At 36.9% G+C, this 243,793-nt stretch overlaps 8 protein-coding genes, 1 long non-coding RNA gene and 1 pseudogene across 10 annotated transcripts; 5 read left to right on the top strand and 5 right to left on the bottom strand.

Annotated features, from left to right (window-relative positions):
* Positions 1-3,412: 3,412 nt before the first annotated feature.
* LOC106132988 (mitotic spindle assembly checkpoint protein MAD2B) lies at positions 3,413-4,143 on the top strand. The gene has a single exon (XM_013332567.2). The coding sequence runs from the start codon at positions 3,498-3,500 to the stop codon at positions 4,086-4,088; it is 591 nt and encodes a 196-aa protein (XP_013188021.2). The 5' UTR covers positions 3,413-3,497; the 3' UTR covers positions 4,089-4,143.
* A 50-nt stretch (positions 4,144-4,193) lies between these two features.
* LOC106132987 (gamma-butyrobetaine dioxygenase) lies at positions 4,194-5,807 on the bottom strand. Its single transcript, XM_013332566.2, has one exon. The coding sequence runs from the start codon at positions 5,768-5,770 to the stop codon at positions 4,424-4,426; it is 1,347 nt and encodes a 448-aa protein (XP_013188020.2). The 5' UTR covers positions 5,771-5,807; the 3' UTR covers positions 4,194-4,423.
* Positions 5,808-6,267: 460 nt separating this feature from the next.
* On the bottom strand, positions 6,268-16,515 carry LOC106132969 (sulfite oxidase, mitochondrial). 2 transcript variants are annotated; one of them, XM_060952337.1, is made up of 11 exons: positions 16,376-16,515; positions 15,804-15,961; positions 15,112-15,244; positions 12,804-12,982; positions 12,206-12,359; positions 11,270-11,459; positions 9,963-10,094; positions 9,256-9,448; positions 8,436-8,636; positions 7,377-7,549; positions 6,268-7,176 (listed from the first exon to the last, which is right to left on the bottom strand). In XM_060952337.1, exons 1-11 carry the CDS (start codon positions 16,399-16,401, stop codon positions 7,048-7,050), a joined length of 1,668 nt encoding a protein of 555 aa, XP_060808320.1. In that variant the 5' UTR covers positions 16,402-16,515; the 3' UTR covers positions 6,268-7,047. The 2 variants fall into 2 exon arrangements, with proteins under 2 accessions (XP_060808320.1, XP_060808314.1); XM_060952331.1 differs by having other exon boundaries at positions 6,269-7,176; positions 9,963-10,097.
* Positions 16,516-21,693: 5,178 nt separating this feature from the next.
* On the bottom strand, positions 21,694-23,734 carry LOC106132989 (lipase 1). Its single transcript, XM_013332569.2, has 2 exons — positions 23,564-23,734; positions 21,694-23,030 (listed from the first exon to the last, which is right to left on the bottom strand). The coding sequence occupies exon 2, from the start codon at positions 23,020-23,022 to the stop codon at positions 21,769-21,771; it is 1,254 nt and encodes a 417-aa protein (XP_013188023.2). The 5' UTR covers positions 23,023-23,030; positions 23,564-23,734; the 3' UTR covers positions 21,694-21,768.
* Positions 23,735-28,713: 4,979 nt separating this feature from the next.
* LOC132903309 (uncharacterized) lies at positions 28,714-29,228 on the top strand. Its single transcript, XR_009657378.1, has 2 exons — positions 28,714-28,763; positions 28,917-29,228. It is a non-coding gene; the product is annotated as an uncharacterized LOC132903309 (long non-coding RNA).
* Positions 29,229-31,879: 2,651 nt separating this feature from the next.
* On the bottom strand, positions 31,880-44,225 carry LOC106132968 (peroxidase-like). The gene is made up of 11 exons (XM_060949048.1): positions 44,095-44,225; positions 42,752-42,891; positions 41,420-41,584; positions 40,874-40,900; positions 38,321-38,521; positions 36,222-36,366; positions 35,793-35,949; positions 34,936-35,100; positions 33,414-33,612; positions 32,619-32,724; positions 31,880-32,051 (listed from the first exon to the last, which is right to left on the bottom strand). The coding sequence occupies exons 1-11, from the start codon at positions 44,223-44,225 to the stop codon at positions 31,880-31,882; spliced, it is 1,608 nt and encodes a 535-aa protein (XP_060805031.1).
* Positions 44,226-47,348: 3,123 nt separating this feature from the next.
* Positions 47,349-56,964, top strand: LOC106132967 (peroxidase-like). The gene is made up of 11 exons (XM_060949052.1): positions 47,349-47,481; positions 48,266-48,430; positions 48,826-49,016; positions 49,272-49,464; positions 49,895-50,095; positions 51,258-51,402; positions 52,182-52,338; positions 53,955-54,119; positions 55,129-55,327; positions 56,159-56,264; positions 56,796-56,964. The coding sequence occupies exons 1-11, from the start codon at positions 47,349-47,351 to the stop codon at positions 56,962-56,964; spliced, it is 1,824 nt and encodes a 607-aa protein (XP_060805035.1).
* A 1,611-nt stretch (positions 56,965-58,575) lies between these two features.
* LOC106132965 (peroxidase-like) lies at positions 58,576-68,390 on the top strand (annotated as a pseudogene).
* Positions 68,391-87,201: 18,811 nt separating this feature from the next.
* On the bottom strand, positions 87,202-95,017 carry LOC106132964 (peroxidase-like). Its single transcript, XM_013332545.2, has 12 exons — positions 94,887-95,017; positions 94,165-94,304; positions 92,754-92,918; positions 92,016-92,206; positions 91,436-91,628; positions 90,363-90,563; positions 89,781-89,925; positions 89,225-89,381; positions 88,704-88,868; positions 88,418-88,616; positions 88,021-88,126; positions 87,202-87,364 (listed from the first exon to the last, which is right to left on the bottom strand). Exons 1-12 carry the CDS (start codon positions 95,015-95,017, stop codon positions 87,202-87,204), a joined length of 1,956 nt encoding a protein of 651 aa, XP_013187999.2.
* Positions 95,018-102,329: 7,312 nt separating this feature from the next.
* LOC106132963 (atrial natriuretic peptide-converting enzyme) lies at positions 102,330-239,621 on the top strand. Its single transcript, XM_060949075.1, has 16 exons — positions 102,330-102,351; positions 178,163-178,247; positions 184,319-184,526; positions 185,848-186,507; positions 200,847-200,987; positions 209,444-209,638; positions 216,013-216,145; positions 216,361-216,513; positions 217,493-217,711; positions 218,691-218,832; positions 219,393-219,580; positions 232,427-232,607; positions 233,712-233,865; positions 234,412-234,535; positions 235,907-236,055; positions 239,421-239,621. Exons 1-16 carry the CDS (start codon positions 102,330-102,332, stop codon positions 239,619-239,621), a joined length of 2,955 nt encoding a protein of 984 aa, XP_060805058.1.
* Positions 239,622-243,793: the final 4,172 nt, after the last annotated feature.

The raw sequence follows: 243,793 nt of genomic DNA on the forward strand, positions 1-243,793 counted from the left end.
TAAATTAGTTTCTGTTGTTAAAATAAATGTGAATTTCAAAATCTTATTGTACCTATTTTTATTCCCTATCTTCGGCATTGTAAAACCAACTTTGTTTTGGCACCAAATGCCTAGGTCTGGTCTGGTCTTATATAAATACATACATACATACATACATAAAATCACGCCTCTTTCCCGGAGGGGTAGGCAGAGACTACCTCTTTCCACTTGCCACGATCTCTGCATACTTCTTTCGCTTCGTCCACATTCATAACTCTCTTCATACAAGCTCGGCGGTTTCGGGTACTTTTGACCTGACCCTTTACCAGGACGTCCTTAATTTGATCAAGATACGTTCGTCTAGGTCTTCCCACTCCGACCTTTCCCTCCACACTCTCCTTGTATATCTGCTTAGTCAACCTGCTTTCATTCATCCTCTCCACATGACCGAACCATCTTAACATACCCTTTTCTATTCCTGTAACTACATCTTCTTTCACATCACAACATTCCCTTATCACGCTGTTCCTTATCCTGTCACTCAATTTCACACCCATCATACTCCTTAACGCTCTCATTTCCACTGCATTTATTCTGCTTTCATGCTTCTTTTGCCATACCCAACTTTCACTCCCATACATCAATGTCGGGACCAACACGCCCCTGTGCACAGCCAGTCGAGCCTTTTTGGATAGTTTCTGACTGCTCATAAAGGCATGCAAAGCTCCATTCACCATGTTCCCCGCGTTCACTCTCCTTTCAATATCACTATCATACTTGCCATCTGATGTAAACTTTGATCCTAGATATACAAACTCTTTCACTTGCTCCACTTTTTCTCCTCCAATCAAAATATTACATGCTGTCATTTCTTTCTCCATTTCAAAAACCAGTGTTTTAGTTTTACTTACGTTCACTTTCATTCCTTTCTCTTTTAAAGCTTCATGCATACAGTTTACCATCTCCTGTAACTCCTCCGCTGATGACGCCAGTATAACCTGATCGTCGGCATAGAGCAGACATTTGACGAGTAACTCATTCATCCTTAATCCACTTTTAGACTCTTTCAAATCTGTCAAACAGCTATCCATAAATAGGTTGAACAGCCACGGTGACGCAACACATCCTTGCCTAACGCCTTTCTCAATCTTAAACCACTCAGTGTGCGCTCCGTTTATCCTGACACAAGCACTCGAATCCTCATATAAGGATTTCAGTGCTCGTATTAAGAGACTGCTCACCCCATGCATAGAAAGTGCTGACCACAATTCATTCCTCTCAACTCTGTCATAGGCCTTTTCCAGATCTACGAATGTGCAATAGACTTTTTGACTCTTGGCCAAAAACTTTTCGGCTATGCACCGCAAGGAAAAGACCTGATCAGTACATCCCATTCCCTTTCGAAATCCCGCTTGAGCATCCCATATTTTGTCATCAGTTTCATTCCTGACTCTATTAATCAATACCTTAGCATACAATTTGCCGACGACGCTAAGCAGGCTTATACCACGATAATTTTTGCAGTCCAGCTGTGACCCTTTTCCTTTGTAAAGTGGCACGATAACAGCCTTACACCAATCTTTTGGTACTCGGCCGCTTCTCCAACACAAATTGAAAAGGCAGTACAACTGACTAGCTACTACGCCTTTTCCTGCTTTAAGCATCTCGACCGACACTCTATCACACCCAGCAGCCTTTCCCGCTTTCATACTCTTAAGTGCTTCCACAATTTCGAACATTTCAATTTCGCCTTCCATCTCATTCTCTTTTTCTTCGCTATAGCAGAAATCTTTCTTATTTCCTTCCTTTTTTTCAAATAAACTTTCAAAATAGTCCTTCCATATCTTTAGTACACATTCTTCTCCTTTCACAACGCTACCATCCTGGCATCTGATCCTAGTCAGCTCTCTGGTTATAGTATTTCCTCGGGCTGACCTTACGGATTTCCAGAATACTTTCAGATTTGACTGAAAGTCTTCTGATAGCCTTTTATCAAAATCCTCTTTATACTCTTCTTTCTTTCTAATCACAGCTTTCTTAACCAAATCTTTCATTTTCTTATATTCCTTACGTGCTTCATTCACATCTTCATCAATAACCTCTTGCATTCTTAAGTTAGCTTTTGCTGCTAACAAATCCAGCCATGCTTTCTTCTTTAATCGCACAAGTTCTTGCACATCTTTACTCATCCACGCATTTTTGTGATTTTTTCCTTTCCTTCTTCTACTTACACCACACACTTCAACAGCTACTTTCACAATTCTTTCTTTAAATTCCTTCCATCCATCTTCAATATCGCTCATTTCCTCTAAATCTTCAAATTCATCCTTCAGTCTATTAATATACTTCTTACCTACATCCATATCTTGCAAATTTTCTACTTTTACTCTTTCCAAAGCGCTGGTTTGCTCCCTTACCCTGTGCCGCCAGCGATTGAAGATACCCCTTATCCGGGATATCACCAGTAAATGGTCCGAGTCAATGCCAGCACCGCGATATGCACGGGTATCCAGCACTTTGTTCTTCAATCTTTCATCTACAATCACAAAGTCTATCATACTTTTTAAAATACCTTCCACTCTTGTGTAGGTGTGGATCTCTTTATGTTGAAACATTGAGTTCGACACAAAAAGATCCCACTCTAGACAAATTTCTAATACACTTCTTCCATTATCATTCACCTTTTCGTCACCAAACGCACCAAGCACCTTTTCATATCCATCACGCTTTACACCCACCCATCCATTAAAATCACCTAACATAATAATCTTCTCATTTGGCTTGGTAACTTTCAATACTTCTCTTACACTATTCCAGAACTCCTCGTTTTCGCTTTTTGCTGATGTTGTACCCCTCGAACCCACATCCCAAGGTGCATAAACACCTAGAACGAAGATCCGAGTGATTCCAACTTTCAGCCTAATCCATAGAAATACATGCATATATAAATACATGCATATAATCACGTATATATCCCTTGTGGTTTTGACAGAGCTAAAAGTCTTGAAAATACTGATATCTAAAAGGCCTTGTTCAGCTGTATGGCATTAGGATTTAAATTTATTTATTATTAAATAGTGACCGGTTGTTAGCCCATCACCTAGACACAGAATCCTTAGTTCAAATTTACATACATAGAAATCTATATTTTTGTAAAACTACTGTTTTTTTTGTTTTTGCTGTGCAGTTGTAACATCCTATACACGCAGACGCGGAGGAATTTACGTACTAATAAACAAGTTGTCGTTATTGCTGATCCGACCGAGTATGAACCTAATATAAAAAGTTTTACTAGTAATTTTTTTTAGCTTTTGCTTGGCTTTGCTTTGCCTGGATGCTTTTCTTTGTCAACAACGCCCGAAATTGTCAGAGTCAAATAGTTTTGGTAGTCGGCGCCATGTCATTGTCAGACAAACCGAGTGTCAATGTCAAAGAAATGCGCGCGGTAAATATTTGTGTTTTAGTTTATTCACATTATCCAATTTTTTGCTAAAAGCCTCATAAAAATATATGTAAACATGGATAGCTGTTTCGCTGATATAATGGTGGAGTTTCTTGCTGTAGCTTTCCATAACATTCTTTATTATGCGTCAGTCTATCCAAAAAATGTATTCGAGACAAGAAGAAAATATAACATTGTAGTTTACCAATGCATTCATCCAGAAATTAAGCAATACATCGATTTGTGTTTAAAAAGTGCGTCAGAATGCTTAAAGGCAGGTCAACTTCATCGAATAATATTCTCTGTAACTAATAATAAGTATGAGCCTCTTATGAAGTTTGTTTTTGATGTGAGTAAAAATGAAACTTTTGATGACATCAATGACGCATATTTGGTGCAAGTAGAGCAAAACCTACGCGCATTTTGTTTACAATTGTCTGCTTTATCGGATAAATTCAGAAGTTTACCAGAGGACGTTAGTTTCACCATCAACCTCCACACTACAGAGTCTACTGCGGTATCTATGGCTACCAATCCAGATTTTGAAGAATTCCCTTTAGTAGAAGTTAGTGAATTGACACAAGATACTGATATTATTGTACCCATAAGAAGTTTTCCAATAAGAAGATTTAAATTGGACACTTACATTGAAATGCCGACAACCTGATTTTCAAATAGGGTGAATGATGGTTATTTCCTTAAAAAAGGACTTAATTTCGGTGCAGTCTAAAAACAAATAAACTGTCAAGTAATAAAACAAAAACAAAATGTCTGGAAAGTTAAGTGGTTTTTATTTAATAAACTTTTGACACAAGTATGATAATCTGTGTTTACTTGAGAGATAAGTCAGACTAGGAAGATTATTATATTAGATTTAGTAGGCTTTATGCTATGATAAATGTGTTTAATGAATACTTTAAATCTAAATTTACTAACACTTAGAAAAATGTGATTGGTACAAAAGCAATCATGCTGAGATTGTTCTTTTTGCACCCATTTAGATTAATAAATTCCATCTAGTTTGTTTATTTTTACTTTTAGACATCTCAGTCTGGAGTAAATCTCATCCCAGTCTATGTATGCTCCAATCAGCTTTCTCACATTATTTGTGTTATCTTCATAAGCATTCCTGCCATGTAACAGTCTTATATTATCAAAAGCTAAAATATCTCCGTCTGTTGTTTTGAATTTTGCAGAGAATTTGTGGTTTAATTGTAAGAATAATCCATGAGCTTTGTACCAGGGCTCAACTACTTCTATTGGGCCAGGAAAATGGCTGCCCCGTTGAGGAATTGAGAAGTTTATTCTATTAATTTCTCCATGTTTGTCCAAGCATATAACTGGCCCTCTATGAAGCTTAAAGAACTCATTCCCGTGTTCCACTCCAATGTCACTCCACTCCACTTCTGTTTCTGTCAGCAGTCTGTATTCCTCTGGATGATTCTCCTTCATGTAAGAAGCAATGTAATGACAATCTGATAGCAAGTTCTCTCCTCCAGCACTTTTTGTTTGCACCAAACAGTGGAGTAAGTTTGTTCCAGGGCAGTATTCATAGTATGGCAAATCTGTATGCATCTGCAAGTTGCTCGATAAATAAGCAACGTTACTGGTGTTAACTACATGCTGTACTATGAATTTAACACCGTAATGGGTTTGCTTTGTGAATCCGATTCTCGCTACGACAGCATCAATTGCTGTTTCAGAGTTTGGCGCATTTTGAATCAAAGCCACTCCATACACGGACAGCTTATGCAAATATTCATGCAATGCTTTATCGCTCTGTAAGATTTCAGTATAATCATGGCGACTGCATATATCGTCGAATTGGTCACCTTTCCAAGTGATTTTTGTGGGCTGGTAAATTTCTTCTTTATACCTTTGCTGATTTTTATCAGTAAAACTTCTGAACTTGAGCCAATTCAGCTTATACCGGGACACGTGGGCGTCACTCCATTCCACTTTGACAGAATCTGCATTTTCTTCAACATATTTCGGCTTTATGTCCGTTTCGAATCTACTCCAATCAAGAATCCTGCTTTTGGCGGTTTGATGGAAACAGTTATCACACTGGCAGTTATCTCTAAGCCAAACGAAAGGAAATTTCAATTGATCTCCATTAATTTTTACATTTAAAAAGTTTTCGTTGTTATGACTTTTTAAACGGTTCTGTTGAAGATTTTTTAACGCGATAACTTGATTGAGGAGGCGCGCACTTTGAACTCTCTTTGAGATAAACATGTTCGCTTTCCTTGACAGACTGGAATGCGACGCGTTGTTTTGGTATTTACATAATAGGCAACAACTGATATGTATTACGTCATGTGCCTTGTTTAAATAAAGCGGTATCATTAATTTATACTTAGTACGATGTAAGAGATAGTGGTTTTCATTTATTTCAATGAGATATTCTTATATTTTAATTGAATGTCAGCTTATTGCACAAGGAAATATTAAGTGTTTGGTACGCGGGCGAAACCAGGCATGGACGCTAGTTAGATAATTACAGTTATTTAATGTAGCTCTAATTCCATCTTGAGCCAAACAGTTGATCATGGCCTTTCAATCTTTTCAAGACTGTTGGCTCTGTCTGACCCCTTAATGGATATAGACGTGATTATTTACATATATATGTATATAAATGTATTAAAGGCAAGCTTTGAAGTCGTAAACTGTTAAATGTAAACCAATAAATAAATAAAATAATGGATTTGAAATGACCACTCGTATCGAACTCGTCGCTCCGTAACACCGAAATAAAATACTTTATAAGGTCAATAACAACTTTAATATGTAAATAAAACTTATTTTAACAACATTATGATTTGCATTGAATTCTTGTATAAAATTAACAAATAAGAACTATTGTACTTTACTACTAATTCTACTTCATATTATTGCAAAAGTGGAGCAACAAATAAGTAAAATAACTTTTATAAGATATCGGACATCGTTTAAACAATATCATGTAATGAAACTGTTCGTTCTGATTTGACCAAGATGTTTATAAATTTTTAAAAACATTACATTACCGACATTTTTCAATTCATTTTGTCTACAGTTTAACTACTTATATACAGAATACTTTGCAACAAAAAAGATGGTATAGTACTAAAATTAACAGAGATAGTTTTTCGCGCGATAAAAACGGCATCTCGCGTGCCATGCTACGGGGAGTGGTTCTTGTTTTTATTCAATCAAAACTTTGGAATATCCGATTTCTACTTAATAAGTTACTTGCCTAATGAAAAATAACGAACATTTGCTTTGGCTTGGCCATAAAACAATATTATATACCTACCTACTGAGTCCTAATAATTAAGTGTTCGAAATAGATCTCTTATTATGAAAAGGTTACAACATTATATGAATTCTGCATTCTCAACTATTACAAATCTACCTTTAAAATATGAAAAGCATATTTATTGATTCTAAAAGTCACGTTATGATTACTAATTATAATAATGAAACTGATATCGCGATGTAGTTTGCAGGTTTATTAATAGCGCCATCTATTGGTAAAGTTAGTTAGCTTTCTTTTAAGTAGATGTCGCCACTGTTTCTTCAATGACGAATGAACATTTTTAAACACAACCTTTCAGATCTTTAGCCTTATATCCATTTAACAATTAATGTTTTAGTTTAACCTTGATCTTATGGTACGCGTTACTGAGAATACCTCGAATGTTCCAGATGTCTTCGAATTTCTCTGGCTGCGTGTTAAAGTTACTGTCAGTCGCTTTTACCCATATTTCCACCTGCAAGAAAGCGCCCAAATACTATTAATATAATTGTATACGACTAAGGAATAGGTTTATAAACTTGGTATTCTTCCTGTCATTATTTGAATCATAAACCCATTATAAAGCCTTATGTGGTGTGTTCTTATTTGCTTTATGTGGCGTTGTCTTCAGCCCCATGAACGCCTCCCAAAAGAACCAACAAAAGTGTTCCTCACCTCGTGCTGGTGGGCCTCCACGGGTACGCGTGCGGTCCACAGCGTCCAGGCGTAGTGCTGGCGCGGCGGCGCGGCGTCGGCGGCGGCCGGCCGCGCCTCCAGCCAGTGCTCACCGCGGTCTGTCGTCACATCTACCCTCAAAATTTTAGCACCGCCACCGGAGTATGCGTATCCTGATGGGAAAAAAGTTTGTTTGTTTGTAATATCTTCATTGCATAGAAATTTACACAGTAACAAGAAAATAGGACATGAAACAAATCACTTGCAATGGCGGACCAAAAAATTTTATCATTAACGGAATAAAGCGAAACATCTACCTAAATGAAAAACGGCTGTAGTCACCTAGATGAGGTATTTCCATTAAAACAAGTAAATTTAAATTAAAACAAATGTAAAATTCAAATGGACCTCAAGCGAGACCAGTTGTCAGAATTGACAACCCAAGATCGAGCGTCTTGACACAGAAAAGTGAAGAGAGCCGAACCTCCTATAATGGGCCCAGAGACGGAAGAATAATAAGAAATGAAGAGAAAGAAATAGTAATAAGAAATGTAATGAAGGATGTGATTGTTTAAAAAAGTAAGGCACGATGATTATAAAATCGCATCGCATCAACAATTTCAACAGTTTCGGCATTCTACCGGTTACAAATGGCCGACATGACCGGCAAGCTACATATATACAGGAGGCGCAATGCAAAAGTCAACCGTAACTATTTTTTTTAGAGTTAAGTCCTAACTTCAAAACTAGTTTGATCTGTAAATATTATCTTACCTCTGAGTTGTATACAGCCATCAACAACTTCAACAGTTTCGCCATTTTGCGGGTCACAAATGGGCGACTTGACCGGCAAGCTACATATGTATATACAGGAGGCGCAATGCAAAAGTCAGCAGTAACTCTCTTTTTTTAGAATTAAGTCCTAATTTTAAAACTAGTTTGATCTGTAAACCAGTGCAAGAAGGAATAGGACCACTCCATCTCTTTCCCATGGATGTCATAAAAGGCGACTAAGGGATAGGCTTAAAAACTTGAGATTCTTAGACGATATTATCTTACCTCTGAGTTGTATACAACCATCAACAACTTCAACAGTATCGCCATTTTGCGGGTCACAAATGGCCGAAGTGACCGGCAAACTGTACACAGGTGGCGCAGTGCTGAAGTCAGCCGTGTCCCAAGTCTTGGAAGGGTTGAACGCGCGATAGTCTTTCTGATGCCAGTGTGACGGGCTCTCGTCTTCGCCTATCGTTATCGATTCTGTGGAATAGATTGGAATAATAGAATAGACAAATTCATTTATTCCATTTTTACACACACACACACAAAATCACGCCTCTTTCCCGGAGGGGTAGGCAGAGACTACCTCTTTCCACTTGCCACGATCTCTGCATACTTCTTTCGCTTCGTCCACATTCATAACTCTCTTCATACAAGCTCGGCGGTTTCGGGTACTTATTCCATTTTTTACGATTAGAAATCCTCAAAGTCGATCTTGCCCAACTCTTTTTGTCAAATCAGCATTATTTTCAGCCTTATACCCCTTTTTTTCTCAAAATACCCGAATATTATATCAATTTAACATTGAAGCACATTGAACAGCCCGAGCACTAGCAACTATCACTATGAGCGGACAACCATCGTCGTAGGGAAAGGGTGATTCTTAGTCGAACGTCATAAAAGCAAGATCTTCCAACCGAGGACCAAGCTAGGTGTCGTGAGGAAATGTAGCTCCTATGACTTTGAGTCGCAGGTTGTATCCTCCAATTCGTAAAAAAACTTTGCATTCGCGTTTCAGGATATATCACTATTGTTGCTTGTGGAGTGTCAACACGAGGTAGATAATTTCTAAACAGCTGTGAAGTAAATTATATGATACCTAGCCATTTTACACTCCTAACGGCTGGAGCGCCAGGAACTATCACTCTGAGCGGACGCCCGTGGTCGGGGGGGAGTGGCGCGCCGTTCATGTGAGTGGCCAGCAGCACCCTCGCCCCAGGGTCAGCGGCTAGACTCAGCGGGATAGAAGTGCTGAAGTTAACACCAGTCGCGTCCATGTCAGCGCCTGTGAACTGAGCGAGAATAAAAAATTATGAGCTACAACGAGGACTTTACATATAATCACGTATTTATCCCAGATAGGGTAGTCAGGGCCAACGGTCTCACAAAGTCTGATAGGCCACGTTCAGCTGCATGGCTTAAAGATTGATGATGAAATTAAGATTCAAATAGTGACAGGTTGATACGTTGGTAGACCATCGCCTAAAAGAATATTCCCAAGTTTATAAGCCTGTTTGGTTTCCTTCCACCCAAAGGTTGACTGGAAGAGATTGCATTAGCGATAAGTTCGCCTTTGTATATCACTATCTGTTTTGTGTTCTTTTGTATGTTTTACTCTAACGGTGCAATAAAAGAGTTTTATCTATACATCTATCTATCCCTTAGTCGCCTTACATCCATGGGAAACAGATAAAGCGGACCTATTAAAAAGTAACTTGAATGCGGTAACCATCCAACTTAGATCACGTCGCAATGTGTCAACGTCAATTGATCCTAGTTCAGGTTTCCTTCATTTCATTCACTCACAATGACATGCTTGCCGCCAGTGAGAGTCAGGTCCACCCCGCAGTGTATCAGCACATCCCTGAGCAGGACTCCGCTCCACACAGCGTTGCTGATGGCTCCCCCGGCCCAGCTGATGCCCTTCACCGGCTTCACCTGCTGTGAGAGACACATTTTATTTCGTTCAGTAAGAAATAAAGTAGAAATGTCAATGAGGGCGCTAGTTTTGCGTCAAATAAGTACCTACACACGTTTGTCTAGGAAAAATAAGCTTATAAACACATACATACATACATACATACATAAACTCACGCCTCTGTCCCGGAGGGGTAGGCAGAGACTACCTCTTTCCACTTGCCACGATCCCTGCATACTTCCTTTGCTTCATCCACATTCATAACTCTCTTCATGCAAGCTCGGCATATAAACACATAGGTACTCATAAAGCTTCAAACTACGAAAAAATATGATCTACTATTAGTTATGTTTATAGGTCGTTAGTTCGGTGATAATGACTGTAAACATGCTGATTTACACAAAAAAAAATTAAAGGTGTTTTACATGATCCAACAATGGCACAGACGATGTGAAAATTAACTTTTAAAGTGCTCATATACGTACACACTACCTTATATCTACATACATACACACAAACATAATTTTCTAAATCACAGAACGGTACTCACTGAAATATAGGTACAGCCATCGAATGCTCATAGAAAAAAGAAAATGAAATATTAATTTAAAATAATATAGGTACCTATGTGCAGCATAGGTAGGTATGCTTGGTCGATGAAACTAGGTGTTAAATTTCCCATAAAAATGCCACAGCTAATTGGCCTTAGCATATTGTGTCATATATCTAAGTACTTTGGTAACACACTCCATAATAAATTCATACTTACTCTATGAGGTATTCTCTCTATGGTAACGATTTAGTAACTGGTAACAAAATACACTGCCGTGTGGTTCCCGGCACTAATACAAAAAAAGAATAGGACCACTCCATCTCTTTCACATGGATGTCGTAAAAGGCGACTAAGGGATAAGCTTACAAACTCGGGATTCTTTCTTTGGGCGATGGGTTGGCAACCTGTCACTATTTGAATCTCAATTCTATCATTAAGCCAAATAGCTGAGCGTGGCATATCAGTCTTTTCTCAAAACTGTTGGCTCTGTCTACCCCACAAGGGATATAGACGTGACCATATGTATGTATAAACGTATCAAAATACCGAAAAAAAAATATGGAAAGAAAAGAGATGAACGGAGGACGCTCCACTTAACTCCACCGTCAAAGAGTTAACTCTTCAAGAAGAAGTAGTAATCACCTGGTTCATCTCACTCCTCCGGTTGCCAGCGCACATGAGCGCCGCTCTGAGGGTATGCCTCGGAAACCGGTCCAGGTCCGCGAGGGAGAACCGCTGCTCGCTGGTCTTCGGACCCTGGACGATGACGCGGAGGGTGTGGTCTTCTGTAAGTTCGGGCACGGGCATGTGTTGGCGAACGTAGAATAATTCACTGGGGAAAAATGGAAACATAAATATACCTACATGTCAAAAAAAAATAGAATCACGCGACGCTATCAGTCATAAACAGCGAAAAACCTAAATCGCGCAAGCAAAGATTTCACGGATCGCAGCTATATATATATAACCTCCGACACAACATCGTTGGAGCCGCGGTTCCCCAGGCGTCACACCAGCTGGCGGAAGATCTTCCCTTTGATGGCGGTCGAGCCGAATCATCGCTCCCGCTACATTACATATAGGCAATTCTTAAAAAAATATATAAAAGTAAATCTGACTGCATTTATTAAAAGTATTAGAAAATTCGGTCGTACAAGATGTTTAAATACTAGGCATACATGTACTCATTTTACACACGTACTTCCAGAGTATCAAAATGTTTAAGTATAAGATATAATTAAAATACTAGGGTACATCAAAATGTTAACAACACAGGTACTTTATAGTATCAAATATTTCATGGCTGTAAATAAAACCTAATAAGTATTATTAAAAGTAAAGGAGTATTAAAAGTAATTGAAAGTACAACTGACTGAACACTAGGTTAAACAGGTTCCCTGTTCGATGATTCACATAATTTACAAATCAATTGTTAAATTCATAGTTTGTTTGTAATATCTTTATTGCCTAGAAATTTTCACAGTAACAAGAAAATAGTAAGTATAGTTACATTTTATAAACAAGGAATCTGTTAAAAACTTGAAAGCATCACAGTATTATATACTAAGTACAACATACTTGGGAGTATCAAAGTGTTCCACCTGGTATTTCGGCGGTATTTCAGCGTTGAAGGGTTTCGCCGTCTTCACGATCAGCCGACGGTCTCTGTAAGGCTCCTTGACCCATAGTTCTTCATCACTGTGGTCTACTATATCTTCGTCGTGGAGATTTCCTGGAAAAATTATGTAATTTTATTATTACCAGGGTTTCGATTATGTGGAAATTTCCAATAATAAAAGTAAAAAGGTTCAGTCTGTGACGAATATCATCAAAATCGGTTGTGCAGTTTTTGAGTTATAAATCAAACTCCTATTCAAAAGCTTTGATAAGTGCCGTGTTGTTCCCGGCACCAATACAAAAAAGAATAGGACCACTCTATCTCTTTCCCAAGGATGTCGTAAAAGGCGACCAAGGAATAGGTTTACAAACTTGGTTGATTCTTTTTTTAGGCGATGGGCTAGCAACCTGTCACTATTTGAATCTCGATTCTATCATTAAGCCAAACAGCTGAACGTGGCCTATCAGTCTTTTCAATAATTATGGCTTTGTCTACCTCACAAGGGATAGAGACGTGACCGACGTGATGTATGTATGTATGTAAAAAAATGGTTTTTACCTATCCTATATGTCTCCAATAGCTCATAAACCTCCTTAGTCTTGTGCATCCCGTAGACATTCCAGAATGGCTCTACGCTATGACCGGCCGCGTTGTAAATCTGTTCTCCGCCAGGATGTGACGTCACGAAATTAGTGACGTCATAAACGCCATGCCGGTACGTCACCCAGAAACTCTTCCTGTGAGAGGAACAAGGATGATTGATTACCTTAATTCGAATGCTATTATGAACATTCGAATTATTAGTGCCGTGTAGATGCCGAAGAGAAAAGAATGGGGCCACTCCTTCTTTTCCCATTGATGTCGTTAAAGGCGACTAAGGGATGGGCTTATAAAATTGAGATTCTTCTTTTAGGCGACGGAATTTTATCATTAAGACAAACAACTGATCATGGCCTATCATCAGTCTATCCAAGACTATTGGCTCTGTGAGGTTATAGACGTGATTAAATTAGAATAGAATAGATTTATTTTCAAAATTGGGATACAAGGTATCACTTATTGACGTCACATCACCTTCCAAAGCGCATGTGTAGAAGAAGCGGCGGAACAAACTACACTGCAGCATTTTCATCGGACGTTTGTAAATTGACAAATATATATCTTTCATATCTATGAAATCTGTACTATGTTATACACTAAACCGTCAACTTGACAGTGTAACAAATTGTGGATGACGCGATGAAAGTGTGATGCATGAGTAGTCTCTTCCAACTTTCTGGTAAAGAGGCCAAGTTAAGTTTAGTTTTACGTTCATGATTAAACTTTGGCTCTAACATTTTTTGCTATATTTTCTTCATTGTCAGAGCAAAATGACATAAACGGAAAATAATAATAAAAAAATAATACTTTCATAGACAGTTAGTGGACCAATGGCATTAAATCATCATAGTAGAGCGGACCAATAGCAGCACGGTATATTTTAAACATTTTATTTGAAAACCAGAACACTAAACTGTCATTATAACTTTTCGATTTGTACCAATCTTAACTAAATGTAAATTAATCTGCACTCCTATTACGCTTTTTAATTAAGACAGTACCTACATTAATTAAAACTTCATCAATACCCCATAAAGACTGATGATGATAAATCAATTCACGTTTCCATATTACGAAATTGATTGATTACATGTTGTTTACATACATACATTTATGGTCACGTCTATATCCCTTGCCGGGTAGGCAGAGCCCATAGTCTTGAAAAGACTGAATAGCCACGTTCAGCTATTTGGCTTAATGATAGAATTGAGATTCAAATAGTGACAGGTTGCTAGCCCATCGTCTAAAAAAGAACCCCAAGTTTGTAAGCCTATTCTTTAGTCGCCTTTTACGATATCCATAGGAAAGAGATGGAGTGGTCCTATTCTTTTTTGTATTGGTGCTGGGAACCACACAGCATTATTTGTCATATATATTGTTTCACTATTCTTTTAAAGTCATAATTTAGATGAGTCTCACACCATGTGCGTATCACTGTACAGTGTACAGTCAACTGCATATCAAGTTATCCTGCATGGAACGCTATGATGCAGTAATACACATCATTTTATCTGATGCTCTTACGGTGATGGCAAACATCGTGAGGAAACCCATGCATTCAAGCAACTGGATGTGTACCCACGATCCGATATGGGTCAGGTTCCCCTGTCAAGGTTGTGAAGGTCAGACGGAAATCACTTTGGGAAAAAAAAACTTGACTTAACTCAAACTTACTTCGAGGCTATCTCAATCAGTGTATGTTTGACGGCCTCTGTGGCGCAACGGTAGTACGCTTGCCTGTGACACCGGAGGTCCCGGGTTCGAATCCCGGCCAGGGCATGATGAGAAAAGAACTTTTTCTGATTGGCCTGAGTCTTGGATGTTTATCTATATAAGTATTTATTAAAAATATAGTATCGTTGAGTTAGTATCTCGTAACACAAGTCTCGAACTTACTTCGAGGCTAACTCAATCTGTGTAATTTGTCCCGTATATATATTTATATATATATATATATTTATATTTAATTTGTCCAGTATATATTTATTTATTCACTATTTTCAAAGTATACTAACCAATATTGGTAACTCTTATGGTGAGGAAAAAAACATTGTGAGGAAATCTGCACATTCAGGCAAGTGGATGTGTAACTATGGATCCAATACGGGTTGGGTTTACCTGCAAAGGTTGCGGAGGTCAGATAGGAGTTGTTTCAAGTTAAAACCTGACTCACCCAATCTAGGATCCACGGTCAAAGGCATACCCTGGGCTCCTCTCCAGCGAGATGAGGATGCCACTGGGACTAAAGCCAGGAGGAAGTACCTACTTGTTGTCATGTTGCTGGACTTCCTCAGCTCGGTAGACCGGCAGACCTGGTTTCTTGTCTCCAGCTATGAAGTCATCCTCATTGTTGACAATTGCTGACGTTTTGTTAGATTTCTGTGTGCTCAGAAATTTTTCTGTAACAATGATATAAAATAAGACTATTGCATAATAGCTTTGGTCTGGACATCCATAAATGACGTCACACGTTAAGGGGGAGGAGGGGGTCGATGAAGTGTGACATTGTGTGACAAGGGGAAGGAGGGGTCATAAATTTCAGGATGTTACATTTTAAAAAAAATTTATGATATTTATTCATTCATTCATATAATCACATCTATATCGCTTGAGATTCAAATAGTGACTGTTTGGTAATCTATTACCTAAAATAAGAAGTTTATAAGCCTATCCCTTAGTCGCCTCTTAAGACATCCATGGGAAAGAGACCGAGTAGTCCTTTTCTTATTTCTATTGGTACAATTATTTATATTATTAATATTTATTTACATTAAAAATATATACAATCCATTAAATATTTCAAATACTGAGAGGGTGTGTAAATTTGGTATATACCTACACCTAATTATTTTTGAATGAAAAACATTGAATTTTTATTTTTCTTGTATTTAAAAAATCTATGTTCACTGTCAAGTGAAATGCCAAGAACTGAAGAACAAATACTGTAATATAAAGTACCTTTAATAGCAGCTCCAACCAGTACCGAGCCAAACAAAACAGCAGCTATATGCTTGGTGCGTATCTCTTTTCCATCTCCATTCCTTGTCTGCTCACCTCTGTCATAACTAAATAGCCTGCCTTGGGCTGATACCACAAAAACATTCTTTTTCAAAGACCTGAAGATGAGAAAAATAAGCCAGTTGATATTTGAGACTCAAAGCCCTAGAGTATCTTTTTCTTAAGTTAATAATTCCTCAAAGAATGTATTTGTGCAGTAGGTTATTAGTTAAGTCATATAAAAAAAAATTATTTATGTTGTATTGAATGAATAAAAGAATGAAAATTCACTTAGTAAATTTAGATATTTATTAATGGGGGCATGATCCGGATAAGCAGTAGGTTTGTATCATGATATTATGATTCGTAATGGGACAAACACACAACATTTACTAATCGCAAATGACGCAGAACCTCGTTATAAACTTTATCAATTGTCACTAAGTTAATGCAATAAAAATATACTCTTGCAATACACCAGTAAATAAATATCAAAATTTTAACGTAGTAGAAACGAATAATTGGCAACTTACCTTTGCAATATACTTCTTAGCGACATGCTAAGTTCTTAACTGAATAAACGATATACGAGAAAATTATCACACAAGTTTTGTTTATGTTAGCTTTGGCGATATATAAATAACTTGTTATCACATTATTTTTACATTCTAGAAATCAAGTGCACAACAGAGAACCAGCTGTTGTTGACAGTGTGTGTTGGTTGAGTTGAGTTGACACTGTTGACAGGTCAGCTGATGAGCTACCAACTCTTAAAAATATTTATCCCTGATGTTATGAGATTAATACAATATAATATATATGTGTATGTTATGGTGCCATGTGGTTCTAGGCACCAATAGAAAAAATAATAGGACCACTCCATCTCTTTCCTAAGGATATAGTAAAAGGCGACTAAGGGACAGGATTAGGTATGTTATGGTGCCATGTGGTTCTAGGCACCAATAGAAAAAATAATAGGACCACTCCATCTCTTTCCTAAGGATGTAGTAAAAGGCGACTAAGGGATAGGCTTAAATACTTGGGATTCTTCTTTTAGACGATGACTTGTTTTTACTATTTTTAAGGGTTTTTGTGACGTCCACCGATTTTTCTCAATCGAGCGGTACCATAATTTTAATGACAATTTTTTACTTTATTTAAGAGAAAAATACTTATGCAGGTAACTCTGATGCCCCGATAAAATGTCAATGTCAAAAGTTAAAAATTTACCTTACTGACATTAAAATAACCGGCCTTTTTAAAATTGTTGTTTTGTTGACAGCTGCCTGCTACTTCCATCGCAGAATTTAATAATTAATACTCTTAAGAAGTATCAAAAAGATAAATTGAACTACACCTAGAATAGGTATGTATTAGAAAAATCGATATGAAAGATAATCATTATAATGTCCTGTACATTATTTCTGGTTGCGTCTTCACTTCTCAGGTGATGAGCTCCGGCTTTTGACCTTTGTCATCTTTTGCCACCAGGCAAAATACCTGAAAAGACTGAAACCTATTAAGCTTGTAGGTAGCTACATCTAATGCATACGTTTAGAATATAATTTCAGCCTTAGAATAGAATAGAATACTGAACAGGTTAACTGACACTCTAAGAGATATGAGAAATGAAATATCACGTATCAGTTCTTTATTAGAAAAATATGTTGGGTCCAACGAGCAGATCTTGAAAACAATGCAAGAGAATATTTCCGACATAAAGGAGCAGATAGCTGACCTAAAATCATCAAACGAGCGATCGCTTAACGCAATGCAAATCAAAATGGAATCCCTGGAATCAGATATAAACATGCTGAAAGTTGCTTCGACGACTACTCCGCTCAGTGTGGAAAATAAGCTTTCTCTCGGTGAGGAAGTCATACAGGAGATGCAGAACCGCAAGAATAGAGAGAAAAATATTGTCCTTTTCGGCGTACCTGAACAAATTTCGTCAACCACGGAGGAAAGTCTAATAAAGGATGAAGCTGTTGTCCTTAGCACTATCTCCATGATAAGTTCAGACATACCAAAACCATCCAAAGTTTTTAGGATCGGCAAACCGCGTCCAGGGAAAAACCGCAGTATTAAAGTATGTTTTGAAACACCAGAACCTGCAAAACAACTGCTCCGCAACAGAAGTAAACTCAGAGATGGAGTTAAAATGTTTTCGGATCAAACACCATCGCAACAAAATTACATGAAAATCTTAAAGAAGAGCTTAGGCGACGTCAAGATAAAGGCGAGACGGATCTTACTATCAAATATATTAATGGAACTCCATCAATTCTAAAAAACTCAAAAAACTTCAATCGTTGAGCACAACAAGCTGCACCCACACCGAGAGTATCAATACATACGAACTGCTAGATAATTATCAGAATTTTCCTAACAATAAATCACGCTTTTCTTTCCTATATCTTAACGCCCGAAGTATAAGAACTGAAGGAAAATTTGACGAGCTCAAATGTATGCTTCGAGCAATACCAAACAAAGTTCATATCATTCTAATAACTGAGACTTGGATTCGCAATGAGGAGGAAGCACTACGATTTCAACTACCAAATTATTTTCACTATTATAACTACAGAACAGATTATGAAGGAGGAGGAGTATCCGCATATGTCCATAATAATCTGAAACATAATTTATCCGAGTCATTATATATTGGAGGCAACAATTACTTGTGGATACAACTAGAGAATTACGGACTAGAAGTAGGAGTGGTCTACAACCCAGGAGACACAAACTTCAAACAATTTCTTCAGGTGTATGAATCACAATTAGAACATCGAAAAAGAGCAATTGTCTTCGGCGATTACAATATTGATTTACTCACGAAAGATTCTAAGACCAGACAATACAATCAACTTCTGAAACAAACAGGATACTCAATTCTTAATAAAATTAACAAAAAATATTATACCAGGCCGGGAGCAACCAAAAACTCTCTTTTGGACCATGTGAGCACAAATCTGAAGAAAGATAGCTTTCATGTGATAACTGTAGACTCGTCTCTTTCTGACCACAGACAATTATACGTGGAAATAAAAAAGATAAAACCACCACCAAAAGTATACAATAGATATGAAGCTATAGATTATAAGAAACTATATGAATCCGTAGAAAGGATTGTATCACAGAAACCTAATATTAATTTCACAAGTCTAGAAAAACAAATTAATAAGTGTACGGAAGAGAGTAAAATATTTAAGACCAAAATCATTAACGAACCTCAAAAAGACTGGATAAACAGGAATATAATAGAGGTAATCACTGAAAGAAACATGATATGGGCAGAATTAAACAACAATCCAGACAATGAAGACCTAAGAGAAAAGTTTGACAGAAAGAAAAATGAAGTAAAAAACCTAATCCGAGATGTTAAGAAGTCGTTCTACTCTAAGGAATTTAAAAATTACATTGGACAGCCAAAGAAAATGTGGAATCTACTAAATGCTCTAACTAACAACAAAATGAAACAAAAACGCGCTCCTTCAAAACTCTCTGTCGGCTCCAGCCAAATAACAAACCTCAATGAGATATGTAACGTATTTAATAATTTTTTTGCTACTATTGGATCATATCTCGCGAATGAAATTCCAAAAAAATTCCATGACAATTACACTCATGCACTACCAAAAAGAACTACTTCTTATCAACAAATGAATAACTTCGAACCTTGTACCGAGGAAGAAATTCTTGAAATTATCAACAATCTTGATCATAATACTAGTACAGGTTTAGATGGCATTAGTACCAAAACAATTAAATGTATAAAAAATTTAATAATAAGTCAATTATCGGAATGTATTAACAAACTTTTACAAAAGGGGTTATTTCCAGACTCCCTTAAAATTGCAAAAATTACACCTATCTACAAATCAGGACCCAAAACGGAACCCGGTAACTATCGACCAATTTCAGTTTTGCCGATAATATCAAAAATTCTGGAAAAGGTTTTGCATACACGCCTTCAGAACTACTTGGACTCTAATAATTTCTTCTTTGACCGTCAGTACGGATTTAGACCTAAAAGTAACACAACAACAGCAGCAATTGATCTTATAACTAAAATTAAAAATAATATAGATAAAAAAAATATTGTACTAGGAGTTTTCATCGACTTAAAAAAGGCTTTCGACACTGTCAGTCATAAACTACTTTTAAAAAAGCTAGAAGCTGCGGGAATCTCTGATAAAGCTCTTAAAATGTTTGAGTCCTACCTCACAAATAGAGTGCAGGTAGTAAAATTAGATGGTAAATTCCAAAGCGACCCACAATCCATATCCTGTGGGATTCCACAAGGATCAATTTTAGGGCCACTGCTCTTCTTAGTCTATATCAATAATATGAAGGATTTAGACTTGAAGGGCCATATCACACTCTATGCCGACGATACATGTCTTTTTTATTTTGGCTCATCAATTCACAATTTAGTTTCTCAAGCTCAAAACGATCTCGAAACTCTCTATAGTTGGTTTCAATATAACTTGCTAACAATAAATATTCCTAAAACTAATTATATACTTTTTAAAGCAAAAAATAAACCAGTTCCTAATCACATACCATTAACATTGAATAACACACCTCTGCAAGAGAAAACCCATGAAAAATATCTCGGCCTTCACATTGACACATATCTAACATGGAAAGTCCACATAAAAAAGATAAAAACTAAATTAATATCATTATTGGCCTGTCTCAGGAATAGCGTTCGCTTTATTCCATACGACTTGCGTCTAACAGTCTATAATGCATTAGTAAAACCGCATTTAATATACCTTATTGAAATTTGGGGAAGTGCTGCTAAAACCATTTTACGCGAATTACAAATTGTACAAAATAAAATAATAAAAACATTATTCAGTTATAATTTTCGAACTCCATCTGCAGATATATTTAGCAAAACTAAATTAATGAGCATAAAACAATTATATGTTTATAACATTTGCATATTTATCCGCAAAACGGTAAATAAAACGGTCCGTACCGACCTACAATTCATAAAGCAGAAAAAGGTTGCGCGCATCTGCACTCGACGCGCGAGCTTCATTGTTGTTCCAAGGTCGCGCACTAAGCATGGATCGACAGCGATAACAGTTGAAGGAGCGCGTCTTTTTAATAAACTACCCTCTCTTATAAAATCTATCGATTCACTCGCCGTATTTAAAAAAAAACTTGCCAAACATATAACCACAAATGTCCCTATTAAAGTGTAAAACTGGTTTGGGTGCGAGCTGTTGTGCTTGGTAACTTAGTGGTGGGTTTGTAGTTGTTTTATTTAATTATTTTTTAATTATTATTTTTTTTTTTTTTTTTTTTTTTGATCTAACTTTTAAATATGTATGCTTTTGTTTTATTATGTGGCCTTTCAGGGCAGCGAACGAGTATCTGTAATGTTATTGTAAATAGTAATTTGGGTTCTCATGTAAGTGACAACTTGTCTTAATGAGAATAAATGTCTTTAAACCTAAACCTAACAGGTACATTATGCAGGTCGTTAAAGTCTGCTCTTGGAGCAAGTAATGAGTTTTTAAAGACCGCATGCATGGGTCGTTTACTCGGTATTCAGTTTGAATTTAAATTTCATGCCTCTTGAACTTCATACAACTGTTCTTTTAATAAAAAAAAGTAATACAATGCTGATTGATTTAAACTTTTGGCACGTAAAATGTACGGATAACAGATGAACTTTTTGTAAGAATTTAATTTTCTATTCTCAACCATTCATTCCCCACTTCAATGGGGGGTGAGTAACACTCATGGCAAAGGGAAAATAAAGAGATTTTTCGTCAGTTCATAATTCGGAGTCATGTGTAGTGGTGATACTGTATTCAATAAAAGAAACAAAGTGATAAATCGTTTTTTATTATAGGTATACAGCAGGTTATTGAATTTTATCATCAATCTCCATCATGTCGTGACTTTATAAAGTACTTGCGGTATTCGTATCACATTTGTAATTCCCAGTCTCTAAATAGGACAGCACTTTAGGAGTAATTTGTACCGACAAGCTATCCGCATACAAAAAGTCCAGATGCCCAAACTTCGTGTCGTTCAATACACACATTTCAGCATTGGATAGCACGTGTGTTAGCCGTTTGATGTCCCTTGGGTCGCCGACGTAGTCGTTCAAACTGGCGAGGAAAATCCATTTCATTGACACTGCGCTTAAATTGAAAACTGGTGGCTTCAGTTTACCGTACGCTTTTATGTTTCCTACTAACCCATAATCATATTCTGTGAAACCGTTTTTCCTGATCTGACCCCAGCGAATGAAGTCTTTGAGCGATGTACCGGCTGGAACGTGACCAGGAAGTGCTTTCAAAACATCGGGTTTGATATTAAATTTATTGAAGCCCAAAGCAGCAAAGAGGATGAATGAGCAAAACGGGTACTCGACTTCGCTAAGTCCGCACAAGACTGTGCCGGCAGTTTGCACAAGCCCTCCCGTTGGAAGGAATTCTGCGTTTGTCAAATTGTTAACACCGTCTGCAACGGCGGACAGTCCTGCTTCTACAGGTATCAGTAAGAATCGTGAGTGATCCAGCCAAGCTGTGGCTGACAGTCCGAAGCCTACATTAATTTTATCATTGTACTCTGGCTGTTTTGCGCATAGTAAAATCAATGTTGCTACGCCTTGGCTATGACCTACAAATGTCAGTTGTTTCTTACCAGTAACTTTTAGGATATAGTCAATAATGGCTGGCAAATCTTTAGACGCCATGTCGTCCCAGGCGAAATTCCAGAACTCGGGGTTTTTGTCAGGATTGAGTGTGGTATGATTCCTACTGTAGCGGTTTCCTCGATTATTGGGTATCCACACGTCGTAGCAGTTATCGGAGTATATGTAGCAGTGGGATTTCCCAGGCCCCGGCAGTATGCAATCATCTCCACTCAAGTAGAGTCCATGGTTAAACAAGATTGGAAGTTTATCGTCGTCTTCAGGGCAGGTGTCTTGGAGTGGGATTCTGAAGAGCGCAAGGATGTAGCCATCACTTGTGGTGACGTAGTGAGTTTCACTGTGAAAGCCATCATACGCCGCTAGCTCAGGAAACTTGAGGCTGCCGCGTGGCGAATATCCAAACAGTTCGGTGAAGTTGACGACATCTTTGGTTTGCGTGGCGTGGGATATTTCAAGTGATAGCAGAAGGGTTGCAAAGATTTGTGGCCAAATCATTATATTTTCTGAAATAAAGAGTGAAGTGGTTATGTTAGTAGATTGACATAAAGTAAAAGTGCATTGTAAATAGGGTCTATGGGTTCATGTATAAGAGCACTTTTTACGCTTCCCGTGAAAAGATTTACTACAAGTATTGATGAATTTTTAGAAACTTATTGGTCTTCTGTAGGAACATGGATGTCACTAACTAAACACACTTTAGGTTTTAAAAAAGCTAAGGATATCAAATATTTTGGACCAATAATTCAGATACTTAACGGCCCATCTGATCTGATGCCTATCGGTGGTCTAGAAGTTTCATATTTCTCAAGAAATAGGAAATTCAGGAAGCTTAAATCCATGATTTAAGTCTGGCAGGGAACATACCTTTAACATTTTGTCAAGTTATAGTAAGTAATATTTTAGTGCATACTGTTTAAAATGAACTCTTATTACAGCTGAAAATACAACATGAAATACGCTACGATGAGAGGATATCTGGCACAGTGATCAAATAATTATATGACTTTCATAATTAAAAACTCAACAACTTCCTCACCTGTTGTATCAAACAATATTACTACAATGCGTTTAGTCGCATCCCATTAAAAATTTTCAGTGTTTTGTTATTTAAATTAACAAAGCCGTAAAAATTATTTACTTTAAGTCTTAATATCGAAGGAGTGACTTCTTTGTTGTCTGTACGTTGTGTGTTAACTAAGTGTTATTAGTTTTTAGTTATATATACATCTCTTATCATTCAGGTATCTTTTATTTCTTTAGATTTATCAGTTTTCAGTTTGATAGGTTTAACATTCTGTAAATATGTATCTAGGTTAGGTAATATTTAGTTAACTCTTTGTGATACACTTATAGCAGTAGATCTATATCTTTATACTACTTCTTTAAGCTAAAATGGGGAAAATAATTGGTTTTACTTTTGGAGGACCCTAATTTACATGATAATAATACAGGTGTCTCGAAATGTTAATATTTCTAATTAGGCGTCGTGTATGTCGAAATGTATTTACTTTATTAAATTATTCTTTGTGTACAGTGACCCACATGCGTAACACCTATGTTTATACAGATTTGGTATCATTTTCTTACTTAGCTCAGTGTAGCTTCAAGGTATTTACGGCAGCTTACATCTCTGACTTCACACGGCTGACGAAATAAAGGAAAGCCTCTACGTTGGTTGGGTGACGTTTTGCGGGAGCGTGCTGTGGTGTAGACTATCTGGGGAACAATTTCTGGCAATGTTTCCACTGGGATCGATAGTAGGGGCAGACCAAAGGATTCCTGACTCAATGCCGCGAATGATATGCGAGCCAATGGACTCATAATTGAGGACTCGAAAACCGGATAAAGTGACGAGAAAGAAGTCGTAACGCGGATTCCAAGACCAGAATCATAGTAGAAGAGTTTTCTGAAATCTGTAAATACGGTATTAGTGCCGTGTGGTTCCCGGCACCAATACAAAAAAGAATAGGACCACTCCATCTCTTTACCATGGATGTCGTAAAAGGCGACTAAGGGATAGGCTTACAAACTTGGGATTCTCTTTTAGGCGATGGGTTAGCAACCTGTCACTATTTGAATCTCAATTCTACCCCGCAAGGGATATAGACGTGACCATATTATGTTGTATGTATGTATGTAAATACGCAGATTCTTAGCGTAGATAGGTATTATCAGTTACAGTTACCAGGCTGAATCACACTTATTTCATTATTCTTCTAGCATTAGAGAACAGAAGATAACAAGAGCGTCATAGACAGGGCACTGACGAAGGGTAACTAGTCCATTGTTAATAAAACGCCAGATTTCATTCCCGACATTCTGGAAATAGTATCGATTTCAGGGAGTACCAGGACAACATAGAACAAAAATATGAATAGATGCGGTAAAGCATTACACTCGAAATTATGACGATACTTACACTCAGATCAATCTTGTTTGGACTAGATGCAATATATGTATATAAAGTCATATGTCTCCTCGGGAGTGGTAGGCAGAGTCTACTTGTTTCAACTTGTCATGAGCCGACCATTCCTCTGCATTATTTTATTCATATTTTCATTAAAGTTTTACGGATAAAGAGTGCTCTTAATGTGTTCAACGTTTCAGATTTGATCAAGATAATAGCATATATCTTGGATTTTGTCAAAGCCTCAATTCTAACTTTCTAATACATAGTCACGTCTATATTTATAAAGCCAAACAACTAATGGTCTATTAGTCTTTTCGAGACTGTTTGCTCTGTCTACGCCGCTAGGGACATAGTCCTTATTGTAAGTTTGTAAGTAAGGATTACTAGAGGCCGCCCGCCACTTCATTCGCATGGAAACCCTTTCAATCCCGTGGGAACTCCGGGATAAAAAGCCTATATGTTATTCCAGGTCTTCAGCTACGTACATACCAAAATTCATCGTAATCGCTTCAGTAGTTTTTGCGTGAAAGAGTAACAAACATCCATACTGACAAACTTTCGCATTTATAATATTAGTAGGATATCAGGATTTAAAAATACCACATCCGTTATCAATATTCCAAATTCTACGATCCTGGAGACACGGCCAATATCTGCGGGAACCACGGAACATTCCTTGTTTGCCGAGAGCTACACGACTCGACCTCGTATTAATAGTCACTTGCATACACGAATCTTGTCCGGAATTTACAATACATACATACATACAAATATGATCACGTCTGTATCCCTAGCGGGGTAGACAGAGCCACCAGTCTTGTTAAGACTGATAGGCCACGTTCAGCTATTTGGCTTTAAGATAGAATTGAGATTCAAATAGTGACAGGTTGCTAGCCCATCGCCTAAAAAAGAATCCCAAGTACGTATGTAAGCCTATCCCTTTACATTTACAATACATCTTAAACTATAACCAAAAAGATGTTATTCCATTTCTTTAACTTGTTTTTCCGTGTGCCGTGCCGTAACAGGACCACTCCATCTCTTTCCCGTGGATGTCGTAAAAGGCGACTAAGGGATAAGCTTATAAACTTGGGATTATTCTTGTAGGCGAGCTAGTAACCTGTCATTATTTGAATCTCAATTCTATCATTAAGCCAAACAGCTGAACGTGGCCTATCAGTTATTTAGTTTGACTTGTATGTTAACAAACTTTCAACTTTAATTTGACCCACTTCCCAGTATCCAAATAAGCTGAAATTTTGCATGCTGGTCCAGAACCGATGACAATGCATGTTGATCATAATCGTGACCTGATGCTGCTGCGAGGATCGGCTCCGTACGAGAAATCTCCTCAGCGGTAAATAGCGGGGATATGATTTTGTAGGTATACGCATTCACTCATTCATTAATTAATTATGGAACTCCTCAATATTCAACTGCTGTGACTTGAAATTTCGTATACGCATTCGTTTATGAAAGCAGCTGGTAGCAGCTTCTATTATCAATTCTTGAAAATCATACATGAATGTGCTTAATGTGATTTAAAATTTAATTTTAATCTTGTATGTTTGTTTGTAAATTCTTTATTGTACATAACAAATTATAAGTAATACATAAAAAAAAAAACATTAAAAATAACGACGTACAAGGGCGGACTTATCCCTATGAGGGATTCTTCCAGTCAACCAGGTATTTCAAATTAATCTTTTTAGGGCACTTAAATAAAAGCTCTTTTATAATTATTTTTTTGAAGTCTATTGCGTCCAGTTATCTATTAACCGATCGATTGCAGACGTTAATAACTTAGTGCTTTACAATTCATGCGGTCTTCTCGGGGCATTAAAGGGCCGTGTTTTTCCACTGCTCAGTCACCGGTCAATAAAAATATGCGGACTGCGACGTGCCTTGAATCCTGCGAGCCATTCGTTCCACCCACGAAATAAGAGATTTTTAGAACAAATATATATATATTTTTTTTTTAATATACGAGTATATGGGACAAATTACACTGATTGAGTTAGCCGCGCAGTAAGTTCGAAACTTGTGTTACGAGATACTAACTCAACGATACTATATTTTATAATAAATACTTATATAGATAAACATCCAAGACCCAGGCCAATCAGAAAAAGTTCTTTTCTCATCATGCCCTGGCCGGGATTCGAACCCGGGACCTCCGGTGTCACAGACAATTATAATATATATTATCACGTCTATAGAGAAGTGATATATGTATATTTGTACTAAAAATAAGTACAAGTAAGTTTGTTATTAGTTTCAAAAGCATCCGATAAAGCAGTGAGCGATTTGCCAGCAATATTATTTAAGCTGAGGTTCACATTTTTGATTAAGCGCCGTTTAGTATAGCGCTAGCAAAAAATTCAACACCTTGTCCAAGCTCATTTTCAGAGAAGTTTAATTTTATAAGTTACTGTTTTAAAATGAATATTCTCAAAAAGACGCCTTGCTCCAGTCATGCCGATTCTACAGCCAGTTAAATTAATATTTGTTATCGTAAAATAAAACATTAGCATTTCATCTAAATTGAAACAACCGTCTTTACCTATCCAGTTATCTGTTAAATCCAGTACTTGTACAAACTTATTTATCTTAAGAGCCATTGTTATAGGGCGATAACATTATGGATCGATACAATAATATTTCAAATCAATTTTATCTTGCTGTACACCAATAATCAGAACAGTAAGAATCTTAGACAGCCTTGCGAATTGGGCTGTCTCTGGTTTATAACCAAAATTGGGTCTCTATTTTTTTATATTAATGTCAAAGCAGCACTTTGGCAAAAGAAAAAAAAAATAGAGACCGCTCGCTTGATCCCATGGTCCAACATAAAAAGAGTGGAAAGGAAGTGAAAGGAAGTGGAATAAACCAATAAATAGTCGCCAAATAATGATTTATCTCTAACTAGCTGTGCCCGCAACTTCGTCCGCGTGGAATAGTTATTTTGAGCATCATTGAAGCCCTTACAGATGAAAATTATTCCCCGTTTTTTTCACATTTTCCATTATTTCTTTGCTCCTTATAGTTGCAGCGTAATGTTTTATAATCTAAAGCCCTCCTCGATAAATGGTCTACTCAACGCAAAAAGAATTTTTCAATTCGAACCAGTAGTTCCTAAGATAAGCGCGTTCAAACAAACAAACATACAAGCAAACAAACTCTTCAGCTTTATAATATTAGTATAGATTTCAATCTACAACAAAAATAAAAAGAAAATAATTTATTATGATTAGAGAGGTTGACAATGATTGAGAATCTGCCTGTTTTGCGGCCCTTATATAAAGGTTCGTCCATTAGTTTCGGAGTTTGTATGACAAGCTACTTCATTTCTCAAATCCCATTCCTTTATTTCGTTGACTTGGTTATCCTTTTTGGATCGTACTGGGAATGTTTAATAAAGAACTATCTTTTTTCTTTGCTGAATGAATTGCTGTAATGGTAGTTGATCTAAGAATCTCTTCTTTTATTCCTTTATTTGAATATAAGCATTGATATTTATAGATATGTTTGTGACGCGATGGCTTTCGAGCTACCTAATTGATTTAATAAATTCGGTTCAACGTTTATTAAGATACTAGCTGACCCGCGCAACTTCGTTTGCGTGTATCCCGCTACTTCGACAAATACAGTCAACGCACCAACACATATTGGATACTAATTTTCAATTCACAATAACTTCTTTCCCTTAACCGCGTTTAAAATATTAAAATGTTTTTTGGTTTCTGTGACTCTTCTTTGATCGCCCCCCCTATCAGTTTTTGGAAAAAATATTTAAGTAATGTACAGATTTTTTTTTGTCTTATATGTATAGATCAAAGTCGTAGTACCTACTTTTTAATATTATTTATTTTTTATGTACCGTTTTTTTATATTTTTTGTTTTTTTTTATGTACTTACCTACTTTTGTTATATACATCTAACTATTATTTTCTTGCTGCCGCCGACGCGCTATTTATAGGGACGCTGCCCCCGCCGCCGCGGCCGGCCCGTACCGTGCCGCAATACTAATATCGTGATATCTCCTAAACTATATGTCTAAATAACACACTGTAAACTGCAAAAATAATCTAAATTAAATGCTCGTGATGATGAACTTACTTATTTTGATAAGGATATATGTATTATTGGTTATATCACCAGTTAAACATCACCCAACGAATTAAATGTTTTTTTAATACAGAAAAGTAGTTTTTGTGACTTAAATAAAAAAGCTGGATATATGTCATCGCGGACTTTTTTGTAGAACTAATAAAGACCAATGTTTTTGCTATACATTGTTCTTACTTGTATCCAACGGTATAAGCGGCGCACGCACAAATGCAATCTTCAATTAGATTTTTTTTCTGACTTCTTGGACATAAATCGCTATAACTCAGCTAATATAGTTTCAATGTATTTCAATTATATATAAAAACCTGTCGGAGAAAATACTCTTTCTATTAGTGAAAACCGCATCAAAATCCGTTGCGTAGTTTTAAAGTTTTATGCATACGAAGGGACTACAGACAAAATGGGCGACTTTGTTTTATACTATGTAGTGATAATATTAAGTAATAAGTAACTTTTATAAAGTAACTGTATTTTACTGATACACTTTATGATAAATAATAAAGATATTGAATTGAATATTAAATAAAGTGACAAAACTAAAAAATATTACTACCTCAAGATAAGATAGAGATAGATTCTTCTTTCAGGCAATAGGCTGCCAACCTGTCACTATTTGAATATCAGCCGTACAGCTGAACGTGGCCTATCAGTCTTGCCAAGACTGTTGGCTCTGTCTACCTCGCAAAGGATAAAGACGTGATTAAGTATGTATGTATCATTCCTCGATTTATTACCGCAAAGTCTATTTTTGCGGTGATAGAAAAGTTTATGAAAATCACTCGGGCAGGCGTTAGCCAAAACATGAGTAATAACAAAAGGACATTATTGTTTACGATCGTCCCTTGACCGCCCTTCAATGTCAGTAAATAGTTTATGAGAAAAATTTAAGCGAAAATGTGTATTGAGAAAACGCGACCAGTGTGAAATGACATCCTTTAAGAGCAACATGATAAGAGAGGCTATACGCACACACACTCTCTCTCTTCTTAATCGGTTACTCATAACTGAGTGCCGTGTGGTTCCCGGCACCAATACAAAAAAGAAATAGGACCACTCCATCTCTTTCCCGTGGATGTCGTTAAAGGCGACTAAGGGATAGGCTTCCAAACTTGGGATTCTCTTTTAGGCGATGGGCTGGCAACCTGTCACTATTTGAATCTCGATTCTATCATTAAGCCAAATAGCTGAACGTGGCCATTCAGTGTTTTCAAGACTTTTGGCTCTGTCTTCCCCACAAGGGATAAAGACGTGACCATATGTATGTATGTATTACTGAGTATCGTGACTCCTGACTCTGTCAACCAACAGTTTCCACTGGCTGCGATCCGTCGCTTGGTGTAGCGCGGCGTTGATTAGTGTTTCCAACCTCTAAGAGAACTGATCCGACCATCGCTTTGGACTACAGCCCCTAGACCTTTTTCCCTCCACATTTTTTTACACACACACTAAAACACAGATTCATAAAATTTTAACCGTACATACATACATATAATCACGTCTATATCCCTTGCGTGGTAGACAGAGCCAAACGTCTTAAAAATACTGATAGGCCACGTTCAGCTGTTTGGCTTAATGATGGAATTTTGATTCTAATAGTGACAGGTTGCTAATCCATCGCCTAAAAAGAATCCCAAGTTTGTGAGCTTACCCCTTAGTCGTATTTTACGACATCCAAGGGAAAGAGATGGAGTGCTTCTTCTTTTTTTGTATTGATGCCGGGAACCACACGGCACTTGTTCACATCTACTGGAAAGAAATGAAGATATCTCGTCCACATTTTCAAGGGTTGTATTATAAAGCTGAGAATTAATCGTCACAAGTCATTGTCACATCAATAAGTTCCATAAAAAAGATAATACTTCAGAAGCCTCATGTATGTAAGGCTCTTAACAATGTTTCTCATAATTATAAGTGTACCAGGAAGCTTTCCGGAGCTTACAAAAAGCCAAGGACTAGCCAAATATTCGAACTGAACTTTTTGCATCTCATGAATACTTGCGGCGGGCACCCTTGACATTGTTAAAATATTAAGGGATGTAACGTAATGGGAAGGGTTAGTTTCTTGCTATAGAAAATTTAAGGAAGGCACGGAAGAAATATTTATATCGTGATCGTTGGTAGAGTTGAAAAAGGATTTTTAAGCGAGCGGTGCTGGGTTCGAATTTCACTGTTAACATGCCTCTTCTATTATAATACAGGTGAAATATTTTGATCATCGCTAATATTGTTTTAATGTGTGGTTCCCGGGTGCCGTGTGGTTCCCGGCACCAATAAAATAAAGGACCACTTCATCTCTTTCCCATGGATGTCGTAAAAGGCGACTAAGGGATAGGCTAACAAACATGGGGTTCTTTTTTAGGCGATGGGCTAGCAACCTGTCACTATTTAAATCTCAATTCTATCATTAAGCCAAATAGCTGAATGTGACCATTCAGTCTTTTCAAGACTGTTGGCTCTGTCTGCCCCGCCAGGGATATATACGTGACCATATGTATATGTAGTTTTAACGAAGATAGGATTTGAAATTAGGGGGCTGAATGCACAATGAACGCATGAGATTTAAAAAAATTAAGGTATAGAAGGCCAACATTATATCGGTGTATTGCTTTGATCAAATTGTTAACTAAGGTTCTACCGATGATAGGTTTTGAAATCAGGTGGCTAACTGCACTATGAAAGCTTGAGGTTTTATTAAAAAAAAATTAAAGTGTTAAGGCCAACATTAAATCAAAGTAATATAGATATTCAAATCTGATTTCTAAGTGTTAGTGATAAGTAGTTTTGGAAACTTCAAATATTCTTATTGAGAAATCATTTCTTTTGAACATATGAACTCCAAATATCTTCCGGATAGCTCAAATCATATTTTCCATTAACAGCGGCGTGGACATCATTATTTGTTTGATCTTCTTTATAGCATTTGTTGTCCTTCCATTTTTCCAGGTCAATACCAGGGATTTCCTCGCACGAAACCATTGGGTTGCTGAGAACAAAATTTACAAGTGAATTCAGTAATACGATATCTTATAAATATTGTAAAAATTGACATCTATTGACTTATTGACTCACATATCAAAACACGGCACAAAATTCTTGGTCAAAAGTATTAAAATATGGCATATTATATTTTGTTGTTCATTTTGGTGTCAGTTGGTTGACAAAATTTAGAAGTCACGATCCTCAGCAATACATACATATAATCACGTTTATATCCCCTGAGGGGTTGACAGAGCCAACAGTTTTAAAAATTTTGATAGACCACGTTCAGCTGTTTGGCTTGATGACAGAACTGGGATTGAAATAGTGACAGGTTGTTAGCCCATCGCCTCAAAGAAGAATCGCAAGTTTAAAAGCCTATCCCTTAGTTGCCTTTTACGACATCTTTTTTGGTGCTGGGAACCACATCTTGAGACTGAAATGGTGTAATAACAAAAAAATATTCATATTAGTCCGCCATTGCAAGTGATTTGTTTCTTTTATAACTATGTACAATTTTCTTGTTACTGTGCGAATTTCTATGCAATAAAGATATAACAAACAAACATCTTACTTTTCATCAGCATTGAGCAAAGCCTGTCGCTGTATTTTGGTGACACTAACTCCACTGTCACACATCAGACGCGCCACACTGGATTTTCTGATTTCATTAAGTTGGGCTGAAAAAATTGAGGTTCACCTAAATTTTTGAAGACGTTATAGCTGTGTTCTTTTAGGGAACAAAGAAAGGGAGTGTAGTGAACACTCTGATATTACGTGCTAGGTAAGAATGTAACAAATTTTTACATACATACATATAATCACGTCTATATATCCCTTGCAGGATAGACAGAGATTACAGTCTCGAAAAGATCGATAGGCCACGTTCAGCTGTTTGGTTTTTGAGATTGAAAGAGATGAAAAGTTGCTAGCCCATCGCCTAAAAGAAAAATCTCAAGTTTATAAGCATATCACTTAGTCGCCTTTTACGACATCCATGGGAAAGAGATGGAGTGGTCCTATTCTATTTTTTATTGGTGCCGGAAAACATACGGGAACTTTTATTTACAAATCAATATATGAGTTTGGAAGTTATTCAGTATTTGAAATATGCCCGCTATATCGACTGGGGAACGCATAAGTACCTACAAAAGTGTGAATAAATTTACACTGGAAACTAACACTTCAAAATTAAGAGAGTTATTGAAACCGCCGAGCTTGCACGAAGGTAGTTATGAATGTGGATGAAGCAAAGGAAGTATGCAGAGATCGTAGCAAGTGGAAAGATGTAGTCTCTGCCTACCCCTCCGGGAAAGAGGCGTAATTTTATGTATGTATGTATGTATGTATTGAAAAGAAGAGTTCTTACGTAAGGTCAAAGAGGTCGGCAAGTCTCCATGCTCAAAGAAATGCCTGTCGGACTTCCTCCACTGCAGTAGAGTTCGGCTCATGATGCAGAACAGCGTGGGGCCCACGAATGCTCCTTTCATATGGCTCTCGCTGTATATGGCCGGCATCAGTTCTACTTCGTCCACGTCACCGTAAAGACGTTTGAGCTGCTCCACTCTCTGAAATATGTTAGTCGAAAATACATACATACATACATATGGTCACGTCTATATCCCTTGCGGGGCAGACAGAGCCAACTATCTTGAAAGGACTGAATGGCCACGTTCAGCTGTTTGGCTTAACGATAGAATTGAGATTCAAATAGTGACAGGTTGATTTTGTCAGCTATTAGCAAAGAGTTCAGCTTCTGGATTCTATGTCGTGTGGTTCCCGGTACTAATATAAAAGAAGAATGGGACCACTCCATCTCTTTCTTATGGATGTCGTAAAAGGTGACTAAGGGATAGGATTACAAACTTTGGATTCTTTTTTTAGGCGATGGGCTAGCAACCTGTCACTATTTCAATCCCAATTCTATCATAAAGCCAAATAGCTGAACGTGGCCATTCAGTCTTTTGGTTATTGTTGGCTCGATCTACCCCACAAGGGATATAGATATGACCATATGTATGTATGTATGAAACATAATAAAATAAAAAATTCAAAAAATTCAAAATTTTTATTCTTTACTATAGGATACTTCATATCGCTTAACAATTGTCAAAACCTATGGTTTAACAACATTGGTTGACGTCAAATAAATTACTTAAAACCAAGTTGACTGCCGCTTCCAAGGCGTCAGTGCAGAAGGAGCGGCAACAAACTGCACTGCAGCATTTTCTTCAACAACGTCAACTTCACAATATCAATTAAACTTAGAATAGAATAGAAACTGTTGTGGTACATATGCAGTGGCGTAACTACAGGGTGGCAAGTCGGCAAAATGCCACGGGCCCCCAGCCGGAAGGGGCCCCCGGTCAGAGGAGAATCCCAACTCCCAACATTTCTTATTTATCATACATGTTTAGTAAAAAAAGTTTTAGTCTTTGATTAATTTTTGTTACCTACTCAGTTTCCTACACAAGTAAAAAAATATTAAAAATTCAAAGCTTTTGTAAAAAAAGGGTTGTAACCCAGTTTAAGAACTTACCTATCCGATGAATTTGCCACGGGCCACGAATGGTACAGTTACGCCACTGTACATACGTCCTCTCTTATCTCCTTGAAGTCCTCCCACTTGCGGGCGACGGGAAGCCCGCCTATCAGTCTTTTCAAGACTGTTGGCTCTATCTCCCACAAGGGATATAGACATGACCATATGTATGAAACATAATAAAATAAATTGATGTGGTACATACGTCCTCTCTTATCTCCTTGAAGTCCTCCCACTTGCGAGCGACGACCTATCAGTCTTTTCAAGACTGTTGGCTCTATCTCCCACAAGGGAAATAGACATGACCATATGTATGGAACATAATAAAATAAATTGATGTGGTACTTACGTCCTCTCTTATCTCCTTGAAGTCCTCCCACCTGCGGGCGACGGGCAGCCCGCAGAGTCTCCTGTAGGCGTTGTAGGGGGGCACGCCGTGGTCACGACCTCTGTTGATGTCTATAGCAGACACATCCGAAGCTCTTTGGTAACTTCCGAAAACACGCTCCACAAGCTGAAATTACATTGAGATAATTTTTAAAGACTTGCTAATACGTTCGAAATAAATAAAAAAATAAATAATAATAAGCGGAGAACATACATACATACATACCAACATATGGACACGTCTATATCCCTTGCGGGGTAGACAGAGCCTACAGTCCTGAAAAGACTGAATAGCCACGTTCAGCTGTTTGGCTTTAAGATAGAATTGAGATTCAAATAGTGACAGGTTGCTAGTTTGTCGCCTAAAAGTAGAATCCCAAGTTTATAAGCCTACCCCTGAGTCGCCTTTTACGACATCCATGGAAAAGAGATGGAGTGGTCCTATTCTTTTTTCTATTGGTGCCGGAAACCACACGGCAATAAATAATAATAAGCGGAGAATTTTATTTTTATATATCCACGTTGACTAAGTGACTCGTTTTATTTATCTCGTGAACTTTATCATACCATAAAGTTATTCAAACTTTAGTTTATGTTGATTTACACAATACTCTAATTTACGAAATCAATTAATTAAATAAATAACATACAAACATAAAATCACGCCTTTTTCTCGGAGGGGTAGGCAGAGACTACATCTTTCCACCGAAATAAATAAATACGAACAATTTACTGGAGATGGATTTTCAGTGTTTTTGAAACTGTTGCTTCAGTCTACCCCCTAAGAGATTTTGACGTGAATGTAAGTGGGTGACTTACATCGGGATCCATGTTCTTGTCAAACCCAGCAGCCGCCTGCCGGAACGATCCCTGGGTGAGATCAGCTTCAGTGTTGTTGAGTTCGTAAATGCCGGCTCGTAAAATATCGTCCACACCAGTACGCGTTCCCAGATATTTTCCTTTGTTGTCATATAAGCTGTGTACGTTCGTAATAAATTACAATTAAAAAAAAAAACAAAAAAAAAACAGAACAGAACTAAATGGATGGTAAAAGTATTTTCTTTAAACAACATTGTGTGGTCTTCAGAGAATTATTAACTTAATGTTTGTTGCACCTTATTATAAAAGAGTAAAATGCAAAAAAAAAACGGGGAAAATTATCCTTCCTTGAGGGCTACAATGATGCCCAAAATAACTATTCCACGCGGACGAAGTTGCGGGCACAGCTAGCAAATGAAGAGCCCTTACTCGGATCTCCCATCCTGGATAGTGTGGAAGTACCGGATGCCCAGGGCGTACTCGTGGAAAACACCAGGTTTGAATCTCTCGTCAAAATCGTTCACGTAACCGTCAGTGTCATATATTACGCCAACTTCTAACAAATTCTTTGTCCCTGTAAAACAACATTATATCTTATACATACATGTAGTCTTATCTAGAAATTTCAATCTTGTATGTATTTATAAAAATCACAAAAACATGAAATACAGTTTGGTTTACGAAGTACTAAAATAAGACATTATCCAATTCTATCATTAAGCAAATCAGCTGAATGTAGCCTATAAGTCCATTCAAGATTGTTAGCAATGTCTACCCCGCAAGGGAAACAGAAGTGATTATATATATTTTTACACTTACCAAATCATACAGCTAGACGTGGGCTTTCAGTCTTTTCAAGACTGTTGGCCCTGTCTACTCCGCAAGGGATAAAGACGTGACTATAATGTACTACGTACTTACCAAGTACCAAAGACATCAACTCGTAATACGTAATGAACTGCCATCTAGCAATATGGATCCCCCTGGCAGTCTCGAAGAGTTTCTGGTCGTCATCTGGTCGGGATTCTTCTTTTAGGCGATGGGCTAGCAGCCTGTCACTATTTGAATCTCAATTCTATCATTAAGCCAAACAGCTGAACGTGGCCATTCGGTCTTTTCAAGACTATTGGCTCCGTCTACCGCGCAAGGGCTACATACGTGACCATGTGTATGTATGTACTACTCTGTCAAGAAAGTAGCAGGAAAAGATCAATAATACACAAACTGTTTGTTATTCATCCAAATTTATTTTATCACTTTCAAAATATGCTCCTTTAGAAACGATACACTTACGCCAACGAATAATCCAATCATCAAAACATTTTTTAAACGCTGTTTCCGGAATTGAGGTCAGTTCTCGCCGCGAATTCTCTTTTATGTCTTCTACCGATTGAAAACGGGTGCCACGAAGTGGTAATTAGAGTTTAGGAAAAAGAAAAAAGTCGGCTGGAGCCATATCTGGTGAATATGGTGGTTGCTCGATGGTATTTGTTGAGTGTTTGGTTAAAAATTCGTTCACAATGATGGCCTTGTGCGAAGGTGCATTATCATGGTGCAAAATCCAAGAATTTTCTTTCCACAAATCTGGCTTTTTTCGTCGGATTTGCTCTCTTAAACGCCGCATAACACTCAAATAATATTCCTTATTTACCGTTTGACCTACCGGCAAGAATTCCGAGTGCACAACACCGCGATAGTCAAAGAAAACAGTCAACATGACTTTTACTTTTGAACGACTTTGGCGTGGTTTTTTCGGTTTCGGTTCAGTTGGAAGGCGCCACTCCGAAGCTTGTTGACTAGTTTGCATGTCAAACTCGTAAACCCACGTCTCGTCACCAGTAACAATGCGTTTCATGAATGTTGGGTCGGAATTGACTCGTTCTAGCATGTCCTCAGCGACTCTCATGCGATTGAGTTTTTGAAAAAAATTCAGGTCTTTTGGGACTAGCCGAGCGGCAACATGTTTCATACCCAAATTATTAGTTAAAATGGTACGGATCGACTCGTGAGATACAGAAAGTTCGGTGGCTATCTCTCTCAAAGTAGAATGAGGATTTTCAGTCACTATTTCCTTCACTTTTGCGATGTTAACTTCAGTTGCAGACGTTGATGGCCTACCAGAGCGAGGCAAATCTTCCATCACATCTCGACCGCTTTTGAACGCTTTGTACCACTCATAAGCACGAGTTTTTGATAAAGTCGATTCACCGTAAGCTTTCTGTAACATTTTCAGTGACTCCGAACACGATATTCCATTGGCAATGCAAAATTTAAGACAAACTCTTTGTTCGATGTTTTTATCCATTATGAAATTAGCAATACACACTAGATATGATATAACTAAAAATAGCACTGTATTTAATGTAAACAACAGATGCAACTCAAACTCCGCGCCAAAATGGAAAACAGTTGTGCCAATCTAACAACAACAAAAAAACAAAAATTTGAATTTGGAACCATAAATAAATAATCCATTCCCGATACTTTTCTGACTGAATGTATGTATAATTTACCATGTAGGTACTTACCAAGTACCAAAGACATCAATTCGTAATACAAAATGAACTGCCATCTGGCAATATGGATCTCCCTGGCAGTCTCGAAGAGTTTCTGGTCGTCCCAACACGGATTGATCTCAGACAGCTTGCGGGCAAGCCTGTTATGCTCTCGATACGATATCAGGGATACGAGAACCCCTCCCGATATGAGGTTCAAATTGTAAGTGTCACCTGAAATATAATAAAGTAAAAATAGGTAGGTATGTGTTTTACTTGTGCCGTGTGGTTCCCGGCACCAATACAAAAAAAGAATAGGACCACTCCATCTCTTTCCCGTGGATGTCGTAAAAGGCGACTAAGGGATAGGCTGGAAGCCTATCCCTAACTTGGTATTTTTTTTTAGGCGATTGGCTAGCTACCTGTCACTATTTGAATCTCAATTCTATTATTAAGCCAAATAGCTGAACGTGGCCATTCAGTCTTTTCAAGATTGTTGGCTCTGTCTACCCCGCAAGGGATATAGACGTTACCATATGTATGTTTATGTCTTAATTTTGTATTTATGTTAATATACTAAGGGATAGGCTTCCAAACTTGGTATTTTTTTTTAGGCGATGGGCTAGCAACCTGTCACTATTTGAATCTCAATTCTATTATTAAGCCAAGCAGCTTAACGTGGCCTATCAGTCTTTTAAGACTGTTGGCTCTGTCTACCCCGCAAGGGATATGGACGTGATTATATGTATGTTAGTATATAGAATTGAGATTCAAATAGTGACAGTTTATTAGCCCATCGCCAAAAAGAAGAATCACAAGTTAATAAGCCTTTATCCCTTAGTCGACTTTTACGACATACATGGAAAAGAGATGGAGTGACACTATTCTTTTTCTATTAGAGCCGGGAACCACACGGCACTTCAATTCTATCCTATCATCAAGCCAAACAGCTGAACGTGGCTTATCAGTCTTTCAAGACTGTTGGATCTGTTTGCCCCGCAAGGGATATATAGACATGATCATACATATGTATACAAACATACATAAAATCACGCCTCTTTCCCAGAGGGGTATGCAGAGACTACCTCTTTCCACTTGCCACGATCTCTGCATACTTCCTTCGCTTCATCCACATTCATAACTCTCTACATGCAAGCTCGGCGGTTTCGGGTACTTTTGACCTGACCCTTTACCAGGACGTCCTTGATTTGTATAATTTAATACATATGTATGTTTGTATAATTTCATACAGTTTTCATACTGATTTCTCAGCGTACGTAAATCTTTGTGCACACACTAACCAAATTGATAGCAGGCATTTTCCCTGGGTCTCCGATTGGAGAAACACTCAACAGCTGTTCCTGGTGGTCGCTCAATGCCGTCTCTTGTTTCTGACCTCAGAAGACCCCCTTGGAATGTCCTGATGCTTCTAGAACGCTCTTCCGTGACTCCATACAATGGCGATAAGTCCGGTAATGGATTTTCTATTGACAACTATAAAATAGGTCACTTTTAGAAAAATGTGTCGTGTAGTTTCCGGCTCCAAAAGAAAAATATCACACCGTCTCTTTCACATGGATGTCATAAAAGGCGACTAAGGGATAGAGTAAGCTAGGGATACTTCTTATAGGCGATGTTAGCAACTTGTCACTACTTGAATCTCAATGCCAAGCTTATAGTGGCCTATCAGTCTCTTTAAGACTGTTGGCTCTGTCTACCCCGAAAGGAATATAGACGTGACTATATGTATGTATGTATTTAAAAAAAAATGTGTAAAGAATTCACGAATTTTTGTAAGGCATTGTTTACTTTCTCTCTTCGTCGTTCTATCTTGTTGATTCTGATGGAGATTTCTATTTCATGTCTTATCAAAATTCCTGATCAATCTCTATTTCTTTATAAATTCTAAGTCTTATATGTCTTTGCAAGTTCTCCCTTTGCATAGTATGTGTCTAATACTATAATTCCTTCATAATAAAACGGACATTCAGAGTCATATGTTTTCGGATGAAAAGGTAAATCTTATTCTAATGATCCGATGAGACCTCTAAAAAGTGTGAACTGTTTTACCAAATCTAGTCCACCAGATAAAGTCTCGAATTTTGGCTCGAAGAAAAGTTAAGAACATAATAACTGTGCCGTGTGGTTCATGGCACTTATGAAAAAAAGAATAGGACCACTCTATCTCGTTCCCATAGATGTCGTAAAAAAAAGGCGACTAAGAGATAGGCTTATAAACGTGGGATTCACCTTTTAGGCGAAGGGCTGGCAACCCATCACTATTTGAATCTCAATTCTACCACAAAACCAAACAGCTGAACGTGGCCTATCAGTCTGTTCAAGACTGTGGGCTCTGTCTACAGGTTGCTAGCCCGTCGCCTAAAAGAAGAATCCCAAGTTTATAAGCCTTTCTCTTAGTTGCCTTTTACGACATCCATGGGAACGAGATGGAGTGGTCCAATTATTTTTTTTATTGGTGCCGGGAACTACACGGCACCGCATTCGCTACAAAGGTTGTAGAAGTCAAATGGGACGGAAGGGAGTTGCTTCGTGTAAAAACCTGACTAACGCATTTCACTGACTGACCATAGTCATAGGCGCACTTCGACGCCTCTGCAAATTCAAATTCATTATTATAGGATACTTCATTTCGCTTACATAATAATTGTCAAATCTTTTGGTTTCGTAACATTGGTGGACGTCAAATGAATTACTCAAAAACTAAGTTTATTGCCGCTTCCAAGACGTCAGTGTAGAAGAAGCGGTAATAAACTAAGAAGTGAAGATGCAACTGTGACCAATATTAGGAGGATAATGATAAAAATAATCTGTAAGACTCGCAATAGAGTAATACAACAAGTACTCTCTATACAATCACATAAAGATGCGGAATAAATATTTTACGAGACTTTGTTCTCGCAACTTTATATTCAAGAGCTGCATTTCGAAACATAAGTTTTTGAAGAAAACGATTCTGCATATTTAACAGGTATTGTTAAAAAAAAGAATCACGTCTTTATCCCTTGCGGGGTAGATACAGATAACAGTCTTAAAAAGATTGATAAGCCACGTTCAGCTGTGCCGGGAACCAGACGGAATTGCAGAAGAAAACTAAACTAAGCTTATTCTTACCTGTGTACCGTAAATCTATGGAGTCGCCAAGAGCGCCAAGAAGAAATATGGACAGAAGATAACTAAAATGGTGATCAGTATGGTACCCCTCAGTCAGGATCTTCGTGCGGATGAGACGAGCTGACGGCAGTTCTGATCCGTTCATCATCGGTCTTAGTGTGTTACCTGTAACATCCTACTATTATTATTTATTAATGCGAAAGTTTGTATGTCAGGATGTCAGAATGGATGTTTGTTACTCTTTTACGCAAAAACTACTGAATTGATTACGATGAAATTTGGTATGTAGGTAGCTGAATACCCAGAATTACATATAGGCTACTTTTTATCCCGGAGTTCCCGCGGGATTGATAGGGTTTCCATGGGGACGAAGTCGCGGGCGGCCTTTAGTTGTATACATATATAAAATGATTGTGTTTTTACATACATACATATTGTCACGTCCCTTGCGGGGTAGACAGAGCCAACAGTATTGAAAAGACTGAATGGCCACGTTCAGCTATTTGGCTTTATGATAGAATTGAGATTCTAATAGTGACAGGTTGCTAGCCCATCGCCTAAAAAAAAGAATCCCAATTTTGTAAGCCTATCCCTTAGTCGCCTTTTACGACATCCATGGGAAAGAGATGGAGTGGTCCTATTCTCGTCATTGTAAATTGATGTCGTTTATGATTTGAACTAATTAGCATTCCACCTAGTGTTTTTAGGTCAACATATAATACATACTTTCATGTCTATGTCTCTTGCGGGGTAGATGGAGCCAACGGTCTCGAAAAGACGGAAAGGCTGCAGCTTCATGATGGAATCAAGATACATATACCTAGAGACCGGTTACTAGCCGACCTAACTTTACATTCTTCTTTTAAGCCATCGCCTAAAAGAAGAATGTTAAGTTTATAGCCTATCCCTTAGTCGCCTTTTACGACATGGAAAAGATATGGACCGACATCAATCACTAATAAAAAGAAGAATAGGATCACTTCACCTCTTTCCCAGGGATCTCGTAAAAGGCGAGTAAGAGATAGTCTTACTTTGGGATTCTTCTTTTAGGTGAGGGGCTAGCAATCTGTCACTATTTGAAACTCAAGCCGAACAGCTGAACGTGACCTATCCGTCTTTTCAATACTGTTGGCTCTATCCCGTAATGGATAGAGACGTGATCAAGTGTACATACATACATAAAATCACGCCTCTTTCCCGGAGGGATACGCAGAGATTACCTCTTTCCACTTGCCACGATCTCTGCATACTTCCTGCGCTTCACCCACATTCATAACTCTTTTTATGCAAGCTCGGCGGTTTCAAATGTATGTATGTAATTTTAAGACTTGCCTGCTCCAAATTTGGCAGGCAGCATCCTGAGAAAGGGGGTGGGGGAGCCGTTCCTGGACGGGTACTTGGGGTTGACGCAGGTGCCGTCCACGCGCCGACCCTCGTGCTTCTTGCACGGCTGCACCGATATCATGCATGGACTAGAAATTTATTTAAGCTGTATTAGACAATAGTAGACGATATTTAGTCTTTCTGATGTTTCTGTTTGTGTTCTGCCAGAAATCTGAATGTAATAATGCTATAGAAAGTACATACATAGATACATAAAATCACCGCTCTTTCCCGGAGGGGTAGGCAGAGACTACCTCTTTCCACTTGCCACGATCTCTGCATGCTTCCTTCGCTTCATCCACATTCATAACTCTCTTCATGCAAGCTAGGCGGTTTCAGGTACTTTTGATCTGACCTTTTACCAGGACGTCCTTAATTTGATCAAGATACGTTCGTGTAGGTCTTTCCACTCCGACATTTCCCTCCACACTCTCCTTGTATATCTGCTTAGTCAACATGCTTTCATTCATCCTCTCCACATGACCGAACCATCTATATATATACGCTATAGAAAGTAGGCTGTACAAAAAACACCACATATTATGTAGTTTTTGACATGTCATGTAAGTGACCATCATACATGCTGTATGGTTCCCGTTACTTAAGAATAGGATCACACCATATTTCTTGGACGTCGTAAAAGGCGACGAAGGGAAACACTTGTAAACTTGGGATTCTTCTAGTAGGGGATGGGCCAGCAACCTGTAACTATTTGAATCTCAATTCCATCATTAAACCATACAGCTGAACGCGACGTTTCAGTATTTTCAAGACAATTGGCTCTGTTTACCCCGCAAACAACATATTTCACGAAAGGGCAGGCAGATACTACATCTTTTCACTTTCCGTGTATACATATCTTCCATACACAATCGCCAAATCTTTTTATGCAAAGTTGTCGGCTTAGAGTGTTATGACAACCTTTTCAGAATGTCTCCGATTTAAGGCATTTCCTTTTAAATGTCCTCATACTTACATATGATCACGTTCATATCCCTTGCGGGGTAGATAGAGCCAACAGTCTTGAAAAGACTGAATGGCCACATTCAGCTATTTGGCTTAATGACAGAATTGAGATCCAAATAGTGACAGGTTGCTAGCCCATCGCCTAAAAAAGAATCCCAAGGTGGTAAGCCCATCCCTTAATCACCTTTTACGACATCGATGGGAAAGAGATGGAGTGGTCCTATTCTTTCTTGTATTGGGTGCCGGGAACCGCACGGCACACGGTTAATGTCCTCACCTACATAATTCCTCTTGGAAATATAATTAATCATGATTTAATTTCGAACCTGGTCGCATTAAGTAACGTCAGAGTATTAATCCTGTCCTCAGTCAATGGTTTTCCAAAATATGCATCGTAGAGCACTTGAGATGCTATTGTCTTTATAAATAAGATACATATTGTATACTTCAATATCATTGTTCACAATCAAAGTTCACAGTAAAGAGTAAACTGCTTGATGATTATCCGCTGGTTTTAAATCCTGGTAACTAATTATTTGTTCTAGCTAATAAGCTAATTGGTATAAGCGAATTCGACCAAATCGATTGCGAAGTGTGTAGACTTGACGAGTAGAAACATAACGTAACATAAAATCACGCCTCTTTCCCGGAGGGGTAGGCAGAGACTACATCTTTCCACTTGCCACGATCTCTGCATACTGCCTTCGCTTCATACACATTCATAACTCTCTTCATGCAAGCTCGGCGGTTTCGGGTACTCTCGACCTGACCCTTTGTCAGGACGTCCTTAATTTGATCAAGATACGTTCGTCTAGGTCTTCCCACTCCGACCTTTCCCTCCACACTCTCCTTGTGTATCTGCTTAGTCAACCTGCTTTCACTCAGCCTCTCCACATGACCGAACCATCTTAACATACCCTTTTCTATTCCTGTAACTACATCTTCCTTCACATCACAACATGACGAGTAACTTTTATGAAATTTCCATTATATATTTTGTGGGGCAACATACAAATATATACACTTACGGGGTAGACACAGTCTTACAAAGACTGAAAGGATACATTCAACTGTATGGCATAAAGATGAAAATGCGATTCAAAAAGTCATAAGTTGCTAGTCCATCGCCTAAAAAGAATCCCAAGTAAATAAATAAATATAAATATATACAGGACAAATTACACAGATTGAGTTAGCCTCGAAGTAAGTTCGAGACTTGTGTTACGAGATACTAACTCAACGATACTTTATTTTATAATAAATACTTATATAGATAAACATCCAAGACCCAGGCCAATCAGAGAAAGTTCTTTTCACATCATGCCCTGACCGGGATTCGAACCCGGGACCTCCGGTGACACAGACAAGCGTACTACCGCTACGCCACAGAGGCCGTCAAAGAATCTATCAAACTAAAAGTTAAAAATATCGAACTAAAAGTTCAAAAGAATCCCTTAGTCACCTTTTACGACATCCATGGGTAAGAGGACAGTGATGTTTAGTTGCAAAAAGATTTTATGCCAAAATTAACAAACAGCACGTGATTATACAGAATTGGCCCGAAATGTTTGTATTTTATTGCATACATACATATATATGGTCACGTCTATATCCCTTGCGGGGTAGACAGAGCCAACAGTCTTGAAAAAACTGATCGACCACGTTCAGCTATTTGGCTTAATGACAGAATTGAGATTCAAATAGGTTGCTAATCCATCGCCTACTATTCTCTTTTATGTTTGTGCCGAGAATTAATATTTATAAAATTTACTTCACCTTCATGAAAAATACAAAGGAAAAATAGGTCAAGAAAGTCATAAAAATCTTATTTACCTACGAAGAATTACGAATCATTTAAAACCGCTTATATCGTAATTATGATTACATTGCGTAGGTACCTACCTACATATATCGATGTTTTGTATGTTTAATTGTGCGTAGCCAAGTGAATCAATTAAATCAACGCATTTCCTCATTTATCCTCAATGATTACTGTACAATGTAAGGCCTCTAAATCAAATTCAGGGTCGGATCTAATCGAGTTCGATTCCCGGTCAGGTCAACTTTTCCTTTGTTTTGGATGCTTATCATCCTCAACAAAGGAAAAGTTAAGAAAAACGTAAGAGCATAGTTACACTATGTAGCATAGTGTAACCATGCTCTTTATAACTATATATCTCTTTAGTAACACTATGTACCATAGTATACTCTTACGTTGAGGGCAAACATCATATTATATCGACATATTCACGCAACTGGCTGTGTAACCATACATACATATGGGCACGTCTATATCCCTTGTGGGGTAGGCAGAGCCAACAGTCTTGAAAAAACTGATCTGAACTGGCTTAATGATAGAATTGAGATTCAAATAGTGACAGGTTGCTAATCTATCACCTAAAAAAAGAATCCCAAGTTTATAAGCCTATCCCTCAGTTGCCTTTTACGACATCCATGGGAAAGAGATGGAGTGGTCCTATTCCTTTTTGTATTGGTGCCGGGAACCACACGGATTTATTTTTATTAGATATTATTTTTATTACCGGAATTGTAGTCCAATATTGATCGTAGTTCTTGAACTAGTTAAAACTGGTAAAAGTGTATTGTATATCCTTAGTAGCCTCTTACGCCATCAATAACGAAGACATGGAGATGTCGTAATCTGAAATGGCAGTACAACATTGAAGATACTCGTAATATATGCACAAACGTACATTAATTATATCTGAAACGGATGTGGAAATGATAAATCATTTATGAGTCTTTTTTTCTTAGCATCAAGACTATAAAGGTAACTGAATAATTCAAATCTGTTGTTACCGCTTCTTCTGCGCTGACGCCTTGGAAGCGGCAGTTAACTTAGTCTTGAGTAATTTATTTGACGTCAACCACTTTGTGTGAAACCAAAAAATTTGATAATTATCAAGCGATACCTATAATACTCGTAATGAATAAAAATTTTGAATTTTGATTTTATTGAATTACAAACGATTTTAATCGTTGCAAAAATGTTGTTGAAGCGTGTGATTAGTGTTTTGTTGATACATTCTGCTGTAGGACAAGTATTGTACGATGTGTACTTTGGAAAACCCATTACAGAAGACAGGAATAATACATTGACAAGTTTAAATGCAACTAGGTAATGTAATTTGACTCACATATAATCATGTCTTTCTACCTCACGGGGTTGACAGAGAGATGAAGTGGTCCTATTATTTTTTCAATTGGTGCCAGGAACTACACGGCATTAATTTTGATCAAACATTTTACTATTTGAGTGCCGTGTGGTTCTCGGCACCAGTAAAAACATAATAGGACCACTCCATCTCTTTCCCATGGATGTCGTAAAAAGCGACTAAGGGATGGGCTTACAAACTTGGGATTCTTTTTTTAAGGCGATGGGCTGGTAACCTGTCACTATTTGAGTATAAATTCAATCATCAGGCCAAGCAGTTTAGCGTGACCTGTCGTTCTTTAAGAGACTGTTGGCTCTGTCTACCCTGCAAGAGATATGGACGCGACCATACGTATGTATGTATGTTTTTACTATTAACGATTCATTCCTTTTTCTAGTCCATGCATGATATCGGTGCAGCCGTGCAAGAAGCACGAGGGTCGGCGCGTGGACGGCACCTGCGTCAACCCCAAGTACCCGTCCAGGAACGGCTCCCCCACCCCCTTGCTCAGGATGCTGCCTGCCAAATTTGGAGCAGGCAAGTAGTAGTGCCGTGTGGTTCCCGGCACTATTACAAAAAAGAATAGGACCACTCCATCTCTTTCCCATGGATGTCGTAAAAGGCGACTAAGGGATAGGCTTATAAACTTAGGATTCCTCTTTTAGGCGATGGGCTAGCAACCTGTCACTATTTGAATCTCGGTTCTATCATTAAGCCAAATAGCTGAACGTGGCCATTCAGTCTTTTCAAGACTGTTGGCTCTGTCTACCCCGCAAGGGATATAGACGTGATCATATGTATGTATGTAAGTAGTTTTGGGATCTAGAACACAATTTGAGCAATGAACTTGCAGTCATGATTTTACGAGATACAACAACATGTGCCTTATATTGCATAGAAAAATTCCTCTATAAGAGTTCTTAAATTTGTTCCTTAGTTTCAAGATTCATATTTCATATGTCAATGGACAGAACAAACCGCTAAATTAGAGATTTCAACTGTGACATGTGAAGAGATGGGTGGAGAGGTATTCCTTAGAGATATTCTGGAGATTCCGAGGGAATGGCAATAAATGTTTCTTTTTTTACTTTTTACATACTTTGCATTATGCTTGTAGGCGATGGGTTAGCAATCTGTGTAGCAAGCCATGGTTTTATGATGGTATTGTGATTCAAATAGTTAAACGAGCCTTTCAGTCTTTTCTAGATTCATCAGTGCAGCCGCGGGCGTTTTTCAGTTTTATCAGGAACTTGATAAGTTTTGGGTTCTGTTAATGGAATCTTTTCATTGAATCTTATATTTCTTTTATTTCAATCCACAGGTAATACCCTGCGACCAGCCATGAACGGCTCCGAGTTGCCCTCAGCCCGCCTCATCCGCACCAAGATCCTGAGCGAAGGATACCACGCCGATCACCACTTCAGTGCCTTAGCATCGAACATATTTTTGTTTGCTATCATTGACTGCTTAGACGTACTTTATCTAGGTAAGTACATTATTAAGTAAATTAGAATTGAAAATAGTTTTAACCTTTGAAACTTAAATTTGAAAGAAGTTAAAAAAGAAAATGTAGTTTTACAAGTATCCACGTGCAACAATGGTCTGTTGAGTTTGTGCCCCTACATCCATATAATCACGTCTGTATCCCTTGCGGAGAAGACAGAGCAAGCAGTCTTGAAAGACTGATAGGCCACACAGCTGTTCACCCTAATGATAGAAAAGAGATTCAAATAGTGACAGGTTGCTAGCCCATCGCGTATAAGAAGAATCAAAAAAAAGTTTATAAGAGTTTGTGTAATAGTTAGAAATTTATTACAGCAACTGGATATTAATTATCAATGGTCATTCAAAGTGCACCGTACAAAAATTACTTTGTTACAGTGCGGTATATGCTGGTCAGTGAGTGTTGTCTGGGCAACACTCCGAACCGCGCCAGTCCCGACTGCATCGCCATCCCGGTCCCCGAGGACGACCCGTTCCTCCGCCGCAGCGGCGTCAGGTGCATGAACCTCACCAGATTCCAGACCTACCAGGACTTCAGATGTATACCTAATACGTTACCAGCAGAACGTGTAAGTTTTCTGTCCTAGTTATTGAATTCTAATAGAATTCAGCAATAGCGTGATCATAAAATTGTAAGTGATTCCCTCACCGTGTGCCGTGTGGTTCCCGGCGCCAATATAAAAAAGAATAGGACCATTTCATCTCGTTCCCATGGATGTTGTAAAAGGCGTCTAAGGGATAGGCTTATAAACTTGATATTCTTCTTTTAGGTGACGGGCTAGCAACATGTCCTAACTTTTCAACATGTCAACTTTTTATTACAGCTAATATTTACAACTCCACTGCTAGACTTGTCGGTAATTTATGGAAACAACGATGCGCAGTCGCGGATGACCAGATCATATCGGAATGGTCTGCTTAGATCCGAATTCAAGGATGGTGTGGAAAGACCACCGACTAATGGCGAGACTTGTATCAATAATCAAAGACCTAGAGAGAACGCTTGCTATGAGTTTGGTAAGACTGAATCTATATTGATTTGAAAATTGTCATTAACCGTATCTACATACATATGTATCACACGACTATATCCCTTGCGGTAGACAGAGCCAACAATCTTGGAAAACTGATAGGCCACGTTCAGCTGTTTGGCTTAATGATAGAATTGAGATTCAAATTGTGACAGGTTGCTAGCCCATCACCTAAAAGGAGAATCCCGAGTTGATACGCTTATCCCTTAGTCACCTTTTACGACATCCATGGGACAGATATGGAGTGGTCCTATATTTTTTTCTATTGGTGCCGGGAACCACACGGCACAGTTCTTACAGTCAACCAAAATAATAAAGAAAATCCAGAGTCAAACAGGCAGCGCACATTACAAGCTGTATTGAGGATGCGTTACAATAATCGGCCTGTTTATTTCTAATGCTAATTTCCATTTAAGGGGACACATTCGGAGGCAACACTCTCCAGGGTATAGCACTGTCTTCTTTAATGCTTTACCGGGAGCACAATCGCATTGCCCGCAAATTAGCTGAAATTAACCCGTGCTGGGAAGACCAGGAACTCTTTGAGACAGCCCGGGAGATCAACATAGCTCAGTTCCAGTTCTTAATATACTATGAACTGATGGCTTTGATACTAGGTGAGATAGTTTAATTTTGACAAATATATGTTACGAGTATGACGAAGATATATTAAAAACCAATATGTGTTCAATTTTCCCACGGATCTCGTAAAAGGCGACTAAGGGATAAGGCTAATAACCTGTCTAATAATAAGGCTAGCAACCTGTCACTATTTGAATCTCAATTCTATCTTAAAGCCAAATAGCTGAACGTGGCCTATAAGGCTTTGTTGGCTTTGTCTACCTCGCAAGGGATATAGACGTGATTATATGTATGTATGTGTTCAATCCCCCTACTAAGGTTGCAAAGATCAGACAGTAATGGCTTTTATTAAAATCTGACTTAGCCGATCTAGGATCGTGGTCAAATGCGCACCCTAGGGTCCTATAAAGAGAGGTGAGAATAAAACTGATGTAAGAAGTAAGAAGAAGAAGGCCATGTTGTTATTGAGAAAAAGATTTAACGTATGTTTGGCGTATGAAACATTTAGTAAATGAATGAAAGTTTCACAATGTTTTCATTTGACAGAATATTACATACATACATATGGTCACGTCTATATCCCTTGCGGGGTAGACAGAGCCAACAATGAATGGGCTCGTTCAGCTATTTGGCCTTATGATAGAATTGAGGTTGGAATAGTGACAGGTTGCTAGCCCATCGCCCATAAAAGAATCCCAAGTTTGACAAACAGAATATTATAAATACAAAAAGAAGTTTTGAATGTGGATGAAGCGAAGGAAGTATGCAGAGATCGTGGCAAGTGGAAAGAGGTGGTCTCCGCCGACCACTCCGGGAAAGAGGCGTGATTTTATGTATGTATAAATACAAAAGTAAGTTTATATATTTGTTTATTAACTTTTCACGAGTTATCTCAGTAAATAACCTTCTTGATATCACGTTTATATAATTTAGACTCCAGAGATAGACATAGGGTACCTTTCGTCCTGGTAAAAACTATGTAGCTCCCGTGAAATTTGCAGTGCCTGTATGGTGGCGCTAAATTTGTCGCTTATTGTCGGTGGCGTTAAATTTGTTGTTTTTTGTAGGTGGTACTAATTACGTCGTTTTTATGTAGATGGCGTTAAATTCGTAGCTTTATATAGATACCGCTAAATTCACGCGAACGAAACTGCTGGTACAAGCTAGTATATACTAATTACGTATGTAATTCTCCAGGGAGAAACAACGCCATAGAAGTTGGCATTTTATACGAAACTGATGGCCACGTGAATGACTTTGATGAAAGATACAAGCCCGGAGTGTTCCACGAGTTTGTCCTGGGCACTCGCTACTTCCACAATTTCCAAGAGGGGAGATCAGAGTAAGTGGTGAATACAGTTAAAAAGTATACAAAATAAATTTTTAACTAACTCACTCCTCCTTCTTCCCAGGAGGAAGACTTGAGTCCCAGTTGCATCCTCACCACTCTGGAGAGGAGCCCTAGACCATGGATCCTGGATTAGGTGATGACTCACCCAATCCAGGATCCATTGTCCAGGTTGGTCATGGTTTAAACACGAAGCGACTCCCTTCTGACCTCCGCAACCTATGCTGGGGAACCTAATCCGTATTAAATCGGTCATGGTTACACATCCATTTGCCTGAATGTGATGATTTCCTCACGATGTTTTCCCTCACCGTAAAAGCATCGGTTAGTATTCAAACAAATGTCCATAACTTCGAAAATAGTCATTGGTCGAAGTGGGATTGGAATCTGTACCTTTCTGCGCATCACGCATGTAATCTTACCGATTTGATCACCGACGCTCTCGTTACTTGTAATTTTCACCTCACGTGTTTAAACATACATACATACATATGGTCACGTCTATATCCCCTGCAGGGTAGACAGAGCCAGTCTTGAAAAGACTGAATGGCCACGTTCAGCTATTTGGCTTAGCGATAGAATTGAGATTCAACTAGTGACAGGTTGCTAGGCCATCGCCTAAAAAAGAATCCCAAGCATGTAAGCCTATCCCTCAGTCGCCTTTTACGACATCCATGGGAAAGAGATGGCAGATGGAGTGGTCCTATTCTTTTTTGTATTGGTGCCGGTAACCGCACGGCACTTAAACAATTATTTAAATGTTTATTTCACAGCCTGTACAGCAATAAAGGCAAATATTTAGGAACCAGATTGACAGTTGATGATGGACTAAGGTCAGGCATTTACGAGCTGAACAACACGGAGGCTGACCTCACCCAGGGCACGTTCAGACAACCTTCGGCTAAGTTTGATTACAATCTTGATCCTGATGTAAGTAAATATAAATAACTAGCGGCCCGCCCCGGCTTCGCACGGGTTGACATATTTTTGTGTTTTATATTTTGAAATAAACAAAGAGTAAACATTTCTCTCAGGCGATAATATTTATTTTTACAATTATGTACTATATTTATAGATATGCCGTGTGGTTCCCGGCACCAATACAAAAAAGAATAGGACCACTCCATTTCTTTCCCATGGATGTCGTAAAAGGCGACTAAGGGATAGGCTTACAAACTTGGGATTCTTTTTTAGGCGATGGGCTAGCAACCTGTCACTATTTGAATCTCAATTCTATCATTAAGCCAAATAGCTGAACGTGGTCATTCAGTCTTTTCAAGACTCTTGGCTCTGTCTACCCCGCAAGGGACATAGACGTGACCATTCCACACAAACATACAAAAATACAAATTTTTCCTCTTTATTATTAGTGTGGATAAATACTTATATAGATAAACATCCAAGATCCCTGGGCCAATCAGAGAAAGTTCGTTTCTCATCATGCCCTGGCCGGGATTCGAACCCGGGACCTCCGGTGACACAGACAAGCGCACTACCGCTGCGCCACAGAGGCCGTCTAAGTAACCATGTTATGAAATTATATCAACATATATAGTGTGGTTCCCTGCACCAATATAAAAAAAGAATAGGAAAACTCCGTTTCCTTCCCATGGATGTCGCAAAAGGCGACTAAGGCATAGGCTTAAACACTTGAGATTCTTCTTTTAAGCGGTGGACTAGCAATCTGTCACTATTTCAATCTCAATCCTACCATTAAGCCAAACAGCTAAACGTGACCTATCAGACTTTTCAAGAGTGTTGACTCTGTTTACCCTGCTGGGGATATAGACGTGACTATATATAAGTATGTGTGTGTGTATGTATGAACCCTCATAATTCATAGAAAATACTTAGATTGTTATTGTATTGATACGCCATGATAGTAACCTATATCATGTCTAATATTGTTTTAAGAGCTGGTGACAAAGGTAATTTAAACACCCAATATCTTTTTACAATAAAAACATAGTACTTCATACCTTGAATCTTACTTATGTGATTAAGAAACATTTTTGCGCCGTGTGTTTCCCGGCACCAATACAAAAAAGAATAGGACCACTCCATCTATTTCCCATGGATGTCGTAAAAGGCGACTAAGGGATAGGCTTATAAAATTGCGATCCTTTTTTTAGGCGATGGGCTAGCAACCTGTCACTATTTGGATCTTAATTCCATCATTAAGCCGAGCAGCTGAACGTGGCCATTCAGTCTTTTCGGGACTATTGGCACTGTCTACCCCGTAAGGGATATAGACATGACTATATGTGAGGATGTATGTATATGTATGCATCCTCATAATTCAAAGAAAATACTTAGATTGTCGGACGTCAGATATTTGATACAATCTGACGCCATGATAGTAAACCTATATCATGGCTAATTTTGTTTTAAGTGCTGGTAACAAAGGTACCTAGTTAAACGTTAAACACCCAATATTTGATGTTATTCAATTTAATGTAAAAACATAGTATTTCATACCTTGAATCTTACTTATGTGATTAAGAACCATTACACATTTTTTATACCTGAAATTTGGATGTTTTCAGATTGCAGAACGCATTTTTGGTGGCTACCAAGAAGCATCAGACTTGGCTTCTATAGACATCAATCGTGGTCGTGACCACGGCGTGCCCCCCTACAACGCCTACAGGAGACTCTGCGGGTTGCCCGTCGCCCGCAAGTGGGAGGACTTCAAGGAGATCCAACCTGATGTAAGGTTTTTTTTATTTAAAACGTAAAATATTTTTAAAGGGTATGTTAAGATGGTTCGGTCATGTGGAGAGGATGAATGAAAGCAGGTTGACTAAGCAGATATACAAGGAGAGTGTGGAGGGAAAGGTCGGAGTGGGAAGACCTAGACGAACGTATCTTGATCAAATTAAGGACGTCCTGGTAAAGGGTCAGGTCAAAAGTACCCGAAACCGCCGAGCTTGTATGAAGAGAGTTATGAATGTGGATGAAGCGAAGGAAGTATGCAGAGATCGTGTCAAGTGGAAAGAGGTAGTCTCGCCTACCCCTCCGGGAAAGAGGCGTGATTTTATGTATGTATGAATGTATATTTTTAATATTGGCATGATAATAACTTAAGACAAAAGGTCCTTTAAGTAGAAACTAAATAGATTAACCGACTTGGTATTACATGGATCTCACGACTTTTTACGGTAGATAGACTGAGCTGCGAGACTTGGGTGTTTTTCAGGATGTTTTTGATAATAAATATATACGGGACAGATTACACAGATTGAGTTAGCCTCGAAGTAAGTTCGAAACTTGTGTTACGAGATACTGACTCAACGATACTATGTTTTATAATAAATACTTAAATAGATAAATATCCAAAATCCAAAAGAAGTTCATTTCTCATCATGCTCTGTCCGTGATTCGAACCCGGGCCTCCAGTGTCACAGACAAGCGCACTACCACTGCGCAAAATAATATCGTTAGAAAAGATTCTACATAGCATATACGAGTTCACTATATTCTCCAGCACTTTAGAATAGAACCGCTTCATACATTTCCTCTGTTTCAATCTCATAAAAGGCAACTAAGGGAAAGGTTTATAATCTTGGGATTCCTCTTGTAGGCGATGGGCTAGCAAATTGTCACTATTTGAATCTCAATTCCATCATAAAGCCGTACAGCTAAATATGGCCTTTCAGTGTTTTCGAGTCATCGTATAAAGATGTGACTTTATGTATGTATGTCAATTGTTTTATCCAGAAACTAGAGCAATTTAAACGTCTTTACGAAGACGTAGACGACTTGGAGCTGATGCCGGCCATCTACAGCGAGAAGTGGGTGAAGGGCGCCGTCGTGGGCCCCACGCTGTTCTGCATCATGACCCAGAACCTGGTGCAGTGGAGGAAGTCTGACAGGCATTTCTTTGAGCACGGAGATCTACCAACTTCGTTGACTTTGCGTATGTTTGTCTTTTGATAAGTGTAATGAAAAAAACCGGCCAAGTGCGAGACGGACTTGCGTACGAAGGATTCCGTACCATCATCACGTCTATTACTTAAATATTTATTTTTGATATTCACTTTTTTTCCCTGTTTATTGAAACCGACAAAAAAATTTATTAAAACTATGGAGAAATGCGACGCAATTTCTTGGGTTTTTATAACAACGCCATCTAGCGGAAATGGTAGAACAACGCGGTCAATACATACCACGTTGCATAGCCACACCTTATAAGTTCAGAGAAATTAATTAGATGGCGCTGTCGATAGGTAAAATTCGTTTCTATAGGAGCCCCTCTTTAATAATTCCTTTATTGTTATCACATTATTTATACTGAAAGGTAATATACAAGTTAATTAGTATTTCTATTTATGAAGGCAACGGAAATACATGAAAATATCAGCTTATATAAGATAGCTTTTACTGTTTATGAGATACAGCCTAGTGACAGACAGACGGAGACACAGCGGAGACTTTATTACCTTTTGGTTATTCGAGCCGTATCGAGAAATGCACAGATTTACTTTTTGCTGTCTTTGTTAAAATATTGTTTGTTTTAAATTTGCATTAACTTTATGATGATGTTGTTAAAGTTTTAATAACATTCTGCCTACCCACAAAAACTACTACCAAAAAGGAACCTTTGAAAATCTGTAAAATTTTCACTGACAAAGCCTTGTTACTTAGTTGCAGCTTCCAATAGAAAATCTATTGGAAGATATTATATTATATAATGATATTATTCCGTACTATACAATCGGATAAATACACACTAATTTTCTCATTACAGCTCAACTTCATGAGATCAGGAAGACAAGTGTAGCGCGTCTTCTGTGCGACAGCGGAGTCAGAGTCACGCAAATACAGCCACGTGCTCTACTGAAAGAAAGCGCAGAGTTAGTTGCCCTAATTTAAATACTTTTATGATTAATACTTACTTTTATATTTTATTAAGTTTGGTCCAAAGGTTCGACTGGCAGAGAATGCCTTGTCATCATGTACATTTTACGTGCATAAGGTTTAAATAAATAAATAATTTTACAGTGCCGTGTGGTTCCCGGCACCAATATAAAAAGAATAGGACCAATCCATCTCTTTACATTAGATGTCGTAAAAGGCGACTAAGGTATAGGCTTATAAACTTATTATTCTCCTTTTAAGCGATAAATTAGCAACTTGTTACTATTTGAATCTCAATTCTATCATAAGCCTTACAGCTGAACATGGCCTCTCAGGCTTTCCAAGACTGTTGGCTTTGTCTACCCCGCAAGGGATATAGACGTGATTATATGTATGTCTACATATATCAGTCCAAGTCTTCATCTTTCCACTTGCCACGATCCCTATACATACATACATAAAATCACGCCTCTTTCCCGTTCCTATACGTCGTATTTATTTCAATCATACCTATTTAATTATTTCAGAAACAAAATTATGTCTTGTGAAATGATTCCTGGCGTGGATTTGTCCAAGTGGGCTGACACGAAGTGCTACAAAAAAGACGGTGATGAAAAATATGATCAAGAAATGGTAAAAGGCTTCGATGAACACCCTGATGATGACTGGAGTTGGACGTACATCAATAAGAAATGAACAGTATAAAATATTGATATTTAATTGAAGAAATAAGTGTTCAGTGCTGCAGTGTAGTTTGTTCCGCCGCTTCTTCTACACATGCACTTTGGAAGCGGTAGTAGTTATAATTAGATTTAAGTGATGCGACGTCAATAAGTTATACCTTGTATCCATTTTGAAAATAAATCTATTCTATTCTATTCTGATTTATTTATTTTTATTTCGGGTACTTACATTCAGTTATATTCAACACTTAAATTTATTTTTAGATGTAGTTTTACAAGTGCCGTGTGGCTCCCGGCACCAATACAAAAAAGAATAGGACCACTCCATCTCTTTCCCATGGATGTCGTAAAAAGCGACTAAGGGATAGGCTTACAAACTTGGGGTTCTTTTTTAGGCGATGGGCTAGCAACTTGTCACTAGTTGGATCTCAATTCTATCGTTAAGCCAAATGGCTGAGCGTGGCCATTCGGTCTTTTCAGGACTGTTGGCTCTGTCTACCCCTCAAGGGATATAGACGTGGCCAGATGTATGTATGTAGTTTTTCAAAGAGACTTATCACGTCTCGTCGAAACGTTCAGGATAAAATCTTAAATATCTATAATAAGATAAAATGCAGATAGGTACCTATAATGCTTTTAATTTTATCTTTGAATTCATTTAAACAACTTTCTTTAATAAACACTTATTTAATAATAAATAAATGTTTTCTTATTTCCGATAAAAATCTTTTCCAAGCCTTTCAACAGCATACCTATAGAATACCCAATTCATGCCGTCTACATTGAATCCTGATTTTTGACGAACATCAATTGCAGGCTCTGTCTACCCCGCAAGGGACATAGACGTGATTATATGTATGTATGTATCAATCGCAGGGTAGACAGAGCAACAGTATTGATATACTGATAAACATCGTTCAAAGCAAACAGCTGAACGTGACCTATGAGTCTTTTCAAGGCTGCGGGCTTTGTCTATCCCGCAAGGGATTTTGACGTGATTATATGTATGTATGTATGAGCAACGAATATGATACAAATGTCTATTTCATCATTCAGTCATATTCTAACTAAACGATGCCTTCAAGTCTTATTATTTTGTCCCTGACTTCTACGTAAAGTATATTGACGTGGTAATGTGCGTGGGTTTAATTATACATACCTACTTACTCACATACATACATACATTTGGTCACGTCTATATCCCTTGCGAGGTAGACAGAGCCATTAGTCTTGAAAAGACTGAATGGCCACGTTCAGCTATTTGGCTTTATGATAGAATTGAGATTCAAATAGTGACAGGTTTCTAGCCCATCGCCTAAAAAAAGAGTCCAAAGTTTATAAGCTTATCCCTTAGTCACCTTTTAACAACATCCATGTGAAAGAAAAAGAGTGGTTCTATTGTTTTGAAGACCGCATCAAAATCGGTTCAGCGAAATGCGAGATGACTCCCAAGTTGAAAAGCCTATCCCTTAGTCGCCTTTTACGACATCCATGAAAAAGAGACGAGGCGGTCCTTTTCTCTTTTTTTGTATCGGTGCCGGGAACCACACGGCACTTTTAATAAACAAAGATTAAATAAGATTTTGTTGTTTTCATTGCTCTTCACAAATAGTACGCCGTGGATATGCGTGTAAGCTAATCATTTACCAATCAGGATAATCGTTATGCAATTATTTTAATACCTACATTATAAAGCTAATCAGTTTACCAAACAGATTTTAATATCTGTTAGAGGCCACAGCTTGCATGCTACTGCTGTGGCATTATAGTTTTTTTTCTTCTTGTTTTTAAGTAAAAAAACGTTCAAAGGATTTACCGTAGAAATCTTAATTTCCAGCCCATGTAGGCTTTAACATACCTCCTAATACTGTGAACACAAAAATTTACAGTTTTTAATATAAACAATGATGTTAAATTATGTAATTAGTGCGTTATTGATTCAGACAGCATTGTCGCAAGTACTGTACGATGCTTATTATGGGAAACCTCTTACTGAAGACAGGAATAACACATTGACGATTCTGAACGCAACAAGGTAAGGTCGTGTACCTAATAAAGGGTATATTATTACCAGAGATCGGAATAGGTAGATTGAATTGGGGTCAATGAACTGAAACATATATATTAATATGGACATGCCTCCGGGATTTGTAAATTATTAAGATTTTTTTATCAAGTGGGATGAAGAATATATTAGTGTAAGCTGTTTTCCCCCGACTTCGTTCATGTAAATTGTAGTCCTATGTTACCCGCGGACAATGTAGATTACTGTAAGTGTAAGTACTGAAATGGAATCCCGGAAAAGAGGCTTATCCATGTTATGCTTTCTATGGTAATTCATGATGCAAGTACATAAAATCAATCTACCTATTCCGATCTATGATTATTATACATCTGGCAGGCCAACCATTAAAGCGTTGTGAAAATTATCTGTTTTAAATAAGCTTAGAGCTCATACATGCATACATATCATAACGTCTATATCACTTGCGGGGTAGACAGAGCCAACAGCCTTAAAAATATTGAAAGGCCACGTTCAACTGTTTGTCTGTTTACATGTTGCTAGCCCATCGTCTAAAAGAAGAATCCCAAGTTTATAAGCCAATCCCTTAGTCGCCTTTTACGACTTTTATGGGAAAGAGTTGGAGTAGTCCTATTCTTTTTTCTTTTGGTGACATTAACCACACTTCACTACTGAGGTTGCTTTCCCATCGCCTACAAGAGGAATCCCAAGTTTAGAAGCCTATCTCTTAGTCGTCCCTTACGACGTCTATGGGTTAGACTTGGGGTATTCCTATTCTATTAAAGCGCCGGTAACCATACGGTTATTCTATTATAGTAATATCGTTTTTTCAATTCTAACCAGTAGTTCCTGAGATAAGCGCGTTCAAAGTAATAAACAAACAAAGAAAGTCTTCAGCTTTATAATATTAGTATAGTGTTTATTGCACTGCTGAATTACGGGATATTTTTTGTGTGAAACAAATAACAAAAAGACTTTAGATTCTTAACTTTCACTGCAATTTGAACTAAATGCAATACATTTCATTTATTACATTGAATTATAAACTATGATCTAAAATGAGTGAACTCGATTACTCATCATAATAATTATGCAATCAAAAAACAATTCTAATTTTTCTTTTCTTTTTTTTTACATCTTTTTAGCGTCTATTACCAGCCATTACTCTTATTAAACCAATGAGGTTCTATTACTCTTTTCAAATTGTAATCCCTGAATTGAACATATAGATACCAGACCGAAGTTATCGATTGGAATAGTAATGGTTTGAAAATGTAGGTATAACTAAAAAAAAAAAATTTCTAGTCCATGCATGATATCAGTGCAGCCGTGCAAGAAGCACGAGGGTCGGCGCGTGGACGGCACCTGCGTCAACCCCAAGTACCCGTCCAGGAACGGCTCCCCCACCCCCTTGCTCAGGATGCTGCCTGCCAAATATGGGCTGGGTAAGTACATTGCAATCATACGAGTTAGATACGAAATCTGACAGTTGCCAAAATAGGCGGACATAGATGTCCATCACAGTAATATATGTAAAAAGTCTTAATAATTTCAAAATTAAATACATACTTTTATTCATTACTAACTGTGCCCGCGACTTCGTCCGCGTGGAATAGTTATTTTGGGTATCAATGAAGCCCTCAAGGATGAATTATTTTCCCCGTTTTTTTTTCACGTTTTCCATTATTTCTTCGCTCATAATAGTTGCAGCGTGATGTTATATAGCCTAAAGCCTTCCTCGATAAATGGTCTATTCAACACAAAAAGATTTTTTCTATTCGAACCAGTAGTTCCTGAGATTAGCGCGTTCAAACCAACTCTTCAGCTTTATAATATTAGTAAGTATAGATTATGGGACAATATATGGGACTTCAATATCACTTAGTAATTGTCAAATCTTTTGGTTTCACAACATTGGTTGACGTCAAATGAATTACAGTAAAATCTCTTTATTCGCGGGGTATATGTTCCATAAATATGCCGCGAATACAGAAACCGTGAATACAGAATGGTAATTTATATGGGTTTATGAGGATACGTTCCTAGATACTCTCCAAGGCGTAAACGATCAAGCATTTCTATTTTCACTTTAAGCGGTAACACAGATTTTTTTCGTGTAGAAACGCGTTTGTTAATTTTTTTAGTTCACATTATTAATTACGAAGATCGAAGAGAGCAGTAGAGACGTGTTACTCGATTACAATTGTTGTAACGAATGTGAAAGATAAAACAATAAAATAGGCAAAGCGGCTTTTACCAAAGAACGGCAAGGCAACATTTAAAAATATACTTTATTTTTTCCGAGATAAGGTTGCCTTCTTCTGTTTGTTTACATTTTCAAAAACGCCAACCGCGGTGTTTGCGGCAAATGCGACAAAGGCGGCTTAGGTCAATCAAAGTGCTTGGCGGTACCATTTGACGGCACTTGCAAAAGATATTGCCTTAAACACCTATTGGAATTTTGTATGAAATTTAAGATCCGCGAATAAAGAAATTTTTAGCCGCGAATAAAGAAATTGGGTTGCATTTTTTTAAACCGCGAATAGTGAAAACGCGAATGACGGAAGCGCGAATAGGGAGCTTTTACTGTACTTAAAACTAAGTTTACTGCCGCTCCCAAAGCGTCAGTGCAGAAGAAGCGGTAACAAACTGCACTGCAGCATTGTCTTCAACAACGTTATCTTTAGAACTATCCAAATTTAGATTAGCAATGTTGAAGAGAGAATATATTATTGTAAATAATTGACTTATATGAAATTTAAATAATAAAAAGAAAAATATGGATTGGTAATTTTAGATTTATGTATAACTAGTGACCCTCCCCGGCTACGCACGGGTGCAAAATTCGGAAAAAATTATACATAAAAACCTTCCTCTTGAATCACTCTACCTGTTACAAAAAAACCGCATCAAAATCCGTTGCGTAATTTTAAAGATTTAAGCATACAGACAAACAGACTAAAATAGCGACTTTGTTTTATACTAGGTATGTAGTGATTGTACTTAGATTTTAAGTTTAAAAAATATCAACAAATTTGAAGACCTACTTTTCAATAAAATGTTTCCTCAGGTAACACCCTGCGACCAGCCATGAACGGCTCCGAGTTGCCCTCAGCCCGCCTCATCCGCACCAAGATCCTGAGCGAAGGATACCACGCCGATCACCACTTCACCACGCTGGCGGCTAACCTGTTCCTACTGGCTGTGGGAGATTATCTTGATGTACTGTATATAAGTCAGTATGATTTGTGCTCTAATAAGTTTGAAACTTGTGCCGTGTGGTTCCCGGTACCAGTACAAAAAAGAATAGGACCACTCCATCTCTTTCCTATGGATGTCGTAAAAGGCGACTAAGGGATAGGCTTACAAACTTGGGATTATTTTTTAGGCGATGTGCTAGCAACCTGTCACTATTTTAATCACAATTCTATCATTAAGCCAAATAGCTGAACGTGGCCACGGTCAGCTGTTTGGTTTATTGAGCGAACTGAGATTCAAATAGTGACAGGTTGCTAGCCCATCGCTTTAAAGAAGAATCCCGTTTTTATAAGTATATCTCTTACTCGCCTTTTACGTCATCCATGGGAAAGAAATAGAGTGGTCCTTTTCTTTTTTCTATTGGTGCCGGGAACCACAAGAAATACATATTCAAGGATACTTATATAATAAAACAGCATATCAGTTTAAGTGTGTTGTGTGTGTGTTTTGACCCCGTCCAACGTTGTATGTTTTCATAAAAAACATTCAATATATATATATATATACGTACATACATACGTCGTCACGTCTATATCCCTCGCGGGGTAGAGAGAGCCAACAGTCTTGAAAAGACTGAATGACCACGTTCAGCTATTTGGCTTAATGATAGAATTGAGATTCAAATAGTGACAGGTTGCTAGCCAATCGCCTAAAAAAGAATCCCAAGTTTTTAAGCCTATCCCTTAGTCGTCCTTTACGACATCCATGGGAAAGAGATGGAGTGGTCCTATTCTTTTTTGTATTGATGCCGGGAACCACACGGCAATGAAACAATAATATAAATCTCTTTCAATCAAAGCTCGGTACGTCGTTGCCAGTGAGTGTTGTCTGGGCAACACTCCGAACCGCGCCAGCCCTGACTGCATCGCCATCCCGGTGCCCGAGGACGACCCGCTCCTCCGCCGCAGCGGCGTCAGGTGCATGAACCTCACCAGATTCCAGACCTACCAGGACTTCCAATGCATTTCGAATTCATTGCCCGCAGAAAGAGTGAGTATTCCAAAATTCCAGTCGGGGTATGCAGACGCCATTTTTCCACTTGCTGCGGTTCTTCGCATTGACATACATACATACATATCTAAGTTTGTATATTGACGTCCGATGAAAATGCTGCAGTGTAGTTTATTCCGCCGCTTCTTCTACACATGCGCTTTGGAAGCGGTAGTAGATATAATTAGATTTAAGTGATGTGACGTCAATAAGTGATACCTTGTATCCAATTTTGAAAATAAATCTATTCTATTTTATTCTATGTTATACCATCATGCCTGTTTCCCATTGGGGTAAGCAGAGACTGGAATTCCACTTGCCACGATCCTTACAGACCTCTCCCGCTTCCTCCACACTCATTACTTTTTCATGCACATTCGACGATTACGGGCACTCCTAACATCTCCCATTTTCAAGACATTCCAAATTTGGTCCTTGAAAGTTCGACGAGGCTGGCTCTGTCCCACTTTTACAGTTAGCTCTGCTTTATAAATTCCTTTCTTCGCATCAATTGACTTCTTTTTATACTGCTTTAACTAAATTAGACTATCGTATTAATACCGTAGCGTATGTATATCTTACTTTAATTTATTTAAAACTTTATTGGCCAAAAAATTGTACAAACGGCGGACGGTTTGGCATTCTCTACCAGTCAACCAGCTGACCAAACAGAAAATCTTTAAGTTTATCTTTATGCCAGAAATAATTCTTTTAACTTGTTAAATTCTGAAAGAAAAATCTTTCAAATACAAGTATAATTGTTTAAGAAAATAAATTTATCTTCCAATATAATCGCAAACTATACAATACACAATTTAAACAAAAGAAGAGCAAGGATTGACCTTCATTCTGCATATTTACTATTGCAGCTAGAATTATTTTTACAGATAATACTGGCAACTCCGCTACTAGACTTATCAATAATCTATGGAAACACTGAAGAACAGTCGAGGAGAACCAGAACATATCAGAACGGACTGCTTAGATCAGAATTCAGGGACGGCGTGGAAAGACCGCCAGCTAACGCCGTTTTTTGCATCGCCAACCGTAGACCTAGAGAAAATGCCTGTTATGAATTCGGTAATAAATATAAATAAATAAATCAATATAAATATATACGGGACAAATTACACAAATTGAGTTAGCCTCGAAGTAAGTTCGAGACTTGTGTTACGAGATACTAACTCAACGATACATACATAAAATCATGCCTAATTGAGGCTTGAGCCACTCCGGATAACTGCTAACGTTACAAATATGTTCTAGAAGATGCCACAAAAATGTCCACATTTCAGGCGACGCTTTCGGAGGAAATGTTCTGCTGGGTGGAACGTTAGCAGGTTTGATTGTGTACCGGGAACACAACCGCATTGCCCGCAAACTGGCGGAGATCAACCCGTGCTGGGACGACCAGGAACTCTTCGAAACAGCTCGGCAGATCAACATAGCTCAGCATCAGCATATTATGTATTATGAGCTTATGACAGCATTCTTAGGTAAGAATTATGAACTGGTGTAGTAGTATACAATAGAATTGGCATTAATTGTTCCGGATCAGAATTATACAAGCCTCATATAGATGTCACAGGAGCTCCGAAAAAAAGGTTAATTTAATTTTTGTAAGACAATGTTAATCCTAAATAGATTATTATATTGTATCTATCTAAATAGTACGAAGTTAAATAAAGGCTTCAGACCTAAAAGCTATCTAAATCTGCGAATCCGAATCTCTTAAAATTCTATTTTTGATAAATTTTATAATGACTGAATGGTTCAAACTTTGGTTCTATTTCTCCGTGTAATTTTTATTTTTTTTCATATAATAACCGCCAATCATCAGGCTGGAAAAATGCATTGGATGTTGGCATAGTATACAACACTAACGGCTATGTGAATGACTTTGATGAGACGTACAAGCCGGGTACCCAATACAAATTCATGGAATACTCCTGTTCCATGAATTTGTATTGGGTACCCGGTACTTCCATACTTTTCAAGAAGGCAGATTGGAGTGAGTAGTAAAAGACTGTTAAATTTTTATTAAGTTACTCGTAGCTTTCCTTATCCAAATTCACAATTCAACCTTGACTCAAGTTATAATGAACATACTTAATCATTTATTACACAAAACTCTACTCTCAACAGTGATGCTTATGGTAACACATTGTGAACCAAATGTTTAACAGTATCATGAAAGTTGGCAAATCAAGAGACACCAAATAGATTTAACTAATTGAATCACACAAGACAAATATGATAAGTATTACTAATAGCATAACTTAATTTACAGTTTATACAATAACAAAGGAAAATATTTGGGATCAAGAACAGTTGTTGACGATTCGTTCAGAGCCGGCGTTCTGGAGCTGAACAATACAGAGGCTGACCTTACTCAGGGGGCGATCAGACAGCCTACTGCTCAGTTCGATTACAATCTAGACCCAGACGTAAGTAAAGATGCTGTAGATACTACATAACATTCAGTAGATATAAACTACCAGACCAGAGTACGCCTAAAAAACTGCCCGGGTGAACCATAAAATTCCGCTTATTTCAGTTACGTTTTTGGAAATCCATTTTAGTACATCACAAAAAGAATTTACGCGCCAAATTCCAAATATCTATAACCAGCAGTTTGGCGTTGATATCAATTAGTCAATACATACATACATAAAATCGTGCCTTTTTCCGTTTTGCCTTGACGTCCTTAATATGATTAAGGTACGTTCGTCTAGCCACATTTACTGTGTGGATGAGAAGGTAGGAGTCTAGCCTTTCCACTCCTTCCTTCTCATCCACTCAGTAAATGTTCCCTTTTGTGTTTGTATTTTATATTTAACTAATTGATTGAGAAATTTTCAGGTCGCAGAGAGAATATTTGGCGGTTTCCAACGTGCTGGCGATTTAGGTGCTATTGACATTAAAAGAGGTCGAGACCACGGTTTGCCTCCGTACAACGCCTACAGAAAACTCTGTGGACTGCCTGTCGCTAAGAAATGGGAAGATTTCAAGGAAATCCAACCTGATGTAAGACTTGTCTGCTTAAATTGAAACATACGTTTAAAATCCATTATTAGAAAAGATCATTCATACATACATACATACATAAAATCACGCCTCTTTCCCGGAGGGGTAGGCAGAGACTACCTCTTGCCACTTGCCACGATCTCTGCATACTTCCTTCGCTTCATCCACATTCATAACTCTCTTCATACAAGCTCGGCGGTTTCGGGTACTTTTGACCTGACCCTTTACCAGGACGTCCTTAATTTGATCAAGATACGTTCGTCTAGGTCTTCCCACTCCGACCTTTCCCTCCACACTCTCCTTGTATATCTGCTTAGTCAACGTGCTTTCATTCATCCTCTCCACATGACCGAACCATCTTAACATACCCTTTTCTATTCCTATAACTACATCTTCTTTCACATCACAACATTCCCTTATCACGCTGTTCCTTATCCTGTCACTCAATTTCACACCCATCATATTCCTTAACGCTCTTATTTCCACTGCCACAGAAAAGATCATGAGTTTTTTATTACAGTCGCATAGTATTTTATTAGAATTCTCTTGACTGATAATCATGTAGATGAAAAATATGTTAATGCTGCCCAGTCACAGCATATTTTTCATGACAGATTTTACGAGTATATACGAGTACCTTCTCTTCTAGAAATTAGAGCAATTCAAACGTCTGTATGAAGATGTGGATGACCTGGAGCTGATGCCGGCCATCTACAGTGAGAAGTGGCTGAAAGGTGCCTTCGTGGGCCCCACGCTGTTCTGCATCATGACGCAGAACCTGGTGCAGTGGAGGAAGTCCGACAGGCATTTCTTTGAGCACGGAGATTTACCAACTTCGTTGACTTTACGTGTGTATAAATTATTTCTTTAATTCACACACCTAACCAACACAAATGAGATTTACAGTCTCTGCTTTTTAGTTGTGCATTGTTTTCTTTATTTGCATTAGTTGCTCAGAATCTCCATCTGATTCGTTATAATTGCCAAAATTAATTGAAAAATATTTTGCATCCCCTTTACAGTATGCATTGCCAAATTTGTAGGTACCTACAGAAGTTCCTCTTCAAAGAAGTCAGCAAATTGCCAAAACATAAGTATTTTGAGATAGGCACTTGTTTCTTGTTTTTGATCAAAATATGCAGATGTGTAAATTATTCTTGTTGCAGCTCAACTTTATGAGATCCGAAAGACTAGTGTGGCTCGGCTAATGTGCGACAGTGGAGTCAGCATCACTCAGATACAGCCTCAAGCTTTGCTCAATGAGAGTGAAGAGTAAGTCACTCAAACTTCAATTGAAAACCGGCATGCCACGGTAGCACCATAAACCATTATCAAGAACATCGCAATAATGATTCTTTTGTCATTGATTTTTTTTAAGTTTTAGACAATTTTACGAAATGAACAGTTTAATTGAATTGAACTTACAGGCTGATCTTAAAAAGAAACCTCAAAACTAATATCTCATTTCTTTACTTGACGACGTACCGATGAAAAGAAACAGATGTGATTTTTATGTTGATAAAATTTAAGGCAACTTTTTACCTTGACAAATTTTTTCATTTTTACAGAAAAATAATTTCAGGTGGCATAAAACCTTACAATCCACAAATGTTGCCATCGCAATATCCCAAATTTATTTTGCCATAATAGAAGTAATAACAGCTTACATACATACATATGTATAGTCACGTCTATATCACTTGCGGGGTAGACAGAGCCAACAGTACCGAAAAGACTGGGAGGCCACGTTCAGCTTTTTGGCTTGAAGATAGAATTGAGACCCAAATAGTGACTGGTTGCTAGACCATCGCCTAAAAGAAGAATCCCAAGTTTAAAAGCCTATCCCTTAGTCGCCTATTACGACATCCATGGGAACGAGATGGAGTGGTCCTATTCTTTTTTTTTATTGGTGCCGGGAACCACACGGCATTATAACAGCTTACTTACTTATAAATGTCTCATGTTTCAGCAATAAAAGGGTGTCGTGTAAAAAGATCCCAGGTGCAGACTTGACGAAGTGGGCGGATCCGAAGTGCCAAAAAAATGACTACAATGAGATACAAGATTATGCAAAAGATAGTAGTGATGGGACCTATTCTGATATCGATATGAGTTGGAAATCATACATCGACAAAAAGTAACCAGATTAGATAGGACCATCAACTTGAAATAAAAAAGTATATATATATATATATAATATGACTTATGTGTGTTCATCAAAAGAGATTTAAATATGAAATATATATTTATATCCAGACTTTTATTTCGAATACTCTAAACCTAAAAGCTTTCATATAAATACTGGTCATGAAGCTAAGATCAAGTAGAAAGATGTTAGTCTTTGCCTACCGCTCCGGGAAGGAAGCGTGATTTTATGTATGTAGCTTTAAGTGTCTTTTATAATAAGTAAGAACAATCCTCCCTTAGTCTTCACATATCTGTGAACAGGCAAAAGATGTTACCTCCTCAATTCTGGGCAACAAAACGGAATTTCACCCTACACGTTTATGAATTAAGTTATAATAAGCCGTAGGATCAAACAGAATAGGACCACTCTATCTCTTCCCCATGGATGTCGTAAAAGGCGACTTGTGAATAGGTTTATAAACTTGAAATACTTCTTTTAGGCGACGGGCTAGCAACCTGTCACTGTTTCAATCTCAATTCTAGAACTAATCCAAACAGCTGAACGTGATTATATGAGTGTACCTATGTATGTAGGTAGGTATCACATAAAATTGCGATTGTGGATAAACGTAACTTTTTTTTTCAGTAAACATCATTTGATAATCACTACCCCGATTTCTCGGAAGTTTCTAGAATAAATGACCTTTCAAACATATTTTTCCATCACCTCTATAGATATAAGGCGATCAGCAGCAACTCTCGGTTGTAACCAGAAAGTCGGTATGGCTATAAATTGGTTAAGTTTCTTAAAACCGTTCACTTTTATTGGAATTTCGATTGACTTAACTCACATCCTCACTAATTTCAAAAAAACACCACATAAGTATCTGGTCTGACAAAAATTAAGCTAATCAATTACATCAAATAATTGCCGATCAGATTATACGAAATTGCGATCTAGTAATTAAAATGCAATTAAAACAATAATGAGATAAATTGTTTCATGTATTCGAAGTTCTGTGTTACAAGAAACCTACATGCTACTTCTCGGCATATACATAATATTAATTACATACACACATATGGTCACGTCTATATCCCTTGCGGGGTAGACACAACCAACAGTCTTGAAAAGACTGAATGGCCACGTTCAACTATTTGGCTTAATGATAGAATTGAGATTCAAATAGTGAAAAAAAATAAAATAATCCAAAGTTTGTAAAAGAAAGAGATGGAGTGGTCCTATTTTTTTTGTATTAGTGCCGGGAACCACACTGCATAAATTTATTTATTCATTAATATTAACTATCACTATTTCTTTATGCGTATTTTCAAATACAATTTTTCTGCTGGGCTTTAAACTGACTCGTCTTTAACTTCGGGTTTAGGCATCTTCAGTTTGAAGACTATTATCATCTCTGTGGGGCTAGCGCATGCGCGACGCCGTTTATATCGCACGATAAACTATCGCTGTTTCGCTCTTAATTATGTTGTGAAACGGGACAGCGATAGTTTACATACATACATATAATATCCCTTACGGAGTAGACAGAGCCAACAGTCATATAAAAAAAAAGATTTAAAGGCCACGTTCATCTTTTTGACTTCATGACAGAATCGAGATACAAATAGTGACAGGTTGCTAGCCAATCGCCTAAAAGAAGAATCCAAAGTTAATAAGCCTATCCCTTAGTCACCTTGCCTTCTATGGGAAAGAGAAGGAGTGGCCCTATTCTATTTTTGTTTTATTTAATTTTTTATTTAACTTCATCCAACAATAAACTTGACTGCTATTCAAACCAATAAATTGTATTAAAAATTGATAGAGTAGAATAGATTTATTTTCAAAATTGGATACAAGGTGTCACGTATTGACGTCACATACTACCGCTTCCAAAGCGCATGTGTAGAAGAAGCAGCGGAACAAACTACACTGCAGCATTTTCATCGGACGTCAATATACAAATATAGATCTCTTAAATCTAAATCATGGACGAATGCACATTGTCTACATTAAAAAACATGAATGAATGTAGAAGTAACGAATGAATGTAGATCTTCACAAACCTAACATGGTCCTTCGCAGACTCCCGTGTCCTTCCTCGAAAGGATTTAAGCTAAGAATATGATATTTGACTGTGTTTTCTCTAACAAGGGAGGAAATGTGAAGAAAACCTTTTCCGTCGAGAATCCATAAAGGGACATGTGTATAATCTCTACCTACGTACATAAGAAATCTCTTAACATTTGAAGCTGTGTTTTTTATTTATTTAAGCAGTTAAAATCAAATTCAAATTTCTTTATCTATCCAAAAAGGCTCGACTGGCTGTGCATAGGAGCGTGTTGGTCCCGACATTAATGTATGGGAGTGAAAGTTGAGTATGGCAAAAGAAGCACGAAAGCAGAATAAATGTAGTGGAAATGAGAGCGTTAAGGAGAATGATGGTTGTGAAATTGAGTGACCGGATAAGGAACAGCGTGATAAGGGAATGTTGTGATGTGAAAGAAGATGTCGTTACAGGAATAGAAAAGGGTATGTTGAGATGGTTCGGTCATGTGGAGAGGATGAATGAAAACAGGTTGACTAAGCAGATATACAAGGAGAGTGTGGAGGGAAAGGTCGGAGTGGGAAGACCTAGACGAACGTATCTTGATCAAATTAAGGACGTCCTGGTAAAGGGTCAGGTCAAAAGTACCCGAAACCGCCGAGCTTGCATGAAGAGAGTTATGAATGTGGATGAAGCGAAGGAAGTATGCAGAGATCTTGGCAAGTGGAAAGAGGTAGTCTCTGCCTACCCCTCCGGGAAAGAGGCGTGATTTTATGTATGTACCTATGTCAAATTTCTTTATTCATTATTAAGAGACATTTCAAATATCACTTTATAATTGTCATATCTTTTGGTTTCACAACATTGGTTGACGTCGAATAAATTAATTTTAACTAACTCTCCAACGTTTCAGTTAAGAAGAAGAGGTAGCAAACTGCACTGCAGCATTTTCTTAAATAACGTCAACTTGTTGTCAACAATTATCCTTTAGAGTTAGGATAGAAATGTGGACGAGAGAATTCGTTTATCCTACTACTATTATAAAGGCGAAAGTTTGTATGGATGTATGGATGTTTGTTACTCTTTCACGCAAAAACTACTGAACCGATTACCATGAAATTTGGTATGTAGGTAGCTGAAGACCCAGAACAACACATAGGCTACTTTTTATCCCAGAGTTCCCGCGGGATTGATAGGGTTTCCATGCGGACGAAGTCGCGGGCGGCCTCTAGTAAATAAATAAATTTGGGACAAATCACACAGATTGAGTTGGCCTCGAAGTAAGTTCGAGACTTGTGTTACGAGATACTAACTCAACGATATTATTCGATGGTAGGTATGTAGGTAGGATTGTTTATTTGTAAAAAAAAAAATGATTTACAAGTGCACTTAACAACATCCATCTAGGCATGTGAACCCAAGCAACAAGTACTTACGAACAGGAGTAAATATTTAGCTCTTCAAGTCTACGCGAATCCTCCAGTCCTATACAAATACTCTAAATTGGTTCAGAAGGTGCATAGAGTTGTTAATAAATAGACAATAATTTGTCGGCGTAAGATAATTTTATCTATTTTTTGTGTTTACCGATTTTCTTTCTATTGGTGCCGTGTGGTTCCCGGCCCAGTGTGTCTTGAAAAGACTGATGGAGGACGCGTTCAGCTGTATGGCTTTATAATAGAATTGAAACTCAAATAGTAACAGGTTCAAGTAGATAAGCATATCCCTTAGTCGCCACTTACGACATAATTGGGAAATATATGGAGTGGTTCCATTCTTGAGTGTCAGAAATAACACAGCATCTGATACATACATACATACATATGGACACGTCTATATCCCTTGCGGGGGAGACAGTGCCATCAGTCTTGAAAATATTGAATGGCCACGTTCAGCTATTTGGCTTAATGATAGAATTGAGATTCAAATAGTGACAGGTTGCTAGCCCATTTCGTAAACATCATAATATTACCTTAAATCACGGACACGGGAGTCTGCCAAATAGGCTTAATGATAGAATTGACAATCAAATTGTGACAGGTTGCTTACCCATCGCCTAAGAAAGAATCCCAAGTTTGTAAGCCTATCCCTTATTTTTATTTTTTTTAAATATTACTAATTTAGATTTTCTCGTGTAGCTTTGCCTCTGTGGTCTACTCGCTAAGTTATCTTCGTAGAATCGGTGTGAAAAACACCATCTGTCCACTTCTGTTATGTCGATAAGACCGCTTCAACCCTTTCGATCTGATCGTTATTATGTTTGATTTGGAAAAAAAACACTTACAAAAGGTGTCGATCTTTTTTACAAGGAAACTCTACGAGTGCCGTGTGGTACCCGGCACCAATATAAATAAATAATAGTTTAAAAAAAACTAAAAAACTACGCTTTATTGCTAATCAAACTAAAAAATAGAAAATAAAATTTAAAGACAAAGGAATTATAAAACAGTAGTAGCAAGTCGAACAATCGGTTATAGTCAATTACCTCCGATTAAAATTATAACAAAATTAAATTTATAAACAAAACAATTTAAATCAGAGTAAAAAGCGTGGGGTGCCTGATGTAGTAAATATTAAAATCATTCTATTAGCATATATTTATGACAAGAGAGTTATGAAAATGAAGTAAAATGCACCCCACGCTTTTTACTCTGATTTAAATTGTTTTGTTTATAAATTTAATTTTGTTATAATTTTAATCGGAGGTAATTGACTATAACCGATTGTTCGACTTGCTACTACTGTTTTATAATTCCTTTGTCTTTAAATTTTATTTTCTATTTTTTAGTTTGATTAGCAATAAAGCGTAGTTTTTTAGTTTTTTTTAAACTATTATTTATTTTCTATTTTTTAGTTTGATTAGCAATAAAACGCCTAGTTTTTTAGTTTTTTTATACAATTATTTTTTGGTAGAAGTGTTAACTTCCTACTACTTCTACTACGCTGTATAACTATCTTACTAGAAATGACTTTCGCAACCATGCGCCCATCGCCGGAGGTTTTCACAACTAACTTTCTTAAAGTTATATGTGGCCTGATTGGATTAAATCTCATAATATTCTCATCATCATGATTCTTTTTTAGGCGATGCGCTAGCAACCTGTCACTATTTGAATCTCAATTCTATCTTAAAGCCCAATAGCTGAAGGTGGCCTATCAGTCTTTACAAGACTGTTGGCTCTGTCTACCCCGCAAGGGATATAGACGTGATTATATGTATGCATGTATGTATGATGATTGTTAAACCCAGTTGAAAAGAATTTTATAGTGATAAATCACTGTTAATAATATTTTTGACTATCCAGCAAACATAACAATTTTCGATTGTGGCCTTGCCAGGAATCAAACCACAAGATTAAGAGGCAGATTGATACAGGAACAAAAATATTTCAAACATACCTCCACTGCCTTTACAACCAGGAACGCAACAATGTTTATCTGAAGACATCGTGGCACTTTTGTAGTAAAATCTGTCTTTCACAAAAACAAACACAAACTTGGGACTCCTATCTCAAATAATCAGGTACTTTTTACAGGAGTCCTATCTCAAAATATCTGCACAACACAGTGAACACAGTCAGAGTCCAATCTCAGATGATAAAATCACACGAATATCCGGAAGAACAAAGCTCGACTCAACGGAAGATTCCAAACTCCAAATAACGACAAGTTATCAGCACAAAACAAAGTGCAAATAGGTAAATACACAGGCACCGGTAAAAAAACAGAAAGAAAGTTTACAGGTGTTAGAATCGAATTCAAAACTTACTGCAAAACTTATTTTACATAAATAAACAAACTGTCACTCATTTTCCAAGCGAGTATTACAGTGTTGCTATTATAAATATGCAAAAGTTACATAATGTTAATTCAAGAATCGCATTAATATGTTAAAAACGTATTAAATATCGCAAAGTTCTGTAGGTAGTAACTTTATTCTTGTATTGTTGTAAATTTAGTTGTTCAATTTTCATTTATTACTTTTTTTTTATTACTTATATATTTTTTATTGTTTTAAAATATTCTACTAATTCTACTATTGTTTCTAATGGTAATTCTAAATAGAGCGATGCGATGAAATAAAAAAGCCTCAGGTTAATAGTAACATTATATGGAAATATATTACATCTCTTTTTGGACTCCTTATGCGTCAGAACTTCTTGGTTTCTTGTATGGAGATTACTGGCACTGGTGCTATCTCTGTCTCTCTTACTCTCATACGAAGGATCTAAAAATGAATTTATTAATCCTGGCAGTTTTAATAAGGATAATGAGAAACTCTTATCAAAATATTGCATTGTCATCGGTCCTTGATACGTGTGCAAAGTTTCAAGTTGATCAGACGTTTAGAAATCAGTGAAAATTAAGCTCAAAGATTCCGTTACATACATACATACATACATACATACATACATACATACATACATACATACATACATACATACAACCCAAGCTAATAAAAGCGTAGTAAAAAGAATAGGATCACAGGGGGTAGACAGAGCCAGCAGTGTTGAAAGACTGACAGGCCACGTTCAGCTGTTAGCTGTAACGGTCCAAGATATTTGCACACGTTATTTCATTCTCAAATATTTTATCACAAATTTATTTTAATATTTAAATCAATTTTATAATAAATTTAATTCAAATAGCTGAACGTGGCCGTTCGGTCCTTTCGGGACTGTTGGCTCTGTCAGGCCGCAAGGGATGTGGACGTGACCATATGTATGTATATTTAATTCCGCCGTGCAAGGACAAAGGGCTTGCTTGACAAAAACGTGTGAGACGCTAATTGGTTAATAAGTTGGTGGCGTCTTAGTTAGGGTCACGCCCATATTTTAACAAAAGCAAATTGGAGGTTTGCTAAAGGATGAGTCTCGGTCCGGGAGCTAGGCAGCCGGGATCATTCGATTCGGAGTCGGAATGAGGCAGGGTCAGGGAGTCGATCTCAATCGGGAAGGGTCGATGGAGCCTATGAGTATCGGTCAGGGGTCGGGGATGCTGAATCCGTGGGGTTCAGTCGCGAACGGTAGAAACAGACGGAATCTGGCCAGATAACGGGGTAGACAAGCCTAAAACGCGATAGGCTTGCGCACGCGCATGCATAATAATTACGCGCGGGAATCGGTTTCGATATTAATTTAAATTAATATAATTTTATTCGATAAGTGATGAGTGAAGTGGTTCCTGGGAGGTGGTTGCTGGAAACGGGTGAAAGAATTCCATTATTTTTATTTTATTATTTATTTGAATTCGAATAATGAAATTGATATAAATATGTGTTGAATTCCTTGCTTGGGTTGGAAGTTGTTCCAAAGTCAATAATATATTATCTACTATGAAATTTGAATATTTCTGGCTTGCTCGGTCTTGAGTGAAATGTATCATTGAAAAATAAATATTAATTAATTATTATTCAAAAGGATGATTTCCGGATTTTGAGAGCTATGATCTGATCTGATCAGTGAAACTGGTCGTCCGTAATTCTTCGAGGCAAAGCAGTGGAGTTGGACATAGATTTAGATTATACGCAATCAAGTCTAGAAAGTTTTTTATCTGAATTATTCTCATATGAGATCATCTCAGGGGAAACACCCTTACAACTTTTAGTGAATGAAATATTTTCACTTATTTTATACAACCTATGGTTTTATATGAGAAACAATCAGACACTTACCTACTTTTGTGATCATTTTGCCAAGATTAACCAAGTGAGGAAATACATTTATAACGTATGTATTATTTAAAGCCATGAATGCTTTGGATATAACTATCAACTACTTATATTTACCATATTATCTTTAAATCATTAAAATGCAGGGTCTATTGAAGACCGATTCTATAAGTTACCTTCGTTTATTCGAATCCAAAATAAGTAATGAAAACTTATTGCAATAAGGTTATTATCATCTAATATTCGCATGTCTAGGAATTACACCTATTCTTACTATTTATTATTATACCTAAAATGATTGACTTCCCCTTTTGATGACTGACTGGACTGTATTGTGTATTCTCCTTCGGAGATTTGATATTACCTTTCCTGATGACATACCAAATATTAAATTAGTTAAAAATATTAATTCAGCTCATTGCAATGTCAAGCTAATGCTGCATTGTAGAATAAGGTAATATCGCTTGGAGACATTTGGTCTCTCCTCTCGTCCCTTGACAGGACTTTGACTTACTTCGACAGTATCGACATACAGATTTACAAGGTCTCATAGAATTTTATTGACTTGAGAAAATATGAATGAGCTAGGGGGGAGGATTACCCCGTCTGGTGACGCGATCCACCGGTAGCGACGGGGAGGGGTCGCTGCCTATACCCGAAAGCTCAAATGCTGGAAAAATGTATTTCTGTATTTTAATACTGATATATATATATAAATGTCTATTTATACCAGAAAGCTCAAATGTTGATGTGACGTCATTCAGTATTTCAATATTTACCTAATAGGTATATGCCTATTCCCAAAAGTTCAAATGCTCATACAAATATCATACCATTCTGTAATTCCATACTAAATAAAATACGTATATTACCTATAACTAGAAGCTCGAGTGTTGAAGTCAAAATACATATATGCTTTTCCAATCTGGATAAAAATATTGGAAAACTTGAATATTTAATTACTCTCTATTTACCTACATTATAAGTTCCTATTTATAATTTTAGTAATCAGACAGAGTTAGGTCATCAAGGTTCACTAGGGTTGTTCTAGGATATGTAGACTTCGTAGAGTCTGAGGTTATATCGGCTATACAACCAGGGAAATACCACTATGATCACGTGCTATTGGCCATATTAAGAAATCACATTAGGAAACAAGAAATACGGAAAGTTTAATTATAAAGGGTCCTTACGTTTTGCATTATATTATTTGTTACGTTGGTGTCGTAAAAAGAATGTATTTCATTATGATAGTATTTTAATTATTTATTTAGGGCGTCGCAATTTGGTGTCGTTTGTAAATCATTAGAGTAAATAAATATAAGTAGTTAATAAATAAAAATAATTTAAAATAAAATAAAAATATTTAATAATATTAGTAGGGGGGAAGGGGGTCATTACAATTTGGTGCCGTGACCAGGATATAAAAAAAACGTAGTGACTAGGATATAAAAAAAACGTAGTGACCAAGATATATAAAAACAGTAGTGACTAGAATATAAAAAAACGTAGTGAACAGGATATACATATAAAAACCGTAGTGACCAGGATATATAAAAAAAAACGTAGTAACAAGGATATAAGAAATAGGTTATTTAATTAGAAATTTAGTTTTATTAAAAGTGTAAGTTATAAAATAAATAATTAAGATATTGTTTTTAAAACGCTTAAAAGTTAAATATTATTTTTTTTATAATTTTTATTTTAGCTTGATTTCTTATTTGGCCAATTAAAGTGGCCGAGTACATTTAATATGTAAATCGGTCACAATTTGTTGCCGCGATGTGTGATGCGAAGTCTACATAAAATGTTTAATTTATCTTCTAATTTTAATAAACTAAACCTATTATTAATAATATCTAAAAACTATTTTATATTGCTCGTTATATAAAAAAAAACTTGTAGCTTTTAATACTTATATTTTCGGGAGCGAAGTTTCGGTCAAGATCGTAGTCCATTTATTTCTCAGGAGTATGATGAATCGTTAATATTTAAGCAAGCTTGCAATTTGAAGCCATGCCTACAACGAAAACAAAGAAATAGTTCATGTGGGTCTTATCACATGGGAATGTTTATAAAAAACAAAAGGTCTGTTCATGGGCCGGTTCTTAGATTTCAGCGGGTTATAAAAACAGAGTCAAGTTGTACCTCGACATCTTTGTGGTCACCTCTCAGCGTGTGAAATAAACAAAAAAAGGGCTGACTAAGTACTAGAGCTCACTTTTCGTGTTGACGTGTAGAAGTATAATAGTTTGACTAATTTATGACTACAAGTGTTCGTTAGAAAAACATGACGATAAGAAAGAATTGACGATCGATATGGGGTCGAAACAAAAAACTAAATTACGTAGCCCAAATGAATGTTGCAAGTGGAGTGCTTATTTATGACTTTGCACATGTTTTCTTCCGAAGTTAGGGTGACCAGATTTTAGAAAAAAAATATGTCATATATCTAGGAATCATTATTGAGATCGTTTACGGTTATTACGTAGGTAATTATGATTACAAGATAATAATTAGCTTTGATTGATTTGGAAGATTTACCAAATAGTTAATAAAAAAAAAGTTTTTTTATGAATTTGGGGTCGCGGGGTTTATATTAATCAAATTAGTTAAAAAAAAAATAGTTTAGAAAATTAAATTTAGTTTAGTTTCACTTTCACAGTTTAACAGTCAGATGGCTTGGACACCCTATTATTTTTAAGTTATGTTACGTCTGTCTCTTTGCGGGGTGGATGGAGTCAGCGATCTTGGGCGAACTTAGAAGTTTCGTTTGGGTGGAAAGCTAATAATTTACATGATCATAATAATTTTTATTATTAAAAAGATTTTTGTTAATATAATTAGAAGGGTGGAGGTAGGTTATCTGCTCACCTTGGTACTTATGGGGTTACTAGCGCGGGGTCGAAAGATTTGGATACAGAAGTATATTTGTGATATACGGTTATTCGAATTTGTCGTTGCGGGGTGGACAGAGTCAGCATTCAGTTATGTTACTACGGGTTAAAAAATACTTTTTTAGTAGAGAATTAATTTAATTGTAATTATAGATGGATGTTTTTGTGTAAGAGTGGTTATGGTGAAGTTCAATATGTCCTTCGAATCCTTGTATTTATAATACTATACTGGTGTGGGGTCGGGATTTTTACAGTCCTGTCAATCTATGCTGGAATGATGGCGTGGGGTCGGACATTAAAGTGTTCCGTTCATCCTGGTGTTGAGATAGTGACGTGGGGTCGGACATTATATGAACGATACTTGAGAGTATAGATAAAGATTATACGATTAATTTATTTTCTACACCCTGGTGTTGTAGTAGTAACAGAGGTTGCTAACCTATTTTAATAAAGTATCATTGAGATTAGATGAATTTACGTAATAAGTAGGTATTCATCTAATAAGTCATCAAGCGTCGATGGTTTTTACATGTGATAAAGATACAGTGTTTTATTTTAATCACTAAATATTAGGAAATTGTTTCATTTGTAAAAGAATAAGTTTAATCATATTGATTAGCGATATGTAATGTGACTAAATAGTTCTTAAGGTTATGTTTATCAATTATAGGACTAAATAATTAGGTAGTGAAAAGGAGTACGGTATGAATACGGTAGGGCAAAGCTAGAAATTAAAATAAATCTCTGTAAATTATTACAGATATATAAGTAACTCAAACTCGGTCGGTTACATAGGTAGGCATGATTGAGAGAGAGAGATTTCTAAAGATGAGAGAGAGATTTCTAAAGATGAGAGAGAGACTTCCACAGATGAGAGAGAGTTGTGAATTGATCTAGGGTATGGTGAATATTTAAGATTCAGTACTTGATCATAATAGTTTATCATACCAAGACGTGTGTTAATAATATCGAGTAGAGAGAGAAGCAGTAGAAAGCAAATGACAGTTTGAGAGAGATTGGTAGATACAGTAAAGGTATTTTTACATAAGGAGTATTTAATTTAAGAATAAATTATGTGTTAGTTGTATACTTAATAATACCTAAGGAATGCTAATGCCAAATTCAGCTTTATTATCATATATGTAAGTACTAGTCGGCTGATATGTTAATACCGAGTTCAGCTAGTATTCACGTATGTTTCAATTTCGCCTTGCAATCATTCTTATATCTATGGAAAAAAAATACTCGTAGAGTGAATGGTCTAGTTGCCTCGTAAAGAATAAAGACGTGATTTATATTTGGACATATGTATATGTGTTTTGCTTCACAATTTTAAGGTTATAATCTGTAACCTACTTAATTTTATTATGAATAATATTTGAGGTTAGTACTATAGTGGTTAAATAGGACAAAGTGATAATGGAATGTGAAACGAATGGGGTCGTAAATAGGTGTACTTTTATTAAACTATGTAAGTAAGTACGACTTACACTTAATTTGATGAACTGGTGATGATACAAATATGTAAGTTTTGAGGGAAAAAATCAGTTACATCAATCATAGTCATATCATAGTCTAAAATTGGTTAAAAGTCATATAAGGAATTTGAATTTAGCAGAACATTGGAATCGATTTAGCAAGTTGCGTCAAGATATTCGTAGTTAAAGTAACTGTCGTTACAATTACAATAAGTGATTAGATGATTGTACATATCTAGTGTAGTCTTCTACATCCATACGAGCACAATAATTGAAGTATTAGGAAAGGAGTTATCTGACTGATTATTACAATGGAAGAATAATAAATAAGTGATCTTTATGAAAGTTTATCTTTTTGAAATATAGATGATTAATAAAGTATGAAATACATTTAAAAAGAATAGTTATACCTACTGACCGAAGACATGATGGATTCATACCCATGCTAATAATAATAATAATATATACCTATCCATGGAATCGATGGGGTATCTAATTAAGATCAACAGTTTATATCTAAAAATTTACATTAAAAACAAAAAAAAAATATATGGAAAACAAATTAAAATTGTATCATACCGATATTTTAAAAAAGAACAGTAAAAGAAATGATAATCTTTTGAGATTGAAATAATTTAAGTTTGTAATAATGTTTGAAATAATTGAAGTAAAACAATGTGTTGATAGATTTACTGGTTTAGTGGAGGGGTAATTAATTGAAACATTTTATAGTGGCTTTTATGTTGTAAATTTGTACCTATATAATAATATTTGATCGTAATCAGGTTACGGTTGTGACATATTCTCAAGTTGCGAATGGTGACTGATTTGAGGTGGTTTAGGATAACAAAAAAAAAGTATGAGAAGGCTTGGTTTATATCACATTGCTGAGCTTGATTACACCCATATTATTTACTCAAAGCAAAGAAGTACACTACACAATGAATTTGGTACAGTGGGAATTTGGAGTTAGGTTTACATAAAAATATATGCTTCAAGATAGAGGTATGTATTACATCCCGGTGTTACAACAACTGTACGAAATTCCTCACTGCACAAAAAGCTAAGACGATAACTAATACACTGCACATGCTCCAAGGAAGTGTTGGGGTTGCTCTAAAGTTTTGAGAAAACTTTTAGTACATGGGCACCTTTGTCTCACCGTTATATAGATTTGACCTTGATTCGTGGGAATGTTACGTAATCAATTCAGAAATAATCGGAAGATTGGATTAATCTGAGTGGATAACCATTACTACTAGAGTTGGCAGTCTCACACCCTGTTTCCTATCAAGATCATTGTCAAAATCTGGTTGATCGAGAATGGTCGTTCATTGCAAAAGTAAGAAGCTCAAAGCTTGCTTTGGTGATTTCTGATATTTCCTTGGTTGAAATACACCTCACACTGCTCTTTTCACCCACACTAGGGCATACACATTTCCTTGTGTTTGAGAAAATAATATTTTGTTGAATATTCTTCGGTAAAAAAAAAGAATATATGTTATAATGACCTTATGTTCAAAACATTTGAGAATTGTGAGTGGTGAAAATTCTACTCCGGTTTCAAGGACGTTGCCTTTCCACCTGTGTATAATTTTGGGGTCGATTGTAACGGTCCAAGATATTTGCACACGTTATTTCATTCTCAAATATTTTATCACAAATTTATTTTAATATTTAAATCAATTTTATAATAAATTTAATTCAAATAGCTGAACGTGGCCGTTCGGTCCTTTCGGGACTGTTGGCTCTGTCAGGCCGCAAGGGATGTGGACGTGACCATATGTATGTATATTTAATTCCGCCGTGCAAGGACAAAGGGCTTGCTTGACAAAAACGTGTGAGACGCTAATTGGTTAATAAGTTGGTGGCGTCTTAGTTAGGGTCACGCCCATATTTTAACAAAAGCAAATTGGAGGTTTGCTAAAGGATGAGTCTCGGTCCGGGAGCTAGGCAGCCGGGATCATTCGATTCGGAGTCGGAATGAGGCAGGGTCAGGGAGTCGATCTCAATCGGGAAGGGTCGATGGAGCCTATGAGTATCGGTCAGGGGTCGGGGATGCTGAATCCGTGGGGTTCAGTCGCGAACGGTAGAAACAGACGGAATCTGGCCAGATAACGGGGTAGACAAGCCTAAAACGCGATAGGCTTGCGCACGCGCATGCATAATAATTACGCGCGGGAATCGGTTTCGATATTAATTTAAATTAATATAATTTTATTCGATAAGTGATGAGTGAAGTGGTTCCTGGGAGGTGGTTGCTGGAAACGGGTGAAAGAATTCCATTATTTTTATTTTATTATTTATTTGAATTCGAATAATGAAATTGATATAAATATGTGTTGAATTCCTTGCTTGGGTTGGAAGTTGTTCCAAAGTCAATAATATATTATCTACTATGAAATTTGAATATTTCTGGCTTGCTCGGTCTTGAGTGAAATGTATCATTGAAAAATAAATATTAATTAATTATTATTCAAAAGGATGATTTCCGGATTTTGAGAGCTATGATCTGATCTGATCAGTGAAACTGGTCGTCCGTAATTCTTCGAGGCAAAGCAGTGGAGTTGGACATAGATTTAGATTATACGCAATCAAGTCTAGAAAGTTTTTTATCTGAATTATTCTCATATGAGATCATCTCAGGGGAAACACCCTTACAACTTTTAGTGAATGAAATATTTTCACTTATTTTATACAACCTATGGTTTTATATGAGAAACAATCAGACACTTACCTACTTTTGTGATCATTTTGCCAAGATTAACCAAGTGAGGAAATACATTTATAACGTATGTATTATTTAAAGCCATGAATGCTTTGGATATAACTATCAACTACTTATATTTACCATATTATCTTTAAATCATTAAAATGCAGGGTCTATTGAAGACCGATTCTATAAGTTACCTTCGTTTATTCGAATCCAAAATAAGTAATGAAAACTTATTGCAATAAGGTTATTATCATCTAATATTCGCATGTCTAGGAATTACACCTATTCTTACTATTTATTATTATACCTAAAATGATTGACTTCCCCTTTTGATGACTGACTGGACTGTATTGTGTATTCTCCTTCGGAGATTTGATATTACCTTTCCTGATGACATACCAAATATTAAATTAGTTAAAAATATTAATTCAGCTCATTGCAATGTCAAGCTAATGCTGCATTGTAGAATAAGGTAATATCGCTTGGAGACATTTGGTCTCTCCTCTCGTCCCTTGACAGGACTTTGACTTACTTCGACAGTATCGACATACAGATTTACAAGGTCTCATAGAATTTTATTGACTTGAGAAAATATGAATGAGCTAGGGGGGAGGATTACCCCGTCTGGTGACGCGATCCACCGGTAGCGACGGGGAGGGGTCGCTGCCTATACCCGAAAGCTCAAATGCTGGAAAAATGTATTTCTGTATTTTAATACTGATATATATATATAAATGTCTATTTATACCAGAAAGCTCAAATGTTGATGTGACGTCATTCAGTATTTCAATATTTACCTAATAGGTATATGCCTATTCCCAAAAGTTCAAATGCTCATACAAATATCATACCATTCTGTAATTCCATACTAAATAAAATACGTATATTACCTATAACTAGAAGCTCGAGTGTTGAAGTCAAAATACATATATGCTTTTCCAATCTGGATAAAAATATTGGAAAACTTGAATATTTAATTACTCTCTATTTACCTACATTATAAGTTCCTATTTATAATTTTAGTAATCAGACAGAGTTAGGTCATCTAGGTTCACTAGGGTTGTTCTAGGATATGTAGACTTCGTAGAGTCTGAGGTTATATCGGCTATACAACCAGGGAAATACCACTATGATCACGTGCTATTGGCCATATTAAGAAATCACATTAGGAAACAAGAAATACGGAAAGTTTAATTATAAAGGGTCCTTACGTTTTGCATTATATTATTTGTTACGTTGGTGTCGTAAAAAGAATGTATTTCATTATGATAGTATTTTAATTATTTATTTAGGGCGTCGCAATTTGGTGTCGTTTGTAAATCATTAGAGTAAATAAATATAAGTAGTTAATAAATAAAAATAATTTAAAATAAAATAAAAATATTTAATAATATTAGTAGGGGGGAAGGGGGTCATTACATAGCCTTTATGGTAGAACTGAGATTCGAATAGTGACCAGTTGCTAGCCCAACGCCTAAAACAAGAATCCCAAGTTTATAAGCCTATCCCTTAGCCGCCTTCTACGACCGCTATAGAAAGGGGACGGAGTGTTCCTATTCCTTTTTAAATCAGTGCCGGAAACCACACGGCAGGTTGAGTACCACCGCGCCATAAAATCAATTAACAACAAGAAAATTCATATCGAAGCAGAAAGCATACCTTAATTATTAACCCTTAATTTGGCACCGATAAAAATATTCATAATATATGAATATTTCAATTTTGTGGTTTCAGGAGTATGTTATAAAGTTCTGGAAAAATGAAAAAAAAAATCTACAATAGCCCACTGCTGGGAAAACAGGTGTCCGTCACAGCGGACCTTGCCAATTACTGTGAAATAAATGGTCAGATTTATATGTTCTCTGAGGCGGACATTGCCAAACTACGGAAAATAAAAACCATAGTTATTTTTGTTTTTTTACTAAAGAAAAATACAGAAATGAACATTTTAGAACAAAGTAATTGATACCGAGGTACAGTTTATTTTGTACGAAAATTTAAAAAACAATTTCTGGGGGCTTTTCCTGTCACGAAAATGAAAACTGTCGTGTATTGCATTTTATGCAGTTGACAGTTTTCTTTTGGCAGAACCTGCAGCGTCCTTCTTCCATGGTGTGGTGGTCCATAAAAATATCTTGAGAAAAAAAAGGTGAAAGAAACTCAAAGGTGAAGCACCTTCTGGCAGGTCTATGTAATCATCCTCCTCACCCTTTTCTATTGTCGCTTGGTGACAGAATTGAGCTATTCTCCAATTGCAAGTCAGCTGAAATTTTTTGGTTTGTTTTGGTCTTTTGGCTTTGACTGTGGGTGGTTTCCTAGAACTTGTTTTTTGGGGTGGTAATGAAGAAGCTATTGGTGTTATAGGCGTTGCAGGCAATGAAGGAATAGCGGATAGGGATGGAACATTTTCATAAATGGACTCCCCAATTTCGTGCACGATAGAATCTGGTATAATATCAGCATCTTCGGAGTTCTTCTTCGTCGGATGTATCTATTGTTACGTAAGCAAGGGAAGATGCAATAGATGGTGCAAGAGATGACAGGGGGGTGGAAGAATTAGAACGTGCGTCATGCAATTCAGTTTCCGAATCTGATATTTCGCTAGCATCGGAAGGTGCATGTTCATTCGGCACTAAAGCAATAATTTTACTTGGGCGATTAGGCTGTTGGAAAAGAAAAAAAGCAAACTCAGAACCTTAACCTAACAAGCAGAAGCACACACATTTTGGCGTTGTCCGCCGCAGCAGACAGAGTAATACAGTGGTACTTTTCTATACAATTAGCAATGTCCGCTGTGACGGACAAAACATTTTAGTTACAAATAAACACCATAAAAATGTAATAAAGTGCGTATGTTTTTGTAAATAATGATTGAAATGTTTATTATCTAATAAATAAATCTATAATTCAATTCGTTTTTCCACAAAAAATAAGAAAAATAATTATAAATACCTTGAGCAAAACAGGTGGCCGCCTTTTCGCAGACATTTTGCGTCCCAACTGACATAATGCAATGTTCCCACAATCATTACTTTTTTTTTACTATTTGTTTATGGTATAAATAAACATTTAATCGATTAGAAATCAATGAAAACGAAATAAAAACTTGGCAGGATTTATTTTAAATAAGTGTCCGTCACACCGGACTTTATCAAATTAAGGGTTAAGGCAGCCTTAAATTAAATCTGGGAATTAAATTAGATGAAGCACACTTCATGCGCAGCGCCCTGTTATCCCGATATATGCAACAAGTTCCTGCAAACCTTTACTTTTACAACACACACAATTATGAACCTTACGTTTGTTATATAGAAAGATTAAAGCTGTGTAATAATAAGCTGATATTAATTAAATGAGTTAAGCCAAAGCGAGGCGAGCCGCATTGAGCTTGGCAGATAATAATTTAGGTCTATCAAGTTTTTGCAGGGCCGAGTGTGGATAAGTAGTGGTGTAGAAATTTTTTTTTTTTCATTATCTTAGAACTAATTGAAACGTCGGTAAAGTTTACAGATTAAGCGTCTTGTGTTATTTGTATACGTAGATGACATGCAACTTTTGTGCAACGAACAACATAAGTACCTTTGACTCAATTATTTTTAGTAAATTTATAGAAATTTATAAATATAAATTTCAGGCACTTGAGAATCTCATCTCTCTCTCAGGGATGTCGTATAAGGTGACTATGGGATAGGTTTATAATCTTGGGATTCTTCTTGTAGGCGATGGGCTAGCAAACAGTCACTATTTGAATCTCAATTCTATCATGAAGCCATACAGCTGAACGTAGCCTTCCAATCATTTCAAGACTATTGGCTCAGTCTACTCCGCAAGGGATAATATGTGTGTTTGTATGTTATAACTTTTGGGCCGTTTATAAGTACTTCATTTCGTGTTTGACTCCACTTTGGTATAAAATCAGTATGATTATATTGATCAAAAGATTTCTGTTCAGAATCTAGCAATTGTTATACAATACAAAATCAAATGCATACTTAAATTAAAATCTTTATTTTAATCACTTTATATCAATATAAGATTGCCAAGATAAATCCTCTACTGGATCCCGCCTATTGTCCTTCACATCTTGTTTCTTATCATCATTCTTCTTGTGACACTTCGGGTCTTCCCACGCCGACAAGTCCAAGCTAGGGATCGCCTTGCAAGGTACCATTTTATTGCTGAAAGTAAGTATAATTTATCAGCTAACACATCATTTAACATCTTCTCCCTTCCAGCTATAGTCTCAGTAACATCCTCACCACTCTGGAGAGGAGCCCTGGGTATGTGTTTGTCATTTACGTCGATCTTTATATTACAATTTGTAACATCATGTCACTAACTTAATATGGACATTGTCTGAAATACTATAGATGTTATCTTTTAACTAGCTTATTAATATGGGTAAGGCATCGTTTCGTTGTGCCGTGTGGCTCCCGGCACCAATACAAAAAAAATAGGACCACTCCATCTCTTTCCCATGGATGTCGTAAAAGGCGACTAAGGGATAGGCTTACAAACTTGGGATTCTTTTTTAGGCGATGGGTTAGCAACCTGTCACTATTTGAATCTCAATAATATCATTAAGCCAAATAGCTTAACGTGGCCATTCAGTCTTTTCAAGACTGTTGGCTCTGTCTACCCCACAAGGGATATAGACGTGACCATATGTATGTATGTATGTAAGTATCGTTTCAAAGTTTGTGTTGTAGATGTCTGGCAGCTTTGATTCTTCGAAAAAAAAAACTGACAAACCAATTGACATAAATAAGCAACCAAACTTGACATAAAATCTTCGTTTACAAGCTACAGGAGTTGTATCCAATAATTGACTTACAACTCGCTTTCAACAAGAAGAGCTTCAGGTTGTATATGTGTGACACCCACTCCGCTATCACACATCAATCGAGCCACACTGGTCTTTCTGATCTCATGAAGCTGGGCTGTAATAATATAATATATGACCAAAAATTAATTAACTAACAGAATTTCTGCACTAGAAATTTGCTAGCATGTACCCAACTACCCTGTTCTGTTTTTTTAGTCCCTATGTTCATTTTAAGATATCCATCTATCAGTCTTGTCTTAAATTTGATCCTTCTTACGGCTCCTAATTTGATTGAATGCTTCTTTTGCATGTTGATTAGCATGGCAGAAAAAAACTTCTACACTCAGTAAAGTCCGAGTCGTTTGTAAATAAATTTAATCGATTCTTGAATAATAGGTACACTCACGCAATGTCAGTGAAGTTGGCAGATCTCCGTGCTCAAAGAAATGCCTGTCGGACTTCCTCCACTGCACCAGGTTCTGGGTCATGATGCAGAACAGCGTGGGGCCCACGACGGCGCCCTTCACCCACTTCTCGCTGTAGATGGCCGGCATCAGCTCCAAGTCGTCTACGTCTTCGTAAAGACGTTTAAATTGTTCTAGTTTCTGGATAAAACAATCCGTCAGTCAGTAGTCTATATATGTATGTAACTATAGCACTGCTATAGTTTTATAAATTTGATAGATTCTTACATCAGGATGAATCTCCTTGAAGTCCTCCCACTTGCGGGCGACGGGCAACCCGCAGAGTTTCCTGTAGGCGTTGTAGGGAGGCACGCCGTGGTCACGACCTCGTTTGATGTCGATTGCGGGCAGATCAGAGGCTCGTTGCCTACTGCCAAAAACACGCTCCGCAATCTGAAACCAACATCTTTATTTGGAAGCCAAATTAAAACTAATTTAAGAGACGAAGAAAAAGATTTCCGAGTGGTGTACATAGTGACAACAATTTAATATCTAATTTTAAACTTTCATTTACGTGCGCTTTTAATAATTGTATTATTTATAAAAAACAATACATCAAAAGTTAAAATTCCAATGACACTGAAAATGACAATCGTGAAACTACTCCTACAATGGGTCAAAATTCTCACAAGTGTGGTCTTCAGAGAGGTGCAGGTTCACTAGGAAGTTATATTGTGCCCGATGATATTAAAGTCAAAAATCTATGCCAATTTACACAAAGCGATCTTTCGAATAGCTATCTTACTTACATCAGGATCCATATTGTGATCGAATTTAGCAGCAGGTTGTCTGAACGTCCCTTGCGTGAGGTCAGCTTCTGTGTTGTTCAGCTCGTAAATACCTGATCTGAATGAATCATCAACAACAGTTCTGGTTCCTAAATATTTTCCCTTATTACTGTAAAGACTGTAAAATAAAAAAAATGAAGCATTAAGTCTGAAAAATATAAAAGAATTCCATTCCAACTTTTTTTATAAATAAGTAAGTTTATTTGTTTGTTTGTTGCCTCTTCACGCGTCATTTATGACACCAATTTTCCTATATATAATGAAGAGTCTGAAGAAGAACATAGGGTACAGTCCCACTTGTTACACTTGCAAAATTTTTTTGGTAAAAGCTAATGTAAAGATAAAGGCGATACAAAAAGCAACGACAGACTTATTCTAGAATTCTTTTGGTCAATCTGCCAGCAAAAAGAAATGGCCAAAAATTAATATCGGACAATCATATCACCTAATGTACGATATAAATTCGACTGACCACAAGTAAACCTCATATACAAAGTTACACAAATTAGTTACTCACTACGATCTGCCCTCTTGGAAAGTGTGGAAATATCTGGTGCCCAGGACAAACTCGTGGAATACCCCGGGCTTGTACCTCGCATCAAAGTCATCCACATAGCCGTCAGTATTGTATATTATGCCGACTTGTAAAGCATTTTCTCTACCTGTTGAATTAGATTATCATTAAAAGTGATGAAAGAATTAATTTATCATATGTTCAATACTAGAATAATTTAAAAATTTCCGAAAGGGACATAGACGTGACCAAGTAAGGGATAATGCCGTGCCGTGTGGTTCCCGGCACCAATACAAAAAAGAATAGGACCACTCCATCTCTTTCCCATGGATGTGGTTAAAGGCGACTAAGGGGTAGGCTTATAAACTTGGGATTCTTCTTTTAGGCGATGGGCTAGCAAACTGTCACTATTTTAATCTCAATTTTTTCTAAACGCCAAATAGCTGAACGTGGCCTATCAGTCTTAACAAGGCTGTTGGCTCTGACTTCTCCGCAAGGGAGATAGACATGATTATATGTATGTATGTATGTAAGGGATAATAAGGGATAAAGACGCGACTAAGTAACTAAGATTAAGTATTTTACCTAATAACAAAGCCATTAGTTCATAGTACATCAAATGTTGATACTGAGCTATATTTATCTCCCGGGCAGTCTCGTACAGTTCCTGGTCGCCCCAGCACGGGTTGATCCCGGCCAGTTCGCGGGCAAGCCGGTTGTGTTCCCGGTATATCACCAGCGCCACTATCGTTGACCCTTGTAACGTGTTGCCTCCGAACGAGTCTCCTGCAAATGTAATTCACAATCAATGACATGATCATTTTCTATTGGTGCCGTGTGGTTCCCGGCACCAATAGAAAAGAATAGGACCGCTCCATCTCATTTCCCATGGATGTCGTAAGAGGCGACTTAGGGCTTATAAACTTGGGATTCTCGTTTTAGGCGATGTAAGTACGGAATAATGCCGTGCCGTGTGGTTCGCGGCACCAATACAAAAAAGAATAGGACCACTCCATCTCTTTCCCATGGATGTCATAAAAGGCGACTAAGAGATAGGCTTACAAACTTGAGATTCCTCTTTTAGCCGATGGGCTAGCAACCTGTCACTATTTGAATCTCAATTCTATCACTAAGCCAAACAGCTGAGCGTGGCCTATCAGTCTTTTCAAGACTGGTGGCTCTGTCTACCCCGCTGGGGATATAGACGTGATCATATGTATGTATGTACTTACTATTGATTAAAAATTAAATATTTTATTTGATTGTTGGAAGCATATATAGACACAACACAATATTGAACAAAACGCTTTCACCAAGAGAGTTACTATGGTTATCTGTTTGTTTTCTCCATTCATAACGGCGGCCTCTGTGTGTGACGCAGCGGTTGTACGCTTGTCTGCGACACCGGAGGACCCGGGTTCGAATCCCGGCCAGGGCATGATAAGAAAAGAACTTTTTTTAAATGGCCTGGATCTTGGATATTTATCTATATAAGTATTTATTACAAAATATAGTATCGTTGAGTTAGTATCTCGTAACACAAGTCTCGAACTTACTACGAGGCTAACTCAATCCGTGTAGTTGTCCCGTATATATATTTATTTTATTTTTATTTATTTAATATTTATAATTTAAATCAAAAAATCAAGATGTATTACCAAATTCAAAACAAGAATTTTCCCTAGGTCTCACGTTGTTGACACACGTCGCGGCATTAGCTGGCGGTCTTTCTATGCCATCTCTGAGTTCGGATCTCAGTAGACCGTTCCTGTAAGTCCTGGTCCTTGCAGCCTGCTGCTCTGTGTTCCCATAGATTATTGACAAGTCCAGTAATGGTGTGGAAAGTGTTATCTGAAACAAATGCTTGATAGAGTTACATAGTACTATTTGTACCGCAAATGTGACCTCAAATAATACTTTTATTATTTAGTTCACCACATTTATGAAATGTGCCCGGACTTAACGAGTTTCGTTTACTACTAATTTCTATACAACTTTTAACGAACTGTCACTCCATATATTATTTAACATTGATGTCGTAAAAGGGGTCTGAGGGATAGGCTTATAAACTTGGGATTCCTCTAAGTGGGCTAGCAATGTGTCACAATTTGAATCTCAATACCATCATAAAGTCATACAGCTGAACGTGGCAATTCAGTCTTTTCAAGACTGTGGGCTCTGTCTACCCCGGAAGGGGTATAGACGTGACCATATGTTTGTATGTACATAATAACTCACCCGCTCTGCTGGAAGCGTATTAGGTATACATCTGAAGTCCTGGTAGGTCTGGAATCTGGTGAGGTTCATGCACCTGACGCCGCTGCGGCGGAGGAACGGGTCGTCCTCGGGCACCGGGATGGCGATGCAGTCGGGACTGGCGCGGTTCGGAGTGTTGCCCAGACAACACTCACTGGCCATGACATAACGCACTGTGTGAAAAGAACGTGTTGACATATTGACACGTTAACACACACGTGCCGTGTAGAATAGAATAGAAGAATAGAATATTTATTTGCTTTTGACTAGGGTTTACAAAATATTTAAAAATGTCGTAAAAGGCGACTAAGGGATAGGCTTACAAACTTGAGATTCTTTTTTAGGCGATAGGCTAGCAACCTGCCACTATTTGAATCTCAATTCTATCATTAAGCCAAACAGCTGAACGTGGCCTGTCAGTCTTTCAAGACTGCTGGCTCTGTCTACCCCGCAAGGGATGTAGATGTGATTATATGAATTAATAAGAAGAAGAAAAAAAATGCTGCAGTGCAGTTTCTTACCGCTTCTTCTGCACTGACGACTTGAAAGCGGCAGTAAATTTAGTTTTAAGTAATTTATTTGACGTCAACCATTGTTGTTAAACCATACGTTTTGACAATTATTAAACGATATGAAGTATCCTATAATAATGAATAAAAATTTCGAATTTTTTAAAAAGAATTTGAATAAAATGAATAAAAACATACAAATTAAACTAACACAGATATAGGACATCCAGATAATCTCCAACAGCCAGTAGGAACAGGTTAGCCGCCAGCGTGGTGAAGTGGTGATCGGCGTGGTATCCTTCGCTCAGGATCTTGGTGCGAATGAGGCGGGCTGAGGGCAACTCGGAGCCGTTCATGGCTGGTCGCAGGGTGTTACCTGAGGAAAGCAAGTATTTTCATGGTACACATTTTCCGTTAACATACTAATATTAAAAAAAAATAAAAAGTGTGTCTTTTACCATAAAGTGTTCTTGAAATGAATGATAGAAAATTCCAAAAGTACATTAAAGATGAGCTTTGTAGGAAAGCCTATTGCAGCACGGAGGATTATATTACTGATAAACATGTGAGGTCCGAGCTTGACATAATGGCCTCTTAAATGCTTGTGCATTTTTGACATGGTCTTGATATAATTTGTACAGTGTGTACCTACATATTTTATTTAATTTTTATCTTTATTTATTTGACGAAATATTCGTATTGAAATAACTAGTTCTACATTCATTCATGTTTTTTAATGTAGACAATGTGCATTCCTCCGCGATTTGGATTTAAGAGATCTATATTTGTAATTGACGTCCGATGAAAATGATGCTGTGTAGTTTGTTCCGCCGCTTCTTCTACACATGCGCTTTGGAAGCGGTAGTAGTTATAATTAGATTTAGGTGATGTGACGTCAATAAGTGATACCTTGTATCCAATTTTGAAAATAAATTCTATTCTATTCTATTAACATACTACTCGTAATATTAAAAAAATAAAAGTCTGTCTTTTACCACTTTCGTGAACAAACCAGTTTGACGCATTTAGTGCAATTTTATAGGAATTTTCATAATGTTGGGTCAAACATAGACATTTACACTAGAATGTCAGTTTAGTGCGGACAGAGTGACGTGAAAAGCTTGTTACTCATAAAAGAAGATGCCAGATAAGAAAAATAAATGGGGAGACTCTTCTTAGAGTTAGCTGAAACCTGGAGAAGTAACTCTAAAAGATAGAATAAAGCATCCTCTTAATTGAGTTTCATTAACGTACATACATATGGTCACGTCTATATCCCTTGCGGGGTAGACAGAGTCAAATAAATTACTTAAAAACTAAGTTTACTGCCGCTTCCAAGGCGTCAGTGCAGAAGAAGCGGTAACAAACATATAGAATTGAGATTCAAATAGTGACAGGTCGCTAGCCCATCGCCTAAAAAATAATCCCAAGTTTGTAAGCCTATCCCTTAGACGCCTTTTACGACATACATGGGAAAGAGATGGAGTGGTCCTATTCTTTTTTGTATTGGTGTCGGGAACCACACGGCACACATATCGCACTCGGCAAGTTTCATTAATTCTATGGTAATTTATTTAAAGGTTGATATAATATTTAAGGGTTGTCACATAAAGTTTACTTACCCAGCCCAAATTTGGCAGGCAGCATCCTGAGCAAGGGGGTGGGGGAGCCGTTCCTGGACGGGTACTTGGGGTTGACGCAGGTGCCGTCCACGCGCCGACCCTCGTGCTTCTTGCACGGCTGCACCGATATCATGCATGGACTAGAAAAATTGTTTCATTTAATGGAATATTAGATCGGTTATCATCATTTCGATGTATCATACTACATTGAAAAGTTAGTTGTACTTTCGATTCTACATACATAAAAATCACGCCTCTTTCCTGTAGGGGTAGGCAGAGACTACCTCTTTCCACTTGCCACGATCTATGTATACTTCCTTCGCTTCATCCACATTCATAACTCTCTTTATGCAAGCTCGGCGGTTTCGGGTACTTTTAACCTGACCTTTTACCAGGACGTCCATAATTTGATCAAGATACGTTCTTCTTTAAGAACATGACAAAACATGACAGAACTTGAAACATGAACTTTCTTCTTCCCACTCCAACCTTTCCCTCCACACTCTCCTTGTACATCTGCTTAGTGGTTATTCGATTCTAGTTTGTTTCAATTGGATTTGCACTCATAAATTCTGGGTTATAGGAATAGCTGGACTGAAATGTAGTCATGTTCCAGCATTTAAAATATTTCTCTTGATTACTCTATATTCGTAAGTAACAACTGACCTGAAGATAGGCCGTACATTAAGATAAAAGTTACTTTATCTTTAAACATAATTTACCTTGTTGCGTTCAGAAGTGTCAACGTATTGTTCCTCTCCTGTGTAATAGGCTTCCCATAGTAAACATCATACAGCACTTGCGCCAGCGCAGTCTGTATCAACAATACACTAATCGCATACTTCAACATCATCGTCTTAATTACTGAAATTAATGGTATTAAATCTGACTTTATAATCCTTCGTATAAAAGGATATTTTTATTATTTTAGGGATCCTTATTTCAAGAGCTTTGCAGGAGGACTTTACCAAAGAGACGATCTAATTAAACATATTCGATTTCCGCCGTGTGGTTCCCGGTACCAATACAAAAAAGAATAGGACCACTCCATCTCTTTCCCATGGATGTCGTAAAGGCGACTAAGTGATAGGCTTACAAACTTGGGATTCTTTTTTAGGCGACGGGTTAGCAACCTGTCATTTGAATTTCAATTCTATCGTTAAGCCAAATAGCTGAAAGTGGCTATTCAGTCTTTTTAAGACTGTTGGCTCTGCCTACCCGGCAAGGGATATAGACGTGATAACATAGTATGTATGTATGTAATTAAATTTTTAATCGATAATAAGTACATTTGCATTTAACGATTTGCAACACAATACTTTTTGAAACTCAAAACGTAGATTTTTTCGCAAAAAATACAAATAAGCAGGTAATTGCTATTCATTAATTACCACGGAACGCATGCTTACATTAATCTTAATTCAATTATGCAGCGGTATAAATAATTTATGCTAAATACCAATTAAACCATGTGCCGTGTGGTTTTCTACACTTAGGAATACAACCATTTCATATATCTCCTACGGATGTCGTAAAAGGCGATTAAGGGATAGGCTTATTGTTTTAATCTAAATTCTAGCATGAAGCCATACAGCTGAACAACGGCTCTGTCTACCCCACAAGGGATATAGACGTGATTATATTGCAAGGCCACTTAGTGATGGAATTGAAATTCAAATAGTGACAGGTTGCTAGCCCATCCCACAAGAAGAATACCAAGCTTATTATAGTCATTCCCTTAGTCGCCTTTTACGACATGCGCTTTGGAAGCGGTAGTAGTTATAATTAGATTTAAGTGACGTCAATAAGTGATATCTTGTATCCAATTTTGAAAATGAATCTATTCTATTCTATTCTATCGAACATAAAATCTTTTGGAAAAAGCTACCTAATCAGTCTTTTAATTGACCTGTATCGGCCGAAAACGTTAAGAGAATTTTGCAGAAATTCGGCTCACAAATTGTAACAATAAAGTTAGGAGGACTAAAGATTCTTTGAAATTTTGTCTTAAGTCCTGAGAAGTTATCTATAAATTATATTGATTTAATACGTTATTTATTTTAAAAACAAGTATTACTAGAAGAAATATTTTTTTTCTTTTAATAATACTTTAGGTATTCCTAACGTTTTATTTGTTTTTAGCGAGATACGTGAATTGTTTATGCCATTTCTACTAATATACAAAAATCTTGAGTGAGAAAGACAGACATTGTAGATTAGAAACTACTGGAATCTCCAATTTTACAAACGATATCTTTCCCATGGATGTCGTAAAAAGCGGCTAAGGGATAGGTTCATAAACTTGGGATGCTACTTTTAGACGACAGGTTAGCAACCTGTCACTATTTGAATCTCAATTCTATTATTAAGCCAAACAGCTGAACGTGGCCAACAGTCATTTTTAGACTGTTGGTTCTGTCTACCCCGCAAGGTATATACCGTCTATATAGACGTGATTAAATGTATGCAATGGACAATACCACTTAAATTCACCTGGCTTGTACTTAGTCCCAGTTGCATCCTTATAACTCTGGAGAGGAGCCCGGGGTATGCCTTCAACCATGGATCCTGGATTGAGTGATTCAGGTTTTTAAACGAAGCCACTACAATCTGACCTCCGCAACCTTTGCAGGTAAACTTGAGTATTTATTAACTAGTATTAGTAACTAACCTTATTAGTAGGTACAGAATATTATAATCTATACATATAATAAATCTGTAGAAAGGTCAATTCTGTACATTGAAAATATTGAAAAAATAAATAGCAGGGGGTGTTACTGGATCGATACCAAACACAAAAATGTGATTAAAAAAATTTTTGTCTGTCTGTCTGTATGTTCAGGCATCACGTGAAAACTAACGTTTCGATTTTGATGAAACTTGGTATAATTATACCTTATTATCCTGGGCATAAAATAGGATACTTTTTATCCCGAAAAAATACGAAGAAAAAAAAATCTTAATTTTTTAGTTTATCCATAGACGTTGTTCTGTAGAACCGCGAACACACGTTGCGTTACCCGCAGTGGATTAAGCGCCGTAACCTGTAGCGCCTAAAGTCGGCTTTGGCTTGAACCGTTTGCTGCACAAGCGGGCCGCTACTAATTACTATGAAAAAAATACTACATAGCTACATTAATTCCCATCAAGCTGAAAATGAGTATAATTATTTAAAACACAATCAGAAGCATTATTTCAATATTCCCCATGATTCCGGTTTAAGGAAAAAAATTTACTCACGGTCAAAGGTAAAAAATGGGTGTATCGCAATTTTCTTTAAAACGGTAAGTTTTTCAAATCGGAAAATTACCTCAGACATAAATTGTAGATCATAAAGTTATCTATAAAAAAGGTATCAATATTTTTTTTCAACAAAGCTACCGTTTCTGTGATATAACGATGCAAAAAGTTGCAAGCGTCATAATATGCATCCGTTTCCTTGCCACCTCTGAGGTAGTGTACTATTAGCGCGTTTTTTTTTTACATTTTTATTATTAAACTTGAAAAAGTCTGAAATAGGTTAGAATAAACACGTGTTTTCACTACGCAGTGGCACTCAAGACTAACTTTCGTATTTATTATTTAAAAAAAATAGAATAACCCTAAGTGAAGAAAATCATCTTAGGACAATAATAGAGGTTACAATTATCAAATTCAATGCAATAATCAAATTAAAACTAAAGCTACTTATAAAAAGAAAGAAAAAAGATGACTACAAACTAAAATTTAATTTATAAATTGTACAGTCCTTGCATAGCATCAACATGCGGGAATGTGCCCAGAAGGCTGGCAGCATTGCCAATTCGAATGGCAATGCTGATTCTCTGAGCCAGATAATTTCCAGCCCTCTGGTCAAGAGATACCTCAATTAGCTTTTTCGACAATTGTCGGAAAAGCTGATCGGCAGATAGGCCCCCCGGTCCCAGAGTTTCTACCCCAAAAGGTTCAAAAGTATAGATATTACTGATAACTACATACATACATACATACATAAAATCACGCCTCTTTCCCGGAGGGGTAGGCAGAGACTACCTCTTTCCACTTGCCACGATCCCTGCATACTTCCTTTGCTTCATCTACATTCATAACTCTCTTCATGCAAGCTCGGCGGTTTCGGGTACTTTTGACCTGACCCTTTACCAGGACGTCCTTAATTTGATCAAGATATGTTCGTCTAGGTCTTCCCACCCCGACCTTTCCCTCCACACTCTCCATGTATATCTGCTTAGTCAACCTGTTTTCATTCATCCTCTCCACATGACCGAACCATCTCAACATACCCTTTTCTATTCCTGTAACTACATCTTCTTTCACATCACAACATTTCCTTATCACACTGTTCCTTATCCGGTCACTCAATTTCACACCCAACATACTCCTTAACGCTCTCATTTCCACTGCATTTATTCTGCTTTCGTGCTTCTTTTGCCATACCCAACTTTCACTCCCATACATTAATGTCGGGACCAATACGCCCCTATGCACAGCCAGTCGAGCCTTTTTGGATAGTTTCTGACTGCTCATAAAGGCATGCAAAGCTCCATTCACCATGTTCCCCGCGTTCACTCTCCTTTCAATATCACTATCACACTTGCCATCTGATGTAAACTTTGATCCCGATAACTACATATTTGCGCCTTTTGAGGTTTTTTGCCTCATTTGAAGCAGAACGGCCTTAGATTTAGTAACCTGAAGATGAGACGGCGCAAGTGTGTCGACACAAGTAGCATCCCACACCCAAGGCCGCCCCAATCTCCAGGGTACCAAAGTCATACCATCCGGTCTCTTGGCATCATCCCGAGCCAGACCGTTTGGTTCTAGAACGGCTGGAACATGGATGGTGGCAAGAGCATGGAGGATTATATCACTTAGGGCGGCATGGCGCCCTAAACGGCCGGCACTCCTAGGGAATGAGAGGCCGTGGTGTCCATAGCCGACAACGGTATCCCCGCAAGGACAACTTTTATTAAAGACTAACGGTATTTCATGTGTTGAGCATTCTGAGATAAAGCAGCTATACGACCCTAGCCACGTACACAATTAAACAGAGAGACAGATGTTGTCTCAAGGTTTCACTACAGTATAAATGAAGGGACTGGGTTTCATTATACTTATGTATATTTTATATTTTGAATTCAAGTTAAAATTACCGACAGAACAATATTTTTACTTATATTACTGCTACATAGAGTATATACGAGACGTGCTTATGCATATTATGACGCTTGCAACTTTTTGCATCGTAATGTCTCAGAAACGGTAGCTTTATTGAAAAAAAATATTGATTCCTTTTTATAGATATCTTTATGATCTACAATCTATGTCTGAGGTAATTTTCCTATAAAACTTACCGTTTTGAAGAAAATCGTGAAAATCCCATTTTCTTACCTTTGACCTTGGGTAATTTTTTTCCTTAAACCGGAATCATGGGGAATTTTGAAATAATGCTTTTGATTGTGTTTTAAACAATTATACCCATTTTCCGCTTGATGGGAATTAATGTAGCTTCATTCCTATTTTTTGGTCTAAATTGACCGGACTGAAAATAAAATGGAGAAATAAACCATATATGCGAAGACCGACATCCGCGCGGACGGAGTCGCGGGGGAAAGCTAGTAAATAATATATAAGGACGTCCTGGTAAAGTGTCAGGTCAAAAGTACCCGAAACCGCCGAGCTTGCATGAAGAGAGTTATGAATGTGGATGAAGCGAGGGAAATATGCAGAGATCGTGGCAAGTGGAAAGAGGTAGTCTCTGCCTACCCCTCCGGGAAAGAGGCGTGATTTTATGTATGTATAATATATAAGTATACATACATACATACATAAAATCACGCCTCTTTCCCGGAGGGGTACGCAGAGACTACATCTTTCCACTTGCCACTATCTCTGCATACTTTCTTCGATTTATCCACATTCATAAGTCTCTTCATGCAAGTTCGGCAGTTTCGTACACAAGTATTCATTACTACTTAATAATTTAATACAATATCAATTTACATAGCGGGCGAGGAAGACGCGTTCTTAGAATCGTACTGTTGTAACTAATTGCCTCGTACAAGTCAAGGGGCTCGGCCCTGAATTAATTTCTAGGAACACCCTTGACGGCCATCTCAATCATAATGGCATTGGCGATACAAAATTAAATAAAGTATTAAGTATAGAGTTAAAAAGGCGACTAAAGGATAGGCTTACAAACTTGGGATTCTTCTTTTAGGCGACAGACTAGCAACCTGTCACTATTTGAATCTCAATTCTATTACGAGTATTAAGCCAAATAGCTAAACGTGGCCTATCAGTCTTTTTAAGACTGTTGGCTCTGTCTATCCCGCAATATATATAGGGATATGGATGTGATTATATGTATGTATAGAGTTAAAACAAAAGTATAATTTCTACTTATAAACAAAATATATAAAAATCTCGAGTGTGAAGGACAGACATTGAAACATATAGTTGAAACTATAATTGAGAAGCCCCAATTTGACATAAGAATTTCCATGGAAGTCGTAAAAGGCGAGTTAGGGAAAAGCTAAAAAATTTGGGATTATTCTTGTAGGCAGTGGGCTAGCTATGTCAGTATTTGAATCTCAATTCTATTATTAAGCCAAATAGCTAAACGTGGCCATTCAGTCTTTTCAAGACTGTTGGCTTTGTCTAGCCCGCAAGGGATAAAGACAGGATTGTATGTATATATGTATGTTAATTTTGTATGTAATGTATATATTTTGCAGTATGCATGTGCACTTTATCGCACCACCAACTTAAAGTTTCTCTGTTTACAAAAGGCGGACTTAATGCCAAACGGCATTAAGTCCGCCTTTTGTAAATTTTTTTTGCGCAATAAAGTTTAAATAAATAAATATATAAATTTACTATTACAATGTTTCTTTGTCACCGTACCAGCAGGCATTCATTTCTAAAAATAATTCAAATTTTTACATTAACCGATTGAGGTTAAAGTTCTCTAAATAGTTTTCAATTTATCGGATGAATTCGTCGGTAACAAAACTTAACATAACAAAACCTATTTCCCGATTCGTGAACCGTGAAATGATTCCTATATGTATTATCAGTAAGTAAAGAACTTTGTAAGATCTTTATCTTAACAAGTAAACGTTAGTTAACATAAGCGATACTTTACAGTTTATGAGAAAAAAAAATGTTTTACTGTACACATTTATTTTAATTAAAGTACAATAAATAATAAGTCAATTAAAAATACAATTTTAAATACCTGTAATATAATATAATAATATTTTCCAAGTCACGCCACTAGACGGGAAAAAATAAAAGTTAAATGCCGCACTGGTGTTTTTTATCGCGGAGTCAGCTGCTGAATTACAAGGGTTTAATTGCCCGCCGCTAACCAACGGTTATTTTTTATTATAACGTAAAAGGTTGTTAAGCCATGATGGACATGTGAACAATCGATAAAAAAATTCAAGTTAACAAAATTGATTATTTTTTTGTGCCGTGTGGTTCCCGGCACCAATAAAAAAAAGAATAGGACCACTCCATCTCTTTCCCATGGATGTCTTAAATAGCGACGTAGGGTTAGGCTTTTAAACTTGGGATTCTTCCATTAGGCGATGGGCTAGCAACTTGTCACTATTTGAATCTCAATTCTATCTAAAAGCCAAATAGCTGAACGTGACCTATCAGAATTTTCGAGACTGTTGGCTCTGTCTACCCCGCAAGGTATATAGACGTGATTATATGTATGTATGTATTATTTTTTCGTCATTCTTATCCCTGCCGTGTGGTTTTTAGCACCTAACAGAAAAAATAATAGGAGCACTCTATCCAGATAACTGCATAGATCTGATTTTATAAAATAAATTAATAAAGATTAAATAAAGGTAAGTTACGTGCGCGTTTAATACCTGTATAATTTATATATAACTGTATACTTTCCTTTTGTAGGCGTTGGGCTAGCAACTTGTCACTATTTGAATCTCAATTCCATCATGAAGCCATACAGCTGAACGAATCAGTGTTTTCGAGACTGCTTGCCCTGTCCACTCCGCAAGGGATATAAACGTGCCGTACATATGTAGGTATGTAATTGAAAATGTCCATGTCCAAAATATATTTTGCGCTGTCCAATAAAATGAGCGGAGAAATAAAATGAACGGTGACGGTCACAAGAGATGAATTTCACAATGGGCGCGGTTGACAGCCCCGGTACGTCTGTGGTTAGATATTTATAGTTCTACCCGCCATTGTCCGAGGGCCATCTATAAGTACATACATACATATAGTCACGTCTATATCCCTTGTGGGGCAGACAGAGCTAACAGTCCCGAAGACTGATCGGCCACGTTCAGCTGTTTTGGCTTGATGATAGAATTGAGACCCAAATAGTGACAGGTTGCTAGCCCGTCACCTAAAAGAAGAATTCCAAGTTTAAAAGCCTACCACTAAGTCGCCGTTTACGACATCCATGGGAACGAGATGGAGTGGTCCTGGTTCTTTTTTTTTTTATTGGTGCCGGGAACCACACGGCACATCAGCACCATTATGTAATTTCACAATAATTTAATAAACGCAAAATATTTCGGAATCATATTTTTGTTCTTTAATATCAAATAGATGTAATAGATTTACATTATTATTGATGTGGTATAGTGGTCAGAGCGAACGGTTTCCAAAGTGGAGCAACCGGATTCGATCCCTGGCAACAGATTTTTTTTTGTGAACATACATACATACATATGGTGACGTCTATATTCCTTGCGGGGTAGACAGAGCCAACAGTCTCGAAAAGACTGATCGGCCACGTTCAGCTATTTGGCTTTATGATAGAATTGAGATTCAAATTGTGATAGACCATCGCTTTTTTTGTGAAATTAGTTGTTTTTTTATTTTTTTGGATTCTGTGCCGTCCACCGGTTTAAGTTTTTATAAATTTCGAGTGGTTTTTCTGATTTTCTATTTCTTTTTACTACTTTGTATGATCCATCGAGCTCGGCTCGGTCGCCGAGGTACAAAATTATAAATAATGCATTACTAACTTTGCTGCAAAGATAAAAAACCCTCTGTTATTATTCTCGTAAACAGTGTTCGCAGCTGTGGAATGTCTAGTAGATAAAGGGAGAACAAGGGACCAGGAATTCGAATTGGCGACCGTTCGACACTGTCACACAATCTGAGCCATTATTGGGCAGTTGGCATTGTTTTAGTTGTGGTTATTGCTGTTTTGTTTTAGTGTTTATATTATTGTCTTTAACTAGCTAATACCCGCGGCTCCGTTTGCGCAAAATTCAACATATCGCTACATGAAATGAAATCAGCTGATCTGCGTTTTGTTTTGACTCCCTTACACGTTACCGTTATACATACATATCATCACGTCTATATCCCTTGCGAGGTAGACAGAGCCAACAGTCTTGAAAAGACTGAAAGGCCACGTTCAGCTGTTTGGCTTAATGTTGGAATTGAGATTCAAATAGTTACAGGTTGCGAGCCTATCGCCTAAAAGTTAAGCCATGTTTAATATATGATTATAGCCAATCCCTTAGTCGCCTTTAACGACATCCATAGGAAAGAGATGGAGTATTCTTTTCTCTATTGGTGCCGGGAACCACACGGCACAAATAATACCAAGGTAACATTAACAGTATTATGTTCTAACAGTAACCGCGTTCACCACATTTACTTCTCATTTATGTTATACTAGAGGCCGCCCGCGACTTCGTCCGCATGGAAACCCTATCAATCCCGCGGGAACTCTGGGATGAAAAGTAGCCTATGTATTATTCTGGGTCTTCAGCTACCTACATACCAAATTTCATGGTAATCGGTTCAGTAGTTTTTGCGTGAAAGAGTAACAAACATCCATACAAACTTTCGCCTTTATAATAGTATAGTAGGATAATGTATCGTTTAGTTAACATTATGAAATACCACTATAAGACATATGGTCCTAATGAACTGAATAGAGAAAATTGGAGTACGTACAGATAAATAACACATTGAAATAAATCTTCATCTATTTCCCATGGATGTCGTAAAAGGCGACTAAGGGATAGGCTTATAAAATTGCGATCCTTTTTTTAAGGCGACGGGCTAGCGACCTGTCACTATTTGGATCTCAATTCCATCATTAAGCTTAACGTGGCCATTCAGTCTTTTCAAGACTCTTATTTCTGTCTATCCCGAAAGGAATTAAGACGTGATTATATGTGTGTAAGACCGACCTTACTAAGCGAAAGAGATCTCCATTTAAACTACGCAAAATATTTTCTCTGTTTGTCTGCCTACAACAGGAATCCCAAGTTTATAAACCTAGCCCTCACTCACCTTTTACGACATCCATGGAAAAGAGTTGGAGTGGTCCTATGCTGATTCCGGTTACTCTTAACGCTATGCTAAAACAATGTGTGAATTAGTTATCGGCAGTGCCGTGTGGCATACAAAAAAGAATAGGACCACGCCATCTCTCTCCTGGATGTCGTAAAAGGCGACTAAGGGATAGGCTTATAAATTTGGAATTATTTTTTGGACGATGGGATACCGACCTGTCACTATATGAATCTCAATTCTATCATTAAGCCAAACAGCTGAACGTGGCCTATCTGTCTTTTCAAGACTGTTAGCTCTGTCTACCCCGCAACAGATATAGACGCGACCATATGAATGTATGTAGTTTTCTGCACTCTCTTTAACGTGTGCGGTGTGTACTCGACCTCGCATCTGATGGATGCCGCCATCAGCTGACAGCTGCCGCCGCGTGATTACCGAGTTGGCGTTTTTATTCGAAACGTTCATTTTGTTTGCTCTAATTATCTGTGAGCTGCAGAATCTGATGCATGTCAGGTTTCGTAGAAAAAACTGCAGCGTTAGCTATTACTAATATTATAAAACTGAAGAGTTTGTTTGTTTGTTTGAACGCGCTAATCTCAGGAACTACTCCCTCTCATTCCCGCGGATGTCGTAAAAGGCGACTAAGAGATAGGCTTATAAACTTGAGTTTCTTCTTTTAGGCGATGGGCTAGCAACCTGTCATTTTTTTAATCTCAATTCTACCATTAAACCAAACAGCTGAACGTATCAGTCTTTATAAGACTGTGGCTCTGTCTACACCGCATGGGATATAGACGTGAATATATGTATGTAAGTAGGAAGAAGTTTAAAAAATTAGCGCCATCCAGCAAGTACTGTCTTCTAATAAGCGTGGTGTAATCCCTCATCCGTCGCAAAACTGAAATATGGGTGGGCCAAGGTCCGCTGAATTACCCGCTTCGGTCAAGGGTATGGAGGTTTTGAGGGCTGAGTTACGAGATGTAGCGATTGTGATAGTGAGCCTCGCGAGTTCATCCATTGTACCATGAGATTTCAATGTGGCGTGTCGTTTGAATTTCGAAAATGAAGAATGATGTCCTTAATGTGATTAAGGACGTCCTGGCAAAGGGTCAGGTTAAGAGTACCCGAAACCGCCGAGCTTGCATGAAGAGCGTTATGAATGTGTATGAAGCGTAGGAAGTATGCAGAGATCGTGGCAAGTGGAAAGATGTAGTCTCTGTCTACCCCTCCGGGAAAGAGGCGTGATTTTGTGTATGTATATATGTAAGAAAGATGTCTGCGCGCGCAAGACGCCGCTCCTCAGTACATCGCCGAGCCGACCTTACAATCCACGTCAAGCTCCACGTACGTCCATTAGAAAAGCTCATACATATGGTCACGTCTATATCCCTTGCGGGGTAGACAGAGCCAACAGTCTTGAAAAGACTGAATGGCCACGTTCAGCTATTTGGCTTAATGATAGAATTGGGATTCAAATAGTGACAGGTTGCCAGCGGTTAAGGCGATGTTAAAAAGAATCCCAAGTTTGTAAGCCTATCCCTTAGTAGCCTCTTACGACATCCATGGGAAAGAGATGGAGTGGTCCTATTCTTTTTTTTTGTATTGGTGCCGGGAACCACATGGGTCTAAGGGATAGGCTTACAAACTTGGGATTCTTTTTTAGGCGATGTGCTAGCAACCTGTCGTTATTAGAATCTCAATTGTATCATGAAGCCAAATAGCTGAACGCGGCCCGTAAGTATTTTCAACACCGTTGGCTCTGTCTACCGCGCAAGGGATATAAACGTCATTATAAATATGTATGAACACGACAAGTAGCCTTAAAAATTAAACATGAATCTTAAGACTTGCGACTGGATGGGGTCCAATTTGTAAACGTATCCTGTTACCGTCCTTCGGGCGTCCTCGAAAATGGCGCTTGGCGTGAATTTTAATGTTTCCTGGATCTTTAAGACCTTGTTATTGAGCTTATAAAAAAAAATATATATTAATCCTAACTAGCGTTTTTTGGCTTGGTTATTTTTCTCACAAACTACATACGTACATACATATAGTTCTTTATACACGTCTATGTTCCTTGCGGGGTGGGCAGAGCCAAGTCATCAAAAGACTGACAGGCCACGTTCAGCTGTACTTTACATTGGATTTGAGTTTCAAATAGTGACAGGTTGCTAGCCCATCGCCTAAAAGAGGAATCCTAAATTTTTAAGTCTATTCCTAAGTCGCCTTTTATGACATCCATGTGATAGATATGGAGTGGTCCTATTCGAAATGCCGAAAACCACACGACAAGTCTTTACTCCACCTCTTTCATATGGATGTCATAAAAGGCGACTAAGGTATAGGCTTATAAACTTGGGATTCGTCTTTTAGGCGACGGGCTAGCAACCTGTCACTTTGTATGAATCTCAATTCTTTTACTACATTTACCAATATTTTACATACATACATACATAAAATCACGTCTCTTTCCCGGAGGGGTAGGCAGAGACTACCTCTTTGCCACTTGCCACGATCTCTGCATACTAACTTTACTACATACTTCACATAACAATATTTTATCACTCCAAATTTAAATTATTCTAATGTAAAATATTCCTTGCCATTCCACGCCACGCGTCTGAAGTACCAGGCAAACAGAAAATGATAGTAGTCTTTCAAATGTTCCAGCAAATCTGAGATCAATTGAGACGAGCGGTGTTTACTCCGGCGGGGGATCGAGAGCTACCCGAGTAGTTTGTTTTCTGAGAATGCTCGTAGTTCTTTTGGTATTCTTCAAGATATATCGATAGATATCATTTGAGTTCATTTAGTATTTACAAAGAAAATTTTATTATGTAAATCGAGTTGAGTACCTACGTTCGCAAACATACATATGGTCACGTCTATATCCCTTGCGGGGTAGACAGAGCCAACATTCTTGAAAAGACTGATAGGCTACGTTTAGCTTTTTGGCTTAATGATAGAATTGAGATTCAAATAGTGACAGGTTGCTAACCAATCGCCTAAAAAAGAATCCAAAGTTTGTAAGCCTATACCAATTAGCGTGTGGTTCTCGGCACAAATATAAAAAAAGAACAGGATCACTGCATCTGTCTTCCATGGATATCGTAAAAGGCGACTAAGAAACAGGCTTTACAACTTGGGATTCTTCACTTGGGCGATGGGCTAGCAAACTCACTATTTGAATCTAAATTCTTTCATTAAGCCAAACATCTGAACGTGGTCTATCAGTATTTTCGAGACTGTTGGCTCTGTCTATCCCGCAAAGGATATAGACGTGACTGTATTGTATGTAGTCTATGAGTCAACAAACAGTATACTACTTAAGTTTATGCGGATGATGCAAGAATGCCTATCCCTCCGGGGAAGAGGCGTTATTTTATGTACATATGATGATCTTCCGCGTGATCTTAACAATAACATTACAATAAAAAAGAAATTAAAAGAAAGCTTAAAGAGTATTTTGTAGAAAATATGGATAAATATATTTTGTGAAAATGTTTTAAATACTTTTTTTCTTATGTAACTGTTAACAAAATTTTGAAATGTATTTAAACTGCATTAGTACACAACAAACCTTTGTGGTTTTAACCTAATGCATTATGTGTACCATTGTAATTGTTGTTTTTTTGTTGTAATGATAATAAATAAAAAAAAAAAAGTATGTATGCAAGAATGCCGTATAACCGACGCTTACAAGTTCCTTAATTGGCCAAAGCCGATTTATTGAAGCCTCTCGCCGCTGCCTTAATGATAAGTCTTTTAAGGGTTACTTCCCTCCCATTAGAAATTGATTGACCTTACAACATCTATTCTGACCTGGCTCATTATTACGTGCTATAATCAACATACATACATACATATGGTCACGTCTATATCCCTTGTGTGGTAGACAGAGCCAACAGTCTTGAAAAGACTGATAGGCCACGCTCAGCTATTTGGTTTAATGATAGAATTGAGATTCAAATAGTGACAGGTTGCTAGCCCATCGCCTAAAAAAGAATCCCAAGTTTGTAAGGCTATCACTTAGTCGCCTTTTACGACATCCATGGGAAAGAGATGCAGTGGTCCTATTCTTTTTTGTATTGGTGCCAGGATCCACACGGCACCGATTGTTAGCTACCAAATACAAATCTCTTTATACATATATCCTCTATACGAGTATATCTTCAACCCGACCCGAAAGAACCAAAACTGTGAACTTAATATCCGAAAAAGACACGGTGCCGTCAACAAAATAATCTTGAGGAGCGGACGTGAGTTACGTGACGCGGGTTTGACACACGGGTTTGACACAACATAGCCATAGAAACGGTTGGATACGTGGAGTTAAAGAAAATGGTATGGCTTTATGTATTTAGAAGAGAATTGCATACAATTAAGCAGATCGCGATGAGTTGAACTAAAATTTGCGTCCAAAAACGCAAAAGGTGGTTCCCGGCACCAATAGAAAATAGAATAGGATCACTCCATCTTTCTCACATGGATTTCGTAAAAGGCGACTAAGGGATAGGCTTATAAACTTGGGATTGTTCTTTTAGGCGATGGGCTAGCAACCTGTCACTATTTGAATCTCAATTCTATCTTAAAGCCAAATAGCTGAACGTGGTCCCATCAGTCTTTTCAATACTGTTGGCTCTGTCTACCCCGCAAGGGATATAGACGTGATTATATGTATGTATATATGTATGTTAGTAAAACGTAAAAAACGCCTTTTATCTTGGGATTCCTCTTGTAGACAATGAGCTAGGAACCTTTTGTGAACCACGTTTTGAAGCACAATTTCATCATAAAGCCATAAAGCAGAATGTAGCCTTTTAGTCTTTTAAAGACTGTTGGCTCTGTCTAACCCGCAAGGGATATAGTCGTGACTATACTTATGTATGTTGTTCGTGGTAACATACACCTCAAGCTCTGATAAGAAATTGTACATCGATACGAGTATCTTTATGAAAACTACTCCATACTACTAAAAGAAGCATCCAGAGATCGTGGCAAGTGGAAAGATGTACTCTGCCTACCCCTCCGGGAAAAAGGCGTAACATTATATATGTATGTATGCAACCTACTCCATAATAAAACAAGAAAATAACATCCATTATCTTTATATCTTCGGTACGTTCCATCGTATTTGGCCGATCATTTAGACAGTATGTGGTCAAGTACGGTTTTACGTGGATTCGAAGCAGATTACCCTGATAGGATTGGTGGTTACCGGCCCGTGATAGGCTAATGGATTATTAGAATCTGTATTAACCGGCTTTAAATGTGCCTATGTTTTGGTTTCTCTTTGAAGACTTTCTCAAAATTAAAAAAAGAGAAACGGAATGCATTCGTTGTAAAATTAAAAAAAAAATAACTGTCATACATATTATTACGCCCATGTACCTTGCGGGGTAAACAGAGTCAACAGACTTGAAAAAACCGAAAAGCCATGTTCATTTTTGTATTACAAAACGTAACATTTGATAATAATTTTAACTTTGATTTATAATAAAAATGTAAGAGAACGTTCTTGATAAACAAGTTAAAAGGTAACATACAAAATTCCCCTTTTTGCTAAGGGATAGGCAGAGACAAATATCCGTACATAAATTAGCAAACAAAGTGCTCAGAAGACTCCAATAAATACTACAACAGGCAGCAACAAGACTCTTAATAAGACTCAATTATCTCCCTTGTCGAGACGCCCACTGTTACAAACTATTGACAAAGGTCAAATGTTACGACCTTTCAGATTAATAACAATATTTTACATGATTAACGAACGATGATCTTGATACCTTGATGAAAGTGTCTTAGTACTTTTCACATGCACATATCACGTCTTTCTATCCTTACGAGGCAGACAAAGCGTTGTTTTGCTTCTGTTATTCGACTTATATAAATCCCCCATATCGACTTTTTGACAGTCTCTTTCAAGAACAGACATCGGTCAGTTATTATTTTTTGTATGAATAGATTTTTAAGGGTTTAGTGTGAAACTGTTTATTATGCCATTTATTAGCTGCAGTGCAGTTTGTTACCCCTTTTTCAACAACAGGTTGACACTTTGGAAGCAGTTAACTTACTTTTAAGTAATTTCTGTGGCGTTGACTATGACACCGGAGGTCCCGGGTTCGAAACCCGGCCGTGGCATGATGGGAAAGGAACTTTCTCTGATTGGCCTGGGTCTTGAATGTTTTTCTATATTATTATAAAACATGGTGTCGTTGAGTTAGTATTTCATAACACAAGTCTCGAACTTACTTCGAGGCTAACTCAATCTATGTAATTTGTCCCGTATATACTTATTTATTTGACGTCATCCAATGTTGTGAAACTAAAAGTTATGACAATTAAGTGATATCAGAAATATCCCATAATAATGAATAAAAATAATAAATTTTAATTATAACTAATATACATATTATGTAAAGTATCAAAATGTGTTATTCGCAGTAGTTTCTGTTGCTGAGGTAGATAATTATACTCGTACATAAAACATTGTACTGCGACTGCGTAAAATTTTTCGCGAGGTGGAGTGCGTTTTCGTGTACCTGAGTGTAAAGACTGTTGGTTTCCATTGTTCTACGTGAAGAAGATGATACATGATGAAAATCTATACTAATATTATATAGCTGAAGAGTTTGTTTGTTTGAACGCGATAATCTCAGGAACTACTGGTCCGAATTGAAAAATTCTCTTTGCGTCGAATAGACCGTTTATCGAGGAAGGCTTTAGGCTATATAAAATCACGCTGCAACCATAAAGAGCAAAGAAATAATGGAAAATGTGAAATAAAAAACGGGAATATTATTCCTCCTGGAGGGCTTTAATGATGCCCAAAATAACTATTCCATGCGGACGAAGTCGCGGGCACAGCTAGTTGGTGAATATAATTATATTATACCAGCTTTTATCCGCAACTTGGCCCGTGTGAATTAAGCGCTATCTACACGAGCAAATTTACCGCCACCTTCAAAAGAATACAGGTCTTTCGCAAATTTCACTAGAAATAAAGTTTTTACTGGGATGAAAAGTAGGTACCTTTTGTCCTTCTCCAGACTCTTAATTAGGTATATATATACGCAAAATTAGAAGAAGATTGGTTTAGCAGATAACGCGTGAAGAGATAACAAACAAACAAATGAACTTAATTAGGGATTTATCCAATTTTGATCGTGATTTTTAAGTTTGTTACTGAAAGCGATATGTAGCTCTGATACAAAAATTCCACTTTATAAGTATAATAAATAATCTTTTACGGCGTTTGGCTAGCAACCTGTCACTTTTTGAATGTCAATTCCATCATTAAGCCATACAGCTGAACGTGGCCTTTCAGTCTTTGGGAGGCTGTTAGCTTTGTCTACCCCGTATATGTAGTATCCTCCGTATTATGTATGTATGTAATCTTAACTTAATTTTCAAATTACGTCGGAATTCGTACATTTCCAGCTGGGAATTTCATAAATTCTTCCTTTACCGACATCTACCTATGTTATTACACGTGAATGTATGTCAAATTTCTGTGAAAATCCATTGAGTGGTTTCAGTTGCGCGTTGATAGATAAAGTTCCCTTTTCCTTATGGTGTTGGGAATGTGTGAATTCGTCATTGTGAAAAATTCCTGGAAAATGTGCAGAATTTCTTAAAAAATAACTACCTAAGCTTTATGAAACACAATGTGTACAAATAATAGGAAATTTATATATTCAATGTTGTCCATTTACTTCTGTTATTGTCCATCTTGCCGTGCCGTGTGGTTCCCGGCACAAATAGAGAAAAGAATAGGACTACTCTATATCTTTTCCATGGTTGTCGTAAAAGGCGACTAAGGGATTGGCTTATAAACTTGGGATTCTTCTTTTAGGCGGTGGGCTAACAACCTGTCACTATTTGAAACTCAATTCTGTCACTAAGCCAAACAGCTGAACGTGGCCTTTCAGTCTTTTCAAGACTGTTGGCTCTGTCTTCCCATGCAATGGATATAGACGTGATTATATGTATGTAAGTATAAATACTTATATAGATAAACATCCAAGACCCAGGCCAATTAGAAAAAGTTCTTTCCTCATCATGCCCTGGCCGGGATTCGAACCCAGGACCTCCGGTGTCACAGACAAGCGTACTACCGCTGCGCCACAGAGGCAGAACAGCAAATTTTGAGGGAAAAATCAGGACATTTATTATTATTTATATATTACATACTTCCTGTAGACAAAGAACTTGATCCTAGTAAACGTATAAAATGCCCAAACATACATATATGCCCAGTAACATACACAGATGATATAGTAACTGTGCGATCGCCTCGCGCAGAGACACGTGTCGGGTTATGTAGATGTGACCTTATTCGCCTGGAGGGCTTTTGTCCTCCACTTGTATTTTTTTTCCTTTAATTTTTTATATTTACTTACTGTACGTACACAAAGGCTACCGGACACTTTTGGGTTAAGATGAAACTCGTGCGGCGCTAAGATCGAAAATGTTATGCCCATGGTGAAAATTAGTATAGTACATACATACATACATAAAATCACGCTTCTTTCCCGGAGGGGTAGGCAGAGACTACCTCTTTCCACTTGCCACGATCTCTGCATACTTCCTTCGCTTCATCCACATTCATAACTCTCTTCATGCAAGCTCGGCGGTTTCAGGTACTTAATTAAATTAAAATTAGTGTAGTGATTACGAAAATGATTATCATTCACAAGAAGGAATAATGGTGAGCTTTAACGGTGAGGGAAAACATCGTGAGGAAACCTGCACATTCAGGCAACTGGATGTGTAACCATGATCGATCCTATACGTTGGCTCTGTCTACCTCACAAGGAATATGGACGTGATTATATGTATGTATGTATTAATGTGGACAAATTTAATTCGTTACATATTTGATGAGATAACTTACATTTCGAGGTAAATTTCTTCACTGATGATAAAAAGAACTTTTTCTGATTGGCCTGGGTCATGGATGTTATAAGTATTTATTATAAAATATAGTATCGTTGAGTCAGTATCTCTAACTAACTTCGAGGCTAACTCAATCAGTGTAATTTGTCCCGTATATTTTTATTTATTTATTTATTATCTCTTTTTACTCACCACGACGCCTGCATACTTAATGTTCAATAACGACCTATTTAAAGCGCACACAATAATCACTATTATTACATGACTAACATAAAATTGAGAACATCCTTTTACGAAGTGGGTTTCGAATATCGGTATTGTAATTTGGCTCAATCACCATAGTAACTAAACCGTTTACCCTCTTAAGCCTTGAACACAAACATAATTTCACTCATCTGCCTTAAAATTAACAAGATAAACGATTAACCGATTTCTCAGATCAATCAGCGGGAATAACGTGAGCCGTTAAGAAGACTTGTGCCCTTGTGATAAGAGTTAATTTTGCATAGCAATGAGATTACTAGTAAATTAATGTTGTATTTGAAAATTTTAAGGAGATTGTGTGTAGTTAAGAATTAGATTTGACGAAGCGAAGGAAGTGTGCAGAGATCGTGGCAAGTGGAAATAGGTAGTCTCTGCCTACCCTTCTGGGAAAGAGGCGTGATTTTTTGTAAGTACATATGTACCTATGTATTGTTTGTAGTACAAACATAAGAATTAAAATGCTTAATGAAAGAAATTTTATGGGTTCATACGATATTCGTGTGGTTCCCGGCACTAATAGAAAAAAGGAATAGGACCACTCCATCCATGGATGTAGTAAAAGACGACCAAGGGATAGGATTATGAATGAGGCATTCTTCTTATACACGATGGGCTATCAGCTTAACAGCTGAAAGGCCTGTCAGTTCAGGTGTTTGGCTTAATGATAGAATTGAGATTCAGATAGTGACAGGTTGCTAGCCCATCGACTGACAGAAGAATCCTTAGTTAAGCCTATCCCTTAGTCGACAATCGTCGTGCCGTGTGGTTCCCGGCACCAACATAAAAAGAATAGGATCACTCCATCTCTTTTCCATGTAGCGGTAATAAGGTTCTAAAGTGCCGTTCGCATGAAAATCGTAAAAGGTGACTAAGACAATAAACTCATTTTGCTTACCATCTGCCTAGATTGACGTCAAACTCATTATTTATTTATTTTTTGTAAAAAAAAGCTCTACAGCTAAATATCACCCTTCATCCCCCCGAAACTGTTGGCACCGTCTACCCCGTAAGAGATAAAGACGCAAGCATGTCTATTAAATTGAATGTCATAATGAGGGTAACAGTGGATCCGTTGAATTGGAACTCGCAGACTAACGAACCCAGTTCAGTGATTAGACCGCGAGGGACCTATATAGAGGGAGTAAGGTTCGAAACTCGAGCACAGAGGTAATAAATTCTAACTTGATCTATCCGCACTTAGTTTCCCGTGGGTTGAAAATTTGAGATTTATTGGTTAATTCTCAGATTCCGATTTTTCAAACTATGTTTTACATACATACATATGGTCACGTCTATATCCCTTGCGGGGTAGACAGAGCCAATAGTCTTGAAAAGACTGAAAGGCCACATTCAGCTATTTGGCTTAACGATAGAATTGAGATTCAACTAGTGACAGGTTGCTAGCCCATCGCCTAAAAAAGAATCCCAAGTTTGTAAGCCTATCCCTTAGTCGCCTTTTACGACATCCATGAGAAAGAGACGGAGTGGTCATATTCTTTTTACATACATACATTATAGTCTTGAAGAAGACTGACAGGCCACGCTAAGCTGTTTGCTTAATGACAGAATTGAGATTAAGAAATAAAATCATCAAGAAAATGCAGAGATCGTCAATAAATCGGTAGAAAATATTTAAGGAATCCTGAGACGCAACATCGCTATACAAAGGTTATACATAATGTGACCATATTTTTTTTGCGTCAGAGCGGGACGCTTTCGGAATTTTGTATATAAGTAAATAAAAAAATATATTGTATACCTAATATATAAGTTTATTATAAATAATAATCTATCTTCTATACTTATAATAAATCTGTAGAGAGGTCAATTCTGTACATGGAATATATTTTCAAAATAACTAGCAGGGGGTGATTAGTGATCGATACTGATGCCAAAAATGCAATCAGTAAAATTTTTGTCTGTCTGTCTGTCTGTCTGTCTGTCTGTCTGTCTGTCTGTATGTTCTTTATAGAAACAAAAACTACTTAACGGATTTTAACGAAACTTGGTACAGTTATTCTTCATACTCCTGAGCAGGTTATAGTATAGTTTTCATTAAGCTACAATCAGTAGGAGCAGAGCAGTGAAAGGAAATGTTGGGAAAGCGGGAGAAGTTACTTGATTTTTTAAGCTTCCGTCGCGTGTGCAGCCTTAATGGTTAAAGCTACAGCGAAACCATGTATAACGGAAATATTCTACATAAAATTATTAAAAAAAATATCCCAAGACAGCATAAGTCTATCTTTTATGGTTGACTCACAATAACAAGTGTAATTCGTCATAGCTTAGAAGTTCGGAGATTTCTGATTATATTTCTTTACACTGACGTTTATAATACCAATAACACCCACAATCATTCATAATTCCTAAAAATAAATATAAGTACCAATTCAATAAAAAAAGAATCATCGAAATCTATATAGAAACACCAAACTTATACATGAAATAAAATAGGCGTGTAGTTGGTTGGTACCGTGTGGTTCCCTGCACCAATACAAAAAGAATAGGACCACTTCATCTCTTTCCCATGGATGTCGTAAAAGGCGACTAAGGGATAGGCTTACAAACTTGGGATTCTCTTTTAGGCGACAGGCTAGCAACCTGTCACTATTTGAATCTCAATTCTATCATTAAGCCAAATAGCTGAACGTGGCCTTTCAGTCTTTTCAAGACTGTTGGCTCTGTCTACCCCGTAAGGGATATAGACGTGATGATATGTATGTATAAAATAGGCTAACAAGCTATCGCGCGTAAATACTGCATCATGCTATAAGGATTATTTTTTCGTAACGGTTGCCGCAGACAGACAGATCGCTAGCCCATCGCCTAAAAGAAGAGCTTTTCCCAAGTTTTTAAGTAAGTCACTCTAATATTGACTGATTGATCAACAACATCCTACTAATATTATAAATGCGAGAGTTTGTGAGTATGTCAGTATGGATGTTGACTACACTTTCACGCAAAAACTACTGAACCGATTACGATGAAATTTGGTATGTAGACCCAGAATAACATATAGGCTACTTTTTATCCCGGAGTTCAGGCGGTATTGATTCCACGCGGACGAAGTCGCGGGCGGCCTCTAGTACATATAATAAAACAGTAACAATATTTTGTCTGTACATTTAGTATTTTTGACTGACTGTTCTCGTCAGCGAGATTTCAGTGCAATGTTGATATAAAATAATTATAATAATTTGGTTTTTTTGCAAAAGCGGGACATTTTTGCTCTCGCTGGGGACAGCGGGACAGACAGCCTGAAAGCGGGACAATCCCGCCGAAAGCGGGACGTATGGTCACTTTAGTTATACACAAACAAACAAGATCACAAAATACCAAGTTTATATTGCGGGCTGTTATCGGAAAATTTAATCTAATCAATTTGCGGAATCTGTCAAAAGACACCCGACTTGGGGATTTATTACTTAGAAAATATTACTTATCACTTGGGATTCTTCTTTTAGGCTGATGGGTTTTTGTGTGATGTGATGAAGTGGTCCTATTCATTTTTGTATTGGTGCCGGGAACCACACGGCACCAATACAAAAAAAATTAAGAAGTCTACATTATGTCATTTAAATTAATATAAGTATAACAGAACAAGAAGCGCCGTGTGATTCTCGGCACCAATAAAAAAAAGAATAGGACCACTCCATCTCGTTTACATGGATGTCGTAAAAGGCGACTAAGGGATAGGCTTATAAACTTGGAATTCTTCTTTTAAGCGATGGGCTAGCGTTTTTTTTTTTTTTTTTTTTTTTTTTAAATAAAAATAAATTTATTGATAGTTTCTTAAACTACTTACGCTAAAGTACATGGTTAATGTAAACAGCGCCAAATCCGCATGCTCCACAAATCAGCAACCCGCGATTGAGCTAGGAACTAACCTGTGATTACAATTCACGTGAGGCGTCATGAGGGGCCTACGGAAGTGGCTTATTAAAGAAACAATTGAAAAGAATACAGATATGTTTGATTCAGTAATTCCCAAACTAGAAATTTTCTGTATTTTGGGAATTTGTAGAAATTAGTCTGTTGACACCATATTTTGTATTTTAGAAAATAAGAATAAAAATCTTATTTCTACATAAATATATGCTCTCTACCGTCATTAAAAGGAAAATAAAAGAAAAAGAAAATGTCACAAGTGCCCATTTACAACTCAAGTTTTGAATCTCAATTCTACCATCAAGCCATAAAGTTGAACGTGGCCTATAAGTTTCAAGACTTTTGGCCCTGTCTACCCCGCAATGGATGTAGGCGTGACTGTATGTATGATATATCACGTCTTTATATGCCACGTTCAGATGTTTGGCTTAACGATAGACTTGAGTTTCAAATAGTGACATGTTGCTAGCCCGTCGCCTAAAAAAGAATCCCAAGTTTGTAAGCCTATCCCTTAGCCGTCTTTTACGACATTCATGGGAAAGTGATGGAGTGGTCCTATTCATTTTTGTATTGGTGCCGGGAGCCACATGGCACATTATATGATATATCTGCGTTAAGAAATCATCAAAAAATCTATATTATGTCATTTGAATTAATATAAGCATAACAAAACAAATTACCTACCTACGTTTTTTTTTTTAAATATAAATAAAGCCAACCGCATCACTGGACTTACTGAGTCTGAGTTTCGAGTTTCTACAAAAAGTTTCACTATTTATAAGCAGTTAAGAAGATTTCCAGCGTTTTCAACTTATTCTCCTGGTACTCAGTTCGTTTTTACTTAGGTAATTAATTCTGAGCAATTAGTTGGAGTATTTGTGATCTGTGAATAAAATTTTGCAAATGGATTTTGTTCATAAGAGAAATTAACGTTTGAGTAAGTACCTAGTTTCTGAGTTTATTCGTTACATATATTCTTCATTTCTTACGGGGTAGACAGAGCCGTTAAAGGAGTGAAAGACCATCTTTGGATGAGAACAAACAAATATTAAAAGAGAAACATATAATTTGCCAGATAATTAGATATGCATTATCGTGTCTTTATGCCCAACGAGGTAGACAGAGTCGAGGGCGAAAAATTCTCAGACGCCATGACGTGTTGGATGCCTTATTAATGGAATTGTGATGAATACACATATTTATCATGAGTTCTACTTTTTTCTAAAATATATCATAAGTTCATTGTAACTTTTTACTTGGTTGGGTATTTAACTTTAAAAACTATTAGAACGGATTCAGTTTGTGCTTTTGTCCCCTTTTCGCTTCCTACGACGTCAATACAAAGAGATGACTTGTTCGATATTTTCCTAAGATTTCCTATCTCATAACCTAACATGCCGATCATATTTATTTGAAAATCATGGCCGTGTCATAAAACTTGGTAGGTACTTGCACAATGCAAAACTCGTGATGAATAAACCACAATATCAGTGCACTTGAAATATTCTCTAGCACGAAGGAATAAGGTTCAGAATTGTTCATATTGTTAACAGTAGTTTTATAGCGATTTTCCACGCTTGTGTCAACCTTATTACCGTGGATTAAAGTATAAAATGATGCGATAAGCCTTAGAGGTAACAAGTGTGATGATGGAGGATTCATTTTACACCTTTTCATATTAGGCTTCTACCTTGGTAACTATTCTCTTGACTTTATGATCGTTACTAAGTAATTTACTACATTGTTAATTTATTTAACTACTTTAGAAGACAAAATGTATCAAAAAAATAAACCTTATAAAATGTAAATTTACATAGGGTACCTTTCATCCCGGTAAAAACTTTAATTCCCGTGGAATTACGCGAAAAACATGTAGGTGGCGCTAAATTCTCACGGGCAGAGATGTAGGTAGGTGGCGAAAAAAGTGATGTTTTTAAACCATAAACCAATGATATAATTCACTAGACTTATTTCGCCTTTTACTGTGATTTAACGTGCCGTGTGGTTCCCGGCACTAATAGAAAAAGAGGACCACTCCATTTCTTTCCTACGGATGTCTAAAAAGGCGACTTAGGAATAGGCTAAAAACTTGCGATTCTCCTTTAAGGCGACAGGCTAGCAACCTGTCACTATTCGAATCTCAATTCTATCATTAAGCCAAACAGCCGAACGTGGCCTATAGGTAAGTCTTTTCAAAACTGTTGGCTCTGTCCACCCCGCAAGGGATATAGACGTGAGTTGTATGTATGTATGTGATTTAACGACGTGGTCGTTTTATTACCAAACACATATTTCCAATTTAAACCTCACTATTCTCGCTACATATACGCGGAATAATGTTTCGGGAAGTAACACATTTTATGACACATTTTACTGCCAACATGTCTATACGATTCGATAAAAACGAACGCTGGCCATTTAATGGTCTCCGATACAAATCGAGTATCGATCGATACTGTACGAAACTAAAAAATATAGAGCGGCCAAGCGCGAGTCGCGATCCCGTGCTTCGTTCTATTCGAATCCGACGATTTGTATCAATTTGCAACTTCCTGTTTATGGAGAAGGGAACGGAATGAGCCGATATTGCGTACGTATTGTTTGTTTATCTCAAGTTCATCTTACAGCCATATAGCTGTGCCTCTCTGTGTTCTCAAGACTGTTGGCTCTGTTTACCCCGTAAGGGATATAGATGTATGTATTGTTCGTTGCTCTGCCGTTTGGGGATTTCTGGGAAAGAAAAGGGTATAAAAATAATTAAAATCTTAAGGTATTTATTGTGAAAACTTAATTATGAGAAATAACATAAATGTTTAAAATCTTAAGGTATTTATTGTGAAAACTTAATTATGAGAAATAACATAAATTTACAAATGTACAGAATGTATTATGGTCACGTCTATATCCCTTGCGGGGACAGAGACTTGACAGAGCCACAGCCTTGAAGATACTGATAGGCCACGGTCGGCTGTTCCGGTTTGTGAAAGAATTGAGATTGAAATAGTGACAGGTCGTTAGTCCATCGCCTAAAAGAAGAATCCCAAGTTGATAAGCCTATCCCTTAGTCGCCTTTTACCTGTTTAGTGTTCTTTTCTTTTTTGTATTGGTGCCGGGAACCACACGGCAATCTTATATTCATTATAAAGTCCATAATACCCCTTGCAGGGTAACTGTGTGGCTCATGATGGAACTGAGATTCAAATAGTGATCCCCATCACTTACAAGAAGACCCCCAAGTTTATAAGCCTATCGCTTAGTCGCCTTTTACAACATCCATGGTAAACAGATGGAGTGGTCCTATTCTTATGCTATTGGTACCGGGAACCACACGGCCTTTGCGATAGTATTTCGCGCTTTAAAAACGGCGACTCTTTCAGTCAGCCCTTTATTATTAGGTCAAATTTTCAAAGTGGCCAATCCTGAATGCAAACTTCTGAAGCAGATCAGGTTCCATCTCTGACTGACTTTCGGGAGTGGACGTCAGGTAAGCGCCCGCCGAATAAAACCCTAGAATTTCACACTTCCGTGACGCGTAGTATTTTTTTTTATATACTTACTTATATTTTTTTTTTCAACTTACGTGCACTGTAATAATACGAAGCGACTGTTTAATTATTCAGATTTATTTCAGTTATTAAATTATTTTCTTTGTTGCATATTTAACAGCAAAGTTTGTCGCGATAAAAAAAAATTTTGACGTTCTCGGGAATGGTCCATACCATGCCCGAGAACCTCAAATTTTTTTTTATCTCTTAAAAAAGTTGTAAATTTTTTTTTAAATCTGTTTAAAATAATTTCAAAGAGGAGGTTCTTAATTCGACCAATTTTATTTTATTTTATTAAACAAAGCGTGGCGCAATGAAATTCCTTGATACCCACATTAATATTATATAGTTTTTTGATAGAAATCTTTGACCGATAAACTATTATATTTTATTTTTTAACTATTTTCTGATTGGCCTGGGTCTTGGATGTTTATCTATATAAGTATTTATTTAAAAAAATAGTAGGTATTGTTAAATTAGTATCTCGTAACACAAGTCTCGAAATTATTTCGAGGTTATCTCAACCAGTGTAATTTGTCCCGTATATATCCCGTATGCCGGGACATGCCGTGTACATGAGTGACACCTTAATCCGCATTACAGTATAAATAATGCGATAAACATCTTTGACCAAGACTATAGGTTCTGTCTACCCCGTAAGGTTAAATTCAAATTCAGACAAAAATTTTTTATTCATTATTATAGGACACTTCATATCGCTTAATAATTGTCGAATCTTTTGGTTTCAGCTTCCAAGGCGTCAGTGCAGAAGAAGCGGTAACAAACTACACTGCAGCATTTTCTTCAACAACGTCAACTTCACAAATATCCAAACTTAGAATAGAATGTGGACGAGAGAATACATTGTTCAATGTTCAATAAAATGATTCGTATGTGACAGACCTTTTTTAAGTCAAAAAATTAAAATTTTTTATTCATTACTATAGGATACTATATATCGCTTAATAATTGTCAAAACGTATGGTTTAACAACATTGGTTGACGTCAAATAAATTACTTAAAAACTAAGTTTACTGCCGCTTCCAAGGCGTCAGTGCAGAAGAGGCGGTAACAAACTGCACTGCAGCATTTTCTTCAACAACGTCAACTTCACAATAATTATTAAACTTAGAATAGAATAGAATTCAGTGTGTCGACTCTATCAAAGAAGGAACCCTAAAAACCAGTAGATCGCGGTAGTCAGGGCTGTGGGGCTGAATTATTACACAAATCCTTTCTATTTGTTCAGAGTTACTCGTAATGGACAAAGTTTTTTCATGTGTTTTGAACTGTCTCACTATCGATTGTGTTTAGCGGATAGGTAGGTAGAAATAGATTCAACCCGCGACTTTGATATGTTCATATAGTCACATATCTTCAACTACTTTGAGAGACAAAATATAAAAAAGAAACCTTACAAAATGCAAATTTGTTACGAATATTTTTTTTGTAATTTGAAAAACCTGGTAGAGCCGTGTGTACACATTATATGTATATCGTTTGTGGGGAAGACAGAGCCAACAGTCTTGAAAACACTGACAGGCCTCTTTCAGCTGTTTGGCTTAATGATGGAATTGAAATTTTAATAGTGACAATACATAGTTAAGGTACTGTGTGGTTTCCCGCTCTTGAGAATGATGTTACTCCGTCTCTTTTCCATGGATGACGTAAATGGCGACTTTGGGAAAGGCATATAAACTTAGGATTTTTCTTATAGGTTATAGGATAGGATAGGATAGGATAATGGGTTATCTTAATTTGATATTTTATGTATGTATATGTATGGATTTATAATGAATATTATGTATCTTATATGTATTTATGCATTTTTTTTTCGTAATGTATGTATTTTGCAGTATGCATGTGCACTTTATCGCACCACCAACTTAATTTTTTTCTGTTTGGTCAGCTGGTTGACTGGTAGAGAATGCCAAACGGCATTAAGTCCGCCTTTTGTACATTTTTGTTTTGTGCAATACAATTTTAAATAAATAAATAGATAGGTTAGCAATATGTGACTTTTTCTGAATTAATCTCAATTCCATTATATCACTATTTGAATCTCAATTCTATCATTAAGCCAAATAGCTGAACGTGGCCATTCAGTCCTTTCAAGACTGTTGGCTCTGTCTACCCCGCAAGGGATATAGACGTGAACATATGTATGTATATGTATGTATCCATTATATCAGTACCTGAACATTGTTGTAAACATTTGGGGCAATTTGGAATGGGTTCGACATTTATCTTGTCAATTGGCTCCAATTGAAATTAAAACGCGATTAAAAATACGAGACTAGTGCCGTGTGGTTCCCGGAACCAATAGAAAAAAATAATAGGACCACTCCATCTTCTTCCCACGGATGTCGTAAAATGCGACTAATAGATAGGCTCACAAACTTGGGATTCTTCTATCCTAAACCGCTGGGAACCACACGGTCTAGCGTGAAATTAACACGATCATCCAAAAAGGAATATCTATCATTTGATTTCATATTTCAATCACGAAAACTGTAAAGCCGATTCAAATTTACCCTCCAATTCAAACTCGTTCAAACCACATATTGCATTTTTTATGCGCGCAATTTTTAGAACACTCGAGAGGCGAGTGCCGACGTCTTTCATAGTTCTTTGAGAAGTATCTCAATTGAACTGCGAAGTTGGGAATCGGCCCCGTTCGTCTATAATGCAGTTAGATGGACACCTCGTTCATATTACACGATACGATTGGGTTACGATACTAAGTAAGTAAATGCTTTATTGTTCACTAAAGGAGTACATTACAAATTAAAACAGTACAGTACTACAAAGGCTGGCTTATCCCTAAGTGGGATCTCTTCCAGCCAACCTGATAGTGTCAAAAAGCTCAATAATTTTTCCAAAAAGAGAACCGCCACTTATAGATATCCTCCTTTTTTTAAAATTGGTTAAATTTATAAAACCATCTCCTAAGTGTAACAAACTCTTTTATGAGAACCGCATTAAAAACGGTTTAGCGAAACGCGAGATAATCGTGGACAAATATACATACATACACACATGCATACATACGCACATGCAGGTCAAACTGACCAAACCACCTTTTTTGAAGGCGGTTAAAAAGGGTATTAATGGTAGAGAGGATGGAAGTGCCGTGTTGAAGATAAAAGATCACACACACACACACACACACAATCACGTCTATTTCCCTTGAAAAAAGATCATTAGCTTTTAAATAGTCTGTTCAAATCGAATGACTAAGATCGACCAAAAAATTGCTTAAAAATTACGTTTTTGGTATGGGGACCTCTTAAATATTTTAATTTTAAAATATTTAGTATTTGTAATTAAAGCGGCAACAGAAATACATAATTTGACAATAGTTCAGTTCTATAGCTATTACGGTTTATGAGATACAGCCTGGTGACAAACAGGCGGACAGACAGTGGAGGCACCCAGGGTTCCGATTTTACCTTTTAGGTACGGAACCCTTAAAATTGAATCTAAATGATCAATCTTTATGAGAATTATCTGTAACCATCCAGTAAGGGGTAAGACGTGATTGTACTTACATATAGTCGCATCTATATCCCTTGCGGGGTAGACAGAGCTAACAGTCTTATAAAGACTGAAAGGCGTCGTTCAGCTGTTTGGCTTGATGATAGAACTGAGATTAAAATAGTGACAGGTGACTAAAAAAGAATCCTAAGTTTATAAGCTAAGATATCCATGGGAAAGAGACGGAGTGGTCCTATTCTTTCTTTTTAATTAATGCCGGGAACCATACGGCACTGTCCTGCCTGTAGACAAAATAATAGTCGTACACGTTAAAGCAGCCTCAATTTGCCGGTGTATCGGCGGCGCGGATTAAGTTTTAATCGCTGCAGTTACTGGCGCGTGCGCCGCCTGCATTAACAATGCCAATGGATTGCTTTTGTACCGGAGCTGACTAAATAAACGGATTTAATTCGATGAGTTTGAGAAACTGTAAATTAAAAATTGTTTGTCTCATTTTCGTGTTATTCTTTTTAAATCTTTGATCGAGTTTAAATTAGGCTCTCATGCTTTGGGAGAAGAAGCATTATGGCCTTTTATTTTAAAGTAGAGGCCGCCCGCAACTTCGCGAATCCCACGGGAATTCCGGGATAAAAAGCCTATGTGTAATTCTGGGTCTTCAGCTATCTACATACCAAATTTCATCGTAATCGGTTCAGCAGTTTTTGCGTGAAAGAGTAACAAACATCCATACTGACATCCCGACGTACAACCTTTCGCATTATAATATCGGGCGACGACGAGCGAGACGTCTATATAGCATCGGTCCTCGGTCTGGAGTGTTTGTACAGGGGCGCTTACGCACGCATTCGTGCGAAAAACCTATAGAAATAATATTTTGTGTTTTTCATACTCAAATAGAGTTTTTAATAAAATAAAATAACAGTTTTACGCTAGTTAATATAGTTTGATATATATAGTAATGCAAAAAAATATATATACTTGGTACATCTTTTCAAAGTTGTACTCATTGAAAGATATTTTTAGACTTACATTTGTGTTGTTTTTCTATCGACCCAAAATATTGATATCATGTTTCGAGATGAGTAGTTTACTAACATATTATTATTATGTCCCCTAGAATGACACATAAAATCAATGCAGTGAATCAACTACACGACGCATTATATAAGTCTCAATTAGCTTATAATATAGTCGTCTTAAAACTGATTCTACTGATTCGGTAAATACAAAAACTGCATAATTTTTTTTGCGTGAAATAATCTACTTTTTTTAAGTCCCAGACAAAGGTAGCGCTTTCAAGTAAAGACGGTGGCATAGCAATCTCTGATTTACCATAACAGAGTCTCGGTTCTCCAGACATAACACTTAGTCTGGTTGAAGATCTTCCCTTAGGTAGTTCTTGAGTCCGAATCATCGCTGTTTATAAGATGAAAATCAAGTGTTTTAAGTGTTATTTGTCACACAAACACTCATAACGGAACGAAGAAACCTTTTTTTTTTAAATCTCTTAAAAAAATAAAAAAGTAACAATCACTTTTGTTTCAAGGAAAACTCCTTGAAGAAAGTTTCAGGCGTGTTTGAATAACGTAGGCGAAGGTACGGACAAGTACATAAATTACAATAAAACAATGGAAAGTAAATAACTAAAGTGCCCTCTGAATTGAATCAGTAAACAGTTTTCAGGACAAAATAAACATCTTAGTATCAAAAATATATTAAAATTCTCTTGATAGCGACCAAGAGATCTGCAATTACATTAGTTTCCAAGAAATTCATTTCATTTGAAGTGTAAAAGAGATGGACAGATGAGCTTTGAATCATGTAGAAGTAGCACAACATGATTTCGAGCTAAAGTTTCTAATTTGTATTATGTATCTGTATCAGTCACTCATACGCGGGTCATTCCCAAACACAAATACCGTATTAATAAATTATAATTTTTTTTCTAATTTTTTTTTACTCAAAAACCGAAGCTGTTTTGTACGTTCGATATTTTGGAGCTAATTATCGTGTAAAATTTAAATTCGATCTCATTTTTACATTTAGTGATGTTTGTTATAAAATGTTCATGAAAATGGTTTTTATTTGTTATGAATTATTGTAAAAGTCGATCGATAGGAAGGGTAAACAAATTACGATTCTTCATTTAGGCGATGGGATAGGAATCTGACGATCTGAATTTTAATTCCATCATGAAGACATCCAGCTGAACGTATGCTTTCAGTCTTTTCCAGAGGGTAAACTCTGTCTACCCCTTAAGAAATATAATGTTATCTATATTTTTGTTTTGTTTACCGGCTAAACTTTGTAGGTCCTGTTGCTAAATCCTGCCAACTCCATTCGCTATAGACCTCCCGGTTTCTCTCCGGCTATCCACTAGCCGATCTTAATGGACGAATCCATTTCGCCTCACATTTCTGCATAGGGTTACCAACATAATGATTTAAACTGGAACTGAAGACTATTATGAATTCTAGTCTAGTCTCGAGCAATAATTAGTCTTTGAAAAATTTATTTGCATACTTTTAGTAATTTTTTTCTTTTCAAAACTGTTGGCTCAGTCTGCCCCGCAAGGGATATAGACGTGACCATATGTATGTATAGTATTTTTTATCATCAGTACGGCAGAACGTGAACATTCAGTTTTTTCAAGACTGTTGACTCTGTCTACCCCGCAAGAGATATAGACGTGATTATATGTATGGATGTATGTATGTAATAATGTAAATAATTCTTTTTATTACGTTCCACAGATTATAGTCAGAACCTTTGCCAAATACGAATTTCCCGATACGACTTCAGTAGATGACATCGACCAGGAAAACTAACCAGCTATGTGATATTGCAACGGAAATTATGCTATTTCGGTCGTTGTTTGATTTGTAAAGAAGAACAAGATTTTGATGTGAATTAAATAACTTTTTTGATGGCATTACTACCTTTACGCCACAGGTGGCCATCAATGTTTTTTATTGTGATGGATAACAGGCTTTAACTGGTAAAGGGTCAGGTCAAAAGTACCCGAAACCGCCGAGCTTGCATGAAGAGATATAAATATAGAAGCAAAGTATACAGGGATCGATTCTCTGTCTACCCCTCCGGAATAGAGACGTGATTTTATGTAAATAGGGTCAAGTCAAGGGTACCCGAAACCGCCGAGCTTGCATGAAGAGAGTTACAATGAAGTGAAGGAAGTATACAGAGATCGTGACAAATGGAAATATGTAGTCTCTGCCTACCCCTCCGAGAAAAGGCGTGATTTTATATATGTATGTATGTATGGTACTTCACACACTATATTCTAGTCAATAAATTTGAGTGGTCTCTTTATACGATTTCAAACAATGAGACAAAAAGGTTCGCTAGCAATAAGATCATTGACATGAACATAATATAGATTTATGATCCGATATACTGAGAATGGCTTCATAATAACACAGTATGAACTCAATATATATAGAAAGAGTCAACGGTGACGTCTGTACGTGACTAGGGTTTTAGTGTTAAAATTTAAACGAAAGTTAGAAAAAAGGATTTTGTTAGTTTTTCGCGCCGTGTAGTTCTCGGCACCAATACAAAAAAGAATAGGATCCATCTCGTTCCCATGGATGTCGTAAAAGGCGACTAAGGGATAGGCTTACAAACTTGGGATTCTTTTTTTAGGCGATGGGCTAGCAGCAACTTGCCCCTATTTGAATCTCAATTCTATCATTAAGCCAAATAGCTGAACGTAGCCATTCAGTCTTTTCAAGAGGGTTGGCTCTGTCTAACCCGCAAGGGATATAGACGTGACCATATGTATGTATGTATGTAAGTTTTTCATGATAGTTTCAAACTAAAAGCACGTCTTTATCTCTCGCCGGGTAGACAAAGGCGAAAGTCTTGAAAAGATTGAAAAACCACTTTCAGCTGTATGGCTAAATCTGATGGAATTGAGATTTAATAAGTGACAGGTCGCCAGCCAATTATCCTTATTCGCCTTTTACAATGTAGTCTTATAATATACACTTGAGAATTATTTGCGTGTTAGTGCCCATCTGAATACATCAACACATATAATCACGTCTATATTCCTTGTGGGGTAGACAGAGCCACAGACTTGAAAATACTTATAGGCCACGTTCAGCTGTTTGGCTTACTGATAGAATTGAGATTCATATAAGGTAACAGGTTGATAGCCCATTTCCTACAAGAATGTCAAGTTTATAAGCCTATCCCTTAATCGCCTTTTACGACATTCATTGGAAAGAGATGGACTGGTCCTATTCTTTTCTCTATTGGTGCCAGGAACAACACGGCACATGCATGGGTATGAATACATACATACAATATTTTTGCATCTAAAAGGATGGAGAAGTATGGATCGTTATGATAGCATAGAATCGCTTTGTCCTTTCCGCATCCACTAAGCTTACTGTAGTTGGAAAGGGCCTTCACTCACTTAAGTAGTAAACTTTTTAATATCTCAGCGAAACTAACGAATAAATTTCAAATGTTTACGAGACTCAAGGGTTGAAATCTATACTCATATTATAAAGCTGAAGAGTTCGTTTGTTTGTTTGAACGCGCTTATCTCAGGAACTACTGGTGCTATGAATTGAAAAATTCTTTTTTGTGTTGAATAGACCATTTATCGATGAAAGCTTAAGGCTATATAACATTACGCTGCAACTATAAGGAGCAAAGAAATAACGAAAAATGTGGAAAAAAACGGGGAAAATTATTCACCCTTGAGGGCTTCAATGATGCCCTTGAATTCACATAAAAATCTATAATTACAAACAGGAAATGTTTTTGTTTGCCTGATATTAACCACGGGATCTGCCTTTATCAGAAGAAGTAGTGGAATAAGAATTATTTGAATAAAAAATAAAACTGTACAGACTGAGCAGTGACAAATGCTACATTCGTTTTATCATTCATATAATCACGTCTATATCCCTTGTGGGGTAGACAGAGCCAGGACTTTTGAAAAACAGGTCACTGAAGGAATTGACATTCAGCTGTATGGACCAATGAAGGAATTGAGACTCAAATAGTTATATATAGGTTGCTAGCCTGTCGCCTCAAAGAAGAATACCAAGTTTATTAGCCATTCCCTTAGTCGCCTTTTACGACATCTACGGAAAAAGAGATGAAGTGGTCCTATTCGATTTTCTAACCGGGAACCACATGGTAATTAGTAGTTACCCTTTCAGATCAAACACACGATTGTATCAAGCGCTTGGGAACATAAAATTTCAAGACAAATTTCGACGGCCTCTGTGGCGCAGCGGTATAACGCTTGTCTGTGACACCGGGGGTCTCTGGTTCAAATCCCGGCCAGGGCATGATGAGAAAATAACTTTGTCTGATTTGCCTGGGTCTTGGATGTTTATCTATATATAAGTATTTATTATAAAATATAGTATCGTTGAGTTAGTATCTCGTAACGCAAGTGTCGAACTTACTTCGAGGCTAACTCAATCTGTGTAATTTGTCCGGTATATATTTATATTTATATTAAAGACAGTAAATGTGTGAAGGGCCTTTTTTCTACTGCGTCGTAAGCCGATATTCTATAGCGTATAAATTGCACGAGAGGGCCAATGTAAGAAGCCTTGTATTCCGAGCATCTGTATTATGAGAATGTTTCAAGATCTTTTCTTTGACTAGGTATTGTACTCGGCTTTGCTTGCCTTCGTTTTTTTTTATTTTACCATCTATTTCTGTAGGTTCTCATTTCTGTTGTCTCTCATTACTGCTCTTTCCATCTCTTATTTCTTCGTACATACATACATACATATAATCACGTCTATATACCTTGCAGGGTAGACAGCCAATAGTTTCTAAAAGACTGATAGGCCACATTCAGCTGTTTGGCTTAATGATAGAATTGTGATTAAAATAGTGACAGGTTGCTAGCCTGTCGCCTTAACGGAGACTTTTATAAGTCTATCCCTTAGTCGCCCTTTACGACATCCATGGGAAAGAGATGGAGCGGTCCTATTCTTTTATATTAGTGCCGGGAACCACACATTAAAAATAATATATCACAATAAAAAAAAAACGTCAACATTAATAAGGACGTAAATAAATCAATATTCTAGAAAATTTACAGGGAAGCTAACTAAAACTAACTATCCGAGTCGTAAGCTACGAGACCGCTACGGTGCTACGCGTGGGCGTAGACGCGCTACGCCGTAGTACTACGCGCGTGGGCGTCGGTATTTTGACGGCGCGTGACGTCGCCGTCAGCTGTTGTGACGTCATGACCCCGGAACAAGGTATTACGGGAGATTTTTGGATTATCCTTGTTCATAATAATAATATAAGCATATCCCTTTGTCGCCTTTAACCACATCCATGGGTACGAGATGGAGTGGTCTTATTCTTTTTTCTATCAGTGTCGGGAACCACACGGCACGTATTATATTCTTATATGATCACATCATATTGCGTTGAATATTACTACGTTCAAAACTCCTAGTTGCGACCTCAAAATTAGCAATCCATAAAATATATAATATGTAATATATAATCACGTGTATATATATATATATATATACTATATATATTAAAATCTCATTTAAAAATATTAATCTGAACAATGTATTCTCTCGTCCACATTCTATTCTAAGTTTAATTGATATTGTGAAGTTGACGTTGTTGAAGAAAATGCTGCAGTGCAGTTTGTTACCGCTTCTTCTGCACTGACGCCTTGGAAGCGGCAGTAAACTTAGTTTTAAGTAATTCATTTGACGTCAACCAATGTTGTTAAACCATACGTTTTGACAATTATTAAGCGATATGAAGTATCCTATAATAATGAATAAAAATTTTGAATTTTGAATTTTTCAATTTTGAGTCAGTGTCAAAAGACTTACTTAAACTTGACCCAAATATGCTTAAATATTCTCTCTAGAGACAGTTTAATTATTTTTGCATGAACTCTTTGAGTGATACTTAATTTAAAATGCGTCAAGTCCGAACCCTATCTGGCAGGCGTTAAGATTAATTTTTAATAGAAATAAATTCAAAAGAATGCCATGGCCTTTCTTTACAGAGGAGAAACGAGACGGAGCCAAGTCCGCCTATTTCGATTTGAAAATAAATTTAAAAAAAAAAAACGATCTCAGATTTCCCGTATCACAGGAATCGCCAGGCGGAGTATGATTTAGTAAAAATTATCTGATCTATATGTCTGCCTGATATCAAGTACTTCTTTGAAGTTTTATACGTGTTTAGCAGAATACTTGCGTATTAACTCGTGCATTCATTCATTAATTCATATAATCACGTTTATATCCCTTGTCGGGTTGACAGAGCCTGCAGTCTTGAAAGATGGAAAGGCCACGTTCAGCTGTCAGGCTTAAATATTTAATCGTACAATCGTTCATGTTTGTTTGTTTGTGAATACTTTATTGTACATAACACATTTTTAGAAGTAAGTACATTATACATTAAAAATAATAATGCACACGGGCGGATTTATCCCTGTGATCTCGTATGTTATGTTAAAAGCTTGGTCTCTATACGATATCTCACCTGTTTTCTCGGCCCGGGATTTTATGAAATAATGAGGTCTTCAGTGTGCCGAGTAAACAGCGGCTGTTTTAAGAGGAATCGTTTGTTATTATCTCAGCAATGCGGGTCTCGGGGGAATTATTTTACCTTTCTGAACTTAGATATAAATGTTGTTATATTAAGAGAATAATAAAAAAAAAAATTAGGGTAACAAATATATGACCCTAATTTATTATTGTTACTTATATTGAAAAAAATAATAGAAAACAAGATAATCTTAGATCTATTCCATAAGCGAAAAAACTGAACGTGACCTTTGAGTATTTTTAAGACTTTTGGCTGTGTCTACCTCGCCGTGCCGGTGCCGTGTGGTTCCCGGCATTAATACAAAAAAGAACCACTTTATTTTTTTATCCCATGGATATCGTACAAGGCGACTAAGGGATAGGCTTATAAACTTAAGATTGTTTAGGCGATTGGCTAGCAACCCGCCACTATTTGAATCTTAATTCTATCATAAAGCCAAATAGCTGAACGTGGCCTATCAGTCTTATCAAGACTCTTGACTCTGTCTACCCCACAAGGGATAAAGACTATATGTATGTATGTATGTCTACCTCGCATGGGATGAAGACCTGATTATATTAATGTAAGTTTGTACATCTCGGCTGGACCTTCCAATAGTTATGACGTTTAAAGAGAAAATTTACAGTTTTCGGGTACTCTTGACATGACCCTTTGCTAGAAATAAATATTAAAATAAAAAATACAGAATTAAGACATTTGAGCGTCCACAAATTTGAAATAAAGGTAGGTTACTACTTGAAACACAAGTCGCATAAAAATCGTTGAACTGTATACGAATCTAGAACGATGAGGCAGTCGAATGGCAAAGGTTAAAGTTACTTGGTCGTCAAAATATCAAAGTTGAAGAATATGCCAGCTTCTGAGAATGGTTAAGGGCTGTGATACACCTAGCGTATCGCGTAGCATACGCTAGGTATGTCTAACAACTACAGTACAATAGCAACAATAATATTTTTTTTTGGCCAAATAGCTGAACGTAGGTATCCCTCCCATCAGTCTTTTCAAGACTGTTGGCTCTGTCTACCCCGCAAGGTATATAGACGTGACTATATGTATGTATGCATGTATATTTTTTTAGTGTGTGGTATGAAATACATATAGTATTATTTATTTTGGCACACTCTTGTTGAAATTTTTTTTTTCATTTTATTTCCTAAATTTTCGGTTATGTCCGCATTAGCTCTCTTTGCACATCTTTAATTCATTCATATTTTTTTTCAAAACTTGATTTCATTCTTAAATTGCAAAATGTTGAGACGATTAGATTTGTAGTCAGCGGGCAGTAATAATTTTATTGACATTGTTTAAGCACATTTATCTATGTTAAAAAAAAAGTTAGCGGTTTTTTATAGTTAAGGGTTAGTGTAACGCTGAATATAGAGCAAACGAAGACACAGATAATTCTTCGAAAGCCTTCTAGGTATTCGGGAGCACGAGCAGTCTAAGGAAAGATCTGTAGGAAAAAGTAAAAGTAGGCGAGTAAATTCCGCTGCGTAATTATATGATGTGTGTGCTTTAACCCTTAACATTAAACGCTTTACCTGCCGGACACGTATTCAGAAGTAAACGTGGGAGGTATTTTTAACACGTCAAGTGTATAATAAGGTATTGAAAAACGATATTAACATTTGGTTATTTTCTTGAAAAGGATTTTTTTTATTTCTTTTATTTTATATAAGTCAATTTCAAGAATAATTTCGAATTGATCGAAACTTGGACTGGATAGTTTAAACTGGTTGATAGGATAGAAATAAATCGCCTTTGAAGGCCCCGTGGTAGTGAGAACTGCGTAAAATTCAACGCAAGAAATCCTCGTTCAAAACAAATCTATACTAATATTATAAAGCTAAAGAGTTTGTTTGTTTGAACGTGCTAATCACAGGAACTTCTGATTCGAATTGAATAATTATTTTTGTGTTGAATAGACCATTTATCGTGGAAGGCTATAGGTTATATAACATCACGCTGCAACTATTAAGAGCGAAGAAATAATTGATAATGTGAAAAAAAACGGGTGAAATAATTCATCCTTGAGGGCTTCAATGATGCCCAAAATAACTATTCCACGCGCACTAAGTCACGGGCATAGCTAGTTAGTTATAAAAGCAACCAACTATAGCTACAAATTGCAAGTCTAGACTCCAATTTACATTCTCTAAAAACAGCGGTTTTAATTCTAACTAATTACAGAGAGGGATTAGAACAACTCTTTTGCAAAAAATCCCGGCGGCGTCGCGTAACCTGGCACCCGTAGGGTTGGGACGCGCGGGGTGGCTCGCCCAGACGACCGCCTACGCGCGCGTGAGCGGACGTGTCCACGCGTCGCCGCGTCGCCGTCGCCACTGCCTCGCCCGCCGCAGGGCCGCGCGCCCGGCGCGCTAAGCGCGTTCCACTTTCAAATATTTATTGTTTAATATTTTTTTTTTTGTGTGATTTGAAAGTCAACCTACGGATGGGTAAGTCTCATTTTAATTTTTTTTTCTTATTTTAGCTTGCCAATATTTTTTTTTGCCGTTTTGAAATATCTTTTTTTTTTTTTTTTTGGAATTTGAAAGTCAGCTTAAATAAAATTGTTATTTTTTTAGTTGCTTGCCTATATGATGTTTGCTGTTTTTTTGTATGGAAATTTGATTGCTTTTTGTTTTTATTTTTAGATGTTTTCGTTCGTAGGTAACATTTTTTTTTTACCACCTTTTGGAAATGTGTATTTACTTACACTTCTGTGTATTTTCTTTTTTTATATAATTTTATGATAGTTTGTAATATATTGTTAGTTTTTTTCTATTTTATTAAATCTGTACTGATTGATGTACCTACTGTCTGTTTTTGTAAATTTATGTTTGTGTTTATTTTATGTAATAAAAGATCACAATCTTTTGTCACAATTGTTATTTTACAGCATTTTTCTTTTTATTATTTAAAAATAAATATGTATTGGTTTAAAAATATTTTCATAAGATAACGAAGGCAGGAAATTCCGTCGTATTGTAGAGAATGTTCTAGTCCCATAGATAAGAATATAAAAATACTGAAAAAGTAAAGGTATTCGATAACGTAAAATATATAGTCGATTTCAGTTGTAATTAAGACATTTATTTTTACTAAAGTTAAACATGTAGTAAGATAAATAGACATATAGAAAAAAATTTGGGACCAATCCTGGCATAAAAAAGAAAAACATAAAAAAAATATGCAGGAAATATAGATAACAGGTGTGATCTCTGCCTTGGGATCTAGAGAAGATGAACTTGTTTCTGTGCTAAAAAAAATTAAAACTTGGGGTTTCTAATATCAAAATATGTATTATTGCAGTATTAGGTATCTACTACTTATATATCAATATTTGAAAATGCAATGAGGGAATTGTTCAATACCTAATCTCTGAGATTTGTAATCATCCTTTGAAAAAATTTACCAAAAAAAAAAAAAATATTCACACAATCTTTGACGGTTTGCTATTTGTCTCATTCCGGGATTACAAGCAAAGTTATGATATTTCCCGAACGTTAGCCGGGAGGCGGCAATCCAGAAAACTTTTCCTAATAAGACCCTCTTAAATTAAATTGAGCAGATATAAAAATTCCGCCATTTTACGGATTCCTAATTCGGAATTGCAATTTTGTTAAGAACATGACTCACCCTGGCTACCAATAAATATTTTAAGGAAAAAGACATTGAAAATTTTATTTTTTTTATAACTCGGCATCTGGTGGATTTTTTTTTGTACGGAATGCATTAAGGTCGGTATTTAAAATATTTCTTTTCATCATCTGTTTCGCTGTCAGCGGCAAAAAAATTAATGTCATAAATTTGTTTTTTTTTTTTTAATATATCTTATGAGGAAATTTCAAAACAATGTAATATTTTAACTTCTTAAATCAAATTTAAACTTGACAAATGACAGTAGGTAGATGCGGTAAAAGATGTTCATTTTTACCCCCAAACGAAAACAGTAACGGGGTAGAAAGAGCCATCGGAAGACTCGAAGGCCACATTGAGCTTTAGAGGTAATGTCATGTTGTTAGACCAAGAAGAATGCGAATAATTTTTATAAGCAAAAAACAAACCTTTGTCTCATTTTAATATTTTATGAAGTAATAAATTATCCACATAGAAAAAAAAATATACAGCTACTCCATCTTTTTAGTATAACATCTACATATAGTGACAAAATGAAAAGTCATCAAAAAATCATAATCTGTTTGGCAAAACACATCCCTAATTGTTTCATAGCATTATAATGTAACTTACATTTACCCTCAGCTCGCATTCAAAAATACATACATATAAACACGTCTGTATCCCTTACGGGGTAGACAGAGCAAACAGTCTTGAACAGACTGATAGGTCACGTTCAGTTGTATGGCCTAATGTACCTATGCTTCATGAGAGAATCGAGATTCATATAGTGAGACATGGCTAGCCCGTCGCCTAAAAGAAGAATCCCGATTTTATAAGCCTATCCCTTGGTCGCCTCTTACGACATCTACGGGAAAGAGATGGATGAACTTCATTTTTCTTCTTTGCACCTATGCACGGCACTTTTAATAATAATTGTTCTTATTCACGTGAAGTTTCGAAGAAAAACTAGAAAAAAAAATAGACTGTAGTATTTGGCTAATTCAACATAATACCGCGACATTTCCTTCAAACTGCAACATTCTACATTGCTGACTTTGTATAATTTAGTAATACAAAACTAATGCAATTAAGTTAAGACGCTCTTTCTACTATCTTGTGTACTCGATATATGTAGTTACACGAATAAATTCATAATTGATACTTATGGATTTCTAAGGGATAGGCTTACAAACTTGGGATTCTTCTTTTAGGCGATGGACTAGCAACCTGTCACTATTTGAATCTCAATTCCATCATAAAGCCAAACAGCTGAACGTGGCCTTTCAGTCTTTTCAAGACTGTTTGCTCTGTCTACACCGCAAGGGATATAGACGTGATTATATGTATGTATGTATGGATTTCTTTTAATTCTCCACATACACCCTCAAGATATATCAAGACTATAGAAAAAGCGGCAGCCATAAATATAAATCTTATCTGTTGATCTCAATCCATCACATCACGGGCCCCACCTTGAGGGATGAGTTTGGAAAATGACAAAAAGTGCTCTTACCTCCATTTATCACAGAAATTGCGGCCGGTGATTCGCGTTATTGTCTTTGGAACTGCTATGAATAATAAGACGTTGCGTTTTTTTTTATTTTAATTTTGTTAATAATCAATGAAATTGAAACGTTTTGTTTGCATTAAATACCAGAAATAAAGTGTTTCGGCTGTTCTCCTGGGAGGCAAGGACTAACTGGACGACTGACTGATTCGTGGATGCTCGTCCACTAATAAATTAATAATCAATAATCTGAACTTAAGCATAAATCATTATTAATAATGATTCATTTTAAAAAAAATTACAGTGCAAACGACATGATGTTTTAGGGTACCAGCAAAAATGCCTGCCAGGATCTTGTCGTTCTATAAATTCGAAATTCGAATTTTGTAATCACATTAGTTCGAAAATCTAATTTTGGAGTTAAATTCTCAAATAGGTTTAAAAATTCACCTCTAAAATTCGAATTTCGAATTATGTGATTAAGCTTTAGCGACCTAAAAAAAAAACTAAATCATTCTTTACTGGCCTCGAAGAAATACATTAGGGAGGTTTACGGCGCTACCAATTCTGTTTCTATCTCCCTCTAATGATGCGTAAAAGAGTAAGATGGCTGGTTCGCCCGCGACCCTCAAATTAGGTCAAGTTCAGACGACATCTGTACAATTTAGGCGTTGTGCACACGGGTTTCAGGAAAAGCTATGAAACAAATTGACCCGGGAGCCTAGACAAATGCACATACAATTTCTATTCGTTATAAATAGCAGGACGCAAGTTTCATTAAATCACGTCCTTTTACAAGAACGGGTAGGCAGAGAGCACTTGACACGATCCCTCATACGTATCCACAGGTTAATAGTTTCTACATACATATATAATATGGTCACATTTATATCCCTTGCGGGGCAGACAGAGCCAACAGGCTTGAAAGGACTGAATAGCCACGTTTAGCTATTTGGCTTAATGATAGAATTGTGATTCAAGTAGTGATAGGTTGCTCGCCCATCGCCTTAAAAAGAATCCCAAGTTTGAAAGCCTATCCCTTAGTCGCCTTTTACGATATCCATGGGAAAGAGATGGAGTGGTCCTATTCTTTTTTGTATTGGTGCCGGAAACCACACGGTATAGTTTCTTCAGATCATAATTTTTTTTATTTACCAACTAATTATTATTCAGACGTTCGGCGACGTATTAGCAAAAGGTCAGCATGTCAATTCTGCTATTTTACTTTAATCCGAAACGGATCTGAAACGCATTGATTACAACTTTTGTTATTCTATTAACAATTTGTCAAAACGAAACCGTAACGCATTGGTTACGCAGCCGAAACGGTTTGGTTGTCGTATTCTGCTAAAGGACACGTAACCTTCTGTTTGCCGTTCGGCTATTATTTCGTATTCTGATAAGTTTTTGACAGTTGGTCCGGCCGAAACGCAACGGTTCTGCATTGGTTGAATTGTCCAAAGTTACGGTTTTGCATCGGCAGCAAATAACCAACCGCTTCCGTTTCATTTGCGTTTCAGCTATCAACGTAATTTACTGGAATACCGTTTGACAATATAAACGCAACTGTAACCAAGCTGAAACGCATCTGAACTGTTTCGGTTAACAAATAGCAGAATTGGCCTGCAGGTCAGAAGACCCGGAACAGACGAGCTTGCATGAAGAGAGTTATAAATGTGCATGAAGCGAAAGAATTATGCATTGATCGTAACAAGTTAAAAGATGTGGTCTCTGCCTATTCTGAGAAAGAGGCGTGATTTTATATATGGATGTAATAATTCAGAATTTAGATAACTAGTAAAGTGGATAACATTTTAATATTCCAAGTAAGTAGTTCACGTAAATATTCGCTTAGACGGTTACTGAGTGATTCTAAGAAACAAAAAATCTTTTATTTCTACGTTCATTTCGATTAATTTGAATAACTAATCCACGCTGGTCTGATAACTGAGAAAAACAAAGTGTTATTCGAGCCAGCTGTTTCTTTCTCAAACTTGCATACATACATATAATCACGTCTATATCCCTTGCAAGGACACACACACTTATCACGTCTTTATTTCTTACAAGGTAGACAGAACCAATCACACATGACTCGAAAGTAATATTAATCTGAATAGATATGAAATGAGATAATAGAATCGAGATGAATAGAATAGAATAGAATAGAATAGAATAGAATAGAATAGATTTATTTTCAAAATTGGATACAAGGTATCACTTATTGACGTCACATAACTTAAATCTAATTATAACTACTACCGCTTCCAAAGCGCATGTGTAGAAGAAGCGGCGGAACAAACTACACTGCAGCATTTTCATAGGACGTCAATTTACAAATATAGATCTCTTAAATCTAAATCGTGGACGAATGCACATTGTCTACATTAAAAAACATGTATGAATGCAGAACTGATTATGTCAATACGAATATTTCGTCAAATAAAATAAATATAAAATAAAATATGTACATACTGTACAAATTATGTCAAGATCATGTCAAAAATACACAAGCATTTAAGAGGCCATTATGTCCAGCTCGGGCCACACATGTTTATCATTAATATAATCATCGGTGCTGTAATAGGCTTTCCTACAAAGCTCAACTTTAATATACTGTTTGAATTTTCTATCATTCATTTCAAGAACACTTTTTGGTAATTTATTATAAAATCTTATACAATTAATCAGAAAAGATTTCCCTACCTTAGCCAGCCGATGTGCTGGGATCGACAACTTGTAATTGTTCCGCAGTGATCTACTAGTACATTCACCTACTTTTTTGAAAGAGTCTAAGTTTTTCCTAACATGCATGATGAAATTGGAAACCAATAACATTCATACATATGACCACAGCTGATCGTAGCCTATCAGTAATTTCAAGATTGTTGGCTCTGTTTACCCCGCAAGGGGTATAGACGTGTTTATATGTATGTATGTATGAAATTGTAACCTTTAAGTGATGACAAACCAAAATTCTCAAGTAAACAGAAAATCTATACTCATATTATAAAGCTGAAGAGATTGTTTGTTTATTTGAACGCGCTAATCTCAAGAACTACCGGATCGAATTGAAAAATTATTTTTGTGTTGAATAGACCATTTATCGAAGAAGGTTTGAGGCTATATGACATCACGCTGCAACTTTTAGGAGCGAAGTAATAATGGAAAATGTGAAAAAAAATATCGGTTTAAATTATTCATCCTTGAGGGCTTCAATGATGCCCAAAATAACTATTCCACGCGGACGAAGTCACGGGCACAGCTAGTAGTCGATATTTTTCGTATCACTCAGGCGGAATTGCGGACATAATCTAGCCTTGATAAACCGGCAAACATAAGCCTGCAGATAAACCCTTTATTGTGGTGATAAATCTGTGAACTGAGTATCAAAATTGCACAACTTATCGATTGTCGCAGCCGCAATACTACAATGCGATTTGCTGCCTGCATCCGACACACTTGAATATCATTCCATTGTGGACATACAGACATACATTATGTACCTATATCACGTTGTTTTTTTTGTATTAGTGCACTGTGTGGTTCCCGGCACTAATACAAAAAAGAATAGGACCATTCTTCATCTCTTTCCCGTGGATGTCGTCAAAAGTGACTAAGGGATAGGCTTATAAACTTGGGATTATTGTTTTAGGCGATGGGCTAGCAACCTGTCACTATTTGAATCTCAATTCTATCATTAAGCCAAACAGCTGAACGTGGCTATTCAGTCATTTTAAGACTGTTGACTTTGTCTACCCCGCAAGGGATAAACACGTGATTACATGTACGAATATATTTTTTTGAGTAAGATTTCATCATTTCTTCTAAGAAATTCAAAAAGTGTGTATGGAATTTCGAAAAATCAATACCTGTGCCTGGTTACAAGTAATCCTACTAATATTATAAATGTGAAAGTTTGTGAGTATGTCAGTATGGATGTTTGTTACTCTTTCACGCAAAAACTACTAAACCGATTACGATGAAATTTGGTAGCTGAAGACCCAAATAACATATAGGCTACTTTTCCCGGAGTTCCCGCGGCATTAAAAGGGTTTCCATGCGGATGAAGTCGCGGGCTCTAGTTCCTAATATTAATGGGACCTTACCCGTCCATTATCAAGTACTACGTTAAGCCATTACGCGTTACATGTACCGCAAATAACCCATTCAAATAATTGACTACTATGTCTAACACCTGCCTTCGCAATCACTATCATCATCATCATCACTATCAGTACATAGTATAAAACAAAGTAGCTTTCTCTGTTCCTTTGTATGCTTAAATCTTTGAAACTACGCACCGGATTTTGATGCGGTTTTTTTCAATAGATAGAGTGATTCAAGAGGAAGGTTTATATGTATAATAACATCCATTAAATATTGGAGAAATATATAAAATTCTCGTGTCACAATGTTCGTTCCCTCCGAAACGGCTTGACCGATTCTCATGAAATTTTGTGAGCATATTGAGTAGGTCTGAAAATCGGCCAACATTTATTTTTCATACCCCTTAGTGATAAGGGATGTCTACCCTTAACACTTTCTTTTAACTAGAAATTACTTAAAATTTATTTATATGGCAAAACAACGTTTGCCGGGACAGCTAGTATGAATCTAAATTTCATCATTAAGCCATTGTACACGTGGCCTTTATTATGTCAAATCCGTAATAGATAAAGACGTGATCAGATCTATATAATTTTGAATCGCTACCTCTAATGCTAAACCCATAAAGCATACACTATATATTCAATTAGCTATTATACCACTGTACCTAACATTTGTACTACATAATCCGTAATCTGAGATTACAGGCATGATCAGATTACATCGAGTGTATTGTGCTAATGCGACAAATAACGACTAATATTATAGTGCCGTGTGGTTCCCGGCACTAAAAACAAAAGGAAATGCCGTCCGTAAAAGGCGAATAAGGAAAAGGCGTTTAAAAAAGGAAAAAAAAAGTTACTTGTGTGACAAAAACTTTCTGAAAATATTGTCGCCTTTTGGAATTGTCCCAAGTTAGTAGCTACAAAGGTTTTGTAAATTAGAGATATTGGATCAGGCTCAGTGTGAATAACACAATTTGAACTAACTTCTATAATCACGACACAGTGGAAGCTAACGAGCTTTGGAACTTTACTGACATTTACTAGAATTAGAATCGTGCCGTGTGGTTCCCGGCACCATTAAAAAAGAATAGGACCTCTCCATCTCGTTCCCATGGATGTTGTAAAAGGCAACAAAGGGATCTATATACATATAATAAATCTGTAGAAAGGTCAATTCTGTACATTGAAAATATTGAAAAAATAAATAGCAGGGGGTGTTACTGGATCGATACCAAACACAAAAATGTGATTAAAAAAATTTTTGTCTGTCTGTCTGTATGTTCAGGCATCACGTGAAAACTAACGGTTCGATTTTGATGAAACTTGGTATAATTATACCTTATTATCCTGGGCGTAAAATAGGATACTTTTTATCCCGAAAAAATACGAAGAAAAAAAACTCTTAATTTTTCAGTTTATCCATAGACGTTGTTCTGTAGAACCGCGAAACATGTTGCGTTACCCGCAGTGGATTTAGCGCCGTAACATGCAGCGCCTAAAGTCGGCTTTGGCTTGAACCGTTTGCTGCACAAGCGGGCCGCTACTAATTACTATGAAAAAATACTGCATAGCTACATTAATTCCCATCAAGCTGAAAATGAGTATAATTACATATTTAAAACACAATCAAAAGCATTATTTCAAAATTCCCCATGATTCCGGTTTAAGGAAAAAAATTTACTCACGGTCAAAGGTAAAAAATGGGTGTATCGCAATTTTCTTTAAAACGGTAAGTTTTTCAAATCGGAAAATTACCTCAGACATAAATTGTAGATCATAAAGTTATCTTTAAAAAAGGTATCAATATTTTTTTTCAACAAAGCTACCGTTTCTGTGATATAACGATGCAAAAAGTTGCAAGCGTCATAATATGCATCCGTTTCCTTGCCACCTCTGAGGTAGTGTACTATTAGCGCGTTTTTTTTAACATTTTTATTATTAAACTTGAAAAAGTCTGAAATAGGTTAGAATAAACACGTGTTTTCACTGCGCAGTGGCACTCAAGACTAACTTTCGCATTTATTATTAAAAAAAATAGAATAACCCTAAGTGAAGAAAATCATCTTAGGACAATAATAGAGATTACAATTATCAAATTCAATGCAATAATCAAATTAAAACTAAAACTACTTATAAAAAGAAAGAAAAAAGATGACTACAAACTAAAATTTAATTTATAAATTGTACAGTCCTTGCATAGCATCAACATGCGGGAATGTGCCCAGAAGGCTGGCAGCATTGCCAATTCGAATGGCAAAGCTGATTCTCTGAGCCAGATAATTTCCAGCCCTCCGGTCAAGAGATACCTCAATTAGCTTTTTCGACAATTGTCGGAAAAGCTGATGGGCAGATAGGCCCCCCGGTCCCAGAGTTTCTACCCCAAAAGGTTCAAAAGTATAGATATTACCGATAACTACATACATACATACATACATAAAATCACGCCTCTTTCCCGGAGGGGTAGGCAGAGACTACCTCTTTCCACTTGCCACGATCCCTGCATACTTCCTTTGCTTCATCTACATTCATAACTCTCTTCATGCAAGCTCGGCGGTTTCGGGTACTTTTGACCTGACCCTTTACCAGGACGTCCTTAATTTGATCAAGATATGTTCGTCTAGGTCTTCCCACCCCGACCTTTCCCTCCACACTCTCCATGTATATCTGCTTAGTCAACCTGTTTTTATTCATCCCTCCACATGACCGAACCATCTCAACATACCCTTTTCTATTCCTGTAACTACATCTTCTTTCACATCACAACATTCCCTTATCACGCTGTTCCTTATCCGGTCACTCAATTTCACACCCAACATACTCCTTAACGCTCTCATTTCCACTGCATTTATTATACTTTCGTGCTTCTTTTGCCATACCCAACTTTCACTCCCATACATTAATGTCGGGACCAACACGCCCCTGTGCACCGCCAGTCGAGCCTGTTTGGATAGTTTCTGACTGCTCATAAAGGCATGCAAAGCTCCATTCACCATGTTCCCCGCGTTCACTCCCCTTTAAATATCACTATCACACTTGCCATCTGATGTAAACTTTGATCCCGATAACTACATATTTGCGCCTTTTGAGGTTTTTTGCCTCATTTGAAGCAGAACGGCCTTAGATTTAGTAACCTGAAGATGAGACGGCGCAAGTGTGTCGACACAAGTAGCATCCCACACCAAAGGCCGCCCCAATCTCCAGGGTACCAAAGTCATACCATCCGGTCTCTTGGCATCATCCCGAGCCAGACCGTTTGGTTCTAGAACGGCTGGAACATGGATGGTGGCAAGAGCACGGAGGATTATATCATTTAGGGCGGCATGGCGCCCTAAACGGCCGGCACTCCTAGGGCATAAGAGGCCGTGGTGTCCATAGCCGACAACGGTATCCCCGCAAGGACAACTATTATTAAAGACTAACGGTATTTCATGTGTTGAGCATTCTGAGATAAAGCAGCTATACGACCCTAGCCACGTACACAATTAAACAGAGAGACAGATGTTGTCTCAAGGTTTCACTACAGTATAAATGAAGGGACTGGGTTTCATTATACTTATGTATATTTTATATTTTGAATTCAAGTTAAAATTACCGACAGAACAATATTTTTACTTATATTACTGCTAAGTATATACGAGATGTGCTTATGCATATTATGACGCTTGCAACTTTTTGCATCGTAATATCTCAGAAACGGTAGCTTTATTGAAAAAAAAATATTGATTCCTTTTTATAGATATCTTTATGATCTACAATCTATGTCTGAGGTAATTTTCCTATAAAACTTACCGTTTTGAAGAAAATCGTGAAAATCCCATTTTCTTACCTTTGACCTTGGGTAATTTTTTTCCTTAAACCGGAATCATGGGGAATTTTGAAATAATGCTTTTGATTGTGTTTTAAACAATTATACTCATTTTCAGCTTGATGGGAATTAATGTAGCTTCATTCCTATTTTTTGGGCTAAATTGACCGGACTGAAAATAAAATGGAGAAATAAACCATCTACGCGAAGATCGACATCCGCGCGGACGGAGTCGCGGGGGAAAGCTAGTAGGTTAATAAACTTGGTATTCTTTTTGTCGATGGACTAACGACCTGTCATTATTTGTATATCAATCTCATCTATAAATTATACAGCTGAACGTGGCCATTCAGTATTTATGAGCCTGTCGGCTCTGCCTACCCCGTAAGGGATAAGTTCGGGGATCTTTTAAATAGGCAATAAGAAAGCCTTCTCTAAACTGGTTGAAGTTGTTAGGTCAAGATGATAATAACACGGCAATTTTTAACACTCCTCATTTTGATAGAGAGTAACAAAAAGAATTTAATTCGTCAGTCGTCAAAATAAATAAATTTTATCATCAGCACCAAATTCTCCAGTGTACGCAATAAATCAGCTTTATGGGTGAATCCAGGTGTATCCGCGGCCGTGTGGATATATTCATTAAATTTTGTCCAAATAAACGCGTGTTTTTTTTGTTCGTTTATTGTATGCAAAATTGCGAAACCAATTTGTTTTATTGGATGCAATTTTAAAACCACTGAAAAACTAAATGTGTTTTAAGTTTAATATGTTTTCATTTTTAGACAAACAAACAAACAAGATTCTTGTTTGTTTTATGAATAAACGTATAAACGTTAAATTTAAAAAATAACTTTTTAAAGATTTAGCTTTTCAAAATTCAGCTGAACGTGTTTTTTTGTATTTTCCAGACTGTTGTCTCTGTTTGTGCCGTGTGGTTCCCGGCACCAATAAAAAAAGAATAGGACCACTCCGTATCATTCCCATTAATGTCGTAAAAGGCGACTAAGGTATAGGATTATAAACTTGGGATTCTTCTTTTAGGCGATGGTCTAGCAACCTGTCATTATTTGAATCTCAATTCTATCATTAAGCCAAATAGCTGGACGTGGCCTATCAGTCTTTGCGAGACTGTTGGCTCTGTCCACCCCGCAAGGGATGTGGACGTGATTATATATATGTATGTTTGTCTCTGTCTTCCCCGAAGAGATGGAGATGTGACATACTTGTATTTATACATACATACATAAAATCACGCCTCTTTCCCGGAGGGGTAGGCAGAGACTACCTCTTTCCACTTGCCACGATCTCTGCATACTTCCATCGCTTCATCCACATTCGTAACTCTCTTCATGCAAGCTCGGCGGTTTCGGGTACTCTTGACCTGACCCTTACCCTTACGTGTATTTATAGACCTTTTAAACCTTAAAAAGGGGAACTTTTTTAAATTCAGTAAATAACCATTCAGCAACTCAATTCCAATGCATTTCTCCGTTGACATGCCGATAATCACATCACTGCGCGAAATGGAACGTCATCGCAGCCATTTGCTGACAAGTGACAGCGTAAATTGGACAGAAATCTGGTCACAAGTTGTGGTCGGGGATTTTGTCACACAAAGCGATTGTTCCGTGCCGTGTGGTTCCCGGCACTATTACAAAAAAGAATAGGACCACTCCATCTCTTTCCCATGGATGTCGTAAAAGGCGACTAAGGGATAGGCTTATTAACTTAGGATTCCTCTTTTAGGCGATGGGCTAGCAACCTGTCACTATTTGAATCTCGGTTCTATCATTAAGCCAAATAGCTGAACGTGGCCATTCAGTCTTTTCAAGACTGTTGGCTCTGTCTACCCCGCAAGGGATATAGACGTGATCATATGTATGTATGTATGTAAAGCGATTGTTATCTGTGATTTTCAGATCCGTGAGCCTCATACATACATATAATCACGTCTATATCCCTTGCGGGGTAGACAAAGCCAACAATCTTGAAAAGACTGATAGGCCACGTTCAGCTGTTTGGCTTTAAGATAGAATTGAGATTTAAATAGTGACAGGTTGCTAGCCTAAAGTTTGTTAGCCTCATAATACAAACATACCCATTTTATTTCTTACTAACTTTTGCACGGGGATTCGCACTCGTGGGAAATTCCAGAAAGAAGAATAGTAGCCTAATAGTAGTAATATATATATATATATCTGTGGATGTATGTATGTACTAACAACGAAGCTGCCATCGTCAACTTTTTATCATATTCACGAGCCAACGCCCGCGGCTCCGTCTGGCAGAAAACCAGAAAACATCGACACGTTTCACAGAGAGCCACAGGAAATGAATTTCAGACGCGGCGAACGCGAGGGATAGGTATCTGACAATTAGCTAAGTTCACTTTTTTTTATATTGAAAAAGTTATTCGCGAAAATGGATACAAAAATAATATGTAAATAATTGCTTAATGTTATAATTGTGAAATAAGACTTGATCATTTTATCTTCTCTTTGTTAAAAGGCACCAGATGATTGCCATTTATTTCATTTTGATTAAACAAAAAGATGGATAGATATAATGTTTATTCGACATTGCTTTATTAATTAATTAAGATATTTCTTTCCTTTTTTTCTGCAATGAATTCATGAAGAATAAGGATTCTTTTTTTATATTTTAGAGTTGGCTATTGTCGGTGAAGTCAGTGAAGCCCCCTTTATTGCGTTAAAGTTTGTGTGTTGATAAGTTTGAACTACTAATTTTATTTGGTGATAATAACAACACTACCTCTTTGTCTTTTAATCATTCTTTCCAATTTGTTTCAAAATGGCATCAAATTGAATATAAGTAATTGATAATTTCCCAGTCCTATTCTTATTGTTTTAGTGATAATAATAATTTTGTTTATTTTTTATATTACAAAAAATATCATAAATCTCCGAAAAAATATCGAACAAAAAGTGAACTTAGCCAGTCATGTTATATTCGTTTTATGTTGGAACGAAATTTTAATGGGTTATTTTGGGAAATAAATTGTAATCGACAAACCAAATACAGTAATTATACCCAAATTGATACAAATCCTCTTGATTGTTTATTTATGTTAGATCTGTTACCATACGATTGGTATGGCATCAAAAAGAGTTTATTTGTCTGTTACAGATAATTTTACTTCCATAACTTTGTGTTGAATTACAAAAATCAAAGATAAATAATCCGGTCACGATAAAAAGCAAAATTATCCATGGGAAAGAGATGGGGCGGTCCTACTCTATTTTATATCGGTGTCGGGGACCACACGGCAAGTGCATGCCAGCCGCTTTTATTCCAGCAAACATTGTAAAAGACAATCAAAGGAACGGTCTTAGAATTAACTTAGAATTCTTCTTTTAAGCGACGACCACGGACGGCATTATGTGCCGTAATTAAAGAAATAAGACAGTGAAGTAAACTAGTAAAAAGCAAACACCATCGGTGTATTAAATAAATTCAAATTATTAATTTAAAACGGTGTATTAAATAAATTAATTCCTACAGTCAAAATTAAAATTTTTCCCAAAAAGTAACAGAAATTTTTTTTCTTTTTTATCTCGTCACAATTTTTTCTTTGAATTATTTTTTTGATTTCTGCCGTATGAGAGATTGACATCACAGTACTCATAATACTCGTGTCTAGTTCGATCAACGTTCCTGTTTGCGCGAGGAGCCGAGGCGCCGTGTTTAACTTCCAGACGATATTGCTCGTCGCGACCCACTTCTCCAGTGGCCATTTTATTATTGAAAAGCCATTGCTTTTTATATTTATTGCAACTGCGATGCAGAAAATTGTGTAGGTTATGTTTTCCCCGTGGATTCCTACAAAGTTTTCATATGACTAATCTTTCTTTTTAATATATTTAGGAAATCTATATTTATTGAAATGAGTCTTTCTTTATGAATAGTCATTTGCTTTCTTGCAGCAGTTCTGGTTTTTTATTCCATTCTTACCACTTTGGATAGGAGCTCTTGGTTCGCCTATGACAAGGTTTGATACTTACTTAAAAATTTAAAGTATTACTCTTTTCTTCCATAAGCATAAACTTTTTTCGGCGAATTTCCATAATGTGAAAATTCTATTCTAACTTAACACAACAACCACTTAATTGTTTCAGGTAATCGCTTCAACTCCAGTTGACTGGAAGGCCTAGAACTGCTGAAATAATTTCGATAAATGAGCGGCGGCGACGCGCCCCCCATATATCATGGCCTCTTTCAAAGGTAAATCGTGTATTTTTTTTAAATTATATGTTCGTTAGCCCATGAAACTGACATATATTGAATAACACAATAGTACCTGTGTCCCGGTAAGTGTATCAGAAACCACCTACTAGTTGGTCTGGGTGTCAATTTTGATGGGATTTTGATTTAGTGAAAGTCTTACGGCTAAGATAACCATGATGATATTGATTTGATCATTCTCTTTTCGGGTAAATACATATTTTGAATATGCGCTGTCTGAGCGATAAAGTGATAGATTTAAATATAGCGAAACAGGCTTAATTCGCACCATGTGAGATAATGACATCTAAGAAACTGAATGTCACTACTGATATTCTTGAAACGTTACGTACAATAACTATTCATGTTTAAAATATATTGCCTAATCCCAATGCCTCACAATTGTAATAAAAAACTGCCATACAATCGTTTCCCAGCAAAAAATGCGATAAGTAATAGCCGAGTGTGATTTGATAAAACCCCTCTTACGTATTAATCACCGTATAACATATTCGCGCAAGCATTTAGTGAATGTAACATTTGTCGTCTGTAAATTGGATGATATCTGCCCGAAATCCTGCCTAATTCATTGTTACATATATCTGTTAAGAATCCTCACGTTGTAGGCTTTCAGGCAAAGGGGCTTTGTGGCAATTGTTGCGTAAATTTTCATGTTTTGTTACATTTCATGAGCGGATTAAATATTTTTGTTAAAGATTTTTCTATTATTTTTTACTTTAGATATTATGATGAAAAAAGGTAAGTTAATTCCACTTTAGTGAATAGCCCTAGTAGTAGTATAATAATACTTTTGTGAGTATCTATAATCTAAGAAAAAAGAGACTTTCATCACAAAATACAAAATGAATGAAGCTTAACTAAATAACTTAAACGTATGAGTTTGCATGAAAAGCGTGATAAATTTAGATAAAGCGAATGAATTACGTTGGAGTCGAGCAAGTGCAAACATGTAGTCTTAGCTTACCCTTCCGAAAAGAGATATGATTTTATGCAAGTATGTAGAAATTAGACGGCAGAAATTTGTCAAGATACACAAAGAACAACTAAGTACATACATACATTTAGTCACGTTTTTATCACTTGCGAGGAAGACAGAGCTTGTCTATAAACGCTGAAAGATTGACTAAAGAAAAAATTGCGTCAGTCCAACTCATCATCAAGTCATCCGTTTAGAAGGTTTTTGGGAATATCCCACGTTACTGAACTTCCAGGGCAAGCCAGGTTCGTAATAAATGACTTGTGGAATTATTGAATTTCACGGCAGCTGATTAATCTGTCAATTTACGGCTGATGTGCTAAGAACACCTGAGGTCGTGATCGATTACTGACAAAGCTCTTTGGTACAGACGCTAAATTTTTTCCCTGTAAAGCTACGGACCCAACTTCAAAAAATAAATTTAAAGCGAGAAATAAATATACAATAATATAAAAATAATGATTTTATTATTAAATTAGACTTACTAAACTCTATGTAAGCTTTACAATGAAATAAGTGCCAAACAAAATATAACATCGGCCTATTTTCTTTAAGAATGATATCTAAAAATAGGCAACAAATCTCCTTAAAACAAATTGAATTTGAGTCCAAATATTTATTCGATCGTTCCGTTTCAAGAAACATTATTTGTTATTTTCGTTCATTTATTGTTACAATCAATTTTGCATTTAACGATAGGAATTATTAGACGATTTTGGTTAATTATTAAGTTTTGGTTTAGATAAGGTAGAGTAGTACAATTTTAATCATTATCTAAATAATTAAAATCTTTTCCTTCATTATTAGAGATGCGATCATCATTCAAGGTTCCTTAAATAAAAAAATCTTCAAGTTAATCTAGTTTGAATTGTGTTCAAAGAGATATCATACATTACAATAAAATCTTATTAATTAATTCATCTTATTTATTGCTTTGTTTTTTTAATGGCGCTAAATTAGTTGCTTTTCGTAGGTAACGCTAAATTTACACGGGCGAAGCTGCTTGTGAAAGCTAGTAAATTATTAAAATCTCCAGGAAAGTGTCATAACAACATCATCAAGAAACGAAATGGCAAATGCTGACATAAGCATGAGAACTCTGGAGACGCGAGATATCTGGCTTACGTTTATCAGCACACACCTCAGGTGTCTTAAACTTTCCAATGGAAAGTTCTACCTTCATTACCATCTTGAAAAGTCGAGAAATGGGAAAAATGTCGTCCATCTTACTTGTAGTATGTCTTCGCTACTTCTTGCTCAGAATTTTTAATGGTACGTCTGACTTTGAGATCCCTTTGAGAAGTTCTTTCTAAGCTTTGGGAAGGTTGTGTTGCAGGGGATGTGTTTGTGTTATACTTAAGTTCCTTTGCTTATTTTTATTTAGGGAATGATTTGGCTATATAGATATAGCTGGGATATAACTTAAAGTCTACAAACACAACCGTTGTATTGAATTTGCAACGTAGGTAAAATTATTATTTCTCTTGGACTGTTGTATGTTTATAACAGCAATAATTATAGTCGTAACAGCAGATTAATAAATACATACATAATACATATAATCATGTCTATATCCCTTGCGGGGTAAAAAGAGCCAACAGTCTTGAAAAGACTGATAGGCCACATTCAACTGTTTGGCTTAATGATAGAATTGAGATTCAAATAGTGACAGGCTGATAGCCCATTGCCTGAAAGAAGAATGCCAAGTTAATAAGCCTTTTCTTAAGTTGCCTTTTACGACATCCATGGTAACGAAAAGGAGTAGTCCTATTCTTTTTTGTTTTTTGTGCCGGGAACCACACAGCCGATTAAGAAATAAAACCTTATAAGTAAATAAATAAAATTAATTGATTAATTAGATTTAAATAACTTTAAAAAAGACAACCAACATTTATAATGAGTGGAAAGGGATCAGTAAATTGAGAATACGTAACAAATGTTTGTTGCAAATATTTGACAAACATCGTTGGCGGCGCCCGCCGAACAAATTTTTAATATCGCGCTAAGTAGCAAAGCTGACTGGAAAGTTTCTCAAACTTTTCCCTACATTGCCGTGTTTTATAATCGTCCTCGTCTGCTTCGAGTATTATCTACTTAATAATGATAATGTCTTGAACAAAGTAAAACTTTGTAAAAAACAAGACGAAATTTAGAAGCGGGCTGAATGCAATGAAAATATAAATATGTATTTACGGGACAGATTACACAGATTGAGTTCAATTATTTCTTCGCTTCTAATAGTTGCAGCGTGATGTTATATAGCCTAAAGACTTCCTCGATAAATGGTCTATTCAACACAAAAATAATTTTTCAATCCGAACCAGCAGTTCCTGAGATTAGCGCGTTCAAACAAACAAAGAAACTCTTCAGCTTTATAATATTAGTATAGATTCTACTTAAAAGACCAGTTTGGATGGGTAATTTTTGTGGTGATCACATTACTGAATACACACACATATCTGAATACATACACACACACACAAGAATCAAAATTTACTTAAAAAACAAATATTGCTAGCGAACGCAAGTACTGTAAATACATATCCCTCATTTACTCAGAGTTGATCTGGAAAAAGTATATTTATGTACAGAAAGCCATCAGCCCCGCCTCGATATTCAAATAAGCGAGCCAATCGACCGTAAACATCTGCTGGAACCCTTTTAGCAGTCAAACCGTGATGCAGAAAGGTTTATTTTTTATTTCTTTTGACCCAAAAGATCCATATTCATGCGGTCATACGCTTGGGCTATGACACGGCATGTACAAATGACATTGCTTTTATGTCATTTCGTGTCGATTTTATTCATTTTTCATGCATTGAGTTCATTTTGTGATAGATCATTAACATACATACATACATACATATGGTCACGTCTTGCGAGGTAGACAGAGCCAACAGTCTTGAAAAGACTGAATGGCCACGTTCAGCTATTTGGCTTAATGATAGAATTGAGAATCTGTGTAATCTGTCCCGTATATATTTTCGAGGTTATTGGCTAATATATTAGCCAATAACCTCGAAAAAAGATAAGGGTATGTGTGTGCAAATGTCAAAATATAGGTTTATTATAAAAAAAAATAGTGTCCTTTCCTGGGTATCCTCCTACGCCTCTGGCAATGTCGACGCTATTCAGGGTCTGTTCGGGCCATCCTGATTTATTAATATGAATAATGAAAACTAATAAATAAAAAGCCTTTTTTCTATCACACATATTCAATTCAATTCTTTAAATTCTCTAGCTTTCAGTAATATTTAATGTTTATCTATCTTTAAGTATTTATTAAAAAATATAGTATCGTTGAGTTAGTATCTCGTAACAAAAGTTTCGAACTTACTTCGGGGCTAACTCAATCTGTGTAATTTGTCCAATATATATTTATTTATTTAATACTGATAATGATTGATTACCACAAGTCACCAGTGAATAGGCCTTACCTATTTCTTTTTTAACATGAATATTGTGTACAAAATCAATATATTGATGATAAGCAAAAACATAAAACACGTGCCGTGTGGTTCCCGGCACCAATACAAAAAAGAATAGGACCACTCCATCTCTTTCCCATGGATGTCGTAAAAGGTGAGTAAGGGATAGGCTTACAAACTTGGGATTCTTTTTTAGGCGAAGGGCTAGCAACCTGTCACTATTTGAATACCCTCAGTACAGTACTCGTAGGCCGCCTTGAAGTATATTATGGAAATTTGCGTCAATAGTACAGTTATACAAAGGATATAGTCACGTCTATAGCCTTTGCGGGGTAGACAGGGCAAATAGTCTTGAAAAGGCTTAAAGGCCTCTTTCAGCTGTATAGTGGAATTGAGCTTCAAATAGTTTGCAAGCCCATAGCCTACAAGAGGAAACTATACAGCTATTAATAAATTATACAGGTATTAAACGCGCACGTAACGTACCTTTATTTAATTTTCATTTATTCATTTTAAAATCATTTCTATACAGTTATCTTACACGAAGTATTTTGTCCAGTTAAAATATCGTTGGAGTAAATATTGAACGTCTCTGCCCTCATATAAACACCCTGTTGGAGCGCAGAGTAGCTACACGCACAGAGAGACCTTCAAATACTTATCGATTTTGTAGATAATCTGGATGGAAACAATTTAAAAGGGTATATCTGAAAAGCCACGTTCAGGGATGTCTTGATAGAATTCAGATTAAAATAAGTACAAGTTTATTAGCTTTGACGTTACGACGGAAACCACACGCCACATAAACAAATGAAATGACAAAAAAGTTTATGGTATCTAAGATATATATATATACAAATGTGTAATTTAATTTCCTGTATTTTTGTGTTTGTTCGTTTGTACAATAAAGATATTACTAACAAACAAATTAAATGATGAAAAGCAAATGAAACGAAAACAAAATTCAAAGACAAGAAGCGAGTCACTAAACTTTTTAGTCTAAAACGTCTGGATCGATGAGCCGTGGTACCCAATATTTTATAAACCATTAGTATATAGGCTTACAAACTAGGAATTCTTTTTTAGGCGATGGGCTAGCAACCTGTCACTATTTGCATCTCAATTCTGTCATTAAGCCAAACAGCTGAATGTGGCCATTCAGTCTTTTCAAGACTGTTGACTCTATCTTCCCCGAAAGGGATATAGACGTGACTATATGTATGTATGTATTAGTATCTCTTGGTCTCTGTAGGCGCGTCTCCTGTGTGGAGTGGGGAGCCATTAGTCAACCCTTAATTACTCTTGTTTGCCGTTCTTCGAACTCAAACATCTGACAATGGCTCAAGTGTGGTCGGTCGGAGTTCGCAAGACATTCAGTGAGAACATTGTTGCTTTAATTTCGCCGCGTTATACCTCGCTCGCGATTATATGTGAATTACGCTTTGTCGAGTTCGCGAGAGTTACAAGCGAGTATAATTTGAAACATGATTGTGTTTAACTCACATTTTACATTAGATTAGATGTTAATAAAGAATCTTTAAGCAGGTTGATGTACGCTACGCACAAATTAGGTTGGTCCTCCCGATTCTATTTTGTTTTACTATCTATAGTCTATAAACACTAATTAAGACATTAATCGATTTTAACACACCTATACATATAATAAAACAGTAAAAAAAAATTGTCTGTACATTTATAGTATTTTTGACTGAAATGGATAGTGGGACACTTAGAATGAATACTAGAAAGCAATTTTTTTTTTTACTTTTTTTTTGTGTCTGTCTTTCTATCTGTTTGCCCACGCTTTTCTCCGAAAGTACTGAACCGATTTAATTACAACCTTCACCAATTGTAGATTCATCTCGAAATTTACGCGGACGAAGTCGCGGGCAACAGCTAGTTCACAATAAAGTCAATACTCTAAGATTCGACATCGGTTTATGTTTTTCTAAGAAACATTGTTTGTTCCCAAATCCTGTTGGTTGGATTGTCGTCATGGCAACCGTAATGATTGAGAAACTGTCTACCCTTTATTATTATAAAGGTTCTCAAAGTCAGTCACTCAGTGCCGTGTGGTTCCCGGCACCAACACAAAAAAGAATAGGACCACTCTATCTCTTTCCCATGGATGTCGTAAAAGGCGACTAAGGGGTAGGCTTATAAACTTGGGATTCTTCTTTTAGGCGATGGGCTATCAACCTGTCACTATTTGAATCCTATCTTAAAGCCAAACAGCTGAACGTGGCCTATCAGTCTTTGAAAGACTGTAGGCTGCGTCTACCCCGCAAGGGATATAGACGTGATTATATGTATGTACGTATGATGTTCTCAAAGTCAACGGAACCCAGAGAAATTGCTTTATAAAAACCTCATAGACCCGCCCGTTTCCCGGAGCGTTGGGGCACGTACATAGGTTAAATACATATATATACGGGACAAATTACACAGATTGAGTTAGCCTCGAAGTAAGTTCGAAACTTGTGTTACGAGATACTAACTCAACGATACTATATTTTATAATAAATACGTATATAGATAAACATCCAAGACCCAGGCCAATCAGAGAAAGTTCGTTTCTCATCATGCCCTGGCCGGGATTCGAACCCGGGACCTCCGGTGACACAGACAAGCGCACTACCGCTGCGCCACAGAGGCCGTCAAAGAAAAAAAGTAAATGAGATAGTACTGGCTCTGAAGGTTATTTACCCGATAGGACGAACGTGACCGAATTCTATTCGGGCGAGCCTCGTGCTCATAATGAAATAAAAATACTGGCCAATTTCTTGCCTCTTAATCAGGGGTATTTGGTGGACGGGGAATGATGGATAGTTAATTGTGTGTTTGTGTTTTCGAAAAAGTAATGATTAGATGAAAGTAGGAACAATATAAAAGGAGATTGTGAATGGGATTGTTGTAGTAAAAGATTCTGACCTTGATTAAATCGGGGATGTGGTGGCAAAAGGTCAGGTCAAGAGTGTCCTAAACTGACGAGCTTGCACGACGAGAGTTATGAATGTGCATGAAGCGAAAGAAGTACATACATACAAATAGTCACGTGTGAAACCCTTGTGGGGTAGCCAGAGCCAACAAATTCAAAATTTTTATTCATTATTATAGAATACTTCATATCGCTTAATAATAGTCAAATCTTTTAGTTTAACAACATTGGTTGACGTCAAATAAATTACTTGAAACTAAGTTTACTGCCTCTTCCAAAGCGTCAGTGCAGAAGAAGCGGTAACAAACTGGACTGCAACATTTTATTTAACAACATCAACTTTACAACTATCCAAACTTAGAAATGTGTGTGAAAAACTTAAAAATTCAAAATAGAAATGTGGACGAGAGAATACGTTGTTCAGATTATTTGATTTATATGAGACTTTAATAATTAATAATAAAACAAAAATATTTTTTTATGGATTGAACCTCCTAATTATTGAACATACATACATACATACATAAAATCACGCCTCTTTCCCGGAGGGGTAGGCAGAGACTACCTCTTTCCACTTGCCACGATCTCTGCATACTTCTTTCGCTTCGTCCACATTCATAACTCTCTTCATACAAGCTCGGCGGTTTCGGGTACTTTTGACCTGACCCTTTACCAGGACGTCCTTAATTTGATCAAGATACGTTCGTCTAGGTCTTCCCACTCCGACCTTTCCCTCCACACTCTCCTTGTATATCATAATATAATTATTGAAGTAGGTTGAAAACACAGGTGGCATTTCAGCCAGACTTGACATCGAAATGACGCAGTATTCAGGAGATTTTCACGTCAAAACTGTTACTCTGAGGAATTTCCTACAGTCAAATATTTTGATTACATTTAGCTTCCAAATGTATATTATTTGCACGCGGTTGCGCTTATGCTTATATAATATATATTGTTATTATGTGCGTGGATTCAAAATTTAATTATGATCTTTTAAGATGGCTATAATTTTTTTAATTTAGGTTTAGGTTTAGAATAACTTTATTCTCATAAGATTTACATAAAATAAATCACTTACTGAGAAAACAATATTTATATAAAGTATGGGCATGCATTTTATACAAAATAAATATAAATATAAAAAAAACCAATAGCCTCGACACAGAGGGTATAGAATAATAAATATGAAAAAAAAATAGTAGGGTAGATCTACGGAGCTACGGAGTGACGTCGTCTTCGTCATCGACTGCAAGCGATCGCGCCCGGCAACACAAGGATTACTTTATTCTAGATGTGTCAGCAATGAATTTAATTTGTTTTTTTTTTTTTTTTTTGTAATGTTATATTTGTTTGTTTTCCGCAAGGTGATGTAAGTTTGTTAATTATAAAAATCGTGTATATATGTTTTTAGTTTTCTTTTAAAAATAGCTATTGATTTTACTCCTTTCATCTCTTTTGGTAGGTTATTATACATTTTCGCTCCTTCATATTGTATGTTAAATCTTCCATAGTTTGTTCTTGGAGTGCGTAGTATTAAATGGTTTGCGCTGCGTAGTTTGATTTTTTGTATTTCACTTTTTCTACGGAAAGATATTAGTGTGTGGACATGGTTATTTATAATTTTATATATTAACAGGCATGTGTAGTATAAGTATGTTTGCCTTATTGTCATTATTTTTGTATTTTTGTATATATTAACAGTAGGTGTTTTGAAGTCATAATTAAAAAGACATTTTATAAGTTTATTTTGAGCTACTTGTATTGTTTTTAAATTAGTTTGGTTTGCTGTACCCCAGATCTCAATCAAATAGTCTATATGCGGTTTTACTAGGGAGTTATAAATTAGATGTTTTATTTTATGTGGAAGGCAATTTGTTACTCCACGCAAAGTACCGGTTAATGAGGTTAGTTTAGCTTTGATTAAATTTATATGTTTATTCCAGTTAAGGTAGTGATCCAAATTGAGTCCAAGATATTTTTCACTAGTTTTTTGTTTAAGTTCTATGTCATTTATCTTAAGTTGTATTGGTTCACTTATTTTCTTGTTTTTTGCAGTGAATACGACATAATTTGTTTTATCGGCATTTACTGTAAGTAAATTTGACAAGAACCATTTATTTAATTTATTCAAGTCTTTTTGGGCTTTTGATATCATATTGTTAATTGAATTACCGTAAGGTGCGTTGGGGTAACATCGTGAATGGGGGAAGACCGTTTTCTTTGAATATTTACGAAATCATTAGTAATTTTTCTAAACTGACAACATAGCGCTAGATACCATTTTGTTGTGCACCTCCCCGCAGTCCACGTCCGTCACTGAGCCGCGTCGTTTGGGTGTCAGTAAAATTTGATTGATCTGGGTTAAATGTTACAAGAAGGCAAGTTAAAGGTCGGATATTTTGCTATTATGGGCTGTATGTTCTGAGCCATAAAATCGATTTTATGTCATTTCCGAACTTACCCCCACTACATCCGATCTTACCCATGGATTTAAAAAAATCTTTGTGTACTTTAAACTCTGTTTATGCGGCAATCATTTAATTTAGCGAGATATCCGCATTTAGATTTGATACTTTGACATTTCATAAACAATTCCCAATTAAACTTAATGTTTTAATTAAAATATAAGTCTAGAAAAAAAAAACATAAACATGACCTGTCAAACACAACGAAAAACAGTCCGAATTTACCCCAACGCACCTTAATAGAATAAACTTGTGTCGTCTGCGTAGAGAGAGATATCTGCATTTAGGCCTATGTGTTGGATGTTATTGACATATATGAGGAACAGAAGTGGACCCAATATTGAACCTTGTGGGATACCGAAATCAATTTGACTGGTAGAACTTTGATGTATACCTATTTTGACTATTTGTCTACGATTTTCAAAATATGATCTGAACATATCGTGTGCCTTTCCAGATATACCAATGTCAGACAGTTTTTTGAGGAGTAATTTGTGGCTGATGGTATCAAACGCCTTTTTTAAGTCGATGAATATACCGATAACTATTTGTTTTTCATCAATTTTGTTTTTGATTTTGGTTACGAGGTCCACGGTCGCCGAGAGCGTATTCGATTTGGGTCTAAAACCATATTGTTTTTTGTACAGAAAGTCTATCGAGGTCAGATATTTTTCTAGGCGAAAATAAATTATTCTTTCAAATATTTTAGAAATAACAGGCAGAACCGAAATTGGGCGATAGTTACATGGGTCAGATTTACTACCGGACTTGTAGATAGGTGTAACTTTGGCAAGTTTTAGGGAATCCGGGAAAACTCCTCGTTCCAGACAATAATTTATACAGTCCGTGAGGGGAATGAGGATTACGTTCTTCAGACACTTAATTGTTTTTGGGCTGATTCCGTCAATACCGGAACTCGTATTGGGGTCCAGATCATCAATTATCTGACTGATTTCGTCTGCGGTTGCCGGTGCGAAGTTCGTGAGTTCAGTAGATCTCGTTGCAGATTCACGTGAAGTACGAGTGCCGGCTAATCGATTTTTCGGGATTTGGGAAGCAAGAGTTGAGCCAATGGTGGAAAAGAAGCGATTGAAACATTCGCAAATTTCTTGTTCATCCGTTACTGTCGCTGAGTCCATGACAAGTTTGTTCAGCTTCACAGGATCTCTTCTTTTGTTGTTAGCCAATTCTTGAATAGCCCTCCACATCTTCTTCGGTTTGCTTGTGTGTTCTTTGAAGTACTTAAAGTAATACGATTTTTTAGTTTTCTGTATGTTGTTGAATGCTTTAGATCTAGCAACTTTAAATTCTTTTTCCAAAAATTTATTTTGTGGGTTCGTTTTGTAATTTTGCCATATTTCATTTCTGTTATTTATGTCTTTCATTATGTCTTTATTAATCCAGTCCTGTCGCGGGGGATTAAGTAATTTTGATTTAGTAGTTTTACATTCAGAGAGGCAATTCAGCATTTTTTGTTCCAGTATATCGTATTCATAGATTTTATCACTTGCCCTTAGATCGTTTTCCATAGTTTCACATAGTTTATCATAGTTAACAGCAGCGTATTTCGTTTTTTGTAATGGTGTTGGTTTGCAGTTTTCAATTTCTAGATAAATCTGCCTGTGGTCAGACATTGATGATTCCAACAAATAAAAGCTAAAGTTGTTTGTTTTCAGATTAGTGCAAACGTGATCAATAATAGTGTTGGTGGTAGGTGTCACACGAGTGCAGTACTTTCTATTTATTTTGTTCAAAACTCTGTAATCATTTTCCTTTAAGGCGTCCTTGTATTTACGAGTTTCTTTATCTGGGACTAATAAATCAAGATTGAAGTCGCCAAAGATAATGGCCCTCTTGCTACGTTTTAGTTGTTGTGGAAATGAGTCAAAAAAATCATCAGATTTTTTCCCATTAGGGTTGTATATTGCAGCAATATCCAAGGATTGTTTTTCTAGATGAACCCAAAGGTAATGGCTGTCATTTGCTATACAGTGCTCTTCGAGCAAACTGTGCTGTAGGTCATTTTGAACATAGATTGAAACACCTCCTCCTTTCCTGTCCTTTCGAAAGTTATTGTAGTGGGTGTAGCTCGCAATCTGGAGTTTCTGGACATCACTTTCGTTTTTTATCCAGGTTTCTGTTACTATTATAATATGAGGCTGAGTGTAAGCAACTATACACTTTAATTCATCGAATTTTCCCCGTTTAACGAGACTGCGTGAATTAATGTAGAAACATTTTAAGGTCTTTTTAGTGCATTTTATCTCGGAGTAGTTTTTGGCAAGTTTGTGAGACACTTTACCTGTCGAACTACTTAGTTTTTTGAAGGTAATGTCTTTTCACCTTGTTTTCCTGCTGTGGTGCATACAATTTTTGGAGTTCCCTTAAAAAACTTTATGGTCAAATTTTTCTCTCCTGCAACACTACGTCTTTCTAATTCTTCTTTTAGTTTCTGCATTTGCTTTGTTTGGAATGGTGTTCGGTCAGAGAAGATTTTTATTTTATCAAACTGTGCTTTATTTTTATTTCGTAGTAAGTTCATTACAGTTTCTTCAGAATTGAAGCAGATCTTGACAGGACGAGTATGTTCAGGTTTGTATTTACCAAGTCGGATAATTTTAAATGGTTCTGGGCAGTCGTTCGAGATAGTTTTTATTATTTTAGACACTTCCATTTGGTTGTAGGTCTGACGTTCCATAGTAGTCCCCGCAGTAGTTGGCTCAGGGATACCAACAATCACAATATTCTTGGATCTTATATTTCGCTCATAGACTTCATTAATAATTTCTTCATAGTTTATTGCAGGTGATGGAATCGTAGCTTGTGTTGAGGAACTATCAGTTATCGTGCTCATGTCAGATTCTAAGGTTTCTATTTTTTTCTCTATGTTTTCTGTTAATGTTTCTAAATTACTTAATCTTAATTTTGTATTGTTTTGGTCTAAGATAATATTATCAATAGTTTCGCCAATGCTATTTACCTGGGTTTTTATAGTTGCGACGTCTTCACGGATTTTGTTAATGTTTTCTGCTTGAGAAACGGTGCTGGTCTTAAGCACTGACATCATTTCTGACATTTGTTTTTTTAAGTCCGAGAGCTCTGATCTTATCCACGCTTCATCGTCCAATTGTTTTCGTTTAACTCGGTGGGTTATATGACTTGAAGTAGGGTCATGACCAGGATTCATATCTGAGAGATTCGGTTGCGAACCACCGAGTCTTTCATTTTTGCCACTTCCAGTAGGTGATCGTTGTACACTCATTTTATATCCGTGTTGTAGGTTGATCACGATCGTTGCGCGTGCGTAGTTCTGTGTAAGCAGTACAGATAATAATAGGTCCGTCTTCTTTACCCGAAGTGGAGAGGGGCGTCACTGCACAGTCACTTAGAAGTCATTAGTATTAACTTGCGCAAAAAAAGCTTCCCAAAAGGATATCGTAATGTGCTAATAAAAGAGTTCAGAATTGAATGTAAGCTATTAGTTGATAAATAAAATAAATCTGCGACACGTCTGTCTTGCACGCCCGTCGGTAGGGTATTAATTCAAGGGAAATATATATTTTTCTTCTTAATTTGTATTAAACGAGTATTATTTTACTAGAAATTTAAAAAAAAAAATCTAGTAATATAATACTCGTTTGGCTTTTACACTTGAGATTCTTCTTTTAAGCGATGTGCTAGTATCTCAATTCAGCTGAAAGTGGCCTTTCGAGACTATTGGCTCTGTCTACCCCGTATAATATTATGATAAAGGCGACATATGTGTAAGAGTGTGTTTATTCTTGTTTCTAATATATTAAACAACAAGCTGTTGCCCGCGACATCGTCCGGTATTTAAATCTTTAAAAATTTAAACATATCGTTATTCCAATGTTTAAGATTAATTACTGCACATTTACATGAAAATCTGTAAAATAGTTTATGCGTAAAACACGAACATCCATATATCCTTGCAAACTTCTGCATTTTTTTTATTAGTTAACAATTTTTGGTAAGAAATTGCGGACAAAAGATAAAGTTTATCAGTAACATAAAACCTTCACACGTTATATCAGAACTTGGCTCCCGGCACCAATGCAAAAAATAATAGGACCATTCCATTTCTTTCCCATGGATGTCGTAAAAGGCGACTAAGGGATAGGCTTACAAACTTGGGGTTCTTTTTTAGGCGATGGGTTAGCACCCTGTCACTATTTGAATCTCAATTCTATCATTAAGTCAAAAAGCTGAGCGTGGCCATTCAGTCCTTTCAAGACTGTTGGCTCCGTCTACCCCGCAAGGGATATAGACGTCACCATATGTATGTATGTATGTATCAGAACTTAATCCTGAATTTCGGCAACTATTTGTTTAGAACTCTCATAGATTAACATGTTTCGCTAATTAATAGCCAAATAGTTAATAACTTTGGAACAACGAGTTATACCTTCAACGTGGACCTCTATGTTGGTATCCAGCCTTTTTGGATATATATAATATATATATATATATATATGTCGATGTGATGTCGTAAAAGCGACTAAAGGATTCTCATTCCTACTCTAAATTATGTTTTAATATTATTAACGCCTGAATCGACGCTGTATTTCTAATCAATACTATAGTCTATAGATCTCAGTTATAGATCAAGTAACCCGTTAGTTTGCGTTCGACAACCGTAATGAAAGGCGATCCCTCCTCTAACATTGATTAAATACGAACATACATATACTCACGTCTATATCCCTTGCGGGGTAGACAGAACCAGCAAACAGTATTGAAAAGAATTCTTCAGCTGGTTGGCTTAATGATAAAATTGAGATTCAAATAGTAACAGGTTGCAAGCCCATCGCCTAAAAGAAATAATCCCAAGTTCATAAGCCTATCCCTTAGTCGTCTTTTACGACATCCATGGAAAAGTGATGGAGCGGCCCTATTCTTTTTCCTATTGGGAACCACACGACTTTTCAAGACCGTCGGCTCTGTCTACCCCGCAAGGAATATAGACGTAATTATATATATGTATGTTTGTAAACTGCGTATTATCTTATGTCCCCCCCAAAAGCAATATATCTTGCGGTAGCCCAATGAATATTGAACGCCAGGGAAGTGTTGGCTTCGCTAATCGGGCAAAGTCAAGGCCCTTTGTAATTGACCTGAACTCGATCCAATATAGTTCGCCCGCGGGCATAGATCTAAAGGAAATGGAACTGTCCACTAATGAATAAAACACATACATACATATGGTCTCGTCTATATCCATTGCGGGGTAGACAGAGCCAACAATCTTGAAAAGACTGCTAGGCCACCTTCAGCTGTTTGGCTTAATGGTAGAATTGAGATTCAAATAGTGACAGGTTGCTAGCCCATCGAATCAAAAGAGAAATACCATGTATGTAGGCCTATCCCTTAGTCTCCTTTTACGACATCCATGGGGACAGAGATGGAGTGGTCCTATTCTTTTTTCTATTGGTGTCGAGAACCACACGGCACTATCTATCATTAAGCCAAACAGCTGAACTGACTGTTGGCTCTGTCTACACCGCAAGGGATATAGACGTGATTACATGTACGTATGTATGATTTCCCTTAAGGAAGGTCGACACTTCATCTGTCCACTTAGTGTCCCTACATTGCATACTTTTTTTGCTTCATTACAAGGTAATGGTTCTGGTAAAAAGGCTATATAATTAAGCAAAAGAATCTCAATCAAAGGCATTCTTTCCTTGCCATTAACACTCGCTTTTAATATCATCAAGATTTCTTAAAATAAGGAATGCTGTTATTATAAATTGTAAATTGAATTAGAGCTGAAATGTTTAGATATGGAATTCATAATTGAATAGGGATAATCGTTTAACGGTGTTCAATTTCCAAAAGAAACCACGATTCTGATGAAATATAGAATCGATGACTAAGTATTTTTTTTTCATGGCGAAAATATTATTCCTATTTTTTTGAGCGGTATTTTAAGTTTCAGGAGAGTCAAACGGATTTAAGAATTGCTTTGAGGAGAAAGGCGAATTAAGATATTTATATTTTTCAGGTGATTGAAACCTTTTATCTCCTGAAGCGAACGCATCTCAATTGGGTTAAAAATCAAATATGTATATTGATAGTAATGGGGTAGCGGAAAAATAGCAAATTATTGAGGATTTTTAGTTTAATGGGATGATTGAAAAAATTAATAAACGGGACTTATTATTATTATCTTATTACGGGATTTTTTTGGAATGAGAGAAAAAAAAACACGTACCTTTAATTATTGTTTTAAGTTTAATCTTTTTGTTTTTGTAGATGTCGTAAAAGGCGTCTAAGGGATGGGCTCATAAACTTGGGATGGGAAATGTCAATTCCATCTTTAAGCCATACAGCCGAACGTGGCCTTTCAGTTTTCATGAGACTAATGGCTCTGTCTACCCCGTAAGGGACCTATGTCTGCCTGTGCATCACACACGTTAATTCGGGCACCTTAACCACTTCTCGCGCAAAAAGTCAACCTTTTTTCAAATTAAATTCAAATTAAAAATTTTATGTACATATAAACACGTCTATATCCCTTGCGGGGTAGACGGAGCCAGCAGTCTTGAAAAGACTGATAGGCCACGTTCAGCTATTTGTTATAAATTTTTTATTCATTATTTGGGACATCTCGGACATCACATGATAATTTTCATATCTTTGGTACTTAAAACTAAATTTAGTGACACTTTCAAAGCGTCATCGCTGTAAAAGCGGTAACAAACTGCACTGCAGCATAGACGATATACGATACGAATGTGTACGAGAGAAAACATTGTGATTATATATTGATTTAATTGAAATTAAAGTTATAAATTCTCATGTAAATGGAATGTCTAATTTGAATTTAATTGATGTAGGTACAGAGCGCAACGAATTTTGATTGGTACCTACTGAAATCTGCTGTACCAATCACGAACCAAATTTTGAATTTCGAATTATTATTTCTTACCCGTGCCGGTGCCGTGTGGTTCCCGGCACCATTACAAAAAGAATAGGACCACTCCATCTCTTTCCCATGGATGTCGTAAAAGGCGACTAAGGGATACGCTTATAAACTTGGGATTCCTCTTTTAGGCGATGGGCTAGCAACCTGTCACTATTTGAATCTCAGTTCTATCATTAAGCCAAATAGCTATACGTGGCCATTCAGTCTTTTCAAGACTGTTGGCTCTGTCTACCCCGCAAGGGATATAGACGTGACCATATGTATGTATGTATGTATTTCTTACCTTGTCACATCCATTGCAGCTAAATCTTCAGTGTCGGGTTATAAATCTAAAGACAGAGAGACCCAGCCGCTGTCCCTTTCGTGGCAATTAAGTTTGCAACCTTCCGAAGTCCCCTGTTATAACAGTGGCTATAAGGGAGGGAACATGGACCTGTTTACATCGACTAGACGTAAAGTTAACTAAAGGATAAACTTGGTATTCTTCTTTTAGGCGCTCTTATTTGAATCTCAATTCAACCATAAAGCCAAAATGCTGAATGTGGCCTATCAGTGTTTTCAAGATTGCTGGCTCTGACAACCCTGCAAGGGATATAGACGTTACTATGTGTATGTATTTATTACAATGAAATGGTGTATGTATTACCATTTCGAAATGTGTTCGTCAATGGGTCTGTGACGATTTCTATATGTTTTTATTTTCAATTCCGCCACTTTGGAATAGAACCTTTTCGTTGCCATAGATGTCGTAGCAGGCGACTAAGGGATAGGCTAACAACTTAGATAATAAAAAATTCTTCTTTTATGCGATGGGCTAGCAACCTGCCTCTATTTGAATCTTAATTCCATATTTAAGCCTGAAAGTGGCAGTTTTGTGAGACTGTTAGCTCTGTAAGGGATAAAGGCGTGATTACATGTGTATGTATGTATGTGCTATTTTCCATAATCTAACATATATTTACACAAAGTTTACTCTGAAATGTCATTGCCCTTATACAGTTGAGGGCTTGATAACGACCTGCGAGGAATAATGTATTCTACGGTATGCAATAGTCTGCTTATTTGGCTCAGCTACTTCCCCGGAGGGGTAGGCAGAGACTACCTCTTTCCACTTGCCACGATCCCTGCATACTTCCTTTGCTTCATCCACATTCATAACTCTCTTCATGCAAGCTCGGCGGTTTCGGGCACTTTTGACCTGACCCTTCACCAGGACGTCCTTAATTTGATCAAGATATGTTCGTCTAGGTCTTCCCACCCCGACCTTTCCCTCCACACTCTCCTTGTATATCTGCTTAGTCAACCTGTTTTCATTCATCCTCTCCACATGACCGAACCATCTCAACATACCCTTTTCTATTCCTGTAACTACATCTTCTTTCACATCACAACATTCCCTTATCACGCTGTTCCTTATCCGGTCACTCAATTTCACACCCAACATACTCCTTAACGCTCTCATTTCCACTGCATTTATTCTGCTTTCGTGCTTCTTTTGCCATACCCAACTTTCACTCCCATACATTAATGTCGGGACCAACACGCCCCTGTGCACAGCCAGTCGAGCCTTTTTGGATAGTTTCTGACTGCTCATAAAGGCATGCAAAGCTCCATTCACCATGTTCCCCGCGTTCACTCTCCTTTCAATATCACTATCACACTTGCCATCTGATGTAAACTTTGATCCTAGATATACAAACTCTTTCACTTGCTCAACTTTTTCTCCTCCGATCAAAATATTACATGCTGTCATTTCTTTCTCCATTTCAAAAACCAGTGTTTTAGTTTTACTTACGTTCACTTTCATTCCTTTCTCTTTTAAAGCTTCATGCATACAGTTTACCATCTCCTGTAACTCCTCCGCTGATGACGCCAGTATAACCTGATCGTCGGCATAGAGCAGACATTTGACGAGTAATTCATTCATCCTTAATCCACTTTCAGACTCTTTCAAATCTGTCAAACAACTATCCATAAATAGGTTGAACAGCCACGGTGACGCAACACATCCCTGCCTAACACCTTTCTCAATCTTAAACCACTCAGTGTGCGCTCCGTTTATCCTGACACAAGCACTCGAATCCTCATATAAGGATTTCAGTGCTCGTATCAAGAGACTGCTCACCCCATGCATAGAAAGTGCTGACCACAATTCATTCCTCTCAACTCTGTCATAGGCCTTTTCCAAATCCACGAATGTGCAATAGACTTTTTGACTCTTGGCCAAAAACTTTTCGGCTATGCACCGCAAAGAAAAGACCTGATCAGTACATCCCATTCCCTTTCGAAATCCCGCTTGAGCATCCCATATTTTGTCATCAGTTTCATTCCTGACTCTATTAATCAATACCTTAGCATACAATTTGCCGACGACGCTAAGCAGGCTTATACCACGATAATTTTTGCAGTCCAGTTGTGACCCTTTTCCTTTGTAAAGTGGCACAATAACAGCCTTACACCAATCTTTTGGTACTCGGCCGCTTCTCTAACACAAATTGAAAAGGCAGTACAACTGTCTAGCTACGACGCCTTTTCCTGCTTTAAGCATCTCGACCGACACTCTATCATACCCGGCAGCCTTACCCGCTTTCATACTCTTAAGTGCTTCCACAATTTCAAACATTTCAATTTCGCCTTCCATCTCATTCTCTTTTTCTTTGCTATAGCAGAACTCTTTCTTATTTTCTTCCTTTTTTTCAAATAAACTCTCAAAATAGTCCTTCCATATCTTTAGCACACATTCTTCTCCTTTCACAACGCTACCATCCTGGCATCTGATCCTAGTCAGCTCTCTGGTTATAGTTTTTCCTCGGGCTGACCTTACGGATTTCCAGAATACTTTCAGATTTGACTGAAAGTCTTCTGATAGCCTTTTATCAAAATCCTCTTTATACTCTTCTTTCTTTCTAATCACAGCTTTCTTAACCAAATCTTTCATTTTTTTATATTCCTTACGTGCTTCATTCACATCCTCATCTATAACCTCTTGCATTCTTAAGTTAGCTTTTGCTGCTAACAAATCCCGCCATGCTTTCTTCTTTAATCGCACAAGTTCTTGCACATCTTTACTCATCCACGCATTTTTGTGATTTTTCCCTTTCCTTCTTCTACTTACACCACACACTTCAACAGCTACTTTCACAATTCTTTCTTTAAATTCCTTCCTATTGCTCCTCTCATCTAAATCTTCAATTTCATCCTTCAGTCTATTAATATACTTCTTACCTACATCCATATCTTGCAAATTTTCTACTTTTACTCTTTCCAAAGCGCTGGTTTGCTCCCTTACCCTGTGCCGCCAGCGATTGAAGATACCCCTTATCCGGGATATCACCAGTAAATGGTCCGAGTCAATGCCAGCACCGCGATATGCACGGGTATCCAGCACTTTGTTCTTCAATCTTTCATCTACAATCACAAAGTCTATCATACTTTTTAAAATACCTTCCACTCTTGTATAGGTGTGGATCTCTTTATGTTGAAACATTGAGTTCGACACAAAAAGATCCCACTCTAGACAAATTTCTAATACACTTCTTCCATTATCATTCACCTTTTCGTCACCAAACGCACCAAGCACCTTTTCATATCCATCACGCTTTACACCCACCCATCCATTAAAATCACGTAACATAATAATCTTCTCATTTGGCTTGATAACTTTCAATACTTCTCTTACACTATTCCAGAACTCCTCGTTTTCGCTTTTTGCTGATGTTGTGTACCCCTCGAACCCACATCCCACGGTGCATAAACACCTAAAACGAAGATCCGAGTGATTCCAACTTTCAGCCTAATCCATAGAAGACGAGGGCTGACACACTCATACTCATTCACACACTCAGCCATTCGTGCAGAAAGAATTAGACCGACCCCTTGACAGCCTCGGCTGGTACTGGAAATTCCAGACCAATACGCCGTGTAAGGGCCGTGCTGCGTCGCGTCGCATCCTTTCCGCTTCGTTTCATTCACGCACAACACATCCAAACGTCTTTCATCCATCATCTGGCATACTTCCTCAATCTTTTCCTTCATTCCTCCTCTTACATTCATCGTCGCAAAACGGCTTTCAGCAGACCGCATACCGCTCCCGCCGGGAACGAGACGTGATGGGGTGCGGACACCATCGCCGCCATTTAGGTGCTTTTTACGGATCATCATGCGATTCCCACGAGACGCAAGGGAACAATTTTGTCCGCCCCAGCAGAGCCCCGCATGCCAGGGTAAGGCTAGCCATTACCTGGGGGTCGCCTAACCCCATGGCGGAAGTGGCACGCTCGAGACTAGGCTCGCCCCTAGCCATGCATCCATCGGCGCGGCAGACCTTAGATTGGCATTACAGCTACTCAGCTACAATATATTACAATATATATATACGTGACTAGCTGTGCCCGCGACTTCGTCCGCGTGGAATAGTTATATTGGGCTGGGCATCCTTGAAGCTCTCAAGGATGAATAAATTCCCCCGTTTTTTTTTTTTCACATTTTCCATTATTTCTTCGCTCCTTGTAGTTGCAGCGTGATGTTATATAGCCTTCCTCGATAAATGGTCTATTCAACACAAAAATAATTTTTCGATTCGAACCAGAAGTTCCTGAGATTAGCGCGTTCAAACAAACAAACTCTTCAGCTTTTTAATATTAGTATAGATACGCCTGAAGGCACAGGTTCAATTCCCACCTCAGCCATGCACCATGACTCTTTTCTGAGTTACGTCCGATACTTTTACGGGGTATTTCGTAATACAAAATGGTGGACTCTATTTTTAGTTTTTGTATACTAATTCGTGGGAGGTCGACTCCGCGTTGGACCGACCTAATAAAGTCTTTTGTGGGCAAGTGCCGTGTGGTTCCCGGCACCAGTACAAAAAAGAATAGGACCACTCCATCTGTTTCCTATGGATTTCATAATAGGCGACTAAGGGGTAGGCTTATAAACTTGGGATTCTTTTATCACTATTTAAATCTCAATTTTATATTAGCCAAACAGCTGAGCGTGGAAAAGAGAGAAAATCATATTTCTGAATAAAGTAAGTGTCGAAAGAAAATATCACTATTGATTGAGTTTCTTGTGTGTGTAAGTATCCATCTGATAACTGTTTTTATTGTAAGCTTCGTTCTGTACAGACGATAATGCAATTTGGATACAAACATTAAGTAAAACAACATAATTATATTTAATAAGAAATCCAATGGTAATATTTCCTAAGAAAATTCATTTGATAATGTTAATAATTGAATTTGATTGATTAATTAAACGAAAAAATAACTGGCCATTTTTTTATAAAGGACATTTTAAATTATTCGCATGCGATAAAAAGTTCAATATATCACCGGCTCACGCTTGACCGATTTTTCTGTTGTCCCAAGACCATTCGGGATTCGTTTAATCCAATTCAATCTCATTTTACTGTTCAATGTAGCGAGAGGTGTTGAAATTAAGTGGTTTGCCTATTGGATCCGTTGTCATTGACATGTTCATCATTGAAGCTGGATTAGTCAAATTGAATTTGCATTTAAATTCAAATCAAGTGCCGTGTGATTCCCGGCTCCAATAAAAAAAAAGAATAGGTCCACTCCATCTCGTTCCCATGGATGTCGTAAAGGGCGACTAAGGGATAGGCTTATAAACTTGGGATTCTTCTTTTAGGCGATGGGCTAGCAACCCGTCACTATTTGAATCTCAATTCTATCATTAAGCCAAACAGCTGAACGTGGCCTATCAGTCTTTTGAAGACTGTTGGCTCTGTCTACCCCGTAAGGGATAAAGACGTGATCATATGTATGTATGTATGTTTAAATTCAAATTTTTTATAGGATACTTCATATCGCTTAATAATTGTCAAATCTTTTGGTTTTATAACGTTGGTTGCCGTCAAATAAAATACTTAAAACTAAGTTTACTGCCGCTTCCAAGGCGTCAGTGCAGAAGAAGCGGTAACAAACTGCACTGCAGCATTTTCTTTATCAACGTCAACTTCATAAATATCCAAATTTAGAATAGAATGTGGACGAGAGAATACATTGTTTGAACAATTGAATTCGATCTCATGTATTGGAATAACACTTTATTCATGCAAAAATTACATAATTACATACATACATATATATAGTCACGTCTTTGTCCCTTGCTTGATTTACATAATTACATGCATTTACGTATTTATTTTTTACAGAGAAGAGCCAATAGTCACAAGACTAGAAAGCCACGTTGAGCTGTATCACTTAATGATTGAGATATTTTTTTTTACAATATAAAATACTCTTTAATACAATGAGTTTTTTATATAATATTGTTAAAACTAGACTTAGTGAGCAATTTCAGGGTCTTCTAAATATACCACATTTATTCATATAATCACATCTATATCCCTTGCGAGTTAGACAGAGTTTGATTTTGAAAAACTAATAGGCCACGTTCAGCTGTTAGGCTTAGTGATAGAATTGAGATTCAAATAAAGACAGATTGCTAGCCCATCGCCTAAAAGAAGAATCTCGTTCACTTGGATGTCGTAAAAGGCGACTAAGGGATAGGCTAATTAACCTTTTAAATTCATTTAATAATGTTATCACACCCGTCGTGAGGTTCTTCCTTAACTGTCGTTTTTTAAATATTGTCCAGTATAAATTTATAAAAAGGTCAATGATTGGAAGATCGCTGTCAAGATTGCTTGTCACAGGATATTAAGTGGTCTCTTTTGAGTTAGGCACGTGGTACCGATTTCAAGTTTACATAATGCATGCAAGTGAGCAGCCGTGTGGTTCCCGGCACCAATACAAAAAAGAATAGGACCACTCTATCTCTTTCCCGTGGATGTCGTAAAAGGCGACTAAGGGATAGGCTTACAAACTTGGGATTCTTTTTTAGGCGATGGGCTAGCAACCTGTTACTATTAGAATCTCATTTCTATCATTAATCCAAATAGCTGAACATGGCCATTCAGTCTTTTCAAGACTAGTGGCTACCCCGCTAGGAATAAGACGTGATCATAATATATATGTATGTATTATACTGACAAAGTGTTAAATTCTCAAATTGTTTCGACCGATGCCTAGTTCAAATCTGCAAATAGAATTGAGATTTAACTAGTGACAGGTTGCTAGCCCATCGCGTAAAAGAGGAATCCCAAGTTTGTAAGCCTATCCCTTAGTCGCCTTTTACGACATCCATGGGAAAGAGATGGAGTGGTCCTATTCTTTTTTATATTGGTGCCGGGAGCCACACGGCACATATAACATTTTATATAACCATGCCCATTTGATAAGTCTCTCCATATCCAATCTCATGGTCACTCGAAGCGACCCTCTTCAGATGTCCGTGCTTGCATAATATCTTGAAGATTTTATATAGCATTGTAAATATGCTAACGGTCTTCATAAGGATTTGTTATAAGAAATACTGTGTCATAATAATGCTTTTGACGAGTATTGTTATGTGTGAGAATTCTTTAACGATATATAATTTTCCAATAAGAAGGGATAACATCTTGTTTTTGACCCTTTTATTTTTTTCTAAAACCTCAGGGGCATGAAACATGGTTGAAGAATAAATAAATATATAAATGGGACAGATTATAAAGATTGAATTAGCATCGAAGTAAGTTCGAGAATTATGTATCGAGATACTAACCCGACGATGCTATATTATGTAATAAATACTTTAATAAATAAACATCCTACACCCAGATTGATAAAAAAAAATTCGTTTCTCATGCCATTATACATTATATTACTATTTTAATTTGAGTTCATTTTAATCTTTATTAATATTATAGAGCTGAAGAAGTTTGTTTGTTTGTTTGAAAGCGCTAAACTCAGGAACTACTGGTTCGAATTGAATAGATCATTTATCGAGGAAGTCTTTAGGCTATATAACATCACGCTGCAACTATTAGGAGCGAAGAAATAATGGAGAATATGAAAAAAATCGGGGAAAATTATTCATCCTTGAGGGCTTCAATGTTGCCCAAAATAACTATTCCATGCGGACGAAGTCGCAAGCACATCTGGTTTAATAATAAAATTCTACTTTTGAATGGTTGTGTATTATAAAGTTATCTATGTGACTTACTCCAGTTCCAGATAAGGCCCAATCGTGTCACGATCTCCTAGTCTAAGTTATTATTTTTTTACGTAATTATTGTATGAAACACCTAAAGTAAAATAAATTTATATTATAACATGTTGTGTTATAAAACTGTTGTGTGTCCCATTTAATAAAACTGTAGCGGGAGCGATAATTCGGGCTCGACCGCCACTAAAGGGAAGATCTTCCGGCAGGCTAGGTGATATGCCTGGGGAATCGCGGCTCCGACGATGTTGTGTTGGAGGTTGTATGTATAACTCCAATCCGTGAAATCTTTGCTTGCGCGATTTAGGATTTTCGCTGTTTTTGACTGATAGCGTCACGTGATTTTATTTTTTATTTTTGTGACTTGTGGCGTATAGATTTCGCCACAAAACAAACAAATATTCTATCTCGTCTTCAACCCTAACTGCAGGACAGCAACTTCAAGAAACCCACGGTCACCTCTCTGCTACCAACGACACTTAAAAGAAAACAACCCATATTTTTTATAGGCAATACAGCCACCATTAGAGAATCCAATGAAACATTTACGGCGCAATTTCAATAAAAAAAAATATATCAAATGAAAATGTTTTTCCAACCACAATAAGCGGTGTCATAGCAACGACTTTGAGCACCAACGTTCAAGTAAGCTTGCAAATTAATATAATTGGGTATTTGGCTATTGTATCGTTTCATGCTTTATAAGTGCCGATAGAATAGACCAGAGGAAATTTTGTTAGACGTTTTACGTGAGTTTCGTCTTATTTTTTTTAAAACGATCGCTCACAAAAGAAATTGTGAGGGAAAACCGATCTTTTCTGATTGGCCTGGATCTTTTGATGTGTGTATAAAGGCTTTATTTGCCGTGTTGATTTTCGACAGAGTTAGGCAAATAGGACTATTATATTTATTCTTTCAATTGTCATACAATACGATACAAATTATCTTTATTTGCCCATTAAAAAAAAACAGTAGAAATATACATCTATACCTACTAATATTATAAAGCTGAAGTGTTTGTTTGTTTGAACGCACTAATCTCAGGAACTGCTTGTTTGAATTAAAAAATTATTTTTGTCGTGGCCAACGATGAAGGGATGTCCTTTTATTAATTTTTTTGGGATTTCCGTACATATGAGTTTCTTTAATAAATCATATACTCTCTTTTTTAAATGTTTAAATATATTTGTTTTTAGGCTAATGACCACATTCCATCAACACGACAGATATCCGTACATAGTTCAAATGAACGAAATAATAAAATTAATATTAAAATAATCCCCTGATCGTTAGCGGCCTATTGTGATCTCCACTCGAAATAAACCATTGTCCTGGCAATTTTTTATCTGGCATCGTATTACAAAACACTCATCTATTGATTTATTCAATGGATTTTCAAGTTCGCCAGTAGGGGCCCGAGATAAGGGCGTATTACCAACCACAGGCTATGTTTTAGGAAGCTATGATTTTAAATTATTAATGTAATAAGTAGGAGCTTGCACTATATAACAAAATCTCACTATATTTCTAAACGATTTATTTTTGACGTGACAACGTCTTATAATTCGATTGAGCCGGCTGCACGCACGAAAAACATGACTCATGAAGCGTTATCTTGCTCTAAATTATGGTGATGAACTTGTACATTTCATCGACTACATATTGTGTGAAAGGCTATTACATACATACAAAAATATATCATGCCTCTTTCCCGGAGGGGTAACGGGCCGAGGGTCTATTTGTCTAGTCTGAATAAAAAGAATTTTTCCCGTTCAAGATACGTCTTGTCGTCTCGTCGTCTTATGGTCGTCTCTTCAGTGTCCTAGTCGATTGTCCTTTTTTTACAGTCTGTCAGTCGGTTTTAGTCATCTAAAATGTTAAGTCAAAGAGTCCGTTTGTCCATGGAGGCTGAACGGCCGCTACATTAGGAGTCAGAGACCACATCTTTCCACTTGCCACGATACCTGGCGATGATGATCATCCACGATGATGGTTATTTCAATTTATAAATATAAAATAATAGAAAAAAATAGAAAATAATTAAGGAACTATGAAAAGTAAGAGTCATCACTTCCCAAAGCAAAACTCAGCATAGCATCAACACAGATAAGTATAGCATCGCTTCACACTGATCGATCGCCCTAACAACCTTTTGTTAGATATCCCATATCGCGTTAACTCGACAAAGTCCCATTTATTACGTTGATAATAATTCAAAATTCTTACTAAAGGTGTCAGTGGCAGGTCTGAATGCCTTCTGAATACATGTGGATGATTATACAAGGAATATGAGTATTCTGATTATGTATTCAGAAAGTTATGTGCCAAATTTATGGAATTTGATATGAAATTCAATTTGAATTTGGATAGCTTTTACCCGCAGTTTCGCCCGCGTGAATTTAGTGCCATCTACAAAAAGCGACGAATTTTACGGCATCTAAAAAAATAGTGCTGAAATTAGCGCCACTTACAAAAAGAAAAAAAAAAAATTGTTACATGAAGAAATAAATAAATACCAATATAATTATATACATTATCTATTTAAAAAACTTATACTTAATGCATACAGTATTAAATTGAAAATAATTGTAATGTAATATAAGGAATCAAATAAAAGCTTTTTATTTATTTATTTATTACAAAAAGCAACTGATCAAAATCCACATACAAAAAGCTACAAATTTAGTAACCTACAAAAGAATACAGGATTTTTTTCACAAATGCCACGAGAATTATAATTTTAATTGGCATGAAAGATACTCTATGCCCTTACCAGACTCTTAATAAAATAAAAGGTGATATTTCAAGAAAAAAATATTGAGTACGACAACCCATGAAGAAGTAATAAACAAACAAATAAACTCACTTTCGCATTTATAATATCAGTTGAAATGTTGTCTTTTTGAAGATCTGTGTAGGTACCGCGGTTTCATCATATTTATCTAATATTTTCACATAAAAAAGAATCTCATAAAGTATAGAAAATATTTACGATACAATTCCTTGGAGTCGTTTATGAAAATATGAAAATTGAAGGCTTTTATCAGCGTTTTCTGAGCTCTCCGGGGAGTCCCGACTCCCATATAGGGAAGTATTCAACTAATAAACATGTGATACTCGTATAAATACTGGAAATCGTGATCTTTAAGCGATATTCCTCTTTTATCCAGAATTCCATAAACCTAAACTGGATATTGGAAAACTGAATATTGGATCATGCGACATGTAAGTTTTATATCATTAAAATACATACATACATACAAATGGTCACGTCAATATCCCTTGCGGGGTGGACAGAGCCAACAGCCTTGAAAATACTGAATGGCCACGTTCAGCTATTTGTCTTAATGATATAATTGAGATTCAAATAGTGCCAGGTTGCTAGCCCATCGCCTTAAAAAGAATCCCAAGTTTGTAAGCCTATCCCTTAGTCGCCTTTTACGATATCCATGGGAAAGAGATGGAGTGGTCCTATTCTTTTTTGTATTGTATATTAAATGTATATTATATTTACTAGTACCTAACTGTAACTGTTTTGACCAAATATTAAAAACTATCTGACTAACTAGGGTGCTAAAACAGAAGATAAGATTGTGAATTGACGGCCTCTGTGGCGCAGCGGTAGTGCGCTTGTCTGTGTCACCGGAGGTCCCGGGTTCTAATCCCGGCCAGGGCATGATGAGAAACGAACTTTCTCTGATTGGCCTGGGTCTTGGATGTTTATCTATATACGTATTTATTATAAAATATAGTATCGTTGAGTTAGTATCTCATAACACAAGTTTCGAATTTACTTCGAGGCTAACTCAATCTGTGTAATTTGTCCCGTACCTATATATAACCAAGCTATCTTTGTTGCAGACTGGCTGACAGTGACCTGGGCTCAGGGTGGCATGCAGCTACAGCCAGACGGGACTGCAGACGACATCGACCCTGGAAAGGGAAGGTAAGTCATCGGGAGTCAGGAAGTCTACTTGTCTTAGGGCGTTACACACAGTCTTTTGGCGCAGTGGCGAGGTGTTTTTCATTTGTTAGTCTTTGATGCGATTTCTGGTCTGCTCAAAATGAAAATAACCCTTTTTGGATGATCATGGCATTGCATCGTAATACTCCAAGTATTTTTCCTGGTCAAATCGTCTGTGACGAATGAGTAGATCAGGTAGATCAGGAGTAAAACAGGTATCTGTCACGGGTGTCTTAATGCTTAAAATGAGCCCTCGTCAGATAGTTTATACATAAACTGATCCTGAATAAAGCATTGGATCTTCTGTAATGATAGTTAAAAGTTGTAAACAAAAAAAAAGAATAAGTATTCGTTTCATTTATCCAAAGCTTTTACAACTTTCTGATCTGACCTCATGACCTTGTGAAAAAGATCATGGTAAACGTAAACAAAGAGAAAGACTGGTCCTTTTCCATAGTGCCAAGAATTACACGGTAAAAGGTCTGAGCAATCGTCAACACAATATCTTAATTTCATACATACATACATAAAAACACGCCTCTTTCCCGGAGGGGTAGGCAGAGACTACCTCTTTCCACTTGCCACGATCTCTGCATACTTCCTTCGCTTCATCCACATTCATAACTCTCTTCATACAAGCTCGGCGGTTTCGGGTACTTTTGACCTGACCCTTTACCAGGACGTCCTTAATTTGATCAAGATACGTTCGTCTAGGTCTTCCCACTCCGACCTTTCCCTCCACACTCTCCTTGTATATCTGCTTAGTCAACCTGCTTTCATTCATCCTCTCCACATGACCGAACCATCTTAACATATCCTTTTCTATTCCTGTAACTACATCTTCTTTCACATCACAACATTCCCTTATCACGCTGTTCCTTATCCTTACTATTTCATAAGTATAATTAACTTTCTACTTTTAATTCGTGAAGTCTTCAGACGAATTTTTATATCTATATTAAGAAATCTGTCTAATACGGTAGAGTAACAGTGAAATTGGAAAGTTTGCGAAGGGGAATTTCCCAATTAAATGTTACTCCGTACTTGTGAAGGTATAACAAAGTTTGATCGTTCGTTGCGAGTTTTAAGATATTATGAATGTTTAACAGGATCCGATGTTGTTAAAATAAAAGACACTAATTTATAATTAAATCACAAAGATATAGACATGATTATATGTATGTATGAATGTAAATCACAAAGATTAGGATATGCTTCTCAATTTGCTAAAAAGTTACATACATACATATGGTCACGTCTATATCCCTTGCTAGGTAGACAGAGCCGACAGGCTTAAAAAGACTGAATGGCCACGTTCAGCTATTTGGCTTAATGATAGAATTGAGATTCAAATAGTGATAGGTTGCTCGCCCATCGCCTAAAAAGAATACCAAGTTTGTAAACCTATCCCTTAGTCGCCTTTTACGACATCTATGGGAAAGAGATGGAGTGGTCTTATTCTTTTTTACATTGGTACCGGGAATCACACGGTAAAAAATTTTAAGTCATTTTATGAAGAACACAAGAACCCAAATAATTGCGGCAACATCTCTACGTCACTCGCCATCAGCCAATCACGGCGAAGCACGCGACACCACTAGCTGAAACGCGGCGAAGATTTTATATCGCGCAAGCAAAGTTTCCAGGGCATAAATACAACCTCCGGCTCAACATAGTCGGAGCTGCGATAGCTCAGGCATAACACCTAGCTTATCGGAAAATCTTTCCTTTGGTGGCGGTCGAGCCGAAACATCACTCCAGCTACATATATCTGTTAGTGACCCATGCCTGACAAAGCTTCCAATATTTTCATTGTTTAATTCTAATAATAATAACTTTGTTTTATTCATCAAACAAAGCTTAGCTTATTGGAAGACTACCTGTGCCCGCGACTTCATCCGCGTGGAATAGTTATTTTAAGCATCATTGGAGAATGAATAATTTTAAACCCTCAAGGATGAATAATTTTCTCTATTTTTTTCACATATTCCATTATAAGAAATAATGCTTCTTATAGTTGCAGCGTGATGCTATATAGCCTAAAGCCTTCCCCGATAAATGGTCTCTTCAATGCAAAAATAACTTTTCAATTCGAACCAGTAGTTCCTGAGATTAGCGCGTTCAAACAAACAAACTCTTCAGCTTTATAATATTACTATAGATCTTTCCTATGGTGGCAGACGATACCGACTATAAAAAATAGGGGTTATATATTACTATAAACAATTATAGAATTTTTGTTCTAGGGTCAAATAGTAACACCCTGTTTTCATGTTTCCTCGCTATTATACCTCCGAAGCGACGCGAGATTAATAAATTGTCAAGCTCTGACACTTTAGGATATTAGGAACACTACCGAAAATCAATATTTGTGTTGCTAGTTGAAAAATATTTTTTCTTCTCTTGCTCTGCGTCTACAGTTTTTTTTTTAAGTTTTCGCTTTACAATTCTATTCTTCCTCTGCACAGGCCCTGTATAAAGGGATATATTATTCTTAATTTGAGGAGTTGATGCGGTTTTCAAAATGTCCGTCCAGTCATGGCTAACATTATCTGACGACCTCTGTGGCGCAGCGGTAATACGCTTGTCTGTGACACCGGAGGTCCCGGGTTCGAATCCCGGTCAGGGCATGATGAGAAACGAACTTTCTCTGATTGGTCTGGGTCTTGGATGTCTATCTATAAAAGCATTTTTTATAAAATATAATATCGTTGAGTTAGTATCTCGTAACACAAGTCTCGAACTTACTTCGAGGCTAACTCAATCTGTGTAATTCGTCCCGCATATATTTATTTATTAAGATTCATGTCTTCTGTAAAAAGTTAGATCATCCACGGTATTTCGTGACTGAGTAGATTATCATTATGCTACAGAGACAAACTAAAACTTGTCATTCAAATTAAAAGCTAGAATTGATAAGACATGCTGTGTGGTTCCCGGCACCAATATAAAAAAAGAATAGGACCACTCCATCTCGTTCCCATGGATGTCGTAAAAGGCGACTAAGGGATAGGCTTATAAACTTGGGTTTCTTCTTTTAGGCGATGGGCTAGCAACCTGTCACTATTTGAATCTCAATTCTATCATCGAGCTAAAAAGCTGAACGTGGCCTGTCAATCTTTTCAAGACTGTTGGCTCTGTCTAGCCCGCAAGGGATATAGACGTGATTATATGTATGTATGTATATTGATAAAACACAGATTTCTCTCAAAACCCATTACACTCCTTCTGCAGTCGGGTGGAAACAAACAAGTGTGTTAACGGCATAGACAGATACACATATTGGACCAAGTTCCCCGTATTGAGCCCCGGGCTTCGCCATTACGTGTAACTTTAGCTATTCATCATCGCATTACGTCGTAGAGACTAATTTGCCAAGTGTCACTTTAACTGAAGCAATTTACTCTCAAACACTTGACTTTGGTCATGTGTTCTCGTGTGGAGTAAATACTCGTAGAACCACTACAAATATATTGGAAAACGCGACTTAGAAAATTAGGTTTTAGAGATAAACATTGTTGAATATATGTATGTATTGGACAGCTTGTGCCGTGTGGTTCCCGGCACCAATACGAAAAAGAATAGGATCACCCCTCTTCTTTTTCGATCTCTTTGTTATAGAGATGTTTTTAAATTCGACTAATGGATAGGCTCATTAACTTAGGATTTTTTTTTTAGGCGATGGGCTAGCAACCTGTCACTATTTGAATCTCAATTCTATCATTTAATAATATTGCATCATTTAATAATAATATTTTTAATATTTAAATAATGGCTTAATGATTTATTATGATGTTAAATTGAACAGCAATAAGTTTCTGCGAGATAAAAACGGTCAATATCCCTTGCGGGGTAGACAGAGCCAACAGTCTCAAAAAGACCAATAGGCCACGTTCAGCTGTTTGGCTTAATGATAGAAATGAGATTCAAATAGTGATAGGTTGCTAGCTCAACGCCTAAAAGGAGATTTTTTTTATAAGCTTATCCCTTAGTCGGCTTTTACAAGATCCATGGGAAAGAGATGGAGTGGCTCTATTGTTATTTCTATTGGTGCCGGGAACCGCACGGCACAATAAATCACCCGAACTAAATTGACTCGAAACAATATACAGGTATATACAAGGGACATACAACACTACAGTTACCATTAGGACAGCCGCATTTCCCATCCATTACGCTGCGACACACAGACAGACAGGCCGTAATGAATATAGAGGTAGTGGTGGACGTTAATTACCGGTCGAGAGTCGTGATTACACGGCGACAGGGTTGACAGAGTCCCGTTTAATGTTTTCATTGCGAGTGTAACTAGTTTTTGGACTAGTGAATTTTGGAATTGGCGTCGTATGAATTTTTAAAAGGAGTTTCCAATGTTATTTCTTTTTATTTACGGCTAATTAGTGACTTATTTTTGAATAACGTAGGTTAAAGTTTTGCTATTATACAGGAAAAAAGAACGTGTAAAAGAAATCTTTGAGTAGTAATAAAAAGAATAACCATGATCTGAACCGGGTCAGGTTCCCTTGTTTTGGTGTCACGGAGGTCAGATGGAATTGGCTCCGTGTAAATATCATAACCACTCATGGATTTTGATTTCAACGGACTACTAGCTCATTTTCAGGGAGACGTTCTTAGAAAAACGTAACCAAAGTTGATAGAAACTAAAAAAGAATTAGGTACTAACGAATTACGAAGGAGAGTATGGAGGGGACGAACGTATCTTGATCAAATTAAGGACGTCCTGGTAAAGGGTCAGGTCAAAAGTACTCGAAACCGCCGAGCTTGCATGAAGAGAGTTATGAATGTGGATGAAGCGTAGGAAGTATGCAGAGATCGTGGCAAGTGGAAAGAGGTAGTTTCTGCCTACCCCTCCGGGAAAGAGGCGTGATTTTATGTATGTATGTAAGAATTACTCAAAAAACCTTTTCTACCTACAAAGATACATAAAATCGCTACTCTTACACAGAGTGGGAAGGAACTACATCTGTTCTCTTGCTGTGATAATTCGCGTCTCTTCATTTCTTCTCAAATTAAAAAACTCACTCTTGCTGGTGGAGTTGAGTGGAGCTCCCTCCATTTATCTCTGTGCACTGTATATATATTTTTATTTGTTGGTATGTTGTAACCTTTTCCTTTGCTCTTTTACTATAAATGTAGGAAACATTATTATATATTAAGTCTACTAGAGTTCTCAAAAATTTGTCATGTCAGATAAAATGGCCAATCGTTCTCCCTCTTCTAGTTTTTAGAATGGATTAACATACATACATATGGTCACGTCTATATCCCTTGCGGGGTAGACAGAGCCAACAGTCTTGAAAAGACTGAATGGCCACGTTCAGCTATTTGGCTTAATGATAGAATTGAGATTCAAATAGTGACAGGTTGCTAGCCCATCGCCTTAAAAAAGAATCCCAAGTTTGTAAGCCTATCCCTTAGTCACCATTTACGACATCCATGGGAAAGAGATGGAGTGGTCCTATTCTATTTTGTATTGGTGCCGGGAACCACACGGCACCAATATAATAGAATGGATTTTTGTTCTCTTATTCTGAATTACACTTTATTTTCGTTTAGGGTACTCGTTTTCTTAAAGCAACATAACGTAATGAAGTATAACGTGCGCTGATTCTTTGATTATGGATTTTCCTTTTTATTTTGGTTGTCTGGGAACAAATCCCGACTGGGATAAGTCCGCAATTGTACATATTCTTCTATATCCAATAAATAATTAATAAATATATACGGGACAAATAACACAGATTGAGTTAGCCTCGAAGTAAGTTCGAGACTTGTGTTACGAGATACTCAATGATACCACATTTTATAATAAATACTTATATAGATAATCGTCCAAGACCCGCGCCAATCTGAGAAAGTTCGTTTCTCATTACGCCCTGGCCGGGATTCGAACCCGGCTCTCCGGTGTCACAGACAAGCGCACTACCGCTGCGCCACTGCGGCCGTCAATGACTGTTCTATTTTTGTTAAAATTTATTTTTATGTGCAATAAAGAGTTTACAAACAAACAAACAAACGTTGTCATCTTGCAGGTGCGGCCGTGCCGGCAGTCTCGCCGCGACTCCCGGTGAGAAACTCCTGGAACTGCTCCGGCCCAGCGCGGGAACCCCTCGGCGGCACTCCACCGCCGCCTGCGCCCCCCAGCCCCCGAGACCCTCGGGCTTTGTGTATTGTCCATCAGACGCTTTGCCGTATTGTCCGCCCTCGAGACTAGCACCGCCGGCAAGACCTATCTTGAAGGTATTCTTCTTCTTTCTAACGGTAATCCTGGTTACATCCTCACGTTTCTAGAGAGGAGCCCGGGGTGTGCCTTTTGGTAATGATTCTGGATTGGGTTAATAAATATGTATGTATATACGGGACAAGTTACAATGATTGAGTTAGCCTCGTAGTAAGTTCGAGAATTGTGTTACGAGATACTACTACTATACTATATTTTATAATAAATACTTATATAGATTAACTTCCAAGACCCAGGCCAATCAGATAAAGTTCTTTTCTCATCATGCTCTGGCCGGGTTTCGAACCTGGGACCTCCGATTTCACAGGCAAGCGTACTACCGCTGCGCCACAGAGGCCGTCGGGTAAGTCAGGTTTTACACGAGGCGACTCGAAGACCGGAGCGATGAGTGGTCGTGTTCTAAGGTGCGTGAAGGCACACGTATACCATATTGATCCATACAATTACTATAGGTAGATAGATAAAACTTAATTGCAATGAAAAATCAGGGCCATTAATCACAAGATTTTTAAGTCAAATTTAACTGGATAGTTCAATGATGGAAGTGAGTTTCATATGTAATGACAGATTACTCGTCCGTATACAAAAAGAAAAATCACAAATTTAAAAGATCTTCCTTTGATTGACTTGTCTATTCTAATAAGTCGTCGTAATCATAGCGATTATATCAAAGATAGAATTCAACAACTAGTTATCAAACTTTAGACATGTCAAAGATTTTAATATGTTCAAGTTGTCTGACAACAGACATGTCATGTAATTCATTTTCACTACTAGGTAATTAATCTTAATAGCAAAATAATACATACATATAGTCACGTCTATATCCCTTGCGGGTTAGACAGAGCCAACAATCTTGAAAAGACTGAATGGCCACGTTCAGCTATTTGGCTTAATGATAGAATTGAGATTCAAATAGTGACAGGTTACTAGCCCATCGCCTACAGAAGAATCCCAAATTTGTAAGCCTATCCCTTAGTCGCCTTTTACGACATCCATGGGAAAGAGATGGATTGGTTCTATTCTTTTTTGTATTGGTGCCGAGAATCACACGGCACAAAATGATATAATGCTAAATATCTTTTAATACCGATAACATTAGATCTATTCGCAACTATAAGGGATTGTTTATCACAACTCAAGCATCATACTGTTAAATGGTTTAGTCATTTGATATCTTTGGTAAATGTTGTGTATACCTGTTATTTGTTTACTTTGGGACTTATATTTGTGTATCTTTGTTAAGAATGTAGTAAGTAAATACTGTTGGTGCACCTTAATAAATAAATAAATAAACTAGAACATTTAACTTTGTTGCAGTTACAACCGCCACCGCAACAGATCCAGCCACTAATCGTGCCGGCTCCGATACATCCGCAGCCGCCCCCCGTGCCGCAACGCACAGCGCCCGTCACCCCCGTGCCCCTCCCCGTTCCACCCCCAGCGCCACCCCGCAGATCCTCCCCCCAACCACCAAGAAGAGTACCACCGCCAACTCCACCCAGACCAACAGCAACAAGCCCCGCGACCGACCCAAACGGGAATCGGCGCACAATCGTACCTTCTCAAACGAAACTCGACTGCAATCGAAACCCCCAACCTCCAGCTCCGAGAAGACCCCCCCAAAAAATGCCAGACACACCTTACACACCAGCTCCGTTACCCCAAAACAATACAATGAAACGTTCCCCAAGTTCCGGTTCAAACATCAGCGTTAGACAGGATTCTAACGTGTCATCAGACTCTTTTAGCCAGACGTCTTCGCCTTCGTACACTACGAAGACCATGGAAGCGCCTTTGTTGCCACATCAGCATGTAAATAAAAGCCTGAACGCGAAGATAGCGAGAGGGTTGCTGCTGAAGGAACAGCAAGAGAAGGAGGCTGGCAACTCTTCCATCACAAAAAGCATGTCTACACCAGCGTCCTTACAGACTATCGTGAGATTCCAGAACGGGAGCAACATGTCCCTACATCATAGGGTAAGCGGCCTGGAATTAATCGCTAATGTAATTTACTGTTTTTAAGTGCCGTGTGGTTCCCGGCACCAATACAAAAAAGAATAGAACCACTCCATCTCTTTTCCATGGATGTCGTAAAAGGCGACTAAGGGAGAGGCTCACAAGCTTGTGGTTCTTTTTAGGTGATGGGCTAGCAACCTGTCACTATTTGAATCTCAATTCTATCATTAAGCGAAATAGCTGAACGTGCCCATTCAGTCTTTTCAAGACTGTTGGCTCTGTCTACCCCGCAAGGGATATAAACGTGACCATATGTATGTATGTAATTTACTTTTGATCAAAAAGTTTGACGACGTGGGAAAAGAATTCAGAAAACTTTTCCATTAACTGTTAATTCGGAGTGTAAATCTGTTGCATAACTTACTGTAAAGCGTTAAAATATACAATGCCCCGAGGCACTTAGAGTTAGAGAGTTTATTGTTATCGCAAACAAGTTGAACTTAGCTAACAGCGATTCCGAGCTGAAATCAGAGTAGAAACAGAATTTAGTATAATAAGTAATAGTGCCAAAGGAGACATTAAAACTGCTATAAAGTCAGACGGAGTTGCAGTATACGTCTGTTAAGCTCTGCGCAGATTGTCGCGACGCAACTTGTAGTGTTATCCAGATAAGCTAACTAGCTTATATATATACTAGCTTTTGCCCGCGGCTTCGCCCGCGCAAATTTATTTTAGATTATAAGGATACGCCATAAAATTTCACCCATTTTTTAATCCCGTATCGTGCGAGACTGTTTTAAGTTTAGGTATAGCTTATATTATATTGTAGTTATTTTTAAGTGCCGTTTGGTTCCCGGTACCAGTACAAAAAAGGAATAGGACCACTCCATCTCATTTCCCGTGGATGTCGCAAGTGGCGACTAAGGTATAGGCTTTTAAACTTCTTATTTTAGGCGATTGGCTAGCAACCTGTCACTATTTGAATCTCAATTCTATCATAAAGCCGTTTGGCTTTAGCTGAACGTGGTCTGTCAGTCTCTTCAGGATTGTTGGCCCTGTCTACCCCGCAAGGGATATAGACGTCACCATATGTAGGTATGTATGTGAGCAGTTAACACGTATCTTAGATGTTCTGGATTCGAATGCCACGGGGAAATACTAGTTTATGAAATAGTTCATGACATAGCTGGCATAGCTAGGTCGTGACTATATGTATGTATGTTTATATATTTTAGCTTACATAGCTTAGGCAAATGTTTATTGAAACTATATCGCCCGCAATGACGTAGTTTATTTGCTGCACTGAACATGTTTATGCGTCACCCGTATGTGCTTTGTAAACCACCATTAGTAATGATAGTACTACATGCATACATATAATCACGTCTATATCCCTTGCGGGGTAGACAGAGCCAACAGTATTGAACACACTGATAGGCCACGTTCAACTGTTTGGCTTAATGATAGAATTGAGATCCAAATAGTGACACGTTGCTAGCCCATCGCCTAAAAGAAGAATCCCAAGTTTGAAAGGCTATCCCTTAATCGCCTTTTACGACATCCATGGTAAGATACATCAGCACAGGTTTTGCTATAACATATACTCGTATTTGTTCACGATCTGCGACGACTGGGAAAGCATTTGAATAGCAGGATATTGATTATATGTAGGTATGTATGTGAAGTAAAAATTGTGAGTAAGAGTTTTTTACCACTATAGTATGTACAAACATAAAATCACGCCTCTTTCCCGGTAGGCAGAGACTACCTCTTTCCACTTGCCACGATCTCTGCATATTTCCTTCGCTTCATCCACATTCATAACTCTCTTCATGCAAGCTCGGCGGTTTCGGGTACTTTTGACCTGACCCTTTACCAGGACGTCCTTAATTTGATCAAGATACGTTCGTCTAGGTCTTCCCACTCCCAATTAGTATATATTATATAAGAAATGAATTAAGTTAACGGCAGTATGTACGGAGCTTTATTTTATACGTTCCCGTGTAGAATGTAGCGTTGCAATTAAAATATAGTGCAATATTTGCCGCACGTGCGGGCAAATGGTGCAGGCCACGGTTAAATTCATTAAGTTGGCTCTCTGACTTTTATTACGCAGTAGATACCAACAGTAATAAAAGCGGTAAAAGGTTTTATTCTGCCAATGGCAACATAATCATCTCTCACTCATGGATGTCGTAAAAAGCGACTAAGGGTTTAGGTTTATCAACTTGGAATTCTTCTTTTCGGTGATGGGTTAGCAACCTGTCACTATTTGAATCTCAATTCTATCATTAAGCCGAACAGCTGAACGTGGCATATCAGTATGTTCAATACTGTTGGCTCTGTCTACCTCGCAAGAGATATAGACGTGATTATATGCATGTATTATTTATAAAAAGTATTCGCAATGAATGTAAAAAACTATCATCTTGAAAGGTAACAAGTACTTTCACATTGATTACCCGAGAAAGTCTCTCCAATCTTCATCCGCTGCGGACTAAACTTCATTTTACACTAGAATACATTTTGTTTTTTCCATTTCATGGCTCATTAAATTCGAATTGAAAATTTGCTAGTAATTTTTGGTTAACATTTCAGTATAGAACCAGTCTATATCTTCCCCATGGATTTCGTAAAAGGCGATTAAGGGATAGGGTTATAAACTTGGGATTCCACTTGCAGTCGATAGGCTAGCAACCCGTCACATTTGAAACGCAAATAACTTTGAAAATTGTCATTGGTAACTACATGTTCGATGTGAGATTCGAACCTGTGGCTTTCTTTATTTTAACCGGGCACCTTACCGAATCGACCACCTACGCTTAACGACCTCATTGTGTATGTAGTGTTATTTACAGTTCAGAACATGAAGTGCCGTGTGGTTCCCGGCACCAATAGAAAAAAGAATAGGACCACTCCAACTCTTTCCCATGGATGTCGTAAAAGGCGACTAAGGGATAGGCTTATAAACTTGAGATTCTTCTATTGGGCGACGGGCTAGCAACCTGTCACTTTATATGAATCTCAATTCTATCAGTAAGCCGAACAGCTGAACGTGGCCAATCAGTATTTTCAAGACTGTCGGCTCTGTCTACCCCGCAAGGGATATAGACGTGATTATATGTATGTATGTATGAACGGAACATGAAACCATCCCGGCGAAGACAAATGTTAGCCAAGTTCGTTGACCTCAATTGTTGATTTTGCTTTAATCTTCTCGGAAGCGGGCTTAGCGCCCTCTTGCTGAGATAACGTTGAAGACGCTAGAAATGTTTGAATCCTTATAAATTCAAACGTTTCGTCTGGGTCACAGCTCAGACTGTCGTCGCGAGATCTCAATTGATTTATTGAATTTGCATTACCTACCTATGTACTTACATGTTTGTTTGTTTGTTTGTAATATCTGTATTGTATAGAAATTCATTTTTTTTTTCATATATAATTATAATACATTCAGATTTTATCTTTTACCAAAATTTCTACGTTATAAGGAGTGGTAGATGAAATACATACATACAAATACATGTATATAACTATTAAAACGTCTTTAAACTTTACGGAGTAAGCAGAGCTAAGTCTCAAAAAGTAATAGGCCGCATTAAGCTGTAATTCTAAATTATGAAATTGAGATTTAAATAGTGATTCAAATTGGTTGCTAGCCTGTCACCTAAAATAAAAATTCCCAAATTATTAGTCTGAGAAATGTGTACGGAAAAACTACTAAACTGTAGATAATACACATACATACATACATATAATCACGTCTTTATCCCATGCGGGGTAGACAGAGTCAACAGTGTAGACAAAATTCAATGGGAAACGTAGCATTTTAGAATATTCGAGACTATTGTGTCTGTCTACCCCGTTAGGGATAAAGACGATATGTATGAAGTAGTAAATACATAAATTGTGATCCGATACGGCACCAATAAAAAAAAGAATAGGACCACTTTATCCCTTTGCCGTAAAAAGCGACTACGGGATAGGCTTATAAACTTGTGATTCTTCTTTAAGGCGATGGGAAAGCAGTCTGTCACGCCTAACAGCTAAACGTGGCCTATCAGTCTTATCAAGACTTGTCTACCCCGCAAGGGATATAGACGTGTATATACGATCAAAATGACACTGCTTCGCAAAACATTATTTCTGATTAAAGTCTTCTGGATAATAGCATCCCTAATTTAAAATCCAAAGATCCAATCTCAGCGCGGCCATTTGAATAACTTTGTTTTTCTTTGGAAGAGAAATTAAGCAATGCTTGCTTACAATAAATCACAGTCGTGGAGGAAATTGCTATCATTTGTATTGGAGATATTGTGAGAAGGCACAAAATATGTATATTTATTTGTAAATTTTCTTTGTTGTCCAACTATGGCACGTGTAAATAAACGATAAGTGTAATCACAATGCCGTGTGGTTCCCGGCACCATTAGAAAATAATAATAGGACCACTTCATCTATTTCCCACGGATGTCGTAAAAGGCGACTAAGGGATAGGCTCATAAACTTGGGATTTTTCTTTTAGGCGATGGGCTAGCAACCTGTCACTATTTGAATCTCAATTCTATCACTAAGCCAAACAGTCAGTCTTTTGGTGACTGTCAGTCTGCCCCGCAGAGGACGTTCAACTGATTTGGTTTAATGATAGAATTGAGATTCAAATAGTGACAGGTTGCTAGCCTTACGCCTAGAAAAAGAATCCCAAGTTTATAAGCTTCACTTTTAAAACTAGTCTTTATAACTGATTGAAAAGATTCAACTTCAAAGCTTCCTTCCTAAAAGGCTCATTTGATTGTCATAATCGTCTCTTTGCGAAGGTTCTATACTTAATGAAAGGTTTTACTGCTTTCGAATTACTGTTTTTGTGCCGATACTAAAAGTCTTAAGAAGTTGGTAATTTGCTGTTTAAATTCAAATGGTGTTCGTTTTGTTAAAGATTTTTTTTATTTCGTTTGACTAGTCCTAATCCACTGCTAGGTAAAGATCTTTCTCATGAACTCACTTCAATTTTATGATTGTCACTTAAAATTAATAAATAAATATATACGGGACGGATTACACAGATTGAGTTAGCCTCGAAGTAAGTTCGAAACTTGTGTTATGAGATACTAACTCAACGATACTATATTTTATCATAAATACTTATATAAATAAGCATCTAAGACCCAGGCCAATCAAAGAAAGTTCCGTTTCTCATCTTGCCCTGGCCGGTATTCGAACCCGGGACCTCCGGTGTCACAGACGAGCGCGCTGCCACTTCGCCACTGAGGCGGACACAACAAACCAGTAGGCAATGAAATACATTTGTCTTATACTTTATCCTGGCATTAGTCTCGATGGCATCTTCAATTTGCCATTGCAAAGGAGCCCTGGGTGCGACCCCAGGGCACTCAGTTCATTTTCTTCTTGTTCTGCAGCAAATTAGGTTTTTATTTGAAACTTAACCTTAGTGTCTATATACAGTTTTCTTTTTATAAATCTGTTTTTATTAAGATACTTATTATAAAGATCCATGTATATATAAAATGGATACATTTAACCCTTATTTTCCGTTCAATACTATGGGCACAAACAAAACTCATTTACCTAAAACACCGAAAGAATTCGGCTCGAAAGATAAAATTCCGATTCATTGAAGATAATTAAATCTTGTTTACTTTACACTGCGCGCTCAAAACCGATTGAACGGTCAAGAATGTAATTAAAGCAGGATGTGGAATCGAAATTCAGATTGACTAAAGGCTCGCGTGGAATGTAAACGAGGGGTTGAAGTCAAAGAACTGGTTAGTGAGTCGACAAAGGAGACTGCTATTGGTATTAAACACGATAGTTTTGCTATAGAACGCAGTATCTGCATCTATACTAATATTATAAAGCTGAAGAGTTTGTTTGTTTGTTTGAACGCGCTAATCTCAGGCACTACTGGTTAGAATTGAAAATTTTATTTTGTGTTGAATAGACCATTTATCGAGGAAGGCTTTAGGCTATATAACATCACGCTGCAACTATAAGGAGCGAAGAAGTAATGGAAAATGTGAAAAAAACGGGGGAAATTATTGAGGACTTCAATGATACCCAAAATAACTATTCTATGTGGACGGAGTCGCGGGCACAGCTAGTTATAGTAATAAAAATCATAGGTATCCAATTAAGAAACTTGTCTTCCCTACTCTTTGAGATTGAATTCTCAACTAAAGATACAGAGAAAGATTTCGAGTTAACATGTAATGTTGTTGGTCAGTATGCAAATTTACATATATAACCACGTCTTTATCCCTTACGGGGTAGATAAAGGCAACATTCTCGATAAGGCTGAAAGATCACATTTAGCTGTGTGACTCAATGATGGAATTGAGATTTAACTATATGGTGACAGGTTGTATGTAAATTTATTGCAAAAAAGTATGTTCCACTCATAAATTATACTATACGTATGTATACTCATAACTATCAAAACGAGTAAAAATATAATACCTTATTTAGAAGAAACATGGTTTCCCTTATTTATGCTTTTTAATAATTATATAAGAAACTGAGTTCCCAATTCAGTATAGTACGTATAGTAATAAATAGTATAGTAAGTCATAGTACCCCGTACCTCGAGATTAACTAACTAATCCTTTTCCTAAAATAATTATAATTAAGTAAAATAGATAAATAAAACCATTTTAATAAAACCATTCTACCTATCAACTTTTAAACTTGTACCTATTCTTGTTTTAGTTTTTTTATTATTTTCTTTTTCGAATAAATTATTGTTACTTTTACCTTTGTAACTTTTATATTTATTTAAAAAAATAAAAGCTACAAGATATCAAAAAAACTTGACAAATTAAACACCAGTTTCACAGTGATAAAGTTATTCTGCTGTTTGAAACGAATGTGCGCAATAACAAGTTGTTTAGAACACAAACAGCAATATAGTTGCAACTCTGCACGTGTAGATCTGCACTCCTAATGGTATAAAGGGACATATACGCACAAATGTGCCGTGTGGTTCCTGGAACCATTAAAAAAAAGAATAAAACCACTCCATCTATTTCTCATGGATGTATCTAATAAAAGGCGAATTAAGGATAGGTTTATAAACTTGGGATTCTTCATTTATGCGATGGGCTAACAACCTCTCACTATTTAAATCTCAATTCTATAATCAAGCCTAATACCTGAATGTGCCTTATCAGTCTTTTCAAGACTGTTGGCTCTGTCTACCCCGCAAGGGATATAGACGTGACTATATGTATGTGTACACACAAACACACGCAGTTATCGATACTTTCATTATTTCAGCCGTTAGTCGTTCACTGCTGTACTCGTATATAGTTCTCCCCCAACGCCTTCCACGTCGCTCGCTTGAATATACTTTAGATACATATAAACATATTCCTCTCCAGGTGAGGTGAGGATGCAACCGGGACTAAAGTTAGGAGGAAGAAAACAAAATGTAATTCACAAATAATTCCGACCTTACATATTTACAAAACCGCATAACACAACGCACGTTACAAAAAATAAAGAGCTTTAAGCTATTACAATAAATATGTACAAAGTGGCTTCCGAGAAAGTATTTCAAAGCCACTTATCATCAAAATTGTGCTTCCGCCACGCACATTGCAAAAAAGCTTTCCGCCCGCCGACGGGTGATGTGGAAATGTTGACATAGTACGGTGTGGCCAACCCCTCAGTTAAATTGTAGATGTACAGTTTCTTTCGATGCCTAATCAGTTTTGAAATCATAAATGAACAATTTTTTTTCTTATATGAATCTTATACCTACAATCTATAATCTTATAAATGGAAAAAGTTATATAAAAGTGCCGTGTGGTTTCCAGCACTAAATGTCTTTAACATGTCGTAAAAGGCGAAGTAAAGGGATTCTTCTTTAAAATGCTGCAGTGCAGTTTGTAACTGCTTCTTCTGCATTGACGCTTTGGAAGAAGCAGTAAACTTAGTTTCAAGTAAATTTATTTGACGTCAACCATTGTTGTGAAATCAAAAGGTATGACAATTATTAAGTGGTATTGAAATGTCCCATAATAATAATGAATAAGGCGATGAGCTAGCAACCTGTCACTATTTGAATCTCAATTGTATCAAGCTTAACGTGGCCTTCCAGTCCTTTCAGGACTGTTGGCTTTATCTACTTCGAAATGGATATTGTGTATGTAGGTTTTTTTTACTACGCTTTTATTAGCTTGGGTTGTATCTATGTATGTAACGGAATCTTTGAGCTTAATTTTCACTGGTTTCTAAACGTCTGATCAACTTGGAACTTTGCACACATATCAAGGACCGATGACAATGCAATATTTTGATAAGAGTTTCTCATTATCCTTATTAAAACTGTCAGGATTAATAAATTCATTTTTAGATAGCTCTGTCTCTCTTACTCTCCTACGAAGGCGTAGGAGAGTAAGAGAGACAGAGCTAGCACGCTAGCGATTTCTGGAGTTTACGACTTACTCTTTCGAACTTGCGTGAATACTAATAAGCCTCATACACGTAGATTTACTCTATTTGACATTTATATAAGATGTTTGATGACAACCTCGATTTATTAACGCTTTTCATAGATTATAATTACAATAAATTAATCAGAACATAAACTTTGAAATTATTTTACGAAACAAAACTTTCGGAAGTAAAGAGGGAATTTATTGTGATCAAAATAATTTTAATCATCAATTATCGAGTAGATTATAATCTACATAAATGAAATTAACAAAAATGAATTGAAAAACCCAAACTGGAACTTGGCATCTCGTTTTGATTGTGTTAATATATCCCTCGGTTTCTTTTCTCTCTGCCCGTTATATCTATTCTGATTGATTTTGTGTCAAGGTCAGTCCTGGCCTACCTTTGGACTAACAGTCGATAAAGAAGGAATTAAATATAATACAAATATATCGTAAATCACTCACTAAAACGAAAATAATTTTCATTCAGAAAAACAAGGCTCGACCTTCATACAATGATCTATATTGGAAAAAGTCTGTTGCATGTTAATTATGTCAGTATATTATGTTGTTATCTCTTTGTCTTAGATGGTTGCGAAGGTCTTTTCTAGTAAGACAGTTATACTAGAAGTGTTAACTTCCAAAAAATAATCGTATAAAAAAACTAAAAAACTACTCTTTTATTGCTAATCGAACTAAAAAATAGAAAATAAAAATTAATGACAAAGGAATTATAAAACAGTAGTAGCAAGTCGAACAATCAGTTATAGTCAATTACCTCCGATTAAAATTATAACAAAATTAAATTTATAAACAAAACAATTTAAATCGGAGTAAAAAGCGTGGGGTGCTTGATGTAGTAAATATTAAAATCATTCTATTAGCATATATTTATGACAAGAGAGTTATGAAAATGAAGTAAAATGCACCCCACGCTTTTTACTCCGATTTAAATTGTTTTGTTTCTAAATTTAATTTTGTTATAATTTTAATCGGAGGTAATTGACTATAACTGATTGTTCGACTTGCTACTACTGTTTTATAATTCCTTTGTCATTAATTTTTATTTTCTATTTTTTAGTTCGATTAGCAATAAAAGTGTAGTTTTTTAGTTTTTTTTTAAACTATTATTTATTTATCTTTTCCATTTAAAAGTCACTCGACAAAGAATTTCACGGAATTAACTTAAATTAGCTCAATTCGAGCTTTATTTTTTGGCCTTGCCATCATCAAGGAAGTCACTAAAAACGGATATTCATGTCTCGATAAACGTTGGTACATTTTTCAAAGGAGATACAGTTTTCTACCATTTGAATTAACAGTAACTCTAGACTGCAGTTGGCAACACTGGCAGCAAGGGACCGTAAAATGGAAAGCTCGGGTAGCTAACAGAATCACATGTGACGGCTGCGAGAGCTTTTTGCGAGCTTTTAAACATTTTAGTTTAATTTTGGCGACGACCAAAGTGTTTTGTTACGTTTTTAAGTTAATAAAATTAAATGTTCTTAAATAAATATTAGTTATTATCTTTGTTCTTTATTCGTTTCTATAAGTCAACACAATTGGCTAGAATATTTATTTTTTTACATAGTACCTAAGGACGCCATCGAGAATTACAAAATTTCATTCTTCCGCTCATTTTAATGACACACTGCTAGAATTAGAATAAAAAAATACTTGACCTGTAATTTAGGACTAGTCTTCTGAACTATAAATTCATATAATCCAACTAATATTATAAATGCGAAAGTCATTTTATTTGTTTGTTTGTTACCTCATCACGGTTATCAACTGAATTATTTTTGAAATATCACGTATATAATATTAAAGGTCTGGAGAAGCCAAAGGGTTCATTTTATTCCGGTAAAAACTATATAGTTCGGATGTTACAGGTTAGGTTGTACCACGGACAAAGCCTTGGCGAGCCACTAGTTTAACATGAAGTTAATAACTTACATACATACATACATAAACTCACGCCTCTTTCCCGGAGGGGTAGGCAGAGACTACCTCTTTCCACTTGCCACGATCTATGCATATTTCCTTCGCTTCATCCACATTCATAACTCTCTTCATGCAAGCTCGGCGATTTCGGGTACTTTTGACCTTTTAATAACTTAAATCCTACTTCCTACTACTATTATAAAGGCGAAAGTTTGTATGGATGTATGGATGTTTGTTACTCTTTCACGCAAAAACTACTGAACCGATTACCATGAAATTTGGTATGTAGGTAGCTGAAGACCCAGAATAACACATAGGCTACTTTTTATCCCAGAGTTCCCGCGGGATTGATAGGGTTTCCATGCGGACGAAGTCGCGGGCGGCCTCTAGTATCTCATAATACGGCATACCGCGAACAACACAGTTATTCCGACAATGCGCGGCGAAGTCGGAATGTTCCCAATCCAATACAACTAGTCGTAGCGAGTTGCATTTCGTGTTTCTGCTGGTATACATTGTAAATTCTGCCAACTACCTACATACAATATAAAACAATACGATACGATACGATACGATACTATACGATACAAATTATCTTTATTGCCCATAAAAAATTACATACGTAGTAGAAACATTATGACTCTAATTCAAATTCAATTCAAATTCAAATTCAAAATTTTTATTAATTAATATAGGATACTTTATATCGCTTAATAATTGTCAAAACGTATGGTTTAACGACATTGGTTGACGTCAAAAACGTTGACTGTGTTGAGCAAAGGCAGACTATCTCTTCCAGTCAACCTTTGGGTAGTGAAAGGTAAAACATGGAACCAGGTGGGCATAACCTCACAGATATTAGTGTACATATAATAAACAAACTACATACATGAACTATAATTATGATCATGTTATATAGTCACGTCTTTAACCCTCATGGGTTAGCCAGAGCCAGTAGTATGTTACTTAACATATACACTTATCCCTTATTCTATATCCCTTATACTTATTACTACATTGATAATTTAAATTTTTACTAATTTTGAATTTTACTAATTTTAATTTTTACTAAATTTAAATTTTTACTACATACAGGTATTGTTTCAATTGATCTTAGCGATAAGTCCGCCTTTGCTCAACATATTCGTAATGTAATTCTACTACATACATTTCAGCTACTGTTCCAATTGATCTAACGAACCTCTAACACTTTGATACGAGTACACAATTCGAAGCGGGAAACGGCGTTTGTGAGCAAACTGTACGATACCGTACCATCTGACAGCTGATTGTTACACGATTCAGATTCCTTTGAGGTTTAGCGGGCGGAAAAGTGCAAAGAACTCGTTAAACTTGAATCGAAATCAACAGAATTTTGTTTTTTATCCCATATAAAAGTATCCGTAAAGCTGTAGAAAAAGGAGCTAGTGAAATAACCACTTTTAATTCTTGATCTTTAGTTGACATTAAGTATAGGATCCGTCCTAGAGAATTACCTACATTTAATAATTCAAATGTTCCTTCAGACAAATCTAAACAAAAGACCAACCAATCACGCTGTTTCATTGCTTGATAATGAAATATGATTTGAGATTCAAATAGTGACAGGTTGCTAGCCCATCGCGTAAAAGAAGAATCCCAAGTTTATAGGTCTATCCCTTAGTCGCCTTTTACGACATCCGTGGGAAAGAGATGGAGAGATATGTAAATACAATAGTGATATATCTTATATAGATCTATCTTACTACAATGTAAGTGCCGTGTGGTTCCCGGCACCAATACAAAAAAGAATAGAACCACTCCATCTCTTTCCCATGGATGTCGTAAAAGGCGACTAAGGGATAGGCTTACAAACTTTGAATTCTTTTTTAGGCGTTGGGCTAGCAACCTGTCACTATTTGAATCTCAATTCTATCATAAAGCCAAATAGCTGAACGTGGCCATTCAGTCTTTTCAAGACTGTTGGCTCTGTCTACCCCGCAAGGGATATAGACGTGACCATGTGTGTGTGTGTCTTACTACAATCCTAGCCGTAACAGAACAGTAATGTACATCAATGTGAATGTGAACTAGAAATGTGCAACTTATCAGCTAACTGTAATACAATACTGATCCCTTTGAGGTGTAGCGAGCGGAATGGAGCTGCTCCATAGTTCCACACTGTTCGGATTTAGATCGAACTTAAATTTCGGCCATTTTGAATGCGTGCAGGATCGACTAAAATTTTCGGGAGTTAGAATGGATTTTGACAACGACCGTCATTGGAATAAAAATTTGAGGTTTAAATTTTACCACGAAAATGTTATTACCTAGGGTTACAGAGGTTATAATCTTAATCAGTGGATATAGTTGTATCTTTGCTTGTATGTGTGTGTGTTAATGATCGCATAGGTATTGAACAGATAGACAATAAAATATAGCTTTTCTGAGGGTTTGATACTTTTTATCACAAATTGCAACGATAACTCCATAGATCTTAGAGAGCACCAGTACAAAAAGAATAGGACCAATCCATCTCTTTCCTATGGATGTCGTAAAAGGCGACTAAGGCTATACATATATAGGCTTACAAACTTGGGATTCTTTTTTTAGGCGATGGGCTAGCAACCGGTCACTATTTGAATCTGAATCCTATCATCAAGCCAAATAGCTGAGCGTGGCCTATCAGTCTTTTCAAGGCTGTTAACTCTGTCTACTCCACAAGGAATATAGACGTGACCATATATGTATGTATGTATGTATAAATGAAATAAAAACAATGCACGCATAATCAGTACAAAATGTCTAAACCTCTGCATCAGATTCACTGCCTTGTAAAAACATTACAATTCAAATATAAGCAGAAACATCTCATGTAATCTTATCAGATGCCGACACGACTCGGGGAATAACCCAGTCTCTGTACACGATGCACTATCATTACGACTCGTGCACAGAGCAACACAGACAGACGGGGATCGGTGGGCAGTGCTCTGTGCATCTTGTACTCTTGCCAGATCGATATGCGACCGCAAATTGTCTTGTCGAATCGCAAACATCTCACTTTTGGGATTTAGATTTTGTTCGCTCTGTTTTGAGTTAGAATGATTTGGCAAGTCTTAGTAAATTGTGTTAAGATGATGATAGTTTAGGTGTTACATCGTGTTCTCCTTCTTATTTGGAAATTATATTTACTATATAGGTAATCACGCCTTTATCCCTTACGGGGTCGAAAGAGCCAGATTAAAAAGCCACATTCAGCTGTATGGCGTAATTATAGAATTGACATTCAAATAGTGAGAAGTCGCTAACCCATCGCCTTAAAGTTGAATCCCATGTTTGATAGCCTCTCCCTAAGTTGCTTTTTACGAAATCAAAAAAAAGTGGTCCTATTCTAAAGTGCACCTAAGCGGCAAGAAATTATAAGTTGGATTGTTGCAATTCTACACAAGCGCTTCGGAAGCGGTCATAGTTATAATTAGATTTAAGTGATGTGACGTTAATAAGTGATACCTTCTTGTATCCAATTTTGAATATAAATCTATCCTATACTATTCTATCTATATTCTATTGAATCCCAATTCCATCATAAAGCCAAACAGCAGAACGTGGCCTATCAGTCTTTTCAAGACTGTTTGCTCTGTCTACCCCGCAAGGGATATAGACGTGTCGTGTGCCGTGTGGTGCCCGGCACCATTACAAAAAAGAATAGGACCACTCCATCTCTTTCCCATGGATGTCGTAAAAGGCGACGAAGGAATAGGCTTACAAACTTGGGATTCTTAGTTAGGCGATGAGCTAGCAACCTGTCACTATTTGAATCTCAATTCCATCATAAAGCCAAACAGCTGAACGTGGCCTATCAGTCTTTTCAACACTTGGCTACCCTACCCCGCAAGGGATATAGATGTGACCATATGTATGTATGTATGATATAGACGTCATTATATGAATGTATGTATATATTCTATTCTATTCTAGATGCTGAGGGACATGCGGGGCGCCGGCAGCGAAGGCTCCCCCCACAAGTTCAGGGTGCTCCAACTAGCGCTCAATGCCATTGCGCTGCTCGCAATCACCGCCGCGCTCTTTGCATACTTCCGAGCCAACCCCGCTGTCCAGGTGAGGGTCATAGAAATATCTATTTAATTCTAGGATATATCATGTATTTATATGTTTAATTCTCATATATCACTCGATAACTCTCGGCCTGATCGATTTGCCAACACCGCCGCGCTCTTCGCATACTTCCGAGCCAACCCTGCTGTCCAGGTGAGGGTCATGGAAATATCTATTTAATTCTAGGACATATCATGTATGTATATGTGTATCATTCTATACGATCATAACTATATACAATAGTCCCGGAGGAGTAGGCAGGGACTACATATTTCCACTTGAAATATCTTTAGTATTTCGGTATATCCACATTTATAACTCTCTTCATGCAAACTCGTCGGTTCAAGTTACTCTTTTGAGGATCTTGCAAATATATGTCAAATTCTGCAATCTATGTAAGTATGTTAATAACAGATGTCTAAATGTAAAGATGCTTTTGATGAGAATCACGAAACGCTAGACAAATCGTAAGAAAAAAATCTTAGGGTTATTTCAACTACAAAATAAAAATCGGTTGTCTGTAAAGTCGGTTTACTGGCGATAGTTGAACGTGACAACGTCTTTAGAAAATACTGATGAAATGGTAGTATCTTTCAAAAGAAAATTTTAATTAACTATCGTAAGTATAAACAATTGACACCACATTCACTTTTCACTGCACTGCTGAAACTCGACCAAAACATGTAAGTATATGTACTATAGTATAGCAGCTGTCTACGCAGACGTATCGCTCACTCAAGTAGGAGAGAGACGGATGTCGAACGCTGCCGAACGCGAAGGCCGATTGTGCCTCTTTGTCGCTCGTTCCGCGCTCTCGCTTGCACTTCTCGCCTTAGGTACATGGAACGCCTCAGAGCGAGGTAACGCCGCATGAGTCATGTTTTTTCGTGCGTGCAGCCGGCTCAATCGAATTACAAGACGTTGTCACGTCAAAAGTACTTAATAGATATGTCTAGATAATGAAAAACATATACGCTAATATTACACACGTCTTCCACGTTAAGTACACACCCTGACGTCGACTCGTCGAAAGCCAAATGTAATTAAGTTGGGTATAATTCAAAACGAGAACACAAATTACACGGGAATTCCCCGCACAGCCGCTTTCCGTTCTCACTCGGCCTCCACACACAAGACCGTTCGTCGTTTGAAATTCAAAGAGTTCCAATTCATCCGGCGGCGGCTCGTAGTTAAAAACAATCGTCTGCCTCCCGACGAATTTGTAGGAATTCCCTTTTAACAGAATTTCACAATTGTATTGTGCCTTTTTCGTCTTTGTTTTGTTTTGTTTTCTTTTTGACTGGAAGTTGGGGAAATAATGTAAATTTTTGACATTGTGAATTAGACACGTTTAGAGTAGGCGTGTGTTCGTTATACAAGAGTGAATATTGGTAGCCCTACGGAAAAGAGGTTTAATGCATGTCAGAATTTAGACATTTTAAATTGTTTTAATTAAGAAACAAGGTAACCACTGTATCGTCACGTGGCCAAAAAAGATGGCAAGAACTTGGAACAACTGATGTTCACGTCGGACGGAAAGTCGAGGGCAAGCGACCTAAAGGAAGAACACCATAAATATGGTCCGACCAGATCCGCCATGAATACCTTGGACTCACAACTCCACGACATCACTCAACATTTAATAATTACAAATAAAATATACACAGATTACACGATTGAAGCCTTGAAGTAAGTGCGAGACTTGAGTTACTAGATTTAGAGTTACTAGCTCAACGATACTATATTTTATAACAAATACTTATAAAGATAAACATCCAAGACCCAGGCCACTCAGAGAAAGTTCATTTCTCATCATGCCCTGACCGGGATTCGAACCCGGGACCTCTGGTGTTACAGACAAGCGCACTACCGCTGCGCCACAGAGGCCGTCAAATATCTTCGGAGAGATAATTATTTCATAGGGAGATCACGACCCTCACACATGGGAAGAAGGACCAAGGAGGAGGTGAAAGCACTGTATGTTTGTCAGTACAAAATGCACATCACTCTATGATTACTTACTGTACGATGAGAAGTTATGAGAAAACTTGCGTCAGTAAATATCAATTTAAAGTTTGAGCACACCTGTGCTTCATGAACGAACTTTATTAATGTTGTGACACACTTATATACATACATATAATCACGTCTTTATTCCTTGCGGGGTAGACAGAGTCAACAGTCCTGAAAAGACTGATAGGCCACGTTCAGCTATTTGGCTTTAAGATAGAACTGAGATTCAAATAGTGACAGGTTGCTAGGCCCATAGCCTTAAAGAAGAATCCCAAGTTTATAAGCCAACCCCTTAGTCGCCTTTTACGATATCCATGGGAGAGAGATGGAGTGGTCCTATTCTTTTTTCCATTAGTGCCGGGAACCACACGGTAACACACCTCATGCTTCTTTTTCTAATAATTAAACCTCTCAGTATAAAAAATCTAGTCTCAGGAATGAATACGGAATGGTTTGGTCATACATAATTATATCATCATGGACTGATCAAAAAATCACAAAGTATAAACGCGAAAGCTATCATATTTGTTTGTTACCTCTTCACGGGTTTTCTACTAAATTAATCTTAATATCACGTATATATGTATAACTAGAGGCCGCCCGCGACTTCGTCCGCATGAAAACCCTATCAATCCCGCGGGAACTCTGGGATAAAAAGTAGCCTATGTGTTATTCTGGGTCTTCAGCTACCTACATACCAAATTTCATGGTAATCGGTTCAGTAGTTTTTGCGTGAAAGAGTAACAAACATCCATACAAACTTTCGCCTTTATAATAGTAGTAGGACTAAGAGTCTGGAGAAAGACATAGTATACCTTTCATTTCGGTTAAAACTACAGTTCCCGTAGGATTTGCGAAAAATCCTAATTCTTTTGTAGGTGGCGTTAAATTCCTCGCTTTTTATAAGTGGCGTTAAATTCTTCGCGTTTTGAAGAGGGTTCTCTAATTTCATTGTTTTTGTAGATAACCTAAAATTCTTTATCGTCAAATGAGAACATCTGAGAGTTGGCACTTATTTAAAAGTTAACATGTTTCTTAAGTGTATATCCTCTACCAGAATTCTTTGTGCCGTGTGGTTTCCGGCACTAAAAGAAGGGCTTGGCACTTATATGAATTCCCAGTAAAAGTAGCTGTGAAAGCATTACAGACATTCGTTTAGACAGATAGACTTTCGCATTTATATCACAATAACTAACTTCCAGCGAAATTCACTCAGTGATTATGAGCGTTGTAAGATATGTCTGACAGCTTACCTTTTTTATGTATAAAATATATACTTTTTGATCCTCTTAACGTTTTGACGAAATATTTCTATTCAAATCACCTAAACGCAAAATAAAAAGTTTACAGAAAAAATATTACTTATAACAATTAAATATGCGGCCATATTTTTTCTTCAATCACTGGTTTAAATTTGAAATGTTCTATGGCTCCATTCGTAAGTCATCGAGTGTTTTCGAGCTCAGAAGAAACCACATATGCTGTCACTGTCGTATTGTGCGGAATGAAAAGAGATAGGAACAGTAAAATAAAGCGGCGTGTTCATATTGCACTATATGTTTGTTTGTCCCTGGAATATTTTTTTTAATTTTTTTTTTTATTTATTTATTCGGTAAACAAAAAATATTGTGTTCGAATTTATAAAAAATCTTAAATCTAGGTATTTATAAAAATAAAATATAATGTTACTACTTACTTACATACATTAAATTAAATTTAAATTCACTTAGGGAGTAACAACATTTTTTAACAAGAAGGGCCCTCAACTTTTTGTTAAAAATGTTTCGACTGCGTATAGTCTTTAACTCTATAGGCAACTTGTTGAAAAAAACCACTGTTTGGAAACGTACACCTTGCGTTATCACTCTTAGAGTAGGATGTATTCCTGTCCTTAAGTTCTTTCTACGGCTGTTTTCTCTCTCAATCATTTCTTCTTCAGACTCGTAGAGATGCCTTTCTTTATATAGGTAAGAAGCTATTGCTAAGTGATTATGCTGCTGAGGTCAGACAAGAGTCGCTTCGTGTAAGCACCTGAATTACTTAATCGTGGATCGTAATAATATAAGAACCCTGTTATCATTTCCAAACATATTCAAATTCAAAATTTTTATTCATTGTTATAGGATACTTCATATCGCTTAATAATTGTCAAATCTTTTGGTTTCACAACATTGTTTGACGTCAAATAAATTACTTACAACTAAGTTACTGCCGCTTCCAAGGCGTCAGTGCAAAAGAAGCGGTTACAAACTGCACTGAAGCATTTTCTTCATATCGGTATGCAAATGGAACTAACGTCAAAAAATTATGCAAAAATCGCAGCCAAAGTCAGAATCTTGAAATTTTAAAGAAGCATATACATATGTGTACCTTCGTTATTTTTTACTCAGCCTAAGGCAATACCCACAAAGGGCGACCGCACACCACAACATTATTTTTCAGTAGTCTTTGAGTCGGGATTTCCCCACATTAAGATTTCGCCGCACCTTTCACAACCGTTTATTTAAGCGATTTGCAGCGCGGACCGTAGTTAATGGTGGCCGTGGATTTTGGTTATCTTTTGAGATTTTCTTTGATAGTTCTTTTAGGGTTCCTCAAAAGTCGATGACGAATTCTTTACTTTTTTAAATTTTATACAAATGTGACACTGATCGACATTAAAAGTTGTACATAAATATACATACACACATACACATTGTCACGTTTATATCCCTTACGGGTTCGACAGAGCCAACGGTCTTGAAAAGACAGATAGGTCATAGGCAGATAGAATCGAGACTGATATAGTGACAAGTTGCTAGCCCGTCGCTTAAAAGAAGAATCCCAAGTTTATAATAAGCCTATCCCTTAGTTGGCTTTTATGACATCTATGGGAAAGAGATGGAGTTATCCTATTCTTTTATCTATTGGTACCGGAAACCACGCGGCACAATAGTTATTTATAGCCTATAAGTTTATAAGTACATAAATAGATTTCTTTAGAAGTACCTATAGAAGAATCAAGTTTTTAAAAGCATTGCAAGAAAAAACACTCTGTTCAGAGGACCCGTGGACCTACTTATATGAAACTAGTTACGAGACAATGTATTGCTCTTACCAACTTTACGCAAACTTGCCTTTTGATTTAATTAGTGTTTAAGATTAATAAATATAAATACATATATACGGGACAAATTACATTGATTTAGCCTCGAAGTAAGTTCGAGAATTGCGTTACGAGACACTAACTCAACGATACTATGTTTTATAAATACTTATATAGATAAACATTCAAGACCCAAGCCAATCAGAAAAAGTTATTTTCTCATCATGCCCTGGCCGGGATTCGAACCCGGGACCTCCGGTGTCACAGACAAGCGGGCTACCGCTGCGCCACAGAGGCCGCAATTCAATGACGGAATGGAGATTCAAATAATGACAGACTGCTACCCCATCTCCTAAAATAAGAAATCCCTTATGTCGTTTTTTACGAAATTCATAGGAAAAAGATGGAGTGTACCTATTATTTTTTTCTATTAGTGCTTGGAACCACACGGCACTGTTAAACAATCTCTGAAATAATTTCAAATCCTACTTCTATGTCAACACGTCGTCGCCACAGATCTGGCAAAATCTTTCTGCACACATACATAAATATAATCACGTTAATATCCCTTGTGGGGTGGACAGAGCCAACAGACAGACACGTTCAGCTGCCCGCAATATTTCTGCAACAGAATTTAATTTATTTTTGAAATTGCAATTAAGTTTAATTGCTGACATATTTGACGAAGAATGCGTCGGAGGAGAGTAAGGAAAGAATGTGGGGAAGGAACGTAAAATTTTAGTGTTGCAGCCACCTGAGCTATAAAATTGTATCATTACGAGCGGCGGGCAGGGTAATGGCGGGTTTTTGCGGTGAAAGAAATGTCGGAAAGCGGACCCCGGGGTTCGAAATACTGCGGTTAATATAACACTAGATAAATTAGCGAAGATGAGAATATCCTGTTCTTTTTTTTCTATTGGTGCCGTGTGGTTCCCGGCACCAATACAAAAAAAGAATAGGACCACTCCATCTCTTTCCCATGGATGTCGGTAAAAGGCGACTGAAGGATAGGCTTACATCTTTGGGATTCTTTTTAGACGATGGGCCAGCAACCTATCACTATTTGAATCTCAATTCTATCATGAAGCCAAATAGCTGAACGTGGCCATTCCGTCTTTTCAAGACTGTTGGCTCTGTCTACCTCGCAAGGGATATAGACGGTGACCATACGTATGTATGTATAAGAATAGTGGAGTTAAGCGAATTTATTCACTAGTATAAGAGTTGTTCTCCGCGAATTAAGAGGATGCCCAATTGAACAACAATACAACTATATTTTATCTGCAACCGCTTTAAAAATGTCACGCATTTTCCTTCATTTCCGGTTTCCCCTGGACACACGGCTTCCGGTCCGTGTCACGAGCCCTCACGGAACGGATATGTGTGTCCCGCCGGAAACTGTTTTTATTGGTCTAGAATTTATGTGCTCTCTGACTTTTTATAGTATAACACAACGTACGAGCTTTAATGATATAAAGTCTTCCGTCACTGACTGACTGAGTGACTAACGGAAAACGAGCAGCCCAAACCCGCTTGGTCTTGAAATTTGAAATCTAGCATGTAAATAAAAATTAATAAAAATTAAAATAAAATAAAATTAACATAAGAGCCAACAGTCTTCAAAGACTGAAAGTCTACGTTCAGTTGTTTGATTTAATGATAGAATTGAGATTCATACCGTCACAGGCTACCAGGTTCATTAAGAAGACCATCTACTTATTTAATCTTCTTAATATTTTATTGCCGTGTGGTTTCTGGCACCAATACAAAAAAGAATAGGATCACTCCATCTCTTTCCCATGGATGTCGTAAAAGGCGACTAAAGGATAGGCTTACAAACTTGGGATTCTTTTTTAGGCGATGGGCTAGCAACCTGTCACTATTTGAATCTCAATTCTATCATTAAGCCAAATAGCTGAACGTGAACATTCAGTCTTTTCAAGACTGTTGGCTCTGTCTACCCCACACGGGATATAGACGTGACCATATGTATGTATGTTATATTTTATCGAAAGAGTACAATTTATCGCTAGTTTAGACAACATTTTAAAGATAATCTAAAATCAATATTGATGGATATCCCTCGTAAACAAGTTATTCCTAGAGAAGATCTCAGTATCGATCCATTGTTTCAGCTATACTTATGTTATTCTCGAAATATGTTTACGTTGTATTCGTTATAAATAGAATAAATCTTGTATTGAGACGTGCTTAACTTTGAGTGCTCTGAACATAGATATAATTCAATATAGTAGCGTAAGATCCTACTAATATAATAAATGCGAAAGTTTGTGAGTATGTCAGGGTGTCAGTATAGATGTTTGTTACACTTTTACGCAAAAACTACGGAAACGATTACGATGAAATTTGGTATGTAGGTAGCTGAAGACCCAGAATAACATAAAGGCTACTTTTTATCCCGGAGTTCCCGCGGAATTGATTGTTTGACCTCTAGTTGACAATATATGTGTTCTTAAATGCGTAATGCGTAGAAAGACACACGTCTAAAAGCCTGAATGCAACCCGATTTGGAATCACAACCATATCTATCTTTTTCTGACGGAATAGTGTCAATTTTTGTTTATTTTCATGGATTGCCTATCTAAGTGTGTATTTAGGTCTATGGTTGTGGAAGAGAATAATATATTTCTACCAGTTATTTTACCAATATTTTTATGACTTACTGTAACAATAAGTTGTACTATGATGGAAGTGCTTTTATTGTTATGAGTTTAGACAGTTTACCAAAGTATGCGAGATTAAGGTGATATTATAGATTACGATGTTAGATGATTAAAATATAAAATATATTTAATTATACTTAGTGCCGTGTGGTTCCCGGTACCAATACAAAAAATAATAGGACCACTTTGTCTCTTTCCCATGGGTGTCGTAAAAGGCGACTAAAGGATAGGCTTACAAACTTGGGATTCTTTTTAGGCAATAGGCTAGCAACCTGTCACTATTTGAATCTATTCTATCATTAAGCCAAATAGCTGAACGTGGCCATTCAGTCTTTTCAAGACTGTTGGCTTTGTCTACCCCGCAAGGGATATAGACGTAACCATATGTATGTATGTATACTTATACTTATATAAATAAAATTGTTACTAACTACATAACTTTTCTCAGGGCTTGATGTAAAGTGTTAAGCAATTTTTCTATTATACAAGGTACAGAAACCGTTATTTCTCGTCTCTACTACTACGATAACGCTCTCATAACTCGTATCTCTAATCCAAGGTGCAGGAGCCTTCAAACTAGCTTGTGCTAAATTACAGCATAATCCGACAGACACTTTGGCCAATTGCCAAAGCTTACTTCCAATCAAATTATACATCGATGTATTTATTTTCAACAGTACGTATCACAAGTGGTGAACCGGTCCACGGTGGTGACATGGCCGGCCCCCACCGACCCCCCGGGCTCCAGGAACCCCGCGCCCGGGGTCTGCCTGCCCGTCATCGTCAGCTTTTGCCATCAACACCGCATATCCTACAACTACACCGTCTTCCCAAACTACATCGGCCATTTTGGTCAGAGGGATGCGCAACAAGTAAGTGATTTATCTGATTTCGCGTTGGATTATACTAATTATCTATACTAATATTATAAAGCTGAAGAGTTTGTTTGTTTGTTTGAACGCGCTAATCTCATAAAGTACTGGTTCGAATTGAAAAAGTGTTGAATAGTCCATTTATCGAGGAAGGCTTTAGGCTATATAACATCACGCTGCAACTATTAGGAGCGAAGAAATAATGGAAATGAAAAACCGGCAAAATTATTTGGCTTCAATGATGCCCAAAATAATTATTCCTTGCGGACGAAGTCGCGGGCACAGCTAGTTATTAAATGAAGTTGAAACAAAAATTTGAATTTGTATACTAACCAAGTGCTCTAGCTTACTATTTTCAAAGTTATCTACATAACTTTTAACCGATGCTCTTACGGTGAGGGAAAACATCGTGAGGAAACCTGCACATGAATGTGTATTAATGTTCGATCCAATACGCGTTAGATTTACCAGCGAAAGTTGAAGAGGTCAGATGGGAGTCGCTTCGTGTAAAATCCTGACTCCACTAATGCAGGATCCATGGTCAAAAGTATAGTCCGGACTCCTCTCCAGAGTGGTGAGGATGCAACCGGGACTAAAGCTAGGAGGAAGAATGTTCTTACACTTTAATCCACTCTTGCGATTCTAGAATAACCCACAAAACCCCAGTCTTTAACCAAGGTGACTCATTAAAACATCATTAAGAGAGGGAATTCTTAGCTGGCTTTTTAGCTGAAATGCGAAGTAATTAAAACATCGATAAATAAGCACCTCAATAGCGTTGATGGATTTCATTAAATTTATGCTTATTCATTGAAATTTTGATCGTTTTTATGGGTCCATAATTGTTGACGCCCAGCTGAAAAAATTGAGAGTAGGAGGATTTAATTTAAAATGTTTATAAGCCCATCCCTTAGTCGCCTTTTACGACATCCATGGGAACGAGATGGAGCGGTCCTATTCTTTTTTTTTTATTGGTGCCGGGAACCACACGTCACAAGTCCCGAGACTTCACTTGTGTAAAAAGAAAATTCCCGTGAATTTGCATTCCCGTAAGAATTAAGGAAAATCCTCTCTAAGTGCACCCCCAGACTACATACATAATATGTAGCGTAGGTCAGATTAAATTGAAATTTTCTAGACTGAGCGGTTTGGGCTATTCTCTTTAACATTTGAACTAGCTAGTACCAGCAACTTCGCCCGCGCAAAATTAGCGCTACCTACAAAACGCAACGAATTTAACGCTACCTACAAAACAATACAGTTTTTTTGCAAATAATTTTTACCAGGATGGAAGGTATGTTCTCATTTGAAACTCCAAATTGTATTATGAATGGGATGAATCGTGAAAATATGTATTTGTACGATGTCGAAATACTTGAGTAATCACATAAATTGTTGTGCGTATATCGCAATAATGAAAAGATATTTTTAGACGAGAGCAACAAGGCGTAGGCGTCATTTACTTGGATTCAATCTATAGAGATTTTTGAGGACAAAACCTAGTTGTTTTAAAAGGAAAACTGCGCCCGCGCGAAGTTAGCGCCACCTTTAAAATAATACAGGTTAAGCGCAAATTCCACGGGAACTGTAGTTTTTTATTAATTAATTTAAAATAAAAAAGAATATGATCACTCCATCTCTTACCTGTGGATGTTGTAAAAGGAGACTGAGGGATAGGCTTACTTATATAACTTGGGATTGCTCATTTAGGCGGTGGGCTAGCAACCTGTCACTATTTGAATCTCAATTCTTTACGCCAAACAGCTGAACGTAGCCTTTCAGTCTTTAAACTGTTGGCTCTGTCCACCACGCAAGGGGTGTAGGTTTATATATATATAAATACATACATGTATGTAAATTTTTAATTAATCTCATGATGATAATTGATTATTATAACTCTCTAATTCTCAACCCTCATCTCCGGTATCTGGCTAAATGATAACATTACGATACTCCGTGCCGCGCCATCCGCCGGGCAGATTAGCGGCCACCGCTGAGCACACAAATTAATTGGGTGTGAATCTTCGTGATCTGTTCACACTTCACTTTCCTGACGGGCACCGTGTCCACTAGGGAACAGTTTTGTGTAAAATACTTACATATAATCACATCTTTTGTGTAGTGCCGTGTGGTTCCCGGCACCGATACAAAAAAGAATAGGACCACTCCATCTCTTTCCCATGGATGTCGATGGCGACTAAGGTATAGGCTTAAAAACTTGGGTTTTTTCTTTTAGGCGATGGGCTAGCAACCTGTCACTATATATGTACCTGTATGTATGTATGTATGTAATCACATCTTTATTCTTAACTGCGTAAACAGGACTGAGCCTGGTTCGAACAGCCTCGAAATGACTGAATAATCACGTTGGCTTTATGATGGAATTGTGATTTTAATAGTGACAGGTTGCTAGTTTTTTTTTGCACATATTACACAGATTGTGTTGATCTCGAAGTAAGTTCGAAACTTGTGTTACGAGATACTAAATCAACGGTACTATATTTTATAATAAATACTTATATAGATAAACATACAAAACCCAGGCCAATCAGAGATAGTTCGTTTCTCATCATGCCCCGGCCGGGATTAGAACCCGGGACCACCGGTGTCTCAGTCGAACGTACTACCGCTGCGCCACAGAGGCCTCCTATCTATTCTCTTAAAGAAGAATTCCAAGTTTATTATCCTTTTCTTGAATTGACTTTTACGATCTGCACAAAAAGTGAAACAGCTGGCACACATCACGTATTTTTCTTCGCTATCAGACCAACATGGAAGCTTTCATTAGATGAATATTCTTCTATTCATTTAGTCGCCTTTAACGACATCCACGGGAATGTGATGGAGCACTGACACGCCGTGTGGTTCTCGGCAATTAAAAATACGACCTTAATTCTCGAGAACCGCACGACACATAGGTGCCATAACATAAGCATCACTTGTCATATACCATCACATTAATATAGAACGGATAATATTTTCTTGGTAAATATCCATTGCAGGCTCAATAACTGATCATTATGCACAATATTTGCTTCCTCACGTACCTTCCCCGTAATGGAAATTTAAATTGATGCCAGCTAACTTAGATAAGAGGAAATTGATGAGTCGTCGATTCTAACTGAAGGTTATCTAAGCTTTCCACGTGCAGTCACAGTGCTTCAATGATAAATAAATATACATACAAACATATGGTCACGTCTTTATCCCTTGCAGGGTGGACAGAGCCAACAGTCTTGATAAGACTGAATGGCCACGTTCAGCTAGCTTCCTATAATTACTACTATTCACTGGAAAGTTTATTAAAATTTCAAACAAATTTTATATTTTAGCAAACTCGTCAATATATGAAATGTTAAAAGTTCAACTTATACCACATGTTGCCATGGCCGCATGTTACAACATCGTCTAGGTATATTAAAATAAAAGTTGATACCAACGCGGACATGGCCATGATGACAAAGTAAATATATTTACGTTATTACTACGAGTAAACCTTAACACAATATTGATAAAATAATGGAGGTCGAATCAAAAGAAACAATACTATCTTTGATAACATTAACTGGATATTTGAAGGATTTAAAAACACACAATATTAGTCGTACGTGATATATTTAATGGTTATGGGTAGATTAAATAATATATACATGCGTCAACCACACCTCTATCCCGGAGGGGTAGGCAAAGACATAGATAACTAAGGGATAGGCTTATAAACTTGGGATTCTCTTTAAGACGATAGGCTAGCAACCTGTCACTATTTGAATCTCAATTCTATCTTAAAGCCAAAAAGCTGAAAGTGGCTTAACAGTCTTATAAATATCACTACATAGTATAAAGCAGTTTCCCACCTCTGTCCTTATGTCTGCATGTATGTATGTATGCTTAGATCTTTAAAACTATACAACGGATTTTGATGCATATCTTTATAGATACAGTGATTCAAGAAGAAGGTTACTTATGTATGAATAGACTGTTTCTATTTATATATCTTTTGGTTTCACAACATTGGTGGACGTCAAATAAATTATTTAAAACTAAATTTACTGCCGCTTCCAAAGCGTCATTACAGAAAGAGCGGTAACAAACTGCACTGCAGCATGTTCTTCAATAACGTCAACTACACAATTATCCCAACTTGAATAGAAATGTGGACGAGAGAATACGTTATAATAATTAATTGATTTATACGAAATTTAAATTTATATTAAAAAAAAATAGGAACACTCCATCTCATTTCCCGTGGATGTCGTAAGAGGCGACTAAGTGATAGGCTTTTAAACTTTTATTTTAGGCGATTTGAGTCTCAATTCTATCATAAAGGCAAACAGCTGAACGTGGCCTGTCAGTCTCTTTAGGACTGTTGGCCCTGTCTACCCCGCAAGGGATATAAACGTGACTATATATATGTACGAAATTTAAATAATAAAAAGTTTCAGGATTCAGGCGTTAACATTTTTTGTCTAGACTGCCACACAGTCTGTCAGTTAGCACATAGATAACACAATAAAAGCCCACACGAACAAAACCCGCTGACGCAACGCCGGCAATCATTACGGCTTTCAGGGTGCAGAATCAATCATTGTCACCCCACGATTCTCATTTAAAGTATCCAACAGACACGCCTGTACATTATTTATTATATTCTTGTTCGCGTTTTACCGAAACTTGCTGTTTTCAGACGCGAATTTTCTTAATTGCGAATCATTATCACAGTTTATCTTTATAGGTTGTAGGTCTACCTGTACTACAGAATCGAATAACTAAATACCGTGGCTTTTATGATAAATTCGTCGATTGCCATTATTATCGAATAGATACCATTTAAACGATGTATACATAAACTTTAAAAATATAATAATATTTGTAGAAATAATACCATTAAAGACTGACACAAAATCCGAAAAAGCGAGGGTATTTAATACCTATAACACTTGTCACTCATTTCGGTATACTTTTGTATTTTGTGCAATAATGTTTAAATTTAGAAATAAAAATTCTCACTTAAAAATCACATTAGGTACATATAAAGAGATAAATATTTTCCATCCATCAAGGTGATAGATGATAATGTATTTCAATCATTAACGAAACGAGTATTTCATCCAATCCTTGAAATAAAAGATCGCATCTTTCACTTGTTAATGAGCCTGCCGGTGAGCCTATTGTTGTTTTAATGTATTCTATTTGGAAAATCTGCAAAGTAATGGAAAGATTACGGCAAAGATTGCTAAAATAATCTCGATTTATTTCATCTGGGAAATACTGGCAGCTATCAAGCGCTCAGAACTTCTATTATTTATTTCGCCTACGATTCAAAGGCAAACTTTTATAATGTAAGTAACAAGGTAACTTCTAATCGGATTTAAAACCTTTCTGGAACACAAGGCCAGAACTGGCTAGGACAGTCAGATTATAACAAAAGATATAATTTATGACTGTCGCATAAAAGATTTATCTATAGTAAAGCTACTGCTCAAGGCTATCTATAATGATATTGATTATTTTCCATAACCATTATGATATGGGATAATATTATCTCGAAGCTAAAGAGGTTTTATTTGAGTAGGGAGAGCACAGAAACAGCGTTAAATTAATTGTTTTAAAGTATGAAGTATGTTCATGTTTACGCTACCAATATGATAATAATTGTTTGCGTTCATCTAATTTACATGAAAATTAAATTTATAAGTCTACTTATAATGATTTTAATAATAAGTAATTACACTTATCGATTTAACTTGCAGTGTAACTTTGAAGTGTAATGTGTAACTTATTAAAGCTTTATATCTTTGTAGGGACTTGAAAATATCTCAAAATATTCTGTATAGACTTTCAAATTTATGTCTTAAGTCTTGATTTTTTAAGCTGACCGTTGACGAGACACTCAGATCTTATAAATACCTACGTTTTACCATCAGATTGGGATCTCAATCTTTAGCTATTTATTAAAAAAGATATTGAAACAGAAGCTTGTATATAAGAATGAAATTTATTCTTGAAATTTCAAACAAAACAGTACCACTAACGACATAAGGTATACACATACTGGAAAAAAATACTAGTTTCTTGATATACCCAAAAAGATGCTATGCAATTATAAGAGCTTAGCTCGCAAAAGCTACTATTTCATATATTATTTCAGCTATTACTCATTACTCAAAAGGCTTAACAACATGGGATTCTTCTTTTAGGCGATGGGCTAGCAACCTGTCACTATTTGAAACACAATTCTATCATTAAGCCAAACAGCTAAACGTGATCCCACACAAGGGAAGGAATATAGACGTGATTTATTATAGATCGTGAACTCAAACATTTCTTTATTCATACAACACAGTCTCAATTTTACATGTTTTGTTTACAAACAGGACTTAGAAATCTACGATGCTGTAGTGGACGTGCGCTGTTACGAGCTAACAGCGTTGTTTCTCTGTTCCCTGTTCGTCCCGAAGTGCGGCCCGCTAGGTCACATGGTTCGGCCTTGTCGGAGCTTATGTCAAGGTAAGATTTTATCAGTGTTAATGTGTAACATATGTAGTAACGCATTATATATATTTTTTGTTGGTTAAATGTTAAATTGTTTTGGATTGAAATAACAAATGACTTACTATTCATAAACTTTTGTTTATATTTTACTCTGATACTATAAAAAAAAGTTTGTATATATCGATGACGTAATAATAGTGACTAATAACCAAATAATACTTTGCAAACAGAAACTATGCGACGCTGCGGTTTCTTCCTGGAAGTGTTCGGTCTTTCGATGCCAGACTACTTGCAGTGCGATATATTCCCTGAATCCATGGACACCGACGTCTGCCTTGGGAACAGAGAGGTCAAAGAAGCACGATTTAGGGCTGCCAAACCAGGTAAGCTTAATAAACATTGGTTGGTATATTTGATAGTATTCTTCTCAAAACGCTTGATTTTATTTTGTTTCTTAATTGATAACTTATTATTTTTATAAAGATATTTTGTATACTATTTTTTTTCTTGAGATTTCTAACCTTCTATGCAGACATATAGCGAAGACTTAATCAAATTAAGTTAGTTACTAAAATTAAGTCTTCTTAAAGAAAAATTATTAATGAAATTTGTTACCCATTAAAGGTACTTTATCTCTAGCAGTAATAAAATATAATATAATATTTTCCAATAGAACAAGAATCAGGAGCACAGACAGTTAATCAAATTCATGTTCAGCAATGTAGTATATTATGTTTGCTGAATAATGCTGGTGCAATTTTCTCGTATCTCAATGCAGTTAATTAGACGCAAGGCGAGACTTCATTAAGTCAATATATATAATTTGTCTTCATACTTGGTGCAATTACATAGAACAACGGGCTGCGAAGTGAAATATACAGTGTCGTCGTGAAGCAGAGACTAATTGGGGTAAATTGCAGGTGTGCGTGTCGTTGCTTGAATTATGTGTTTAATTTCGTTAAAATTTTGAGCATAATGATATAAGTATGGTTATCGGTGCTCACGGTTATTTTATGAGTCACATATTAAAGTTGCAGTATTACAAAAAGAAACGGAACTGGGATTTTGTGCAAAAAATTAGGTTGGTTAGAAGACTTAAAGTTATATTATTTAAAATTACAGCAAGTAAAAATATATTAAAATAAATTGTTATCTAAATGAGCGATGAGTTAGCGGCAACATTATCCATCTTTAAGTGTGAATTTGGAGTGGTATTTGAATTCCGATCCATCTTATTACGATTCGATTCAATCCAATTGATCTTTGCTTATTCTCAACCGCCGCTTGTTCAGTCGTTCCTTTAACTAAGTTAACCGATTTTTCATGTACACTGAAATGATCTTAAAAATTGTTTATTCCCAGTATGTCCAACCGGTTTTCAATGCGACGTGAAGCGTTGTATCCCTCACGACTGGCGGTGCGACGGCCACGTCGACTGCGCTGATAGATCTGACGAGCTTAACTGCGTCTCTTGCAAGAAGAGTGGAGACGTCCACTGTGGGAACCGTCAGTGTATATCCCAGTCGCACATGTGTGATGGGAAGGTAGACTGCCCTTGGGGACAGGATGAGAGAAATTGCTGTAAGTTTCGCTTAGGTTTTCTGTTAATTAGAACATAGTGTTTCTGGTAGACAGGTTTACTGTTTATAGGTAAGCCTTATTGCGAAACCGAGTTGCCATGGTGGCCGAAAGGGTCTTAGCTGATAAATTATTTTGTATTTACTGTTTAAGTCTTAGCATCATATAGTTTTTAATTAAACTGATAGATAATGTTTTTATGCCTATAGGTTTTGTATTGAACAATTTTAAATATAGTTTAATTGTTATTACTACACTAAAGACTTTGGTAATGAGCTTTATAACCAAAACGTATGGAGAATAACGGGTGGTGTAGGAAGTACTTCGAAACATGTACGGGTTGCCAAAGATCTAATATAAGCGATATTTAGAATTAAGGTATTTATTATTATCCATATAATAGACGACACGCTTGCCCTTATCAAAATTAATGACATTTTAGTATCACAAAGCGCTTGACGTGAAATTAATTATTTCTGAGCTATTTAATATGACCCGTAGTGACGACGTATTTTCTAGAACTTTATCGATTCATGACAGGTTGTATAAAGTTGAAGTATTCATGCGAAATCTGCCATTTTAGACGTCAGAAATTTTGAATTTTGTTATGAAAATCTACCTCCTGGCGGGGCACTGCCTTCCTAAGACTTTAGAGTCATTCGACAGGATAAAAGCAGAAGACTGCCGTTGTATCTACATTCAGGTCTAGCTGAAGAAATTCATTTACAAATTATAACTATGATTTTTACATACTTAATCTATAAGTTTGATGTTTGTGATATCATAGCATATTACATCAAAATAAATTTTACCTTTCACTCCCCAAAGATTGGCTTGAAGAGATTTAGCGATAAATCCGCCTTTGCTCAAAATATTCATAATGTATGTTTCTTTTACTTTTTTTATGGGCAATAAAGATAATTTGTATTGTATTGTAAACCTGACTAACCTAAGCCTACAAATCTGATTCATGTTTCCACAGTGAGATTGAGCGTTGCCAATGGTGACGTGGGGAGTGGAGTACTGCAAGTCTACAGAGCTGCCAACCAGTCCTGGTTCCCCGCCTGCCTCACCAACCTGGACGAGAAGACCGCTTTGAAGCTCTGCTCCTTATTGGGTTACTCGTGAGTTTTAATGTTTATTTTGTCAGTCATTTTCCTAGGATACCTTTATTTATTTTACCTTATAATGGATATAATCTCAATTCTATCGTTAAACCAAACAGCTGAACGTGGCCTCTAAGTCTTTTCAAGACTATTGGCTCTGTCTACCCCGCAAGGGATATAGACGTGATTTATCCGTGACAAATTACACGGATTGAGTTAACCTCGAAGTAAGTTCGAGACTTGTGTTACAAGATACTACCTCAACGATACTATATTTTAAAATAAATACTTATATAGATAAACGTCCAAGACCAAGGCCAATCAGAGAAAGTTTCTTTTCTCATCATGCCCTGGCCGGGATTCGAACCCGGGACCTCCGGTGTCACAGACAAGCGTACTATCGCTGAGCCACAGAGGCCGTATGTATGTAAGGCATATAAAAGAAGACTCCTCAGTGAATGCTTGCACATGCACTCTCAAGAAAAATTCTTCCAAATTACAATTGTCTGATAGTGCAACGTGCGGCAGCAGATACACTCTTAATTTTCATGACACAAGTTACACTGTCCCCCCCCCAGGCGTGTGAACAAAAGCGTCGCCATCGGATCATACAACTACGGGGTCGGTTCCCGGGCCGGGCACATGCAGCTGATCGGGGCTGCGCAATCCTACCGCGACTTCCTCCGCGTGGAGGGAGGCTTGTTGGCTGAGCTGAAGCAGTGTCGCAGCGATACTGTCAGAGTGGAGCTCAAGTGCACTCATTATGGTGAGTTTAATTAAGCCTTGTGGTTCTCGGTACTTAAGAATAGTACCACTCAATATCTTATAGATGTCGTAAAAGAATAAGAGAATGGCAAATCAACTTGGGATTCTTTTTGTAGAAAATAGGCTAGTAATCTGGCACTATTTCAAATTCAATTTGAAGTTTTGTTAGTAGTATTCACTTCTTCCCTATTATTAGATATAATTAAACATGCAGAGCAGTGAACATCTTTTTATTCAAGGATTGATCGATGACAAAACATTCAGTGACATTATATATATATTGCATTTTACTTCATTTTCATTACTCTCTTGTCATAAATATATGCTAATAGAATGATTTTAATATTTACTACATCAGGCACCCTACGCTTTTTACTCAGATTTAAATTGTTTTGTTTATAAATTTAATTTTGTAATAATTTTAATCGGAGGTAATTTGAATATAACTGATCGTCGACTTGCTACTACTGTTTTATAATTCCTTTGTCATTAATTTTTATTTTCTATTTTTTAGTTCCATTAGCAATAAAAGCGAAGTTTTTTAGTTTTTTTTAAACTATTATTTATTTTACCTGTGTTTCACAATAAAGATGTTTGATTTGATTTGATTTGATGGAATTGAGATTAAAATGAGATGAGAGTATAGGTACGTATTTATTTACCAACGAAAGCAGAAGAATACAGTTTGTCAATATCGAATTTTTTCGGCTTATTAAACAGCTTCGTGGAGCCGAGAGCCGTGAAATTGTGCTGACGTGGCTTTTAACGGCTCACAATATAAGCGATAATAACTCTTCACGCAAAGTAGCTCTCAGACATCGTTTACGGCCGCAAAATTTTACATGTAATCGGAAATACTATGGAAATATAAAAGAATAGATGTGCCGTGTGGTTCCCAGCATCGATAGAAAAAAGAATAGGACCACTCCAACTCTTTCTCATGGATAACGTAAAAGGTGACTAAGATAGGCTTATAAACGTGGGATTCTTCTTTAAGGCGATGTGCTAGCATTTTGTCACTATTTGAATCTCAATTCTCCTCGTATCTTAAAGCCAAATAGCTGAACGTGGCCTATCAGTCTTTTCAAGACTGGTGGCACTGTCTACCCCGCAAGGGATATATACGTGACTCTATGTATGTATGAATAAGGCAAAAAATAAATAAAGGTATCCTAGGAAAATGACTTACAAAATAAAAAGTAAAACTCACGAGTAACCCAAACGATCCTTGTTATTAAATAAACAAAGGCGAAAATAGATTAAAAAAATCATCATTTTTATTTCCAAAGCTTCAGCAATAAGCCAATATTCTGAAATTACAATAAAGCTCTATTATATCTCAATTAATTGATTGTTGTAACGCATCCTCAATGCTTTTAATCTGCGCTGCCTCTTTGACTATGGATTTTCCTTTTTATTTTGGTTGACTGGAAGAAATCCCGATTGGGATAAGTCCGCCATTGTACATATTCTTTTATATTCAATAACTGTTCTGATTTTGTTATATTTATTTTTATGTGCAATAAAGAGTTTACAAACAAACAAACAAGCTCTCTGAAAGCTTATTAAAGTATCTTTTGACGTGGTGGAGTCAAAGCCCGCCGGTGCAAGAATTATTTTCCAATAACCGGTGCATAATAGAGCTTCTGAAAGCCGACTTGCAATGAGCTTTGAGGCTTCACCGCTGGAATATATTTAGTTCTAGACAGTGAATGAAACGAAATGTATTGCTAGTATTTTTTCTACGAGTAAAATAAGTCATCGAGTGCTTTGTTGATCGTGGGAATGAATTCCGACTCAAAAGATTCTAATCTCACGGTTATCCTGTTAAAATAACACTTTTTTGAGACTTAACTTTGAACCGATGTTCTTTCCAACTAATATCATAAATGCGACAGTTAGTTTAAAGTGATAGTGCCGTGTGGTTCCCGGCACCAATAGAAAAAGAATAGGACCACTCCATCTCTCTCCCATGGATGTCGTAAAAGGCGGCTAAGAGATAGGCTTACAAACTTGGGATTCTCCTTTTAGGCGATGTGCTAGCAACCTGTCACTATTTGAATCTCAATTCTATCTTAAAGCCAAATAGCTGAACGTGGCCATTCAGTCTTTTCAAGACTGTTGTCTCTGTCTACCCCGCAAGGGGGATATAGACGTGATTATATGTATGTAGTTTATTTGTTGTCTCTTCATCTACTTAACCAATCTTTCGAAATTTTGCGTAACTTAGAGTCTTGAGAAGGACGTAGAATACCGTTCATCCCGGTAAAAATATAGTTCCCGTAAGATTTGTGAGACAATCTATGATACGAAGCGACTCCCATCGGATTTCTGCAACGGCAGAGAAACTTAACCTCATTATAGGATCACGCTGTACTAGTTAAATGTATCTATTCCCATAGTTGTATTTTACGTCATTAATTGGAAAAAAAAGAACATTTTCTCTAGTGCCGGAAACCACACGGTTCAACGCCAATAGCCCTAATTTATTGCGGGTTATACCAACTCTGATCATTACTCAGTTCTAAAACTAGAAACATGGGTTTTCCAGAACATAAAAAGCCTCACTCTCCAACGTTCGAATGGTCATACATTTTAATTTAGGCTCTTTAGAATTTCAATCGAAGTAAAAAATAAGTCAGAAAACCTTGCAATTTTCAAATCTAATAAGGCAAAAGTAATCTGGTAACTTGATGGTAATTAATTTAACAAGAATGCCAGTTACTTTTAATTTTTCGACAAAAATGTTTCTTCAACTTTACTAATAACCGCCAAACTCGAAATGAAGCCGAATGATTTATTTTACATTATTCAAATGAGATGGTTTTGAAATCATTTTTGGTGGCACAATCGGTCGAGCAATCTAATTTGAAAATGTATTCATCTACCAAGTGAGACTTACAGGTTTTTATATGTTTGTAATAACTAAGAGCTTTAATATTGATTAAAATTATTGATTAAGTTTCTAACTAAAGTTACGTTAACTAGGTGTTTAATATTTATCGATTAGTCGTTAATTAATAAATTTGATTAATTACTATTATTGATTAAGTTTTTTTCACCAAACATATAGGTATATTTGTTGTTGGATTAGAAACTTGTCACTATACTTATCTTAATCTGGATGAGGAATTCAGAATTGTGGTGAATATTGGCACTAAGGGTTAAAGACGTAATCATGTGTGTACATATATCACCTACGTCATACGCCAAAGAGATTGAATGATGGAACATACAAATGAATTAAGTCCGCCAATTGTGCCGTGTGGAATACATTCATCGTGCCGTGTGGTTCCCGGCACCAATACAAAAAAGAATAGGACCACTCCATCTCTTTCCCATGGATGTCGTAAAAGGCGACTAAGGGATAGGCTTACAAACTTGGGATTCTTTTTTTGGCGATTGGCTAGCAACCTGTCACTATTTGAATCTCAATTCTATCATTAAGCCAAATAGCTGAACGTGGTCATGCAGTCTTTTTAAGACTGTCGGCTCTTGTCTACCCCGCAAGGGATATAGACGTGACCATATGTATGTATCTATTCATATTTTGTGCAATGAAATTTAAATAAATAAATAAACACTATCGCTGTCTCGTTTCACGTCAATAAAAAGTGAAACAGCCATAGTTTTTTACAAGCAAATTATATAGGAGCTGTAACAATGTGTATCTTCAAACACATACTGCGTACGTTTTCATGTTTTAAACAATGTATAAAATAACGTACAAGTCGACGCGAATTTCCTCAATATTTACACGCTTGTGTATCTTCCGCTTTATTTCTTACAACATTTCAATTTTCCCGAACCGCAACATTTATCTACTTAATTAAAATTAAAACTAAATTAACCATTAAAACGCTACGTCAGACGTTCGTAAGCGCCCATAAATACCGAGACCTTTTTGAGTATTTGAAAAAGAAGCCTTGCCCCGCTTATTACAAAGATGAAATTTCTATTACTTTGAAGTATCTCATTACCTGTAACGACCACTCGTAAGTTTCTCGATTTAATACAATCGCATCGTCTTTCATACGGGTTCGTGGTTTATGGCGGCAAAATAAAATAAAATACCTACTCCAAATGTGTATCTTTACAACTGTACGCTACGCTTTATGACATTGTTTGGCGATGTTTCACGGCTCTATATCGGTTATCTTACATATATATAACATACATATAACCATGTCTATAACCCTAGCGGGGTAGACAGAGCCAATAGTCTTGTAAAGACTGATAGGCCACGTTCAGCTGTTTGGCTTAATGATGGAACTGAGATTCAAATAGTGACAGGTAAGGTTAGGTTAGTTTGGCTTAATTATGGAACTGAGATTCAAATAGTGACAGGTAAGGTTAGGTTAGTTTGGCTTAATTATGGAACTGAGATTCAAATAGTGACAGGTAAGGTTAGGTTAGTTTGGCTTAATGATGAAATTGAGATTCAAATAGTGACAGGTTGCTAGCCCATCGTCTAGAAGAAGAATCCCAAGCTTATTAACCCCTTGAATGTAAGCGAAGAAAAATAATATTACCTACCCCGAACGTTGACAAAACACAGTGTAGTTTTATAAAAAATTCCAACAGGTTTTATTCAAATTGTACCAGGTAAAGCGATCTAAAACCCTTGCAAAAATTTTACAAGTCTTTCGGCAGATTAATATGAAATTTTTATTAAATTCCACAGCACAAAGGACGGATGAAATAAATTATCCCGAGGGCTTGTTAACGATCTTTCAAAATCGATCAATCAACCTTTATAAATATAGGTTTCTCGATTAATTAATAACTCAAATTCCATACGTCTCATTTACATTGGAAACATTAAAACAATGTATGTACCTGAACTTAATTATTTCATCTTTTAGATACGCCTTTTAAACCTGTAAATAGTCTTAGTTTTTTAATTTGTTTCCATGTATTTCGTAAAAGGCGACTAAAGGATAGTTTTATGAACTTGGGATTCTTCTTTAAGTAGATGGACTAGAAACCTGTCACTATTTAAATCTCAATTCTATCATTAAGCCAAACAGCTGAACGCGGCCTATCAATTTTTTGAAGTCTGTTGGATCCGTCTAGGCCGCAAGGGATAAAGACGTAATTATATGTTATATTATTTGATGCTAAAATTTTAATTTAACACGGCATCAACATCAAAGTAAATAGTTTTTTTTTTACTAGTTTACTTACTTATGGTACCCCATACATACAAACATACATTCATATAATCACGTCTATATCCCTTGCGGGGTAGACAGAGCCAACAGTCTTGAAAATATTGATAGGCCACATTCAGCTGTTTGGCTTACTGATAGAATTGAGATTTTATATAAAGTGACAGGTTGCTAGCCCGCCGCCTAAAAGTAGAATCTCAAGTTTATAAGCCTACCCCAAAAACCCCAATTTCAAGGGCATACTACTATTTGTCTTTGTCGTGAAATAACGGTACCTGTTATATTTCCTTGTCGACGGCTTCTTGACAAATGGTTCAGGACCCGATGTTCTTGCTAACATAGTTATTGGCTTTAACTTGACAAAGGTGAACTATCTTATGTCTATACATTTTCACTGTCCATCATTGTTCGTGGTAGGTACATACGTACACATGTGCCGTGTGGTTTCCGGCACCAATAAAAAAAGAATAGGACCACTCCATCTCGTTCTCATGGTCGTAAAAGGCGACTATAAGATAGGCTTATAAACGTGGGATTCTTCTTTAAGGCGATGGGCTAGCAACCTGTCACTATTTGGATCTCAATTCCATCATCAAGCCGAGCAGCTGAACGTGGTCATTCAGTCTTTTCGGAACTCTTGGCTCTGTCTACCCCGTAAGGGATATAGACGTGACTATATGTATGTATGTACCACTATTTCCTCAATCAAGATACACCTTCGAAACAGATCGAATGAGCTGTGACCCTCCACGGGTCTCCCACAGTAATGTGCTAGTTCGTTTGTGGCAATGTGCCGCCGAAACTCTAATTATGTTTTTGCGAACCAACAACAATGACGGCAGATGGGCGATTCGCATGGTGCAACTCATGAGCGGATAACCAAAATTCTGCCCTGGTATAACTAAAATGCCGTTATCTGCCAAATCCTTGTTTTAAGTAAAACGTCAAAAACTGCGATAAAAATTTAAACTGATGCCATTCATCAATGAGAACGCCTATTTATGACTTAAAGGTACCAAAAAGTCGTATATACAGATCGAAAGAGATTTTTTTTCTTATTTTACTTGTAAAAAAGGTGTAAATCTTGATGTCAGATAACGGCATTTTAGTTATATCACGGCAGAATTGTCTGTCAATTATTACGGTAGTACGCTTGTCTGTGACACCGGAGGTCCCGGGTTCGAATCCCGGCCAGGGCGTGATGAGAAAAGAACTTTTGTCTAAATGGTCTGGGTCTTGGATGTTTATCTATATATTTACTATTAAATATTGTATCGTTGTCTTTGTATCTCGTAACACAAGTTTCGAACTTACTTCGAGTGTAACTCAATCTGTGTAATATATCCCGTATATACATACATACATACATAACATCACGCCTCTTTCCCGGAGGGGTAGGCAGAGACTACCTCTTTCCACTTGCCACGATCTCTGCATACTTCTTTCGCTTCGTCCACATTCATAACTCTCTTCATACAAGCTCGGCGGTTTCGGGTACTTTTGACCTGACCCTTTACCAGGACGTCCTTAATTTGATCAAGATACGTTCGTCTAGGTCTTCCCACTCCGACCTTTCCCTCCACACTCTCCTTGTATATCTGCTTAGTCAACCTGCTTTCATTCATCCTCTCCACATGACCGAACCATCTTAACATACCCTTTTCTATTCCTGTAACTACATCTTCTTTCACATCACAACATTCCCTTATCACGCTGTTCCTTATCCTGTCACTCAATTTCACACCCATCATACTCCTTAACGCTCTCATTTCCACTGCATTTATTCTGCTTTCATGCTTCTTTTGCCATACCCAACTTTCACTCCCATACATTAATGTCGGGACCAACACGCCCCTGTGCACAGCCAGTCGAGCCTTTTTGGATAGTTTCTGACTGCTCATAAAGGCATGCAAAGCTCCATTCACCATGTTCCCCGCGTTCACTCTCCTTTCAATATCACTATCATACTTGCCATCTGATGTAAACTTTGATCCTAGATATACGAACTCTTTCACTTGCTCCACTTTTTCTCCTCCAATCAAAATATTACATGCTGTCATTTCTTTCTCCATTTCAAAAACCAGTGTTTTAGTTTTACTTACGTTCACTTTCATTCCTTTCTCTTTTAAAGCTTCATGCATACAGTTTACCATCTCCTGTAACTCCTCCGCTGATGACGCCAGTATAACCTGATCGTCGGCATAGAGCAGACATTTGACGAGTAACTCATTCATCCTTAATCCACTTTTAGACACTTTTATAAATAGGTTGAACAGCCACGGTGACGCAACACATCCTTGCCTAACGCCTTTCTCAATCTTAAACCACTCAGTGTGCGCTCCGTTTATCCTGACACAAGCACTCGAATCCTCATATAAGGATTTCAGTGCTCGTATTAAGAGACTGCTCACCCCATGCATAGAAAGTGCTGACCACAATTCATTCCTCTCAACTCTGTCATAGGCCTTTTCCAGATCTACGAATGTGCAATAGACTTTTTGACTCTTGGCCAAAAACTTTTCGGCTATGCACCGCAAGGAAAAGACCTGATCAGTACATCCCATTCCCTTTCGAAATCCCGCTTGAGCATCCCATATTTTGTCATCAGTTTCATTCCTGACTCTATTAATCAATACCTTAGCATACAATTTGCCGACGACGCTAAGCAGGCTTATACCACGATAATTTTTGCAGTCCAGCTGTGACCCTTTTCCTTTGTAAAGTGGCACGATAACAGCCTTACACCAATCTTTTGGTACTCGGCCGCTTCTCCAACACAAATTGAAAAGGCAGTACAACTGACTAGCTACTACGCCTTTTCCTGCTTTAAGCATCTCGACCGACACTCTATCACACCCAGCAGCCTTTCCCGCTTTCATACTCTTAAGTGCTTCCACAATTTCGAACATTTCAATTTCGCCTTCCATCTCATTCTCTTTTTCTTCGCTATAGCAGAAATCTTTCTTATTTCCTTCCTTTTTTTCAAATAAACTTTCAAAATAGTCCTTCCATATCTTTAGTACACATTCTTCTCCTTTCACAACGCTACCATCCTGGCATCTGATCCTAGTCAGCTCTCTGGTTATAGTATTTCCTCGGGCTGACCTTACGGATTTCCAGAATACTTTCAGATTTGACTGAAAGTCTTCTGATAGCCTTTTATCAAAATCCTCTTTATACTCTTCTTTCTTTCTAATCACAGCTTTCTTAACCAAATCTTTCATTTTCTTATATTCCTTACGTGCTTCATTCACATCTTCATCTATAACCTCTTGCATTCTTAAGTTAGCTTTTGCTGCTAACAAATCCAGCCATGCTTTCTTCTTTAATCGCACAAGTTCTTGCACATCTTTACTCATCCACGCATTTTTGTGATTTTTTCCTTTCCTTCTTCTACTTACACCACACACTTCAACAGCTACTTTCACAATTCTTTCTTTAAATTCCTTCCATCCATCTTCAATATCGTTCATTTCATCTAAATCTTCAAATTCATCCTTCAGTCTATTAATATACTTCTTACCTACATCCATATCTTGCAAATTTTCTACTTTTACTCTTTCCAAAGCGCTGGTTTGCTCCCTTACCCTGTGCCGCCAGCGATTGAAGATACCCCTTATCCGGGATATCACCAGTAAATGGTCCGAGTCAATGCCAGCACCGCGATATGCACGGGTATCCAGCACTTTGTTCTTCAATCTTTCATCTACAATCACAAAGTCTATCATACTTTTTAAAATACCTTCCACTCTTGTGTAGGTGTGGATCTCTTTATGTTGAAACATTGAGTTCGACACAAAAAGATCCCACTCTAGACAAATTTCTAATACACTTCTTCCATTATCATTCACCTTTTCGTCACCAAACGCACCAAGCACCTTTTCATATCCATCACGCTTTACACCCACCCATCCATTAAAATCACCTAACATAATAATCTTCTCATTTGGCTTGGTAACTTTCAATACTTCTCTTACACTATTCCAGAACTCCTCGTTTTCGCTTTTTGCTGATGTTGTACCCCTCGAACCCACATCCCAAGGTGCATAAACACCTAGAACGAAGATCCGAGTGATTCCAACTTTCAGCCTAATCCATAGAAGACGAGGGCTGACACACTCATACTCATTCACGCACTCAGCCATTCGTGCAGAAAGAATTAGACCGACCCCTTGACAGCCTCGGCTGGTACTGGAAATTCCAGACCAATACGCCGTGTAAGGGCCGTGCTGCGTCGCGTCGCATCCTTTCCGCTTCGTTTCATTCACGCACAACACATCCAAACGTCTTTCATCCATCATCTGGCATACTTCCTCAATCTTATCCTTCATTCCTCCTCTTACATTCATCGTCGCAAAGCGGCTTTCAGCAGACCGCATACCGCTCCCGCCGGGAACGAGACGTGATGGGGTGCGGACACCATCGCCGCCATTTATATGCTTTTTAAGGTTCATAATGCGATTCCCACGAGACGCTAGGGAAAAATTTGGTCCGCCCCAGCAGAGCCCCGCATGCCAGGGTAAGGCTAGCCATTGCCTGGGGGTCGCCCAACCCCATGGCGGAAGTGGCACGCTCGAGACTAGGCTCGCCCCTAGCCATGCATCCATCGGCGCGGCAGACCTTAGATTGGCAGGGATTTACATTAAAGAGGAATCCCAAGTCTATCCCTTAGTCGGCTCTTACGACATCCGTGGGAAAGAGATGGAGTGGTCCTATTCTTTTGTAATGGTGCCGGGAACCACACGGCAAGTATCCCGTATATATTTATTTATTATTTATTTAATTATTCAATCAGTGCCGTGTGGTTCCCGGCATCAATAAAAATAAAAAGAATAGAACCACCCCGTCTCGTTTCCATAATTGTCGTAAGGGATGGGCTCATACTCGTAAACTTGGGATTCTTCTTTTAGGCGATGGGCTAGCGACCTGTCACTATTTGAATCTCAATTCTATCATCAAGCCAAACAGCTGAACATGGCATATCAATTTTATCAAGACCGTTGGCTCTGTCTACTCCGCAAGAGACATAGACGTGATTATATGTACATATAGTCACGTCTATATCCCTTGCGGGGCAGACAGAGCCAACAGTCCCGAAGAGTCTGACAGGCCTCGTTCAGCTATTTGGCTTTATATGTTTATTTATGAATACAATCAATACAAAAATGAATAACTGAGTGATAACGTATAGATTTTGGTACAATTTATATTATGGAATTTATTGATGAATTACATTGGGTATAAGAAAAAATTGTCGGTTTAAAGTTGTTCGAGAAAACGTATTTTCGTTTGTATGCGTATTAGTACTTCACTTTTCAATGTTGGGTAAACGCTCTCAACAATTTTAAAAGTAACAAAAACAAAAGAAAAACTTTATGAATGTCAAATTAGGTACTTTTGATATTCTCCAGTTCTGCTTTTTATTACAGTTTAAACCATTAAGTTTCTAAATTTTATAAGTAATTTGCGGCTTGAATGACAATTGACAAAATATATTTTTTCTGCTTTTTATTCGATTTGATGGTCTTAATTTAATGAAGCTGTATTCAGAAGTTATCTATACTAATATTATAAAGCTGAAGAGTTTGTTTGTTTGAACGCGCTAATATCAGGAACTACTGCTTCGAATTGAAAAATTATTTTTGTGTTGAATAGACCATTTATCTAGGAAGGCTTTAGGCTATACAACATCACGCTGCAACTATTAGGAGCGAAGAAATAATGGCAAATGTGAAAAAAAAAGGGGAAAATTATTCATCCTTGAGGGCTTCAATGATGCCCAAAATAACTATTCCACGCGGACAAAGTCGCGGGCACAGCTAGTTTCTTTTATGTTTATCAAATGATTTTGTTTTCATCGCATTCTATATCTTCATTAAAAGAGATCGATTGTCAAATTAATTATTTTACCCAAAAACAAAACACAGCTATCGTAGACTGAAAAGAGAATTAAATAAAATTATTTTAATAATTTGGCATTAATTTGCTAAGTAATTAAAAAGACAGTAAACATTCTTAGCAGTACATTCACAATTTTATTAACACAAACTTACTCTCAAGTCCACAACTCAACTAGAAGTTTCTAACAATTCACTAACTATGTCTGAACTACAAGCATATTTTGCAGTAACCTTTTCGTTTAAATAACCTTTAAGTTTGTTTTGAATGAGACTGTAAGTACTAAAACTTTTGATCATAATTAAAACAAATTGAGATAAAGTTTGATAGATTTTTGGTTATCGATCTGATTGTTACTTTGCAAATAGTCATTGGTACATATCATGTTGCCCATCGCCCACAAGAAGAATCCCAGGTTTGTTATCCATTCCTTTACTCGCCTTTTACGACATCCGAATGGGAACGGAAAAATATAGGGCGGTCCCATTTTAAAGTGATTTCCTACACGGCAAGTGTATCTTACATATAAAATTCTCATGTCACAATGTTCGTTCCCGTACGCCTCCGAAACGGCTTGACCGATTCTCATGAAATTTTGTGAGCATATTGAGTAGTTCTGAGAATCGGCCAACATCTATTTTTCACACCCCTAAGTGATAAGGGTTGTCCACCCTTAACATTTTCTTTTTACTAGAAATTACTTAAAATTATTTATATGGACAAAACAACGTTTGCCGGGACAGCTAGTTTTATATAAATCATTCCGTTTTCTCTTAGTATGAGTAGCACCGTATCAGAGACTCGTAGAATCCTGTGATTTGCACCACAGAACATGGAACTGTTTGTTTACCGTCAGCCTGAAAGGGGTTTTGCTTAAATTTCAATCTGCGTGCCGCCGCTCGCAAAGGTGGGATGAATAAAGTAGTTCTCAATTTTATGAGCTTACCTTACTATATAACAAAACAGCCTTCATCAACCTCTTCAGTTTTATTCGCAATATCTATACTAATATTATAAAGCTGAAGATTTTGTTTGTTTGAACAAGGTAATCTCAGGAACTACTGGTTCGAATTGAAAAATTATTTTTGTGTTGATTAAACTATTTATCGAGGAAGGCTTCAGGCTATATTACATCACGCTGCAATTATTAAGAGCGAAGATAAATGGGAAAATGTGAAAAAAAACGGAGAAAATTATTGACCCTTGAGGAATGATGCCCAAAATAACTATTCCGCGCGGACGGAGTCACGGGCACAGCTAGTTTGTAATATTTACTTACTAGAAAGGTCAAGTACCTATGTCGAAGAACAGAAATGATCGAATTTTATTTCACTTACCAATACCTTTAGGTATATAAGTTATACAGTAAGTAGTATTGGAAAGTGTGCTGGGTGGTTGTCGGCACCAATAGAAAAAAGAATAGAACCCAACCATCTCTTTCCTATGGATGTTGTAAAATAAGACTAAGGGATAGGCTTATAAAATTGAAATTCTTCTTTTAGGCGGCGGGCTAGTAAACTATCACTTTATATGAATCTCAACTCTATTAGTAAGCTGAACGTGACCTATCAGTATTTTCAAGGCTCTGTCTACCCGGCAAGGTAGACGACGAATGACGTATTTAGGATCGTGGATTTTGATACTTTTATTTTTTTTCGTACTTTCTGAAATATGAACCGATGTTTTTCTTTTAACGTTTTTAAATATCCTTTAGATGAGTACACTTAACAGTTAAATTTATGCAGTTGAATTAAAAGTCACCCTGTATTCGTCTCCAGAGTGCGGCAAGCGTCGAACCATAGAAGCGCCGACTACGCGGATAGTGGGGGGAGTGGAAGCGTTGCCTGGTGACTGGCCGTTCTTGGCCGCCATCCTCGGAGGGCCAGAGGAGGTGTTCTACTGCGCAGGAGTGCTGGTGGCCGACCAGTGGGTGCTGACTGCCTCGCACTGCGTTGGAAAGTAAGTAGACGATGCTGTCTCCAGTTTATTCGGTGTCTATGTCGTGAGAAGGTAGATGTAATGGATGGATGGATGGAACAGAGGCACACACTTGGATTAATAGGAGTAAATAGTACCTTTCAGAGTACATACATACATATGGTCACGTCCATATCCCTTGCGGGGTAGACAGAGCTAACAGTCTGGAAAAGACTGAATGGCCACGTTCAGCTATTTGGCTTAATGATAGAATTGAGATTCGAATAGTGACAGGTTGCTAGCCTATCGCCTAAAAAGACTCCCAAGTTTGTAAGCCTATCCTTTAGTCACCTTTTACGACATCCATGGGAAAGAGATGGAGTGGTCCTTTTCTTTTTTGTATTGGTGCCGGGAATCACACGGCACATTCCCAATTATCTGAGCGGTATACATCAATCAAGTTGGACTGTGTAATTACTTAATACTAAGAGTATGATAAAATTGAGGAAACATTGTAAACTCATATCTAAATACCCTTCGGCCATTGTCGAAACTAGTTTGATAACATTTTGTTTTATTCCTCCGAAATTAAATTATTTAATTAATAATTAATTTTTATATATTTATAATTTTAATTTAATTATTAATTAAATTAAGAGTACCCGAAACCGCCGAGCTTGCATGAATGTGGATGAAGCGAAGGAAGTATGCAGAGATCGATCGCAAAGTGAAATGATGTAGTCTCTGCCTACCCCTCCGAGAAAGAGGCATTAAGTATTATCCGCCTTTTGTACATTTTTGTTTTTGTGCAATAAAGTTTAAATAAAATAAAATAAATAAATAAAGAGGCGTCATTTTATGTATGTACCTATGTATGTAAATTGGCTTCGGTAAAAGAATAACATACCTAATACTTATCTTTCACTTTAGCGCCCGCACCCACTTCAATGGTGATAACTGAAAATCAGCGTTTTGCACTTCAGTTAGTGCAAAAATTCCGCTGAGTTATGACCTTTTCTACTTGCTGCAGCACGCAAATGCATCTCAACTGTGTTTTTATAATGTTTTGTTTAACTCTGTATTTTGTGTCTGTAGCAACTGAATAAACGTTTTTATCTATCTATCTATCTCGTTTCCTCCCCCCAGTCACTCGGACGTGAATGGCTGGACCATACAATTGGGCATCACCCGGCGTCGCTCGCACGCCTACTACGGTCAGAAAGTGAAGGTCCGTCGGGTGGTGCCGCACCCACTGTACAACATCGGAGTCGCACACGACAACGACATCGCACTTTTCCAGGTAATTTAAAAAACGAGGAGGTTTTTTTGTTTGTAATTAATATCTTTGTTGTATATAAATTTATACAGTAACAAGAAAATAGATCATAGTTATAAAAGAAACAAATTAGCAATGGCGGACTAATCCCATGAAGGGATCATTCAAATCAATTCAAATGTATTGCTTGCGGCGCAGACAAAGCCAGCCGTTTTGAAAGACAGATAGGCCACGTTCAGCTGTTAGTCTTAATAATAGAATTAAGACTCAAACTGTGACAGGTTGCTAGCCCATCGCCTAAAAAAAGAATCCCAATATAGGAAATAAGCTGAAAATAATAAAATAATTGCGCTGGCAAAGAAAAGATGATGCACGCTCAAAACAGACTGTCATTTATTTTTCTTATTTTAAATTACAAAATGTTTGTCTTTTACAAAGGAGTTCGGAACACTCTAAGGAGGTCGTAACACCCAAGTATACAAGCCTATCCTTTAATCACCTTTTACGATATTCATGCGAGTGGTGCTGTTCTTCATTTATATTGGTCAATACATTCACCATCTTCTCCAGCTGGCTGTAAGGGTGCGGTACCATGAACAGTTGTCGCCTGTCTGCCTGCCGCCCGCCAACCGAATGCTGCCTCCGGGAACTCTCTGCACTGTCATCGGATGGGGAAAGCGGGATGATAAAGACAGTGAGTATATGTGTAATGAACTCTTTCGTTCATCAGATATGATGAACTCTTTGGGTCATCATAGGATTTTAAAATATATTTATGACGTATGTCACTGTCAATTGATTAACCAGTAAAAATAATTCAAATATTCTCAAGACTAAAAATTGAGTTACAAAATATCATAAATAAATTATCTAGTTAAAATAAATAAGTTCCATATTTTGTTATTTTAGAGTGACATAATTGCATTATATGTCGTTTCTCTTTTTAGGTAAGAATATTACTTTTAAGTTGTTTTGTTTTAGTGTTTTATCTTGCGTTGTACTTTTCAATAATAAATTTCTCTTTTTAGAGCAACACATCAGATTATTATTTCACCAAATTCATGTCATTATATATGTTTCAAGACTTAGAAAAGGTTTGACCTGTTTGCATACGTGACGTCACGTGTATTTCCTTGCGGGGTAGACAGAGCTAACAGTCTTTAAAAGACCGACCTATTTGCATGTTTATTTTACCTATGTTTTTAATAGTAAAAGTCGGGAGTTTCCTTATGTCAAATCAAATAAGTAACTAATGACGTAAATTTGACCTCATTTAATCTTCCTGTTTCCTTTTCCTTTAGTAACTTATGTGTTTTCAAATTAATAACGATCAGCGTCAAAGTTAAGTATGTATCTCAAACTTCTTTGAAACGCTTCGTTTTTGGTAGGTAGGTATTGTATTTTTTCTTATTCTCATCTTAATCAAAACCAGTCTTCGTGTTGTCTTGAGAATGGAAATCACTAGATACTGTAGAATAGAATAGATTTATTTACAAAATTGGATACAAGGTATCACTTATTGACGTCACATCACTTAAATCTAATTATAACTACTACCGCTTCCAAAGCGCATGTGTAGAAGAAGCGGCGGAACAAACTACACTGCAGTCTTCATAATTATGCTCTCTTTTGACTTACAACGGAATGAAAAGCATAATCTTCTAGTAACTAGCTTCGTGTCTCCGTAGCAAGGCGCGCGTGACGCCATTTTTTCCACGCGAAATACTATCGCTGTCACGTTTCACGTCTTAAAGCGATAAAGCGATAGTTTTCCGCGCGTAAAAACCAGCATCGCGCGTGCGCATGCGCCAGGAGCAGGAATATCCTACAAATATTATAAATGCGAAAGTTTGTGAATATATCATGATATCAGTACGGATGTTTGTTACTCTTTCACGCGAAAACTACTGAATCAATTACGATGAAATTTGGTACGTAGGTAGCTGAAGATCCAAAATAAAATATAGGCTACTTTTTATCTCGAAATTCCCGCGGGATTTATTCCACGCGGACGAAGTCGCTGTCGGTCTCTTGTAATATAAAAATCTCGTTTATTTTTTACTAGTGAGCGAATACGAGCCGGCAGTTAACGAAGTGGAAGTGCCGGTCCTGAACCGGGACCTCTGCAACCAGTGGCTGGAGCATCGGGACCTCAATGTCACCGAGGGGATGATCTGCGCCGGCTATCCCGAGGGAGGGAAGGACGCTTGTCAGGTGAGAACTGATTTTATTTCCTTATAGTTATAACTCGTGTGCCGTGTGGTTCCCGGCACCAATACCAAAAAGAATGGGACCACTCCATCTCTTTCCCGTGGATGTCGTAAAAGGCGACTAAGGGATATGCTTACATAGGTACTTGGGATTCTTTTTTAGGCGATGGGCTAGCAACCTGTCGCTATTTGGATCTCAATTCTATCTTAAAGCCAAATACTCTGTCTACCTCGCAAGGGATATAGACGTGATTATATGTATGTATGTATGTTATAACTCGTTGGTGTCCTGCTAAAGGCAAGATGACTTATTCGTATCTGTTCTCAGACTATTTTGGCCAAAGGATCTTTCGAAGACATACATACATACATAAAATCACGCCTCTTTCCCGGAGGGGTAGGCAGAGACTACCTCTTACCACTTGCCACGATCTCTGCACACTTCCTTCGCTTCATCCACATTCATAACTCTCTTCATGCAAGCTCGGCGGTTTCGGGAACTTTTGACCTGACCCTTTACCAGGACGTCCTTAATTTGATCAAGATACGTTCGTCTAGGTATTCCCACTCCGACCTTTCCCTCCACACTCTTAACGAAGACAATAAGAAAGAAAATATAGGATTCTGTTCCAAATTGTACCTTCAGAAGATCCTAAGATACTTGGTCCTAAGATGCGAGTTAATCTATCACGATTTTATTTTATTGTTAAATGTCAGCGAGTAGGTATATGATTTGCCCGGCTTTTCCCGAGGGAAACACGCTTGTCAGGTAAATGTTTGGTTTATGCCATAAAAACACATGACAGTTAGGGACAAGATGACCTTCCAAACGTCTAGTTCACACCGAGATTGGACGCGACATTTTAATAAAGCTATTTATTTATTGTGCCGTGTGGTTCCTGGCACCAATACAAAAAAGAATAGGACCACTCCATCTATCTCCCATGGATGTCGTAAAAGGCGACTAAGGGATAGGTCAAACAACTTGGGATTCTATTTTTAGGCGATGGGCTAGCAACCTGTCACTGTTTGAATCTCAATCCTATCATTAAGCCAAATAGCTGAACGTGGCCGATCAGTCTTTTCAAGACTGTTGGCTCTGTCTACCCCGCAAGGGATATAGACGTGAGCATATGTACGTATGTATTTATTACTTATACTATATGTTATTTAGTTCAGACACGTCCGCCGAACATTAGCTTCACGCCGTAATAAAGTTTAATTTTCAACTGCAAAAATAAACTTGGAAGATGTCAAGTCGCATTACAGAATCACCGGTGTGAACTGACCCTAAGCGGTGGGTGAAGACGCGCCGAAGGTGAAATGTCCATATTTATTTTCCACTATTCCGTACTGGAACTTTTAACACAGTGCCGTGTGGTTCCCGGCACCAATAGAAAAAAAGAATTGGACCACTCCATCTCTCTCCCATGGATGTCGTAAAAGGCGACTAAGGGGTAGGCTTATAAACTTGGGATTTTTCTTTTAGGCGATGGGCTAGCAACCTGTCACTATTTGAATCTCAATTCTATCTTAAAGCCAAATAGCTGAACGTGGCCTATCAGTCTTTACAGGACTGTTGGCTCTGTCTACCCCGCAAGGGATATAGACGTGATTATATGTATGTATGTAACTTTTAACACAGTTTGGCTGCAAACTTCATTTACTTACTTGGTACGCACGCCAGAAATCTATAGGCAATAGTAAAAATTTTTGAGTCGCTCTAGTAAGAATAAATTATGAAGTATCAATTAGTATTCTCAAAGGATTAGATACCTGCCTGGATTTCAAGAATCATCTAATTTGTTTTATAATAAATCAGCTTAAATGAATAGAGAGGTTGTACTTGGAAGATAAAACACTTTGTTCACTAATTAAAATTGTAGCGAAGCGAACTTAAACGATTTGTAGGTACAGAGGCGGCATGTTTATCTATTTTCTTTTGAAAGACAGCCAAACAAATGATTATGAGAGGTTTGAGAAGAAGAGTCAACACTCGAGAGGTCAAAATTAAACAAGCTTTTTTCGATTAACAGAATTTATACTAATATTATAAAGCTGAAGAGTTTGTTTGCTTGTATAAACGCGCTAATCTCAGGAACTACTGGTTCGAATTGAAAAATTTTGGTGTTGAATAGACCATTAATCGAGAAAGGCTTTAGGCTATATAACATCACGCTGCAACTATTAGGGGCAAAGAAATAATGGAAAATGTCAAAAAAAAAACGGGGAAAATTATTCATCCTTGAGGGCTTCAATCCCGGCCAGGGCATGATGAGAAAATTACTTTTTCTGTTTGACCTGGGTCTTGGATGTTTATCTATATAAGTATTTATTATAAAACTAGTTTATTATAAAACTAGAGGCCGCCCGCGACTTCGTCCGCATGGAAACCCTATCAATCCCGCGGGAACTCTGGGATAAAAAGTAGCCTATGTGTTATTCTGGGTCTTCAGCTACCTACATACCAAATTTCATGGTAATCGGTTCAGTAGTTTTTGCGTGAAAGAGTAACAAACATCCATACATCCATACAAACTTTCGCCTTTATAATAGTAGTAGGATATAGTAGCGTTGAGTTAGTATCTCATAACACAAGTCTCGAACTTACTTCGGGGCTTACTCAATCAGTGTAATTTGTCCCGTATCTATTTATTATATTTTATACTAGTGTTTTTTTTATTACCTGTTGTTTTTACATTGAGATTATTGGCTCTATCTACCTGTATGGTATAATGATGTAATATACATATGACTGGTGATGTATTGATGAGATGATTTAAGCGGAAATTACAAGCAAAAGGAAGTTTGTATTCACAAACAATTGAAAAAATTCCATTCCACGAGCACTTTTATTGCATCGTAGATGGAAAGGATTTGATTACTGTCAGGTTATTAGAAGCCTTATTGGATTCCGTCAATATACAAATATTTGGGCGCGGAATTGCAGCCTTTATTGAGAGCACAATGTTTGATGATTAGAATGTGTTTGTTTATAAATAATATAAAATTTATAAATAAAATGGCACCTTGTGGTTCCCGGCACCATTAGAAAAAAGAAAAGGACCACTCCATCTCTTTCCCATGAAGGCTTTTAAATTTGAGATTTTTCTTTTAGGCGACATGCTAGCAACCTGTCGCTATTTGAATCTCAATTCTATCACTAAGCCAAACAGCCGAACGTGGCCTATCAGTCTTTTTAAGACTGTTAGCTCTGTCTACCGCGCAAGTGATATACACGTGATTATATGTATTTATGCGGCAAAATCAAGTCATTGAAGCAGAAATAAATAAACTAATTACCAAACAGCCAGTGTTATTAACAGCAAACTAAATCTCTTTCTCTAAATCAAATTTCTTTAATTCCAGGGTGACTCCGGGGGTCCTTTACTCTGCAGGGACCCAGATGACGAAACGCGCTGGTACGTCGGGGGCATTGTATCCTGGGGGATCAAATGTGCCCACCCTCGCCTGCCAGGGGTCTACGCATACGTGCCCAAGTATATACCCTGGATTCAGAGGCAGATCGCTTTGTACAACGATGAGAACGCGAAATCTGAAGATATCTGAGGATTCCCAATGGTTTTGGGGAAAAGAAGACATGGGAATGACATATAGGAGCTGTTGCAGTGAGTCGCCTGAATACTTAATTTTGTGATGAACAAATTGAGTGTCTAATCATGATAATGACAATAGTAATAATTTGATTAAAAGGTGAAAATTGATGACTGATCGCAACAGCTACTATATTCATATGAACATGCGAAATATACTAAAATAATATACAATGATACTGAAACTTATGAAATGTATTCTCAAACAAGACAATAAATCGACAATAATGTACTTAATTGACGATTGACAATATTTTTACATAGGTGTCACTCAATTTTCGAGTGAGATATTGTAAAACTGTGATATGTGAAGCACTTTTTACGAAGCGACTACACCGTTTAGAAGTCGTCACTCATTGGAACTGCGCTATTTTCTGAATACTCCAACTAAATCCGCGCCAAAAGCGGATTGTATTAATACTGGCAAGTTTAAAAAAAAAATAACAGAATTATCGTAGCGATTGACTTATTGAAAAAAGAATCATAGAAAAAGCAATGCTACGTGCTTGATATCGATGCTTTAAAATCTGATTGGAAATCGTCATTATTATTCAGAAATGGGGAAATTATCAAAAATCCCTACCTAATTTAAGGTGTAATAGAAAAAGACAGAAAACAGGACAAAACATACGGAAAAACAGATATTTGGCTGTTTTTATCTAGAACGTTCGATGAGTGATGACTGTAAAGGTTGACTTTTAATCTTTTTTCTATAGATACGTTTTTCGAATACTGAAGATATAACTGTTGAATGTGTATCATAAGCCGCTTAGTTAAGAGAGTAGGGTTCCCAAGCTTTAGTCTAAATTTTAGGGAATTTTTATATCAATCCTTGATTTAATTTCTATTCAGTGTTGTTGGACGTTTAGTGTCGTTAGCTCTAAGTGTATGTTTGTTTGTTTAATGTTTGGTGTTAGTAGATTAGGGTGAAAGTGCTTTTATAGAGTAATATTTATTTGGGCAGGAAACGCCTGTAAATCAATCTCTATAGGTTTAAGGCCCTGTTATCTAAAAGCCTTCGAGATATGAACGTCAAACTAATATAGGCGCTATGAATATATACAATAGAGCCGAACTAACATTGGAACGAAAACAAAAATGTGAAGATATCGATGATTTGACGGTTATGGGTCAGAACTTCTTCCTGTAAACAAAAAATATAACGGAACTTATGAGAATAATTTACATGTCTAATTGTTTATAATAAATATATGTTATACACGTCGCAAGTGACAATAATTGTTATGGAAATAAATCATAATATTCAATGTTAGATATTTGTGCCGAATAAAACTAGGTATTATACATGTAATAAAAAACGGTATCTAGTGACACATGACAATAATTAATTAATTTTTGACACTATTTATACATAGAGTAAACTTTGTTAAATACTACTATACATCTTTAAAAATGTAACATTAATTTTCATATATTCCCGTTATTAGGTACTTAGATAGTGAGTTTTCCAACTTCAGAATACTGAATTACTAATGGGAAATTAGTAACATAGCTTTAATAGATTATAAGTAATCTATTTAATATCTCCTAGATCTGTTAGAGGTAGGTAAAATATGTTTTAAGTTTAATTGTACGCTAGGAAATCCTATCATGATCCTAAAAGATACTATTAAATCGATCTAGCGTTTCCAATGTCAATATGAAAGACAATAATATTTATTTATGATATAAATAAACTTGAAAAATAAAATAACATGATTTTATAAGAAAAATTATGAGAAATAAATATTTGTTTTTTTTTCTTTTGTTTATATGAAATCTATAAATTGTGCTCAAACTTAAAAACACATATTTTAAATATTTTACATCAATGTTGCATTTAGGTTAGATGATGAAATGATGGTTGTCGACTTCTTATGAGTCCCCTTCTTATCTCGAGCTTTCTATTAGTATTACCGTAGAAATATATATAGTACTATAAGAATGTACGGATGTTTTCGTTTTGTATGATGGCAAATTTTATGGCAAAGAGGGTAGACGGTCTAGATCTACGTTGTAAAATAGGTATTTGGTAAAATATAGTCCCAGCACTGCTGTGTAAAAAATATGCTATTTTTATTACAAAAAAAATCATTAATACACCCACATTCTACTGCTAACAAAGTAAAATATTTGATAAAACCTTTGTGTTTTGAACAAAAAAAAAGTAGTTTAGTAATGAACAATTTATAGAAATAAAATTGAAAAAAAAAATATGACAGTATTATTTAGGTAGATATACAGTGGCGCCCGTTTAAACGGGGTACATTTATATTTTTTATTAAGAAAAAGATATTATATACCTACGATTATTTTAATTTGTAGAGTTTCTGAAGTTTGCATTTACAGTACTTACTAGCTGTTAGACGTATGCGAAACGGTAAGAAATGTAACTTACATGAGTAAATCACGAAGTTTTAATGATTAGTATTAAAAAAAATTGCAAAAAATTTAATGAACCTAATCACAAAAAAAAAATAAAAATTAAGAGACCGTATTAAAAAAAAGAAACAGCATTTTAAATCAATGATGTTAAAACAATAACAGTGAAATAAAAGTTACATTCCTTATTGCAAGGTATTAGTAATTAAGTAGATATAACATTATCACTTAAGGTATGTAATTTCTATTAGTTCCACTTTAGATCCCTCTAATTATTCTTTGGCATTGTTATCTTGACTTATATTGTGTTTAAAATATAACTTCCTATCCTATTTTGCTTTTATTAAGTTACCATTGAGAGTCAATATAATCTGGTAATAACGTCGATGTAATATAAGGCTAGTTAGAAAGTCCAAAGGCTGATTAAAGATGGTGTGGAACGGTATTGAAGGGCTGACTGGGTGTTATTTTAATGACAAATGAAGACTATCGAGTCCAGTAAAATGTTTTTAATTCTTACCGAATTTTATTCAGAACGAATTATTTACAGAATAAGGAAATGTTTATTTTGAATTGTTTCTATTTCTTATTAGCGTTATGATTAATTACTAATTATAAATTAATAATTAATTAATTATAATTTTAAAGGGACATAATATATTTAATAATATAAAAATGTTTAACATAGTTTTATACAACTGGACTCGGTAGTAAGAGCGCTTTTTGTATGCTATTGACCTATCATTCATTTTGTTTCCATCCTGTCATGATTTTCTAATGTAGTACGCTTGGGTAGTGGACAGTGTAGCCTTGGTAATAATTTACGACGATACATAAACGTTATATATAAAGAAATGCATTGGTATTTGGCTTTATATAGAACATGTAGGATTACATGTTCAGCTAAACGTTACATCGTAGGTGTTACATTAATGTAACAGTAACGAAGCATTATGTGTAAAAGTGTGTAACTATATCGTATACCGTATTTGTAGATATCGCTGTTTGAACTCATAATAAGTAGAAAAATGTTCGTGTTCAAGATTCTGAGTCTGAATCGACTCTTGCTCATAGTATAGGACAGATATATATAGGTTATTGTAAATCGTACTAGCAATTATTGTAATTAGCGACAATAAAATATTTTGATATTGATATGAAAAGATGAAATGTCATTCTAAACTTTATACTTTTTAATAAGTGGAACTGTAATTCAACTTTTCAATGACTTTGAAATAATTATATCAAAATAAAAAGACAGCAAAGAAAGGATAAATATACAAATTCCTTACAAACTATTTGAATAATTTTATAAACAAAAAAAATAAGCACTATTCAAATGTTATATTAAAAAAAAAATATTCAAAGTTACTTTATTCTTTATCAGCAAGTAATTCCTTACATCAATCAAGCTAACATAAAGGTTGTGTAATATGTGTTGAATGTAACACTTCTGTAGGAAACACTGTTAGCGCTGACGCCATTTCGGACGTTTGATGTTGATCGTTGTAGTAACATATACTCGTAGCTATATGATTTCCTTTGGCGCAATAGGCTGAGTCTTACTTGTCATTGCATAGAATAATACTGTGTTGAATTCTACAAAATTATATCAAACCTATATCAAATAAGTTATTATATCCAAGACGTATAGTCAATTTTATCATTGAAGTTACAATATCAATTATTGAAATTACAATTACAACATATCGTATTGCAAAAAATATATCTATTATACATATGTAA

The sequence above is a fragment of the Amyelois transitella genome, chromosome 3 (assembly GCF_032362555.1).
Source record: "Amyelois transitella isolate CPQ chromosome 3, ilAmyTran1.1, whole genome shotgun sequence".
Lineage (NCBI taxonomy): Eukaryota > Metazoa > Arthropoda > Insecta > Lepidoptera > Pyralidae > Amyelois > Amyelois transitella.

Excerpts from the sequence above, each read along its gene's own strand:
- LOC106132968 (XM_060949048.1), bottom strand. The coding sequence starts at position 44,225 with ATGATATTGAAGTATACAATATGTATCTTATTTATAAAGACAATAGCA. Across the intron at positions 40,901-41,419 it reads CATAGATTTACGGTACACAG|AGGCGTCGAAGTGCGCCTAT; the intron begins GTAAGAATAAGC and ends TTGAATTTGCAG. Across the intron at positions 32,725-33,413 it reads GCCGACCTCTTTGACCTTAC|CCCAACTTAATGAAATCAGA; the intron begins GTAAGAACTCTT and ends CAATTTTTTCAG.
- LOC106132988 (XM_013332567.2), top strand. The coding sequence starts at position 3,498 with ATGGATAGCTGTTTCGCTGATATAATGGTGGAGTTTCTTGCTGTAGCT.
- LOC106132964 (XM_013332545.2), bottom strand. The coding sequence starts at position 95,017 with ATGATGTTGAAGTATGCGATTAGTGTATTGTTGATACAGACTGCGCTG. Across the intron at positions 88,617-88,703 it reads TCAAGGAGATTCATCCTGAT|AAACTAGAACAATTTAAACG; the intron begins GTAAGAATCTAT and ends TGTTTTATCCAG. Across the intron at positions 88,127-88,417 it reads GCCAACTTCACTGACATTGC|CCCAGCTTCATGAGATCAGA; the intron begins GTGAGTGTACCT and ends ATATTATTACAG.
- LOC106132969 (XM_060952331.1), bottom strand. The coding sequence starts at position 16,401 with ATGTCGCTAAGAAGTATATTGCAAAG. Across the intron at positions 11,460-12,205 it reads GAACACTTTGATACTCCCAA|TGAATTATTCTACGTTCGCC; the intron begins GTATGTTGTACT and ends ATTTTTCCCCAG. Across the intron at positions 9,449-9,962 it reads CTGGCGGCAAGCATGTCATT|TTCACAGGCGCTGACATGGA; the intron begins GTGAGTGAATGA and ends ATTCTCGCTCAG.
- LOC106132989 (XM_013332569.2), bottom strand. The coding sequence starts at position 23,022 with ATGATTTGGCCACAAATCTTTGCAACCCTTCTGCTATCACTTGAAATA.
- LOC106132987 (XM_013332566.2), bottom strand. The coding sequence starts at position 5,770 with ATGATACCGCTTTATTTAAACAAGGCACATGACGTAATACATATCAGT.
- LOC106132967 (XM_060949052.1), top strand. The coding sequence starts at position 47,349 with ATGATATCGGTGCAGCCGTGCAAGAAGCACGAGGGTCGGCGCGTGGAC. Across the intron at positions 47,482-48,265 it reads GCCTGCCAAATTTGGAGCAG|GTAATACCCTGCGACCAGCC; the intron begins GCAAGTAGTAGT and ends TTCAATCCACAG. Across the intron at positions 50,096-51,257 it reads ACTGATGGCTTTGATACTAG|GGAGAAACAACGCCATAGAA; the intron begins GTGAGATAGTTT and ends GTAATTCTCCAG.
- LOC106132963 (XM_060949075.1), top strand. The coding sequence starts at position 102,330 with ATGGGCGCGGTTGACAGCCCCG. Across the intron at positions 218,833-219,392 it reads TGCTCCTTATTGGGTTACTC|GCGTGTGAACAAAAGCGTCG; the intron begins GTGAGTTTTAAT and ends TCCCCCCCCCAG. Across the intron at positions 236,056-239,420 it reads GAGGGAAGGACGCTTGTCAG|GGTGACTCCGGGGGTCCTTT; the intron begins GTGAGAACTGAT and ends CTTTAATTCCAG.